This window comes from Mesoplodon mirus, assembly GCF_964341445.2.
Source record: "Mesoplodon mirus genome assembly, chromosome: 5".
Classification (NCBI taxonomy): domain Eukaryota; kingdom Metazoa; phylum Chordata; class Mammalia; order Artiodactyla; family Ziphiidae; genus Mesoplodon; species Mesoplodon mirus.
Genome location: NC_138980.1, coordinates 604,993 through 893,350, shown reverse-complemented (window position 1 = coordinate 893,350; position 288,358 = coordinate 604,993). Strand labels below are relative to the sequence as shown.

Here is a 288,358-nt window from a genome sequence, read left to right as displayed (position 1 = left end):
TGAATGAAGGACCACACTACAAGTTGTTTCCGCCTCAGGGCCTTGGCGTGGGCTGGTGCCTTTGTCGGGAAACTTCTTCCTCTTCAACACACAGTTGGCTCCTTCTTGTTAGCCAGGTCCCATTAAGTGTCCTCACCTCAGAGAGGACTTCCCTGACTCCCTAATATCCTACCTCTCAGTCTTTATTTGTCATCCTGCTTTATTTAATTTTTCTTTAACTTGAGAAATAATTAACATAATATAAAATTTCATGTAACATAGAACTCACCATTTAAAAGTATACGGTCAGCGCTTTTGAGTATATTCACAGGATTGTGCAACTGCCATCACTGTCCAATTCCAGTTCCATAACACCCATTACTCCAAAAGGAAACCCCATGCTCATTAGCATTCTCTTCTCATCCCCCTCCCCCAACCCTGCAACCACTAATCTACTTTCTCTATGGATTTGCCTATTTTGGGCATTTCACATAAATGGAATCATACAATCTGTGGCCTTTCGTGTTTGACTTTTTTCACTTAGGACATTATTTTCAAGGTTCATCCATGTTGTAGCATATATCAATACCTTAATCTTTTTTATGGCGGAATAATATTCCATTGCATGAACTGACCACATTTTGTTCATCCATTCATCAGCTGATGAACATTTGAGTTGTTTTCACTCTTTGGCTGTTATGAATAATGCTGCTATGAACATTCACGTACATGTTCTTGTGTGAATGTCTATTTTCATCTCTCTTGAAAATGAAAGTTCTTATCACTTTAGAGTTCTTACCACTTAGAGCTCTTATCACTTTCTGAAATTATTACTGGGCTTACTATTTATTGACTGTATCTACCAGGGCCAGGGTTAGGGTACAGTGAGTGAAGAAGCACTTATCTCAGGTACAAAATATAAGAAGAATGCCCCAAAACTCAGTCATCAGCATAAATACTATTTTTATGCAATATTTTAAAAAATCAAAGATAGGATCCATCAAAGTGCTGGAGCCTGAGGCAAAAGGGAAAATCAAATCCTGTCTCTATTTAAAATGTTGATCTTTTGTTCACCATGGATTTTTTGCCTTAGTTTTGATTTTTTTAAATATTGCATTAAAATATTATTAATCTTGATAGTTGAATTTTGGGGCACTATTTTACATTTTGCATGTAGGAAAGTGCCTCCTTTGCCTTAGTCCCCTCAGGGTGTGAGTACCATGGGTGCTCCATCTCCAACGCACACAGCAGGCTCTCAGGAAGCTCATGTCTGGTTGAAGGAAAGGATTGTCTGTGAGCAGGGGGTATACAGTCAACTTTGAATTTAGGGCAAGCTCTCAAGCTGTGAGGCCACGGCTCCCCTGACGCCCTTCAGAACCCAAGATGAGAGGGACTGAGGCCAGTCCCCAGGGAGGACTGCTTGATGGAGAGGAGGGAATAGATCCCAGGGCATTGTGAAGAAGAAATGGACAGAGATCTGTGAGCAACTGATGCGGGGAGGTTGACAGAGGAATTTTACCGTGCAATTAGGCATCTGATACCTGGCATTGAAGGTGCAGGAGGCCCAGCATGGCTTTGGGGACAGGTTGGCTGGGACTGCCTGCTCTACAGATGCATGCCTGAGCGGGGTTGGGGGTGCCAGAAGAAGGGCGCCTCCCTGGTAGCCCATGCAGCACTGGCTCCAGCTTTGGTCTTTGTGAGACTCCAAGCAGACAACTTAACAGGGCTGCAACCCAGGTGCAGAATTTAACCAAAGGGGAGCCAAAAACCTCAGTAAACAAGATAAATATTTTAATGCAGTAGTAAAAAAATTTAAATCCGGAAACTATTGTCTATATACTGGCCACCTGTTTCTTTTTTTCTTTTTTTCTTTTTTTTTTTGCGATATGCGGGCCTCTCACTGCTGTGACCTCTCCCATTGCGGAGCACAGGCTCCGGACGCGCAGGCTCAGCGGCCATGGCTCATGGGCCCAGCCGCTCCGCGGCATGTGGGATCTTCCTGGACCAGGGCACGAACCCGTGTCCCCTGCATCGGCAGCTGGACTCTCAACCACTGCGCCGCCAGGGAAGCCCTGTTTTTGTTTTTTTAAATAAAATTTTATTGGAGACTTGGCAAAAATTAGAGAGTAAAAGCCCCTGGTGTTGGCCACAGCATCACAGAAGGGCACTCTCATGCCCTTCCTGGGGTGTCCTGGGTGTCCTGGGATGACAGTGGCTTGAGCAGGGCTCTCTTTGACCGTTTCTTTCCCTCATGACTGAAAGGACTGGGTATTGACACAACCTTTTCGGAAAGTAATTGGTCAATACTTACTAAAATTTAAAACCCGCTTCTCCTTTGGAGCTATCATTGCATTAAAAAAAATCCATTTAGGGACTTCCATAGTGGTGCAGTAGATAAGACTCCATGCTCCCAATGCGGGGGGCCTGGGTTCAGTCCCTGGTCAGGCAACTAGATCTCACATGCACGCTGCAACTAAGAGTTCACATGCCACAACTAAGGAGCCTACGTACCACAACTAAGGAGCCAGCGAGCCGCATCTAAGGAGCCCTTCAGCCGCACCTGAGGAGCCTGCCTGCCGCAACTAAGGAGCCCATGGGCCGCAACTATGACCTGGTGCAACCAAGTAAATAAATAAATATTTTTAAGAATCCATTTAAGTTTTTATATTAAGGTCCCTGTATTAAATACTGCCATTTAGCATGATTTTAATTTCTCTTGTCTGGAATCTGATTGATTTATCTTCTACATCCCTGAGCAATCATTTTAGGGAGAGAGGAGAATTATACCAAGGAGTGGGATCACTGGTTTATAGGAAATATGCACACAATTATTCAAAATACTGCTAAAACATTTGCCAGCATGGCCAGCACACATAAACTCCCTCATCAGCAAACAAATGAGAGGCCTCATCCCCTCACATTCTCATCAATATTTGATATTATCTACCTTCCTAACTTTTTTTTTTTTGGCTGCGTTGGGTCTTCACTGTTGCGCGCTGGCTTTCTCTAGTTGCGGCGAGCGGGGGCTACTCTTTGTTGAGATGTGTGGGCTTCTCATTGTGGTGGCTTCTCTTGTTGTGGAGCACGGGCTCTAGGCACACGGGCTTCAGTAGTTGTGGCATGTGGACTCAGTAGTTGTGGCTCGTGGGCTTAGTTTCTCTGCAGCATGTGGGATCTTCCTGGACCAGGGCTCAAACCCGTGTCCCCTGCATTGGCTGCTGGATTCTTAACACTGTGCCACCGGGGAAGTCCCTACCTTCCTAAATTTTGATGTTTGGGCATAGAAGTGGTATTTCATCTTGGTTTTAACTTGTTTTTTTCCTGATTCTTAGAGAGTTTTGTTTTTCTTTCTTTTGGTATTTATTTTTCTTAATTGAAGTATAGTTGATTTACAATATTATATTAGTTTCAAGTGTACAACATAGTGATTCAATATTTTTATAGATTATACTGCATTTAAAGTTATTATAAAAGAGTAGCTATCTTCTCTGTGCTGTACATTACATCCTTGTATCTTATTTATTATATACATAGTAGTTTGCATCTCTTAGTCCCCTTCTCTTATCTTGACCCTCCCCTCACTCCTCTTCCCAATGGTAACCACTAGTTTGTTCTCTGTATCTGTTAGTCTGTTTCTGTTTTGTTATAGTCATTCATTTTTTGATTCCACATAATAAGTGAAAACATACAGTATTTGTCTTCTCTGTCTGACTTATTTCACTAACCATAATACCCTCCAGGTCCATCTATGTTGTTGCAAGTGGCAAATTTTCATTCCTTTTTATGGCTGAGTAGTATTCCTTGTATGTATATACCACATCTTCCTTGTATGTATATACCACATCTCCTTTATCTATTCATCTGTTGATGGACACTTAGGTTGCTTCCATACCTTGACTACTGTGAATAATTCTGCAATATTGGGGTGCATTTATCTTTTTGAATTTCTGTTTTCATTTTCTTTCAAAGTATACCCAGGAGTGGAATTGTTGGATCATATGGTAGCTCTATTTTTAGTTTTTTGAGGAACCTCCATACTGTCTTCTGCAGTGGCTGTACAAATTTACATTTCCACCAACTGTGTACTTGGGTTCCCTTTTCTCCACATCCTTGCCAGCATTTATTATTTGTTGTCTTTTTGATGATAGCCATTTTGACAGGTATGAGGTAATATCTCATTGCGGTTTTGATTTGCATTTCTCTGATGACTAGCGATGTCGAGCATCTTTTCATGTGCCTGTTGGTCATCTGTATGTCTTCTTTGGAGAAATGTCTATTCAGATCTTCTGCCCATTTTGCAATCAGGTTGTTTGTTTTTTGATATGATGTTGAGTTGTATGAACTCTTTATATATTTTGGATATTTTAACCCCTATCAGACATACCATTTACAAATATTTTCTCCCATTCAGTAGGTTGTCTTTTTGTTTTGTTGATGGTTACCTATGCTGTACAAAAACTTTTAAGTTTTTGTTGATTTGTTGATTTTCCCAGAACCACTTATTGAAGAGATTCTTTTCCTTATTGTATATTTTTGCTTCCTTTGTCATAGATTAAATTTCTCTTTTCTGTTCCATTGATCTATGTGTCTTTTTTTGTGCCAGTAACATACTATTTTGATTACTGTAGCTTTGGAATATAGTCTGAAGTCAAGGAGCCTCATACCTCCAGCTTTGTTCTTTTTTTCTCAAGATTGCTTTGGCTATTCTTTTTTTTTTTTTTCTTTTGTGGTTCCATACAAATTTTAGGCTTATTTGTTCTAGTTCTGTGAAAAAGGTCATGGGTATTTTCATAGGGATTGCATTAAATCTGTAGATTGTTTTGGGTAGTATGGACATTTTAACAATATTACTTCTTCCAATCCATGAACATGGGGTATCTTTCTGTTTATTTGAAACATCTTCAATTTCCTTCATCAATATATTATAGTTCTCAGAGTATAGATCTTTCACCTACTTGGTTAAGTTTATTCCTAGGTATTTTATTCTTTTTGGTGCGCTTATAAATGGGATTGTTTTCTTGCTTTCTCTTTCTGATAGTTTGTTTTTAGTGTATAGAAAAGCAATTGATTTCTGTATATAAATCTTGTATCTTGCAGCATTACTGAATTCATTTATTAGTTCTAATAGTTTTTTGGTGGAGACTTTAGACTTTCCTGTATATAGTATCATGTCATCTGCAAATAGTGACAGTTTTACTACTTTCCTTCCAATTTGGATGCCTTTTATTTCTTTTACTTATTTGATTGCTGTGGCTAGGAATTCTAATATTATGTTAAATAGAAGTGGTGAAAGTGGACATCCTTTTTCTGTTCCTGAATTTAGAGGAAAAGTTTTCACTTTTCACTACTGAGTATGATGTTAGCTGTGGTTTTATCATAAATAGCCTTTATTATGTTGAGATATGTTCCCTTTATACCAACTGGAGAAAGGGCACCAAGATCCCCACCTGCGGAGTTACTGAGAGAAGGCCCTCCTCCTGGCCTGGGCACCTGGGGCTTGGTACCAAGTGGGTGCCCAGTGAGGCGGGGAGCAGGGCCCCTGGGATTAACCTAAGACACAAACACACTCAGCTTGAGTCCTCTTGGCCCTGTGATCTCTGTGGGGCTGGCCATGGGCTGCGTCCTTCCCTCCTTCCCTGGACCCTCTCCCAGCTGGGGATGAGCCCAGGCCTCACACCACCATCCTCACCTGACACCTATTCTGCACTGGGCCACTGAGGGGCTTGCAGACTAGAGGGAGCAGATGTGGGTGAGGGGGCTGCATGTCAGGAACCCCTGCCTAGAAGGGGGAACTTACAGCGGAGGTTGCAGCTCCGACTAGATCAGTAAGCTCAGGAACAGCATGCCAGGCAGTGGGAAGAGCAATTGCAAGGCCACAGAACTAGGAAATAGGAAATAGCCTCAGGCCTGGGGGTGGGCCTCTATCAGCAGTGACATGCTTGACCTGCCTCCTACCTAACCTCCAGAGTTTCAGCTGCGGGCCCTGTACTGCTTCTCCAACATCCTTTCTTCATGCTCCCCACAGCCTGGACGAGGCTGCCGCAGTCTCCCAGTATGAGATGGAGAGGACGGCGAGGGGTATGGCTGAGCTGAGGAATTTGGGATCTGGCCTTGGAGAGAGAGCTGGGATCCTGGGCCTGGGTGAGGGATTGCATGAGGCAGGGGGGACACTGTGGCCAGCTGCCCTCAGCCCCCTGACCTCACCTGCTGCTTCCTGAAGTTCAGCATTCTGGGGTTTCCTCATAGGTCCCTGCACTGAGTTGCTCAGGAGCAGGGAGCTGGAGCCAGGTGACCGACAAGGTCGGGGCCCATGGGTAGACTGGGAGCCCCCTCCAGAGTGTCCTGTCTCCCTGTGGCTGGGGAAGGATATAACCTCCTCCTCCCTGGGCAGGCCTCCCAGAGCTCCATGGGCATCAGCCCTGGACTGGCCATCACATGTCTCCAAGGCCACTAACCCCTTCTGTGCCACTTGCCCCTGTCCTGACAGACAGCGCTCAGTGTGACCAGGACGCAGGGACAGTCCCTGCTGATGTTTGTAGGGGTCTTGTCTAATGTTGCCCCAGACACCAAGGGAGTGTGTTGGGTAGGGACGAGGGGATCAGGAGGTGCTTCTAGTCAGGTCCTGGAATGCCTCAGGACTCCTTGGGTTTGGCACCAGGGCCCCACCCACACCCCTGTGAGGAGCTAGATATGGTGTGAGGCAGGGTGGGAGCCTGGGCTTGGCTGAAGCCCAGTTCCTGCTCTGCTACCCACTTCACTACTCACCCTCTCTAGGGTCTCAGATGAAAAGGGGTGGGCTGGTCTGGTGCAGAGCAGGTCCCATTCAACCCCAACGTGCAGCATTCCCATGCCTCTGTCAGGCTGCAGGGCCCTTCTGGGGCCTTGCTGAGGTCCTGGGTTCATCAGGCAGAATTCCTCAAGTTGGGGGAGGCACCTGGGGTGCTGGTTGCTCTGTCTCTGCCTGTCCCTCAGGTGGCACCCAAGGCCACACTGCCAGGACAGCGGTGTCAGGTCCTAGCTGAAGGGGGCCTAGACTCTGAGAGTCCTGACATGGTTAGGAGCTGGCCAGGACGCATCAGTGCACCTTCAACACATCACTCTGCCCTCAGGCCCTGACCAGGAATGGGGGTGTACATCACGCTCCCTGACTTCTTGGCTGGGTGACCTGGTCACTTGCCAGGTGGGGGCTCAGCAGCTCCACAGCCCCTCCACTTCCTGGCCCAGAAACTTGGCTCAGTGTGTGAAGGGCTGGGTGAGAGCCCCAGGGGAGGAACTTCATGGTGGACTGAGGGTCCTCCCTGGATTCATCACTCGTTGCCCAAACAAGAGAGGCATCTGGCCTCACACAAGGCTGTCGGTATCCATTCACCGGAGCTTACCTAGCATCTACTGCACACCAGCTCCTTTTAGCAGGACATGAGGTTTATGGAGTGGAAACAGCCACCAAGTCCCCCTCCTGAGCTGTGGTCACAGCATTCCTGGGCTTGAGCTGGGAAACTGCCCTGCATCCTGGCAGAAGCCCACAGTGAGAGACATGAAGTGGATGTGGATACGCAGGGTATACCAATGTGTTTATACCAACTCTAAAATTTACAATGTACTGTACACACTGTCAAGTCTGTGACTTAAATTTGTCCTGCTGACCAGTATCATAGTGGTCACCAGAAAGCTATCCCGATACCAGCAGGATGCAGAAAGGGGGTGCACGGGGCTGCAGAAACCAGCCTATCTCAAGGGGCAGGGGCAGGTCCATCAGTAGAATGGCAGGGGCCACTGGTGGGCTCTGGCCTTTCTCACGTCATGGTGATGCTTGCTGGAGATACAGAGGCTCCCAGGCCATCTGGAGATGGACTGGGTGTCTGTCTCCATGGCACGAATCACCCACTGAGAGTGACACTGCAGTCACCCAACCCCTTGGCTCATCGCCGAGGACAGACAGACTGACCAACAATGTGAGCCCCACTGTCCTGAAGGCAGGGTCCCTGAGGCATGTGCCACCCCTGTGTTTGGAGGCTCTGGGCCCTTCCAGGGCTGAGGTTCCACAAAAGGTGGAGAAAGGTCTCCTGTGCTCTGTGGTCACTGTGATGGGCACCAGGCCACAGGGTCACGGTTTGCAAAGCAGCGACGCACCAATGCCTCCTCCTCCCACTGGGCTGGCTGGGGCAGGGCGGCAGAAGGCTTCTGCTGGCTTCCTCTCCTCCTCCTCCTCCCCCTCCTCCTCCTCCAGCTCAGTGCTTTTCACGTCTTCCCCAGAATAGAAGACCTGCAGATTTAAACATGCCGAGCGAGGGTGGTGAGAGCCTGCTGGCCCGGCCCGTGGTTATAATCCAGCCCCCCACCCCACAGGGGCATGTGCAATCCTCTTGGCTCAGTCCTTAGAGCCCGCTGCTGCGCATCATTTCCAACCTCTGCTCGGCTGTGTTAACAGGCCGAACAAGCAGGAGGTGGTGTGTGTCTCACTTTCTGGCATAAGAGTATGGACTGTGGTTGCAGGTCCTGGGGTACGCCTCTCAACTGCCCATGGGGCAGCCTCCAGTCGTGGGGGATCGTGGTTCCAGCCTCTTCTCCCTACCCCAGCGCTTAAGTTCCTCCCCCACCTCTAAGACCCTGGTCTGACCTGCCCCCTCCCCACGGAGGGGCTCCCAGGAAGCTGACAACCGGGTGTAGATGAAGTCCCTCTACTCTGTCTTGGCCCCAAGCGCCCACCCGCTCCCTCCACCTGCCTCCCACACTTGTCTTGGCACAGAGACTCACCTTAGAGATTTCCACCTCTCTTTTTCTGTTTGGTTCTCTGGACTCTCACTTTCATAAGAAGCCAAATAAAGACCTAGTCAGAAAATGAAGTGATATTATGCATTTATGAGCCAGGACAATAACCTCTTCTACACCCAGAGTCTCACCTGCTTTTTGTTTTAAAATTAAATTGTTGTTGGGAGGTAACTGTAGATTCACAAGCAATTGTAAGAAATAATACAGGGATATCCGTGTATCTTTTACCCAGTTTCCCCCAATGGTAACCACTTGCTAGACTATAGGACAGGATCATCACCAGGATTTTGGCGCCGACACAGTCAAGATATAGAACATTTCATCACAAGGATCCCTCATGCTACCCTTTTATAGCCACACACACTTCCCTCCCATCCCCACACCTCTCTTAACCCCTGGCCACTACTAATCTGTTCCCTGTGTCTATATTTTGTCATTTCAAGAATGTGATATAAATGGAATCACACAGTATGTAACCTTTTGGGATTGACTCTTTTCACACTGTAATTCTCTAGAGATTCATCCATGATGTAGTGTGTATCAGTGTGGTTCATTCCATTTTGTTGCTGAATCGTATTCCATACCATACTTTGTTTAACCATTCACCCACTGAAAGACATCTGTATGGTTTCCAGTGTTTGGCTGTGACAAATTAAGCTTCTGTAAACATTGGTGTATGAGTTTTTGTGCAAACATGTAAATTCATTTCTCTGGAATAAATATATGCCCAAGAGTGTAATTGCTGAGTCACATAGTAGTTGCATACTTAGTTTTATAAGAAACTCTTTGTCTGGTTCTACATCTTGAAGATTTTCTCTTGCTTCTTTTTTTCTAAAAGTTTTATAGTTTTACATTTTACATTCAAGCCTGTGATCCATTTTGAGTTAACTTTTGCATGAAGTGTGAGTCTAAGGTTGAAGTTCATTTTTTGTCCTATGGATGTCCAAATGCACCTGCACCATTTGTTGCAATGACTATCTTTCCTCCACTGAATTGCTTTTGCACCTTTGTCAAGAATCACTGTTGGGGGGCTTTCCTGGTGGCGCAATGGTTGAGAGTCCACCTGCTGATGCAGGGGACGCAGGTTCGTGCCCTGGTCTGGGAGGATACCACGTGCCGTGGAGCAGCTGGGCCCATGAGCCATGGCCGCTGAGCCTGCGCGTCCAGAGCCCGTGCTCCGCAACGGGAGAGGCCACAACAGTGAGAGGCCCGCGTACCACAAAAAAAAAAAAAAAAAAAAGAATCACTGTGGGTATGTTTATGGGTCCTCTATTCTGTTACATTGATCTATGTGTCTGCAAACACCACACTGTCTTGAATACTGTAGCTCTTCAAGCTATATTGGCCTTAATATTGGGTAGAGTGATTCCTCCTATTTCATTCTTCTTTTCAAAATTGTTTCAGATATTTTAGTTCCTTTGCATTTTTATATAAACTTTAGAATAATCTTGTCTGTATCTATAAAAACTCTTCCTGGAATTCTGATAGGAATTGCATTAAATCTGTCCTGAAATTTGGAAAGGAGAACTGATATCTTTGCTGTGTTAGAGTCTTCCAATTTATGAATGTCATGTCTCTCCATTTATTTAGATCTTCTTTGATTTCTTTCATCAGCATTGTGTAGTTTTTAGCATACAAATTCTATACATCTTGTGTTAGATTTATACCTAAGCATTTCTTTTTTGATTGATTGTAAATGGTATTGTATTCTTAATTTCAGTGAACTCATATTCATTGTGAGTACATGGAAATAAAATGATTTTTGCTTGTTTATTTTGTATTCTGTGATGCTTGCTGAACTCATTTTGTTCTAGGAGTTTTTATGGACCCCTTGGGATTTTTTACATCTTCTGCAAATAGGGGCAGTGTTAATTCCTTTCTGATATGTATGCCTTTTATTCCTTTTCTTGCCTTATTGCACTGACTAGGTCTTCCACCAATGTTGAATAAGAGTTGTGAGAGTAGACATCCTTGAGTTGTTACCAATCTTAGTGGGAAAGCATTCCATCTTTCACCATTAAATATGATGTTAGCTGAGGGGTTTTTGTAGATGCAGTTTATCAAGTTGGTAAATTCCCTTCTATTCTTATTTTTCTGAGAGTTTTTACCATGCACGGGTGTTGAAATTTGTCAAATGCTTTTTCTCCACTGATTGACACAATCTAGTTTTTTTTTGTTCTTTGGCCTGTTAATATGGTGGATTATATTGGCTGATTTTCAAGTATTGAATAGCCTTGCATTTCTGGAATAAGGCCACTCGGTCATGATATATGATTATCTTTATATTTTGCTGAATTATACTTGCTAATATTTTCTTAAGGATTTTTTGCATCTATATTCATGAGGGATTATCTGGGTAGGGTGTATTATCTGTACTGTCTTTGTCCAGTTTTGATATCATGATAATACTAGCTTCATAAAATAAACTAGGAAGTTCCCTCCTCTTCTTTTTTTCTGAAGGAGATTGTGCAAAGTTGGTGTTACTTCATTAAATATTTGGTAGAATTCTCTAGTGTAACTATCTGGGCTCAGACATTTCATTTTGGGATGTTTTTAAATGAAAAATTCAATTTCCCTAATAGCTATAAGGCTACTCAAATTATCTATTTTATGTTGAGTTGTGGCAGTTCGTGTTTTTTGAAGAATTGGTCCATTTCATCTAAATTGTTAAATTTACATGCATAGAGTTGTTCATAGTATTTTCTTACAAGTCTTTTGATGTTGGCAGAGTCTGTAGTGATACCCTGTTTCATTCCCGATACTAGTAGCTTCTGTCTTCTCTCTCTTTTTCTTTGTCAAGAAGTTCTTTGCTAGAGGATGGAAATTTTATTGTGCTTTTCAAAGAACCAGATCTTCAATTAACTTTCAAAAATTGTTCTGTTTTCTGTTTCATTGATTTCTGCTCTCTTGTGCTCTTATTTCCTTCCTTCTGCTGACTTTTGGTTTATTTCGCTCCTCTTTTTCTAGGTTCTGGGGGTGGGCACTTAGACGATTGATTTGAGGTGTTTCCTTTTTTTCTAATGTATGCATTACATGCTGTAAAATTCCCTCTCAGCCCTGCTTTAGCTACACCCTGCAAACTTTGATAGCATTTTCATTTAGTTCAATTTTTAAAAAAATTTCCTTGAGACTTCTTAACTCATGGATTATTTAGAATTGTGTTGTTTAGATTATAAGTGTTTGGAGATTTTCCTGTTATCTTATGTTATTGATTTCTAGCTTGATTCCATTGTGATCACATGCTGTGAACACATGCTGTATGGTTTCAATTACTTTAATTTGTTGCACTTAGGATACGGTCTATCTTGGTATATGTTCGTGGGCAAATGAAAAAAATGTGTATTCTGCTGTAGTTGTATGGAGTGTTCTATAAATGTCTATTAGATCCTATTGTTTGATGGTATTGGTGAGTTCTGCTATGTCTTTGCTGATTTTCTGTCTAGTTGGTATATTAATTGTTAAGAGAGGGTGTTGAAATCTCCAAACTATAATTGTGGATCTATTTATTTCTCCTTTCAGTTCTATTGGGTTTTGCTTCATAAATATTGCAACTCTGTTGTTTGGTAGATACACATTTAGTATTGCTATATCATCTTGGGAGACTGACAATTTTGTCATTACATAATGTCCCTCTCTGACTCTGGAAATTTTCTTTCCTCTGAAGTATACTTTATCTGCTATTATTATTGCCATTTCTGCTTTCTTTTGATTAATGTGTCCCCATCCTTTTACTTTTTAACCTGGCTACATCATTATATTTGAAATGAGTTTCATGTAGGCAGCATATAGTTAGGTCACATTTTTAATTTACTCTGCCAGTCTCTGTCTTTTACTTGGTGTATTTGGACCACTTACATTCAATATAAGTATTGATATGTTAGAGCTTAAGCCTGCCTATTTATTTATTATTTTCTATTTGGTCTGTGTTTTGTTTTTCTTCTCTTTCTGTGGGTTACCTGAACAGTTTTTAGAATTCCATTTTGACTTATCTACAGTAAATTCCTAAAGGATATTTTCACTGGATATAGAATTATGGGTTGGCAGTTGTTTTCTTTCAGCACTTGAAAAATGTGTCACTGCCTCTGGCTATGGTTTCTGATGGGGAACCTGATGTCATTTGAATTGTTTTTCTCCTATAGGTAAAGTATCATTTTTCTCTCAGTGCTTTCAAGATTTGTTTCTTTTTCTTTAGTTGCCAGAAGTTTGACTATGATGAGTCTTGGTATGGGTTTCTTTGGGTTTATCCTGTTTGGGATTCACTCAGCTCCTTGAATCTGTAGGTTTATGTCTTTTCCACATTTGGGAAATTTCCAGGCATTACTTCTTCAAGTAGTTTTCAACCATACCCAATTTGTCCTCTTCTTCCCAGACTCTGATGACATGGGTGTTAGATGTTTTGTAATAGTCCCACTGGTCCCTGGGGCTCTGGTACAGTCTCTATTTTTCTCTTTTGTTCAGATTGTAAAATTTCTATTGTTTTATCTTCCAGCTCACTGATTCTTTCCTCTGTCTTCTCCATTATGCTGTTGAACCCATCCGTTCAGTTTTTTATTTTAGTTATTGCACTTTTCAGTTCTAAAATTTCCATTTGGTTCTTCCTTATATCTCCTGTTTCTCTGCTGAGATTTTCTATATTTTCACTTGCTTCAGGGAGCCTGAGACTGACTGGATTGCCAGCATGCCCTGTCAGGGGAGGTCTGGTGGAGCTGAAGGCAGGGCCAGGCTTTTGTCAGAGGCTTTTACCATCCCAGTTGGGGCCCAATACATCTTAGGTCCCTTCTCTTGAATTTATCAGCTCTTTTGGGGGGGGGTAGAGGGAAGGATAGGAAGAAGAGAAGGTCAAAAAGGAAGGTGCTTCTCTCTAAGGGTATTCCAGAAGGGCAGGGATTTTATTTGCAAGTTCATAGCTGTCTGTCTGACTGGCACACAGCAGACTCTCTAGAAGTATTGTTGACTGAAGGAGTGAATGAAATGCCCCCACCCCACCTCTGCCCTTCCTGCCTCTAGACTCTCCCCACCTCTCTCCTAATGTGCCTTTGACACAATGTGCCTATTGCCCAAGTTCCACTGGGTAATGACAACAGTCATCATAATAACTAGTGTAGTAGGTTGAATAATGGGTCCCAGAGATATTTAGGTCCTAATCCCCTGAATATGCCCTTTTGGGACTTTGCAGATGTGATTTAGTTAAGGATCTGGAGATGAGGAGATTATCTGGGTGGGTCCTAAATGCCATCACAGGTGTCCTTATAAGAGAGGAAGGGGAAGATGACTACAGAAGGCAATATGATGGTGGAAGCAGAGGCTGGAGTAATGTACCCTGAAGATGGAAGAAGGGACCACAAGCCAAGGAATTCAGGCAGCCATTAGAAGTCATAAAAGGCCAGGAAATGGATTCTCCCACTAGAGCCTCCAGAAATAACCAGCTCTGCCAATACCTCTATTTTAGCCCAGTGGAACTGATTTCAGACTTGCTAACTTCTGTAATCATAAGAGGATAAATTTATGTTGTTCTGAGGCACTAAATTTGTGGTGATTTGCCACAGCACCAATAAGAAACTACTACAAGTAGTATTGATTGAGTGCAGTCCTGTAGGCTTTGCTTGTGTCACATCAGTTAATTCTCACCATGGCCCTGGGAAGTAGTTTCTCTCATTACCTCATTACCTACCCTTTATAGATGCAGTAGGTGAGGCTTAGAGAGGGTGAGAAAGCTGCCCACGGTAACACAGCTTCTGGGGTGGGAGCAGCCAGGCTGGTTTATCCATCAGGCTGCTGAGCTTCTCATGTATGTGGGGTAGGGGAGACTCCAGATATGGATGAGACCCCCCAAAATTACTGGTTCCAAAATATAAAAAATAAAATGGCAGAATTGAAAGTATTAACGATTCAGAAGCAAGTCATTAAAAAGTCCTTCCCTCTAATTTTTTATTTTTGGCAGAATATGTTTTCCTGAGCACGGGTATGGGTCCCTGTGTAAAATGCCTGCCATGACAAGGAGCCAGGCCTCCTGTGTGCTGAGCAGGGTTCTCCCAGGGTGGTACCAGGGCATCCTGCATCCAGCGAGCACCTAACCATGGGGCCACTCTGCTTCCCACAGGGCCCATCTACTCAGCCAGATGACTGTTTGCTTCTCCAGCACTTTCTCTTCTGGAGGAGGGAGCTCCAGGAGTATGCTCATTTAGCAAATTCATAAGCAAATCTGTTGTGTCTGACAAATGATCGGATGGAAATACTGACTATTTAAGGGGACAGACATCAACAGTGCTCTGGAGAAAGGATGCCTCATTTCATGCTGGTGTGTACTACACATGAACACACACACATACACAGGTACACACTCACACACGCAAACATGCGCATGCACACACCAGTTGTGGAAAGACCCACTGTCAGCCTAGTGCTTTGCCACCCCCACATGAGCCCTGGAAGGGCTGTTTTTATCATCATGCCCACTTTCCTGATGAGGAAATTAGGGTCAGACATTGTTCAGATTTACAATGTCCAATGACATCTAAACTGTGCCCGGGGGAAGCCTGGCCTTGGGGGCCCAACCTGCAGCTCCTCGGGCCCTGTCCTGTGCTCTAGGGGTAGCAACTCTTCAGTGGGGGATGCAGACTTCCCTGCTTCCTTGCAGACCTAGCACACATGGGCGTGGTGCACCCCTGCTCAGAGCAGGGGCCCTGAATGGTGATGTGACCAAGAGACCACCCACGAGTTCTGTGGCTGGGGGTCAGGGAGGCCATGGGGCCACCTTACCATCCTCGCTGAAGATGGGAGCAGTGTGCAGGTAGTGGGTGATGCTGGGGTCTTGTTCGAAGGGACACTCCACTTGTTTCCATGTGATGAACTCTCCTACTTGCTTGGCCAGCTCCAGAAATTTCTGCCAGGGACACAGAGACACAAAACGATGCACCCTGAGTGCCTGGAGGTCACCTGTGACAGTGGGGCCGGCCCTGGCCCAGTGCTTCTCGTCATCCCCAGTGAGGCCTGCCTCTAGGGTGGGCAAGGTGGGACATGGGGCAGAAAAATGACGGAATTACCCATCAGGAAATCTGGACGTTTGTCACATCTCTTCATTTTCTCTGAAGAATTTGCTACGCCCAGCACCTAGGATTCACCTGTCCCCCTTGTCATGGCGAGAGAGCAGCCTTGGGCTATGTCATCAGCAGGCAGTGCATTTAGCTAGAGGTGACTATTACTTTAGTTTGTTCTGTTTATCTTTGTGATTATCTCAACTAATGGCAAGCGATATATCCCTACTTACAGCAAGTTAGTTTATGTAGAGAATGAGACAAATACATTTAAATAAATGTATTTAAGTAAAATTTAATTCATTTAAGTAGAATTTTAATTGAGTAAAATTTAAGTACGTTTATTTAAGATTTAAAAAACTGCTAACTTAAAGCAGGATTTTAAATACAAAGCTGTGACTGGGTGAGAACCCCACTCTGTGGCATTCTTTGATCAGCCTTGGTGTCTGCCCCCAGTCCCCCCTGCCCATGCCTCGGGATCTGGGGCCACATGAGTACCCTGCCTTCTTGCCTCTCACTGCTCCCCCGCCCATCCTTCCGCCCAGGCCTTGATTCTGAGGACCAATTCAAGAAAGGCAAGAGACAGAGTGTGCATTGATATCACCTGGAGAGTGAGCTCCCAGGCCCCCTTGGCCCCTCCAGTCTCTCCCAAGCCCAGCCTCTTCCATGTCGCCTCCAGCCTGGACTGCCCCCTGGGATGCAGAGCCCAGGCATCCTGATGGACTGGGCCTCCTCCAGCTATGCCGGCCCCTAGGGGTAACCTGGCCTGTGGGCAGCATGTGACAGTCTGCTGGGGTGTCCATGTGAGGCCCCACAGCAGAGGCAGCTCCAGGCCAAAGGGCCCAGGCATTCACTGTGGGCCCTGTCAGCAGGAGACACGTGCAGAGCCTTTGGCGGGCCATGCGGCATGTCCACTCCTCCTAGCCACTCTGTGTGGTCATGGTGGCAGCCCTGTTTCACAGAGGGAGAGACTGAGGCTTGGACTGAGCGAGGGGCTGGCCCAGGACTCCTGCCCCTTGGAGTTGGAGGCTGAGTGGGCCAAGCACTAGGGGAGGGCTGGCCCTCTCGCAGGAGAAGAGCCCCTTCTTTCCTGTGGATTGAGGGGTACCACTGCTCATGGCAGGCTCTGTCTGACTCAGTGACCATCTGCTGTCACTGTCCTGTGCCCTTGAGGCTCCTAGGCCCCATTCCTCCCCCTCCCCATGCCTAGCCCACCAGCCACTTCGAGACGTACATGCTGGGTAAGCCTGTATGTGGGGTCGAGACATGGAGTGGATCAGCCTGGCCTTGCTTCTAAAGAGCTTGGGGACTTGGGTGCTGTGACTGAGGGCTAATAGCCCACTGTAGAAGGAGCCTCTCTCCTCCTGTGAGGTCAAGGGGAACTTCCTGGAGGAGGGAACATTTGAGCTGAGAGTGATGAATGTCTGCAGAGGGAGAGGAACTCTTTCTCTCCTTCCCACTCTGCCTGACACTTCCTCCTGTTGCTAAGGGCTCCTCCTTTGGGAGGCCTCTCCTGACCGTGAACTGTGCCCCTGTGCAGCTCCTGTCACAGCACCACGTCAGTTGTCACGGTGGGTCTGCTGGGCTGTCTTTCTCGCCAGCCTGGTGCTCCTTAAGGACTGAAAATGATGTTACTTCACCTGTGCTAGACACGAGGCCTGCATAGAGTGGGGGTCAATGCCTTCATGAGCCTCAGTCTCTTCCTATGGAAGATGTGGGGAGACCCCAATCATCCCACTCTGATGTTGGCTGCGAACTGCTGCACTCTGCCTCGGGGTCCTCCTTTAATGCAACCATTCAGGGCCAGAATTCCTGCTCTGGGAGCTTTTATCAGCCTGCTTAACCAGGTGGCAGGCCCTCCAAGGCCCCTGGACCCTACCTCAAAATTGACGTGTCCATTGGGGAGGCGGTTGGCACAGCCTTCGTTCAGGAAGTATATGTCTTTGATGAGCAGGCTGAAGAAAGGGATGACGATCTGGAAGGGAGAGGGTGCAGGTCAGCCCTCAGTGGGCCTCCCCACCGTGGCTGCAGCGGAGAGAGGCAGCCTTGCCAGCAGCCACCTGCCCCAGGGACCTCAGATACAACACCAGGATGCAGAAGGCGGGAGAGACTTCCCACCTGGGCAAGGCTGGCCAGCCTCAGGGCTTCATGGGCCATAGGCTACTTAGTACGTACCATGGGGAGCAATGTGGAAACCACAAAGAAAGGAGGCACAAACTGGGGCCAGACCGTTTCTTCCCAGGTCCCACCAGACCCCAGTGCAGTGCTGATTGAGCTCCTACTGTATACAATGCCATTCCCCCTCCTGTTGGGGCTGGGTGAAAGATGCATAGTTTCAGTGGCCTTTGAACATTTCTCCCATCGTCTGTTGGGAAAGGCCAGTGGGAGCTTCTCCCCACAGTCTAGGGGTCTACAGACTTAGGTCTCCTGAGTCATGTGCCCCAGGAGGAATGGAGTGTGCCGAGCACACTGTTAAATATAAAATAAAAATTTTAGAAAAGAATAAATATACTGAAATAGAAAAAAAATTTTTTTTAAAGTTTTGGTTTTATGAATCAAAAAATATGCTAATGGAATGTGAAGTATCTGCTTTGAAATTCTGTGGCCTCTTTTAAAAATATACATTTAACAATTTGCCATTCTATGTCTTTCTTGATGTTAAAGATCTGATCCTGCTGCACTATGGTAAGGCTGAAAGCATCCCTAACTCTGGTTCCTGAAGGGACGGGCTTATGCGCTCAGCCTGAGAAGGATGGGGTCTCTGTGTTTCACTGTCAGATGTCTTGTTTCTCCCTCCTTGTTCCATACCTGCTAACCCCTAGAGAAAGGAGTCCAACTGGTAACAGCTCAGACTACTCTTGGGGAACCAGCTGGGTCTACCTTATGTTGTGGGTTGAACTGTGTCCCTCAAAAAGTTATGTTCAAGGACTTCCCTGGTGGTGCAGTGGTTAAGAATCCTCCTGCCAATGCAGGGGACACAGGTTCGATCCCTGGTCTGGGAAGATCCCACATGATGCGGAGCAACTAAGCCCGTGCGCCACAACTACTGAGCCTGTGCTCTAGAGCCTGCAAGCCACAACTGCTGAAGCCTACTGAAGCCAACTGCTACAACTACTGAAGCCCACGGGCCTAGAGCCCGTGCTCCACCACAAGAGAAGCCTGCGCACCACAGTGAAGAGTAGCCCCCACTCGCCACAACTAGAGGAAGCCCGTGCGCAGCAACGAAGACCCAATGCAGCCAAAAATAGAAAGAAAAAAAAAGTTATGTTCATGTCCTAAACCCCCCAGTGCCTATGAATGGGAACTTATTTGGAGATAGGGTCTTTGCTATGGATGGAATCAAATGGAGATGAGGTCACATGGATTAGGTGGGCTGGTATTTTTATAAAAAGAGGGAAATTTGGACACACACTGGGAAGGTAGTCATGTGACAACAGAGACAGAGATGGGAGTGATGTGGCCACTAGCCAAGGAGTGCCTATGGCCATCACAAGCTGGAAGAGGCAAAGAAGAATCCTCCCCTAGAGCCTTTGGAGGGAGCATGGCCCTTTCAACCTTGATTTTGGCCTCTGGCCTCCAGAACTGTAAGAGAATACATTTCTGCTGTTCTAAGCTACCTAGTTTATGTGCTTTGTTATGTCAGCCCAGGAAACTAACACATCTGCTCTGCCCTTAGGCTCCAGAGCTGGGCACATGTGGCCAGGCCAGCTAGGGCCGGCTTCCAGCCCATCACCCTTAGGACCGGGCACCAGGCCCTGACACTTCTGGCACAGGGACTGCCTAGGTCATTCCCCATCCAAGCTGACAAGGGCTTTGATGCGAGGACCTGGGCACTGACCACTCGGCACAGCATAGAAGCATGGATGGCTCAGCTGGGCAGGGAAGATGGGGAAACCAAGGTCCATAGAGTGGCAGGGCCTGACACAGGTCATCCAGCTAGTGATCACCAGGGCCAGGACCAGAGCCAGGTTTAGCAGGGTTTGTCCACAACTGAGGGGTTTCCTGGGATGCAGGACTTGGGGCAGTCCTAGGCAAACTGGGATGAACTGGTGACCTTAGATTTATGTCACTTCCACAAACATTTGCTCATGTCTTCTCTATGCTAGGTGCCGGGGCTTGGGGACAGTGAGAGTGTGTCACACACATTCATTCCTGATCCCAGTATAGTGGGAGACAGTCAAGGGAACAACCTACAGAACAAGGAAGCCTCATCTTGGCTTCCCCCACGCTGGCTTTAGTCCCTTTCTGTGCTCTCAAAGAGTCTCCACTTAGGCCCTTGTCAGCAGGGCATCGGTGGTGGGCCTGAGTGCTTCACTGTGCTGAGGTATATACACATGAGATCATGTTTCATCCTCCTCATTGTCCTGTGAAATAGGGCTTTTATGACCCCCACCTCACCGATGAGGAAGCTGAGACTCAGACAGGTTAAGTAACTCATAGAAGCTCACACAACAGTAAGTAGTGGATGCAGGACTAGGATTCTGCTCCAGAGCCCTGTCCTGTCTTCTTCCTCACTAGGCCAAGACGGAGGGTGGTCTCCATCCATCTCCCACCACCCACACTGGTGCTGAGTCCCTGGTCCAGTTCTTGGGCATGATGGCTGAATTGAGTTGGAATGGGGAGACCCACTGAGACGGGCAGGGGTGGGGATTAAGGGCCATGGGACTCTGGGGACAGAGACGGCTCCTCATGGGCCTGGTGCAGGTTTCCTGGTGGCAGGGCCATTGAAGTGGTCCTCTGGGTGGCAGCATTTCCCACGTGTGAGAATTTTTCACCACTTCTGTCTGTCCACATGACTGTAAACCTGGGCCCTTGTTTTCTGGACCTGAGCATTTCCATCAGAACCCAGCTCAACCTGGAGGGCACCCAGAGAAGCCTGTGTGAAGGCTGCTTTGTCACAGAGACTAGGGGAGAGGGAGGGGCAGACAGGAGCCAGCCATAGGCAGGAAGAAAACACAGTGACCTCCTGGCCTCAAAGTTTCAGCTGGGGGCACTGGGGGACTGCGAGAGCATCTCCAAGCTTCTTTCCCTCCTTCCCTACTTCATTTCCTCCCTCTTTCCTTCCCTCCCACCCTCCCTCCCTCTTTTCTTCCTCCCACCCTCCAGCCTTCCATTCTTCTATCTTTCCTTCCTCCCTTCCTTGCACCCTTCCATCCATCCGTCCATCCGTCCTCCAGCCTTCCCTCCATTCATAAAGGAACTTCTGTGGGTCTAGCCCATGGTCCGTAACTCCCTGGAAGTTAGAGGAGAATGCAGTGAAACTAAGTGCACAGCTCTGTCAGTCTCCCACCTATAGCCCCAGACCTAAATACACAGCGTCCCAGCACCACAGAGCCAGAAAGGGTGCAGAGAGCAGGAGCACAAAGTCCCAGTCTGTTCACTCTGCTCTCAGGGTAGAAGGAAAACAGTGCAGAGCAGCAGTGCCGTGACTGACACCTCAGTCCAAAGGCTGCAGCCTCCTCTAGGCACCCCCACCCACAGTCCAACTCCTGGGCCATAAGCCAGTACCCCTGGGACTGCCACATGGTACCTGTGTCCCGAGGACGGAAGGTAGAAGAGACTCTGGGAGACTCAGAGGCTGATCCCTGGCTCTGCCGCCTACTTGCTGAGTGACTTGGCTAGTGAGGGCTCCTCTCTGAGAATCAGTCTTCTAATGCAGAAAGTGGCAATGCTGAAGTCTACCCCATGGAATAGTTGTCAGAATTAATTGGGAGATGGTGGTCAAGTGGCTCTCGTGCGGTGGGTGCTCAGTGAAGTGAAGGTGTCCTTGTTGCTCTGGTTTTCCAGCTTCCTGGCTCCCGGGGGACAGGCTCACCTGCCCTGGGACATGCCTTGTTGAGGACATGCCTTGCTGAGTGCTGCACCCCTGCACCAGGCTCCCCGGGACCCAGCATTGCTGAAGTGCTGACAGCCTGAACAGGAAGGGCCAGCTGGACAGGACATGGCCAACAAGTGTGGCCTGGGTCTGCACACGATCTGTGCTCTGCGGGGAGGAGGCTGGGGAGGCCTGGTGGGTTACACGAGCGTGCATATCTCGGCCTGCTCCCCAAACCTGACCACATATGCATCCAATACAATCACAGAGTCACTTCAAATTTCAAGAACAGCAACTGGTTCTATTATCCCTCAAGCTGGAAGCAACTTCCACAAACTATGATGGGGCCCTGATTCCACCAATGTTCCTGCAGGAGACCAGACTGAAAAGGCACAGCAAGTCTTGCTGTTTTCTCCCCATGGAGATGAACGACTCTAATCATCAAGCTGGTGACAGGTTTTAAGCCAGCGGATCATGGCAGTCCCAGGGCCTGGGATGGTTTCTTGTATCAGAGGCCACTAGGAGAATTTGGAGGAGAAACAAAATTGATCAGGACGACCAAATGTCCTCCAAGTGCAAATGTATAAGAACGAGATCTGTGAAAATGCAATTCTGTGGCAAGAAGCCACAGAATTTTGGTTTAGTCATTTCCAAAAACAAAAATGTGATCTGAGGCATAAGACCCTATGTACTTGGAACCACAATTTGATCTGAAACAGAGGGACCCTGACAAATGGAGCTGTTCAGAGAACAAAGGGACCCAAGAGGGGAGGGAACTGGAGACCGCAGCATGGCAGGGCAGGCCTGGGGCTGCTGACACAGGAGGAGAGAGGGAGGCAAGGCCTGGGGCTCAGAAGGACTGGTGGCTGGAAGAGGGAATGGCCTTACTCTGTGTGGCCCTCTGGAGAGGACAGCCCCAGGTGGCTGACACAACCCCACAAGGCGGCACTTGCTACCAGTTAGAGCTGCTTGGGGGTGGGTTGATCTGTTTGGGGAGGTGGTGAGCTCCCTATACTGGAGACATGCGAGCAAGGTGACATGACTCTCTATTATAGATGCTGTAGAAGGGCAGGGGATTGGACCAGGTGACCTTCAAGTCACCGCCCCACCTGGGCCTAGGTGGTCTGGAGCAGGGAGGAGCTCTGGGGGCTGGGCAAGCCTCTGACCTACCTTCTCCCGGCTGCTGTGGGCGGTCAGGGAGCGGTGGGCTGCCCCGCGCAGAGCTGTTCTATAGTTGCAGAAATTCCCTGTTGGGTCCATCTGGTGCTGGAAGGAGACAGAGACGCATTTGGGCAACTGTGTCCTGGGGATGGCTGGTGGCACCCAGCAGCCCAGCAGCCTTGCTTACCTCGAGGATGAAAAACTTGGCTGTCTTCACTTTGGCCCAGGTCTTCTTCAGCCTTGAGACAGGACTCATGTTCATGCCAGCTGAAAGAGGGAAGGCTGAGCTGGGGGCAGGGCCAGGCAGGGAGGGGTGTTCTGAGCTGCACAGTCCCTCTGTGAGGCCCCCAGCTGGCCTAGCCCCTCAGGCTGCACCCTGACCAGGGCTGATGTTTGTGGAGCCTCAGCCTGACAGATGGAGGGTGGGTGGGTGCTAATGGACACTGTGTACAGGTAAGCCTGGCTTCTGTATGTGCAGGGTCCCTGTCCCAGTCCCTGTCCCACACTGGCCCTATACTGTGACCAGGGGCCTGCTTTGGGCCCCTGCTTTCCCTGGTTCCGGGGACACACTGCCAAGCTCTCATCAAGCACCCTGAAAGGGCTGGGCTTGCCTCAAAAGGGGCACCCCTCCAAGACCTTTGGGGTGGGGTGGGGGGAACATGGGCCCAGCCTGCACCCACCCCCTGCTCAGGTGGCTTGCACCCCACCTGCCATGTGTGCCCACTCCACCCTCTCTGGGAGCACTTGCAGGCTCCAGGCCTGGCCGGCCCACTCACAGATGATGGCCATTAGGGAGTTGAAGTTGCCGATGTTGAAGCACTCACGGGCTACGTCGATGAAGAACTCAATCACCTGGGCCCTCCGTTTCTTCTTGGACGGCTGGGGACAGGGCATATGAGCCTCAGTGATGAGGTGTCCCCACCCTGCCCTGACCACATATCCTGCTTACCTGTCCTGTCCCTCATTAACCTTCTTTAAGCCCATTTCACAGCTGAGTTGCTTGATGCCTAAGCAATTTGTAGCCCAGGGGCTGAGGCTCTCAGTGCACCCCGGCTGGAGCTAGCACAGAGCCCATTGCCATGGAGGGCCGGATGGGGGCTGGTGGGACACCTGTTGCCACACAGGAGCCGCCTGCAGTGTGGGAGGTGCTGGGGGCCCCTCATGTCCTCCTGCTCTCTCAGGCCTAGCTCCAGCACCCCTACACCTAGAAGCAGAAAACATGGCTCCCTCACCTCTCTTCCCAGTACCAAACTTCTTCACTTCACATGGGGTGCGGGGGCCCCACGGTGACCCCGAGGCCCTGTCCCCTAGCAGCCCCACCAATGCTTTCTGTCGACTGACTGTGATTTCAACCCCAGCTCGAGTCGAGTGCGTGAGACTTTGACCTCTCTGATGGGTCAGAACCAAACTGTGTCCTCTCCCAGGCTGAAGCGCTGCCTGACTCCGGGGTGGGCTCTGTCCAGGCTTCACTCAGGCAAACCCTCATCTTGGCTGCCAGGCCAGCGATGCGGTGTCTGCAGCAGGCAAGGCCCACGGAACCCTACAGTGTTCTGTAGGTTGCCCTCCTCCCATAAGTGCAGAAGTGGTCCTTACTGCGGCCAAGAAGCTTGCTGTGGTGTCTGAGGAGCTGTGCATCCAAAACTCCTTCGGAGAGCTGCCCGCCTGAGGTCCTGCCCTGTCTTTCATGGGACAGCGCACACGGGGATGGTGATGGTGACCGAGCAAGGTGGGGGATCAGGGCCAGCTACTAGGGTGGCTGTGGGCACTCTGACAGGAAGCGCTGTCTCAGGCTGAGGTATCACAGATGAGTTTCTCCTTTCTCGGCCGCAGACCCCTCATAAACACCTTATGCCCCAAGCTCTGTCTTAGCGTCTGCTTCCAGAGAGCCCACCCTGGCACATAGGCTACCTCCAATCTTCCCCTGAGACGGGGGACCTTGGGCTTCACCTGACAGTGGGAGAATGGGCTTGGGAGAGGGTTCCACTGCCATAAGGAAGGGAAGAGGGTGGGCAGGGTCTGGCTTGGCGGGGCTGAGACCCGGTGGCGAGCATGTCCAGCTCAGTGTTGCCTGGTCCTCCTGCTTTCCAGGAGAAGCCAGAGACCTGGACTTTAAAGTGCAATCTCCCACTTCTTAAAGGTTAGATGATTTCTACCTCTAAGTCCTGAGTGAGCCAAATGGAATTCGGCTGCAGGCCAGACCAGTCTGCCCCAGGAACAGGTGGAAGAAGCAAAGCCCCCCGACCCCCTCAGTAAGCAGCTCTCTGACACCCTCTGTGACTGGCAGGTGGATCCACGCCAGGCAGGATCCACGGGCATGCCAGGATCCACCGCATCACTGGCCTGGCAGCTAAGAAGGGGGTTTTCCAGGCTCTTCCCAGAGGGGAGATATCACGACAGGCAAGCTGGGTGACACCCGGTGTCCCAGAGCGTGCCCAGCCTGGCCCTGGGCTTGGAAACAGGCTCATGATGCTCTTCTGGTTCCCTCCCAAGAAGGCTCCTCTCAAGTCCTGGCCACCTTTGGCCGTGCCAGGTCAGGCTCTGGCTTCCTACGCACCATGCAGATCTCAGTAGCCACGAGGTAGCACAATCTGTTGAACCATTTCACGTAAGCTTCCAGGTTGTTAGTCTTGTCACTGAAACAAGGCTAGGAAAGACACAAGGACCATGCTCAGGCTTTTTGTCAATAACTTTTTGAACACGAATAACGTTTTGAAGTCAGCCATGATCATTATAGACAATCTGGGAAATGTCGAAAACCTCAAAACCATCCACAGATATCTCAAAACCATCCACAAGTACATGATTTGACATGTATCCTTCTAGTCTTTTTTTCTATACACTTAAAGACATAACTTAATATGATATATATATATATATATCATATACCCACACACACAATTAATCCTCATTATTCACAGATTTTTATTACAGATTTTGTGTTTGTGAATCTGTCTACTTCCTAAAATTTCATTTGTAACCCCCCAAATAACACTCATGTCACTTCTTGGTCATTTGTGGACATGTGCAGAGTGGCAAAACATTTGAGTCACCCAATGCACCTGTGTGCTCCCAGCTGAGGTTGAGCTGATGCCCTGACTTTTGGTTTCAGCTCCCATACTGTAAACAAGTGTCCTTTTTGTAGTCTATTTAGTGTCTTTTTTTTTTGCATTTTTGTGCTTTTTCTTGGTGATTTCACTGTTTAAAGTGAAGACAGCGCTGTCGTGCTGTCTTGTGTTCCTAAGCACATGAAGGTTGTGACGTGCCCTAAGGAAAAAAACATGTGTTAGATAAGCTTCGTTCAGACGTGAGTCACAGTGCTGTTGGCCATGAGTTTAATGTTATTGAATCAACAATATATATTAAATAAGGTCTTATTAAACAGAAACACACATAAATCAAGGTTATATATTGACTGGTTGATGAAAATGTTGTGATGAAAGGCTTGCAAGGAACCTAACCCTGTGTTTTCCCCAGGAGTAATGGCTCAGTATTTGCTAATTCAGTGTTCACAATGACTACAGGATATAAAGATGGTGAATAATGAGGACCAACCATATGTATTTATGTACGTATGTGTGTATGTATGTATGTATGTTTCTATCTCTATCTCTATATTCTATATATGTTCCCACATTTTCCTACATGAACCCTTTCATGTGCTATAAAATATTCTTTGGAAACATAATTTTAAAAATTGATGTAGACTATTCGACTGTATAAATGTACTATAATTTCAGAGAATCCAAAAGAAGTAAAGAAAGAAGGAAAAAAAAGCACAAGCGGTAAAGAAGACAAGGTACAACAGAAGACAGTAAAAGCAAATCCATCTAGAGCAGTAATTACCCTGATATAGACCAGTCAGTGTAATTAAAAAAAATCCAGCCTTCTGCTATTTTCAAGAAATACACCCCAAACCCAAGGATATAAGTAAAAAAATGGAAAAGTACACGTGATAAATATTTATGTGATATTTATCATCACATAGCTATATTAATATTAGACAAAATAGACTTTAAGGCAAAAAAAAGACGCCAAGGCAAGAAGCATTAGGAGAGTTTAAAGGGTAACTGCATAAAGATAAAAGTTTTGATTTATTGAGAATATGTCATGAGTCTAAATTTGTCTGCACCTAATAGCATAGCTTCAAAATATGGAGGCAAAAGTAATCCAGAAAGGTAAATTCCTTATAAAGAGGAAATTAAGAATACTTGTTCATTAAAAGACAAAATAATGAGAACGAAAAGCAAAGCAACCAACTAGGAGAAGAAAATTTGCAGTACATCTAACTGACAAGGGATAATTAACTAGTACACATTTTAAAAACTCACACAGGGCTTCCCTGGTGGCGCAGTGGTTGAGAGTCCGCCTGCTGATGCAGGGGACACGGGTTCGTGCCCCGGTCTGGGAAGATCCCACATGCCGCGGAGCGGCTGGGCCCGTGAGCCATGGCCTCTGAGCCTGCGCGTCTGGAGCCTGTGCTCCGCAACAGGAGAGGCCACAACAGTGACAGGCCCGCGTACCGAAAAAAAAAAAAAAAAGACAACGAAAAAAAACTCACACAAAACTCTTAAAAATCCTTAAGAAAAAGACAAATCACCAATAGAAAACCGAACAAAAATCAGGGACAGGCATTTCATAGACGAGAAAACAAGAATGTCCAAAACCCATGAAAATATGCTCCATTTAACAGTTTGACAAAAATTTAAAAGCCTGACAATTTCAAGCATCAGTGAGGCTGTGGAGCAAGAATAACTCCCTGCTGGCAATGTAAATGGATACAGCCTCACCTGGCATCACCTGGTAAGGTTGATCCTATGCCCACCCTGTGACGGACACAGTGATTCCCTTCGTAGGTATATATTAGAGCAACATCTCAAAGTGTTGTCCATGGACTCCTGGGGGTCCCTGAGACCGTTTCAGGGGGTCCACAAGGGCAAACCTAATTTCATATTCATAGATTATTGCCTTTTCACCTTGTTGACATTTGTACCAATGCATAATAGAATGATGGGTAAAATTGCTGCCACCTTAGCCTGAATCGAGACCGAGTCACCAAATGACACCAGTGGCCATTGTGTTCTTCACTACCACACACTCACAGTAAAAGAAGAAAAGTGAGTGTGACTAAGAATGTCCTTGAGGACACAAAACTTTTCAGTGTTATTAAATCTCAACCCTTGAGTACATGTCTTTTTCATGTTCTATGAAAATGGGAGTGCAGTTGTCCCTCGGTATCCTTGGGGGAATGGTTCCACCTCCCCCCTCAGATACCAAAATCAGAGGATGCTCAAGTTCCATATGTAAAATGGTGTAGTATTTGCATAAACCTATGCACATCCTCCCGTATACTTTAAATCATCTCTAGATTACTTATAATACCTAATACAATGTAAATACTATGTAAATAGTTGCTTGGGTGAGCAGCAAATTCAAGTTTTGCTATTTAGAACTTTCTGGAGTTTTAATTTTTTCTAATATTTTTGATCTGAGGCTGGTGGAATCCGCAGTTGCGGAACCTACAGATACGAAGGGAGAACTGTAGACATAGGCACTTCTGCTGCACACAGAGTTTTGATGGTGGTCTTGCAGAAAAGCACTGGTGTGACTGACTTGTGAGCTGAACTTTACTCATGGAGCACCATTTTTACCTGAAAGAAGGACTGACCCATTATGGTTACTCAGACTTCAGTATTTGGCTGATATTTCCTTGAAAATCAACAAAATGAGCCTGTAACTTCAAGGAAGACAACTGATAGTATTTGTTGCCAAGGATAAAATTCAAGTTTTCAAGAGAAAATTGGGAACTTATAAAACATGTATCTGCCTCTGCAGCTTGACAGCTTCCCAATACTTAAGAACTTTTTGGGTGATATCAATAGTGAATATATATAATGAATATCATTTTAAAATATCATATAATGAAACATGCCAACATTCAGAAGTTCTGCTTGATTCAGTGAACCCATATTTTCCAAATGGACAATATATGTCACAAAATCCTGCATGGGCAAAAAGATCCATTCGAGATGCAAGATGGACCAATGAATTTTAAAGTGATAGAGTTTATTTTCAGATTCCAAATTGCAGCTGATCTTAAAAAATTACCCCTTGTTGAGTCTTAGTGTACTATCAAAGAAGAATATTCACAATTATCTGAAAAGGCTGTAATATACTCCTCTTTTTTCCAACTACATATTTGTGTGAGGATGGATTTTCAACCAAAATAATGTTGTCAAGAGATTGAATGCAGAAGTAGATTAAGAGAATTCAACTGCCTTCTATTGTCAGTCATTAAAGAGATTTGTAAAAATACTGTAAAACAATATCACTCTCTCATTAATTTTTTTTATTTTGGAAAATAGAGTTATTTTTCATAAAACTTACATTAACATATAATGAGTTATGATTTTTGAATAAATAAATATTTTAAAAAGTTATTGGCTTTAATGGCTAATAGAATAAATACCGGTAGATATTATTAGTACATAATCAAAAGTTCTTTGGGGTCCTCCATAATTTTTAAGAGTAAAAAAGGCATCTTGAGACCAAAATATTTGAGAACTGGTGCCCTAGAAAAAATGTACCCACACACATTAGAAATGTGTAAGAATGTTCATAGCAGCAATATCTGCAATAGCCAAGAGTCTGGAAACAACACAAAAATGTTCGTCTACAGTAGAGTGGGTAAAGAAATGTCACGGGCAATCTTGACGTATTTCACAATAAAAAATAATACTTGGTAATGGCCAAAACCCCAAACAAAACAAAACAGAACAACAAACAACTCAATAAGAGTAGCAAAGTCTCCTTCCCACCCTTCTCCCAGCTCCATGCTGGGCTCCCCACAGTAACCAGTATTCCTAGAGATTGTCCACACGCATGTGCAAGGAGATATGTATCGTGCACCTTCCTATCTGTTGTTGTTACACAGATGGTCACATACTCTTTGCCACTGTTCTTCACTCCACTTTCTTTTCTCAACAATGGGCCTTTGGTGATTATTCCGTTCTTACAGTCGCTCTTACTCTAATAGTTGCATGGCATTCTATGTATGGATGTATTATAATGTTTAATCGAGTCCCTGTGGATGGTAAGGTAGCTTGCTTCCAGCCTTTGGTCATAAAGCACAGAAAGATATCCCAAATACCTTTGTGCATACATCTTTGTGTACATGTGTGTGTATATCTGCAGGGTAAATTGTTAGGTGTGGAAAGTTGGGGTCCGGAGTGTATATTTCAAGTGTTGATGCTATTGCCATGCTGCTCTCCAAAGTAGCTGTGCCAATTTCACCCCTTACCAGCCGTGTATGAGACGGTCCCTTTCCCTGCACATACACACCCATAATGTTTAATCTTTGCTTATCCCGAGAGGTGAAATGCAATTGCATATTTAGTTTGCTCTTCTTTTATTAGGTGCCAGGGCAGAAGACAGGATATTTCCAGTTCTGGTTCGGATTTAATTCCTTGATAAGCACCAGGCTAACTGCTGGTTGGGCTCTGAGAGAGAGGGGCAGGCTCTGAAATTCCACCTTCAGAGGGAAGAGCATGCCCTTAACTTCCCTGGGCAGCTGGCACCAGCCCGCGTTCCCCCGGGTGGCCGCTAGAGGGCATCAGCACCCACCGCAAAGCACCGGGAGGGCACATGGGGTCTTGGAGCGGGCCCCGTGCGAACCTCTACCCTCTAACCCACCCAGGGCTTCTGCTCCTCGACCGCCACTCCGCCCTCGCAGGGTGGGTGACCCGGCCAGGCTCATCCCGCCCCCCCAGGCTTCCCCAGGACTCAGGGCTGCTGGGGTGTGATGGCCTTGGGCTAGGGGCATGGGTGGGGTGGGCACGACCCCTCCAAGCCCATCTGCCCTTGGTCCCTCCGAAGCTGGCTCAGCTGATGCTCCGGGGATCCCCCAGAGGAACCGGTGAGTAGGGGTCACTGCTGGGACAGTCCGTCCAAGGGCCTTCTACCTTTGTGCTGGCCAGAGGGTCCTTGTTCACAAAAGCCTGGACAAATTCCTCAGGTCCAATGTGTCGAAGCCGTTCCTGCACCAGAGACAGAAAAGGGGTTGGGAAAAGGGGAAATGTATGGGGAAGGGATGCTCCCTGGGGCCCTGGCGTGGGCCCACCTGCCCTTCTCACCGGGCCTCTACAGCCCTGTTGTGGGTTGTCACAGAGCTTAGCACCATCTTGAAAGGGGCAGCCCCTCCTTTCTCATGCTCAGGGGCTGCTGTATTTCATGGGGGCAGGGGTCAATGTCTCCATAGGGAATGCTTGTGGGGTGTGATACCTAGGAAACCAGGTTCGAAATCGGGTCATTGAAATGACCTGCTCCCTCCGGGGTAGGCCTGGTGGCTAAGAGCATGGGGTCTGGGTCAGAATTGAATCCTGGCCCTGTCCCTTCTGCTGTGTGACTTCTGGCAAGTCACTTAAACACTCTGGCTTTAGCTTCCTCATCTGTGAAAAGAGAATAATAATAGCACCTATCTGGTAAGGTGGTGGGAAGATGAGATAGTGCATGTAATTGAATATAATGCCTGGAAACCAGTAAGGGCGCCATAAGTGATAGAGGTTTAAAAGAAAAGAACCCTACTCCCCAGCTTCCCTCCTCTCTGGGGCAGGCCCCTTTGGCCTCTGCATCCTCAAGGAACCCAATATACTGGAGGTTAGGCCAGGGCATCCCTTTCACACACAGGAAGGCCTGTCTGCGCTTCTCTGGAAAGCTGGGGTGGGTACAGTGTGACTGTGTGAGTCCTGGATGGGGAAAACCGAGGCCCAGGTGGGGAAGGCCCTCGATGTGGGAGGATCACACGTCCGGTGGTGTCAGAGCCAGGATCTGAACCTAGTTCCTCTGTCCTAGGCCTGGACTCTCAGGCAGGCCAGAGGTCAAAGTTGGGCAGGGCCGGTACCTCCAGCCTTCCTGTTCCTCGCCCCAGGTGTGGTGAGAGACTGCTCCAGAGTCAGGGTCCTCTGGAGATGCCTGGGTGGCCCTGATGTGATGGGCTCAGGCCCTGGGTTAGGCTGAGACCAGGTGGGGGACAAGATGGGGAGTTGGGGGGTGGCCGGCTATTTTCAGCGTTCCAGGCTCTGGCTCTGAGTGGAGGGTGGTATGGACCTGCTCACCAGCTCTACGTGGGTCAGCTGCTGAGCCAGTGCATAGGGGTCACTGCAGATGCTGAGGAGCTCCCTGTGGATAGAGGCTGGAGGCTTGTTCCTGTAGGAGATGGGCTTGTCAGTGCCCAGCAGGCTTTCTGGCCCCTGGCCCAGAGCCGCCAGCTTCTGGTGCAGAGCCTGCAGGAGCTGATGCATCCTCTTTCGGTATGCCTGGAGGAGGGTAGAGAGAGGGTGCTCAGGCCTGGAACCCTGTCCCCGCATATCTAATCTCTGAGGCAGGCAGGCTCCCCAGCTGTCCTAGGTGTGCCTGCACCTCCCCCACCCTGAAACAGGACCCAGTCCAGGGCAGGCTGGGTTTGGGGCCTACAGTCAAGGCTGGATGGGGAGAAGGCTGCAGGATCACCAGTGGGAACCAAGAAGAGCACACATTAGGGAGAGTGGCTGGGTGTAAGCCCCCCCAGCTGTCTGGGGAGAGGGGCAGCGTGGGGTGGGGACTGCCAGGGAGTGGAGGGAGAGAGGAGGGAGATGTGGAATGGGCCCTGCCCTGGGCGCTAGTCTTTTGCTTGGCTTCAATGGGGGTCCCCTCCTGGCTCCCAGGCCTAGCTTGGAGAGGCTTTCCCTGACCAGTCTTGCTGCCCATCCTCTGCCCCTGGCACTCTGTCTCCAGCTCACCCTGTGTGACTTCCTTATGGGACTACTGCAGGAGATGATTGGGGTTGTTTACTCCCCTGCAGAATGACAGCTCGGCAGGGGCAGGGAAGTCCGCGTTAACCTCTCTGTGTCGCAGCTCTGGGCATGCAGTGGACACTTAATAAGCATTTACTGTACCGACAGAGCCCCTCACCATGCAGCTCAGATGCTCTGGGCTTGGTGCAGGGACCACCCTCCCACCCCATGGGGAAACTGATTATTGCCCCTCAGAGACCCCTATTTCCAAGGAAGGTGCATCAGACTAGCTGGGTTTACTGAGCAAGATGTCCACACATTCCCAAAGGTTTGGTCAGTAGCCCACAGAACAGGCCTCTGCATGGTCAGCAAATGGCTCCCCCAGAGGTGGATTCAACCCCCTTGAGCCAGGAGCTGGCCTGGGAGTGGCAGTGGGCATCTGGGGCCTGGACTCCTGCCAACAACAAGGTGTCAGGAAGACAGGTTCCCAGCGGGGCCTGGTCCCAGAGGCCTCAGAAGAAGGTTGTGGATAGTCAGTACTGCCAGGTAATTTCAGATAGAAACAGTGCACGTTCTTCATGCACACAAACCCAGAGGCATTTTCCAGGTGGGGCGTAGGGTGTAGGGCTTGCCTGGGGGACCTTAGTGTTTCCTCAAGTCTCTGATGGGGCTCAAAGGAGCACTGAGGTCCAGCATTGTTGGTGCCCAGAGCTCTGGTGATGGATGTGGCATCCCAGCCCCTTATGAAAGTGCTTCTCTGTGGAGTGGCCAGGGCAGCTGTGGTAGAGCCCTCAGGACGCAGGAAACCCGAACCCAAACCCTAACACTAACCCTAACTCCCAGAGCCGTGGGGGGCAGACCCAGAAGGCACCCATGGCTTAGCTGGGCAGTGTGTGGGGAAACTGAGGTCCAACTCTTCCCTTTGTCACCAGTGGAAGGAACAACCCGTCTCAGCTTTGCTGTATCCAAAAGTGTGGTCAGCACACATGCTGCCTCCCAGGTCTTCATTTGAGTGCCAGGAAGATGGTGAGTTAGGTCCAGTCAGAGCCAGCCCCGGTGACACAGTCTCCGGTGATCCCCGACACCTCCACCAGCCCCCCACCCCTCTCTGCTACCCAGCCCAGAGGTGGCTACACTGGCTGTTGAGATCCTGCATTTCCCACTCAACCCTCCACCACCCCATCTGGCTCCCCTCCTGTCACCAGACTAACTTTCACTGGCACCAAGGACCTCCTGTCATGAAAGCCAGGGGCTGTTTCTCAGGCAGCATCTGCCTCAGCTCCCCGGTGTCTCCTGCCTTGGGTGTTTGCAGGCTTGTCTGTCTGCACTGTGATTGCGTGCTGGGTTCCTCCTGCCATTGTCTATTCCTCTCTTCACCATCCTCTCTACTTCATTCCTGGGTTTTCTGGTTCATGTGCAGAGTGTCGTTTAGTATTCGTGTGCGGGCAACCTTCTCCTCTGATCTCCAGAGCCATGTGGGCAAGGGGCCACCTGGACCTGATGCATGCAAGAAGTCATGCTCTCCTCCCCAGGGCTGCCTCTTCCGCCGGCATCCCTGTCCACTGAACGGAGCACTGGCGTCAGGCACCTGGACGTGGAGCCATCCTCAAACCACCTTCTCCCTCAGGCCCTCCAGGCCATCACCAGCCCTCTTGATTTTGCTTTCTTCCATTTCCATGCTTGTCGTCCACCACAGAGTATGTGGTCCAGGCCATAGTCATTTCCCCGGTGGCTGCAGTGGCCTCCTCAGTGGACCCCATGCATTCACGCCAGCCTCTCTCCATTCCACCCTGTAGCAAGAGTGTTCTGTTCAAAATGCACATTTGACCACTGCACGCTTCTTCCCTAAATTGCCTCCCTGCTTTTGCAAAGACAAAAAGCCTGACATGGCTTGGAGGCCCTGAGGTCGGCTCTGGGCATGCTCAATGGCCTCCATGTAGCCCTTGCTCCTCTTTTCTGTGCTCCAGACACAGACCACTCCCCCGTCCCTTTGACCACTTGTCCCTCCTGTTCCATGACCCAGGCAGGACCTGTACAGCCTTCTCCCTCTGAGCTCCATGCCCTTCCTTCACAGCCCTTGTCCAAGCCTCTCACTGGAGTACCAGCTCCATGAAGGCAACACTGGGTCATTCTTTGCTGGTCCCCAGCATGAACAAGAGGGGCCCACACATATTTGCTGATTAGATAAAACTGGCCTTCACCTGCTTCTAGTCAGTCAGCCTCTCCAAGGCAGACTTCAGAGCCCTACTGAAGTCAAGGATGCAGTGCATCTGTGGCTACAGTTTGATAGAACCGGGCACTGGCCCTATTTTTAAAAATATGCAGACAGGGCTTCCCTGGTGGCACAGTGGTTGAGAGTCCGTCTGCCGATGCAGGGGACATGGGTTCGTGCCCCGGTCCAGGAGGATCCCACATGCCGCGGAGTGGCTGGGCCTGTGAGCCATGGCCGCTGAGCCTGCGCATCCGGAGCCTGTGCTTCACAACGGGAGAGGCCACAACAGTGAGAGGCCTGTGTACCGCAAAAAAAAAAAAAAAAAAAAAAAAAAAAAAAATTGCAGACAATTTAGCAGGACTTGTTTCTATTGAACCAATATTCACTCCAAACAATTGCCATTGCTTGCGTGCTAATTCATTTAAAAATTTTCCAATAGTGTTAACCTCAAGCTTATCTGTTGGTTTTTTCCTGAATCTTCTATTCCCTCTCTGAATGTGGATAAGGTATTTGACCTTCTCTTTGACCTCCTCTCATTCTCTCACTGATTTCTACACCTTGTGGACACTGTCTGGGAGATCTCAGTGAATCCGGGCAGGCCCAGGGACCTGCCGCTGAGAACGCCAGTGTGTTCCTTGTCACTGTCAGGAGCCCACATTCGCAGCGCCAGGGTGCACCCAGCATGGCTCAGCTCTCCCCCAGTGGCTCGCCCGTGAGCTGGGAGGATGGGGGCTGGGCTGTTTTCTCTGTCATTCTCACAGAGCCGCCTGTTGCATGCACGGAGCCGGGTGTGAGTGCAGAGGTCGCCGTCCAAGGGTGGCCTGGGTGGTGGCCATGGCTCTCCAGGGGCCTCCAAGTTCTCTTGGACCAAGCGTTTCTTGATTAGGATCCATTTCCATCCAGACAAGTACGGGCCCTTGTTTTCTGAAGTTCCTGAAAGCTCCCACCTGAGCCAGCCCACGGCTGATGTCCAGTGGGCTTAGCCCACCTGCACAGGCAGGAGTTCTGCACCCACTGCCAGCTCGTTCAGCTGTCCACCATCTATGCCCTTGGCGGGAGCTAGTAGAGAGCCATGTGAGTGGGAGAGCAACGCCAGAGCGAGGAGGGCTGCCCGTACAGGCAGCCTCCTCTGGCCAGCCCAGTGGGTGTGGCCAAGGCACTGCTGTCCTCCTGTCCTGTCTCCCTCACCAGGGCTGTGACTCTCTAGGCCTTCCTGTGATCCCCCAGTCTCCCTCAGCCTCGGCATTGGCCTTCCTGAGCTGTAACTGCTGAGCCCAACCTACCAGGATGGGAGCCGAGGGTGGACTGGAGCAGCACAGAACCCACAGTCATACAGAATGGCCTTCCCAGAGCCGCTCCAGCCTCTTGTTCCCGGTTACTGAGAGGTGGTGGGGAGCACAGTGAGGACATGAGGCTTACAGGAAATGGCAGGGGGGCAGGAAGAAAGAGAAAGGTGTCGCCTTTCACAGCCACTTTGATGGGGAAGCCGCACTCCTTCCTGGCCCTGTACCACCTCCTCCACGTTCCTGAGCAGCATGGTTCTCCTCACAGCCCTTTGAGGGAGGGCTTATCATCTTCCCTGTTACAGAAATTAATTTAAGGTCCAGAGAGGTTAAGTAACTTGCCCAAAGACACGCAGTTCTGAAAACACTTGTGCTCATCTCATTGTATTATGCACAACACTTTATATCATTTGATCCTATCTCTGTGTAAGAAATCTTTTACAAGATGATTCTGAAATGTTTTTGGAGCAAAAGATATAATGCCTAGGATTTAAAAACATAATTTGGAGGGAGGGGAAGTGTGTGCGGGGATAGAAGAAACAAGTTTGGCAAAATGTTGATAATTGTTGAAGCTAGGCTACGAGCACACAGGAGTTCATGGTTACTATTATCTCTGTTTGTATATGTTTGGAATGTTCCATAACAAAAGTTTCAAAAAAGTTAAAAATAATCCCCATGTGCCTGAACTTTGGAAAGAACTTGTTCCTCATCATAGCTCACATTTACCAAGTGCTGAAATACGAGCACACCTGGCTTCAGGGCCTTTGCCGCAGACCTGTGTGGTGGGAGCAGTTGTCGTCTCTGTTTGACTGATGAAGAAACTGAAATTCAGAGCGGGGAAGCACCTTGCCCAAAGTCACATAGCTGTGGTTTCTGAGCCGGGATCTGAGCTCAGAAGGTCTGACCCAGACCTCATGTTCTGAGTCCTGTGGGCTCTGCCTCATCAGTTTGGTTCAGGCCCCACCAGCTCCTTTCCCAGCTGAGACTGTGTCTGTGATGGGAGGGGAGCAGCCTGCAGGCCACCCGCAGCATCCAGGGGAGGGAAACCAGCACCTACAGGACATCCCCTTGGAGCAGGTGCTTTCTGGGGAAGGGCAACTTGGGGGTTACAAAGACACATGGGGCACCCCTGGCCTGAGCCTGGGTGGGTGGCATGGAGACTAGGGAATCCCAGGTCCAGTTCACACCACTCAGCACACCTAATTGGATTCCAAGGGAAGGAACGAGAAATGCCCCAAATGAGTTATTTCTGCTTTGAAAATCCACACCTGGTGGATGACTGCTTTCTATAGCCCATTGATAGATCTTGGCTGTATCTTATTTTCATCTACTGGGTAGTTAGAAAAGATTGCCCGGCACAGTCTTGACAGATTCTTGAGGGCTCAGTGAGGAGGCACTGCTTCTCAAGGAAACAAGTCCAGGACTTACACCCATCCCACGCCACCGTGGCCAGAATGGCAGGGTCTGCCTCTGAAATTGCTCTGCCAATGGCAGAGGCAGGCCTGATAAGGGCAGATAATCCATCTTGTCAATGGCTTAGAGCTCACCTGCTTGAAGGCCTACTGTGTGGGGGAGGGAGATAAAGCAGAGGACTGGGCTCTCATCTCACTACATACCCTCTGGTCCATCCATCCATCCATCTACCGTCCCTGCAACCATCTATTTACCACCCATCTGTTACTGCCCACCTCCCCTTTTATACAGTCACCCACCCACAGATCCATCAATTCACTTATCTATCCTTCCTCCCTCCATTCTAACATTTGCCCTCATCCATCCATTCATACATCCATCCACCATCCATCCATCCATCCATCACCATCAATCCAACATCCATCCATCCATCCATCCATTCATACATCCATCCACCATCCATCCATCCATCCATCCACCATCCATCCACCCACCCACCCATCCATCCATCCACCATCCGTCCATCCCTCCATCCATCCATCCACCCACCCACCTTCCCATCCATGTTCTCACCCACCCATCCATACCCACACACACCCATCCACCTACCCATTCACTCACCCTCCCACCCATCTAGTCATCCATCCACCTACTCATCTAGCTATACCATGTCTACCTTTCTCCTCCACTTCCTTCCATCAGTCTCTCCACATCCACTTACCCCATAAACGCCCCTGCCTACCCAACTGTCCAAACATCTTTCTTTCCCCCTCGACTCATCCATCAAAGTAGCCAACTATGTACCAAGCCGGTCAGTCAGCATCTCCCCTTCCTGCTTCATCCTTCTGATCCATCCAATCATTGAGCCTTCCCTGAGTCTCCTTTCTGCTGCAACCTAAGCCAAGTGTTATAATCCCCAGATGGATCAGGGGATGCAAAGGAGGAGGAGGAGATGACCCTCATCTCACCGAGCTCTCAGAACAACTAACTTGCTGGCTATGTGAAATGACCTCAGGGCAGGGCATCCCTTTCTGAGCCTCAGTTAGGCCTTGGACTTTATAGCTTCCTGGTGCCCAGCCTGCCTTGGCAGTTCTCCTTTGGCACTGGCTGGCTCTGTGTTCAGACCCACTGTGGGGCATGTCACTAGCTGTCAGCTTGCTACATTCAGTCTCCTCCCAAGGCAAGCGACATGCACTCCCCCTCAGTGTTCTCACCCTAATCTGGGAGGTAGGGAGTAGGGAGTTTTGTTCCTCTTTCATCTTTAAGTGCCTTCCCCAGAGTCATGCAGCTGGGAGAGCAGGGCAGGGTGTGGGGCGCAGAGGTACCAGATGCCCAATACACTGGCTGCCTCCCAAGCTACTGGGGAAGAGGGTTCTGCCAGGCCAGCCGAATGGGTCATTGGCCAATGGCCCGACCACGCAGCCACAAGAGCCCTTCACTTGCCATCTGATGCCACTGATGAGAGCAGGACAGGAGAAAGGTCAAGAGACCAGGCCTGGAACCAGAGGCCTGCTCTCCCTGCCAGCCCTGCAGTGCCTGATTCTCTGATGGGGCAGAAAGGGGCTGATTTTAGAGGGGCTGCAGTGTGCTGGTGGGGAGATGAGGACCCTGAGGCCAGCCCCAGAACAGGCTCAGATCTGGGGTGTGAGGGTGTAGACAAGGTGAAGGGACTCCCGCTCGGCTCCGCCCACCTCGTCACAGGGGGCGATGCGGCCCACCACGTCCTTCAGGTGACTGATGGTCGACTCCTCCTGGAAGTCCCGCGGGAACGTCTCTGTCCACTCGGCCAACAACTGGAGCAATTTGGGGCCAAACTTCCGGACCTGGGCCTGCAAGGCAAGCCGAGGGTCGTCTGCATTTGGTGAGGGTTGCTTGGGAGGTGGGGGTCACGGCAGCCACTGTCTCAGCCACTCACTGCGCGTCTGGGCTGTCCGAGGGGCAGCGGCAGTGGCCGAGGCGTGGTGGGTCTAGTGTCTTCTTTGTGCCAGGAGGCAGAGACGGGACATGGGGATGGGGGCTGACCACGGCAGAGCAGAGGGGGACAGACACACGTTTGGAATGGGGGTCATCTCTTGTTTGTAACTGCCGGTCATCCCAGCTCCCTTTCTGTGGTGACAACATCTCAGTTTTCCTGTGGGGTCTCCCTCTCCATCCTTCCCGGCGGATCCTGACCCAGGGCTCCAGGGGCGTGCCCAGATCAGTGCTCGCCAATCAGGGCATGGCACACCCCCATCATGCACCGTGATTGGCTCACAGAGGGGCATGTGGCCTAAGCTAAGCCAATGAGATCGGGGCTTTTATTTATCGGGATCCTCTTTCCACAGGATTGGGAAGGGTGGACCATGACCCTGGAGCCGCGGAGGCCATCAGTCACCGTGCAGAGAACCTGCCTAAGCAAGAGTGAGGTTGGCCAGAGGAAAACAAAGCAAGGGGTCTTAGGGAGAAAGACCACGTTTTAATGGTGTTTTAGTCCCTGGAGCCAGTGGTAGCTTGAGACTTTGCAGTTACATGAGCCAGTAAAGTCCCTTTGCCTTAGGCCAGTTGAAACTGGGTTTCTATCACTGGACAGTGGAACCCTACTGACACATGTATAAATAGACAGTTGCAGCCCATGGGATATGGCGAGGGACAGGGGAAAGGATACGGGGAACCGAGGGAAGGCTGAGCCAACAGGGGACCCGCAGAAGAAGAAAGGGTGGAACAGAAGGTGCTGGGGGCAGGGAGACCAGCAGGCACTGCAGGGCCATCCCAGGCCACAGATGGGGATCTACTCATGGGACTCTGGGGGCCCAGGTCTGGGCTGTGTGAGCTCAAGGCTCCCCTGGGGCATTGGAAAACAGCCCTGGGGTCAAAGGTTCTGACTCTCTCCCTTCTGGCTCTGGGCTTCCGACAAGTCAGAAACCCCTGTGGGCTCCCTGTCAGGAGAATGGGAGCAATCGCTGCCTCTCCAAGATGTCGATTCACGAGTGCATGCCAGGGGAGAGCCGGTACACTCGGAGGCCCCCGCCCTGCCCTGCCTCTCACCTTGTCCAGCACTGGCTTGTCCAGCTGCTGCTGCTCGATGCACAAGTGGCAGACCCGGGCCAGGAGCTCCCGGGGCTCGATGAAGAGGCGGGAGCTCAGCAGGAAGGTAAAGATGTAGTCTTTCTGCGGGGACACGGGAGGAAGGCAGCATGTGCTCACCAGGGCATGGAAGGACGCGCCTCCCGGCCTACTCCACCCCCAGGCCCAGCCAGCCCCAGCTCTGCTCTCTCCCCCATGCCTGGTGGAAGAGAGCCCAGTCTGCTGCCCCTCCTCCCCACTGGGTGGATCACCCACCTCAGGGTAGTAGTCAGCTTTGGGCACCAGCTGCTCGATCAGGGTGTCCAGGGAGGCTGAGGATGGAGCTCCGTCCAGGGGGGACTGCCCAGCCTGCTCACCATCCGTGGGCTCAGGGGGCGGTGGGCCAAGGCAGCCTGGAGTGACCATGTCGGAGGTGCTCAGTGTCCGGGGCATGCCTACCTGCAATGGCAAAGGGCATTTGGACCTGCTGGTCCCCCGGGATCCTGGCTGGGCAGGCCCTGCCTCCCATAGGCTCTTCTGTGCCCACCTGAGCCCAGTGATCACCTCCTGGGAGGGCTGTCAGGGAGGGATCCCCCCACCCCATAGCCACTGCATCCCCAGGAATCATTTCTTTTCCATTATCATTCTTAGCCATTTAGGGACTGACTGTTTCCAGTATCTACTCCTACTTGCAGTGAAGGTTGTTTTTGACCAGGCTTAAACAATCAACGTATTTGCCCTGCCGCTGGCCACAAGAATGAATCAGGGGTGGACCTGATCCAAACTAGAGGGCTCAGGTGCAATCCTAGAACTTCTGTGGCACTTGAAAGCTCTTTCCCCTGGGTCCCTGAGCAGTGGAATGGCACTGTTGGGACCATCTTGTTCCTCAAGGAGCCAGGAAAGTGAGCACATTCTTGAGTTCAGTGGGTGAGGTCCTGGATCCTGCTGTGCCTGAAGCTGCTCTGTGGACTGCTCCATTACATGAGTCTGTTTGAGTTTCTCTCAGGTGCAATCAAATGACTGTCCAGGCTCTTTGTGATTAGGACCCACTGACCTGTCCAGCTATTCCCCCCTTGCAGGAAGGCTCTCCCACCATCTTCAGTCCTCCATCCCTCTGCACGTGGCTGAAGTGACTCCCCCTAGGTGGGACCTTTCCTGTTTCCCTGCAGCAACCCCTCAAGGCTGGGCCTGACTTCCGGTGGGCATCAGCAGATTCTCCCTGTCGGCACTGTGGAGTGCTTGGGGTGCTGCTGCTGCCTGGTACAGAGAAAGCTCTCCAGCCAGACCTCCTCCAGGTGAGGCCAGAGCACACATGTCTTCTGACCCAGCACTGAGTCAAGGTCCTGGCCTGCAGCAGGCACCCGTCCACGAGTGTGCACTGGACAGTGCTTCCTCCCTCGGGCTCTGCACATATGCCTGTTGGCCAGTCTTCCTGAACGAAGGCTTTGGGGCACTTGTGGCAGTGAGTCCTGGCCAAGCCTGTGACTGTTTAACCATCTCCCACACGACATTCAAGTAGCCCCCGCAGCCTTAACTGTGGAGTCCTGCAGGCTCACCAGAGGGGCCTTACAGGGAGCAGCCTCCCCACTGACCCTCTCACCTCACCCCTGCTGCCCCCATGGCAGAACCTGGCCCCAGCCTGTTTCTGACTTCTCCTGCTCCCTGGTGACCTGGCCCTGAAAGTAGAGCAAGCTGATGTCGGGGATCGGAAGCAGCCCTGCAGAGGGCTGTCCCTAGGGCATGCAGGGACTGGGTTACGGTGCAGGGAGGGTGCGGGAACCAGTCTGGACAGCGGCCTGGACAGGCCCAGCCCTAGGGACAGCCACAGCTATATTTCACCTTTCCAGCAAAGTTGTAAGTGTTCAATTTTCGGTTGATGAAACTGTAAAATTTCACAAAATTGTCTCCTGTCCATCCCAGTGGGAAAGCTGCTGCACATGAGGGCACATGGGGGCTGCCCTGCAGGGAATGGTGGTTAACTCTGGGGTGGGCGCTGCCTCTGCCCGACACCCAGAGCCCAGAACCGGAGCCCAGTTCCACTAGACAGAACACTCTTGAGGCCAGGAAGGTCTGCTCTCTCCTGCCAGATACCTGGCACCTCCTCCCTGTAGCCTGTCCCAGATCCCAGTTTTCTCAAAGACGAGCCAGTAGTGGAGGTGGAGGCGATTCTGGAAACCTCTCTGTAGCTCAGGGTGGTCTGTCAGACAATGTGAGAGGGGCTGCAGAGGGGCCTTTCTGGGGAAGCTGGGATGCCACAACTTCAAGAGGTGAGCTGGGAAGCATCCAGAGCACCTCAGGTCTGGCCTGGTACTGGGGGCTGGGTGTGGGGGGCCGGACACACGAGGAAGGGGGGAGGGCTTGGACACAGCTCTGTTCCAAAGCAGCAAGTTTACACTGGAGGTCAGGGGTTGCGTGGAGCTGGGGGCCAGAACCATTATGACTCACAGGGATGCCCAGAGAGCAGATGGGTGGCCGATGTTGCCCTCCCACCTCCAAGCACCCATCGTGTTGCCAGCTGGGCCCTGGCCTGAGTATCAGTGGGTGGATGGGCTTGTCCCCCTGCTGCAGTCTCTGGTGTCTCTTGCTGTTGCTGACGGTCATTCATGCATGCATGGAGTGGCTGCAGACGGACAGGACCTCTCAGAGCTGGCAAGGGGTTGGGGAGGCAGACATAAGCAGGCCAAGGCATGCAGAGAGACTGTACCACTGAGGCTCTGAAGGGTGTGCCCGGGAAAGGGGAGAGGGGATGATGACTTCCTGCATCTGGGTGTTCCTTTGAGATAGGGTGGGTGCAGTCAGAGCCATGGTAGTGCCCTGACATTCCTCCCGCCCCTCCCCGAAGGTGCGCTGGCACAGACGTCATCCTCCTCCCTTGAGCAGGGGCTCCAGCCTACTGGGAACACAGATGGGCTGCGGAAGTGGCTCCCATTCACCCTCTCCCATAGTAACTGCTTTTATTAATTTCTTACCTATTTTTCTATCCTTCTCTATACAAGGAAAAGAAAATATAAATATATATATTCCCCCCTTTCTTCCTTTATTACACAAAAAGTAGTGAACTGCACACACTCTCCTGTGCTCTTTTCACTAACAGTACATTTTGGAAATCTTCCCATGGCAGGACAGAGCATGTTCATGCTTTTTATTTTTTAACTGTCCCACAGTAATCCATTGTTTGGATGTCCAGCGGTAGTTTTTTTTTTAACATTTTTATTGCAGTATAATTGCTTTACAACGGTGTGTTAGTTTCTGCTTTATAACAAAGTGAATCAGCTATACGTATACATATGTCCCCATATCTCCTCCCTCTTGCGTCTCCCTCCCTCCCACCCTCCCTATCCCACCCCTCTAGGTGGACACAAAGCATAGAGCTGATCTCCCTGTGCTATACGGCTGCTTCCCACTAGTTATCAGGGTAATTTTTAAAAGCCAACTCAACTGTCCATCAACAGATGAACGGATAACAAAATGTGATGTATACATATGATGGGCTATTATTCAGCCTTAAAAAGGAAGGACATTCTGACACGTGCTACCACGTGAGTGAAACTTGAGGACTCTAATGCTGAGTGAAATAAGCCAGACACAAAAGGACCAATCTGTATGATTCCTCTTACATGCAGCTCCTGGAGTAGTCAAGTTCATACAGACAGACAGTAGAAGGTGGCTCCCAGGGGAGGAGGTGCATGGGGAGTTACTTTTATTCACAGAGAGCTTCAGTTCTGCAAGATAAAAAGAATCCTGGAGATGGATGCCGGTGGTGGTTGCACAACAATGTGAATGTATTTAATGCAATTGAACTGCACACTTACAAATGGTTAAGATCGTAAACTTCATGTTATGTGTATTTTACCACAATTTTAAAAGAAGCCAGTGATGCTGGGAAAATTGTTTATTGTCACAATTTCCCTTGAGAATCCTTGAAATCACCAGTAGTTCCCCAATGTGTGCTTCTAAGCACACTGCCTGCATGGTGTACATGAGCAGCAGCTGGGAGTACAGGGCCGGCATAGAGGTCCCGAGCACGCTGGCGGGCTGCTCTGTGCCCCATCTAAAGAGCTGTTTCAAGTTATCTCTCTTTGCCTTGCCTGGGGGCCTGGGACTCTGTGTGTGTGTGTGGATAGACAAGTGCATGGTATGACTCCAGTAGGTGTCTGCTTTATACCCACTAAATGAACAAGACAACAAAACAACCAGGGCTGTCTGGTATGTTGGAACAGCCCTTTAAACACTGCTGGGCAGGGCTATACACCATCACAGCCCCTTTGAATTGGACAAGATTTGTCTCGATGTGCAAAGAGCCTTATGTTTGAGAGTGTTCTTTCACCTTAATCAAATGCTTGGAAATTTATCCCAAGAAAATAATCTAAAGAGGAAAAGTTTTGGAAAGGAGTTTGGTTTGGTGTTAATTATAAGCAGTGAACAAAATGCGAAATGCCACAGATGATGAACAGAAGGAGAACATACTCATTAGTGGAGTTTCTGTTGCCGTTGAAATGACAGTTATGAGGACTCAGTGATAACATAAAAATGGTTATGATGTAACGAAGTGAAAATGGCAGGAGAGAAAACTGCACATATGACACGATACAAGCAATATTATTCCAATGAATAAAATTATAATGGGACACTGAAAAAATGCTTCATTGATGTGCATGCCCCCTTTGTCCCGATGTATGTTACTGTCTTCGTGCTACCCATTCAAGCTGAATGAAGGTCGAGCTCAGTCATCAAACATAGATGAGAAGACGAAAGGCCCCCGGAACACCTGAACACATCCCAGGGCTATGGCGGGTGGTGGGATCGCAGGCATGCTCACCCCATGACCCCCTGAGGGGAAGCAACCAACAGTGGCCCAGCCATGGTTTGAATGCAAAGTCCACTTTCTGATGTGTCCAGGTGAGGGACCCTTTACCCCAGGACTAGCCACACACCACACCTTCGAACACACTGCACCTGCTTGCCTGGCATGCCTCCTGACGCCTGGGACCCCTGGGCCTCCCCAATCCCGCAGACTTCACACTGGCCTTGGTCTCCTGGCATTGTGTTCTCTCCAGGAGGAGGCTGGCTCGCCCACTGCTGTACTCTAGGGCCCGGCCCCCGACACACATGCACAGTGGGTGCTCGGTCAAGATAGGCGGCGTTCAAGTGACTCAGTGGTGCAGGTGAGAGGCAGTGAAGCCTGAAATTGAACAGTGCAAAAAGGGATGGTGAGGTGTGGCCAACACACCAGGCATTCAAGTGTTGGAGTCTGTGGGAGGGAGGCTGAGGAGAAGCCTGGGGTCCTGACCTGGGAAGGCCAATCTTCCCTGCCTGACGTCCCATCTCATCCCTTAGGCCTCCCATCTTACAGATGAGGAAACTGAGGCTCAGAGTGGGAAAGGCAGGTACCCAGTTCTCATGCTGAGTACATGGAAGAGCTGGGACTTGAGCACAGGTGTGTCTGAACCCCAGGCCCTGTTCCTGACCATCAGCCCACCTGGGCACTGATGCTGGTATCCCCAGGCCACAGTGTCAGAGGGACTCGGTCAGACACTTGGGGTGTGACCAGCAGTGTCCAAAACACGAGGAGAGAAAAAGCCCATGCTGATTGGCCTGGGGTCACAGTGGCCCCTATGGGGACAGGCCATCCCTTCCAGGTATTAACTTTGGCCTGTGGGCCCAGGTACACAGAGGACCTCCTCTCCCAGGTGCCACATCTCCTTCCCAGCCCAGACCTGAGCTCCAGAACCAAATCTACCCCTCTTGGCACCTCCATTGGTTGGGTCTGCTTTTTGGCCTCCATCTCCTTTCCTTCTGGCTACAAACACAGGAGTTTTGCTTTGGGGAGTAACCGCACCCTCTGATGAATACTGACAGTCCTTGTGGGACTACCAGGAAGGCACAGCCTCACTTGGCCAAGGGGCGGGAACCAGCCCAGCCTGGGCCAGTCAGACGCCACTGCCCTGGAAAATGCACCTGGTGGTGGTGGTGGGGACCTGACCTAAGCAGGCCTAACCTGCTGCAGGCCAGGCCTGGGAGGGGCAGGGGTGGCTTCTGAGTCACAGTTTCCCCCCAACCTAGGCTTGCGCTCCTGCCTCAGTTTCTCTGCCCATGTCTCCTATTCCCCTGCTTAGTCCCTGCCCCTCAGGTGTATATATGGATCCTCGTGTTTGAGTCTCCAGGCCCCGCATGTGGAGGTCCTGGGACTCCCATGACAGTTATGGGGGGTAGGCAGCGAGCCTGCATTGCATGGATCTGATCTGCAGGAAGACTGGCAGATGCAGGGAGAGGACCCCCAGCAAGCCACCCTGCAGGTGAGGCTGGTAAGAGAGTGGCCAGAACTGTGGGCACGAGAAAACACAGCTCCACTGGGCTCCCCGAGGGCTGACCACGTGCTTAGACCTTCCAGGTTTAAGAAAGCCCAGAATTCCTGACATTTTTAAATTTTGATTTTAATTAAATTTGTTTTTTAAAAAAAGCCACAGTGGGGACCACACTGTATGACGAAAGCACACTTAGAAACGACATCTCTGGCTCCTGGGTGGCCAGTCTACCACCCTCATTCTGCTGGCCCAGCCCACAGGGCTGGTGATTGGCATAAAAAACTGCCAAAAATGGAAATCCAAAGACCCTAGGGAAGGAATGTGTGGGGCTGGTCAGTGCAACATGTCTTGGGGACTGGAGAGGAGATGTTCTCTCCAGCCTTCTTTCCTGGGTGGGCACTGGACCAGCCTTGGCCGAGGGGTCAGAGGGAAAGGACACTCCTAGAAAACGGCCCTGAAAAGTGCCTTTGTGCACTGAGAACAGGGAAGAGAATCCCTCCTCTTCAGTTTATGAAGAGGAACTGGTGAGCTTAAGTGCACAAAGCACTCAGCACAATACCTGCCATGGAGAAGAAAGGACCACCAAGGCCAGTCCTCCCCACGGGTGCTCACCACCTGCAAGGGCTTAGAACACAACATGAGCAGCAATTCCAACTGCTAATGGAGCTCTGTGCCAAAATTCAGAACAGCACTCCTGTGCTTCACCAGGGTTTCCAAGCTGGCTGTGGCCTGATGGCCCTCTACCCTGCTCCTCCGGGCTTGTAGCTGGAGCTTCTGAAACCAGCTATCAATAGCTGCTGGGGCTTATCCCTGCCAACTGACTCTTGAAGGATGTAGTTGGCCACAACTTCAAACAGAGCCACTTCTGCCTCTGCCTTCCTATGTAGCATACGTTTACATATTTACACATTTGCATCCCATCATTTCTTCCCCCTCCCCCATTATATCTTTCTCAAAAATTGTCGTAATATCTGCTTAACATAAAATTTATCATATTAACCATTTTTAAGTGTACACTTCAGTGGCATTAACCATTTAGTTGCTCAATCATCACCACTATCCATCTCTAGAGATTTTCCATCTTCTCCAAATAAAACTTCATGCCCAGTAAGCAATAACTCTCCATTCTCCCCTCCCTTCAGCCCCTGGTCATCACCATTCTATTTTCTTCTTTAAGAATTTGACAATTCTAGGTACCTGTATAAGTGGAATCATATAGTATTTGTCCTTTTGGAAGGCATCTATGTTCACCACTATACCACCAACACTGCACAGCAGTATTTGTCCTTTTGGAACTGGCTTACTTCACTTAGTATAAGGTCTTCAAAGTTCATTCATGTTGTAGGATGCGTCAGAACTTCCTTTCTTTTTAAGGCTGGATACTTATACTGTATTTCACTGTATATTTACACTACATTTTCTTTATCCATTCATCCATCAGTGGACATTTGGGTTGCTTCCACCTTTGTCACACTGCTTTCCACAGCAGTTGTCCATTTTACATTCCTACCAGCAATGTAAAAGGGTTCCAATTTCTTCACATCCATGCTAATACCGATTTTCTTTATTTTTGATGGTAGCCACCATTAGGGCATGAAGTGGTATCTCATTGTGGTTTTGATTTGTATTTCCCTAATGATCAGTGATGCTGAGCATCTTTTCATGTGCTTATTGGCCATTCATATACATCTTCTTTGGAGAAATGTCTATTCAAGTCCTTGGCCCATTTTTGTATTGAGTTGTTTTTATTGTTGTTGAGTTTTAGGAGTTCTTTATGTAGTTCAGACATTAATCCCTCTTAGCTTTGTGATTTGTAAATATTTTCTTCTATTATGTGGGTTGCCTTTTTACTCTGATGATAGTGTCTTTTGATGCACCAAAGTTTTTCATTTGGGTGAGGTCCAATTCATCTATTTTTTTCCTTTCTTGCCTGTGCCTTTGGTGTCATATATAAGAAACCATTGACAAATGGAATGGCATAAAGTTTTTTTCCAATGTTTTCTTCCAATGTTTCAGCTCTTATGTTTAGGTCTTTGATCCATTTTGCATTAATTTTTGTATATGGTGTTAGGAAAGGGTCCAACTTCATTATTTGACATGTGGATATCCAGTTTTCCCAGCACTGTTTGGGAAAGGATTTTTCTTTCCCCACTGAATGGTCTTGGCACGCTTGTCAAAAATAATTTGATTCTACACACTGGCATTTATTTCTGGGTTTTCTATTCTATTCCATTGGTCTATATGTTTGTCTTTATGGTAATACCACACTGTTTTGATTACTGTAGCTCTGTATTAAGTTTGAAATCAGGAAGTGCAATGCAAATCCTACAACTTTGTTTTTCCATTTCAAGATTGTTTTGGCTATTCAGGGTCCTTTGAGATTCCATATAAACTTTAGATGGAGTTTTCTACCTTGGCCAAAAACCCAATTGTAATTCTGATAGAGATTGCATTAAATCTGTAGATTGCTTTGAAAAGTGTTAACATCTTAACAATGTTAAGTCTTCCAATCCATGACACAGGTTGTCTCCATTTATTGGTGTCTTCTCTTATTTCTTTCAGTAATGTTTTGTAGTTTTCAGGGTATAAGTGTTTTGCCTCCTGGGCTAAATTGATTCTTAAGTGTAAGTTTCTAAGTTTCTTCTTTTTGATGCTATTGTAAATGGAGTTGTTTTCTTAATTTCCATTTTGGATTGTTCATTGTTAGTATATAGACACACAGCTAATTTTTTGGTGTTGATTTTGTAGTCTGCTACTTTGCTGAATTTGTTAATTAGTACTAACAGTTTTGTATTGTTTTTTGTATGTAATCTTTAGGGTTTTCTATATATTAGGTCATTCGTTTGCAAACAGCTAATTTTACTTCTTTTCTAATTTGGTTGCATTTTATTTCTTTTTCTTGCTCTGGCTAGAGCTTTTTACACTATGTTGAATAGAAGTGGCAAAAACAGGCATCCTTGTCTTGTCCCTGATTTTAGGGGGAAAGCTTTCAGTCTTTCACCAGTGAGTATAATGTTAGCTGTGGGTTTTTCATGTATGGCTTTTATTATGTTGAGGTAGTGTCCTTCTATTCCTGGTTTGTTGAGTGTTTTTATCATTAAAGGGTACTGAATTTTTTTCAAATTCTTTTTCTGCATCAATTGAAATGATCAGACGATTTTTTCCTTCTTTCTGTTAATGTGATGTGTTACATTAATTGATTTTCATAGGTTGAGCCATCTTTGAATTCTAAGAATAAATCCCACTTGGTCCTTCTAATATGCTGCTGAATTCAGTTTTCTAGTATTTTGTAGAGGATCTTTGCATCGATGTTCATGAGGAGTATTGGTCTATAGTTTTCTTTTCTTGCAGTGTCTTTGTCTGGCTTTCATATCAGGGCAATGCTGGTCTCATAGAATGAGTTAGAAAGTGTTCTCTCTTTACTTTTTGAGAAAAGTTTGAGAAGGATTGGGGTTAATTCTTCTTTAAATGTTTGGTAGAAATTCACCAGTGAAGCTATCAGCTCCAGGGCTTTTCTTTGTCAGGAGGATTTTGATTACTGATTCAATCTCCTTACTAGTTATAGGTCTATTTAGACTTTCTATTTCTTTGTGATTCAATCTTGGTAGGTTTTGTGTTTCTAGGAATTGCACATTTCATCGAGGTTATCTAATTTTTTCTCATACAATTGTTCATAGTATTTTCTTATAATCCTTCTGTAGAATTGGAAATAATGTTCCCACTTTCATTTCTAACTTTAGTAATTAATTCTCTTTTTTTATTGTCAATCTAGTTAAAAGTTTGTCAATTCTGTTAATCTTTTTTGAAGAACTATCTTTAGGTTTCATTGATTTTCTGTATATTTTTTCTATTCTATATCTTATTTATCTCTTCTCTAATCTTCATCAGTTCCTCCATTCTGCTAGATTTGGGTTTAGGTTGCTCTTCTTTTTCTAGTTCCTTGTTGATTTGAGATCTTTCTTCTTTTTTTTTTTTTTAAAAAAATCCATTTATTTATTTGTGCCTGCATTGGGTCTTCACTGCTGAGTGCAGGCTTTCTCTAGATTTGGCTGGGGGGGGGCTACTCTTCATTGCAGTACACGGGCTTCTCCTTGCAGTGGCTTCTCTTATTGCAGAGCATGGGATCTAGGCATGAGGGCTTCCATAGTTGTGGCACGTGGGCTCAGTAGTTGTGGCTCGTGGGCTTTAGAGCGCAGGCTCAGCAGTTGTGGCACATGGGCTTAGTTGCTCTGTGGCATGTGGGATCTTCCCAGACCAGGGTTCGAACCCGTGTCCCCTGCATTGGCAGGCAGATTCTTAACCACTGTGCCACCAGGGAAGCCCTCTTTCTTCTTTTTTAATGTGTTTATAGCTATAAACTTCTCTCTTAACATTGTTTTCACCGCAACCCATAAGTTTTAGTATGTTGGGTTTCCATTTTCATTTGTTTCTAAGGGTTTTCTAATTTCCTTTATGAGTTTTTCTTTGAATCATTGGTTAAGAGTGCATTGTTTAGTTTCCACAAATTTGTGAATTTTCTAGTTTTCGTTTTATTGTTGACCTCTAACTCATCCTTGTTGTGGTTGGAGAAGATACTTTGTATGATAGATATCTTTTTTAATATATTGAGACTTGATTTGTGGCCCATTATATGGTCTATCCTGGAAAATGTCCCCTGTCCACTTGAGAAGAATGTGTAATCTATTGTTGCATAGAGTGTTTTGTATATGTCTTGTAGATCTAGTTGGCTCATTGTGTTTTTCAAATCCTATATTTCTTTACTTACCTTTTGTCTGATTGTTTTATCCATTATTGAGAGTGGGGTATTAAAGTCTGCAACTGTTATTGTAGAACTATCTGGCTCTTTAAGTCTTGTAATTTTTTTCTTCATATATTTTGATGGTCTGTTTTACAGTTATGTAAATGTTTATAATTGCTATATCTTGCTGTAATGAATCTTTTATTAATATATGATGTCCTTCCTTATCTCTTGTAACCTTTTTAAATTTAAAGTTTATTTTCTGCTATTGGTATAGCCACCCCACTCTCTTTTGGTTAGTGGAATATCTTTTTCCATCCTTTTACTTTTAACATATTTATGTCTTTGAATCTGAAATGAGTCTCTTGTAGACAGCACGTAGTTCAATCATTTTTTAAAATCCATTCTGCCAATCTCTTTTTGACTGGAGAGTTTAATCCATTTAGATTGAAAATAATAACTGTTAAGGGGAATTTACTTCTGATGTTTTGCTATTTTTTCTATATGCCTTATAGCTTTTTGTCCCTCATTTCCTGTATTACTGTCTTCTTTTGTGTTTAAATTTTTATTGTGAAACATTTAAATTATTTTCCAATTTCCTTTTGTGTATATTCCATAGTTACTTTCTTTGTGGTTACCATGGGGATTACATTTATCATCCTAAAGTTATAACACTCTAGTTTGAATTTATACTAGCTTAACTTTAATAGCATACAAAAACTCTGTTCCTATACCATTCTGTCTCTACACTGTTTCAGTTATTGAGGTCACAAAACCATGCCTTTATGCAGTTAGTGCCAAAGGCTAATAATTATTTTTTTTTAAAAAAATCCATTAGTCTCTTAAATCATGTAGAAAACAAAAAGTGGAGTTACAAACCAAAGTTACAATAATACTAACTTTTATACTTGCCCATGTATATATCTTTACTAGAGATCTTTATTTCTTCATATGGGTTTGAGTTACTGATTAGTGTCTTTTTGTTTCAACTTAAAGGACTCCATTGAGTATTTCTTGTTCTGGTATAATGAAAACATTCAGCTTTTGTTTATCTCGGAATATCTTAATTTCTCCCACATTTTTTTTTCTCCCTCATTTTTAAAGGATAGTTATGCTGTATATTGAATTCTTGGTTGGTAATGTTTTTACTGGCAGAACTTTGACTATATCAACCCATTGCCTTCTGGCCTCAAAGGTTTCTGGTGAGAAAAATGCCAGTAATCTTATTGAGGTTCTCTTGTATGTGACAATTTGCTTCTCTCTTGCTGCCTTCCATATTCTTTTTGTCTTTATCTTTCAATATTTGATTACAATGTGTTTCATCGTGGTTCTCTTTGAGTTTATTTTACGTGGAGTTTGTTGAGATTCTTGAATGTTTATATTCATGTTTTTCATCAAATTTGGGAAGTTTTCAACCATCATTTCTTCAAACAATCTCTCCACTCCTTTCTCTCTCTCCTCTCCTTCTGGGAGTCTCACAACATGTATGTTTGTTTTCTTATTAGTGTCCCACAGGCTCCTTAGGCTCTGTTCACTTTTCTTCAGTATTTTTTCTTTATGTTTTTAAGACTCAATAACTTCAATCATCCTAGCTTTAAGTTCACTGATTCTTTCTTCTATCTGCTCAAATCTGCTTTGGAATATATCTAGTGAATTTTTCATTTCAGGTATTGTACTTTTCTGCTCCAAAATTCCTTTTTTGTTCTTTTTTATGTTTTCCATCTCTTTATTGATATTTCTATTTTGTTCATGCATAGTTTTCTCAACTGGTCACCTCATCTTTGTCTAATAAGTCCATCATCTGGTCTTTCTCAGGGATGGTTTATGTTGATTTTTTCTCCTTTCAATGGTCCATACTTTCCTGTTTCTTTGTATGCCTTATGATATTTTGTTGTTGTTGAACACTGGACGTTTGACTCTTATAAAGTAGTAACTAAAATCTGGAAATAAGATTTCCTCAGGATTAAAAAAAAATTCTTCAGTGTGCCTTTGTGCTGGGATCAGCCTAACATGTAAAATTAAGATCTTTTTGGATATTTTACGAGCCTGCACCTTTCCATAGGCATGTTCAGTAACTTTAGAAATTCTCCCCTATATGTGGTTGTTTTTGAAAGTCCTAATCCTTAAATGTTTGGCTCTCAAGAGGGGAAAAAGAGAAAAAAGAATGGAGGGGGAACCAGACTCTGGGCCTTTAAATCCCCTAAAGCCTATTCAGCCAGCAAGAATTGCAACTATGGTGGCCTGCTTCTGTATCTGCGCCTCCATGATCAGAAGCAATAGGTATAAGAAACCAGATCTCTGATATTTGGAGAACAAGGGCATTATTGCCCACCTTGGCTCCCATAAACTGTGTGCAAGCTGCCCCAGGAATATGTGCATGGCTGCCTGCCCTGAGGCTGAAGGGTGGAGGATGCTACTACCATGCTCAGACCTGAAACTGACCAAAATTAACTGAGATTTACTGCTTAAGCCTTCCTCTGGGAGCTGCAAGCCTTTAAATAGACTCCAGAGTGCTGAAATAATTACATTAGACAGATTCTGTTAGTTCAACTGTCATCTAGGTGGAGATGGAATCCTGGTACTTCCTATGCCACTATCTTCCCTGATGTCCCCCCGTTATATCTTTAACTGGGTATTGCTATTGGGTTTTTGTTTGTTTAGTTTTTTTGTTTTATAAATTTATTTATTTTATTTATTTATTATTTTTGGCTGTGTTGGGTCTTCGTTGATGCACACAGGCTTTCTCTAGTTGTGGCGAGTGGGGGCTACTCTTTGTTGTGGTGCTGCTCTTCTCATTGCGGTGGCTTCTCTTGCTGCGGAACACGGGCTCTAGGCATGCGGGCTTCAGTAGTAGTGGCATGCGGGCTCAGTAGCTCCGCAGCATGTGGAATCTCCCTGGGCCAGGGGTCAAACTCGTGTGCCCTGCATTGGCAAGCAGATACTTAACCACTGTGCCACCAGGTAAGTCCCTGCTATGGGGTTTTGTATATGGATTTTTATATCTCATTAGTTCTAATAGTCTTGGGTTTTCCAGAAACCAATCATGTCTACAATTAATAGTAATTTCATTTTTTCCTTTCTGGTGGTGAAACCTCACTCCCTTTTCTTGTCATAGTGTATTGGACAAAACTCTTGCAAAAACAATACTAGTGGGGATAAACATCTTACATTGTTCCATCTCTCCATCAGGGACAGGTATGCTCTGGGACAGAGATGAGAGCCCTTCTATGATGATGCTTCTACTCCCCTTGCAACTTTTTGGGAGGGTTTGGGGCCACACACCGTTCCTGAATCTGTGTGTGTCCTGGAAGCCCCAGGCATCCTCCTTCCCCTGCCATGAGAAAGAGCTCCCTGTCTAGATGGCCTCTTCAGAGACCACGTTTCGGTTTTACTTCTATCTGTGCAGGGCCACCAGAAGCTCTGAGAAGAGGCCTAAATTCCAAGCTTTTCTCACAGGGTCCAGGCAAGACCTGCTCCCCAGGTAGGGCATCTGGAGCCTCAGCTGGCCCGAGGCATGATTGAGAGAGTTGAATGGGCATCTTTGATTGGGACTGCTTCTGCAGGAATAGGAACAGTCTCTGTGCCCTTAGGGGAAGGGGAGCTAAATTGGGGGCTGTTTCCAAGGGTCCTGGATGAAGTACTTGCCCCATGTGACCCAGACAGGTTCTGACCCCCAGGGGTTTCATTTCAAGAAGAAACAGATTCTGTATCACGTTTCATGTGTCTTTTGTTCTCACATGTCACTTAATCCTTAAAACGACCATATGGGAATGATTGCCCACTTCATAGATGAGGAAACCTGGGTCCTACATGGTAAAGTGGAGTGGACAAGGTTACTAGCTGGTGACTATTACCCAGATCCCAGACTCCAGACCCAGCTCCTATCCTTGGCCCTGGGAAGGAAACTGGTAAATGCTGAACGGAAGACAGACATGGCCCAGAGATTCAGCAGGGTAGCTGGGCTCAGGGGCTGAGAGCTTGAGGAGGGCAGCCTGATTACTGGGAATCCCAACATGGCCCAGCCTCCAGGAGGCAGGAAGCCCCCTGAGCAGCCCCTAATGGACTCAGCTGAAGAGGAGGTTTCAGCCCATGGCCAAGCCCTTCCCCCACCCTCACTGGAACCTCAGAGGAGGAAAGGGTCCAAGGGTAGGGGCCTGAACCATGCCATCTCATGCTTGGCTGCTCTGAGCAGTGGCGGCATTTGTTCAGGGCCCAAAAAACTCTGTGGTCCTCCTCCCCTCCCTCCCTAACAAAGCCTGGAGCTGAGACACTCATCTCATTCCAGTTTGGGTCCCATGAAGGGCTCCTCCCTGTTTCCTACTGTCTGAAGGGATACCGTGGGGGTGCTAGGGTCTCCCTCAGAACTGAGTGCAGAGGTGGCACATGCCTAGCCTGGCCTTGCCTTTGGGAGGCCATCCAACAGATTTGGCTGTGAGGGGAGGACTGGCATGGGTTATTTTTGTGCTCCATATGGCCCTCAGCTCCTGCTGACAGAGCCTGCTGCTTCCATATCTTGGGAAGCTCGGGTTTCTGAGATCCTAGGGCCCAGCTTGCAGGCAATCTGTTGAGTGCAGGTTGACAGCACCAAGACCCACCACAGGTCAGTAAGTAAAATAGAGCTCTTCAAAGAGGGAAAATTGGTCTCTCTCTCGCTCCATAATCCATCCAGTCAGTCCCTTACTCTTGGTCCACATCCTTGATTGTTTCCTGAGGACGCACTTCTAGAAGGAGCAAGACTGGGCTGAAAGACACCAGTCCTTACAAGCGAATCAAACTATACTGCCCAGTTGCTCCCCCAAACCACAGTGAAGGGGTTTTATTTTACCCTTCCAACTGCCATGCTTCCTTACTTCCAGGAACCACTTCTCCCCACTGGCTGGAACCCTGCTTAGGTGGGCTTGGGGCGGGTGGTAAACTGGGTCCTGGCAAATGAAAATGAAACATCCCCTCCTCTCACCCCTGAGCGAGGGACCCAGGTTATCCAATCAGAGTAAGTATGGGGCCTTGCTTGGCGACCACCACAGAGAGACGTTCCCTTGATACTTTTTCCTCTCTTCACTTAAAAAAGAAACTAAACACAAAAGATTCTATGAACACACCTATAATTTAAATAAGAGCACAGGGAGATTGGCTCGGTGCTTTGTGGCCACCTAGGGGGGTGGGATGGGGAGAGTGGGAGGGAGGGAGACGCAGGAGGGAAGAGATGTGGGAACGTATGTATATTTATAGCTGATTCACTTTGTTATAAAGCAGAAACGAACACACCATTGTAAAGCAATTATACTCCAATAAAGATGTAAAAAAAAAGAATTATTATTATTATTATTATTAAAACAATACGAATGAACATCTGTGAACTTCTACCCAGGCTAAGAAAAAGAGAATTACCAGTACCTTAAAATCCCTTACGTACTTTCCCTGATGAATCCACTCCTTACTCCCTAACCTCTAGGCAATAACCATCTTGACTTTTGTGCTAATTGTTCCCTTGCTTTTCTTCATAGGTCTACTTGTGTATCTATCCCAAGAAACATACTTCTTAGTCTTGAAATTCAAGGGCAAGCACACACCAGCCATGCAAGGAGTGGGCAGCACTGTCCCCGCTGGGCAGAGGCTCCAGGAGGAGGTGAGTGGAGCAGTCTTGGTCTGACTTCCGCTTCTCTGAGAGGTGACAAGCCCCTTTCTGGGGATCTCACGAGCAAGGTCATAAGTGAGTCTTGGAAAACACTGGGCTCTCCACGGTCGGGTGCCTGGCAAGACTGAGGTGTAGAGCAGGCGCTGGACATGCAGCAGAAGTCCGGTCAGCGAGAGTGGGCTGCTCTGTCCTTTCTATATCCGAGCCCACCGTGGTCTACCTCCCGCTCTCAGGGAAAAGCTGGAAACTTCTGTGAGTGATATGCGTGTCCTCAGCAGAGCCTGAGGGGAGAGACCCTCATCAGCACATGGTCAAGACAAGCCAAGTACTGATGAGAATCTGGCTCAAGTTCTCCTGGGCGTTCTGTCCTTGGGTTGAGAAGATGGCCTGATGGAAGGGGGGTCTTAATGATGACACTTTGTCTCTTGTGTTGCCCTGATGCAGTGTGGCTGAGCTGCCCTCCACGTGTGGTGCAGAGCTGCTATCCTGGAATCATTTTCACCATCCTCCAAAGGATGATTCCCTTGTCATGTCTTTTGTGTGGGGTCTCCTGCTTTCTGTAGCTCATGTCTTCTTCTTTTCTGGTTTATTCTTTCATTTCGATGGAGCTCGTCCTCCAATAGCTTCTTGAGAAGAGTGCTTAGGAAACAACTCTGAATTGTAGGACACCCAGCTGGTGCTGGGGGTGTTGTGAGTGTGAGCAAAGGAGAGACACACACCAGATCTCAGATCACATCATGCAGACCTCCTTTGGAGGCCCCTAGACATTGCATCACCAGGGCTATTTTCTCACAGTCTTTGATACCTACTGAAATTCTCATGTCTGTTTGTTTACTTATTTCTCCTCTGTTTCCCCACAAGATCAGGAGCCCTGGAACATGGTCTCTCATGTCCACTGAAGCATCCCCAGTGCGTGGACTGTGCTTAGGCACATGGTAGTTACCCCAAAACACATTTAAACGAAGAAATGAGTGAGCAGATAGATGGCTATTAGAGTCTGGTCCTATCTGGCCACTGACCTGTGGTATAGCCTGGGACAGAATGCTTCCATTCTCTGGGCCTCATTTCCTCACTGAACTAAGGGGAGTGGGGTGGGAAGGTACCTGACCTTGTCTAGCTCTGGTCTGCACAGGGGCAAGAGGACTGTCCAAAGTCAACAGCTTCCTGCCCACAGGTCCTGCCTTCTTTCTGAAAATCAGGATGATGTGCCTCTAGACACCAGATCCCTCCATCTTTCTGGGCTACAGAGGTCCCACGCAGAAGCTGGAAATTCATCTCTGAGTCTCAAAGTGCTGGGCGAGAATCCAGCTGCACCAGGAGATGGAGAAACTGAGGACTGGAGAGGGGACACTCACAGTACAGGTCCAAGCTCTGGCTGCCAGCCTGGAGGATTCCCAGTCCTGGGTGGTGGATGGAGGGACCACAGTCCACATGCCACCATGCAGAGCAGACCCAGGTGGGTGTCTCAGATTCTCAGAGCCGAAAACAGAACTGTCCTCTGGACTTAGATCTCCTGTGTGTCACCCTGAGCAACTCAAAGCCAAACAGCATTTCATTAGTGACATTTGATGATCAGCTCCCCTTATCTCATTAAGGAACTTTTTACAGGCATGCATTGTCATAAATAGATTTATGATTTTACTAATATTTTATTGTTTTAAACTATTCTGGTTCCTTTGCCTTTCCATATACATTTTAGAATGACCTTGTCTGTATCTACAAAAACCCCTGCTGGGATTTTGACTGGAACTGTAGCAAATCTGTAGATTAATTTGGGGAGAACTGGTAACTTTACTATGTTGAGTGTTCCAACCCATGAGCACGGTATTTTTTTTTTTTTTTTTGCGGTACGCGGACTTCTCACTGCTGTGGCCTCTCCTGTTGTGGAGCACCGGCTCCGGACATGCAGGCTCAGCGGCCATGGCTCACGGGCCCAGCTACTCCGCAGCACGTGGGATCTTCCCGGCCCGGGACACGAACCCATGTCCCCTGCATCGGCAGGCGGACTCTCAACCACTGCACCACCAGGGAAGCCCCACAGTATGTTTTTAATGTCATTGATTTCTACATTTATCTTTATTATTTCCTTCCTTCTGTCTGCTTTGGGTCTATCTTGCTCTTCTTTTTCTAGTGTCTTAAGGTGAAAGTTTTAATTATTATTTAAGACTTTTCTTCCCTTCTAATGTGAGAATTTAACGCTATCAATTTCTTTTTAAAGTACTGTTTGAGGCATATCCCACAAAGTTTGATATACTGTATTTTCATTCTCATTCAGTTAAAAATATTTTCTAATTTCCCTTGAGACTCCCCTCTTACCTACGAATTATTTAGAAATGTATTGTTTTATTTCTACGTGTTTGGAGATTATTCTGTTATTGTTCTATATTTGATTTCCAATCTAATTCCTTTATGGTCAGAAGACATACTTTGTATTAATGCAATGTTTTTATATTTGTTAAGGTGTATTTTATGATCCGACATAGTCTATCTTGGTGAATACTCCATGTGCATTTGAAAAGAATGTGTATTCTGCTGTTGTTGGGTAGTGTTGTAAAAATGTCAATTAGATCCAGTTGGTTGATGGTGTTGTTTGGTTCTGTATCCTTGCTGATTCCTGTCTACTAGTTCTCATGATTAGTGAGAGAGAAGTGTTAAAGTCCCTAACTATATTTGTGGATTTGTCTATTTTGCCTTTCAGTTTTGTCAGTTTTGCTTCATATATTTTGATGCTCTGCTTTTAGAAGCATACACATTTAGGACTGTTATGTACACTTTGCAAATGACCCTCTTATCATCATGTAATGTCCCTTTTTATCTTTGGTGCTTTTCTGGAGTTCATTCTGTCATTAATAGTGCTACTCTAGGTTTCTTTTGATTAGTATTTTCATGGTATGTCCTTTCCCATTCTTTTTCTTTGAACCTATCTATGTCATTATACAGTTGACCCTGGAACAATCCAGGGGTTAGCGGTGCTGACCCTCCATGCACTCAAAAATCCACATTTAACTTTACAGTCAGCGCTCTGTATCTGCGGTTCTGCGTCTGCAGTTCTGTAGTAGATTTTGCATAATTCTTAAGGGCCCAAGGATTTGAGGAGTGGTAAATGAGCACTGGCTTTATCTTAAAGTTAGCCCCTAATGAGAAATTTCTCCTACTCTTTGAAGCTTTGAAGCCAGGCACTGACTTGTCCTCTCCAGCTATTAAAGTCCTAGATGGCACCTTCTTCCAATATAAAGCTATATTAAAAATCTGTTGCTTAGTGTAGCCACCTTTATTCTTAGCTAGATCTCCTGGATAGCTTGCTGGAGCTTCTTCTTCAGCACTTGCTGCTTTACCTTGCACTTTTATGTTAAGGAGATGGTGTCTTTCCTTAAACCTCATAAACCAACCTCTGCTAGCTTCAAACTCTTCTTCTGCAGCTTCCTCACCTCTCAGCCTTCACAAAATTGAAGAGAGTTAGGGCCTTTCTCTGGACTAGGCTTTGGCTTAAGGGAATGTTGTGGCTGGTTTGATCTTCTCTCCAGAACACGAAAACTTCCTCCATATTAGCAATAAGGCTGTTTCACTTTTGTATCATTTGTGTGTTCACTGGAGTAGCACTTTTCATTTCCTTCAGGAACTTTCCCTTTGCATTCACTACTTGCCTGTTTGGCACAAGAGATCTAGCTTTCGGCCTATCTTGGCTTTTGACATACCTTTCTCACTCAGTGTAATCATTTCTAGCTTTTGATTTAAAGTGAGAGGCATGTGATTCTTCCTTTTATTGAATACTTAGAGGACCTTGTAAGGTTGTAATTGGCCTAATTTCAATACTGTTGTGTTTCAGGGAATAGGGAGGCTGGAGGAGAGGGAGAGAGACAGGGGAATGGCCTGTTGGTGGAGCAGTCGGAACACACGCGTATTGATTAAATTTGTTGCCTTTATGCATGCTGTTCGTGGTGCCTCAAAACAATTACAGTAGTAACATCAAAGATCATTGATCACAGGCCACCCTGACAATTATAGGAATAATGAAATAGTTCGGAATATTGTGAGAATTAACAAAATATACTGCAGAGACACAAAGTGAGCAAATGCTGTTGGAAAATTTGCTTGACACAGAGTTGCCACAAGCCTTCAATTTGTAAAAAATGCAGTAACTACAAAGTGCAATAAAATGAGGTATGCTTGTAGGTACTTTTCATAGTCTATTTAGAATCAATATGTTTCACCACTTCAAGTGATATATAGAAAACTTAGTCACCACTAGGGTGCTTTACCCTCTCTCCTCTATATTGTAAGCATCTTATATGCTACATCTACATACACTGAAAACAACATCTGACAATGTTATCATCGTTGTTTTCAACCACCAAACATATTTTAAAGATTCAAAGGGAGAGTAGTCTGTTGTATTTATATAGGTATTTATCTATTTCTGTTACTATTCCTTCATTCCTGATGTTATAAGTGTCCTTCTGGTATCATTTCCCTTCTACCAGAGCAACTTCCTTTAGTAATGCAAAGGTGCAGGTCTATTGGCAATAAATTCTTAGTTTCCTTTCAGCTGAGTGTTTCTTAGAACATCTTCATTCCTGAAGGATCTTTTCAATGGATCTAGAATTGTGGCTTGACAGTTCTTTTCTTTCAGCACGTTAAAAAAATGTTGTTCCAATTATTTGACCTCTATGGTTTCTAATGAGGAGTCCACAGTCATTTGACTCACTCTTCCCTTCTAAGTAAAGCATCATTTCTCTTGGCTGCTTTTAAGATTTTTTTTCTTTGTGCTTAGTTTTCAGTGGTTTCATTATGATGTGTCTGGGCATGAATTTCTTTGTGTTTTACTCTGTTTGGGATTCACCTTGTTTTTGGGGTTCTTGAATATGTGGATTTATATCTTTGATTAAACTGAGAAGTTTTCAGCCATTATTTCTTCAAATACTTTTTCTGCATTACACTTTTTCTCCTGCCCTTTTGGGACTCCAGTGACATAACTGTTAGACATTTTGCTATTATTCCATAGATGCCTGAAGCTCTGTTAATTTTTCTTTCAATTTCTCTCTGTTGTTCAGACTGGATAATTTCTATTGAACTACCTTCAGTATCACTGATCATTCTTTCTCATTTCCATTCTGTTACTGAGCCCTTCCAGTGAGTTTCTAGATTTGGGTTATTATGGCATTTTTCAGTTCGAAGATTTCCATTTGGTTCTTTACATCTCTTATTTCTTTGCTGACATTTTCTATCTTTCCATTTGTTTCAAGAGTGTTTGCCCTTACTTGTTGGAGCATTTTTATAATAGCTGCTTTAAAGTCTTTGTCAGATCATTTGAATTTGCTAAGTTTCATCTTAGCACTGGCATCTATTCATTGTCTCTTCCCATGTGAGTTGAAATTTTCCTAGTTCTTCACATCTCAAGTAATTTTGGATGGTGTTCTAGACATTTTGAATACTATGTTTACAAATTCTGGTTCTTTTAAAAATCCCATGGAGAATATTTATGTTTCTGTTTTAGCAGGCAATTGATCCAGTTGGGCTTGTTCCAAAAGTTGGGCTTGTTCTGATGGGGTTGTGGGTTTTTTTTTCTTTTTTTTTTTATTATTAGTTTCTGCTTTATAACAAAGTGAATCAGTCATACACATACATCTGTTCCCACATCGCTTCCCTCTTGCATCTCCCTCCCTCCCACCCTCCCTATCCCACCCCTCCAGGCTGTCACAAAGCACCGAGCTGATCTCCCTGTGCTATGCGGCCGCTTCCCACTATCTATCTACCTTACGTTTGGTACTGTATATATGTCCATGCCTCTCTCTCGCTTTGTCACAGCTTACCCTTCCCCCCGCCCCATATCCTCAAGTCCATTCTCAAGTAGGTCTGTGTCTTTATTCCTGTTTTACCCCTAGGTTCTTCATGACATTTTTTTTCTTAAATTCCATATATATGTGTTAGCATACGGTATTTGTCTTTCTCTTTCTGACTTACTTCACTCTGTATGACAGACTCTAGGTCTTTCCACCTCATTACAAGGGGTTGTGGTTTTAATGTTAGTTTGATTTTCAAAGCCATTGAGTTGATGTTCAAATCTGTATGTCATGCAGTGGCTAATCTGAGATGTGGGCAATAGTCTACTTTGTACTTTGGTTATCAAAGCCTATGATGTGCTCTTTAGGGTCAGATCCCCACATGTGCAGCTTGGGTATGAGCCCAGGAGTTCATAAACAACTTTATGAGGTTGCTTTCCTGACCTCCTCCCTTTCTACAATCTATGGTATTTTCCAGTGTCCTGGGGCTCCCTTTTTTTGGTCTTCAAGGCAGAAATCTAGGGCTTTACTTACCCCGTTCTGCTATGCACTTCCTATGACTATGCCTGCATTCATGGCTAAGTGGTAGGAGGACAGAGAGAGATAGGAAAGTGGCAGGTTCACCCTGCCTTCAGTGGGACAACAGCTCCTCTGCTCAGAGAGAAAGGTTCCCCTTCCTCAGAGTTTTAGGTTCTTGTGGGGTCCAAGAAGTGGTCTTGTGGGATTGCTCGTGAGCTGGAGTATAAAAGAGCACAGGAAAGATTTTTTAAATGGATTTTCCTGTTCTCTCAGAAATAAGAGGCCTCTCACTTGCTCCTTGAGCCAGAACCAGTGGGTGTCTCCTGAAGCTCTCTGTGTCAGTGTTGATGTCCCTTTTAGGTTTTAGGCTGCCCTGAGTTCAGGATAGCAAACACCAGTGGAGGAAAAATGGTACACTCACTGCCAGTTAGGTGGTACTTCAAATTCTGATTTTCTTCCCCAATCTGCCTGCTATTATTCAGTTTTCAAAGTCCTCTAGCTGCTCCATGTGTACTGTTAGATTTTAAGCTGCAGTGGGAGAGATAGAATGGAGTATGCTTACACTATCCTAGAACCCGAAAGCTGGTGTTTATATTACATTTTGTAGTTTTATTCTTTTTAAAACTCAATAATGTTTGTTTTCATTACATTAATTTTATGGTCACTTTCAATTGATGGGAAATGATACTGGTGATTTAGATAGGAATGTAAAATTTCATTACAGAATACTTTCATTTTAATAAATGAGTTGATTTTATAAAAAATAGTAAGCAAGACTACACCAGTATCTGCCTGCCTGCTGTGCCCCAAACATGCATCCACACTCCCACCACTGAGTCAGGTTTTCAACTGTTTCCTCCATTTTAGAGGACCCGTCTTCTGTTCCTCTTGAAGGTCCAGCTGCAGTGTCCCCTCCTGGAAGAGGCCTTCAAAAATGCAGTAGAGGGCTTCCCTGGTGGCGCAGTGGTTGCGAGTCTGCCTGCCAATGCAGGGGACACAGGTTCGTGCCCCAGTCTGGGAAGATCCCACATGCCATGGAGTGGCTGGGCCCGTGAGCCATGGCCACTGAGACTGCGCGCCCGGAGCCTGTGCTCCGCAACGGGAGAGGCCACAACAGTGAGAGGCCCGCGTACTGAAAAAAAAAATGCAGTAGAGAGGGGGCTGGGGCCAAATGCATTTGAAGGCGGCCACTAGAGGAACAGAGTAAAGAAAGGGTCCTCTGAGCAGCTGGGGTTATAGAGACAGACTTGGAAAGGGCTGGTAGGCTGGGATAGGGGGAGCGGGTGGCAGGTGGGCGTGAGCTGCAAGGGTGTGTGTGGACTCCTCCCTGAGCCTGAGTTTCCCCCCATGAACAATGGGCATGGTAAGCCCACATAAGCTTGGAGAGGTTGTGAGCAACTGCGCCCAGGACAGCACTGGAACCTGGTCAGAACCATCCCTGGCTACATCCCATGACATGGCTGAGCCCTCCTCTAAAGTCCTTCTCATGGCCATGGGGTCCCCCCGACTGGGCTCCAAGCCCACCACTCCAACCTAGTCCTAAATTCTCCCCTTGCACACTCCGCACTCATTCTTGCCTCGGGGCTCTGTGCTCGCTGTTCCCCACTGGGAACACCCTTCCGCCCAGATGCCTCCCTCTCACCTCCCATCAGAGCCTTCCATGACTGCAGGTCCACATGGCATTCACTGCCCAGTCATTCTCCACCCTGGACCTCATTTCATATTCCTGTGGCATGAAGCTATCGTGTGTGTTATTTGTCTCCTGTTCTCCCCATGGGACCGTGAGCTCCTTGGGGGCACAGCTTTGTTAGTCCTACTCATGGCTGCACCCCCAACATCTGGAACAGGGCTCAGCCAGCACTTGCTGAATGAATGAATGAATGAACAAACGGACAGTCACTAGGCAGTGACTGGACGCAACGACAGAGAAAGTGCTTAGTGGTGCCTGGCCAGGGGCTGAGGCTGACAGTGGTGACCATGCTGCTTCATGGGGCTGGCCAGCCAGGCGACAGCTGCCGGGGAGGAGTGTGGCTTGTTTTGTGAGGGGAAAACAAGTGTCTTATTTACCACAGACAATGAATATCAGACTGTGTGAAAAACACATTTGTCACTGAGATGTGTGAATCAAGGACCCAGGAATGAAAGCGCTAAGTGTTCCTCAGCTGAGATTCTTTTAGATACCCCTACCCACCAGCTGAGAGGCACAGCCCTGCCTGCCCTGCCCAGGCCCAGCCACCTCGTCCTCGTGGAGGCCACCACCCCAGTCAGGCTCACCATCTTCTTGTGACTGACCAGAGTCAGCTGTCCCCAGGTTTCTCTCTTGTCAAACCTCCTGATGGCTCCTGTGGCCCCAGTCCTCAGCTGAGCCCCTCTCTGTGCTGCAGCCAAAGGGGCTGCACCAGCAGCTAGGTCATGCCCCTCTCTTGCTCCCCACACCATCGGAGCTGAGTCCTGAACATGGTGGTAGCTGTGGGAGCTGCCCCGAGGCTGGGCCCCCTGCTCTTGGCTCCCTGCCTCACCTCAGGCTATGATGTGTGTGTCTCCCTCCAGTGGGTGGGGTCAGGATCACCTCTCTGTGGCCCCTGTCCAGCGAGAGGCTGGGCATAAGCACTGGCTCTCATAAGCACTGTAGAGCTGCTCCAAATTGGGGCCTTTGAGTCCCAGAGAGCTGGAGACAGCCTGGGTCAGAAGGCCATGGTCCTGGTTCCAGGTACAGGGGCCACACCTTGAGACACAGGCCATGGCCCCCATCCTAGGCATCCTGGGGCCCTCCTCCAGCCCAGGAGTGGGATCCTCACCTCTTTAACCTCCTTGGGGAGGGAGTACCCAGTGGGCTACAGGGAAGGAAAACCATTCTCAGCTCAGGTTTTGTGGCTTCTGAGTTGCAAGAGCCTGGGACTTTCAGCTTCCACGGCTGAGCTCCAAAGGCAGGCCTCAGGTGCATCTGGAAGGTGTGAGCCATCTAGGAGGTCATGGGCCCTGGGGCCTGCTCACCTGGAGGCGGCAGGGCAGGGGAAGCCTCATGTTCAGACACTGAAGACTGGAAGAAAGGGGACATCAACAAGGACCACGGTCCCCACCCTGCATGGCCCTGGAACCCAACATAACCCTGGAGATGACAACACCCCAGCAAACCCGAGCCAGCCTTCTGGGCTGAGGGATTTGTCTTTGTTAACGCTGAAAACGTTTGGAATGTCTAGTCCACTGTGCTCGGCACCCACTGCCTTGACTCTCCGCTGTGGGTCAGCCCTGGCTGCCTGCGCACCTGCAGGGACGCTGCCCATATCTCCTTGGAGTTTGAGGCAAAAATAGCTAATCGCATCTCCAAGTGTCTGCATGAGTCACCCGCACCTCCTGACAAACACCTCTCAGGCGTTTTCAAGGATAGGAAATGGTTGGCAAAAATAAAGCCTTTGTTTTTTTATCCCTGTGGCTTCTGGGATTCGTTTCAGAGTGTCTGGGGAAGCAAGCCTGGTAGGCTTGGGCACGTGCCCTGTGAGCTACGCGGTTGGGGGGGGCTCTTCCTCACCGTCTGGCACTGGGACAGTCCCCTCACCTGTATAAGCCTCAGTTTCCACATCTATAAAGTGGCCCCTGAGGTGGGTCTACTGGGGTCAGGAGCAGAGTCAGTGCTCTATCGGTGTGGTCCTGCCCACCTCTGACAAGGGGCACTCAGGATCCTATCGTGCTCAGATGGCTGGGAGGCCATCCAGCCTGCTCCCCTGCCTCCTTCAGGCAGGACCTGCCCCTGGCCCAGGCTGCCCGGCCTTCCACTGCCACTTGTGTTATCCTGGCCTCTCTCAGACCTCAGGGCCTGGCCAAATGCACCTTATGCCATCCTGGTCAGGGCCCAGGAATCACGAGGTGGCTAAGGAAGTGGGGGCATGGAGGTGCAGGGATCCCCAGCAGTCCGGACGGTCTGGGGTGTGCACAATTCTGCTGCCCACTGGTTCCTCTCAGACCCTCCCGTCAAGCCCAGCCAGGGCCTTCCTGCCCCAGCCTGAAAAGAACTGGGCCCACCTCCTCCTTTCTCTAGAATCCCTGCCAGGCCCCACCATGGAGCTGGAGCCCCCCTGGATCTCCTCCCCACAAGTGTGGCCTCTCACCCTGTAGCCCTCCCACCTGCCCACCAACATTCCATTCCCACCTCTCGGGACCCTCCTGCCTCCAGGCCTTTGCACCTGCGGTACGCTCTTCTTGGATGGCAAAGGCTGAAGTTCAACCCACTGTCCTTTCCTCCAGGGAGCCTGGCTCAATCCCCTCCGCTGGTGGCCAGAGCTCCCTTTCTGGGCTCCCATGCCCTTCGCACAGTCCTCTGGGCACACTTGTCCCTGGGCAGGGCTTGTGTCCCCCGTCTGGCTCTCTCACCTACTTGTTCGTGGCCAGGGAGGGTGCAGTTCACCCCTCTGTCCCCGGTACTGGTCTTGGCGGGCACCGGCCAAGTGCATGCTCAATGGTCACTCCAGGTAGGTCACCTGAGGTTGATAAGCAGAGGCCCAGGTGTCCTGCCCTTTTAAACGGTGAATTTGCTGACCTTATTGACACAAGGGCTTTCATAAGAATCAGCATTTCTGCCTTCACTCAAGAACTCGGAAGAGCCAGCCACATCAGGCCTGTGTTCCTGCCTGGCACCTGTCCCTCTACCCGGGGATGCCACCACCTCACTGTCCCCATCAACCGCCTGCCCCTGCTCTGCCTGGCCTGATTAAATCCTCTGTGGTCGCCTGGGGTTTGGGCACCTCAGGGGACCCTGGGGCAGGGGTCCTGCTGTCCTGGGGCACACTGGAGACCAGACCCTCACACTGACTGTACCTGTGGAAGCCACATGGACATCACTCCGTGGGGCTGTTTCCTTCTAGCTAGAGATGTCTGTTAAGGGTCTGGAAAATCTTAATGAACAGAGAAATCATATCATTTCTCCCTGAATTTGGAAATCTGGAGGAAGGAGTTAAAACCTGTGGGATGGTCCCAGAGAGCTGGGCAGCTGAATGCCTAGGAGGGCGCTGTGGACTTCCCACCTCTTCCCCTCCCGCCACGGACGGCAGGAACTGGAGAAGTAGGGCCTGAGTGACACCCAGCAGGGCCACTTATCTGAAAATAACTCCGAGAAGCAAGAAGCTGCTTTTAAATGCTTCTCATTCTTGCTATAAGAGGAGGCTCTCACAGCTGAACTTTAACAAATTTGTCATTGTCTTTTCTGGGAAGGCAAGGGAAGATGAAGTCATCAGTGTTATAATAAAACAAAGAAACATACTGTTTTTCTCTGGCTTCTCTCAGGAATGTCGAGTAGACAGAGAAAAGGCCCTTGTCAGAGAGGCTGGGAGGATGTATGTGTGTGTCTGAGCCCCGTAGCTGGTGGCTCCATTCGGCATTCTGAGTCACTCCCCATCCTGGGCTGTAGCCTCTGGACCACTGGGGACCTTGTCCACGGCCAACACCATGCCGCATGTGCACAAACACAATTGTGAATCTGGTTCCCTCTAGGCTTGCTGAAAAGCAGTTTGACTGTCACCTGCAGGGGACACAGAAGGGGCTCTGTGGTTGTCACAGAAGGGGAAACTGAGGCTCAGAGAGAGGGCCTGACCTGTGCTAGGTCACCCAGCTGGATTGAGACGGGGGGGACCAAGATGGCCCCCACCCCTTCCAGGGATTCAAATTGATATCGGGCTTTTATTGACTTCTGAAATGGGTCCGGGGAAGCCCACAGCCAGGACTGATTCTGACTTGGGAGGGTCTCCACACATAGACCCCAGGCGGCTCATGTGGGGAAAAGCCCAGGCTGGATGGTTGGGCTACTTGGATCACAGGCACTAGAGGCTGCCCCAGTGCGCATGGTCAACCCCGGGGGCCCAGGCAGATCAGTGCCTCCCCAGCCACTGTCCTAAAAGACAGTAAAGGAGGTAATGGTGTTCGAGCTTGAGTCCTGTGTAAGAGGCCACTTGTCCATGGCCACCTTTGCAGAAGGCAGTGAGCCTCTGCCTCTGAGGCTGAGACCTCCCACACTGGGGGTAGGGCCATCTTGGTCAGATGTGGGCACTGGACATCTGTCCCTGCTCTCAGCATCTGGGGGAGGCTGGAAGTCACTGGAGTTGCTCCTGGAAAATGCAGATGCCTGGGCCTTGCCCCAGCTTGTGGACAGCCTGGGTGGTTCCAATGCTCAACCAGCCAGATCCTTCACCTAGAGGAGTCCCAGATGTGGGGACCCACAGACCACCACCCATCTGGGAGCCCTCGGGCAAGTCCCATCCCCCTCAGAGCTTCCTAATAAAGTGGATAGAGTGCACCACCTCACTTGTGGACAGGAGGATACAGGTGTGAACCAGCCGCCACGCGCCAAACTCACAGCCCAAAGACGGTTAACACACACATCCTTGAAAATAAACACGTGAATATTAAGAAAGCCCAACAATGCCCTGGCGGAAAGGGGACAGCCAGTTCTCCCTCCGACGGATTCACCAGTCCTTCTACCAGTAGCAGTAGTGACGGTGGGAGCAGGAAGCACAGCGACAGCAGGAGCCCGGACACGCTGCTCAGCCACTGCGTGGATCCCTCATCGTCTCTGTCCCCCACCACGCCGCTGCTCTCATCCTCCCTGTTTCACGTGAGGTGACCCTGGTTGAGTGACTTGCCGCTGCAGTGTGGGGAGCTGGGGGAGCCAGGCCATGGCACGGCGTGTGACCAAGAACCCAGCTCACCCCACTTCCTCCATGCTGGGCCCTGGGCCACATGTGTCAGGGCGTGGAATCCCCAAGAGGGAGTGCTGGAGAGGTGAGGACACCCAGCAGAAGGAGAAGTCTTCACAGGGTTAGGGACACCGATAGGCCAGGTACCAGCAGGGTGATAAGGGTGGGGCCCCCTGCGCACACCTGCCCTGTGCAGCCCCCTGGGTCCCTCCAAGAGCCTGGCTTGGGCTCAGGACCTTCAGGAAATGAAACCGCTCATTTCAGCGTTCGTTGAACGACACACTCCAGGATCACTTTCATGATATTTCTGGGTCTGACTACTCTCTGCACAGCTATTCACTTAATCATGTTCTTTATATCAATTCACATTTTAAAATTAGCATCATTCGTAGCAATAATATCTATGAACTCATAGGTCTAATGTGCTGTGTGCTTTTTAAAATGCATTAAAATAAACATGTCAACACATAACAGTGACTGAATAGTGAACAAATGTTGTTGTAGTCAATCCTCAGCCCAGCCTGAAGACGCAGCATTGCTGGTCCCTGAGGACAATGGCTGTCGGGTGAGGTGGATTTTAGGACCTCTAAAATCTTGGGGTCTCTTAGGCGAACAAAGCTGCCTCCTTGACATGCCTGAGACCCACAGGGACCCATGTCTTTGGGCCTCAGCTGGCGACACCCTCCAGCAGCAGGTGGCCCTTGAGGCAGAGGTCACACAGGCCACGCCCTCCCCTCAGCACACTTTCGCTGTGGTCTCCAGTCCATGGAGGGCCTGAGAGGGCAGTGAATGGTCCAGCCATGCTGAGTGCTGCTTTAATCCTGCAAAGACCTGTCCTAAGTGGCTGTCAATCCTGTCATCAGGACAATGACTTCCAGGTTCTGTACGGGCCGCCAGGCCAGCCCAGGCACCACCTATCACACCTCCAGGACTTGCCAGGATGTGGCAGGGAGGAATCACCTCTTGTGCAGATGGGTCACGCTGCTCTGTGGACAGGGGGCCCTGGCTTTCTGGGACTAATACTTTTCTTCAAAATAAGACACAGACACTATGAAAACATCACTGTTCTGGTGATGGCAGCTGTCAGGGCCTGGCAGAGGCCAGTCCCACGTGAGTATCCTCCTGGCCCCAATCTGCTCCTGGAGGAGGGGGCTGCAGAGAAGCGGAGATTCCAGGGATGGTGACTTCGCCAGCATGTGCGGGACCGAGTTGTGAGGGGTGAGACCGTCAGCGAGAGAAGGAGTGGCCAGGTAAGGGGCAGTGAGGGTGATGCTAGTCTAAGGGCCATAGAGCAACTGGAGTTACTTCCAGAAACATTCCTCCTAGGAAAGGATGTCTTTGGGGCTGTCTGCACATAATGCCCCTGGTTCAGCAGCCCTGATCCCTTCCCTCTCCAGGCCCACCTCCTACCTGGTGCAGGGGTTGGCCTGCCTTAGTAACTTATTTCAAGGTGAACTCACTGAGTGCTTATGCTCTGCTCACCTAGCAGTTTCCCTAAGGAAGCAGCCTGTTAATTGGCTCCATTTTTAGCCTCTTCTCAGTTCCAGCAGCCCCAGCAAAGGCCCTCAGATGAGTGTCTGCACGATCCCTCTGGCCAGGCTGCAGCAGTACATGGACCAAGTGAGGCTAGGGCGCAGTAAGCAAGAGGAAGACCCCGGTTTGCCTCCTGGTCCACAACAATACTTGGCCCTGCTGTAGCTGCCCAAGGTCACGGGCCTCTGTGGCTTCTGCCTACCCAGCATCCACTCCTCCTTCTGGCAACAGAACCCATTTTGTCCTCTCTCTCTTGCCTGTGGTATTAAAGGCACATGGTCCTAGGGGCTACGTGGGATAGGAACTAGCTTGGCCTACAGTGCTTTGGGATGGGCATGCGATTCAGGCCCGGCCACTTGGTGCATTCTACCTCCAGACTTTGGGATAGATTCGTGGGTAGGCATGTCACTTGGGTGGGCCACCAGACAGATAAATGTTCTTGGGACATTTATCCCAAGATAAATGTCTTGGGAGCAGAGACTCTGTCTTCTGCTTAGGGAAAGTAAAGGACAGGAGGTAAGTGCAAGGTTGCTGAGACCCTTCTTATAAAAGAAGCCCATGTGGAGAAAGCAAAGCCAACAGGCAGAGAGCCTGAGACCGTGTCCTAGATCTAGCCATGCCTGAAGTCTACCCCTGGGCTTTTTATTTACACATGCAAATACATTCTCTTTTTGTGTTTTCGTCTGCTTAAGCTGAGTTTCTGCACATACAATAGAAAGAACCTTAATGCCCCAGGCTCTCAAGACAGGCATGTTTTTGGAGTACACCACCCCTGTGGGCTGTGGGAAGTGCATTGGCTTTACACATAGGCTGACCAGGGCAGATGTGGGTTTGGTCCTTAGCTGTGAGTTCCTGGGGAGGTCACTTTCCCTCTCATATGCTCTTCTGTAAAATGGATCTAATGACGCCAGTTCACAGGCTGATGTGCCAAGGTGACATCTGGCCTGGAACTCAATGGCAGGAAGGACCAGATATGGGAAGCACATCCTGGGAGTTGCAGAAGGGCTGTGTAGGGGGGCAGCAAGTGCCAAGGCCCAGAGGAGGGAGCAAGCCAAGAAGAGCGAGGCCGCTGTGGCTAGAGCGGGTGACGAGAATCCTCACCATGGGGCACGGGATGGGGAAGAGGTAGGTTTGGTCAAGTGTTGTGGGATGGCCCTGGTGGGTCTCTGCTGGGTGAAGAATGGGCATGATTGTGGGATGAGCTGGAATCAGGGGGTGGAGAGACGTGGCTGCATTCTGGACAGATTGGGACGTTGACACCCACAGGCCATGCTGATGTTTGGATGGCAAGGGGGTGGCTGATGGAAAAGGACACTCAGCTACTCAGGTTGGCACTTGGCCACCTGCGTGACTTGACTGAGATGAGGGAGACTGTAGGGAGAAGAGGGCGGAGGGGTGGGGGGAAGCTCAGAGTGGAACAGTGGAGGAAGGGAGGGCTGATCAGTGGGCCAACCATACAGAGAGCAGAGGAGGGCAGGAGGGGATGCCCCACGGTCCTGAGGACCCGCTCCAGAGCAACTGATGGGTGGCATGAAGGCAGAAGCTAGCATGGATCTTCACCTTTGACCTTAACAATTACTCTGAGACCCTATCCAGGGAGAGTGCAACGATCAATAGCACCTGCCAAGGGCAAGGAGGCTCACCACACTGTTAAGAATGGGCAGCACCCGGCAACAGGCACTGGTTAAGCGAAGTGTGGTCCCTCTCTTCAAAAGAATACCATGCAGCGGTCAGAGGAGCACAAGAGATGCTGAGAACGTCTGCCAGCTAAGGAGTGAGAAAAGCCAGTTATAATTCAGGCTATGTTTAGAATGAGCGAAGCTTTGCAAAAGAAAAATATACCTCCATGCACCCAGAGAAAACGTCCAGCACAGTCAGTGATGAGAGGGATTATCTTGTCCTTAATAGGCTAGTGAGTGGTTTTGGTTTCTCCTTTACCACTTTCTGCATTTCTGACATTTTCCCCTTCAATGACTTGTATTACTATTACAAAGAAGCATCAGAGAGTTTTCATTTTGGGGAAAAAAGAAAGGAAATACAAGGAGAGAGCAGACAGGTGATGGAGGAGGAGCGTGGCTCCAGGTCCCCCAGCAGACGCCAGGAGGAGGCAGCTTGCTGGGGCCTGCAGCTTGCTGGGGCCTGCAGCTTTGGGGAAGGCAGCCAGTTCCTCTCTCTCCAGCCACTCGTTAGTCTGAGGAGGTAATAACACACAGAAGCATGCAGGGCACATTTGAGTTTAACATAAAGCAGGGATGATTGACTCCAAGTCATTTCTCAAAGCAGAAGCCAGCATATGGAATGGCCCGGCTGCTGCCTTCAGACACCTAACAGCTGCAAGGCCGACTCTTTTCTAAAACCAGTGCTGCCACTACTGCTCTTTGAGATGAGCTCCAAGACCCAAATATTCAGAATACAAACTGCCATTTGGGGGTTCACACTGGCATGTGCACAGCTCTTTACAGTTGGCAGAGTCCTTTCACAGATATTCCCTTTGAGTCTTAGGTCCCTGTCTATACACTCAGGGAGCTAAGCCCCCGCCCCAGGCTGGCCACTAGCAAGCAGCCCAGGACCCAGCTCCTGCCCAAGGGACTGCCCACTTACTCCCACACGCAGAGCCCCTTAGCTTCTCTTTCAGCCTTAGTTATTGTAACTTGTTTGTGTTTTAACTTTTTAATGAAGTATAGCATACATCCTGAAATGCACACACATTTGAAGTGTGCAGCTAGGTGAGTTCTCCCAAAGTGAACACACCTGTGCAACCAGCACCCAGGTGGAGAAACAGCACATTTCCAGCTCCCTGAAGTCCAGCCTGGGCCCCTTTCCTCTCATTAACCTTTAATTTCAGCTGGAAAGAAAAATGAAGAGGGATCACCACGTAGGAAACCATCACTGTTAAGATAACGCCTGAGACGTGCAGTACCCAGAGGGCTACTCCTAAATGCAGAGACAGGAGATGAGGAGGGGCCCCATGTGCCCTGCCTGTGTGGCCGTGGTGGGCTGCACACCCAGCTTGGGGCCACTCTGCCCCTCTCGTCACTGGTGGTCAGGAGGCCGCTGCCTGGGGATACACCAAGCCTGCTCAGCCTCAGCCCCACCCCAGATCTACATAAAAGGAGCAAAAACAAGGGAAATATATGGGTAGATATAAAGACATTTTGTCTTTTCATTTAAATATCCTTAAAATGTAATTGACTGTTCAAAGCAAAAATAACGTAGTGTGGGGTTTATAAATACGTGGAAACACAATGTATGACAACAGCACTGTTATGGGTTTCACTGTTTCCCCCCAAAAAAGATATGTTGAATTTCTAACCCCTAGTATCTCCGAATGTAACATTATATGGAAATAGGGTCACTGTAGATTTAATTAGTTAAGATGAGGGCATTCTAGAGTCAGATGGGCCCCTAATCTGACTCGTGTCCTTAAAAGAAGATGGCCATTTGAAGACACAGGCACACTGAGAGGAAATCATGTGACAATGTGGAGATTGGAGCTGCAAGCCAAGTAACGTCAAAGATTTCTGGCAAGCCACCAGAAGCTAGGAAGAGGCAAGGAAGGATTTTCCTATTGGTTTCAGAGAAAGCATGGCCCTGTTGATGCCTTGATTTTGGACTTCTACTCTATGGGAGAATAAATTTCTATTGTTTTAAGCCAACCCAGTTTGTAGAACTTTGTTACACAACTCTACGAAACAAATACCAGCACAAAGGCTGAGAGAGAATGGAAGTACACTGGTATCAGGTCCTCATACCATATGTGAAGTAGTATAGAATCACTTGAAGGTAGACTGTGCTAAATTGAAGATGTGGTGGGAAGAATTCTAAGATGGCCCCTCAGATTCCTAGCCCCTGGTGTACATGCCTTGTGTAATCCCTTCTCCTTGAGTGTGGGTGAGACCCATGAATATGATGGATGGTACTCCTATGATTAGGTTATGTTATATGGCAAAGGTGAAGGGAATTTTGCAAATTTAATTAAGGACCTTAATCAGTTGGCCTACAGCTAATCTAGATTAGGTCAGGCTCCTGGGTGAGCCTGACCTAATCAGGTGAGCTCTTTAAAAAAAAAAGTCTAGAAGTCAGAGACTCACATCAGAAGCTCTCCTGATGTCCTTGAGAAACTAAGCCACTATGAGTTCAACAGCTGCAAGGAAATGAATTCTGCCACCATCTACATGAGCTTGGAAGGGGATCCTAAAGTTGAGATGAGATTCCAACCCCAGGCTTCTGAGACTCTGAGGAAAGGACCCAGCTAACCAGTCCCTGGAAACTGACTCATGGAAACTCTAAAATAATAAATGTGTGTTGTTTTATGTTGCCAAGATTGTTTTAATGTTTTAGGTAACAACAAAAAAGTAATACAATGTATATTATTACACCTAAATCAAGCCCTAAAATAACATAACACAGGAGTATAGCTAATACATCAACAAAGGGGATAAAATGGGATCACTAAAAAATACCCAATTAACCCAAAATAAGTCAGAAAAAGAACATAAAAGGATAAAGCTGTGACGAAGTGAGAGAATGGCATGGACATATATACACTACCAAACATAAAATAGATAGCTAGTGGGAAGCAGCCACATAGCACAGGGAGATCAGCTCGGTGCTTTGTGACCACCTAGAGGGGTGGGATAGGGAGGGTGGGAGGGAGGGAGATGCAAGAGGGAAGAGATATGGGAACATATGTATATGTATAACTGATTCACTTTGTTATAAAGCAGAAACACACACACCATTGTAAAGCAATTATACTCCAATAAAGATGAAAAATAAATAAATAAATAAATAAAAAGTAAATAACAAGGTGGTAGATATAAATCCAAAAATATCAATAATCACATTAAGTGTAAATGGTCTAAACAACCAAATGAAAAGGCAGAGATTTTCAGATTAGATAGAAACCTAGAACCACACAGAACCCTCTATTTAAATATAAAGACACAAATAGTGGCAAAGAAAAAAGATGAAAAAAAGGAAAGAAAGCTGGTGTGTCTACATTATTCTCAGACAGAGTAGATAAAGAGGGGCATTTCATAATGACAAAGGGGTCCATTTACTAAGAGGACATAAACATCCTAAATGTGTACTAATAACAGAGTTTCAAAATATATGAAGCAAGAACAGATAGAACATAGCAGAATGACTGAGGCAGAAGAATGAATAAGTGACCTGGAAGATAAAATAGTGGAAATAACCACCACAGAGCAGAATACAGAAAAAGAATGAAAGAATTGAGGACAGTCTCAGAGATCTCTGGGACAACATTAAATGCACCAGCATTCGAATTATAGGGGTCCCAGAAGAAGAAGAGAGAAAGAAAGGGGTGGAGAACATATATGAAGGATTACAGTTGAAAACTTCCCTAACATAGGAAATATTCAATCAAGTCCAGGAAGTGCAGAGAGTCCCATACAGGATAAATCCAAGGAGAAACTCACCAAGACACATATTAATCAAACTATCAAAAATTAAATACAAAGAAAAAATGTTAAAAGCAGCAAGGGAAAAACAACAAATAAGATACAAGGGAATCGCATAAGGTTAACAGCTGAACTTTCAGCAGAAACTCTGCAAGCCAGAAGGGAGTGGCAGGACATATTTAAAGTGATGAAAGGGAAAAACCTACAACCAAGATTACTCTAGCCAGCAAGGATCTCATTCAGATTTGATGGAGAAATTAAACATTTACAGACAAGCAAAAGCTGAGAGAGTTCAGCACCACCAAACCAGCTTTACAACAAATGCTAAAGGAACTTTTCTAGGCAAGAAACACAAGAGAAGGAAAAGACCTACAAAAACAAACCCAAAACAATTAAGAAAATGGTAATAGGAACATACGTATCGATAATTACCTTAAATGTAAATGGATTAAATGCTCCAACCAAAAGACACATACTGGCTGAATGGATACAAAAACAAGACCCGTATATATGCTGTCTACAAGAGACCCACTTCAAACCTAGGGACACATACAGACTGAAAGTGAGGGGATGGAAAAAGATATTCCATGCAAATAGAAATCAAAAGAAAGCTGGAGTAGCAATTCTCATATCAGAAAAAATAGACTTTAAAACAAAGACTATTACAAGAGACAAAGAAGGACACTACAAAATGATCAAAGGATCAATCCACGAAGAAGATATAACAATTGTAAATATTTATGCACCAAACATAGGAGCACCTCAATACATAAGGCAAATACTAACAGCCATAAAAGGGGAAATCGACAGTAACACAATCATAGTAGGGGACTTTAACACCCCACTTTCACCATTGGAGAGATCATCCAAATATGAAAATAAATAAGGAAACATAAGCTTTAAATTATACATTAAACAAGATGGACTTAATTGATATTTATAGGACATTCCATCCAAAAACAACAGAATACACTTTTTTCTTAAGTGCTCATGGAACATTCTCCAGGATAGATCATATGTTGGGTCACAAATCAACCCTTGGTAAATTTAAGAAAATTGAAATTGTATCAAGTATCTTTTCTGATCATAAGGCTATGAGACTAGATATCAATTATAGGAAAAAAATCTGCAAAAAAATACAAACACATGGAGGCTAAACAATACACTATTTAATAACCAAGAGATCACTGAAGACATCAATGAGGAAATCAAAAAATACCTAGAAACAAATGACAATGAAAACATGACGACCCAAAACCTATGGGATGCAACAAAAGCAGTTCTAAGAGGGAAGTTTATAGCAATACAATCCCACCTCAAGACACAAGAAAAATCTCAAATAAACAACCTAACCTTACACCTAAAGCAATTAGAGAAAGAAGAAAAAAAAAACCCAAGGTTAGCAGAAGGAAAGAAATAATAAAGATCGGATCAGAAATAAGTGAAAAAGAAATGAAGGAAACAATAGCAAACAGCAATAAAACTAAAAGCTGGTTCTTTGAGAAGGTAAACAAAATTGATAAACCATTAGACAGACTCATCAAAAAAAAGGGGAGAAGGCTCAAATCAATAGAATTAGAAATGAAAAAGGATAAGTAACAACTGACACTGCAGAAATACAAAGGATCATGAGAGATTACTACAAGCAACTCTATGCCAATAAAATGGACAACATGGAAGAAATGGACAAATTCCTAGAAATGCACAACCTTCCAAGACTGAACTAGGAAGAAACAGAAAATATGAACAGACCAATCACAAGCACTGAAATTGAAACTGTGATTAAAAATCTTCCAGCAAACAAAAGCCCAGGACCAGATGGCTTCACAGGCAAATTCTATCAAACATTTAGAGAAGAGCTAACACCTATCCTTCTCAAACTCTTCCAAAATATAGCAGAGGGAGGAACACTCCCAAACTCATTCTACGAGGCCACCATCACCCTGATACCAAAACCAGACAAACATGTCCCAAAAAAGAAAACTACAGACCAATATCACTGATGAACATAGATACAAAAATCCTTAACAAAATACTAGCAAACAGAATCCAACAACACATTAAAAGGATCACACACCATGATCAAGTGGGGTTTAGCCCAGGAATGCAAGGATTCTTCAATATATGCAAATCAATCAATGTGATACACCATATTAACAAACTGAAGGAGAAAAAACATATGATCACCTCAATAGATGCAGAAAAAGCTTTCAACAAAATTCAACACCCATTTATGATAAAATCTCTCCAGGAAGTAGGCATAGAGGGAACTTTCCTCAACATAATAAACGCCATATATGACACAACAACAGCCAACATCATCCTCAATGGTGAAAAACTGAGACCATTTCCACTAAGATCAGGAACAAGACAAGGTTGCCCACTCTCACCACTATTATTCAACATAGTTTTGGAAGCTTTAGCCACAGCAATCAGAGAAGAAAAAGAAATAAGAATCCAAATCGGAAAAGAAGAAGTAAAGCTGTCACTGTTTGCAGATGACATGATACTATACATAGAAAATCCTAAAGATGCTACCAGAAAACTACTAGAGCTAATCAATGAATTTGGTAAAGAAGCAGGATACAAAATTAATGCACAGAAACCTGTTGCATTCCTATACACTAATGATGAAATATATGAAAGTGAAATTAAGAAAACACTCCCATTTACCATTGCAACAAAAAGAATAAAATATCTAGGAATAAACCTATCTAAGGAGACAAAAGACCTTTATGCAGAAAAGTACAAGACTGTGATGTAAGAAATTAAAGATGATACAAAAGAGATGGAAAGATATACCATGTTCTTGGATTGGAAGAATCAACACTGTGAAAATGACTGTACTACCCAAATCAATCTACAGATTCAATACAACCCCTATCAAACTACCACTGGCATTGTTCACAGAACTAGAAGAAAAAAGTTCACAATTTGTATGGAAACATAAAAGACCCCGAATAGCCAAAGCAATCTTGAGAGAGAAAAACGGAGCTGGAGGAATCAGGCTCCATGACTTCAAACTATACTACAAAGCTACAGTAATCAAGACAGTATGGTACTTGAACAAAAACAGAAACATAGATCAATGGAACAAGATAGAAAGCCCAGAGATAAACCCATGCACCTATGGTCAACTAATCTATGACAAAGGCGGCAAAGATATACAACGTAGAAAAGACAGTCTCTTCAATAAGTGGTGCTGGGAAAACTGGACAGCTACATGTAAAAGAATGAAATCAGAACACCCCCTAACACCATACACAAAAGTAAACTCAAGATGGATTAAAGGCCTACATATATGGCCAGACACTATCAAACTCTTAGAGGAAAACATAGGCAGAACAGTCTAGGACATAAATCACAGAAAGATCCTTTTTGACCCAGCTCCTAGAGAAATGGAAATAAAAACAAAAATAAACAAATGGAACCTAATGAAACTTAAAAGCTTTTGCACAGCAAAGGAAACCATAAAGAAGACCAAAAGACAACTCTCAGAATGGGAGAAAATATTTGCAAATGAAGCAACTGACAATGGATTAATCTCCAAAGTTTATAAGCAGCTCATACAGCTCAATATCAAAAAAACAAACAACCTAATCCAAAAATGGGCAGAAGACCTGAACAGATATTTCTCCAAAGAAGATATACAGATTGCCAACAAACACATGAAAGAATGCTGAACATCATTAATCATCAGAGAAATGCAAATCAAAACTACAATGCGATATCATCTCACACCGGTCAGAATGGCCATCAACAAAATATTTACAAACAGGGCTTCCCTGGTGGCACAATGGTTGAGAATCTGCCTGCTAATGCAGGGGACACGGGTTCGAGCCCTGGTCTGGGAAGATCCCACATGCCGTGGAGCAACTAGGCCCGTGAGCCACAACTAATGAGCCTGCACATCTGAAGCCTGTGCTCTGCAACAAGAGAGGCCACGATAGTGAGAGGCCTGTGCACCGCGATGAAGAGTGGGCCCCGCTTGCCACAACTAGAGAAAGCCCTCGCACAGAAATGAAGACGCAACACACCCAAAAATAAATAAATAAATAAATAAATAAAGCGAAGCATTTGGAGCCCTTTCAAAAAAAATCTACAAACAATAAATGCTGGAGAGGGTGTGTAGAAAAAGGAACCCTTTTGCACTGTTGGTGGGAATGTAAATTGATACAGCCATTATGGCGAACAGTATGGAGGTTCCTTAAAAAACTAAAAATAGAACTACCATAGGACCCAGCAATCCCACTACTGGGCATATATCCTGAGAAAACCATAATTCAAAAAGAGTCATGTACCACAATGTTCACTGCAGTTCTATTTACAATAGCCAGGACATGGAAGCAACCTAAGTGTCCATCGACAGATGAATGGCTATAGAAGATGTGGCACATATATACAATGGCATATTACTCAGCCATAAAAAGAAAAGAAATTGAGTTATTTGTAGTGAGGTGGATGGACCTAAAATCTGTCATACAGAGTGAGGTAAGTCAGAAAGAGAGAAACAAATACAGTATGCTAACACATATATATGGAATCTTAAAAAAAAAATGATTCTGATGAACCTAGGGGCAGGACAGGAATAAAGATGCAGATGTAGAGAATGGATCTGATGACATGGTGGGGGGAGGGGAAGGGTAAGCTGGGACAAAGTGAGAGAGTGGCATGGACATATATACACTACCAAATGTAAAATAGATAGCTAGTGGGAAGCAGCTACATAGCACAGGGAGATCAGCTCGGTGCTTTTTAACAACCTAAAGGGGTGGGATAGGTAGGGTGGAGGGAGACGCAAGAGGGAGGGGATATGGGGATATATGTATATGTATACATATGGCTGATTCACTTTGTTATACAGCAGAAACTAACACAACATTGTAAAGCAATTATACTCCAATAAAGATGTTTAAAAAAAAAGAACAGATAGAATGGTGAGAAGAAAATCGACAGCTGTAGCTGAGATTTTAATGCCCCCTACTTAATAATAGATGGAATAAGTAGACAGAAAATCAGGAAGAATACTGAACACTTGAACAACATTACCAAGCAACTTAAACTGATTGCTGTTTATAGAAGAACATACAAGAACAGCAGAATACACATTCATTTCAAATGCACACTCAAGAACAGCAGAATACACATTCATTTCAAATGCACATTCAAGATAGACAATATTCTAGGCTATAACACAAGTCTTAGTAAATTTAAAGGGACTCAAGTCACAGAAAGTATGTTCTTTGACCAAAAAGGAATTGAATTAGATATAATTAACAAAGGTATCTGGAAAATCCCCAATTATTTGGAAGCTAAATAATACACTTCTAAATAACTTATGGGCAAAAGAAAAAATAATAAATGAATTAAAACATATTCTAATTTGAATATAATGAAAACATAACTTATCAAAATATGTGGGAAGCAGCTAAAGTGGTACTTAGAAGAAATTTTATAGTAGTAAATGCCTATATTGGAAAAAAGTAGATCTTAAATCATATACTCACATTGATGACCTCAACTTCTACCTTAAGAAACAAGAACAGCAAATGAAACCCAAAGTAAGCAGAAGAAAGGAAATGATACTATTCACAGCAGAAAATAAATGAGGTATACAACAGAAAAACAATACAGCAAAACAATGAACCAAAAATCTTGTTCTCTGAGAAGATAAAAACATTTAATAAACTTCTAGTCAGACTAATCAGGAAAAAAGAGAGAATATGCAAATTACCAATATCACAAATGAGAGAGGTGACATTAATACAAGTTCTAGAGATACCAAAAGGATAATAAGGAAATATCATGGACAACTTTATGCCAATAAATTGACAATAGATAACATGGAAAATTTTCTTAATATATACAAACTACCAAATCTCATGAAAGTAGAAACAGATAATCCGAATAGCCCAATATCTATCAAAGAAATTGAAACTATTGTTAAAAGCCTTCCCATCAGGAGTAAGACAAGGATGTCTGCTTTCACCATTGCTATTCAGAATTGTATTGGAAATGTTAGACATTGCAGTGAGGCAAGAGAAAGAAATAAAAGGCATTAAATTAAAAGGAAACAGTAGAACTATCTTTATTCAGAGATGACATGACCCCCTATATACAAAATCCCAAAGAATCCACAAATAAACTACTAGAGCTAACAAACAAATTTTCAGTAAAGGTGCAAAAATACAAGCTCAAGACACAAAACTCAGTTGTTTTTCTATATATTAGCAATTAACACTCTGAAAAAGAAATTAAGAAAACAATACAATTTATTTTTTACCTTTATTCTTTTATTTTTATTTATTTATTTATTTATTTTGGCTGCGTCAGGTCTTAGTTGCGGCATGCAGGATCTTCATTGAGGTATGCGGGATCTTTCGTTGCGGTGCGTGGGCTCTTTGTTGCAGTATGTGGGCTTCTCTCTAGCTGTGGTGTGTGGGTTTTCCTTTCTCTACTTGTGGCATGCAGGCTCCAGGGCACGTGGGCTCTGTAGTTGTGGCGTGTGGGTTCCAGAGTGCATGGGCTCTGTAGTTTGCGGCACACGGGCTCTCACGTTGAGGCATGTGAGCTCAGCAGTTGTGGTATGCGGGCTTAGCTGCCCTGCGGCATGTGGGAACCTAGTTTCCCAACCAGGGATCGAACCCGCATTCCCTGCATTGGAAGGCGGATTCTTTACCACTGGACCACCAGGGACGTCCCTATTTATTTTTTAAATTAAAAAAACTTTTCTTGGAGTATAGTAGATTTACAACATTGTGTTTGTTTCAGGTGTACAGCAAAGTGATTGTTATACATGTACATATATTTTTTAGATTCTTTTCTCATATAGGTTATCACAGAATATTGAGTAGAGTTCCCTGTGCTATACAGTAGGTCCTTTTTCATTATCTACGTTATATATAGTAGTGTGTGTATGTTCACCCCAACTCCTGATTTATCCCTCCCCCCACCATGTTTCCCCTTTAGTATCCCTAAGTTTGTTTTCGATATCTGTAACTCTATTTCTGTTTTGTAAATAAGCTCATTTGTATCATTTTTTAAAATTAGATTCCAAATATGAGTGATATCCTATGATATTTGTCTTTCTTTGTCTGACTTACTTCACTCAGTATGATAATCTCTAGGTCCATCCATGTTGCTGCAAATGGCATTATTTCATCCTTTTTTTTATGGCTGAGTAATATTCCATTGTATATATGTACCACGTCTTCTTTATCCATTCCTGTCAATGGACAGAGGTTGCTTCCATGTCCTGGCTATTGTATAGTGCTGCAATGAACATTGGGGTTCATGTATCTTTTCGAATTATGGTTTTCTCCGATATAGGTCCAGGAGTGGGATTGCTGGATCATATGGTAGCTCTATTTTTAGTTTTTTAAGGAATCTCCCTACTGTTCTTCATAGTGGTTGTACCAATTTACATTCCCACCGACAGTGTAGGAGGGTTCCCTTTTCTCCACACCCTCTGCAGCATTTATTGTTTGCAGATTTTTTGATGATGGTCATTCTGACCGGTGTGTGGTGATACCTCATTGCAGTTTTGATTTGCATTTCTCTAATAATAGTGATGTTGAGCATCTTTTCATGTGCTTTTTGGCCATCTGTATGTCTTCTTTGCAGAAATGTCTATTTAGATCTTCTGCCCATTTTTTGATTGGGTTGTTTGTTTTTTTGACATAGAGCTGCATGAGCTGTTTGTATGTTTTGGAGATTAATCCTTTGTCGGTTGCTTCATTTGAAAATATTTTATCCCATTCTGTGGGTTGTCTTTTCATTTCGTTTATGGTTTCCTTTGCTGTTCAAAAGCTTTTAAGTTTAACTAGGTCCTATTTATTTATTTTTGTTTTTATTTTCATTACTCTAGGAGGTGGCTCCAAAAAGATCTTGCTGCGATTTATGTCAGAGTGTTTTGCCTAAGTTTCCCTCTAAAAGTTTTATAGTATCAGGTCTTATATTTAGTTCTTTATTCCATTTTGATTTTATTTTTGTGTATGGTATTAGATAATGTTCTAATTTCATTCTTTTACATGTAGCTGTCCAGTGTTCCCAGCACCACTTATTGAAGACTGTCTTTTCTCCATCGTATATTCTTGCCTCCTTTGCCGTAGATTAATTGACCACAGGTGTGTGGGTTTATCTCTGAACTTTCTATCCTGTTCCATTGACCTATATTTCTGTTTTTGTGCCAGTACCATACTCTTTTGATTACTGTAGCTTTGTAGTATAGTCTGAAGTCAGGGAATCTGATTCCTCCAGCTCCATTTTTCTTTCTCAGAATTGCTTTGGCTATTTGAGGTCTTTTGTGTTTCCATCTAGATTTAAAAATTTTTGTTCTAGTTCTAGTTGTGAAAAATGCCACTGGTAAATTGATAGGGATTGCACTGAATCTGTAGATTGCCTTGGGTAGTATAGTGATTTTGACCATATTGATTCTTCCAATCCAAGAACATGGTGTATCTTTCCATTTGTTTGTGTCCTCTTCTATTTCTTTCATCAACGTCTTATAGTTTTCAGAGTACTGGTCTTTGTCTCCTTAGGTAGGTTTATTCCTAGGTATTTTATTCTTTTTGATGTGATGGTAAGGGAATACAATTTATAATAGCCTCCAGAAGAAGAAAATATCTGAGAATAAATTTAACCAAGAAGGTGAAAGACTTGTACACTGCAAACTATAAAATACTGTTGAAAAGAAATGAAAGAAAACCTAAATAAAAGGAATGATATTTTATGTTCATAGATTAGAAGATTTAATATCATAAAAGTGGCAATACTACTCAAAGTGATCTATATATTTAATGCAATCCCAACCAAAATTCCAATGGCCGTTTTTATTTATTTATTTTTTTTGTGATCCGTGGGCCTCTCACTGTTGTGGCCTCTCCTGTTGCGGAGCACAGGCTCTGGATGAGCAGGCTCAGCGGCCATGGCTCATGGGTCCAGCCACTCCGCGGCATGTGGCATCTTCCTGGACCGGGGCACGAACCCGTGTCCCCTGCATCAGCAGGTGGACTCCCAACCACTGCGCCACCAGGGAAGCCCCCAATGGCCATTTTTGCAGATATCAAAAACCCATCTTAAAATTCATATGAATTGTGAAAACAAAGCTGGAGAACTCACACTTCCCAATTTCAAAACTTACTATAAGCTACAGTAATCAAAACAGTTCAGTACTGGCATAAGGACAGACATACAGATCAATGAAACAGAATCAAGGGTCCAGAAATAAACCCATACATGTATGGCCAGTTGACTTTTGAAAAGAGTGCTGAGATCAGTCAATGGGGAAAAACAGTCTCTTCAACAAATGGTGCTGGAATAACTGGATATCCAAATGCAAAAGAAGTTGGACCCTTACCTTGCACCATATGCAAAAATTAACTCAAAATGGATCAGAGACCTGTATATAAAAGCTAAAAGTAAGAAATTCTTAGGAGAAAACATAAGGGGAAAGCTTCATGACATTAGATTTGGCAGTGGATTTGTAAATATGACACCAAAAGTATGAGAAATGAAAGAACAAATGGATAAAACTGGAGTTCACCAAAATTAAAAACTTGTGTGCACCAAACGGCATTATAAAGAATATGAGGGGGCTTCCCTGGTGGCGCAGTGGTTGAGAGTCTGCCTGCTGATGCAGGGGACATGGGTTCATGCCCCAGTCTGGGAAGATCCCACATGCCGCAGAGCGGCTAGGCCCGTGAGCCATGGCCGCTGAGCCTGTGCGTCCGGAGCCTGTGCTCCGCAACGGGAGAGGCCACAACAGTGAGAGGCCCATGTACCACAAAAAAAAAAAAAAAAAAAGAATATGAGGGCTTCCCTGGTGGTACAGTGGTTAAGAATCCATTTGCCAGTGCAGGAGACATGGTTTTGATCCCTGGTCTGGGAAGATCCCATATGCCGTGGAGCAACTAAGCCCGTGCGCCACAACTACTGAGCCTGTGCTCTAGAGCCCACGAGCCACAACTACTGAAGCCCGTGTGCCTAGAGCCTGTGCTCCACAACAAGAGAAGCCACTGCGATGGGAAGCCCACGCAGTGCAACAAAGAGTAGCCCCTGCTTGCCACACCTAGAGAAAGTCCACACACAGCAACAAAGACCCAATGCAGTCAAAAAAATAATAATAATAAAATAAAGAATATTAAAAAGACAAATTACAGAATGGTAGAAAATATTTGCAAATCATGTGTCTGATATAGGTCTAGTATCCTGAATATATAAAGAACTCCTACAATTCAACAACAAAAAGATAAACAACCCAATTTAAAAAATAAACAGGCAAACGACTTGAACAGACATTTCCCCAAGGAAGATCTGCAAATGGCCAACAAGCACATGAAAAGGTGGTTAACATCATTAGTCATTAGGGAAATACAAATCAAAACCACAATGAGATACCACTTCACATCCACAAGGATGGCCATAATCAACAAAACGGAAAGTAATGAGTGTTGGTGAGGATATGAAGGAACTGGAACCCTTGTTCATTGCTAGTGGGGATGTAAAATGGTCAGCTGCTATGGAAAACAGTTTGGTGCTTCCTTAGTAAGTTAATCATAGACCCAGCAGTTCTACTCCTAGTTATATACCTAAAAGAAGTGAAAACAGGTACTCAAACAAATACTTGTACATGAATGATCACAGCAGAACTATTCACAATAGCCAAAAGGTGGAAAAATCCTAAAAGTCCATCAACAGATGAATGGATAAATAATTGTGGTATATACATACAGTGGAATATTATTCACCCATAAAAAGCAATGAAGTACTGATATATGCTGCAACATGGATGAACCTCAAAAACGTTAAGTGAAAGAAGCCAGACACGAAAGGTCACATACTGTATGATTCCATTTATATGAAATATCCAGAATAGGAACATCTGTAGAGCTAGAAACAGATTAGTGGCTGCTAGGGGCTGGGGGAGGGCAGAGTTGGGAGCAACTGCTTAAGGGGCATGGGGTTTTATTCTGCGATAATAAAAATGTTTTGGAACTAGATAGAGGTTGTGGTTACACAACCTTTGTAATTTACCTTATTAACAGACTAAAAAAGAAGAACCATATGATCATCTCAAGGATGCCAAAAAGTACTGGACAAAGTTCAAAATCCAGGGGCTTCCCTGGTGGCGCAGTGGTTGAGAGTCTGCCTGCTGATGCAGGGGACGCAGGTTTGTGCCCTGGTCCGGGAAGATCCCACAAGCCACGGAGCGGCTGGGCCCGTTAGCCACGGCCGCTGAGCCTGTGCGTCCGGAGCCTGTGCTCCGCAACGGGAGAGGCCACAACAGTGAGAGGCCTGCCTACCACAAAAAAAAAAAAAAAAAAAGTTCAAAATCCATTCCTGATTAAAAACTCTCAGCCATCTAGGAATAGAAAGGAAGTTTCCCAACTTGATAAAGGGCATCTGTGAGAAACCTACAGCTCATATCATACCAAATAGTGAAAAACGGAATGTGTTCCCCCTAAGTTCAGGAAAAGGCAAGGATGTCCACTCTTATTGCTTCTATTCAACACTGTACTGGAGGTTTCGCTAGTGCAATGAGGTAAGAAAAAGAAATAAAAGGCACCCAGATTGAAAAGGAAGAAATAAAACTATTTTTATTTGTAAATGATGTGATCATCTATGTTGAAATTCCTTTAAAAGCACTGTAACTACTAAATGAGTTTGGCAAGGATGCTGTGTACAAGATCGATATACAAATGTCAACTGCATTTCTATTTACCAGCAACAAGACATTGAAAATTGAAATTTAAAAATATGATTTACAATAGATAAAAAAGTACTGAAGGCTAAAGTTGAGAAAAGACGTGCAAGAATACATGGAAAAGTATAAAACATTTTTGAGAGAAATTAAGGATCTAAGTAAATGTCTGTTCATAGATCAGAAAATTCTATATTCTTGTCAATTCTCCCAAATTGATCTATAGATGGAAGAAATTGGCAAGCTGATTCTCAAATTTATTTCAAAATGCAAGGGAATGAGAACATCTAAAACTACTTTGGAAAAGTAGAACAAGGTTGGAGTACTTACACCTCCTGTCTTCAAGACTTATTTTAAAGGTACAGTAATCAAGAGAGTGGGGTGCTGAAATCAAGATAGACCAAGCGATCACTGGAATACAATAGAGAGGCCAGAAACAGAGCCACAAGTTTATGGTCAATTGATTTTTTAAGAAAATGCAAATGCAATTCAGTTAAGAAAGATGGTCATTTCAATAAATGGTGTTGGAACAACTGGATATCTGATGCAAAAAAATTGATATTGATACATTCTTCCCATCATAAGCAAAAATTAACTCAAAATGGATCACAGATTAAGAGTAAGACCTATAACTATAAAGTTTCTAGAAGAAAATATGGGAGAAAAATCTTTGTAACCTTGGGTTAGGTAAAAATTCCTTAAGCACCAAAACATAATTGAAAAGAAAAATTTGATAAAGTGGACTTCATCAAAATTAAAAACTCTGTTCCTCAAAAGACACTGTGAAAAGAATAAATGACAGTCACATAATAAGGGTAAAATTTATAAACCACTTACTGATAAAGAACTTGTATCCAGGGCTTCCCTGGTGGCGCAGTGGTTAAGAATCCTCCTACCAATGCAAGGAACACGGGTTTGAGCCCTGGTCCAGGAAGATCCCATATGCTACAGAGCAACTAAGCCCGTGCGCCACAACTACTGAAGTCCGTGGGCCTAGAGCCCATGCTCTGCAACGAAGAGTAGCCCCCACTTGCTGCAACTAGAGAAAGCCTGCACACAGCAATGAAGACCCAACACAGCCAAAAATAAAAATAAATAATAAAATTTATTAAAAAAAGAACTTGTATCCAGAATATGTAAGGAACTCTCAAAAAGTAATAAGAAAACAAACCTGATTTTTAAATATGCAAAATATCTGAACAGACATTTCATCAAAGAAGATACACGGATGGCAAATAGGCATAAGAAAAGATGTCCAAATAATTAGCCATTAGGGGAATGAAAATTGAAACCACAATGAGATCCCTCTCTACAACTATTAGAACAGATAAAATGAAAAAGACTGACAATGCCAAGTGTAGCAAGGATGTTGAGCAAGTGGAACTTCCATACATTGCTACGGGGTTCAACCATTTTGGAAAAGAATTTGGCAGTTCCTTTAAAAGTTAAACATGAACTTGCCATATTACCTAGCCATTCCACTCCCATGTATTTATCTAAGAAAAATGAAAGCAGGTATCCATACAAAGATTTGCATGTAAGTGTTTATAGCAGCTTTATTTATAATAGTCCCGAAGCATAAAGAACCCATATGTCTATCAGCAGATGCAATGGATACATGTATTTGATTTTTATTACTTTGTAACAAATACCATAAACTTAGAATACAATTACTGAAAACTTAAATTAATTATCTCTCAGTTTCTTTGGGTCATGATCCTGGAACATTTTGGTTGGGTACTCTGCTCAAGGACTCACCAGGTTGAAATCAGGGTGCCAGCAGGGCTGCCATCTCATCTAGGCCTTAGGTTCCTCTTCCTACTTCCCTGCTGGCTGGCAGAATTCAATCCCTTGCAGTTGCAGGACTGAGGCCCTCAGCTCTCAGGGGCCACCCACCTTCTGTACAACATGGCAGTTTGCACCTTCATGGCCAAAAGGAGAGGCTTTAAACCCGTCTGACTTCCAGAAGAACCCAATTAGGTCAGGCCCACACAGAATAATCTCCCTGTTCATTAACTCCAAGTCAACTAGCCAGTGACCTTAATTACATCTGAAAAATCCCTTCTGGCATATAATGTAACCTAATAGCTTAAAATCTCATATTCACAAGTCCCTCTCACACTTGAGGTGAGGGGATTATCCAGCACATGTACCCCAAGGAGTGGGAATCCTGGGGGCCATCTTAGAATGCTGTCTACCACGTAAACAAGTCATGGCACATCCACCTGCTCAGCAATGAAAGGGAAGAAACTGTTGATACACACAACAACATAGGTATACTTTAAAATAATTTTGCTGAGTGAAGTAGCTAGATGGATTTTTTTTTTAAAGATTATTTATTTATTATTTATTTTTGGCTGTGTTCGGTCTTTGTTTCTGTGCGAGGGCTTTCTCTAGTTGCGGCGAGCGGGGGCCACTCTTCATCACGATGCGCGGGCCTCTCACTATCGCTCCCTCTCGTTGCGGAGCACAGGCTCCAGACACGCAGGCTCAGTAGTTGTGGCTCACGGGCCTAGTTGCTCCGTGGCATGTGGGATCTTCCCAGACCAGGGCTTGAACCCGTGTCCCGTGCATTGGCAGGCCGATTCTCAACCACTGCGCCACCAGGGAAGCCCTAGATGGATATTTTGATTGTGGTGATGGATTCATGAGTGTTTACATGTTTACATGGGTCATGAGTGTCTACTGTATGTCAGTTATACACATGTTTAAAAAAGTTTATAAAATGTGATATTTGATAGTTATTAGAAGACATTTAAGTATGTTTTTCAACTTTTCAACTAATTTTTATGAAATTGAAATACAGATTAGTTATTTACAGTGACACAATATTCAAACTGAGATGTCCTATAAGCACAAATGCACGTCTGATTTTAAAGACCATATGAAAAAGGAATGTAAGATATATCATTGGTAACTTTTATATTGATTACATGTTAGAATGATAATACTTTGGATATGTTTGGTTAAATAAACATAGTTGTTAGTTGTGTTACTAATCTTAATTTCACCTTTTTTAATGTGGCTACAAGAAAATTTCAAATTACCCATAGGGCTCCAAGATATTTCTACCGGACAGTGCTGCTCTAGATCAAACTGCTTGGTTAGGGAAGTATGGGGGATAGACAAACAAGTTCACTGACATCAGAAGGAGACCAAATTCAGAACATGGGACACTCTACAGGACAAATGTCCCCTTTTCTCTAAGAAATCAATGGAATGAAGACCAAAAAACCCAAAAGGTGGGGGGTGGGGACTATTTATAGAATAAAAGAGACTTAAGAGTTATAAAAATCAAGTGCAATGTGTGAAACTTGCTAGGATCCTGATTTGAACAAACCAACTATAAAAAAATATTTCTGAATTAATTGGGGCATCTGATTATAGACTGGCTATTAGATAATAATCAGAAATTATTATTAATTTCATTAGGTGTGTCAATGGCATGATGCTAATAAATAAAATCCCCATCAGTTCCTCGATGCATATCATAGTTATGACAGGGGAAATGATAGGGTGTCTTGGATTTGCTTTAAACACCTAACAGGACAGAGTACAAATAAAGGAAGATGGACTGTGAGCTAACAGTGTGGGAGCTGGGAGATGAACGCATGCGGTTCATGTTTACCCTATTCTTTACATGGTTAAGTGTTTGAGAAGTTCCATTAAAAAAAGAGTTTTACTACAAAACCACAGTCATCAAAACAGTATGGTATTGGCACAGAAACAGAAATATAGGTCAATGGAACAGAACAGAAAGTCCAGAGATAAACCCACACACCTACGGTAACCTAATCTATGACAAAGGAGGCAAGAATACACAATGGAGAAAAGACAGTCTTTTCAATAAGCGGTGCTGGGAAAACTAGACAGCTACATGTAAAAGAATGAAATTAGAACACTCCCTAACACCATACACAATAATAAACTCCAAATGGATTAAACATCTAAATATAAGGCTGGATACTATAAAACTCTTAGAATAAAACATAGGCAGAACACTCTTTGACATAAATCGCAGCAAGATCTTTTTGGAGCCACCTCCTAGAGTAATGAAAATAAAAACAAAAATAAATAAATAGGACCTAGTTAAACTTAAAAGCTTTTGCACAGCAAAGGAAACCATAAACAAAATGAAAAGACAGCCCTCAGAATGCGATAAAATATTTTCAAAGGAAGCAACCGACAAAGGATTGATCTCCAAAATATACAACAGCTCATGCAGCTCTATGTCAAAAAAACAAACAACCCAATGAAAAAATGGGCAGAAGATCTAAATAGACATTTCTCCAAAGAAGACATACAGATGGCCAAAAAAGCACATGAAAAGATGCTCAACATCACTAATTATTAGAGAAATGAAAATCAAAACTACAATGAGGGGCTTCCCTGGTGGCGCAGTGGTTGGGAGTCTGCTTGCCAATGCAGGGGACATGGGTTCATGCCCCGGCTCGGGAAGATCTCACATGCCGCGGAGCGGCTGGGCCCATAAGCCATGGCCGCTGAGCCTGCGCGTCCGGAGCCTGTGCTCCGCAACGGGAGAGGCCACAACAGTGAGAGGCCCACGTACTGCAAAAAAAACCAAAAAACAAAAAAAAAAACTACAATGAGGTCACCTCACACCAGTCAGAATGACCATCATCATAAAAATCTGCAAACAACAAATGCTGGAGAGGGTGTGGAGAAAAGGAACCGTCCTACACTGTTGGTGGAATGTAAATTGGTGCAGCCACTATGGAGAATAGTATGGAGGTTCCTTAAAAAACTAAAAATAGAGCTACCAAATGATCCAGCAATCCAAGTCCTGGGCAAATATCCAGAGAAAAGCATAATTTGAAAAGATACATGAACACCAATGTTCACTGCAGCACTATACAATAGCCAGGACATGGAAGCAACCCAGATGTCCATCGACAGAGCAATGGATAAAGATGTGGTACATATATACAATGGAATATTACTCAGCCATAAAAAAGAATGAAATAATGCCATTTGCAGCAACATGGATTGACCTAGAGATTGTCATACTGACTGAAGTAGGTCAGACAGAGAAAGACAAATATCATATGATATCGCTTATATGTGGAATCTAAAAAAGGGTACAAGTGAACTTATTTACAAAACAGAAGTAGAGTTACAGATGTAGAAAACAGACTTATGGTTACTAGGAGGTAAGGGGGGAGGGGTAAATTGGGAGACTGGAATTGACATATACTCAATACTATGTATAAAATAGATAACTAATAATGACCTACTGTATAGCACAGGGAACTCTACTCAATACTCTAATGGACTACATGGGAAAAGAGTGGACACATGTATATGTATAACTGATTCACTTTGCTGAACACCTGAAAGTAACACAACATTGTAAATCAACTATACTCCAATAAAAATTTTAAAAAAAGAAAAAAAAAGGAAAGTCTGTGACTTTCTCCCTGAAAGTCGCAGGGGGCCTGGGTGCCATGTGACCTTAGGCTGCCCTCCCTGTCTGAGCCAGGGGTGAAAATGGCCACAGGAAGGAATGAGGGCATTCCTCATTAAGGTGAGTGGCCACTGATCATATTTATTATATGCAATGTGCATCTGTTAATGACTCTGCTCATGAAATTGGTTATGTATGGTGCAATAACCTAACTTGTTCCTTCTTCTTACACACTGTTTGCAAAATATAAGTACGTTTTCCCTGGCAAACATTTCAGAATTGCAACATGCAGACACTTAAAGTCCTTTTCTTCATCCAAAGTGCTAAAAGAATTCAGCTGCATTTATGCAGAAACATCTGTTCTCAAAGCATAGGCCACTGGGGGCCTGCAGTTGACATCAGGGGAGCAGCTGTCACACACACTGTCATCTCAGCCTCCTTAACCCTTTCGACAATCTCCCTTGCACACGTTCACACAAACCACCAAGTGTGCAATGTTTTATTCTTAAGGGGTTTGTCAGAGCAGCCGGTTGTCAGAACTCCTGAGCTGGGGAGCCTTCCCACATGACTGATGGATACTGCCATTGAACGTGAAGGGAGTGGAGAGTTCAACCATCCTCATGGAAATATGTCACAAGTCGATCGCACCTCCCGACCAGGGTTCCGGATCATGGATAACCTTCTCTGAGGATCAGAGCCAGGCACACATCCAAATCTGCCTGCCCAGGTGGTGTCTAGGTGTGTGAGTGTGCAGGGTGACCTGCCCTGCCCCCTCGGAGCCTGGGGTCCTCCCTCTTGGCTCCTGTGCCTTGCTCTCTAGTGTTTTTGGTCTGCTGAGGATTGGCAGGGAAACTGGGCAGTGGCTGGTTCAGGAGGCCCAGAGGGCCCTCCTGAGCTGTGCTCCCAGCATTGTGCAGGATGGCAGTGACAGAGTGGCCCAGTGCCTGTCCTCAAGCTGCTCACAGCCAAGATGCAGAAGCAGGCACTGAGCTGCCAGGGTCTCTCGTGCCAGGGGCCTGGACCCTTGCTCCTTCTTCCTTGCTTATCTGACCACCACATTTTGCCTAACTGCTGTTTGACCTTCCAGAGCAGCTGAGGTATAGCCTCCTCCTGGAAGCCTCTCTTGAGTTGACCCTGACTATGGCCCTCTCTCACTCATGCATGAGGTAGGGGACACTGCCGCCCTGCACCAGGGCCTGCTGCAGAGCAGTACCCCGGTGATCAGGTGCTTTGATTAACTTAGTGGTCTCCAAAGTAGGAAGTGTGTCCCCAGAGTAAAGATCAACATGAGGAACTTGGGAAGAAAATGTGAGAACTCCTTTTAACATTTTAGCATTCACTTAAAGTGATTTTGTTATGAAATGTTTGTTACATAAAAAGATTATCTGTAACATATAAGTTATGAAGCACGATAACAAATTAGATGCCTGGAGGCCCTCCACCCAGTTGGGCGGTGGAATGTTGTCAACCCCTCCTGTGCTATCCTCCCAACCCACCCTACTTTCATCATTCCCACTATCTGGAATTTTTTTTAAATCAACTCATACAACTTAACAGCAAAAAACAATGTTTTTTTTTAAACAAACAATTTGATTTAAAAATGGGCAGAATATCTGAATAGATATTCTTCTAAAGAAGACATACAGATGGTCAATAGTTATATGAAAAGATGTTCAACATCGCTAATCGTCAGGGAAATGCAAATCAAATTCACAATGAGATATCACCTCACAACTGTTAGGGTGGCTATTATAAAAAAAGACAAGAAATAACAAGTGTTGGTGAGGAGGTGGAGGAAAGGGAACCCTTGGGCACTATTGGTGGGAATGTAAATTGGTGCAGCCACTTTAAAAAACAGCATGGACGTTCCTAAAAAAATTAAAAATAGAACTACCATATGATCCAGAAATTCCACTTCTGGGTATTCACCTGAAGGAAACAAAAACACTGACTTAAAAAGATATCTGCCCCCTCCCATTCATTGCAGAATTATTCACAATAGCCAAGACATGGAAACAACCTAAGCATCCATCAATGGATTAATGGATAAAGAAAATGTGGTATATTTATATATATACAATGGAATATTATGCAGACATAAAAAAGAATAAAATCCTACCATTTGTGACAACATGGACGGACCTTGAGGGCATTATGTTAAGTGAAATAAGTTAGACAGAGAAAGACAAATACTGTATGATCTCACTTATATGTGGAATCTAAAACAAAACAAAACAGAACAAAAAAGTTGAGCTCATAGATACAGAGAACAGACTGGTGGTTGCCAAGGTGGGGGTGAGGGTGAGTGAAATGGGTGAAGGGGGTCAAAGGGACAAACTTCCATTTATAAAATAAGTAAGTCCTGGGCATGTAATGTACAGCATGCCGACTATAGTTAACAATACTGTATTGTATATTTGAAAGTTGCTAAGAGTATATATCTTACAAGAAAAAAATTTATCCCAGAAATATGTATCCCTAAACAATATACTGTACGGTTTAATTGCTTTTAAGTTTTATAAAAAAATGGTGTGTGGACTTCCCTGGTGGCACAATGGTTAAGAATCCGCCTGCCAATGCAGGGGACACGGGTTCGAGCCCTGGTCCGGGAAGATCCCACATGCCGCGGAGCTACGAAGCCCGTGCGCCACAACTACTGAGACTGCGCTCTAGAGTCACGATCCACAACTACTGAAGCCCGTGCGCCTAGAGCCCGTGCTCAGCAACAAGAGAAGCCACCACATTAAGAAGCCCGTGCACTGCAACAAACAGTAGCCCCCGTTCGCCGCAACTAGAGAAAGCCTGTGCGCAGCAATGAAGACCCAGTGCAGCCCCCCCACCCAAAAAAAAGGCGTCATTCTGTACACAGTACTAGTGACTTGATTTTTTGCACTTACCATGATGGATGAAGATTACATCCATACAATGTTTCTAAGAGTCTGCTCTCTGACTGTTCATATGTGAGTGTTCCATAATTTCTTTTTCCATTTTCCTGCCAATGGAACATAGGGTGGTTCCAGTTGTTGCTGCTTAGAGCAGGGGTCTGGGAGTACATGCACACACAGTTCTCTTGGGGACACATCAGCAATGGAACTGCTCCTTTGCAGGATATGCTGCAAGTATATATATTCAACCTCACTGGATAATTCTCAGCTGTTTTGCAAACTGGTTGTACCAATTTACACTCCCACACATAGATCAGAAGGGTTTCTACTGATCCACATTGTCTCCAGCATTTATTACCACACATATTAAATTTGCTTATTGAATGAGTGTGCAATAGTGTTTCTTTCTTAAATATTTGACAGAATTCACTAGGAAAGCCATGTGACATTTTCTTTCTGGGAAAGTTTTTAATTATAAATTCAATTTCTTTAACAGAAATAGAATTGTTCAGATTTTCTACTTCTTCTTGTGTCAATTTTGGATTTGTCTTTCAAGGCATTTGTTCCTTTTATCAAATGTATTGGTATAAAGTACTTCATAAAAATCCCTTGTTATCCTTTTAATGTCTTTAGAATATTGATAAATTGTATTTTTGCTTAGTTAGTCTTGGAATTTATCGATTTTATTAACCTTTTCAAAAGGTTTTTTTCTCTACTGTTAGTTTGCTATTTTACTTATTTCCATTCTCATGAGAATGTTTATAAACAACCTGACACACCCTGCCTGATAGATGGTAAGCACTCAGAGAGGCACTCCTGGTTGAGCCCAGCTCAGGCATGAAACTGGGCAGCTGCTTAGCATGTGGGTGGTCAAATGGATGGACAGACAGGTGGCTGGGCAGAAAGTAGAGGCCTCATAAAGACAGAAAAGAGGGCAGGCCACACTGCTTAAGAATAGCCCAGGGGCTTCCCTGGTGGCGCAGTGGTTGAGAGTCCGCCTGCCGATGCAGGGGACGCGGGTTCGTGCCCCGGTCCGGGAAGATCCCACATGCTGCAGAGCGGCTGGGCCCGTGAGCCATGACCACTGAGCCTGTGCGTCCGGAGCCTGTGCTCCGCAACGGGAGAGGCCACAACAGTGAGAGGCCCGCGTACCGCAAAAAAAAAAAAAAAAAAAAAGAATAGCCCAGGCTGTAAACATCTCAGACCATAAACAGCATAGACCAAGTGCCAAGGCCCACACTGGCTGGATCACCCTGCAAAGTCCACTTACATTCCCGAGCCTCTGTTTCCTCAGAGGAAAGGAAAGTAGACGGAAGTTGCTGTGAGGCCACAGGTACAGAGCTGCTGGCACTGTGCAGGTGTTTCAACCATCAAAGACAGAAGAGGCCATTTAATGACTATTATTGAGCCAGACTCACGTACTGCTGAATGTTGCCTGGATTTAAAAACAAAAAATGAACAACGTACTGACCAAATTAACCAAGCACATAATGACTCTGCAGGGGCAGTATTTAGCTGATTCCAAGAGGCTGCATTCCTTCCAGTCCTTGGCGAGATCCCTTGCTTATAAGGCAGGAATTCACCAATTAGGATGATCCCTGGTGCCAGGACTGAAAGGCCTTTAACTGGCAACACTGGAGCCTGTGTTAGCTTCACTGAAAAATAATAAAACGAAGGTGGGGCTTCCCTGGTGGCGCAGTGGTTGAGAGTCCGCCTGCCGATGCAGGGGACGCGGGTTCGTGCCCCGGTCCGGGAAGATCCCACATGCTGCAGAGCGGCTGGGCCCGTGAGCCATGACCACTGAGCCTGTGCGTCCGGAGCCTGTGCTCCGCAACGGGAGAGGCCACAACAGTGAGAGGCCCGCGTACCGCAAAAAAAAAAAAAAAAAAAAAGAATAGCCCAGGCTGTAAACATCTCAGACCATAAACAGCATAGACCAAGTGCCAAGGCCCACACTGGCTGGATCACCCTGCAAAGTCCACTTACATTCCCGAGCCTCTGTTTCCTCAGAGGAAAGGAAAGTAGACGGAAGTTGCTGTGAGGCCACAGGTACAGAGCTGCTGGCACTGTGCAGGTGTTTCAACCATCAAAGACAGAAGAGGCCATTTAATGACTATTATTGAGCCAGACTCACGTACTGCTGAATGTTGCCTGGATTTAAAAACAAAAAATGAACAACGTACTGACCAAATTAACCAAGCACATAATGACTCTGCAGGGGCAGTATTTAGCTGATTCCAAGAGGCTGCATTCCTTCCAGTCCTTGGCGAGATCCCTTGCTTATAAGGCAGGAATTCACCAATTAGGATGATCCCTGGTGCCAGGACTGAAAGGCCTTTAACTGGCAACACTGGAGCCTGTGTTAGCTTCACTGAAAAATAATAAAACGAAGGTGGGGCCTCCCTGGTGGCGCAGTGGTTGAGAGTCCGCCTGCCGATGCAGGGGATACGGGTTCGTGCCCCGGTCTGGGAGGATCCCATATGCCGCGGAGCGGCTGGGCCCGTGAGCCATGGCCGCTGGGCCTGCGCATCCGGAGCCTGTGCTCCGCAGTGGGAGGGGCCACAGCAGTGAGAGGCCCGCATACCGCAAAGAAAAAAAAAAAAGAAAACAAACAAACAAACAAACAAAAAAACAAAAAAAAAAACGAAGGTGACCCCCCACCCCAAGTTCATGGACCTTTCACAGGTTAGTCCATAAGACTCTTCCTGGCTAAGTTTATGTGGTTTGGCAGTTTGGGGTATACCTGGTGGCGGTGCCTGGGGTAGTAAGACCCTAAGGAAATCATGGAGATGACATGACACACACAAGAGGGCTCCTTTCTACAGGCCCCGGCCCCAGAGAGCTCTGCAGGGCAAAGGAGGGTCAGGCCACCTTTCGTCATCATTACCAAAAGTGAGGGATGCATGCTGGGTCACCAGGAAGGGAAGGGAATAAGCACGGAGTGGATGCCTCTTTTGCACCAGGCACCGGCATTATGGGCCCCATTTGGTGTTTGAAATCCAAAGTGATCCTGGGAGTGTAAGAGCAGTCACCCAGTGAGGAAGCAGTGGGTTCAAACCCCAGTCTCTGTGACCTGGGTGCCTTGTGCTATCTCTGGTTCCCTGGAGGATCTTTGGGGGCTCTGCGTGAAAGGGGCATGATGGGCACCTTTGCAGAAAAAGAGAACCCCCTGAGGTAGAGCCAGGCCCACAGGGCCAGGCCCAAAGGCCAAGGGTGTATTGACAGTGACAGGAATGAGACTGGGAATGATGCCTGAAGGGTGGGAAGGGAAATGGAGGCCAGAGCCTAACATTGCCACAGGATGCCTGGCAAAAGCCTTCAGCTCCAAGTTCCTCAGCCTCTCCCCCCAAAACCCCTCCCCTCACGCTCCTGGCAGATGCCCTGGCCTCCAGGAGGGCACAGGATACACAGGCCAAAGGTGACACGCATCACAGTTGGTAATTTTATAGCAATTTCAACCCAAAGCAGTTAACCTGAATCAAGTTTTGAGAAGGGAGTCCAATAAATCCAGGTTAAGGGAGAAAATTCATGTAGATCCTTCAAAACAACACAGGAAAGATCAACCAAAAACATATGGAGAAACCATTGTGGATTAAACAGACTCTAACAGACACGACAAACAAGGGCAGTGCCTGATCACTGATTGCATCCTGGATGTAAAAATAAGACCCATAAACATCACTGGGGCAACTGTTGAAAGCTGAATATGGACTGTTTATGAGAAACGTGTTAATGTTAAGTTTCTTGAGTGTGATACCTGAATAGAGGTTTTGTAGGAGAACATCCTTGTTCTAAGGGGATGCTGATATATTTAGGCAGAGGGCATGATTCCAGTAACTAACCCTTCAACGGTTCAGCAAAAGTAATGAGCACTGAGATAAAGCACATGCTGCAAGATATTAACAAGTGATGGATTTAGGTGAACAGTACATCCTTCTTTATGAAGCTTTCCAAGTAAAAAGTTTGGGGACATCTCTGGGTCCCCATAGATAACAGCAGTCAGCTAAATCCAAACCTCTCCATAAAGATGAACCAAAAGAGCAAATAAAAGCACCCACACCCAGGCCTGGAACATGATCAGGAGACAGGCTGCTGCCCACCTGAAATTGGTATGAAAGAGACCCAACTTGCAGAGCCTGCTCCAGAGCCCGCTGGTATTGAGGGTCAGGCAGAGACCACATGGGAAAGAGGAGCAGGGAGCTAGGTCCAAGACCTTAGAAAAAATAACACCAGAAGGAGAAAGTCCCACCTGCACGGGGAAATTCTGAGAGCAGGTCTGAGACCAGGGGGAATCAAGGCACTGAATACTGGGGAATTGAAAGGGGACAAAGTGTGTGGGACCAGAGGCGGCTGTCTTGGAACTGTCCTGCTTCTAGGAGATGTGGCTCTGAAGTAGAGGCCTTTGGAGGTTTGGTGGTAGTAGATAGGAAGAAGCAGCATGGAAATTCAAGGACCTACAGAAGCAAAAGTAAACACAGAAGACACATAACCATCCCAAAGCCTTAAAGACACCAAGTAAGGATACTGCACTTCTCTAAACCAACAGAAGAGGGAATTCTTGAACTAAGAAACCTGATGTTATCCACATGCCCAACTCCTGCCTACATTCATTTTATTATTACCAGTCCCAGCTAACCTAAAGACATTTCTAAGTTAACAGAAGGTAACAGATAAAACCCATACAAACCAATTTAAGGTTGACAACCATTTAAGAATAACAATCATTCTCCCCACAAATCAGTTCACAGGGGAACAATTTAACAATGCCCCAACTTGAACTGCCTTAAGAAAAGATTCAGATACGAAAAAAACATCTGAAGTATAAATTTGATACGGACCAAAAAATAGGTAAACATGGAACGAGTTTCCCAAACTCAGGAAAGAAAATGAAAGACAAAATCAACTCAGAAATGAACACTAAATTAGAAGCTCTCTTAGGGAGAATAGATTTGACTGAAAAAATTTTAAATGCTCATTGAGGAAATGACTGAAAACCACAAAACAGCAGTGAAGAGAACCATAAAGAAAGTGATAGATACAGAAGACAGGCCAAAAAAAAAAAAAAAAGAAAAAAAGATCCAGCATACAGACATATTATTGGAAGAAAAAAATTTTAACATTTAAAATTATTATCCAAGAAAACTTTCTGGAAATGAAAGAAGACTTGAATCTGCATAGTCAAAGCTCCCACCCATACTTGAGGAAACATCTCAAATGCTCAACTCCAAGACTTTTCCTAGTAAAATGATTGATGTTAAAGGTAAAGAAAAAAATAATCCTTTGGAGCTCTAAGAAAAATGATCAAGTCACTCACAAAGGGAAGGAAAGCATGTTTATGTCAGACTTCTTGTCAACAACATGCAAGAAATACCATCCGGAGCAGCACTGTAACAAACTCAAGGAAAGAAAGTGTAGGTCAGGATCCTATAACCAGCCAAGCTATCCTTCAAGTATCAGGTTTATAGAAAACATATGCAACATGAAAGAAATCAGGGACTATTGTACTCATAAGCCCTTCCTGAAAAACCCATTGGAAGCTAAGCTTTATCAGACTAAGAGATGACTGGGGAAACTTGAGCAAAAAGAAATATTAGCAAACAGAATCCAACACCATTGTGGTGGACAGACTCTAGGGTGACCATGATCCCTATATCTCCTGGTATTCATGCCTTGGGTGCAGATGGAACCTTTCCTCTAGCCAACAGAATATAGCAAAAGTGATGGGGTATCACCTCCTGATTCCCCTGCACATGACTCTGTGTAGGAGATTTACTCTAGAGACTCTCTTTGCTGGCCTGATAAAGAGGCCATGCTGGGGAAGCCCATGTGACAAGAACCACAGGTGGCCCCCAGGAACTGTGGGTGGCCTCCAGAAGCTGAGAGCAGACTGCAGCCACCAGCAAACACTTACGCTGTCAGTCCTGCAACCACAAAGAACTGAAGTCTGCTAACAACCATATGAGTGGAAAAGAGAATCCATTCCTAGTTAAGCCTCTGGATGAAAACCCAGTCCTGGCCAATACCAGCAGGAACCCAGCTAAGCCACGCCTGGACTTCAAATCTACAGAAACTATGAGATAATGTATGTGTGGTGTTTTAAGCCACTACATTTACGGTAATTCATTACACAGTCATAGAGCAATAGATAGCTAATCCAACCATATCAAAACATATCATGCCCTAGTGGTTTCTATTCCATGAGTGCAAAGATGGCTTAATATTCATATTAATAAATTTTGTGTCTTATTGTTTGCCTCACTCTCATCCCAGACCTGATATTAGGAAATCCATTAATATCATTCACCTTATTAATTATGCTAAGGAGAAATATCATAATTGTCTCCACAGACGTCTTCAACAAAAATCGATACCCATTCCTTACTTATCTACTTAATGAGGTAGATAGATATAAAATAACATACACGTAGACAATAACAAGTTACAAGATATAATGGAAGAAAACCTTTTATAATAGCAACAAACAAGGTAAAATACTCATGAATAAACCTGACAAAGAATGTGAAGAAAACTTCAAAATGCTCCTGAAAGTGGTCTTGAGCAAGTAAAAGGTTAAGTAGTCTTGAACACAAAGGAAGACATTCCTTGTTTTTGGATAAGATGACTCAACTTCATAAAAACATCAATTATCCTGAAGTTATACATAAATTTAATACGATCCTAACAAGAGATACCAGCAACATGTTGGAATAGCTAGGAAATCCCTGAAATTAAAAAGCAGTGGAAGGAGGATTAGCCCTACCAGATATCAAAACACAATAATGGGTATTGAGTTCAATCTCTTTCCCCTGTTGCAATCGTTGTAGATACAGTCTTCTTTGCTGTTCACACACACACACACACACACACACACACACACACAATGTAATTCCTACGTGTGAGACCAGCATATGAAGGGACAGAGATGTGAGGCAGACTAGAAAGCCCAGAAATAGGTCCAACTGCATTTGGATGTTTAGTATACGATACAGGTGTATTTCAGATCACTTGGAGAAAAGATAGCCTTTTAAATAAATCGTGTTGGGATAGAGGGATAGACATTTGGAAAAAGATTAGATTGGATCTGTAAACTAAGTACAAAACCAAACGAGTACTGGAAAACACAGGTGAATTCCATTACAACTGAGTGTGAGAAAAGCCTTTCTAACTAGGATTCAAAATCTAGATGCAATAAATGAAGGATGATTAAATCAACTATCTAAAAATAGAAAGCTTTTAATGGCAAAACCCATCATAAACAAGTTTAAAAAAACCTGGGAAAAATAGTTGCAATATAACAAAGATAAAGCACTTAAATAAATATCTCTAATATGTATTTCGAACAAATTTTTAAATCCAAGTTAAAGAATCCCCCCAAATGCAAAAGGAAATGGACAAAATATATGGACAGGCAATTCGCAGAAAGAAGATAATAAATGACTCGTAAACAAATGAAAAGCTGTCTAATTTCACTCATAATAATAGGAATGTAAATTAAAATGCACTGAAATACTATTTCCTGGCTCTTAGATCCAGGAGGGTGTGGGGGAAATAGACACTGTGATACCTTGCTGGTAGGAGTGCAAAATTTGGGAAGGGGGAATCGAGAATAGTTAACAAAATGAATATTTATTTACTCTTCCTTCTTGGAATTAATAATATGCTTCCACAAACACAAGCAACCTATAGGCAAGGTTATCCATTACTCCACTATTTTTAATAGCAAAGGCCTGAAAAAAACAAAATGCCCATCCATAAGACAGTTGAATAAGTAGGGAACAGCCTCATAATGGAGTACTATGTGGCTGTACAAAAGAATGAGGGAAGTCTCTGTGAACTGGTAAAAAGATATTTTTAACTGAAAAAAGCAAGGCACAGAAAAAGATGTACATGCTAACTCTTGTAATAACGCATAAGTGGCTTATTTTGCAAAAGAGACCCAGGAAGAATAAACCAGAAATGATTTCAAATGATTACCCATGGTATGGGAACTAGAAGGAAGAGACAAAGATGGGATTGAGACTTCTAAGTACAGCTTTTCTTTTTTTCTTTTTCTTTTTTTTAGTTTTGACCTTTGGACCATGTAAAACAAATGTTTTACATATTCAAAAAATAAAAGTATATCATAAAGACGAAAGGGAAAAAAACCCACCAAACTGTGTGCAAACACAAACAGATGAAACTAATGGTATATCAAATTGAGAACATACTCACAAAGTTATGACTTTACAGCCAAAGAAATCCTGAACTTGACCTGGTAGGTTTTGATTGGTAGTGGTTTGGATGTAGTGATTCTGAAACTATTCTGGGTGTATTCTAGGATTAAGCAAATTATTACATATATTTATATTCTGTGGGAACCAGGTTCTTACTGTGGGAGAAAGGAGATGGAAACGTTAACTTTTAGTTTAAAAAAAAGAGCTCTTGGCTCAGTGCACTGAGAAAGCCTAGAGCCAATGACGCCAAGGTAGCAATGAGCACATCTAATGACCCGATACTGGTTTCTAACCCCACTCCCAGCCCCCACTGAAAGACACCAAGGCTTCTTGAGAAATGGCTGACTCTAGGTCTGGGTTAAAGTACAAGTGAGAGCTGGAATAATATTCAAAGACTTATGGGAACATGTCAAAGGATGCAGAGACCAACCTGAACACCTAGCCCAAACAGCCAGCATCTCTTCTCTACAAATTCGGGGCAGGCAGGCACTCCTTCCCCTGCCGGGCACAGGGAGATCTGAGATCGGCGCCCAGAAGGATGCAGGAAGTGGGGCAGTGCTTGAGACCAAACCAGGCTCTCTTGCCCACCACAGCTAACAACTCCACCACCTGCCGAAGACCCTGCCCTTCTCATGCCCCTGGCCTTGCCAGGATGGCAGACTCCACATCCAGCAGCCAGCTGGCTCATCCTTGAAAACCCCTGCTCCCTCTCCTGTCCCCTGCAGTCCTCTCCACCCACCTCAGGGACGTCCTTTCAATACTCACAACTCTAAACCCTCCAGGGTCTGCCCACTGCACCCAGAGGAAAATTCAAACTCCACAGCTCACATAACTGGCTCTGTTCCAGCTCCTCCCACCCACCACTTGTGCCTGCTTCAGGGGCCTTGCACCCTCAGATCTTTTTGTGGGAGTTCACATCACAGCCAGTGGTCACTGCTCAGAGACACACTCCCTGACCAGGATAAGGCTCCCCTCCCCCCTCCCCCAGTCTCTACCCTAATTACCCGGTTTTATTTTCTTCCTACCACTTATCTTCTGCCATGACCTTGGTTTTTCCTTTGATTACTTGTTCAGCTTCCTTCTCCCACACCTGCTTGTAAGCACTCACTGGGGCCAGGAGCAGATACCATACAGTAGGAGCTCCATGGATGCTCATGGCGAGTGAGCTAACAACCCCAGCCACTCCCCTGACTCAGTGGCTGGAGTATGGCTTGTGGAACCAGTCCTACCACCGTTGAAACCCCATCTTTGCCACTTCATGGTCCTGAGACCTTGAATAAGTCCTGTCACCTCTCTAAGCCTCGGTTACTTCAACTCTAAGATGGGGACACAGCACCTGCCCTGCAGGAAAATCTTCCCAGGACACTTCTCTGACTCCTGAGGCTCAGCAGGACACCTGCCTCAGGGGCCCAGGAGGCAGGGGCGGGGGAGCAGGGGTGAGCCCCTCCACCACCCCAAGCTGGCTTGTCTGTCTTTTCAACATTGATCCCCACGCTGAGCCTGGGGCAGGGTCGGGAGCCTCCCCTTGCCTCTTCCCCTCCCGGCCTCCCTTTCCCCACCTGAACACAGAGAGGAGTGGACTACGGGTTCCCTAGCCCTGCCTGCCGTCACTGAGTGAGGGACACACCCAGAACCCGGAGCTGACCCCACTGTCCCTGCAGGCTCTCTGGCGGCAGCATTGCTCCTTTCCTCAATCCGATCCCAGCTTCAGAGACAACACCACCCTCTTCTCCCACAGACAAGGCCCTTTCCCTTCTTCACAACCACTCGGCAGGTCAGCCTTACTGTTCCCATTTCGCAGCTCGGGAAACTGAGGTCTAGTGCTGGGGAGGCCTTGGGTCCAGGCTGGCTTTTCCTGCCACCCGAACAACTGAGGAAGCTTGCTGCTCGCGCCGAGTCAAGTGGCGGGGCGTGCGCGGCACAGCCGGTCTCTCGCAACGGCGGCTGGGGGTGTGCCCTCCGCCGGTCGCCATCCCTGCCCACGCACCCGCGCCCCTCGGGGCACACTCCCGCGCGCCTCGCAGCCCCTCCCACCTTCCACCACCCCTGCCGCGAGGGCTGTACACTCCCGCGCGCCGTGGCGCCACGGCCGGCCGGCCGGCCGGCCGGCCACGCGCACTGTCACCCGCGCGTGCACCTGTGCCCCGGGTCAACCCTGCGCGTCCCCGCGCAGCGGCCCGAACACCCGCCGTCCCGCCAGGCTCGCAGCCTCCGCGTCGCGACCTGTGCCCCGCCGCCGCCTCAGCCCCTCCCAGCGCCCCTGCCCGCAGCGCCCGTGTCCCGCCCGGCCGTGCCCCAACTCACCGGGTCCTGGTGCGCCCAACCCCGGAGCCCGACCCATGGGCAGCGTCCGCCGCGCCGGCTGCCAGCCGCGGCGCTGAGGACCCGGGCTGCTGCCCGCTGCCTGCCGCCCGCGCGGCTCCTGGGCGAAGCCCGCCGTGCGCTGGCGGCCGGCCCTGTAGCAGCGCGGCGCGGCGCCCCCTCGCGGCAGCATGGGGAAGCGCAGGGCGAGCAGGGCGAGGGGAGGGGCTGCGGGAGCCCCTGCCGGGCGGTCCCATTCCCACTCCCTCCTGAGGCCTCCCATACCCGAGGTGTCCCTGCTCACCAGGCCTCTCCTCTGCTGCAGGCCTCAGGGTCAAGGCCACTCGTCCAGACTTGCATTCAGAACCCTCAGCTGTGACTCGCCTCCCACTCCCATGGAGGGGGACCCACTACAAGCATCAGATGCCAACCCCCTCTGCCACAGCATGGCTCCTGCTGGACTCTGCACCTGAACTGACCCCCCACCGACTCCCTCACCTGGAAAACCCCTGGCACCCTAAAATGTGGTTCACCTCTTTTCCTCAAGGCTAGGCTCTGGCCGCCCCTCTGGACTCTCCTCCTGAGATGGCTACTGAACTGTGGTTTGTCTGTGCCCCTGTGTCTGGTGGGCACAGGGTGGGCATCAAAGGGTGGGGAAGGGTGCTCATCAACCCCCAAGCGGCTTCTGTAGGGGAGGTGGTCCCGGGAACTGGCCCACTGGGAGGGTGGCTCACCACTGTGAAGACACTGAGCTACTAAGAGGATAACTAAGAGGATAACCGGTGTGCTATTTCACTTTTAGAATGGAGGAGGGCGCCTGAACAAGATCCGGTGACCTTTCTCAGCTGGCTCCACCTGAACATTAAAAGTGTCCTGGTTTGTCCCAGTGTAGAGGTCAGGATATCTGTCTTCTGCTTTAGTCAGGACCTGCCTGAGGAGATGTGGCAGGTTACCCAACCCAACTAGCTTTAGCAAACATAATTTATTGGCTCATGAAGCATTAAAAGTCCAGGTATTCTGCCTTCAGGAATAGTTAGATGCAGACGCTTAAACGTTATGAGTAGGAATCCACCTCTCCCATCTCCCAGAGCTTCTATGGCAGAATGGCCCCTAGCAGCCCTGGGTTGACACCCTCAGAAAGAGCACACGTGCCTGATACTCCCAAGAGAGCCCAGAGCTGCCGCACGGGCTCTGAGGAGGCCAGTTCTGGCTATTTCCAAAGACCTGACGAATGAGGGTTACAGGCCTGGGTGTTGCTTCCCCGGAGCTGAGGGTGAAGTAGCCCTTGTGCTAAGCCTGGTGTTGGAGCAGGGCTCTGCTCTAGCATGCCCCAAGGGCTGTTTCCAGAAGACTGGACAAATGAAAACAGAGTCCAGCTGGTATCTTGCACAGTTGGCAAAACTGAGGCCTGGAGACAGCAGGCATCTCCCTGGGGCTCACAGATGTGGTAGGGCGGGTGGGTTGGTTGGGCTGGGCAGGGCGGCAGCGGGGCTTTGTGACAAGGCCGGGGCCAGAGGCTGGTCCCAGTGAGGGTCATGCCTGAAACCAGTGCCGATGGCCGGGCTGTGGTGGAGGGGAAGAGGAAACAGAGGCAGGTTGGGGCGGGTTCCCAGCACATGGATTCGCCTCGGGGCTTAGGCGCTCAGGCCAGTCCTGAGGCCAGTGGGTCTTCTCTGATTCTCACCCCACACCCCAAACCCTCAGGTCAGGCCTCAGAGACATGCTGGGATTCTAGGGAGAGAGGGCTGCATGAGAGGACTCAGAAGAGCTGGCCCGCTCACCCGTGACACGCTGAGGCCCGAGCAGCACGTCAGGGCCCCCTCGCAGACTGTAGCTCAGAGCAGGAGGGCCAGTCTCTCCCTATCCCACTCCACCCCTCTCTGTGAGCAAAGGCTTGGGGACCACTGAGGCACTGCTGTCATGCTGGGTGCAGGGTTGGGGCTGCTTGGAGTCGGGGCAGCGCTTGGTGGAGGAACTGAAACCTGTGAACTTGCTTGTGGCCACAGCACATGTCCCAACTGCCTGAGTGAGGCAAGGCTATGCCTGGGACGGGGAAGAAAGCCGTGTCTCCTGAGGTCTCCTGCATCCTGTCTCGCTGCCCCGGAGGTCAGGTATGTGTTGAGAGAACAGCCTGTGCTGCAGTCACCGCCTCCCAGCAGCTCCTTCGGCCGAGCCTCGAGGCCAGCAGGGAGTTCTGCTCTGAGCTGTCCCCAGCTTGGGGGACACTGGCTGCAGGTGCCGTGGCTAGACCCTGGGAGAGGTCTGGCCCCATGCAGGCACCACACTTTCCCGGGCCCCTCCCCAGCCTACCTGCATCCATCGAGTCCCTTTGGCCTGCGCTGCCCCAGCCTACCTTCCCACTCCAGAATATGCCCAGGGACTAGTCCCCGGAGTGTCCGGCGTTGGCACAGAGGGTGAGCAATCCCGAGAGCTCTCATCTCAGTCTACTCTGCCCAGCCCCACCTGGGACACAGCTCTGGTGGATATTTCCTGAGGGCCTGTGTGTGGTCTGCACCAGGCCGCACGCTGGGATCCGGCAGCGAGCAGGACACGGGGTCCTTGCCACCTCGGCACCCACAGTTTAGAGCGGGGAGACTGAAAACTAAACATACAAACAAAAGAATAATAAAAATGATCATTTCAGAGAATCCTAAGTGCCATGAAGTCACCAATACAGGGTGAGGTCTTTGAGTGTGTCCGGGGCTACTTTAGATGGAAGGGCTCAGGTAAGGTCCCTCTGGGGTTTGGGCTGAGACCCGAAGGAGGAGTCAGCCCTACAAGGTCTGTGGGAACATTGTCCTTGGCAGAGAGGATAGCAGGAGCAAAGACCCTGTGGCCAGCTTGCACTTCTCTTTTGTGAGAAAGACAGGAGGCAGTTGTGCCTGGAGAGGAGGAGAGGGTGCGGGAGAGTACAGAAGCCCAGGCGGAAGGGGCCAGGGCCAGGTCAGGGCCTCCTGGGGGTAAGGAGCTGGGACTCTGTTCTTTGCGTGTGGCCCAGGGGCGGGATCCACCTCAAATCTGTCAGCAGCCCCTCCAGCCAGAGGTGTACTGGTCGTGACACCCATGAGACCTTTCCCAGCACCCCCAGTCGTTGCCTTGGTTGCCCATGGTCCAGATGGCACCTCCCACCCACACACGGCTCTGGGACCACCTGAATTTGTCCCACCAGCCCAACACTGGGATGGCGGGGCTGGGGTCCTTGTCCACTGAGGAGGCCACCGCTGCAGCTGCTGCAGTGAAGTGCACACGAGGGAGGGAGGCAGGCCAGGGACATCGGAGCAGCACAGACCCGGGGCCGGGGCAGGGGGCTGGGGGACTGGGTGATGGGAAGATGAGGAGAAAGTGTGAGAAATCAGAGGCAGCTGGGGTCTGGCCAGGGTGGATGGGGGATTTGCTGAGACTGTGGGGCCAGGGAGCTATTAGGGGACATCTGGAGGCAGCTGGACCTGTGGGTGCAGTCTGAGGTAGGCCCTCATAGGTGGAGGAAGGAGATCCTGTGGTCCCAGCTGCTGTAGACACTCAGACAGTGGCCAGAGCCTGGGAGGGCCCCTGCAACATGTCTGCCCCAACTCTTGGCCCAGCTGGAGCAGGTGACTCAGGAATGAGCCTGACACCAAGCGGGCTGCCAAGCACTGGCACCAATAATCAGAGAACAGTGAGGACAATTTTGGCCTCTGGCCAGTGCATTTGATTAGTGAAACCCACAACTCAGCCATTCTTGGGTCTGGTGAAAACTCCTCCTGCCTCGCTGCCCCGGAGGTCAGATCTGTGTTGAGGGTACAGCATGTGCTGCAGTCATCACCTCCCAGCAGCTCCGTGAGCCGAGCTGGCTCTGGTGAAAACTCTGCAAACTTACTATGAGGGCAAATCTCCAGGGGAAAGTCATCACATGGCCAGCCACTGGTGGGGGGTAACCGTTATGGACTGAACGTGCCCACTCAAATTCATATGTTGATTGTGAATCTCTATATTGTACACCTGCAACTTATATAATATTGTACATCAACTATACTTCAATTAAAAAATCTACTATGTATAATAGAAATGAACTGCAAGGATATATCGTACAGCACAGGGAATATAACTAATACTTTATAATAACTTTAAATGAAGTATAATCTATAAAAATTTGGAATCACTATGTTGTACACCTGAAACGAATATAATATTGTAAATCAACTATACCTCAATTAAAACACAATTCATATGTTGAAATCCTAAGCCCCAAGGTATTTGGAGGTGGGGCCTTTGGGAGGGGAACAGGTCATGAAGGTGGAGCCCTCATGAATGGGCTTATCACCCTTATAAAAGGGACCCCACAGAGCTCCCTTGCTCCCTCTGCCAGGTGAGAACACAATGAGAAGGTGGCCATCTGCAACCTGAAAGAGGGCTCTCACCAGAACCTGACCATGCTGGTACCCTGATCTCAGACTTCCAGCCTGCAGAACTGTCAGAGAGAAATTTCTGTTATTTATAAGCCTCCTGGTCTGTGGTACTTTGTACAGCAGTCTGAGTGGACTAAGACAGTCACATTTAATGGCTGTGTATAGACCAGGGCCCTGACCATCCACTGAGTCTGGGTAGGGATCAGGGAGGAGAGAGTGAGTGTGCATGTGTGCGTGTGCTCTTGTAATATGTGAGTGCGTGTGGCATGTGTGGTGCATGTGTGTGGGAGGGAGTGTGGGTCTGGTCCCCCATCACAAAGCTCCAGGCTTGGCTGGCTGAGGACAAAGGCTGGCAGTACAGATGGTGGGGGGGGGGGTGTCCCTGGAAGCGGGGCCTGAGATGAGGTGCAGGTAGGAGAGGATCCCAGGGAGCTGGGGAAAAGCGGGAGGGTGAGATAGGGAAGGGTGGACAGCCCATAAAGGGTGCATTGTTCAGATGGTTATTGTCATGGCTGATAAAGGCCTAGACCCTTTAAGGAACTGTACAGGAAGTGTCTCAGCATTCTCCTGCTGGGCAGAGAATTTATCCATGCCCCCTCTACTTCCAGGTTGCTCCTGCATGAAGGCTGAGTGTACATCCACATCTCAAGCAAAATTCCTGAGGCAGAAAAGCATGAGCTTGAGGCTGGCCACCCCAGCACGCTCACAGTGCCATCCACCCACCTGTGCTGAATGCAAGCAGGTGAGATTGAGTCTCGGAGTGCAAAACTTGCCTGCCACAGGCCCCCCGTGGGACACTCAGATTCCCTCAGGTCACCCCCTTTCCCACCCTCCCAGAGTCCCCTTGCCTGCAGGCAGCACTTCTGCCAGCTAGGTGGCATAGCTGGGGGTGGCCACCCCTGCCGACTCCTTTCACTGCCTACTGGTTCAGTGGCACGAGGAGCCCAAAGTGGCCCAAAGGAGAGACTGAGGTTCAGAGGAGGCATTATTGGGTCCTGGGGGCAGTGTCCAGCAGAGCCTACATCTGCAGGCCTGGAAAACACCTCCTGAGGGCCCTCAGCTCCCAAGCTTAGGGGAAAGTATGTGACATGATGGGCCCACCGGGTTCTTGTCAGGGGACTGATGGCATAAACCTCCCCTTCCGTCCTAAGTGCCTTTGGCACCTGCCACAACTTGAGATCTCACTTATCCGAGATGTCAAATGTCACTGTGCTTAGCAATCACCTGGAGCCCTTGAGGAGAGGCAGCGCCCCAAGACCCCCATCAAGACTCAGGTTTGGGGGTCTAGGTGGCCCCACAGTCTGTGCTTGTAACAAGAGCCCCAGGTGATGCTGATGCAGGCAGAAGGTGGGTCACACTGCAAGAAATGCTGATTAAAAAGGGTACAGGGTGATCCCTCCCAGTTGTGGTGGGCAGAATGATGGCCCCCACAGATGCCCAAGTCCTAATCCCCAGAACCAGTGAATGTGTGACCTTACACGGTAAAAGGAACTTTGCAGGGGTGACTTAGTTAGGACTTTGAGATGGGGACGTTACCTTGGATTATCAGGGTGAGCCCCATATAATCAATGGGTGCTTAAAGGCAGAAGAGGGAGACAGAAGAAGAGTCAGAGAAACATGTGAGTATGGAAGCAGGGTCAGAGAGATGCTACTCTGCTGGTTTTGAAGATGGAGCAAGGGGCCAAGAGCCGAGGAATGTGGGTGGCCTCTAGAGGCTGGACAAGGCAAGGAAACGAATTCTCCCCTAGAACCTGTAGGAGGAACCAGCCATGCTGACACCTGCTTTAAGCTCAGTGAGACCCATGTGAGACTTCTGACCTACAGAACCGTTAAGAAAATACACTTGCACTGTTTTGAGCCACTGTTTGTGGTAATTTGCAATAGTGGTAACGGGAAACTCGGACACCATTCCGCAAGAGAGGCATGGAGAAGGCAGGCAACTTATGCAGGTGGCACCACAGGGCGGGGGCCCAAACCCTGCATGCTTCCCATTAACTGCCCTGGGGGCGGGGTGGGAGGCAGGCAGGTCAGGATCAAGCTGCTGCCCGCCGAAGGGCCCACAACCGGCAGAGTGGATGTGTTATGGGCCTTCCCTGGGAGCTCATTTACAACACAGATGCCCAAGACCTTGGACTCAGAAGATCTGTGTGGGGCCCAGGAATCTGCATCACGGCATCAAAATGGTTTACCGACCTTCAGTTGTTTAGAATTTATCAGCAGAAAAAGCACAGAAGGTGGTTTTAGGACATCCAAATATCCCAAATGTGACGCTGGCAACCTTGATCATGTAAAAGTGTGTGTGAGCGATGTGGCAGTGGAGCCCAGGTTTAACACCCATCTGGTCAAGTGGGACCCACAGAGGCTGCCACAGAGCCAGTGACGTGTGGTTACAGCTGTACTGTAGCAGGCTCACTCTAGTGTGGGGTAAAGGCCGGGCTGTGGCTGGACAAGAGTGGAAGCCAGGAGCCCCTCTAGGCCATCACAGCCACTGCTGAGCTATCTGTTGGAGATGGGGCCAAAAGGATTGGAGCCTCCTTTACCCAGGCAACTTCTTGTCCTTAGTTGTCAGGTCAGCTGGATTAAGTATTTGTGTCTTATTAATGGGACACGGGAGCCTCTCAGCAGGCGTTTGTTGAAAATGAAGGAGTTGCATGAGGGGAAGAGGGCACAGGAGGGGTCCTGGAAGTGGGGACCCCTGGGAAGCATCCTGGCCCAGCTGAGGAGCCCCGACATAGTCCTGTAGAAGGATGCATTTTGATTTTGTGCAGAGGTGGCAGTGTGTCCATGGGGAGTGGGGCTTTCTGCCTCCAGCTAGGCTGCTGGGCTGTTTCTAGACCAGTGGGTTTGAGAAGAGCCTCGGCCAGGCTGTCTGCCTATGCTCAGCAGGGCTCAGCCTCGTTCCACAGGCCCACAGCACACAGAAGCCCCAAGTCCTCTCACTGCCACCGCCACACCGCCTTAGTCTTTCCGGGTCTGATGGGTCCGAGGTGGCCCCTGACGGCTGTCACACCCTGCACTTCTCTGCTAGCTCACCCTCCCGCGTTTGAAATTTGCTGCCTCCTGCTCTTCCCAGAATAAGCCCTGCCACTCCCCAAAGGAAGCTCTCTTCTATTTAGTTTTCTGAGAGTCTAAAACCAAAATAAAAATGTTATTTATTGAAACAGTTTCAATAAACACCCTTGCATTCGTGAATAAACAATACAATCTTGGATTCAGTTAGCATCTATGAAAAGGGCATCATCTTGATCTGTCTTTATTCAATTTTGGAATCAAGATTAATCCAGCCTCCTAAATTGAGTTGGGTGGCTTTGAAAATCTTGGATAAATTAGTTTGTTTCTTGAAAATGAGTGAAAAGTGATCTGTAAGATTAATTTTTTCTGGAGAGTATTTGGGGGTGGGAGGGTACCCTTTGATTACCATTTCACTTTCTCTGACAGCCACTGATCCATTCAAGTTTTCTGAAGGTCACCCAGAGCACACCCGCTCCTCTGGCCTCAGACCCCATTTTTGCATGCTCTCTGGCTGTGGGAGCTTATGTTTCCTTCCTGCCCCCATTCCCCCGACTTTAAGATGGAGATGATACTGACCTCATGGAACTGTTGAGAAGATTAAATAAGTTCGTATGTATGATGTGCATAGTACCATCATTCCTTGAGACAATTTCAGTGCTTTATATATCTATAGAAATTTGTCTGCTTCTTGTAGATGATCACATTTATTAGAATACTGTATATTTTCTGTCTATAATAACTTCCCTTTTTCACTTTGTCTGTCACTTGCATATTATTTCTTGATCGTATTTCCAGAGGTTTATCTAGCTTATTAATCTTTCAGTTTTGCTGATTTTTTTCTCTCATTTTTATTTTCTAGTTTCTTGTCCCTGTCCTTATCCTTATTATTACTCATTTTCTGTCTTTAGGCTTGCGCTGTTGCTCTTTTGTCAATCTCCTGACTTGAACATTGAACTCATTAAAAAAAAAAAAACTGTCCTGTTTTTCATAAATGTATTTAAGCCTTAGCTGGGTCAAATTTGGCATGCAGTGTTTTTCTGAGGTCATGCACTTTTAGGAATTTCATAATTTTTCTTATGATTTCCTCTTTCACCTAGATTGCTTTTAGAGTATTGTTTAGTTCCCAGATGTGTGAGATCTTTTCAAATTTATTTTGAAATTTATTGCACTACCACAGAAAAAGTTGTGTATTTTTAACTTTGGAATTTATTGAGGCATCCTCTGTGGCCTGGTATATAGTCAATTTCCTTTAAATTCTATGTGTGATCAAAAGGAATTTGCCTTTTGGGTATAATATTCTCTATTAGTCCAAGTTTAATAACTGTGGCATTCCAGTCTTCTAGAGCTCTGTTAATTTTTCACTTGCTTGACCTGTCAATTTCTGAGAGGAGTGCATTCAGATTTCCACTACATTTTAAAATTTATTTCTCCCCATGGTACTGTCAATCATTACACACACACACACACACACACACACACACAGATTCTTTAGTAGGTTTCTCTGAAGTCATGTGGACACATTTACCCACACGAATGCTGCCTATTATAAACACTACTAACATATCCACATTTAATAAAGTATTTAGTTATGTATATGTCTATGTATACTTGTGTCTTTGTAAAGTACATGCATATACCTCATTATACATGAGTTTACAGACACTAAAAAAGTCTGGGGGACTTCCCTGGTGGCGCAGTGGTTAAGAATCTGCCTGCCAATGCAGGGCACACAGGTTTGAGCCCTGGTCCGGAAAGATCCCACATGCTGCGAAGCCACTAAGCCCATGAGCCACAACTACTGAGACTGTGCTCTAGAGCCACGAGCCACAACTACTGAGCCCGTGCGCCTAGAGCCCGTGCTCTGCAACAAGAGAAGCCACCACAGTGAGAAGCCCGTGCACCACAATGAAGAGTAGCCTCTACTCACTGCAACTAGGGAAAGGCCACGCACAGCAACGAAGACCCAATGCAGCCATAAATAAATAAATAAATAGATAAATTTGCGGAAAAAAAAATCTGGTTGCATGTAAAAACAATCAATGGGGGGAAATTAGTGACTATATGCCAGCATAAATGTGTGTATACAGGAACACATGCATGTATATAAGCAAATGTGCATGCATGCATGTATAGCTGTATGTATGCAGAGAAGGCTCAAGCACATGTGGTAAGATGTTAACCTCTGGGGAATTGGGGTGAGGAAAGGTATATAAGAACCCTTTGGACTATTTTTGCAACTTTTCTGTCAGTCTGAAATTATTTCAAAATAAAAAGTTAAAAACTTAATGAAGTCAGTAGAAAGGACTAGAAGGAATCAGCTTTAAGGAACTTCCCTGGCCACAGTTACAGCAATTTAAGTCTCCAAAAGAATGACTGGAAATACTCAAAGAAAGAGAAAGTCAGAAATATAAACCTTCTTGTGATACCATTTGAGGTAGGGATTGAACCCACACCCTACTCTGAGCACTGGTTGCTGAAGGGAAGGAACAACACGTGGAGCCTGCCTTTCAGCCAGAGCTGATCTGGGAAGCTCTCCCTGAGAGCAGAGTGACAGCGAATGACGTCAGTGGGATGGCTGAACTAAGCCCTTGTAAAATTCCTGCTCATGGCAAGGATTATCACCTGGGGTTAACTGCACGAGATATGTGGTGGATGGGCCCCCTGCCAAAGCAAGCCCACGTGGATGACTTTCTAGTCATGAGAAAAACACGACTGTGTGACAGAGGACTGGACTGGCATCATCTGAACCCAGAGGTCAATTTTAGCATCAGTGACAGTGGGTCAAAAAGATATGAAATGTCTTCTGGTGTGAGTTCATATAAAGAACACACTATCACTTAAATGTATTATAACCAAAAGATGTGGGTGTATCTCTCAAACCTTTGCATGTGCATTCCAGATCCAAGAAATACTGGAGATGAAGAGCATGGTCAGTGCAACCCCGTGGAAGCAGCCACACACAGCTAGAGGGTGCACATCCTGCAGGCCAACCTGCTTGACAATCCTGGTGTCATGGAGGATTAAAAGATTCTTAAGAACATGACAACCAGAAACCAGACACCAGGAATGCAAGAGCTTCAACTAGATCCTGGCAGGACACACTAGTAAAAGGACTTTGGGGACACTAGGGAAATCCCAAGGCTCTGGGTATTAAACCAGATGAAAACTTACCGGCATGGACAGCTGGAGACCATTAACTGAAAAATGTAGGTGATAAAAAGCATGTACAGTGTGACCTCATTTGGGCAAAAAGCAAAACAAAAAATAATCTAGATATGTATGTGTCCATAGAAAACTATCTGAAAGATAGACAATAAAGTATCAAGTGGTCATCTGTGGATGGGGGAATATGTTGTTTAGTGTTTCATTCTTGATTGTGTTTTCACACATATCTTTTTTATTTAAAAACGGGAGCAGACGGGACTTGAGGAGGCGGAGAGGATGAGTATAGACTCTTCATTTCTGTTGTGAGGGGAGCAACTCAAGGGTTAAGCAGCGTCTTCTTTTTAACACAGGTGACATAAAGGTAGAAAGTGATGGAGCAGAGGTGGGGAGAGTGACGACACAGGACAGAGAGGACTGCAGGAGTGAAGTTCCTGCAAGGGGCCGGGGTTCAGTTCCCATGGGAGCAGGGAGGGTGGGTGAGGGGGGGAAGAGGCAAGCCTTCACTTGCTGCATTCTATTCCTTTGTCAAGTACCGTTAGGGAGCCATCTTTGAGAATATGTGAGAACAAACACGTACAGCTGAGTGTTCTGGTCAAATAGTTATTTTTTTAAAGAACATCTTTAGTATGAGAATTTGCTGCTTAAAAACACCCAAGACATCAACTTTAATGTGGAGAGGTGGACAAACTTAACTATTAGTGAACTTCTGTTATGCAACTCTAGTCCAGATTAAAATCAAATAAAAACAAAGTAGCCTGACTGCTATTAGCTGAAAAAAGGCAAGGTATGTTCAAGGTGATAAACTGTGCTGGATGGACACAATCCTGTGATCAACAGGCTACTGGAGGGCAGCTTGGCCCCTTGTGGAATCACAGTTGCGTGCACTTCGAAACATCACTTCTTTATTCACATGGAAATAAAATAAGGCCAACACTTGTTTCTACCCTGCTCCCCTGCCCACTCACTCACTTGTGGACACTGAGACAGCAACTGGTCACATTTCTAAGTGGCCACAAGATCTCAAAGGTGTAGACATGAAGGGGAAGCTGGAGCTCACCACCTTCTCCTCCCAAGAGAAAATAAAAGAATGAACTCTGAGAACCAGTGCCTGGTGCCAAACTCATTTCTTTTCTTGAAGTAGATCAGAGACAGCTGCTGAAGTGTCTACATGATTTCTTTGAGGTGTCCATGAAGATTCTTCTTCCTGACCTCATGGCAAGGTAACACTCCACATGAGCTGAATGATAAGCCACTGGGCTGAGAACCCTACAGAGGAGGCTGGCAAAGTGCCGGCCACATGGCTCCTGTCACTGTGACTGCGGGGTCTGCCTAAAGGCTCCATCCTGCCGCTCAAGGTTATTAGTCACCTTGTGGATAAATTTTCAGAAGGCCTGTTCATGCTCATAAAACTGACGGATGTCACAAGCTGGCAGACAGAATGCTTATGAAGAATGGCAGAATCAGGATTAACTGCAACGTCACAAAATCCAGTACTTTTGCTGGATTACAGGCTGCGAGTGTGACGTGGCTGTTAAAGCCAAGGCCACCTGAGACTGTGTTCATTAGTGGGGCCTTGTTTAGAGGGCGTGTGCTCAGGCTGTATCTGAAATACTACGTTCACTTCTGGGCCCATGTTCTTAGGGTGCACTGAGGTGGTGAGGCTCTGGGGGCTTTTTCATATGAAAGAGCGTTGGGAGAACTATCAGTTTAAGCTAGAGAAGGGAAGCCTTGGAGCTCACTTTTCCAACTAACGTATTAAAGCCTGTCTCATAAAGGTGGATCAGACTCACTCTGTTTCACCAGAAGGAAAGACGTGGGACCAATGGGTGGAAGTTGTGGGAACCAGGTTTTGGTTCAGTTAAAGAAAGAACTTTCTAACAGTCAAAACTACAAAAAATTCAGTGGGAGGAGCATTCTCTTCATTAAAACCATCTGAGCAGAGGCTGGGTAACCTCTTCAGGTTGATTCCTACCCTGAATGGCAGTATGAACTGGAGAACCTCTTCGTCCATTCCCACTCTCTATGAAATCTAAGTGCGTAGACAAAATAAAGCCCAGAGTTTATTTCAAAGCTCAGCACAGAACTTCTTCTTTAAAATGAAGAGATGCATTTAATCACACCTATGTTTCTATGAAGTCTATATTATAAGCCTATAGTTCCTACCTTGCACCTAAGTTCCATGTGGAAGGAATACTGTAAATGATCCATTTCACTGAACTGAGACTCTATATGCTCTTTTTGACACAGAACAAGAACATTGACTTGTGCTGGGGCTCAGAGTAAAAATGCCCCTATTTATACCCAAGATCTGTTGTAAAAGTGTCAGAACCACTAAGAGCAGAAAAGGCCAGCAGAACCCTCCTTCAAGCTCTGCTTCCCTCTAAGACCACGAAGCATCTAGAAGCTGCTTCTAGAAAGGGGCTCTTAACATGGTATCCACCAGGGTTCAGGATTCCTCAGAAACTTTGGCAAAATTCTGTGCTCGTGGCCTTTTTCTAAGGAGAGGATCACAGTTCTCATCAGACTCTCACAGGTGTTCACGACTATAAGAAGAGTAAGAGCTGCACGCGTGCGACAGCACTCTGAGGGCAATCCTGCTGCTCCCTTCCTGATGTGGGTCACGGGCTGCAGCTTCCTCACTGTTGTGCAGGGGGTTAGAGAACTGATTCTGGATTTCCCTTCCAACACTAAAACCCCACAGCACAGAAATGGCATAGCAAACACCCTTGTTCACAAGGACCCCTGGGCCCTGAGGACACAGCGAATGAAAGGTTCCCAATGGACATGACAGGCACATCCCTCTTAAATCATGGTCACATTTGGCTTCAAAGAGACGTCACTGGCCACTCTGTCACTGTTATTATGGATTTTATTACCAGCTTTACTGATTAAAGACCAAAAATATCAAATAACTGCCTTATTGTCAAAGGTAAGCTTACACTTAAATTCACACAAGTAGCTACAGAATCTTCAGGAAAGTATATACTAAGTTATTCTGAAATACTACCCCTCCTCCCACCAAAAAAAAATCTCACCCACCTACATGTACCACTTAAGTAAATAAATTAAAAGTATTTTAGTACTATCTACACTAAAAGTGGGAAGGGGGTAAGATAGAGAAATGGAACCCAGATCATTATCAAGAGAAATGTTTTCCTTTTCTAGAAACCTTTAAAATTAAGATTGATACTCATCCATCTGGAATGATTCTACTCCTTTTAAGCAGTGAAGAGAGTGAGCCATTGTGGGCCCTTCTATTCCTATGGTTTTAAGTAGTAAACATCCTAAAGTGCCTCAAAACCAGAAGCAAAATGAAAGAGGCTCATCCATGCACAAAACCACAAGCACACAAGCACCATTAAGGATTTGAAGTAATACAAGGAAAGACTGACGGATTGGGGGATTCTTCTGGCCACACCTTGTGAGAAAACAATTACTCCGAATACTCGATTTTGCACTGCATGTTTTTGAAAACTCAGATTCAGGAATCTGCAGAATATTTTCAGTAAGAGATCTAACAGAAATGTTTTGCTTTTCAATGTAAAAACATTTGCTAATATTGATTGAAATGACGACACTCCAATATCTACCTGTGTTCACGTTAAATCTGTAATCAGAGATGGTGATGTAGAAATACAGTCAACTGTCACTTAAAAACACACCACAAAAATTGGACATGCTATACACTTCTCTTTTAAAATGTATTTGTATTATTTTCACCAATCAAAGCACACATAATATATTTTATTATAAAACATTAGGCAATGTTACTTTTGAGATATGCAATCTGAAAGGTCACACCTGTGTTTACTACCAGTGTGAAACACCAGAGGAGTTACATTAGAAATCAACCAGACGAATTCATCATACATCATTACCATGACTTACACAGCATCAAATCTGGATTAAACCAGTATCCCATTCAGTGTTTCAACTATGGACTCTGGGTGTCAGTAAGGGGCCCTGCCAAGGGTTTTCTCCTTTCAGCACTGCGGCTCTGAGTTTCATGGTGCAGAGATAAACACAGAGCCCTGTTTCCATCTCCTGTTTCCACAGCTGATCTACACTGAGCAGGATGTGTTTCGAGAATGCTCTCCTACTCTGACAGACTCTGTCTGCTCTCTGGAACCTGTACTTGAAATCAAGACCCGACATAGGGGAGGCAGTCATTTCCTTTTTAACAAAAAACTAAGCCAACAAACAAAACGAACCTAGTCCAAATTCCAGGCTAATAATAAATTACCTGGTTTATAAAAATATGTGTCCAAAATAGTTACTTCAGGGTTGTGTACAATATAAATTACAAAAATAAAATAGAAAAGATGAAAAATTGAGCAAATTTTTCAGTTCTTTATCCAACATCAGCATTTATCTATGGAGAGCAGTTTGAAACCACCTGCATTGCACCAGGGCCCTGGCACATCTCGGCTCAGGAGGGAGGACCCTGAAGTGGGGTGAGGTATTTCTATGGAGCTGGGCTGTCTGCAGCCCTGTGGCCTGTCCTAGGTGCACTCACTGATCTCTGATGGAAGGTGGTCTTGGCAGGAAACCCGTCCACACCATCACGGACTCCATCCGTGAACACACAGAGGAATGAGTGAGCAGAAAGCCAATCTGTGTGGCACCTAGCTCCACTTACAAATGGCGCCTGGCTGAATGTACAAGCACCCAGCGAAACCTCGATGCACCCTCAGCATGCCTGTGCTGCATATACATAAGCCTAGGACAGATAATGTATTTTTAAAACTCTCACCTTTCTTTGTTTTTCTCTTTAAAGATAGATTTAGTAAAGTCTTTTTAAAGAATGTGTATTAGAGAGGAGGCCATTTTAAGATGTTTATATAAGTATAGTGATAACTTGCTTCACAATACCATCAGGCCTCCAAAACCAAAATAATCCTAAGCCATGTAATAGGTGTTTCTGCCTCAATTCAAGTTAGTATTTCCATCTTATAGTTGAATGTGTCTAAACCTCACAATATAAAACTATTTATTACTTCAATATTAATTTTGTTCATCAAGGGTTCCAGTTTCCAGTGATAAGACCAATAAGATACAACTGGTGTAGAGATAATCATATATTTTAGATAATATTTATAATAAACTTTCTTATCAAAGTTCCTCCTCAGAACACATTCTATAGAATGTGAACAATGTTGATTCAATAGCTTCCAAAATAACGAAACACAAGATATGAATTTGTAACAGAATAAGCTCAAGGGAAAAGCATTATGAGCACAGGTAGCCATATGTGACCATCGTAACTCCATTTCTGCAATGACACTTCAATACTCAGTATTTTACTGAACTTTGAATGATTTCCATATCAGTCTGAAAGTATCAATTTCAGGTGAGCAGTTTAAAATCAGAAAATGTTCAATAGTTCAATAGATATTTCCTCCATATCCCTCAGAAGTTTTTCCAGAACATTCATGGATTTCCCTTAGGAAAAGGAAATGCCTCCACAAAGTGGAAAACAAACCACAAACAGGCATTCTGAATCAGTCTGCTTCCTAAAACAGATCAAAGGGGGATTTATGTGGTTTCTTTCGGAGAAGAAAGAAAGTCGAGTAAGAATGTTATGTTGGAAGAGGGAAACTCTGCCTTGTGAAATCATGTATCTCACCTTGAGTGACAGAAGGTAAGAAAGGACCCAGTCCAGGCTCAAGCAAAGCAAGCGCTTAGTAAGTGACTGCAATCATCTTTAGTGATCACTTCATAAAATTCTACTCTAACAGCAGGTGATGGGTTCAAGAATCTATTTGCCATCATATTATTGACATAGGTATAAGGTGGCTAATAAAGAAGGTGAAGTTCTAGGTAGCATTTTAAATTAATAAGTCCAGAAGACCAAGAAAAAAGAGATAGGGAAGATAGGATTTTAAAGGTATATATGTTTTAAGCAGCACAAAACAAAACTTAAAATTTTATCATGCAGTAAAGCTGAATGTACAGTCACCCAGACTAAGACAATTTAGAGAAAACAAAGTGTCCTGGTCTTAGCAGTGGTAATTCTCAGCCCCAAACATGACAAATTTAAGAAAAGTTACATTTTAAATTTATTATATAGATTTAATTATATTCCTTCTGAAATATGAAAGAAAATAACTCATACCCTAAAAGAAGGTAAGATATGATAATATGATGGTGGCCAATTAATACACATAAGCCTATTTTTCTGGACAGACACCAAATTACTTAAGAGGATTAAGAGACAATTCTAGAAGCAGCACTACCTTGAAGATTATTTGGCTTTATAAATACTGATTTCCAAAGTGCTAGAGGGCAAGTCTGAGCAAGCATTTGTGGTCACATGCATATAAGTCCCAACGGTTACTGAGGATGAGAAACTGTCACTATTACTGTACAACTTAAGAAAAAATTCATCTAATTGCTCACCTGAAATGACCTGGAACAAAATCTCTAAAAGTGTGGTTTGCACTTTTTTTCTTTAGACATAATCTGCTTCATTTTATAATCTAAGCAAGGCAAGCCTAGTACGACTGAGTAGGGGCAAGGCATCGTGTTTCTTACATGCAGAATATGGAGTTTTTCTATTTGGTTCCATCAACTCCCAAGTATTTCAGGCCCATGGAAGCGAGAGTTCCTTCACTGATGACAAGCTTGCTATTTCTAACTTATCATCGACAACCTTCAAGGGGTCCTGTTGAGGCATCCAGACTGCTGTCTGTGTCTGAGGCCAGCGTCTGCTCAGTGGACATGGATGAAATGTCATTGATAGATGACGACTGAGAAGGAGTGGCGTTGCTACTTACTGCTGCATCTGTGCTAAGAAAACCAAATATAATAAAATCTGAGGCACGACACTGCTGCAAATCCAGGCAATGAGACTTCAGGTCATTTCTCAGCTCTGTCCTTTTGTAGTTTCCTATACTATTAGTATAAACAAGAAGTTAGTTGACTGTACATTTTGAACTTTTCCTGGAGTCTTTCTTTAGGCTCAAAATCCCAATTATTCCTCTGTCTTTCCCTGCAATATTCTCTTTCTTCCCAGTGGCTAAACATCATATATGTACTCATGTATAATCATGTTATTAACTACTTTAAAAATACCTGCTGGTTTTAAAAAGATATTAAAATAAAATTGCTGAATTTATCCTAAAACTATCAGTATCACAAAAGGCTTAAGCCCAAGTAGGATTCAAGTGTCATCAGATATTTCAATTATGATCATAAACACTTAGTCCAAGGAAAAAAGCATCAACCTTTGAAAAATTCTTTTGCAATAAAAATACCTTCTAAAAGAAGGATTGCATGCAAATTAAAAAAGGAAAAAAAATTAGTGGACTCTTGTTCATTTTATTTTTGCTTTCTAAATCCCCAAAGCTGACATGTTAAGGCAAATGAAACTATCCTATTTCCTACTACCTATATTTTAGTCTGGTTTGAACAAAAACAAAACATCCAGGCTCTCAGAGGTAAGTCTTAAATTTGTGCTGAGTTAACAACGAGCACCTAAATTCGTATTGAAGTTATATAATCTCTAGACACTTGACACATTTGTCATGCTGAATATAAAATTCAAGAATAAGAAGCAGTCCAACATGTACTTACGTGTGTGTGTGTGCATGTGCTTTCCAGTGGGAGTGGAGTGAGAAAATAAATATAACTAAAGAGTTTTGTTTAAGTAGAACCCTACAGGACACCATATATACTATGTCTTTAATACTCATACAATTACCTAATTGTTAGTCAGACGTCTACCACTAAGTAGAGCATGTAGAAAGATGAGAGAATTATATGAACAATTTTCTCAAAAGAAAACCCAATTCCATTTTATCTAGATTCACATTAATTTTCATTTTTAACTGGTTGGGGACAGTACAAAGAGGGTCATGCACATTGAAAAGGCTTTAAATTCAATTTCTTTATCTATTAACGAAACTGACAGCAGCTGTTACAAGGATGAAACAAGAATGTTCATAATATAGTTGGTTCGCTACCTGGCACAACAGTACAATGTTAGCTGCCACCACCAGGACAAACCAAAAAGGAGAAGACTATTTCACATAAGGAGTTTTCAAATCCAATGCTGGTCAAGCTGGCATTTAACACACTGTTGCCACTTATAAAAAATGAATAGGGAAAGAAAAATATTATGCAGTCAAACTATTAAAGCAATCACTAACCTGAAGGTTGATCTTTCACAACACCATTCTTGCTTCTTTCTTCCCAATCCATTACTTCTTTGTAAATTAGCTCTTCAAATAGAAATGCAAGTTAAAATGCTTCATCAGTTTCCTTGCATCTCAAAATCCTGCTTCCAAATCAATTGGAACCACTCCAAGGGCACTGTGATGTGTTATTTTAATTGTGATAGACAATTAAGTAATATAGTTTATCTAGACCAAAATATAATTTGATCCATTATATCTTTTCAACCCAGCTATTAAGACAGCCAGGGACTTCCCTGGTGGCGCAATGGTTAACAATCTGCCTGCCAATGCAGGGGACATGGGTTTGATCCCTGGTCCGGGAAGATCCCACATGCTGCAGAGCAGCTAAGCCCGTGCGCCACAACTACTGAGCCTGCGCTCTAGAGCCCGCAAGCCACAACTACTGAGCCTGCGTGCCACAACTACGGAAGCTCGGACGCCTAGAGCCCGTGCTCCACAAGAAAAGCCACCGCCTGTGCACTGCAACGAAGAGTAGCCCCCACTTGCCGCAACTAGAGAAAGCCTGCGCGCAGCAATCAAGACCCAACACAGCCAAAACAAAAAAACAAAAAAACAAGACAGCCAAAAATGTATGGTAGCTCTGGATCCATGATGGGGATTTTACAAAGTGGGGGTGAGGGAGAGAGAATGAGAGAGACACACAGAGGGAGAGAGGTGGGGAGAGAGGGAGGGAAAGTACTAGCAAAGTGGCTCTAACAGAACAGTTTAAGTACTGGATATTCTCACATCTTTTTGCACATGTTTTCCTCCATCATTACTGTGGTTCTCCAAATATAACCCCTCCAGATTGGTCAGAAATTAATCTAATTACCTAAGTTTTTTCTTGGCTTCAATCTCAGTTTTTCTCGATTTTCATTTGTAAGAAAAACTAATTACTTATTAACTAAGTAGCTTCCTAAAACTTTGCTATTCATGAAATAAAGTTAGCATATTGCAAGCACTTAGTGAGGCCTATGGGTGTGTGCACATGCAGGTTGTTGGCATCCCTATATCCCGGGGAGGGGCTCTTGGGAAGGACACATCACCATGTTTGACTTGCGCTGACCATAGTTCTCAATTACTACTGATTCTGCTTTTTAATGAAAAATTTTTAGTTTAGCCTCTTTTTTACTGGTTTAGTTTGCTGTGGGTTGTTTGGTTAATCTTAGAGTGGTAATAATAACTATCTGCATATTTTTGATCTGCAATTTTCCCCAAACTCTTATTTTAAAACACATATATAACTACATGGATTACAAATACAGCAGAAGTTCACATGACCCCAGTGGGGTCTCCCACGTCTGCTTTACAGGGACCTGTGAATTGGGGTTACTCAACAACTTGCAACATGTTGTCAAGGTAAGTGTGATACAATCACTGAGTTTAGTTTAAAAACCAAGATTTGATAATGTAAGATTGTGTGAAAAAACCTTTATTTTTCTCTTTTGAAGCAAATAATATGCAATTCATACACGTTCCTCTCTAATTCTGTTACCTTCAAGTGCTTTTTCTACTGGGAAGTGGGAAGAGAGAGGATAAATGGGCTGCAGGGTTTCTTGCCCCTCTCTTAGAAAGGCTATTGTCAAAAAGTGATGTTGCCCCATTGCAAGAAATGTCATAAGTAACAATCAAAATAAGTTCCGTCTTTACCTTTCCATTCTTCAATTGCATGTTCTCTTTCTTCCAACTGGGCATCATAAATTTGAGGTGGTGGCTACAAATTAAATTACAGGTAAAGTCAATAGTTAAAAAAATAATGAGGCATGAAGAAAAAGAATCACTTTGTAAGACTTCTAAAATATTTATAATATGGATGTAGTTTCATTAAATACTTGGCTTATTAAAGATTTCTTTATAAGTATGATTTTCCATCAGTTTCAGAATCAAATTAATTGAGGAAAAGTTAACCAAAAAAATAGAGCTATTATAGTCCTCTTAATAATCACACTCTAAAGACATCTGCCCAAATGTAATTATAAAATTAGTAATTACAGGCTGCTTCCTAGAGATCCACCCTGGACAAGGTACTGTGCTATGAAATACAGAAGCTGCAAAACACATTTCAGGTTTATATTTCTTCCTGTTAGAACTCCCAAACTCAATCCCCAATTCATAAATGGACTGCTTCAAAAATCTGCTTAAAATCACGTGTTTATAAATCAAATTCTTTTCATATAAAACAATGTTTAAAATGGTGGTTAAATGCATAGGCCAAGACATAATAATGAGCATGCCACTATGTGGTTATTTCACTTCCAACTAAAGACCATCCATACCAATGCTGCTACAGAAAAATGCACATGAGCACCAAACTCAGAAGTGGAACCCCCCTAGCAGGTACCTCTGGGGAAGGATGAACAAACTTGTGATTTTCAGGAAGTTTCTTAGCCTGACTGGATGCCTAAACAAGATGATGTAAAGCAAAGCCCAAGGCACAGTGCCAGGTACACAAATGGATGCCTAAAAAAGGTGATATTATGATCACACATCAGCATCTGCATAAATGAAGATAATTATATCACCACAGCATAAGCATGTTCACTCCTGAGGTACTCTGAGTAGAGCCCCAGTAACAAGAGTCCCAAAAGGGGTTGTGACCTATGTTACATGGCCTCGTTGTAATCAGGAGTCCTTTCAAATCTAGGACTTTACGCAGCCATTCCAGACTAACAGACAGAAGGTCCAAGGAAATGTATACCCTGCCTTTACACACAAGTCTTTTCAAAATAGATGCTTACCGCTTCTGCTTCAGCAGGGTCATACCAAACAGTGATATAAGGGTGACGCAAAGCTTCATCTACAGAGATTCGCTTGTCGGGATCTATCACTAACATTTTTGATAGTAAGTCTCTGGCTTGACTTGCTAGGGTAAAAACAAATATTAGATTAATAAAGTAATACCGTTAACCTGAAAATCACACAATAAAGAACTAAATGTAATAGCAGAGACAGAACAAAAATATATTAACTTTGAGAAATTGTTGATAGCTTCAAGATTATTAGAGTCTTTTTATTTAATAGTAAGTCAAGCAGCCACTTCCACTACAAACCAGGCTTTCAAATGTGCTTTCAGCCTCTGAATCTGGGAGGGGAGAAGGACAGGGCACGAGGCTGAGAAGCCACGTCCAGGGAGGGTGCAGGAGCTAAGCTAAGGGCGGCACTGCCAAGAATGCAGGCATGAAGCATAGGCAAGGGTTTTTTCTTGATGCCACATCGAAGTGAAATTAGAACAGACTAAGGCACACAATGATTTCATATTTGCACAGTATAGAACACTTCACAGATACCTCTCTGCTTTGCCTACCTGTATACAATGTTGGCAACATACACTTTTTTTAAAATCTAGAGATTAGTTAGAAAAAAATCCAACAACTTCGATAACTTGGTTAAATACAAGGCTCACCTAGGTTTTAGCAATTAAAATTCACAGGTATAGTATAGGCAAAGAAGAGATGGGGCTTTTCTGAATGAGGCACAGTTTGCCTTGATGTAGAGAGAAACAAATCTATTCTTTCCCTTAAAACACTTAGTGATAGGCACAGGAGAAGGGGAGAAAGAGACTTTTAAAATTTCTGACTCTTCAACTGGGCTAGAATCTTTATTCAAGTATTCTTTATACCTGAAAACTGTGTGAATTCCATTTGCTGTAATTAACATAAGAGTCTTTCAGACTGATGTAAATATTTTGACCACAGGCTTCAGTTACGTCACTTTATTGAGGACAAAACTTCTAGGTCTTTAAGCTTTCTTTTTGAAATGCCTTCGTTCTACCTGTAAATGACTTTGAGGGTTTCAACTACTTTGTCTCTCAAGGTTCACAGCTTTTAGAATGCAAATATGAAGTGAAAGCTTCACCCAGTATAAGAAAAAAGGATATCTTACTTTTAATTTTGTCTCGTTCAGATTCTGATGGGAATATCCAATCTGGAAAGAGTTCTTCAAATTTGATTCCAGGATACTTTGGTCTGTTTTCTACGTAATTCCTCACAGTTGGCTGAAGTTTCTTCATGAAATCTGCAGATGGTGTTCCTAGCTGCTCAATAACTTTATTCCACTGATCAATATCTAAGGAGTCTCTTGAGGAAAATACAACTGAAATGCCTTATATTCATATTACATAAAGTAGCATCATTCAAAGAAAACTTAAATTATATTTATACTTATCAACAAGTAATTAACCAGGCCACCTCACTGGGTCAGCAGCAGCATTCTGAAATAATATTTGAAAAAGGTTTGGGCTCCAAGTTAAGACTATTTAAAAAAAACTCTGCATTTTTATAAACTCTGATCACAGTTTATTAAATCAACACGATGAAGTCTATATGCCTTTCCACTCTAGATCAAAATAAAGTTATCTTGTAACTGAAGAATACCTATGACTGAAAGGCTTAAACATGAAATTAGGTAGTAATTATATAGGCAAATTGAAATCAGTTCTCATAATAAAACTATGTTAGATCTAAAGTTCCCTAAAGTAGAGAGACCTATCTGACTGCTCAATTCACAGCTGGGAGCCACCCCTGCGAGGCAGGCCTGGCGGGATGGGGTGCGCAGGAGACAAGGCTCTGGACTTTCTGAGCTCTCACCATGTCCTTTCCCACTGTAGCTGTGCTTACATTGTGACAGCTTTGAGAGGTCATTCTGTTTTACTTGGCACTGACCCGGACCATCACTGCAATACAAAGGAGTGTGTTTCATTTCCTTTCAAAGTACATGACCTGGGTTTCAGACTCCATTGTGTATTAGACACTCACTAGGTGTCAGGCAGTCAATCTCCCTTGGATCTCACCTTCCTATTTGTAAAATGCAGACAATACCAGCTTTGCCTCTTTCACTTAGGGCTTGAGATAACTGGCAAGATGAATGTGGAAAGGGATTCTATTGATAAAACCATAAAAATTATACAACAGAACGTAAGCCAGAGGAATCAAATAAACAGCATCTTTAAAAAGTGACTAATTGAGGTATGTCTTAGAAAGATAAAATGACATCACTGTGAAAGAACCTAGGGAACAGACACGTTCTTTAAAGAACAAAGGAGAAGGCCCTCTCGCTTCCTGTAATGTCTTTCTTCTTGCGGCTACACCATCCACTGGAGGATTCCATCACCAATCAAACAATTTTTTTTCTCCCATCTTAAAGCAACAGCCACTCTCCTTTGGCTGAACATCCGTAGCTTAGCTACCACTCCCATTTGCAGCAAAACAGAGTTGTCTATACTTGTATCTCTAACTCCCAGCCTCTCATTCTCTCTTAAACATCCTCTCATCAGGCTTTTCCCCCATCACTTCATGAAAACTGCACCCATCAAAGTTGCAGGTGACCATCCTTCAATTCTCAGTCCTCACCTTTTTGACAGTGTCAGTGAGCCTCCCTCAGTAACCTGCTTCCTGGCCTCCAGGGTCCCTTGCTCTCTGGGAGGTGCCTGCCTAAAGTTTTCTCTTTCTCTTAGGCCATGTGGGGACAGGAGTTCCTTTTCTACCTCAGGTTACGAATAAAACAAATCTCTGAGAACTGTAATCTGGTTTCTGGAATCTTTTTCTATCTAATGTTGGAAAAAGTTAGCAAAATTGTCTTTGGAAAATGATGTAATCTCTGGGTGTGTCCTGAGAATGACAGTAGGTGACGTTATTCATAAAATTATTATTACTGACATTGCAAGATGCTAATATGTAAATTAAGAATTTTATATTACTTAATAGTGCACCAAAGAGTTCCTACACTTTTCATTTCTGTACTTTCTGAAGAAAACCTTAATTAATAAAAGAAAGGAAAGTCACAAAATGAATTAAAAATTGAGACAAAGAATGTTAAGTAGATACTTCTAATTATGTATCTTTAGGGCATTCCCTGGCAGTCTGGTGGTTAGGACTCTGCGCTTTCACTGCTGTGGGTCCAGGTTCAATCCCTGGTCGGGGAACTAAGATCCCACAAGCCTTGTGGCATGGCCATCAATCAATCAATCAATCAATCAACCAATCTTTAGAATACATCAACTTTCCCCTTTTTAAATGAATTTATTTGCAAATTAAAGATCTCCTTATTTACATTTTGAAACAACTGAATCTAAGGTAAGGTTATGGGAAATTGCTAGAAAATTTATTAGAACAAAATAAAATGCTGTATTTAACTTCACATAAAATCTGTGATGTGAAAAATGTCAAGGAAGGTAAATAAAATGATAGGAATAAAATCTTTTCATTCCAGGTTTGTGTTGTGAAGAATTTATATTACAAATAAACCACCCCCATAAAATTATAAAAAAACTAAAATTACTTTAATAAAATACGTATAAAACATGACTCTACAACTTAATTTCTTTTAAAGGTAACCATCAATCTGCCAGCAGACAGAGACCACTTTCATAACAAAAAACAAAATCAAAAGACTAATGAAAATTTTAGGTGGTTAGAACACAAATGAAAAAGGGTATATGTGAAGAACCATGTTAGAGCAAAAAATATTGAAGATGGAAGAATATGAGGAATATGAGAAAAGAAAGCTATTGAAACTATCATATATCTATTCTCCTTTATGCTATATGTCATTAATATGATTTGCTGACCACAGTATAAGTTAACCTTTTGCATTTTATATTTATTTAAATGTCTGTTAAACTTCCCCAGTGTGTCACAAAATAACCTCCTAAGTGGATCTTCTAAAATTTTCTACAAAATGTCAGAAGAGTAACAAAACAAAAAAATGTAGCAAATATTGTTTCTCACAAACTTTTTACTTTAATCTTTTTCATTTAGGTTTTTATGTAGTGTGCTTCAGTTCTTACTTTGGAGGAAAATATTTTAATTCATCCTGGTAACTAATGAAATAGTATATTAAACAAATTAAACAAATTATAAATTATTGGCCTATTAAATTTAGACAACTTTCTAGATAGCTAAATTAACTGAATTAACTAAACAGAATTTTCATTTAAATATCAGAATACATTTGTCAAAGAGTAAATACATTTCTTATAAGCTATTTTTAATAAAATTAAGAACTAATATAAATTGGTTTAACTTAATTCTATGCCTCAATAAAATTGTTACAGGTAGTCAAGTAAAAAAGAAACATAAAATTGAACCATTTGGTGTGTGACACTAATTTAACAAACATAATCAAGACCCCCTTAGAATAGTCTAGAATTATGACATTTTCCTTTTGACCTCCTGCTGCCCTTGGTATTTATGGAAAACATGGCCGGGAAGGTCCCCCGGGAAGGATACGATCAGTGCCTTGGAATATCACACAACCTTTCACCAGCTCTCCCATGATGCAACCCACTGACCAGATATCAACTGAAAATAAAGTGAAATGACAAAATTATGAAGTGCCATGAACAAAACAAAGGTGAGAAAAAGGATTCTAACAGTGTACTAAACACACAAACAAGGAAAATAAATTGCTAGTAACAGGTGAACTTTTTTACACAGTATGAAATATTGCTGACCTCTATTTTGGCCTTCAGTTTGCAGCAATCTGGGCTTTTAGTGCCAAAGAGTCCAATACTTTACAGCTTCAGAAACAAACAAAGTCCCAGAAGCAAGAAATGCCTGTCCCCACAAAGCTGTTTCCAGGCACATGCCCACCCCTGCCCCCAGCCTTCGTGGTCAGTGCTGGGTCTCTCCCTGTGAAGGATACAGTCTCTTCCTGGGAACAGGACTTTATGGAGGACCATTTCTGCCATGATGCACCCGACAGACCAGATGTCCACTACCAAACACCAGGTGATTAAAACCAGCCAGAGACCCCCACACACATGTCCTTTCTCAAGCCCCCTCCCAAACAAAGACAAACCCAGCTTGTCAGCAGGACTTTTGTAAAATATGAACACCATGCCTCCAGAATGATCCTTTTCTAAACTGTCAAGTCAGCAGGGCCTCACAGGGACAGGCTTGTCTGGGCTCCAGGTGAGGGCCAGAGGTGACCCAGCTTCTGGCTGTTCACCATCTTCTGTGGGGGCCCAGCTGAATTACAGGCCTCAGATGACCAGGCAGAGGGCTATTTATTGCCCCTGCTGCTGGGGGTGGGGTGAGAGAAGCTAACAGGGGACCTTATTTTCTCTCATGTCCACAGAGGACTGGAAGCCCACAGAGCTGTGTCTCTCAGAATGGGAGCACAGGTTATAAAACATCTGAATAAACTTGAAGCACAGCTCATTTCAGATGACTTAGGCAAACTTTCAGATTCTTTTTTTTAACATGTGAATGTGATTTAGTTCTTTTTGACAAATTTTTCAAAAGCTAAGTTTCAAAGAGCTCTGATATTGCTTGAATAAGTTTTGCTGTGAAAAAAATACCAATTTTACACACAAAAAGCACATGTTGTATTATTCCATTTATATCAAGTTCAAAAATAAGCAAAATCAATCTATGTTGCTGGAAATCAGGATAATGGCTTCCTTTGGGGATTGAGACCCAGGGCAGGGCTGGGGAGGCCTTGGGTGCTGCTGGTTATGTGGGTGTGCTCCCACTGAGCTGCACACTCGGGATTTGCATACTTTTCTGTAAGTATGTTATACTTTGATAAATGTTCAAAAATATTAACTTTAAAAGTGAATTTTTTAAGTGGATAATTTTAGCCAATGGAAATATAAAATTAATTATTTCTCATCTGTGAACTATGATAATCTAGGTATAACACAGTCTCCATATTATACTTCATACAGTTCACAGGAAAGAGAAAAAAACTAGTGATGACGAATAGCACTATTTTTACACATCTCAGCGTCTTCCAGTTCTGTCTGTACTCACCGTTCTCTTTGTAGCCCATGCCCAGGATGACTTCAGGTGCCCGATAATACCGCGTTACCACGTAGGGGGTCATCATAAAGTTGGTGCATGCTGTGCGAGCCAGGCCAAAGTCAAGGATCTTAAGGGTACAGTCTGACTTTACTACAATGTTGCTAGGTTTCAAATCCTAGGGCAGAAATGATTTAAATTAATAAAAGGAACCAAAGCATGCTAAGTAAACAATCTCACATTGGTAAGGATTTGTGAGTTACGTGAGAGTGCTGGGAGAAGGAGGAAAGTTAGAATTGAACCCTGGGATTTTGGAACCATTTTGGAAAATCCTACTCTCAAGTTGAAACTAATACAAATCAGCCTAGAGAGGCCAGATGGTTGCCCTTACCCCTGTGTGGAAACCTTCATGACACTCCTTGGCTTAAAACCTTCTGAGAGCTTCCACAACACCCTCTCCTCCCTCGCTCCATGCCTGGTCATCCTTCAGTTCCCAACACTCTGGCTCTTCCTTGCTGTCCAATACAAATATAACTCAACTCACATGTGTAATTTACATTTTCTAATAGCCACCTTTAAAAAAGTGACTACAAAAGGTAAAATTAATTTTAATAATATTTTCCTTTATTCCAATACAGTATATTTCCAGAATATTCATTTTAAAATGTAACCAACATATAAAAATTATTAATGAGATATTTTGCATTCTTTTTTTTGGGTACTATCTTTGAAATCCAGTGTTTATTTACAATTATAGCCACATTCTGAGTACTTAATAGCCTCAGGTGGCTAGTGGCTATAATACTGGACAGCACATGGCTAGAATTCTCTGACCCTGGAATCTTCCAAAGGCTGCTTCTTTCCTTGGAAGAAGAATCCCATGATTACCAACCCCAACTTCCCACCCTTCCCTGGGACCTCCCACTCCCCACCACACATACTACCCTCAGAGTCCCTCCTCTGCCCCGCCCAGCACGGGCTCTGTAAGAGGAGGCCTCAAGGGCCTCTCTGTGCTCTCAGCTCTCAGCCCGGAGTCTGGCACAGCAAACTCTCAGAAAATGTTTGCTGAGTGAACGTACACATCATACTCCACCACACTCTCAACACAACCTATCACTTATGCAGTTTTCTCCTTCATAACTCTAGGGACTTTCTCCATGGTGATCCCCCACATCCCAGACCCTTCCTCAGGCCACAGGAATTTGACTCTTGCCTTGGACTCCAGCCTGCAAATTCACCCTAGGAACTATGACTTCTAAACAATCCACATCTATTCTTTTCACAAGTGCTTTCCAATGTGTAGCTACAACGTCAAACTGCCAAGTCACACCACACAGTAAGACCGTCACTTTTAGTGACATTTCAGGCCCAGCACCTGGCTGAAACTTTCCAATCGATGTGTCACCAAAGGGTATAGGTGTGCCTTGAGTGACGGCTGCCAGGTGTTATTGGGATAAGCAGAAAAACACTTAAAAATTACATCAGCTAAAATTATGTTTCATTACTGCTAAGCGCTCTCTTTCTAAACATCCGGAATTCAGTAAAATATAACTTATAAATATATATCGTTTAAAAACATAATTAAAATTCCCACCAAGCCCATGCAGATGCACTGGTCCCTGGCTGGCCCCAGAGCACTTCTGCTGTGCATGTCCCGATGTGGAGATGTGCTGTGGGAAGCACTGCCAACTCACCCACAGCTGCTATTCTGCACAAAGGAAAGTGAGCGAAGAATCAGCCCCACGCTCAAACCAGTGATCCCTTCCTGTGAGAAGGCAGTAATGCAGCTAAGGTAAAACAAACCAATCTGTTTCTAGGTTCCTTTTTTAAAACCAAAGAATATGGCAAGAACAGGCATTTTAGAATACAAATTACTAACACATAAAATAATGCTCAACTTCATGAAAATTAAAAACCCAAATGACAAGGAACAATTTTTAGTCTCTCTTCTGGCAATGAGGAAAAGATGGCAATACCCAGTGCTGGAGGAAGAAGCAGAAACAGACCCTTCCTTACACTGTTGGTGGGGACGTCAATAGGTGCTTTCTTTTTAGGAGACTGATTTTTTAAAAAATTTGAGATGTCTATACTTTACCACCAACAGTCCCTGAAGTCCAACCTGGCCCTGAACTAACACAGCGCCACATGAACAAGGATGATTAGAGTAGTGCCACCAGCCAGTCTGATGAACTGCTGCGTGATTAGAAAACATGCCCATTCCAGCCACCTCCACCTGTCAGAAGATTGTCCTCTTGCACTGATTTTGTTGGAACAATGCACTTTACTGCCATCTGCTGGAAAACTATGATAATAAAATGCAAACCAAGCTGTCAAAGGTGTGGATTGTTGTCTTGGCAGGACTGGGCTGGGAGAGGCAGCCCTGCCTCCCAATGCTTGCCCATGGGAAGGTGCTTAAAGAGGTCTCAGGGCGGGCCTCCCTGGTGGCGCAGTGGTTGAGAGTCCGCCTGCCGATGCAGGGGATACGGGTTCGTGCCCCGGTCTGGGAGGATCCCATATGCCGCGGAGCGGCTGGGCCCGTGAGCCATGGCCGCTGGGCCTGCGCATCCGGAGCCTGTGCTCCGCAACGGGGGAGGCCACAACAGTGAGAGGCCCGCATACCGCAAAAAAAAAAGAAAAAAAAAAAAAAAAGAGGTCTCAGGGCGCCTGAGGGCTCCCCACATGCACAGCCGCTCTCCCATCAGTCTCCACACACAACCAGAAGCAGCTGTCCACAAACGAACTGGACTTGTAGTTTGAAGATGGCAGAGTAAAGACAGTTCTGCCCCTCTTGAAAACCATCCCCAACAAGGAAAACAAGAAACACACATTACAATAAAAATAACACCTAAATTTGGGGAATTGACCCAGAGTGCGGGGATGGTATCGCTGGGGCAGCCAATAAGGGTGCACGAAATATCTGCAACCAAAAAAGGGCAAGAGCAGAGGAGTGGAAGGTTGAGGCCGTTGCTACTCCTGGTCAGTTCTCGGTCTAGAACCCACTGACTGGAGGTGTCCTAAGAGGGAGAACCCTGCACAAGCGTCCACTGCCTTGATTTCCCCACAGGTACCTATGACCCCTTACTCAGGTGACGGTACCTGGGAACAGCAGACATTTGGAGAAGAATTAGACACAAGTTCTAAGTGGATACTGAAAGTCAAAGACTCAAAGCAACATCATGCCTCCTCTAGCTGGTGGTAGGGGGTGAGTTGTGGAGGCCAGGTAATAAATGGAGACTGGTCCAGATCTCTTCCAGCTATATTATGACACAGGCCTAGGGCAAAACTGTGAAAGAATATTGCTGTTCACCTCACGAGTGTGAATGGTTTCTGATCGTCTTTTCTAATCAGTAGAAGAATGCATCTGCCCAGTCAAAGGCTACATGCCACACCTGAGGCTTTATTAATCTGCTCTAGCAATGACACCATGTCCAGCACAAGCAGCTGCAATCAGGACTACTGATCAGCTAAGGCTCGATGGTCTACATTCTCTAGCATCCATCTAGTTTCTTCAAGGGCTGGACTAGTGAATTAAACTGAGCTTTGAGGGACCACCATCCTCGCACTCTTTAGGTTTTAATGGCAGTATTAATCTCCTCCATTCTCCCCCACCTCCCAGAGTTCAATAATGCTTTTGATGTACTATCTTGAGGGGGGCAGTTTCAGGTTTCCACCTGGCCTTCCCCATCATAACTCTTACCTCACAGACCAGAGAACCAATGTAGGGGTCACTCTGCTATGAGTACCAACTGCCAACTGTATCAGTTCCAATCACACACTCAGGGACTGGGGCGATGACTGTTGGGTGGGTCCATGGACCCAGTGGCCCATTGTGAGCCACCAGACTTAGACACCTCAGGAATGAAGGTCTGGGTCACACTCAGGTAAGGCACAGAGACCTGCCAAGGTGATGGCTGAGGGTATGAATAATGGAGAATGGAGAGAATGAGTACCTGTTGTGGCTCCGAGGTCAACTGTAGTGAAAGGGGCTATAGTTGGTCCCTTCCCCTCAGGAAGGGAGGCCCACGGGGAGCCTGAGGGGGCTGCTCCTGACCTGTGTGGAGAAGCAGAGCTGAGGGGGGCAAGGGTGGATGGTGGTAGCCATGAAAATGCGTACCTGGCTCTCTGCTGTGGGAGTGCAACGAACAGACACCCCACTGAGGTACCCTGACCCTCCCCTCTGCTTATGACAAGGCCACACAACCCACAGTGGCTCTTGGCTAATGACTGCATGGGGAAGGAGGTCCATTCTTATGAGACACCAGATTCCTCTGACGGGCAGCCCAACCCTCCTTCATGCCCTCTCTATTCCAAGGGGTCAGACTGGGCTGACCCCTGTCAGCTTCTCCACCTCCTCTGACTCACTCCCTCTGTTCTTCCTCACAGGCCTTCTCCCCATGCATCTCTTGCATGTCCAATGTCATCATGCTACACTAATGCCTTCAATGAAAAACCCCACATGCTCTATGGGGAGGGAAGGCAGCAAAGAGGAATAAATAACTTGGCTGAGTGGAGTAAATTCCAACCTCAGTGAGTGGCCCACAGTGAAATAATGTGGACCGTAACTCCTGGGAAGGGCTTAGGAATTGAACGACAAGTACTGTGGAAGGCAGGATGGGGCAGGGAGCAGGACACTGAGGGATCCGGGTTGGGGGAAGGTTCACAGAAAGGTAAAGGTAGGCCTCCCAGATCCACACAGAGGTGTTGGTTCCTCCTTCACTCCTACTGGCCTATTATCTAGAAAAACTGAAACCAAGTTTCCAGACTCAGGCCTCAAGCACAATACCAACAGATCTGCTGGTATGAGGCAGAGGAAGGGCATGGGTGAGGGGTTCAGCCTGAAGACAGGGTGCTGTAGTGAAGGTCTGCATTTTGCCACATGAGAACCTCAGCCCCACCCCACACAGCCTTTCATACCAGCAGCCAGACTGCTCTCCCTCAGTCAAGAGACCGGAGCCTTTTCTAGAGAAACTAAATGATGTCCAGAGAAAAGACCTGCAAACAGAGACACCTGTGGCTATGTGTTGCTCTAGAGAAAAACCCCTCATTCAACAATCCCAACCCAGGCCTTCTAATCCTTCAGTCTTAGATAGGACCAGTGACAAAAGGTCACCAGACATTTGAGGAAAACCTCACATGTGACAGCGAGAGACCAAATGCACTAAAACAAACAAAACAAAACAAAACAAAACCTCAGGGGAAAGAAAAACACTGCAGGCAGCAATAAGAAAACTTCAAAGGGACTTCCCTGGCAGACCAGTAGTTAAGACTCCCAATGCAGGGGGCATGGGTTCGATCCCTGGTCGGGGAACTAAGATTCTGCATGCCACACAGCGTGCCTAAAAACAAACAAGAAAAACCCAGAAAACAAACTTCAAAGAAATTTTAGCCTTGTAGAGATGATAGTGTCTCCATACAAGAAGAACAAAATGCTATTTACAATAGCCAAGACATGGAAGCAACTCAAGCGCCTATCAACAGACGACTGAATAAGATGTGGTATGTGTGTGTGTATATGGAATTACTCAGCCATAAAAAAAGGAATGAAATACTGCCATTTGCAGCAACATGAATGGACCTAGAGAATATTATGCTTAGTGAAATAAGTCAGAGAAAGACAAATACTATATGATATCACTTGGAATCTAAAAACTGATACAAATTAATATATATACAAAACAGAAATAGACTCACAGATATAGAAAACAAATTTGTGGTTAACAAAAGGGAGAGGGAAGAGGGGTATGGGATTAACAGATACAAATTAACAGATACAAATTAGGGGTATGGGAGTAATAGATACAAAACTACCATATATAAAGTAGGTAAGCAACAGGGAAATACTGTATAGCACAGGGAATTACACCCATTATCTGGTAATAACCTGCAATGGAATGTAATCTGAAAAAATACTGAATCACTATGCTGTACGCTGAAACTAACACAATATTGTAAATTAGCCATACTCCAATAAAAAAAAGAACTAAATGCTATAAAAAGGAACTTTTAAAGATAAAAAAGAACTCCAACTAACTGGTACTTCAGAGAAATATAGAATAAAGAACACAGTAAAGAAGGCATTCTGAAAGAAATAATAAAAAATTTTCCAGAACTCTATGGCATGTTCTTCCAGACTGAAGTGCCCACCAAGTGCCCACCACAATTAACGAAAAAAATTTCCATATCAAGGCATATCATCCTAACATTTCAGAATATAAGAAATAAAGAAACTTTAAAAAATGTTTCCAGAGATAAAACAAAACCCAAACCAGGGCACTTGCAAAGGATCAGTAATAAGAATGGCATTAGGAAGTTCAAAAGCCATACAACACTACACTACAACAGGGTACTGTATTTACACCTTAGAGGGGAACTGATTTGTAACTAAGAATTTTATATCCAACCGAATTATTAATCATGTTAGAGGGCAGAATAAAGAGTTTCAGCTATCTGAGGCCTCAAAAACTTTACTTCCCATGCACCACTTCTGGGGAAGCTATTGGAGGATGTGTCCCACCAAAACAAAGGAGAGATGGGGATCAGGAAGCGGGCTCCAACTCCAGAGACAGGTGAAGGAAATCCCCAGGAAAATGCTGGAGCGAGGTCCAGGATAAGGTCTCTGCATCAGGTATGGGGGCAGCCAGTCCAGATGCGAGCAGGGCTGAGGCGCCAGGAGACAATCAAGGTGATGGAACAGCTAAGACATTTGGATGCAGTGAGAGAAGACTTAGATACCTGGTAGAAACCTTAGGGTTTAATTAGCAATAAGGACGTGGAAAACTGCTCCCTCCTTAAAACAAACAAAAAAGACCAAAACTCTAACAGATAAAAGACAAGTGTTGTTAACTCTAGGGACAAAAAGTTGAAAGGAAAAGAAATATAATCATGGTGTAAATATAGGCTTAGCTGTGAAAAGCGTTTATAGGGTCATGATGACGTAAAACACACTATGGACACTGATCCAAACCAATTACATTGTAACTATACTGGGAGGACAGGGGGACAGGAAAGGTGGCAGGTGAGGGGCACGATTGGTGAAAAAGAGCTAAATCAGTACCTTATGTCCCAAACTGAAGAAAGATCAACAAATAGAGATCTCATCATATTATTTCAAGATATGGAGATAAACACCAAAATAACAGCTAAAAGAACTGAAAGAATTTGTTCTGGGGAGAGAGAAATAAGAGGGAGGAGGTGGGGGCTCTTTTTTAGTAAGTATTTGTCAAATTATTTGATCCTTGATAAAAATACAAAACAGATCGACCAACTTATTCAGCAAGTTGCAGAACAATATATGTACAAGATGATCCTGTTTTTGAAAAATATAAGTTAAAAAGGACGTAAGTATAGACAGATATGCTGGTATTAGCATCAGTAAGAAAATGTGTCAGTGTAAAGTTAGGAAGGAAACACACCCAACTGCTATCACTGGCCTCCTCCAGGTGACAATGGAGGGCTGGGGACTTCCATTCAATTATTTGAATTATACAAGGTAAAAATTGGTGGGATTACAGGTGTTTTATTTTTCAAGTAATTAAATTTTATGTTTAGAACGAAACCATCTTAGTAACTGAAACCGAATGTGTGTATTTATGCCTATGGTATAGTATACAGAAAAAAGGACAGGAAAAGTTCACAGAAAACCGTTAACAGGCTTAAAGGGATAACTGCGGTTCATCACCTCTTGGGACCTGGAGGGGTGGTGGGTGTGCAAACAGGTGCCTTATCTACCTTTCCCACAATGACCACATGGTACTTTTACAGCAGACACAAAGTCTGGCAGACCCACAAATGTGTGAACAGGAGGGCATAAGATAAGGGGAGGGAGATCCAGTGGGGAGGTAAATGGGATGGAGAGGTGGTTGGCGGAATCATGCTGGGCAAACCAAAACTTCCTTGGACCTCCTAGTCTGCAGGCATGGGCCTAAACCACAGGGACGGAACATCACCTAACACAGGCACATGCATGCTGCAGCTCTTACAAGGCCCCCTAAAACGGGAGGATATTGCTTCCCCATGTATGTCTGGGCCCAAGAGGGGAGATACAAGCAAGGCAATCTGTTTCCTTTTACAAAATTAATAAGGTCTAACATAATGAAGCCTAATAATCTGGGAACTTATTCTCAGTTAAGACTTTAATACAAAATGTATTTAAGAGAAATTAAGAGTGCCTTCATTTATATAAAGGTCTGTGACTATTTTATGAAGAGAAACAGAATGTTATGCTGGGAATCTTTATTTTTAATTAAAAAGACTAGTGTTACTATTTTTAAAGCAAATTCGTCAACAGTATTTATATAATTTAAACTGAACACTTGGCGGCAACAAAGGCTGTATTTTATTTTATTTTATTTTTTTATTTTTTTTGTACACGGGCCTCCCACTGCTCTGGCCTCTCCCATTGCGGAGCACAGGCTCCAGATGCGCAGGCTCAGTGGCCATGGCTCACGGGCCCAGCCGCTCCGCGGCATGTGGGATGTTCCCGGACCGGGGCACGAACCCGTGTCCCCTGCATCGGCAGGCGGACTCTCAACCACTGCGCCACCAGGGAAGCCCCAAAGGCTGTATTTTAAATGACTGAAGACTGGTCAGGAATCTTTGTGCCAGGCCCCCAACAGGCACTGGGAGGGCCAGGACTGGCCTCAGGCTGCAGACCTCACTCAGGCCTCAGGCCTCATGCTCACAAGGGGTAAGAGTTTGGCCCTCTCTGGATTGGTGGGCTCTGCTACTGTGTTAGGCCTCTGTTCAGTGGCTGTGATGGAAACAGCCTTTCCTGGCACCCAACAGATCCAAAAGAATTATTACTACTACACCATCAAAAATCTCTCTATTCTTTTTTGTATGAAAAGGCTTCATTGTTTTTGTCTATCTTCTTCCCCCCACAGATTTCAGTTCAGAGAAAATACAACTTCTTGCTGTTGAAACATAATATTGAAAGACAGTCTGTCAACAAAATTAGTATAGTAATAATTTAAGGAATGCTAAGAATGTTTTCAATAAAACTATCTCTGCCTCTAGTCTCACTCAACATTATAGTTGCTAAAAAAACCCAAAAAACAAAAAACCAAAAAAAAACCCCACAACTCCATCATAATCTGCTCACACAGAGGTACAAGTGAAGAAATAACAAAAACTCATAAAACCAGCTTAGAGAATATCTCTCTGGTTTTTAAATATGTACCCCCTGACAGGCAACACCACCATTCAAATTCCAGCCTTGGCCTAGTCTAGAGGTCTGCCTGGAGCCTTTCCAAAAGCTCCCACCAGTATGGCTGGGATGCTGGAGTGGTAGAATTTTACGATGTAAGCAATGAACACTTGGGCCATAATTCACGTAAGACTTCTCAAGCAACTGTATCATATACTACTTGGCCTCTAACTTTCCCCCACCCCAAATCCAAATTCCTTGCTCACTAAAAATGGGATTTCAAATATGGAAAAACTATTAACACCAGGTAAATCTGGGTATAGAGTAAAGTTCTTTGCCCTATTCTTGCAATTTTTCTCAAAGTTTTAAGTTACTTTCAAATAAAAACTTAAAAAAAAAAAGAAGTATTTTTCTGCAGTACTAGTCTGAACAGCTGGCTCATGCCTGCATCCAGGGTGGCTCACATGCACCCAGGCAAACCAGGCATTCCACAAATGTCTTCTAATCTCAACTATATTTGGAAGAGTAACATGATCCCATAGTTTATTTGGATTTTCAACATTGACAAATTTTTTAAAAATATTACGTTCTTTTGTAACTGGAGATTATGACAACGAAATGATTGTGATTACAAAACAAAACAAAACAAAACAATATAGTATCACTACTTACTCTATGAATTATACCAGCTGAATGTAGATGTTTAATACCACAGAGCATCTGGTAAAGAAGGTAGGACATTCTTTCATGGTCCAACTCCATATGAATAACCTGACATAAGTTAGCATCCATTAATTCCATAACCAAATACCTGAGGAAATAAATGATCAGCCATGTACACATGAAAATTATCCAAAATTCCTTTATGGTTATTAAACTAGAATTTTTATGAAATAGTAATAACTTGCCGCCTAGTCACTGCACTGGCTAAAGTAAAAAGATAACTTGTTTTCCCTAAACATTTATAAGGTATCTTGAAAAGAAGCAAATGTATAATGAAAGTTTGTAAAAGTTTTCAAAAAATAAACATAAAAACAACAACAAAATGCCTTTGAAGTTAAATATAAAACAATTTTTATATCATAGTATATAGAATCTCAAACATTCAAATTCTCCTATATTTAAACATTTTTGCTATTGAATCATTGTTACCAATATAGAAACCATGCTGTTATTGCTCTCATCTTAAGAAAACTTTTGACCTTACTTCCCCCACCAGCTACCATCCTATATTTTTGCTCCCTATGCAAGCAAAAACTCCCCAAAGAGGTGTCTATACTTACCATCTCCAATTTTTTCTCCCATTTTTCCTTAATCCCACTTTAATCAGGCTTTTGCCCCCACCACTTTGCTGAAACTGTCCTCAAGCCTCCATGTCGGCCTTCCGTGTTGCTAAATCCAGTGGCCAGTCCTACAATCCTGGCTGACTGTGCCCTTTTCCTATCTCCAGCTTCTTACTGTTGAAGTGCCAGCACTCGGTCCTTGGTCTTCTTTTCTCTAACTGTACTTACAATCTTGGTGGTCTCTGGTCTCAAGACTTTAAATACCATCTATAGACTGACAACTACCAAATTAATACCTTCAACCCAGACCACCCGCTGAACTCCAGGCTCATTTATCTAACTGCCTATTTCACAGTTCCACTTGGATGTCCAATAGACATCTTGAACTAAAACTGAGTTCCTGATTCTACCCTACCTCGCAATCTGTTCTTCCTGTAGCCTTCCACATCTCAGTTGAGAGAGCACTTTTATCCTTCTGGTGCTCAGGCCAAAAATCCAAGTGTTGTTCTCAGCTCCTCTTTCTCTCATACCACACATCCTCTCTAGGAGCAAACACTGGGGTTCTACCTTCAAAACAGCGTCAGCATCCTATCTCTTGCCTTTACCATCACTATCACCCCTCTGGTCTAAATGCAGCCATCATAATCTCTCACCTGAATTGCTGCAATAGCCTCCTGACTGGTCTTCTGTGTCCTACCCCTAACAGTGGGTTCTCGACTCAGAAACCAAAGTTATTCTTTTAAAACATAAGTCAGATAAGCTCACTCTTCCTGCTGAAAGTCTTACTGACTTGTAAAGGAAAATCCTTACAATGGCCTAGAGGCCCAGCAGTGTCTGGCCCTGTCACTTCTTTGAGCCCACCTCTTCAACTTTCCTCTGCTTCCTCTGATCCAGCCACACTGGCTCTTGCTGTTCTTAGAACACACCAGGCACACTCCCCCTTCTGCTCCTTTACACTGCCTGTTCCTTCTATCTTGATACTGCCTTCCTCCAAATATCTGTAGGACTAACCTCCTCACTTCCTTGAAGGCTTTCTTCAAATGTCACCAAACCAGTGAGGTCCTTCCCTAACTACCCTACTTAAAGTTGCAACCTGACTCCTAACGCCCAGCACTTCTGATCCCCCTTACCCAGCTCCATTTCTTCTACAACATTTGCCACACATCCTAATGAATGACATCATTTCCTTATTTGTTATATTGACTGTCTATCTTCCCTGGCTTTCCTGAAAGCTCTAGGAAGGAATATGACCACCTGCAATTCTTAAAAAATGAAAGGGATTTTTGCTGTTTTGGTCACTAAAGTATGCCAAGTTCAAGAGAGTGCCTAGGGCTTCCTGGTGGCGCAGTGGTTGAAAGTCCGCCTGCCGATGCAGGGGACACGGGTTTGTGCCCCGGTCCGGGAGGATCCCACATGCCTCAGAGCGGCTGGGCCCGTGAGCCATGGCCACTGAGCCTGTGCTCCGCAATGGGAGAGGTCACAACAGTGACAAGCCTGCGTACCGCAAAAAAAATAAAAAATAAGAGTGCCTAGCACACAGTTGGCAATCAAATATTTGTTTGTTTGTTTGTTTTGGCCTCACCGTGTGGCTTGCAGGCTGAAAGCATGGCGTCCTAACCACCAGACTGCCAGGGAATTCCTGGCAATCAAATATTTGTTGAATGAATGAATACACGAATAAATTTAGGATAAAGTTGTGCATTATATCTCAATAATAAATTAATATCTCATTTCATCATTACTAAGATAATTCTATTTCAGATTTTGGAAGTTTAATGACTTACCCATTTCAAATAATAATTATAAACACCTAAACCTTACAATTTGGCTTTCAGGGGACTAGAGAAAAACATGTTATATTTTATATTTCAGTAAAGGAAATCACCAGCATTAATGGCACTGTCTGCTCTGAAGAATTATTTTCAGTCATCCTTTATCTATTGTAGAAATGATAACCATCTAGGCACAAATAGTTGAATATTATTATTCATTTTCCTTAATATTTCTCTTCCACAGAGAAAGTGGCTAGGATATCATTTAAAAATGTGTTCTCACCTATATCTCCTAAGTAAAAAAAGCAGTTACTTTCTTTTCTAAATTTTCAGTCTTTGATGAGCAGTGTATTGCCGAATAAAAATTATACTTACACATCTTGAAATTCTTCTAGAGTTTTTTGTGGTGTAAACACATTTAACAAACTAATTATCTGAAAAGAGAAAATTATATCTCAGCATGTCAAATGACTCTACCTGATTATAAAAATTAAGTTTAACATTAAAGTGTATTAAAACTACAAACAAAATCACAGCAGAGCTTTGTATTTATTATTATTGTTATTGCTTTTACCAAAACATTCTATTACACAACATTTGAAAAAAGCTAGATGATTAGGATTCTCATCTTGGAAATAATATGCACTTTTAATCAAATCACTTTTATGTGTCCCCAGTAACTTATAGAATTTTAACACATAATGTCTTTCTAGCTCTGAACATAAAAAAGTAGCAATTACAAGTAGAAAAACACTAAATAAAGCAATATGTTAACTCTGAAAACTTAAATACAATATTCAAATTTCTAAAAAGTTTTGAAATGTGAAGGCTAAGCTTATATTTTTGGTATGATAAAGATGAAATGCCTCACAGCATTACCTATTTACATTACCTTTACGTAAGGAGGATTCAAGAACTGACCCCACCACAGGCCTTGGTCCTGGCACCCCAATGGTTAAACAATGAATTCTGCTGCTTGAGCATCAAACACACGTCCTCAATCATTTCAAATGACTGAGGGAAAGATGAATTATTCAGTATATAGGATTGGAGTGGCTGGCTAGCCAAGGGGAAAAAAAACTAGATTCATACTTCAATCTTTACACCAAGATAAACTCAAAATGGAACAAAAATTTAAATCTAAAACATGAAACCATGAAACATTAAAATATGAATAAACATTTATAAAATTCTAGTGTAGAAAAGCCTTTTCTAAGCATGACAGGAAACCTAGGAGATCTGATTATGTTCAACAACAACAACAAAAATCAGTATGACAAAAACAACCTAAATTAGGTCAGATGGAAAAGAAGTGAGGGTTGACAGCTTTAATATACAAAGATCTTCTATAAATGCATAAGAAAGAAACCAACAGTTCTAGAGAAAAATGGACACAGGCCATGAAAAACAAACTCTCAAGGAATAAAAATAAATGGCTAATAGAGATATGGAAAGAAAATCAACCTCACAAATAAAAATAAGGTATCATTTGTCATCTATCAGTTTGGTAAGGTAAAACAAAAGATCAACAGTATGTAGCTCTGGGGTATTTTGAAATAAAAGACGTACTCAGATACTCAATAAAAGTGTAAAACCGACAGTCTTCTTTGAGGTTAATTTGTCAGTATATATTATTAAAACTAAAAGTGTGCATAGTCTTTGACCCAGCAATCTTGGCCAAGGAATTCACCTGGACAAGTGTGCAAAGATGCAGTGTATAAGGATGTTCACTGCAGCACCGCTTATAATAGCAAAACACTGGAAACAATCTAAAAATCTGGTAATAGGTGATTGGTTAAATGAATTACTGTGCATCTGTACTATGTAGCCATTTAAAAAATGGTTTATATCTATGTTCATTAATGTATATGAGATCTAGCAACATTCCACTAGGGAAAAAGCAGGATGCCTAATAACGTAACTGAGCTTATTTATGTATGTGTGTACATATATGTATAAGAACGCTCACCAAAATGTTAATGATAGTGACCTGTGGGTGGTGGGATTCAAGGATTTTTCTTTCTTGTTTATACTGTCTGAATTAAAAAAAATAATAAACATATTTTTTTGTAACCTGAGAAAAAAACTTTACTTTTTTTTTTAAACCTGTAAAATAAAGCATGCATTGGAGAATTTAAAAACAAACTCAAACCACAGACTCAAAAGACTGAACCTATCTTAGTTTTTGTGTTTAATGTCCCTACACCAGAAAAATCCAGCATAAATGTTACAACAAAAGGAGCCATATAGAGTTGAGTGTACTTTTAAATACTTATCCCCCCCACCCCGTAACAAAAAGAGGTCACATGGGAGGGGATCTCCAAAGCCCCTGCCAGACTTAACATTTTATAATTTTATAACATGGCAAGGTTATCAAAATCATGTTCAAAATAATGCTCAGGCATCAGTAGTAGAACATATAATGGGCCTGAGTACCTCATTTTCTAGAGATATACTGTTTTTCCTTAAAACTTACAATGCTTTGATTTCTGTAGAGATGCCAAGTACAACTATCTTGAATATAACATCATCTAATAACATTTATTTAAATAAATGTGAATATGTAAGAGCTACTTATAGAACGACGTTTTTCTAAAAAGTATTTGGATATTTTTCAATTTGCCAGGTCAATACTGTTGCCATTTTATACACAGGGAAACAGTGAAAACCAAATGGTTACAAGGTTATTTGACATTCCCATCTGTGTTGAGTGACCTAAATGTCTATGGACAATGATGCCTCTTGCTGACTTCAATATCCCCAATGTTGATTAAAAATTCTGTCAGTAAAATATAACCATTTAAATAGTATGTTTATCACTAGTTTACCCTAGGTCTAAGCTCATTGTATCTCCAAAGACCCAGATGATTATGACAGCATTGACAACGTTAAAGTATTAGAGGAAACATAGACGTAACTTACATTTTTATGATTGACACATTTTAAGAGGACAAGTTCACGATAAGCTCTCTTTGCATGAGTCTGATTCTGAAAAGGACGGCTTAGTTTCTTGACTGCAACATTTATCCCAAGAACTGTATCAAAAGCAGCACTATAATTAAGAAATATGATAGGCAACCCATTAGGATGATCTTGGAATAGACAGCAATGCAGAATGTACATTCAATGTATTATCTTTTTAAATGAATAACAAATAAGGAAAAATCTGCTTGCTTCCACTCTGGTACTTCTGCACATTAAGAGCAAGGTGAGTTGGCTAAGAGTGCAGGACGAACGGACTCCTCCACAGAGGCGCCACCATGGCAGCTGAAGCTAGGATGGGATTCAGCAATCCTTTGCACATGGACGTCTCATTATATTAGTTGAGATTATTATGTTCAGAACCAAGTAATTTAATAGAGAGCATGTAAGACTGCTCAGGAAACAAAATCTTCAGTTTAAATATGCCAATAAGTTGAAAAAAAGTCACTGGTATCACAGAATGAAATATAAGTATATTTTGGAGTATCACAGTGGAGAAAATGGTTTGAACTCATGAGATGGATATAATAAATCTAAGTTTTGATTGGTTGTGTTTTTCCCAGATATAAGAATCTAAAAGGAAAACAGAAGCCAAAATCTCACTTCATGGTAAATCCCCAAGATACAAAATCCCTAACATAAGCAATCGCTATCCATAAAATTCTGCTAGAAATACCTCCTCATACTACTATGGTAAGAAATAAACTATTCTAGGAGCTGTGTTTCCAGAATCTCAAGTTCCCAGGTGAAGTTTATGATTGATTTTCCTCCAGAAAATAGATAGGAAACATTGAGTACCTTCTGTACTAGTTTCAGGCTAGCACTCACAGTATGATGGCTGTCACTGTTACCTTTTGGCTCCTCATCAGGGGCTAAAAGCTGCTAAAGACCATCTGAGAACCTAAGCACCGTTTAAAATACTGTTTCTATTTATTTATTCTATTCAGTTTATAACACTGTTTACATTATTCACTTCTATTAGTTTTTTTTGCCAAAAAACCCAAACTTAATTCAATTTTAACTTTTTTTAAATTGAAGGCTGTCTGCTGTAGCATTTGGTGAAGAATTATTAGAAGCTTCATGTTACTTTGGAATTACTTTTTTTTTAATTCAGTTCATATTATGTGTTCATGTATACACAGATGTAAAATCACATGCCCAGGGACTTCCCTGGTGGTCCAGTGGTAAAGAATCCGCCTTCCAATTCAGGGGACTTGGGTTCGATCCCTGGTTGGGGAACTAAGATCCCACATGCTGTGGGGCAACTAAGCCTGTGTGCCACAACTACTGAGCTCACGTGCCGCAAACTGCAGAGCCCACGCGCTCTGGAGCCTATGGGCCACAAGTAGAGAGAAGCCCGCATGCCACAAGGAAAGATCCCACATGCCTCAATGAAGGCCCTGCGTGCCACAACTAGGACATGATGGAGCTAAAAAAATAATAAAGAAAATAAATTAATTAATTAAAATCACATGCCCATATGCAAATGTAATATTCATATGGATTATAAAATGTTAAAAATAAATCTATTTGTGAAACAAATCATTAATTAATACATACACATGTGATTTGTACTTATATATATATATTTCTCAGTCTTGAGAATTTAAAAACAGACACACCTTTTTTGGTCTCAAAAGTTTTTGTCCAATGAGCCAAATGGACCAATTCTGAATATCTGAGCGGACTCATGCTTCCCCATTCCTAGTTCCAACTCCAGGAGGAGCTACCTTCAGTTATTCCTGGCTTTACTTCTTTTAGTAATATCTCAACTCCAAAGAATATACTTTTATCACTATTTCCTCATTTATCAACTTCAGAAATTAGCTATTTGCTCCCCATTATGAAAACTGAGGATTTAGTCACTTAGTTGAAACCCCCAACTCCTCCTAGTTTTTGGTTCTCATGTTATTTTATTTTATTTTGCAGTACGCAAGCCTCTCACTGTTGTGGCCTCTCCTGTTGCGGTGCACAGGCTCCGGATGCGCAGGCTCAGAGGCCATGGCTCACGGGCCCAGCTGCTCTGCGGCATGTGGGATCTTCCCGGACCGGGGCACGAACCCGTGTCCCCTGCATCGGCAGGTGGACTCTTAACCACTGCGCCACTAGGGAAGCCCTCTCATGTTATTTTTAACTTTTCTCTTGGTCACCCTTGTAACTTTAAATAACACGCCTAAACTTGTTGCATCAACTTTCAAAGGAACCTCCTGCTCCTCACTATGTAAAATGAGAATATCACACTTCATCTCCTTTTTCCTCCAGCTCTCTAACCTCTTCTCCTCCAATTTCTGTCTTAAGTGGTCGAGTTTAATAACACCTCTTTCAATCTCTGTAATTAAATCTTCTGTGTTTCTTCCTTAGGATGTATCTAAAAGTTGAAAATCAACTTGCAGAGTGTATGTATGTATGTGCACACATGTAAACATTACTAATTTCAGAGCGAGGATTACATTTCATTTCTAAAGATCACATGACCCTTGCCACTCATAAGAGAATGTGATTGTTTCCAGCATTAAGGTTAAATGGATTCTCTTCTAACATTCCATAAGTTCTCAAACATCATGCCGCTTTAAATTTGTTTTATTCTTAGATCATGACTTTTTCTAACTTTTCTACCACAAGTTTCTAATAAGCTTTTTTTTTCCTTATTAAGAGAAGACAAATATACCTCTTTAGAGCCTGCCACGAGTACTTCTTACCTTCTTACTCACATTATCTATTGTTTGGAATCTATTCCATTTTGGGGGAAGACATTTTTCTTGCGGTTTCAAGGCCTGATGTGTACCTATCGCCCTGGGATTTCTTTTCTCTGCCTTCCACTGTTTCTGGTGTTACACATGGTGTTACACATTCTTGTATTCCTTCTTGTTGGAGTACATTCTCAAGGAATTTCCTCAGAAAAAAGGGCATGGAAGATAAATTACCTTACTCTTCCTTTATCCTTGACTGATAAGTTTGTCTTCTAAGCTCGAAATCAATTTTCTCTCAGAGCTCCAATGATTTCCAAAGCTGAGTGTTGTTGGTGAGAAGGCGTATGCCTGTCTGGTATTCATTCTTTTGCTTCCTTTTTTGTTCCTCATCTCAATGATTTATTACAAAGAACCATGTTTTGTCAACAACCCCAAAGCGCTCCCCCCCGACTAATCACTATCCTTCCTGCCCCCCAAAGACGATAACTACTTCTGACCTTTTTTTATAGTATAATTTAAAAAAAATATTTATTTGGCTGTGCTGGGTCTTAGCTGCTGCACGCAGGATCTTCAATCTTCATTGCGGCATGCAGGATCTTTTACTTGTGGCATGTGGGATCTAGTTCCCTGACCAGGGATCGAACCTGGGCCCCCTGCATTGGGAGCACGGAGTCTTAGCCACTGGACTACCAGGGAAGTCCCCTACTTCTGACTTTTATGATAATCACTTCCTTGCTTTTACCAGCTAAATATGTATCTTCAAGCCCCTGCATCATTTATTTTTGCCTGGTTTTTGAAACTGTCTATGTCTGACTTCTTTCACTCAACATTATATTTGTGAGGTACATCCGTTGTTGTGTGAAGCTGTAACTCATTCTGTGTCATCGCTATAATATTCCTTTGTTATGATTATATGACATAATGTTGATAGATACATTGGTTGTTTTCAGTTTGCAAGCAAAAAACATGGTCATAAACATTCTTGTACATGGTTCTGGGCATGCATTTCTGACGAGTAGATAGCTAAAAGTAGTATTACATATAGTTTATTTTAGTAGATAATGCCAAACTGTTTTCTGAAGTGGTTTGTTCTATCAATTTCTAGGCATTTGATATTTTTGTAGTATATCGACCCTATGTCCTGCAAGAGGGCCAAGTTTAACAAAAGGGAGATCACAAGGGAAGGGGTGGGGGGGGCACTAATCCAATCACAAGAGCCCTTTAGAAGCAGAGTTTGTTTTGGCTGGTGGGAAGAGGGGACTGTCAGAGAGATCTGAATCCTGAGAAGGACTAGACATGTTGTGGCCTTTAAGATGGAAGGGGGGTCACATTAGAAGGAATGTGGGAGCCTCTAGGAGCAGAGTGGCCCCTGGCTGATAGAGAGCAAGGGAATGGAATGGAGACCTCTGACCTACAGCTGCAAGGAACTGGGTTCTGCCAAGAACCTGAATGCACTTGAAAGCAAATTCTTCCCCAGAGCCTCCAGATAATAAGAGCCCAGTCCAGTGACACCTTGACTTCAGCCTTGTGAAATGCCAAGCAGAGAACCCAGGGAAGCCCACCCAGATTTCTGACCTACAGAACTACGAAATTATAAATGGTTGTTGTTTTGCTTTAAACCACTAAGTTTATGGTAATTTGTTATGTGGCAACAGAAAACAAATACATCCTCTCTTCTATATTTTTCTACCCTTTTGTCTCCCCAGGCTTCTTTCTGGATACTTTTTTCCTCACCTATCTTTCAGATCACAATTCTCTCTTCAGTTATATCTAATATGCTTTTAAACCCACCCATTAACTTCATAATTTAATTACTATGTCTTATAGTTCTATAATTTCTATTTAGTTTTTTTAAGTTTTCATTTTCCACCAAAAATTTTTCTTACTGTCTTTTATCATCTGGAACATAACATCATAACTCTTTGGAAGTCTGGATCCAATAATGCCAATAACCCCTGTGGATCTGTTTCTTTTCTCTGTTGTTTGTGCTGGATTTTGTGAATGTTGTCCAATCTCCTTGTGTGACTAGTTATTTCTGATTACGTGTTGCACCTTGAACTTGCAAAACTGTTTGCTATCTAGAAATAATTTGATATCCAGTATGACACTATCTTCCTCCAGGTAGAATTTACATTTATTTCTGCTGGGTACCTGGGGGCACTAGCAATTTGGGCTCACCTCACTTTGGGATCAGCAAATGAGATGATGTGAAGCTAAGTGGCAGTTCCTGCAAGGGCCGGTTTCTTTTTGGTTCATCCTTACTTCTAGGATGCAGCCCTTTATTGGACCCAGTTAAAGCAAAGGAAGTTCACTAAGCCCCTTTAGAGGGCCCTGGACTCCAATCCCTGTCTCCTATAGCCCCACAAAGCAGTCCAAAGGACTCTAAGTCTCTCAGCTGCCCACTCCAGAGTTTTCAAATGCCCTCAAGGGAAAGAACACCCCAAATCCTGGGCTCCTCTTACTAGGCTTCTCCTTCCCCAGATACTGGCCTAATAATTCTTCATTTACTTACTCTCTAGGGGCAAATGCTGAGCATGGGGGTGGGGGTGGGAACGTTGGGAGCCAACTAGCAAAACTGTTTCATAGACACACTTTTAATTAACATCCCTGCTTCTAGCCATCGTTTCATCTTCATTTTTTGTATCTGGCATCTGTATACTCACAGCCTCTTTGGAGTTCTACTATAGATAGGTTCTCTTCTTTGTGGCAAATGTCTTATCTACTTATTCTCACTTCCTCTGCAGAAACTTGTTAAATGCTCTCATATCCACTGATTACTGCTCTCCTGTCTCTTTGTTTAGGTGTCTGACCCACCATCTTAAATTAGAAGTTCCAAACTATACATTTTAAAGGTGTAACTATGAAGACACAATGATTTGCCCAAGGTCACTAAGAACTACTGCTATGAGGATCTGAGCTGGACTTAGAAGTCAATTCTCCTGAATCATAGCCTTCCTATGCCTTATAGCCTATATCTTCTTTATCACAAAAATTTTGTTGTGGACATTATGGTTATTTATATATACTAATAGAAAACAAAACAGTGTAAAACAGGCCAACATTCATGCTTGTACAAAACTAGAGGAAGCAAAAAGGAGTAAGAGCTATACCAACCATTTCATGTTAAGGTTGTAACTCTCACTTCTAAGCATTGTCAGATCTAATATTACACTTTTTTTTTAAAACACTTCATAAAAGATGCTCAACATTGTTGATTATTAGAGAAATGCAAATCAAAGCTACAATTACCACCTCATACCAGTCAGAATGGCCATCATTAAAAAGTCTACAAGGGACTTCCCTGGAGGCACAGTGGTTAGGAATCTGCCTGCCAATGCAGGGGACACGGGTTCAAGCCCTGGTCCGGGAAGATCCCACATGCTGCGGAGCAACTGAGCCCCTGCACCACAACTACTGAGCCTGCGCTCTAGAGCTCGTGAACCCCAACTACTGAGCCCACCCGCCTAGAGCCCGTGCTCCACAAGAGAAGCCACCACAATGAGAAGCCCACACACCACAACGAAGAGCAGCCCCTGCTTGCCACAACTAGAGAAAGCCTGCACGCAGCAATGAAGACCCAATGCAGCCATAAATAAATAAATAAATAAATAAATAAATAAATATATATATACATAAAAAGTCTACAAATAACAAATGCTGGAGAGGGTGTGGAGAAGGGGAACCCTCCTACACTGTTGGTGGGAATGTAAGCTGGTGCAGCCACTATGGAGAACACTATGGAGGTTCCTCAAAAAACTAAAAATAGAGCTACCATATGATCCAGCAATCCCACTCCTGGGTATATATAAAGAGAAAATTATAATTCAAAAAGATACATGCACCCCTATGTTCATAGCAGCACTATTCACAATAGCCAAGACATGGAAACAATGTAAATGTCCATCTACAGATGAAAGGATAAAGAAGATGTGGGACATATATACAATGGAATACTACTCAGCCATAAAAAAGAATGAAATAATGCCATTTGCAGCAACATGGATGGAATGAGATTATCATACTAAGTGAAGTAAGTCAAAAAGAGAAAGACAAATACCATATGATATCACTTATATGTGGAATCTAAAATATGACACAAATGAACCTTTATGAAACAGAAACAGACTCATAGACATAGAGAACAGACTTGCGATTGCCAAGGGGGAGAGAGGTGGGAGAGGGATGGACTGGGAATTTGGGGTTAGCAGATGCAAACTATTATATGTTAGAATAGATAAATGACAAGGTCCAACTGTATAGCACAGGGAACTATATTCAATATTGTACTATAAACCATAATGGAAAAGAATATTTTAAAAAAAGAATGCATATATACATATAACTGAACCATTTTGCTGTACAGCAAAAATTAACAACATTGTAAATCAACTATATTTCAATTAAAAATTTTTTTAATAAAAGCAAAAAAAAAAGTTAAGCACTTCGTAGAACTGTTTCGTAAAACAAACAGTCCTCACTAGTTTGGTTAAAGAACTTGAGATTTTAGAAGGAGAGAGAAAAAGTGAATATATATATATATATGAAAGAAATGTACACACATTTTCCCCGTAGAGCTTTAAAACCTTGAATTACTTAATTCTACTAATAACTTAATTTTATAAATACTTCAAATGATAAACATTTTAAAACTTAATTATTTTACTAAGAGTTTTAATGAACAACAAAAACATAGAAACAAATAAATCAGACAACTGTGAAAACAATTCAAAATTCGGAGTCAGAATATTTAATTTGGATCCCAGCTCCTCCTTTTAATCCTGTAACAATACCTGCACTTTGGTGTACCTGCACACCTGTCCCTATATCTTTATCAAGCTCTGGTTTAAACAGATGATTAACAAGTTTTGTAAACAATGCATTATTGCTATGATATTTTACTTCTCAAAAATGTAAAAACACATGTATATTAGTTTCCTATTGTTGCTATTACAAGTTAGCACAGATTTACTGATTTAAAACACATATTATCTTACAGTTCTGGAGTGTGTGTGTGTGTGTGTGTGCGCACGCGCATGTGCGTCAATCAAACCAATTACACACTCTTTGGTTCGATCAGAGAGAAGGCTCTATTCCAAGCATGAGCTGAGATTATCTGAAGTTCCACAGATAAGTCTCAAAAGATCAGGGATAGTGTCAGGACAGGGACAGAAGAGCAGGGTTTCAAAGGAGACTCCAACGAGGAGATGCAGTGGGGACAAAAGTGATGGGCGTGGGAAAGAACCTGTCATATTTGCAGAGAAGGGACCACTGGAGGTAAGAAGTTATCTAAAAGTTAGGGCTTGATGGTGGGTATACTCAAGCCCTTCCATCACTGATGAGGAAGAAAGGAGTCTGACTGGCACCATTCATAGTTTCTTGCTCTATCTACACAGCAGAACAAGGTAAAAGATCCTCTCCTTGAACCTCATATAAAAAGAACACTTTTCTTTTAAGGACCTTAAAGCATAATACCAATATCCAAGACTCTGTGCAAAACAGAGCCAGGAAAAAATCCTCTGAGGACACGTGGGGGACGTATCACGGGAAAAGTTTCTCTCTTGTCGGTCTGGGACTACCATTGCCTGCACCACCACTGCTGCAGTTCAGTGGGACCACGAAGCCTCAAGCCTAGGAGGAAGGTGAGGAGCAGCCGCCCACCTTCCCGGCTGAGAGGACGCCAGCACAGGCTCTGGTAGAAAGTAGCAGTGAAGTAATAATGGAAACCAGGTCTCCAACCATCTAGGCCCAGCTCTCGTGACGGCACCTCGTCTAAAAGCCAAAAGAAAACATCCCAGAAATCTAAGAATAATTTTCATAATTGCACAAACATTTCTAAAAGAAACCATCAATAATCTGAATCAAGTTGACTAACCGCTTTTCCATGCATCAGTAAAGTTAACCCAACTGAAAGGTTTTGATTTGGTAATGAACAACTGGCTTGGGTTACAAAGTTAGGTGAATAATTACACCAAAGATCACAAAATAAACTGTTAGCTATGCAAGAGGCTCATTAAGAGCTACTTTAATCAGTTCAAAGACTTCCTTCTTGAGCAGAAAAGGGTGAAACCCAGTTTTTGATCCTTGCTTAAAATCAAAATTCAGGCTATGGAAATGGGGGTTTGCAAGATGTGAAATTTAGGATGGTGTTAAAATTTTAGCCTCTACATGTATGTGAGGTGAAAGTTGCTCCTACAAATGTTAATAAAATTGTCATAAAATTATTTAAATGAAAATACTAAGAGTTAAGTGAAAGTACAGTTAAGATTATAGCAATATATGACTTAAGTTACAAGAAAATGACAACATAGTTTAATGCATAATATAACATGAAAATATTACATATAATACTGTAGTATCAGGGGTAAAATATCCATTAAAAATGACAAATATCCTTAAGTTAAGGCACCTTTCAGTTTACATTTTTTTTCAAAAAAATTTTTATTAAGGGGGGATTCACATAAACATAAAATGAACCATTTTAAAGTGAACAATTCAGTAGCATTTAGCACATTCACAGTGTTGTGCAATCACCACCTTTAAGTAACCCCAAAAGATTTTCATCACCCCAAAAGGAAACTCCATACCCATTATGAAGTTGCTCCCCATTCCTCTCTCCCCCATGCCCTTGTTACCACCAATCTGCATCTTTCTCTATGGATTTACCTACTTTGGATATTTCACATAAATGGACTCATATAATAATACTACCTTTTATGTTTGGCTTCTTTCACTTAGCATGTTTCTGAGGATCATCTATGTTGTAGCATATATCAGTGCTTCATTTTTTCTTATGAATAATATTCCATGTATGTATAAAACACAGCTTGTGTATCCATTCATTTATTGATGGACATTTGGGCTGTTTCCACCTTTTGGCTATTGAGAATAGTGCTGCTATGAACATTTGTATACAAGTCTTTTTTGAACATCTGTTTTTAATTCTTTTGGGAATATATCTAGGGGTATTTACTGGGTCGTGTAATAATTCTACGTTTAACTTGTTGAGGAACTGTCAAACTGTTTTACACAAGTGGCTGCACCATTTTACATTCTCACTGGCAATGTAGGAGGGTTGTAATTTCTTCACATCCCTGCCAACCTTTGTTATTTTCCATTTTGTTGATTATGGCCACCTAGTGGGTATGAAGTAGTACCTCATTGTGGTTTTGATTTGCATTTCCCAAATGACTAACAATGAGCATCTTTTCATATGTTTATTGGCCATAAATCTTCTTTGGGGAAATGTCTATTCAAGTCTTTGCCTGCTTTTTTTTTTTTTTTTTTAATTGGGTTGTTTGATGAGAACCTACTGTATAGCACAGGGAACTCTACTCAGTGCTCTGTGGTGACCTAAATGAGAAGGAAAATCCAAAAAGGAGGGGATATATGTATACGTATAGCTGATTCACTTTGTTATACAGCAGAAACTAACACAACATTGTAAAGCAACTATACTTCAATTTAAAAAAAAAAAAAGACGCTTTTACCTAAAAATAAATAAATAAATAAATTGGGTTGTTTGTCTGTTTGCTGTTGAGTTGTAGGAGTTCTTTATATTCTGAATATTAGACTCTTACCAGATACGCGATTTGCAAATATTTTCCCATTTGTGAGTTGTTTTTTCACTCTCTTGACAGTGTTCTTTGATACACAAAAATTTTTAATTTTGATAAAGTCCAATTTCTTCTTTTGTTGCTCATGCTTTTGGTGTCATTTCTAAGAATTCAAAGTCATGAAGCTTCCCCCTTCGTTTTCTTCTAAGAGTTTTATGGTTTTAACTCTTACATTTAGGTCATTGATCAATTTTGAATTAACCTCTTACATGATGTGAGGTAGGAGTCCAACTTCATTCTTTTGCATGTGGGTATCCAGTTGTCCCAGCACCATTTGTTGAAGAGACTGTTCTTTCCCCATTGAATAACCTTGGCACCCTTTTTGAAAATCAACTGGCCACAGATGTATGGGTTTATTTCTGGACTCTTAGTGTTTAAAATTCTTTAAAAATTCAGAACTTTCCATCCTATAATTCTACCACTGCTTTTACCAGAGGAGGTTTAGCTTATAACTGTTTATTTGGGAACTTTCATTTCAAAACTAGAATTTTTTTAATGAAAAATATACACCCATAATGAGTAATTTCATTATTAAACACTTCTTTAAAAAACAAAGATGGGAAGTAGTATATGAAAACTGGAAATCAAAACTAATCTCTGAAAAACAGTATTTTTTAAAGTAGCATGTAATTTTATTGTCATTTACCATGCTGTAATGAAGTCATTAATTTTAACTGTATAACCCTTGTAAAGCTCTCCATTATACAATTAATTATGAATTTCTAGTCAAGCTCTTAACGTGGTTATTACATTAAATGTCCTTGATATCAGTCTTGCTTAATTCCCTATGCCAAATTACCATCCAGTTCCAAATAAGAGATGGGTTATAAATCAAAAGAATATTTTACTGTCTAGAACTTTTTATTAACATCAAAGTATCCTAATATGAACCATCCATTCACTTTAAAACTTTCCTGGCACACTGGATTTAAGTATCAATATAGCATGTTATCAATTGGAAGTTAAGATCACCACTATTTTAGATGCAAGCCAGGCATTCCTTCCAAACAGCCCCTTCCCCCTCATTAGTTTTTCTGGGAATCTCTGAACTACCATCTCCTCTCAGCTTCCAGGGCCTCTAACTACCTAAGCCGAATAAAACAACTAACTTCCCTGATCACATATCTCTACAACAGAGGATCAATTACTAACCACTGATGCAGATTCTCTAAACTCAACATCTCTAATAAAAATATAAACTCTCCTACCAGACCATACAAGAGTTCTCTTTTATCTTGAATCCCCTTTACCTACAAGCTGTAATCATTGGGTGTTTAGCTTTACCACAGTTCCTTTTAGACGCAAAGACAATCTTGTTTTTACTAACCAAAAAAAGAAGAAAAGATTTTGCCAAAAAACTAAGGGATAAAAAGCTTGGGAAGTGCTGATAACTGTAGTCTAGAAAACATGTGAAAAACTTTACCTTTAGCTGGCCAGTGATGTCGCGGCAGCTGACTGTCTTACCAAGCAAGAGACTAAGGTTCAGGGTCAGACCAACGGTTCTGACGTTCTGGGCTGGACACATAGTTGAAGTGAGACACCAAGGAAGAGACGGCCAGCCCAACCCCTCATACGGCATCCCTTCCTGGTTAATCCATGGGGTGATAATGACACTGACTGGCCTCATCCTGCCAATGAAGGGCAAGGCACTGCAATGACGGCGCCTAGAAATGAATAGGAGTGATTGGGAATAAAAGGGGGAGGGGGGAAAGGTGGCCAGGATGAAGAAATGAATAAAACTCCAAATTTCTGTTACAACTCACTGTCATACCTATTACTCTAATATCATAATGACAGGGGGAATGGAAAAGAAAAAAAAAGAGAAAAGAAACAAAGAAAAAAGAAAAATTGCTACCTATTTAAATTTACGCAGCATTCTAAGAAGTTGAGCTTGTATCCTACAATCTGACTATATGTAACTAAAGCAAGAGGTTGACTCAATTTAGCTTATAAACCTATAGCAAAGAAAAGGGTATTTTTATCATCAGTGTTTCTACATTCTGACGACTTAGATCTATTAAGTTTTTATTACAACAAAAACTCAATCTACACTACTGAAACAGACCATACTTACCAGACAATTCCTTGGGCTCCAGAGCCAATTGGTTTCAACTGCTGGTAACGTTTTAGGACAGTGAAAGTTGAGTCTGCCACTTGTACACTGTAAAACTGACTATCACATTTACTGTCACTCATGATGTAGTGTCATATAATATTCCGAAGAGCTGGTACAGTCGTCAGATTCCTTGAAAGAGAAACAGAATGAACATGCATTCTTACTGAAATTATACATGCATAGCTCACTTAATAGTGTTTCAGATTTACTGGTATATAAGACAATGTGGCTGTAAGTTGGTAAACTCAGTTAGACCAAGTTCTGAACTTAAGCAACATGCAAAAAATGCAAAGACATTTTAATGGTACAAGATTATCATGAAAGGAAGGAATTCTGAGACCCTGCATGACCACATCTGAAGGGATTGGATTAGGAAATAACAACCTTTGGAGAAAAGAATTTGTACATTTTTATTAGCCATGACAAGACTACATCACTATGTGATTCTCATCAGATTGCTTCCTGTGGGACCAGATTACACCGTGCTGTCTCAACCAGATATGGAGGCACTCTGGAGATGCTGCAAAATGAACATGTCTACAATTCATTCATGCGGAGAAACAAATGGACCAGTCTTCTGCTGTGTCCACAAATTCAGGTTAAAGTGATGAACCAGAAAGCAAGTCTGATGCCAAAGTGATTGTAAAAGTGGTAAGTTAAAGAACAACAGGGTGTTGGAGGCCTGGTGACACCTGTGTGTGCCGTGGATGCTCGTGAGTGCGCTCCTACCTTGTGAGGTGGTCCCGGAGCCGGCCTACATTCCCCAAACCCTACATCACTAGCTTCAATACAGACAGCCATAGACAGAGAACTCTGTCATAAGCTACAGTCAATAACATGGACGCTATGTTATCCACGAGGCATGAGTATAAACTGGCAGCCCCAGAGCAGCCTTTCTGTGGTTTAGACAGTAGGCTGAGATTCCTACGCTGCAGGAGCCTGTATGATTTTATACAGAAAACAAAGCAAACAGAAATCGGCAGGCAGCTACCTTTACTCCGTTCCCTAGCTCTTGTCTGATAATGTTTATTCAAAAGTTAGCAAGCTATTTATATTGGTCATTTCTTAAAAATTAAGAAGCCAACAATAGAATCATTTAGGTAAATATTCTACACTGTTTACAAACACAGAATTTAAATTTTATTCTACAGCTTCCCCAAATTCCTGCTTGTTTGTTCTAACACCTAATATTTAATATCTACCCACTGAGTTTTTTGGAGTGATGATATGTGTTTCAACACAATGATGTCTAGGACTTCCATTAAACATGGAAATTGATTAACAACAAGACTGAACAAAGAATTTAAATCAAGTGAATAGTTTCTCCAACTGACTGTTGCTTCATGTTTTACCATTCTCAGGGCAGTGGCTGAGGCACAGCTGGTAGTACCAGCAGCCATTTTGACCAAGAGCCATTGCACACTGGCTGGGGATTGCATCTCAGAGGTCAGCGTTGCACTAGATAAACTAACACACTGTTCACAACGACCGACAGGAATTATCAGCCCTGTGTTACACTGGAGTGACCCAAGGCTTAGTGAGCTGGCCAAGCCATGCTGCTGTGAGAAGGGGGCCCTAAGCTCTAGGAGGGGAGGGACAGGTCTGTCTTGTTCACGGCGGCACCCTGTACTCCCAGAACAGGAGGACAGGGAGGGCCTGGCCCCTGGGACAGAGTGACCATTCAATATACCTCTGCTGATCTGACCCATAACACTGTAGCTAATGATTCCCTCACAATGCTGCTCTATTTTACTGACATCTGAAGGAGTATCCTTCTCTAATTTATTTACAGTTTTTAAGAGACTGAGACAATTCATCTCAACATTTACGGGGTACCTTTGTACAAGAAAGTGATAAATAATATAGAAGACATATATCAAGATCAAACAGGTATTGGTCTTGAAGCAGCACCTACTTCACTATTTGGGGGAGAAGTGTGAGGAATGAGTCTATTATCTACATTGTAATATAAGTTATAAAGAGGTAAGGGCCATAAGCAAAATAGAAACAAAGCTGAAAGGCAAAAGAGGTCCTACCCACGAGCAGGGGTGCGGAAAACAAGAAGAGCTTCATGGGGGAGGTGGCATTTGCCCTGGATAGTTTTGCCAGAGACAGAGTAGAAGCACAGAACTCAAACTGACTGTGCTCAGACATGGTGAACTGCTCAGCTTGATGAGTGGGGTGAAAACGCAAAGGATCAGAGACAGACTCAGCGAGAAGGCAGGAGCCACTACAACCTGCTATTTCTTGGCCATATTGTAATGCACCAGCAATGCTGGTCATTCATAAAGCATTTCTTGAGCACCACTGTGGACCAGCTCCTTTGCCAGAACCTGCCTTCTGGGTTTCGAGCTTACAGAGGGCATACACTGCGGGTACACTCAGAAGAGATCGGATGCAAGGAGAGCCCTAAATCCAGAAGGATGGAGGTTTAGGGTGCGGGGATAAGAAGTAGCATGTGCAGAGAGCTAGAGGTGCCTCCTAAGCATGACAAATCATTTGAGATTTGATTCTGCTGGGTCATGGGGGGAAAAAACTGGAGAGAAAACAAGGCCAGATCACCCCAGGCCCTGGAAGCCGCTCGGAGCCATCTGGGCCTGGGCCTGAGGGCTGTGGAGCCATCAAAGCACGAGAGGCATGGGCTCACACTTGCTTTTCAGAGAGGTCATTCGGGAAGCTGAGAAAGGGTTGGATTCGAATGGGTAGGACTCAAAACAGGCAGACCTGACAAAAATGGCAGGATCGTGGCAGGTCGGGAAAAGAAGGAAATGCACGGCTTGGAGGAAGAATGTACGTGACTTGTTGCCCTGCAGTAGATGGGGAGAAACAAAGGTGAAACAGCTGGAGGTAAGCAGAAGATAGCTGAGTCGGAAAGTTCGGCTTTGGACAAGTTAAGTCTGAAGTGGCCAAGGGACAGTATGGCAGGCCTAGGCTGCTGACCTACTCCAGGATCCACCCCTCCCTTCATTTTAGTAACAGAAGCCACCCTGTTCCAGCTGGACAAATGGCTACCTAACTAGAGATGACATCTGGCCACTTTCCTGGCAGCCAGGTGTGGCCAGATGACCAACCTTTAGCTAATGAGATGTGAGCAGAAGTGATGTATGCTACTCCCAGATCATTTTTTTAAACAGAAAGCTGCTTGCCTTTCAATCTATCTTTCTCCCTTGCTGTTGGCTGAGGGATCAGCAGTCATAGACCCAGAGATGGAAGTCACATGCGGAAGATGCTAGGGTCACCCACCAGCCTGAGTCTGGAATGGCCTTGTGGCACTGAGCTGGCCCCCATTCTGGTCCACCTGCCCACACTGAGATTGGCACAAATTAATCTCAACCTTGTTGAACAACTCTGGAACTCTCTCTGCTACAGCTGTTGGAACCTGTACTCAGACTGGTACAGTATTAGGTTAGCTTTTGTGACTTTGGGGAGTACATTACATCATTAGGTCAATAATTAACATAACTTCATCTCAAGATTTTAAATAATTTTAAAATTAAAATAAGTTTCCCCTATCAGGCAGAAAAAAAAATCACCTAAGACAGCATCTGTCAAAGCCACCTCCTCTGTCAAGCCTGGGCTTCATGGGCTTCATGAGAGCCAGAGAAAGAACCCCAAACCAAACTAAGAAAGCATGTAATTTAGCTATTAATGAAATCAACTCTCTCTTGAGATTGTATTTCAACAAAATGGACGTCAACCTGGTTTCAGAAGACAATTTACAAATTGAGAGGTGTTAAGAATTCTTCTTGCAACCACATTACCAACACATTAAGAATTCTTCATGCAACCACATTACCAACACACTGAAGGTGCAGTCCCTGCCTTAACTTCCCTCACCAGAAGGTGCTGGTTCCTCACCTCGGTTCCCTGCAGTGGGACCCAGTGCCTACCGTGTTCACTGTCACTCAGCTTCTGCAGGTCTGCCTCTGCCTCCCTCCGCCAGGTCAGGAGCTCCTCAAAAGCAGGGAGGGCCTGTCTTCCCTCTCATACGACATTGTTCAATGCCCACCATTTTTCCACTGAAAAAGCTCCTAGAAGAACACACTCTGCTCCTACAGACCTAAGTGTGGTGAGTGGGTACCTCGAGGTTAGGAATCGGCACGGCCTTTGCTAAAGGCATCTGGCTCATGTCCACACTCTCTCCACTTACCATGCTGCTTCGAGGAATGCTTGTTTAATGAAATGCTCTAATCGAAAATCTCTATTTCTCCAAGACTGGAGACCTGTAAAATCTACCCACTCTATAAATAAACATCGGGCAGGAGGAACATTCCTACCTGTTTAGAGCCTAGAGTAAGAAATGCTTTAAAAATTTTTTTCTTTACCTCTAGTATTCTAAATATAAGCAATTCAGGTACTATAAATATTAAATCTGATTAATTTTTGTAAATAGAAAAATTAGCTCTAACTACAGCTTTACATAGTTATAAAATTTTAAAGTGGGAAAGAACAGTGGAGAGCATACAGTCTGAGTCTTGTGGGGATGACAGCTACCATTTACTGAGTTCTCCTAACAAACTCCTGACAGCCTCCTGTGTGCCAAGCATGAGGTAGCAGCTGTCAATGGGGTACTAATCGGACAGTCCCTTCCCTCAAACCACCAACTGCATAATTATCACACCACGTAGAAAGTGTCCTAGGGGAATGCACAGGTTGCATGGCAGAAGCCCAGCAGAGTAGTGTCCAGAGGGCAGAGCGAGGGAACAAGTGGAATGTGTGAGTGAGAGATGGACGTAAAGGAAGGTTTCCTGGAGGAGGCAAGACCTGCGTGCAAGTTAAGTATCAACCTAGGTGTGACGAAACAGGTACTTTCACACATGATGGTGAGAACTATAAATTGGTAAAACATTTTTTGGAAGCAAAATAGGTAATACCTAAGAAAAAATTTAAATGCACAAGACTCCTAACCTGGCAACTACAATCCTATAAATGTATCTGACAAATACATGTGTACAAATATTCAAAGATATTTGTGCAAGGATGTCTGTAGCACTGATTGTAACAGGCAAAAAACTAGAAGTAACTTAAAAAGTACCCTTGGAATGACTGAATAAATTATGGCACAAAAGTATAATGAAGCCATTAAAAACAATGCAGGGACTTTATGCATTGATATGGAAAGATGTCTAAGATATATAAGGAAATAAAGCAAGTTAAAGAAGAGTGCATACGGTAAATGCCAATGTATGGAAAAATACACAAACACATGCCCACACACACAAACACGCAATATGCTAGCAAGTGCAGAGAAACAGTGGGAAATGAGACTTTCATTCTTGCCATTATAACTTTGTTCTTTTTTTTTAAACTATGCACATATTTCACATTTTAAAAACTAAACAAACACTTTTAAATGAAAAGCTGCAAAATGGTCACTCTGACACCTTTACAGAGAATGGATTTGAGGCAGATGAGACTGGAGGCAGGAAGGCAAGTGGGCCAGGCTCTGAGTACACAGTTATACACCTTCTCCTAACAGCCTGTGAGGTGGTGGTACTGTCCTCACTCTGCACATGAGGAAACAACTCGGAGACAGTAAGGAACTTGCCCAAATTCTCAGCTGGAAAGTGGCACAGCCTGTATCTGAACTGAGGTGTATTTGACTACTATATTCATGTTTTTCCCAATATACTACTGTAATATCTCTAATTTTATTTAGAAAGTAAAGTGACTGTCCAAGGGCTGGTCAAGACCAGGCCAGAATAACGCAGATCTTCACAACTCATCTTGTTGTCTTCACCCCACTAAGACACTTTCTTCCGATGATGAAGATAATTCAGTGATCCATAGACTCAAACCTTTAATCACACTAATGTTTCAGAATACCCAGGACATTCAATATTTAAATTAACTGACTGCTGTGATTAAAAGCAGATTTTCACAATCACCCTCTTTGTTTCAATGCTTGCTGCTGAAAGTTTGAATCAAATTGTTCTTTTTTCCTACTTTAATTCGTATTAAAAATAGCATAGCACAACAACTTAATCTTTCTTGGATAACCAAAAACTTCACAGCACCTCAGGGCCATTCTTCTGAACATCCGTTCTTAAGTTACAGTACATACTATGATACAGAATTTGGTTATTATGTCACTCACAGGGACGTGAGTGACTCCAGCAAGGATTCTTCCTGCCGGCCCCTTGTAGTCGTCAGTCTCCCCATCTCCAGGCCCATGCCCAATACCCAGTGTTGTGAGTAAAGGCCTCATTGATCCCCAGACATACCAATAGTCAAAGTGCTCTTCCAGCCTCCATTCCTGATACCTCCAAACCACTGTATACATACCACATTAGAAAGAAAGATCTGTCCACTTGAAAACCTTTACATGAATGCTTATAGCAGCTGTATTTCTAATAGTTCAAAACTGGAAACAATCCAGATGTCCTTCAGTGGGTGGGTGGTTTAACAAATGGCTGTATGTCAATACCATGGACCATCACCCAGCAATCAAAATGATCGAACTACTGATATACATTACAACTTGGGTGGGTCATAAGGGTATTATGAAATTTTAGTGACAATTTTTAGTGATAAAAGCCAATTTCACGAGGTCCATAGGACATACTTCCATTTATACAATACCCTTAAAATGAAAATTCTCTATATTATAGAGATATAGAGCAGGTTAGTGGTTGCCAGGGATTATGGATGGTGAGGGGCAAGGCGGGTGGTGTGGTTATAAAGGGCTGGTACAAGGGAGATCTTTGGGGTGATGCAATAGTTCTGTATCTTGATGGCGATGGTGGTGATTGGATGAGCCTCCGCATGTGATACAATGACACAGAACTGTACAAGCACTGTACCACTGCCAACTGCCTGATGTTAGTACAGTACTACGGTTACATAAATATACAACCATTGGTGAAAACTGGGTGAAGAGTGCACAGGACCTCTCCACTATGTTTGCAACCTCTTGCGAATCTGTCATTATTTCAAAATAAGGAATTAAAAGAGATTTCTTGAAAATATGCAGTGATCATACTGCTCTCCTGTTTAAATGCCTTCAGCAGTGACTGACTGCCTTGACAGTAAACTTCTAACTCTTACAAGAGCAGAGGAGGTCTGCAGGGCCTCTGGCCCACTCTTTGGCACTATCAAACCACCTGGGAGCAGCAGACCCCAGCTGCTGCATACCTCAGCTCTCTGCCAGAGCTGTCCCGTCTGCCTGAAATGACTTCCCTCCCCCTTTTGCTCTCCTGGACAAACTTCATCCTCCAAAGTCTAGTGCAAGCACCTGCTTCTCCTGCAAGTTTTCCTCTATAGGCTTTCCTTTCAAACTGTGCAGGGCATGTCCCTTTTTTGGCACCACATCATGTATTCATTTGCACTGCAAGTCTATCTATACTTCTACCCTGTGAGCTCCTCAAGGGCAGAAAATGTGTCTGATCTATTTCTCAATCCTTTACTAAGTACACAGTGGGTTCCCAGGAAATATATGTTAAGGCAAAACTAAGTGGGAGAGTAAATGTGGTAAGGCAGCTTCGTGCAATGGTTAAGATGAGGACTCTGGAGTCAGAGAGCAGTGGGTCTGCCATTTATCTGGGTGAGTGAACTTGGGCAAGCAATTACACTCATGTGTAGAATGGGAATAATTGCAGAATCAACCTCAGAGGAAAACTACCACAGTGCCTAGCACAGGGCAAGGTCTCAACGTCAGCTGACCTTAGGACACCCATTCTACTTATCCTAACAAATGTCTGTATTCTGCAAATGTGAATTAAAGTCTGGTAAGTGCAAAAGCTGATGACATGGTTAATACTGGTGAGCACCTCACTGAAAGACACAATAGACAGGAGGCAATGCACAGAATTTACTTTTCATTCTAGGGTGTGGTAGGCAGATGATGTTGCAGGAAATTTTTGAATTTTTTTTTATACAGCAGGTTCTTATTAGTTATCTATTTTAGTGTATATATGTCAATCACAATCTCCCAGTTCATCCCACAACCATCACTCCCCCTCCCTGCTTTCCCCCCTTGATGTCCATATATTTGTTCTCCACATCTGTGTCTCTATTTCTGTCTTGCAAACGGGTTCATCTGTACCATTCTTCTAGATTCCACATATATGTGTTAATATACGATATTTGTTTTCCTCTTTCTGACTTACTTCACTCTGTACGACAGTCTCTAAGTCCATCCATGTCTCTACAAATGACCCAATTTCGTTCCTTCCGTTGTATATATGTACCACATCTTCTTTATCCATTCATCTGTCGATGGGCATTTAGGTCGCATCAATGACCTGGCTATTGTAAATAGTGCTGCAATGAACATAGAGGTGCATGTGTCTTTTTATGTTTTTCTCTGGGTATATGCCCAGTAGTGGGACTGCTGGGTCATATGGTAATTCTATTTTTAGTTTGTTAAGGAACCTCCATACTGTTCTCCATAGTGGCTGTATCAATTGACATTCCCACCAACAGTGCAAGAGGATTCCCTTTTCTCCACACCCTCTCCAGCATTTGTTGCTTGTAAATTTTCTGATGATGCCCATTCTAACTGGTGTGAGGTGATACCTCATTGTAGTATTGATTTGCATTTCTCTAACAATTAGTGATGTTGAGCACCCTTTCATGTGTTTGTTGGCAATCTGTATATCTTCTTTGGAGAGATGTCTACTTAGGTCCTCTGCCAATTTTTTGATTGTGTTGTTTGTTTTTTTAATATTGAGCTGCATGAGCTGTTTATATATTTTGGAGAATAATCCTTGTTGATTCGTTTGCAAATATTTTCTCCCATTCTGAGGGTTGTCTTTTCGTCTTGTTTATAGTTTCCTTTGCTGTGCAAAAGCTTTTAAATTTCATTTGGTCCCATTTGTTTACTTTTGTTTTTATTTCCATTAATCTAGGAAGTGGGTCAAAAAAGATCTTGCTGTGATTTAAGTCAAAGAGTATTCTGCCTATGTTTTCCTCTAAGAGTTTCATAGTGTCCGGTCTTACATTTAGGTCTTTAATCCATTTTGAGTTTATTTTTGTGTATGGTGTTAGGGAGTGTTCTAATTTCATTCTTTTATATGTAGCTGTCCAGTTTGCCCAGAACCACTTACTGAACGGGCTGTCTTTTCTCCATCGTATATTCTTGCCTCCTTTATCAAAGATAAGGTGACCATATGTGCGTGGGTTTCTCTCTGGGCTTTCTATCCTGTTCCATTGATCTATATTTCTGTTTTTGTGCCAGTACCATACTGTCTTGATTACTGTAGCTTTGTAGTATAGTCTGGAGTCAGGGAGCCTGATTCCTCCAGCTCCGTTTTTCTTTCTCAAGATTGCTTTGGCTATTCGGGGTCTTTTGTGTTTCCATACAAATTGTGAAATTTTTTGTTCTAGTTCTGTGAAAAATGCCAGTGGTAGTTTGATAGGGATTGCATTGAATCTGTAGATTGCTTTGGGTAGCATAGTCATTTTCACAATATTGATTCTTCCCATCCAACAACATGGTATATCTCTCCATTTGTTTGTGTCATCTTTGATTTCTTTCATCAGCGTTTTACAGTTTTCTGAGTACGGTCTTTTACCTCCTTAGGTAGGTTTACTCCTAGGTATTTTACTCTTTTTGTTGCAGTGGTGAATGGGACTATTTCCTTAATTTCCTTCTGATCTTTCATTGTTAGTGTATAGGAATGCAAGAGATTTCTGTGCATTAATTTTGTATCCTGCAACTTTACCAAATTCATTGATTAGCTCTAGCAGAGTTCTGGCAGCATCTTTAGGATTCTCTACATATAGTATCATGTCATCTGCAAGCAATGACAGCTTTACTTCTTTTCCAATTTGTAGTCCTTTTATTTCTTTTTCCTCTCCGATTGCCGTCGCTAGGACTTCCAAAACTATGTTGAATAAAAGTGGCGAGAGTGGATATCCTTGTCTTGTTCCTGATCTTAGAGGAAATGCTTTCAGTTTTTCACCATTGAGAATGATGTTTGCTGTGGGTTTGTCCTATATGGCCTTTATGATGTTGAGGTAGGTTCCCTCTATGCCCACTTTCTGGAGAGTTATTTTATCATAAATCGGTGTTGAATTTTGTCAAAAGCTTTTTCTGCATCTATTGAGATGATCATATGGTTTTTATTCTTTAATTTGTTAATATAGTGTATCACATTGATTGATTTGCATATATTGAAGAATCCTTGCAGCCCTGGGATAAATCCCACTTGATCATGGTATATGATCCTTTTAACTGCTGTTGGATTCTGTTTGCTAGTATTTTGTTGAGGATTTTTGCATGTATATTCATCAGTGATATTGGTCATTAATTTTCTTTTTTTGTAGTACCTTAGTCTAGTTTTGGTATCAGGATGATGGTGGCCTCATAGAATGAGTTTGGGATTGTTCCTTCCTCTGCATTTTTTTGGAAGAGTTTGAGAAGGATGGGTGTTAGCTCTTCTCTAAATGTTTGATAGAATTCACCTGTGAAGCCATCTGGTCCTAGACTTTTGTTTGTTGGAAGATTTTTTTTTTTTTTTTATGGTATGTGGGCCTCTCACTGTTGTGGCCTCTCCCGTTGTGGAGCACAGGCTCCGACGCGCAGGCTCAACGGCCATGACTTACGGGCCCAGCCGCTCCACGGCATGTGGGATCTTCCCAGACTGGGGCACGAACCCGTGTCCCCTGCATCGGCAGGCGGACTCTCAACCACTGTGCCACCAGGGAAGCCCCTGTTGAAAGATTTTTAATCACAGTTTCAATTTCATTACTTGTGATTGGTCTGTTCATATTTTCTATTTCTTCCTGGTTCAGTCTTGGACGGTTATACCTTTCTAAGAATTTGTCCACTTCTTCCAGGTTGTCCATTTTATTGGTGTAGAGTTGCTTGTAGTAGTCTCTTATGATGCTTTGTATTTCTGTGATGTCTGCTGTAACTTCTCCTTTTTCAATTCTAATTTTATTGATTTGAGTCCTCTCCCTCTTTTTCTTGATGATTCTGGCTAAAGATTTATCAATTTTGTTTATCTTCTCAAAGAACCAGCTTTTAGTTTCATTGATTTTTTGCAATCGTTTTCTTCATTTCTATTTCATTTATTTCTGCATGATTTTTATGATTTCTTTCCTTCTACTAACTTGGGTTCTGTTTGTTCTTCTTTCTCTAATTGCTTTAGGTGTAAGGTTAGGTTGTTTATTTGAGATGTTTCTTGAGGTAGGATTGTATTGCTATAAACTTCCCTCTTAGAACTGCTTTTGCTGCATCCCATAGGTTTTGGATCATCGTGTTTTCATTGTCATTTGTTTCTAGGTATTTTTTGATTTCCTTTTTGATTTCTTCAGTTATCTCTTGGTTATTTAGTAACGTATTATTTAGCCTCCATGTGTTTGTGTTTTTTACGTTTTTTCCCCTGTAATTTATTTCTAATCTCATAGTGTTGTGGTCAGAAAAGATGCTTGATATGATTTCAGTTTTTTTCATTTACCAAGACTTGATTTGTGACCCAATATGTGATCTATCCTGGAGAAGGTTCCGTGTGCACTTGAGAAGAAATGTAATCTGCTGTTTTAGATGGAATGTCTTATAAATATCAATTAAATCTATCTGGTCTATTGTGTCATTTAAAGCTTGTGTTTCCATATTAATTTTCTGTCTGGATGATCTGCCCATTGGTGTAAGTGAGGTGCTAAAGGCCCCCACTATTATTGTCTTACTGTTGATTTCCTCTTTTATAGCTGTTAGCATTTGCCTTATGAGGTGCTTCTATGTTGGGTGTATATATATTTATAATTGTTATATCTTCTTCTTGGATTGATCCCTTGATCATTATGTAGTGTCCTTCCTTGTCTCTTATAACATGCTTCATTTTAAAGTCTATTTTATCTGATATGAGTATTGCTACTCCAGCTTTCTTTTGATTTCCATTTGCATGGAACATCTTTCTCCATCCCCTCACTTTCAGTCTGTATGTGTCCCTAGGTCTGAAGTGGTTCTCTTGTAGACAGCATACATATGGGTCTTGTTTTTGTATCCATTCAGCGAGCCTGTGTCTTTTAGTTGGAGCATTTAATCCATTCACATTTAAGGTAGTTATCGATATGTATGCACCTATTACCATTTTCTTAACCACTTTGGGTTTGTTTTTGTAGGTCCTATTCTTATCTTGTGTTTCCCACTTAGAGAAGTTCCTTTAGCATCTGTTACAAAGCTGGTCTGGTGGTGCTGAATTCTCTTAGCTTTTGCTTGTCTGTAAAGCTTTTGATTTCTCTATCGAATCTGAATGAGATCCTTGCTGGGTAGAGTAATCTTGGTTGTAGGTTCTTCCCTTTCATCACTTTAAATATATTGTGCCACTCCCTTCTGGCTTGTAGAGTTTCTGCTGAGAAATCAGCTGTTAACCTTATGGGAGTTCCCTTGTATGTTATTTGTTGTTTTTTCCTTGTTGCTTTTAATAATTTTCCTTTGTCTTTAATGTTTGTCAATTTGATTACTATGTGTCTCGGCGTGTTTCTCCTTGGGTTTACCCTGCCTGGGGCTCTCTGCACTTCCTGGACTTGGATGGCTATTTCCTTTCCCATGTTCGGGAAGTTTTTGACTATAATCTCTCCAAATATTTTCTCAGGTCCTTTCCCTCTTTCTTCCCCTTCTGGGACCCCTATAATGCGAATGTTGGTGTGTTTAATGTTGTCCCAGAGGTCTCTTAGGCTATCTTCATTTATTTTCATTCTCTTTTCTTCATTCTGTTCTGAGGCAGTGAATTCCATCATTCTATCTTTCAGGTCACCGATCCATTCTACTGCCGTAGTTATTCTGCTATTGATTCCTTCTAGTGTATTTTTCATTTCAGTTATTGTATTGTTCATCTCTGTTTGTTTGTTCTTTAATTCTTCAAGATGTTTGCTCTTTAATTCTTCTAGGTCTTTGTTAAACATTTCTTGCATCTTCTCAATCTTTGCCTCCATTCTTTTTCAGAGGTCCTGGATCATCTTCACTATCATTGTTCTGATTTCTTTTTCTGGAAGGTTGCCTATCTCCACTTCAATTAGTTGTTTTTCTCGGGTTTTACCTTGTTCCTTCACCTGGTATACAGTCCTCTGCCTTTTCATTTTGTCTGTCTTTCTGTGAATGTGGTTTATGTTCCACAGGCTGCAGGATTGTAGTTCTTCTTGCTTCTGCTGTCTTCCCTCTGGTGGATGAGGTTATCTAAGAGGCTTGTGCAAGCTTCCTGATGGGAGGGACTGGTGGTGGGTAGAGCTGGGTGTTGCTCTGGTGGCAGAGCTCAGTAAAACTTTAATCTGCTTGATGGGTGGGGCTGAGTTCCCTCCCTGTTGGTTGTTTGGCCTGAGGCAACCCAGCACTGGAGCCTACAGGCTTGAACTTCTGCTGCCAGTGTCCTTGTCCCTGTGGTGAACCAAAGCTGCTCACTGCCTCTGCAGGAGACCCTCCAACACTAGCAGGTAGGTCTGGTTCAGTCTGCTATAGGGTCATTGCTTCTTCCCCCTGGGTCTTGATGCACACACTACTTTGTGTGTGTCCTCCAAGAGTGGAGTCTCTGTTTCCCCCAGTCCTGTTGAAGTGCAGCAATCAAATCCTGGTAGCCTTCAAAGTCTGATTCTCTGGGAATTCCTCCTCCTGTTGCCGGACCACCAGGTTGGAAAGCCTTATGTTGGGCTCAGAACCTTCACTCCCGTGGGTGGACTTCTGTGGTATAATTGTTCTCCAGTTTGTGAGTCACCCACCCAGCAGTTATGGGATTTGATTTTATTGTGATTGCACCCCTCCTACCGTCTCACTGCGGCTTCTCCTTTGTCTTTGGATGTGGGGTATCTTTTTTGGTTAGTTTCACTGTCTTCCTGTCAATGACTGTTCAGCAGTTAGTTGTGATCCCAGTGCTCTTGCTAGAGGGAGTGAGCACACATCCTTCTAGTCTGCCATCTTCTCAGGAAATTTTTAGAAGACACCCACTTTCCAACATATAATAGTAGTTATGTTTCTGAGAGTTAAGAATTGGAAAAATGGATTTGATTCTAGAATCAGAGCTGGGGGATTTACTACCTGGGTTGCACCCTCATGCCTAGATATGCTGAAATCAAACTAGTAGCAGCATCAGTTTAGATATACAATATTTAAATAGTTGAACAAATTAAATCATTTACAGTTCTGTAGAAATACATGTGTGTATATGTTTATGTGTGTGTGTATATATATATATTTTTTTCTTTTTTAAGGAAAAGGAGGTTTTTAAAAGCAATCATTCTCAATGATTCTTTCTCTTAAAATCATTGTAGGGGAGTGGAGACATGTTTTTTAAACAAATTGTTCTAAAAAAACAATATGTTTTTAAAACAAATCCCCAAGATTTTCCTACACTGGCCTATGGAAAGACAAACTAACAGGTGGTTTTCACACTGTTCATTCTCCTAATAGCCAAATAATTGTTATAGAAATATTCAAATAACAACTTCACAACAGGCAAGAACCCGTTTAACATAATGAGAGTTAATATTAATGCCTCTCTTTTAAGGGGAAAAAAACCTGCCTCATTTGTAATCCATATATCCTTAGAAACTTTACTATTCCTGAAATGTTTCAGAGTATGTAGTCTTTGCTTAAGAAAGGTTCTAAGGTAAAATTAGCTGGGGAAAAAAAAAGTAGTAGAATACTTTATAGAATCCAAAAACAAAAAAAGAACCAAGAAACCAAATGACATTAAATAAAATCAAATTTGTTGAATTTCACCTTCAAATGTTTAGTAAATTTCCTTAGCTGTAAGGAATTCCTATGCTAAAATGGAGACAATTCTTGCTCATTATTTTTATATCTATTAATTTACACCCCAACAGTTTCCAAAGAGGATTTGAGGCACCTTTTAACAATACTTTAACTGGCAATCCAAAGGCCAATAAAAAATGTGAAAAGATCCACAGTCCTTTCTAAAAAATGAGTTCTTGTTGGGCTAATGATATACAAACTTGTCCCCGAAATAATATGCCCTCTTAATGAATCAATGGGTCCAGGCACTGAGTATCAAACAGTGGCTAACATCATTGTGTGAGCCAACCAGGACTACTTGCCTCTAGAGGAAGCATGCACCCCCTTAGGAAGGCACCCTGGATCCGACCAAACCTCGCCTAGATCCAACTACAACTTTTCAAGAAATACAGAGAAACACAAGAAATTACATTGGAGAGGTACAATCGGTAAAATCCCAATAATGGAAAAGCTATTGCTTCAACAAATAAACTACAAGGAAAAGAAAAAAAGAAATAAAGGTGGATCTACAGATTAAAAGAAATTTAAAAGACATATCAACTTATCACAATGTACGGACCTTATCTGGATCCTGATTCCAATGAAGAAACTATTAAAGAAACTATAAAATTTATGAGACAACTAGAAATTTGAATGCTGACTGGCTATTTGATGATATTAAGGAATTATTGCTCTTCAAAGTTTAAAAGAATCCTTATCTTTTAGAACATAAACTGAAAAATTCATGGATGAAATGACATCATAGTTAGGATTTGCTTGAAAATAATAGGTGGGGTGAGGTGTATGGATGGGATTAGGGACGAACAAGATTGGCCGTGAGTTGGTAATTGTTAAAGCCAGATACTACTCTGTCTACTTCCATGTACGTTTGAAATTCCTCATAATAAACAGTTAAAATAAAGACTGATTTTGAAACTAGTTCATACAATCACAGAAGGCCAAATACAAATTTAATTTTCCTTAATTCTTAGGGAAAATTATGTAAAAATGTCACCTTCTTAACCAAGTATAACTACATATTTAGATTAGAAATAGCTGCCCTACTGCCAAATCAATAGTGTTAAGAAAACAATGTGGTTTTGTTTTACCTTATGCATCATGAAATAAATTGGTTTTCTCACTGTTAATTGCTTCATCTGGCACTTTTCTCTATCCAGAAAATTAAGAAATTTGATTTTAAATAGACAAATTGAGGTGTATCCTCTAACATTTATTTAGGGAGGCCAAATAAACACATTTTAATCTGTCAACAAATTACTTAAAGTGGTATCCTGAAAATTAAATCCTCAGGAGTGGATTCTCCTCAGGAGACTCAGGAGAATCAAAACTCTTCAGAGAAGACTATGCCAAAATAGTATTATTTTTAACCCTGCAGAATCCTTTTGAAGGGGAAAAAAAAAAAGGGTTAAATGAAGGGAAACATTATCTAAATTGCATGTTGTTCTTCCAGAACAAATGAAGAGCCAAAAGAGAATACTCAGAGCTGAGGGACCCAGGAAAGAATGCTGATCTGGGGGAGACCTGGGTTCAAATTTCACTTTCCAGCTGCTTGCTATGAAACAAGACTGCTGAAACTCTGGGAGCCTGTTTCCTCCTCTGCAGAAATGGGCTTCGTAGCTGCTATCACAGAGCTCCAGTGACAATTAAATGAGAGTACCTGGACAAATAGGGCCTAGCTCCTCTGGCCTTGGGCTACCTTTCCAGCTCATTGCAACTCTTTCCTCCTATACAACCTACACTGGAGGTCGACAATCCTGCAACAAAGCTGAATGAGGTCTGTATTTTGCTTGGTTCACAGCATTTAAAACATTTTAAAATTAGCTACTGCCAACATTTCAAAATCAAGAGAGTGTAGATACAAATGTCAAGTTCTGATTTCTTTCTAAAAATTGCTGGGTGAGCTGGGTCTGGTTCTCCAGGGTCCCCACTACTCCAAGCTCTCTTACACCTGGCCCAACAGGCTGATTTTGACCCCACATTGGGCTAAAGTTCTTCCTTCACCCTGCCCTTTCCCACTTCTTGCTTCCCCCACCTGACAAGCTTCTCATCACCATTCAAGGCTCAACTCCAGCACCACCCATCACCTCCTCCAAGTTTCCATGGCACAGCCCCCCCTCTACAGCCAGCTGTCCTAATACTGTCTTCATGTCTGCCTTCCCTACTGGGCTCTTGGGCTCTCTGGAGGAAGGGACCCTGTTGCTATTGCCTTTGTGTCCCCAGGGCCGAGCAGAAAGCCTGACCTAGATAATGTAGAATTCAGTAAATGTCTCCTGAATGTGTGGAAGGAAGTTACAGCTAAAACATTATAAAAATGTAAGATTTTATATCACAGCTTGTTCTGACAGTTACCAAATAAAGGGGTCAAGGACATTAAAATGTTTCACAAAATGAAAGCAAGCATCCATCTGCATACTAGTTTCACAAGTTAGTCAGAAGTCACTAAACAGACATAAAGGAGAAGCAACAGGCGGGCAGGGTCATTCATTCATTCACTGGACTGATATTACTGAGTACTTACTGTGTGCTTTCTAAGCACTGGGGATAAAGCAGTGGACAAATCAGACAACTACCTGTTTTCATAAAGCTACATCCTAGTGGGAGAGACAGAAAATAAACAGGCAAATCAATAGAATAGTTTCAAACCAGATACTAGGAAGAAAATTAAACAACATAATGAGAAAGAATTACTAAGGGAAGAAAGAGGGTGGTCAAGGAAGGCATTGTGTAAAGTGAGACATCTGACCAGAAGAAGAACCAGAAGGAGCCAGCTGTGCAAAGATCCGGGAGACAACTCCAATCACTGGACACAGCAAGTGCAAAGGTCCTGAGGTAAACAGGGCTGAATGTTCAAGGCAAGTAAGGTGGGTGGGACAGGAGAACGGTGCTCTGGGTTGGGGGAGTGGTGGGGGGTTGGCGGGGTGGGTTGGGCAGGGCCCGCTCTGGCGTTGCTGGGCATTGAGTGTGCAATGACAAGGCACTGGAGCAGCGTGAGTATGGGGGACTCTGGGCGGATGGGGAGGGGGTTCCTGCCACACTCAAACCAGCAAGGAGCAGTATGCCGCCCAATTTTTCACAAATGTGCACTGGGCTCCTGCCCAGTCGCTTTCACACATATTCATATAGCCTGACAACAACACTGTCCCAAAGGGCAGACATTTCTCCCACTTTGCTGAGGGGAAAACCGAGAAACATCAAGTGTCAGTGCCTTTGCTAAGGTCGCAGGAACCAAATCCCAGGCTTCTGAGCATCCCGGAGCAGGTGTGCTGCTGTGTGCCAAACAATCGGGGGGGGGGGGTGCGCCCACAGACCCTACGGTAGGTCTTCCAAGGCCAGACTAGGGAGCGGGCCCTCAGCTTTGGGGTGCTGACAGCCGGGCGGGAGGGGGTGACTGCGGCAGCCCGGGGGACGAGGGGCTGCGGCCGGGGTCACCAGCACCCCCGCAGACCCCGGTCGGCCCCACAGAACCCAGTCCTCCAGCCCCGCGCTCCCCCTTCCCCGCGGATCCTGGCCGCGCGGCCCTCCCGCCGTCCCTCCCCAGCGAGGCTCGGCCCGAGAGTCCCCGCTGGGCCTAACCCGCCCGCCGGGCTCACCTCGCCTCCCCGCCGCCGCGCCAAGAGGAGAGGGTAGGCGGGCGGACTGGCGGCGCTGCGCGCTGGCGGCTCGCGGCTCCGCTGTCCGGGGCTCGGCCGGCCGCCCCGCCCCGCCCCGCTCTGCTCCGCTCCGCCCCGCCGCCGTCGCCGCTGCCGCCGCCGCCGCAGTGGGTGTGAGGGGCGCCGGAGCGCTTAGATCCCTTCCGGTCTGGCTCCCTTCTCCTCCGCCGCCGCCGCCGCAGCGGCGCCCGGCCTGACCGACCCGTGCGCCGACCAATCAGCGCGCGGTAAGCCGGGCTGGTGCAGCCAATCGCGCGCGGGGTGGTGGGGGAGAACTACTACCGGGCGGCTCGGGCGGGGCGGCGGGCGGAGCCAGGGCCCTCAGTGCTGGGGGAGCGGCGCTCGAAGGCAGCGCAGCAGATCGCATCTGCGCCTTATTGACGCAGTCACTGTTCTGCGAGCTAGCTGAGCTCGTTGCCCCCACAGGGGCCCGCGGCGCAGCGGCCGAACACGGAGCCGGGAGACGGTGGAGAGGGCGGGCTGGCGCGACCGAAAGCCGGGCCACTGGGTTGCAGGTGCAGACTGGCAGCGGCGAGTCGGCCTGGAGGGAGACGGAGCCGGCCCATTTTGGGGAGAGCCCGGGGTGAGGGTCAGGGCGAGGGCCAGGGCGAGGGGAAGCTGGGGCCTTGGCATCCAGGACCGGGAGGCGGAGGCGGCGAGGGAGTGGGGACGAGAGAAGAGGACCTTGGATTCCTCTGCTCACTGTGAACGAGTTTGTAGGGGTGCTCCCAGAAGTCGGGGACGGAGATGCGAGGAGATGGCCATGTGCAGACAAGTTTCCTCGGCAGGTCAGCGACAGGGCAGGAGAGGACAGGCTGGTGCGCCTAGGGCAGAGTTCAAGCTTCTGTCTCAGAGGGGAATGGCAGAGTCGTGTAAATGGAGGGAAGGGAGTGCAGTGCTGAGGGCCCCTAGGACCTGGGGTTTGTTGACACTGACCTCCTTTTTTCCCCCTTATCCTGATCACTTCATTTATTTATTTTTTAAACATCTTTATTGGAGTATAATTGCTTTACAATGTTGTGTTAGTTTCTGCTGTATAACAAAGTGAATGGAATCTTTAAAAAAATGGTTCTGATGAACCGAGGGGCAGGACAGGATTAAACACGCAGATGTAGAGAATGGACTTGAGGACACGGGGAGGGGGAAGGGTAAGCTGGGAAGAAGACAGAGAGTAGCGTTGACATATAGACACTGACCTTCTTTTGAGGCATCTCCCACAGCCCTCTAGTCTCTGGATCTGGTTCCAGCATGTCTGGAGTCGTGTGAAATGATGGGAGAGGTGTTGTCGGATCTGTGTTTGGATGAGCAAGGCTGGAAGTGAGGCAAGGAGGCTGGACACAGTGGGGAAAAGCTCAGAGGTCCGTGGATGGCGTGAGGGGAATTGGACTTTGCGGATGGGGAGACTGGTGGACTGTGAAGGAGAAACTGCCCTCACAGGGTGGCTGGGACCACAGGGTGGTCAGGGCAGGGGCCAAACTTGGGGGAAGGAGCAGGACTCTGCAAAGGGGGGAGGTTACGGGGCTGAGGGGCACGGAGCAGGGTGGCAGAACTGGGGGAAGGTGGCAAGCCTGTGACCCATGGCCAGGCTGGGGGCACCAGGACTTCAGAAGAGAGGTAGGGTAGAGGAAGGGATCCAGGTACGGTGTCCCCCTTAGGCCACCCCCACCTTGGCTACCAGAACAAGTTTTCTAAAACTGAGTATGGCCCTGCTTGAAATTGTCACTCCTGAGTGTTGCCTGATTGAGGAGGGCCCACCTGATAGGCTCCTGCCCACACTCAGCCTTACTGCCACCTGCCCCAGGTGCACAACAGAAAACGGAGCAAAAATTGCCACCATCAAGGATTATGGGAAACTGTCGGAGCTGTGGTTTTACAGTGGAGCACTGAGGTGCTTCTCCTCAGATTAGGAAGGAGCGCCCATTCTCACACACACTCCAGCCCTGACTTTGAAGCACTCACCCCATGGAAAGTGAGTACCCAAAATCATTGTACACACATACAAACCCATATGCATTTCCTGCTGAGTTTTCTGAAAGGATTCTGCTTTTTTTCTGGCTTATGAAGTACAGGGAACATTTATGGACATAGGGCTGAGGTGACAGGGTGGGGGCCAGGGAGCTGGTCTGTGCTTGGAAGAGCGCACAGGATTCCGGTTGAGGCCAACAAGTGAGAAGATCCTGCCACAAGTGTGGTGAGAACTGCAGGGGTGGGGGAAGGGGGAACACATGAGCACTGACAGCTGATCTAGCCTGCCAGGTGGAGAGGAGCAGTTGAGGAAGGCCTCCTGGACGGGAGGAAGCCCCAGCTGAGGCTGGAAAGCCAGCAGGAATGTTCTGGGCCAGTGCTTTCGGCAGAAAGCCCACTAAGACCCAGAGGTTCAGAACTGAGGATATGCATGCTATGTTCAGGGAACCACATATCACCTAGTCTTGCTGGAGATGGAGAAGGGGGACTGGAGAATTTTGAGGGCTTTGAGGTGCGTGGACTGGCACAGCTGACCGGAGGCCCATAGGCTGGCTTCAGCTCACTGATATGCATTGTTTAACCCTGAGAGTTGTTTGTTTCTTTGTTTTTTAAGTTTTTTAGTTGCCAACATTTAAAAATTGGGAGCTTTCACCTTGGAAACACTCAATTGTTGGTTTCTCTTGAATAATTAAAGCTCTGGCAACGTGGGGCCCACATTCGCATAGTAGTCAGCTGGAACTGAGTGGCAGCTGCCCCTTTAGGTGAGACCCCTAGTTCACCACAGTCTCCACAACTCCCTATTACCCACATCTGCCTGCAACTTCACTCATCTCTTACCTGCTAGGCCTTGGGGCATCGCAGGGTGGAGACCTGTCTGTGGAGGTAAAGGGCAGCTGTTGTGGAGTATTAAGAAAGGAAGTGAGCAGAGTGATTAGATGTTTATTTTGGAAAGATCACTAGGGCACATGAAGTTTCAGGGATGAGGGGCTTAAGACCACAAGACCAATTAGGGAGCTATTGCAAAGGTCCTTGTAAGAGAAGATGAGGTCTGGTCTGGGGCCAAGGCAGCAGGTGTCAAAAGGAAGGATCTGATTTTAAAACTGTTTCAAGACTTTAGGGAAATTCAAATTAAATTACAACCCACTATCACTACACATCCCACTAGGATGGCTGTATGAAAAAAGACAATAGCAAGTGTCGATGGTGATGTGGAGCAAATGGAACTCCCATACACTGCTGGTAGAAAAGCAAAATGGTTTATCCACTTTGGAAACAGTTTGATAGTTTCAGATAACATTAAACACATACCGGTCATACCACCCAGCAACCCCATTCCTCGATATATACCCTAGAGAAATAAAAGCATGTTCACACAAAGAGCTTACATGAATGTTCATAGCAGCCTTACCCAAAACAGTTAAAAACTAGAAACAACCCATGTGTCCATAATTCAGTGAATGGAAAGACAAACTGTGGTACATCCATGCAGTAGGATATTACCTGACACAGAAAGGACTGGCCTGGTGGCGAGTGCACAGCACAGCATGGGTAAGTATTAAAAACATGGTAAGTGAAAGAAGCCAAACGTAAAACTATACATGATTCCATTTATATGACCTTCTGGAAAAAGCAGAGTCACATCAGTGGTTGCGAAAAGTCAAGTGTGGGGAGGGGAATGACTCCCAGGGGCCACGAGTTAATTTTTTGGGATGATGGGCATACTCTGTTGTATTTTCATTATGGTGGTCCTCATATGACTATCTATGTGTCAAAACTCAGAATTGTGCACCTAAGAAAGGATGACTTTTTGTGTGTGTGTGTGTGTGTGGTATGTGGGCCTCTCACTGTCGTGGCCTCTCCCGTTGCGGAGCACAGGCTCCGGACGCACAGGCTCAGCAGCCATGGCTCACGGGCCCAGCCGCTCCGCGGCATGTGGGATCCTCCTGGACCGGGGCACAAACCCGTGTCCCCTGCATCAGCAGGCGGACTCTCAACCACTGCGCCACCAGGGAAGCCCCTAGGATGACTTTTAATGTGTGTAAATTATACAAAACAAACTTGATGTAAAGGAAAAAAAAAACTGTTCAAGAGGTGGAATGGTCAGGTCTTACAGGTAGGATGTAGGGGTGAGAGAAGAGTAGTCAGAGAGAAGAACCTGGCTTGGTTCTTGGCTGGGGACTTCTGCCCTTGGCCTGCTCATGCTTCTGTCAAGGCTCATTAGAGCGTTTCTGGCTGCCCTTCCCTGCCCTTGATGCTGCTGCTGGCAGACACTGCCCACCTCCCCACCCCATGTGGGCCTCTTCACCTGGGTTCCAGTCAGGCTCTCCACTTAGTTGTGCTCCTCTGGGCAAGGGATTAGGCTCAGAGAGCGTCAGTTCCATGGGGAGTGGGCATCGGTGGTGACCCCAACCTGATGGGGGCGCTGCGAGGACTCAAGGAGCAAAGTACCAAACGCGGGGTGCCGACCTTACACACGGGGTATGTGAGTGTTCTCATTCTGGCTGCTTTCGGCCCCCTCCCTCGACTTTGCCTGCTCTCCCCACAGTCCGTTAACCCCTCCTCTCACTTCTACCCAGCCCTTACCAAGACCAGAGATGTGCCAAAGGATTCAAGTTAGGGCTGTTTTAGTTGTGTGTTACAGAAAGCCACATTGCCCTTAAACCAATGGGGACAATTTGGGGGAGTTTCCTGCATTGTTGCACCTGAGGGAGAGCAGGGGTAGAGCTGGCTTCAGTACTGCAGGCTTGAGAGACAGGCTGAGGCCCTGAAAGCCAGAGGCAAGCTCTCTACCCATCCCGTTCCTCTGTGTCAGCTTCCTTCTCTCCATGTCACCTTCTGCTCTTCCACAACCCAAGGGGGGTGACCCTCTGTCTCAAGTCAAGTTTGAACACCCCCATAGGAGGACTCTGATGGCTCCCCCTTGCAGGGCTCCCACCCTTTGCTGGTCAGTCAGGCTCATGTGAGGATGTGGCAGGCAAAAGGGCAGAAAACAGTTGGGAAAGACAGAAGTCTGGGTTTTATTCTCTGGTAATAAGAAACAGGGTGTCTTATATACACTACCAAATGTAAAATAGATAGCTAGTGGGAAGCAGCCGCATAGCACAGGGAGATCAGCTCATGCTTTGTGACCACCTAGAGGGGTGGGATAGGGAGGGTGGGAGGGAGACACAAGAGGGAGGGGATATGGGGATATATGTATACATATAGCTGATTCACTTTGTTATACAGCAGCAACTAACACAACAATGGAAAGCAATTATACTCCAATAAAGATGTTAAAGGAAAAAAAACAGCATGTCTGAGCTGGGGGCACAGCTGAAGGCATGGGAGCTGTATGGAAAATGGGGTTGACCCATGACTGTATGACTGAATGCTGAATGCAGTGACCCTCAGCCCTCCTCTTCCAGGTATCTCCCAGAGCACCAGCCATTGGACCCTTGCTCAAAGGCAAGGGACTGGAAAGCTCTTCTCTGGAAGTCTGACCAGCCCTGAAGCCTAAAGTAAAGGCTTGACCTCCATCTCCCCACAAGCCCCCTTCCAGATTGACCGGCAGTGAATCTTGGCATCAAAATAAGCCCCACTGTGTGCTCAGGACTTTCCACCTACCTTGAATCTGACTGGACAGCCCAAGGTCACATGGCAAAGAAAATTAAGACAAACAGAAAACTGCATCTTGAAAGAAACAGAAACTGTAGAGAAGAAAATTCCAAAGGGGAAAAAAAAAAACATTGCAGGCTTCAAAGAGTATGAAAAAATATTGCATCCTTGTAACAAGAACCACCATTAAAAAAATTCAGCACACAAGTTATGTCTTGCTCTCTCAGCTGAGATGGCCTAGAAGCAATGACATCCCAGGAGTGAAAACACAGCCAGAGCCCAGGTCTTGTTTTCTAATGCCATTCTCAAATAAAGGAAACCAGGAGTCCTTGGAGCAATGGCTGATTCTAGGGCAGGGGCAGGGAATATACAAGATGAGCCTAGAGCAAGCTGTACTGCAAGAAAGGGAGGTGCTTACAAAGTACACACACAAACGAGGGGGCCTGTCACAAGAGCCAACGGAAAGAGCTCCCAATAGCCATAGCTAGAACAATTGGAACAACAAGATAAGTAACATAGCACTGGGTTATGACTCCAAGTGCAAAAGAACTATACATGAGTTTCATAGTAACAGAAATAAGTGATTTAACAAAAAGATGGAGAACAGACAAATCTGTACTGAGTTCCAAATAATTTATGTGGATACTCCCCTCACGGAGGTGAAGCATAACTCCCTACTCTTTAAGTGTGGGATAGGCATGATGGCTTCCTTCCAAAAAATTCAGTATGGAACGGGGGGAAAAATAGAGTACCCAACAAACACTACCTCAGTCAGGGGTCACCTGACATAACAGTGATAAGACATGTTGATAGTATGTACCCTTAATATGAAGTGATGAGAATGGCATTTTACTTCTGGAGTCTTCCTCCCCAAAACACAGAGTGCCAGTCTAACCACAAGAATAGCACCAGGCAAATCCAAATGTCGGACATTCTATCAATACAAAATACCCAGAAACAGTCTTCAGAACTGTCAAGGTAATCGAAAACAAGGAAAGTCTGAGAAACTGGCACAACCAAAAGGAGCCCAAGGAGACATGTGATGTCCTTGAATAGGAAAAGGGAATTAGATGCAAATTAAGGAGATATGAATAAATTATGGGCTTTAGTTAATTAAAAATATTATATGTATTTAAATATATATATATATATATATATATATATATATATATATATATATATATATATATATATATATATTCAGAGCCAAAAAAAGAGCTCTTGGAAATTAAATCATTTGGCAGAAATGAAAAATCTTGGTAGTAGACAGGTTGGGAGAGAAAATTGAAGAAATCTCCCAATTAGTAGAGAAAAAAGATAAGATGAACAATAGAAGGATAAGAAACTATAGGCCATTCCAGCAGCTTCACCTCTGCAGTCAAATGCTCTACCCCTGAGCTATACCCCCTAGCAGCTTCACCTCCAAATAACGGAGAGGCTAGAGAAACAAAAAGAAATCCATAAAAAAGTAACTCAAGAAAACATCCCAGACTTGAAGGTCATGAGTAACCAGACTGAAATCAACACTAAATGAAAAGAGATCCAAGGCACCTTTGTTGTGATATTTCAGAACACAGGGAACAAAAAGAAGGAAGTAAAGAGGTCACTGACAAAGGCACACCAGAGTGACTTTGGACTCCTCAACTGCAATACTGGGAACAAGGTAAGGGAGCATTACCTTTATGATTCTGAAAGAAACATTTTTATCTGACCTAGAATTCTATAATTAGCTAAACCCTCAATCAAGTGTGAGTCATAAAGTCATTTCCAGACATGCAAGGTCTCAAAACATTTATCTCCCAGCATCTTTACTCAAGAAGTATGTGCTCCACCAAAACAAAAAAGGAAACTCAGAAGAAGGAAGACACAGAGACAGGAAGCAAGAGACATGAGAGATGAGGAGAGAATCCCCTGGAGGATGGTGAAAGGTGATCCCAAGGTGACAGCTCTGCAGCAGCTGTGGAGGGCAACTGAGCCACACTGTAGCAGTGTGACCCGGCACATAGACTGTCATCACCAAGACCCCCCCCCACCCTTCCATCAGGCCATCTTCTTAACCCAAGGACAGAAAACCCAGGAGAACTTGGCCCAGATTCTCATCAGTACTTGGCTTGTCTTGACCATGTGCTGATGAGGGTCTCTCCCCTCAGGCTCTGCTGAGGACACGCATATCACTCAAAGAAGTTTCCAGCTTTTCCCTGAGAGCAGGAGGTAGACCACGGTGGGCTCAGCTATAGAAAGGACAGAGCAGCCCACTCTCACTGACCGGACTTCTGCTGCATGTCCAGCTCCTGGTCTACACCTCAGTCTTGCCAGGCACCCGACCGTGGAGAGCCCAGTGTTTCCCAAGACTCACTTGTGACCTTGCTCGTGAGATCCCCAGAAAGGGGCTTGTCACCTCTCAGAGAAGCGGAAGTCAGACCAAGACCCAAGACTGCTCCACGCACCTCCTCTTGGAGCCTCTGCCCAGCAGAGACAGTGCTGCCCACTCCTTGCATGGCTGGTGTGTGCTTGCCCTCTGATTTCAAGATTAGGCAGTATGATTGTTTGAGTATTATTGTATGGGGTAGATACACAGGTAGAACTATAAAGAAAAGCAAGGGAACAATGAGCACAGAAGTCAGGATGGTCATCACCTCTCAGATGTTAGGGATGAAATACATTTTTCTGGTTCTTGTTCAGATAAAAATGTTCTGGCTAGTTTGTAGTCTCCTAACCTGGAGTTGTATTGGTCATTGTTTGGTCAGGAAGACAGAAACCAGAGCAGGCATTTCCAACAAGACTTACACACTTGTTAATCTGTGAGAAGGGCGAGAAGGGCAGGAGGAAGGTCAGAGAATGCCATCACAGCCCCTTGGGTTCCTGCCAACTCTCCAGAATTAGGATTTTGGAGGAGCCACAGGAAAGCTCTGCTGGTGGCCACCACAGCTTGGAGCACTGAGTGATGGGTGAGTTTTAGGGAGCCCCACCATAGAGGGTATTTTTGTGCCAAGGGCCACAACAGGACCTCCTGTCTGCCTCTGCCAGCACAGAAATAAGTTATATGAATAAGTGATATGAATTTCTCATTGAATAATATAATTTCTAAACTGTCTTTCAAATATCCCAGGAGTGTCTCTTGCTGGTGGAATTTAACCTGGAAATGTAGTTCCCAGGTTTCCAACCCCTGTGATACAGAGGAGAGCATGGAAGAGGATGGAAAAGTCACTGAATAACCCGCAGATAATCCAGAACAAAGATCTGATGGGATTCTAGAGCTACACATACCAAGTAGTTGCCGTGAAGACACCATTCGAGCTGTCTGGGATAGCACTTTCATAGACAGCCAAACTCGAACTCCACAAGAATTCTGTCTCTGGCTTTCTATCTTCCTGCCTGATTCTATTAATAAAATTGATGACTTTATAGGCTTACTGGGGGAAAAAAGTACAAATTTGAGTTTCACCTCTGTATGCTGCATTCAGGCTCTGGGCAACCCCCTCCAACAGCTGTTCAGTGAATTCTCATTCCAGAGTCCCAGATCTTCTGCATTTTGTTCCATTCTGTTAAAATAGCCCTCATTTTCATCCTAGAAGCACATAGGTCACGGGTGTGGCTACCAACAAACAGGGCTGCCCCCACAAGACATTGCTGAGTTTGTTTTGAGGAGCCCTCAAAAATCCACACGCACAAGACAAAAAAATTGTACTGTATTTATTGTCTTAAAATTGCATAGTACTTTGATTGTGCATGCTTTTAAATAGAGGCCAAGGTAGCCCTCTTGAAACTACTCTCTTGCATGGGATTTTTCAGGCTGTTTTACTATGGGCAGGAGCAGGGACCAAAATGCTGCCTGATCTTAAAAAGAACCATGATCAGAGAGAAGTTGTCGGAGAGATTTAGATGAGAAGACACTGATGAAGGGAGTTGAGATTTGACAGGACTTATAGGAGGCGTAGGAAGATGGTGGGAGGGGGCTTCCCTGAAGTCAGGGGACAGGACTCAGGAGCAGCCAAGAGAGGATGGGAAAGGAGAAAGGAGTCCAGAGGGGCAATGCCTGGCGCTCAAATCTGAGATGAATGCTCCCTGCCAGGAGACTGGGTGCACTGGGTGGCCTGAGGGCGTGGTCTGGGCGTTACCTCGGCTACAGAAAGCCACATACTAGAAAAATAACTTAAAAGCTATACAATTGTCATTATAAATATTTTGTCTTTAAAACTAACTAGTGTTGGTTAAAAAAGGTTCACAGTTACTCTGAAGAGAGCTGTATCTCTATTGCACGGTATTGGAAAAGTCCACTCAGATCCCATGTGTAAACAATGATTCCCTTCTCCTCTGGCAACTTCAGGACAAAGAGAAACACTATCTGCTGTAAGCAAAGCACTTGGGTACAAGGCACGTCAAAGCTGTCAAGCTCTACTGGAATCTACTCAGAACACGCAGAATGCCAGCTTTTCTTCCCACTTGCTGTCACTGGGACAGGTCTTGAATCAGATTAAAGGTGGTGATGGTCTCCTCACACTCTTGTTCTCATTCCACGGTTACAGACTTGGCCAGATTTCTGGGGAAGTCAACCTAAAATGACAGAAAGTAGTGGCTCAGGACCCCACAAGTCTCAGCAACACACTGTGTTTATAAAGCCTACTCTCAGAGTACTTGACTACAAGGAGACAGGTGTTCCTGGGCACCTCCAACCATGAGCTCCTTGAGACCTGCATCTTGGAAGCAGCTCCTTATTCCAGAAACTTCACTGAACTGTACAATGTTTAGTTTATGCAATAAATATTTATGGTGCACCTATGTGTCATGCAGTGTTAACACTATTAAAAGGATATGATTCATGCTATTAAGAACAGCTAGCTCAATTTGTACTGTTAAAAATTTACTTTTCTTGGAAGTAGATGCACTAAATGATTGGTTAAGGGTGGGGACTGGGAAGGAAATGTGACTGAGGATGGTTGATAAAGTAGCCTTCAACTTTATCTACAGGGTCTTATTTTATTTACAATAACATTAAAAAAGAGAAGAAACAAAAATGACAAACTGTTGGCAAATGTCAATACTGGATGATATATATACCATCGGATGTTTGTTATATTGTTTTTGGTATTGATATGTCTTTTTTAAAGCTTCTCAAAATTGTAATAAAACTATTTCTTTGTACACACACTTTCCGGTGAGATCATAAATTGGTTCTTTTCTGGAACAGAAATCGACAATATAGGAGTTCCAAAATGTTGAATGATTTGCTAGACTGAGGATAAATTCTTCTAATGTGGGAGGAGGATGTATGTACAAAGATAATTCACTGCAATTGTTATTTATGCAGATATTCCCAAAAATTAGAAACAGTTTAAATAATAGAAGACTGGTTAAGTAATTGTTAAAATCTATGTTGTAAGACTGCGGTGGAATATTGTGCAATGATCAAATGTTGCTTACAAGTTCAGATGTGAGAAAATATTTGTAATATGTTAAAAAGAAAGTTATAAAATTTCATCCTTGATATTATCTCAAAAAAGTCTTTAAAAATTCACAGGCACAAGGAAAAGACTGGAATAAAATATTAAACTTGCTAATTAACATTGCCTCTGGGTGAGAAGCTTATGGTTTAATATGGCCTTCATACATCTTGCAGTTCCCATCTTGTTTTCAGGGGGTATAAGTTACTTTAAAAAGAGTTATTTTAAATGAAAATATTTCTCATGAATTTTTATGCCAAATAAGTATTTAAGAACCAAATGGAACTCTGGGTTAGTCTCTCCCCTTTGCTGGGTGATGTGCAATTTTTAGACGTACGTCATATCCTCGGAGTACAGCCAGGTGGAAGGAGAGGAGCTGTAGTGGAATCACACTCAGAATGCCCTGGAGGCAGTCCACGGTGTGGGGCAGCTCGATTGTTTTATATGCAAACTTGGAACTTTCAGTGTCATCCTTGGAGCACAGTATGATTGGGCGACCCTAAGACAGAGAAATGTGATCACAAGATGCAGATCATCTCTGAAAGAAGCAATCCCTCACACACAGCAGTTTCTGAGATAAACATATTGCAATCATAACAGTGATCTTTTGCTTTTGCTGGAGTTATGGATGAGGCGATGTATCCGATTTGTGTAAAGGACAAAGAGTTTGGAGGCTTTTTGGCGAGGTTCGTATGCTTCCCTGGTAGGGGGTCACCTCCTGCTGCGTTCATGCGGCACCCATTTGCTGAGTGGCTCCAATGTACCTTGCAAAGAGCAGAAGCTCTTACCCCTTACTCCAGGGGCTCATAGTCAAGTGGTAGGAAAACAAAAACGTAAATAAGCAAACCGATAAATAACAATGAATTTCAGATAAAAGCCACCAGGGCAGTAAAACCCCGTAACATGATTGGGAGACAGTGGTGAGGTCCGAGGAGCTCTCTAAAAAGGAGACATTTGTATTGAGACCTGAATGATGAGAGGCCAACTCCCCGAAGAAGTGTGGGAAGAATGTTCGGGGCAGAGAGAGCAGCCTGTGTTCTACAAGTTCTAGCGAATTATTGAAACTGAGGGGGTGGTGGGAACTCCTGAATTTGGATCCAGTTGGTCAGAAGTGTGGGTGGCCTAGGAAGCCCAAAGATTGCAGCTAGTGGCTGAAGTGAGGGCGGTCTTGTGGAGGACAGTGCCCTTCACCTGTGAAATCTGACTAACTCTGGGTGGCCAATATCAGAACTACCCCCAGGGCTCTCCACCAGACCTCCTCTGGTCTCCACGCCTGGGATCCAGGACCACTCTGGGCAATCTGGATCACTGGGCCTCACCTAAGAGCTTCTGTGGGCATGACCGCAGGCTGGCCAGTCCCTTTCTGAATGTGCACCACGCATGAGGGGCCCCAGGGGAGAGTGAGTGCTCACGCCTACTCCCCAGCAGGAATACCCATAGCTGGTACCGGCAGATGGTGGGTGAGGTGGGCATGTGTGGAAGAGAACAGGAGAAAAGTGGCCCAGCCTGGCACAGAGCCCTCACCTGGCGGGCCGTGACCTGCTGCAGGGCATTCTGGCATTTGGCAAAGCAGGGATCCTTCATGATGACCATGATGACGGGCATCTGCTTGTCAATCAGCGCCAGGGGCCCATGCTTCAGCTCCCCAGCTAGGATGCCTTCTGAGTGCATGTAGGTTATCTCTTTAATTTTCTGGGGAAACACGAGGTGGGATCAGTGTCACACTGGGAAGAGAGGGAGCAGATCAGCCAGAGGGGAGAAAGGGGAGCCGGGAAGGAACGATTCTAGGAAGCAGGGAGCTGAGGGCCAAGAGGCAGATGGACATATGGAGCGGTCAACAGCACTGAGGGCAGCCGAAAAGGCCAGGGCCAGGGGAGAGGGCTGGCTGCTGTCCAGAGCACGCACAAAGCCCAGCACACAGCCTGTGAACACAGACCAGCTCTGGGATGCAGTCACCCCCCTTGGATGGACAAGTCAGTGTCACTCTAGCTTTCCCCCTTCCCCTCTGGAGCCAGCCCCATGGCCTCCCTAACAGTTATAATTTGTAATGATGGCATTTTATTCTACAGCTTCATTCAATTATCTGATTAATCACTCCCCCAATTCTAGATCATTAATAACTTCCAAAGGGTTGCTCCAACTTAACTATCAAGCAAAATCACACACATACTGGGGTGTTAATGGAGTTTTCCCCCTATGTTTAGAGAGACGCATTTTTTTCAATTACCATTAAACCCATGTCATCGAACTGGTGAGAGTGTTGAAGAAAACATTTCTCAACTCCCTAGAACTATTTATTTGGGTCAGGGAAACATTGTCAGGAGTGTGGCTCCATCCTGGATGCCGCAGACAGCTGGAGTGCTGGTACCCAAGTCACCACAGAGGGGCCACTGACTTGTGCCAGCAGCAGCGTAAAAGCTTCTTTCTTTCCCCCAAGACTAACTTGGAGACACAGCTGAATACTCATCTTTCACCAGCACACTCAGGAGCTGCAGCTGAGCAGCCCACACCGGATGGCAGAGGCACGGGGCTGGGGCGCTGAAAGTGTGCCCCACCGAGGCATTGCCTCTATTACCCCTGAGAAGCAGTCTGTCTGGCCCCTCACTTCCTTTGACAGGGGTCAGAATATCCACTGGAAGGATGTGGGAGTTGAAGCTCACTGCAGTCAGGCAATTCATGGCTTGTACCCCACACCCACTCCCCACTTCCTGTAATACTGTGAATGTTTCCCACAACTGGCATCGTTCTTCCAAATGGGGGTGGTGGTGGGGAGCAGCCACTTGTTCCCACAGGGAGAGGAGGGCAGCCAAGTTGAGTTATAGATGATACCCATGTGTGGGTACCAAATGCTGCCTCACCTGTGACAGTCTCCCATTTACCTTGCTTGTTGATCCATAAACAGCAGGTGGATAGTGAGTAAAGGGCAAGCACTAGGCTCGGGTCCCTGGACATCACTTCCCACCCTCTCAGCAGCCCTGTGGTCCTGGCATCTTACCCCTACTCCATCGGCTTTCTCTTAAGCCGGTATGGATCTTTATAGCTGCAGTGGGCAAAACAGCCAATCACTGATATAAAAAATGCAGGAATTTCAATGCTCATTCCTGAAGGATCCCAGCTCCCCTTGGAAGTTTGAGGAGTAACAGGGACACTCTACAGAGACCCAACGTTGCAACTCTGGTCTGCCCAAATCCTCCCATGCAGACTGCTTGTGGCAGTGGAAAAAAGCAAAGTCCAAATGGACCTGATTTCAAATCTTAGGCTGATCACTTCCACTATGTAATCTTGAGCAAGATGAATTTTTTGGAGGCTCAGTTTCCTCCTGGGTAAAATGTAAACAATAACTACCAGCCTCTCAGAAGATACTCATGAGGTAAGAATGAGCTATTCCAGATGGAGCCTGGTGCAGGTTGACACCTCAGGGGCTCCCATAAGGGTGCCCTGCCCCTTTGTCTTCAGGAGATCAGGAGCCCTCATATCCGTGTGGCCAGGGCTAGAATACCTGGTCAGTGAGCGACACCCTCCCCTCCCCTAGCACAATGCCCTGCCCTCCTTCCTGCTGGTTTCTTGGGGTGTCTCCCATGCCTGACGTCATGCAGGGGCCTGTGGAGGTGGGGGTTGGTCAGAGGGGGCTCACCAGCGCTCCTTCCAGGCACGTGGCATAGTTATAGCCCCGGCCCATGACCAGGAGCGACCTCTGTGTGTAGAGCTCCAGGGCCAGGTCGTGGATCTTCTCATCCAGTGACAACACTTCCTTGATCAGCTCTAAGTCAAGCACATAGCAGAGGGGGAGAGCCCGTCACACCAATTATAAAGCAAGATTCACAAAGAAAAGTCATGGTGTATAAGACAAGGTTTTAGAACTCACATCACTTACACACTTGCCTTCCTTGTATTAGTTTAAAAGGACTTTAAATGTAGATTATGGGAAATAGCTTGTGTTATCGGCCAGGATTTTATTGTGATGGTGATTCGTATTTGTGTTTATACTTTCCTGAGCACATAAGGTAAGTAGGGAAGTGTTATGTCTAGCTCCATTTTACAGGCAAGGCAACAGAGGTTCAGAGAGGCTAAATCCCCAGCTGACCAGCCACACAGCTGACACTCCATAGTAATGTCCCTCATCCGGGCCACATGCCATGTCTGGAAACAAAGCCTGTGTAGGTTGGAGCAGCACTTCTCAAACTTTTTGGTCTCAGGACTCCCTTACACTCTTAACATTTACTGTGAACTTCTAAGAGCCTTTATTTTTGTGGGTTATAGCTATCAATATTTACCAGAATAGAAACTGAGAAAATTAAAGATACTTATTAATTCATTTAAAAATAACAATAAACCCATGAAATGAAAAAAAATCAGTGAGAAGAGTGGCACTATTTTACATTTTTGCAAATCTTTAGTGCCTGACTTTTTCATAAAAGACAGATTCTCTTATCTGCTTCCCCATTCAATCTGTTGTGATAGGTTTTTTGGTTGAAGTACAGGAAGAAAATCTGGCCTCACAGAGATTTGTACTTGGAGAAAGAAGGCGTATTTAAATAACTTTTTCAAATAATTGTGAATGTTCTTTGATAGTACACCAAACTTAAGAGGTGACAATTTCTTAAAAGGGCAGGTGCAAATGTGGAATCTGAGATCATATCAACAAACTTTTCCTACCTTGCTACATTAAAATGTATTAGTCTATCTTGCACTTACTTAAATGGGTCTTTTATATGTGCATACTTTTATAACACTGCATTGGCCATTTGCAAAATATTGGCTCACTGAGTTACACAAATCTTCTAAAAATGGACACATTTCATTATAAAATATTCTTTTAAAAAATCATATTTGTTAAAATCACTGTGATCTCATCAGAGATGTTTCTGAGTATTGGGAGGAGGTCAAACTCGAGCTGACAGCTACAAGTATTCCAGATCATGTTTCGGTTGAAAACGCGAAGGTTATCATTAGCAACAAAAAGTGTTATCAGGGGCTTCCCTGGTGGCGCAGTGGTTGAGAGTCCGCCTGCCGATGCAGGGGACATGGGTTTGTGCCCCAGGTCCGGGAAGATCCCACATGCCGCGGAGCGGCTGGGCCCGTGAGCCATGGCCGCTGAGCCTGCGCGTCCGGAGCCTGTGCTCCACACCAAAAAAAAAAAAACCCAAAAAACTGTTATCAGTTGTTTTTCTCAACGTGTCGGGATAACTTGGTTCACTTTTGAGAAAATGTCTGCCAAGTACCAACTCAGCTTGTTACTCAGTCAATCATAGGGCGCTTTTCTCTGGAACAACCTCAGGGTGCTGCCTACCTCCCATTTGTCACATAGAATATTAACAAGTGTTGCAGTTTAATAAGACTAATGCATTTTACCGTATCATCAAAGACATTCCTAAGTGAAGCTATGTGCATTTCTGTCATGGGAACAGTGTGGTGCCTCTGCCTTGAAATGTGCTAGTACCAGCGGCGGCCACCACTGCCTTTGCAGATGTTCACAGAGAGAAAGGCAAAAGCATCGTATTCACTATAAATAACATATTACTAGGAAAATAGTTTTGACTGAAAGGGACCCCAGGACCTTTGGGTTTACATCTTGGTAACTGCCTACTTAGCAGAATAGAGTCCTGTTTTTGCAGGATTATTATATGGCTTAAAGTTAAGAAAGTTTTTCTTGTCAATAAATTTTCAGCATGTTGTCTTGGTCAGATTCAGACCCCTAGACCTTGTATGGTTACATGGTGGCTTTCCCTCACTGCCTTCCCTGGGGTTTGCCCTTGGTTCCAGAATAAAGTCTGGTGAGACTGTGAAGGAGCAGTTTGGGCCAGGAAGAGGTGTGAGGCCATTCACTCCTTCTTGTGTATTTCCTGAGCAACTACTGAATGTCTGCCCCGGCTGGACACCTGGCATCCAGCAGTGACTCTGACAGACATGGCTGTGTGCTCACTGAGCTGACACGGTTGGGGAAGACAAGCCAATTCACAGGAGAACAGGTAATTTCAGATCATGGTATGTGCTATAAAGAAAAGAAATGGGCTAATGTTTTTTAGAGAGCTGGGCAGGGGATTAGTGCCCCTATTAGGGTGGCCAGGGAGGGTCCCGGAGGTGACATTTGAGCTGAGACTTGGGTGATGGGAGGCGTCGGTCATATGAAGAGCTGGAGAAAGAGGGTTTCGGTAGAGGAAAGAGCCAGTGCAAAAGCCCTGTGGTGGAAAGAGCTTGGCACTGCTGAGGATCAGAAGGTCAGTGAGGCAGCTCAGGGAGGGGGAGGGAGCTCGATGAGGTCAGAGGCACAGGGTCCCAGAGTGCAAGGCTCCATGGCCGGGTGACAAGTGTGGACTTTAATCTTGGCCCAGTGGGGCTGCTTCAGGGATTCAGTGGTAAGTGAAAGTTTTGAGGAGAAGGCAATGATTAACAGCATTGTTTATGGGATAGAGTCAAGTAAGAGAGCAGCCAGCAACAGTCCACAGGATTTGATAATGAGCAGTTGAGCTCTGGAACATACCAGGTAAAGATCTCAGGCCACGGATGATCTCTCGCCTTCTGTTTTGTAGTGAAATGCGGTCTTCGGACATCATCAAACCAAACATCACCAGGGAGATGAACTGACTGGTATAAGCCTGAGGACAAAACACTGGTGCTGGCAGAGCCGGGGCGCTGTGCACGTGGTGGCCACGCAAGATGAGACAGATCCCTGGGCCCCACTCTTGGCCCCCTGTCCACCCACCCAGCAGAGGCCCTCCTGCGGGTGCCCACATGGCTCCTTCTACCTTGGTGCTGGCCACGCCGATCTCCGGTCCTGCATTGATGTGGACTCCGCAGTCAGTCTCTCGGGAGATGGAGCTGCCCACAGTGTTGGTGACACCCACGGTCAGGGCCCGGCGGTCCTTACAGTAGCGCAGTGCCAGGAGGGTGTCTGCGGTCTCACCTGCCACACAGGTCCTTCTTTTCAGCTCACAGGTATGTAGGCTCTGCCAGACTTACCCCCCAGCCCCCAACTCATTTACTTCTGGCCCTTGGGCAGAAACTGATGTCCAGACACAGTCGCTGTGTGCTCAGAAAGGAAAATGCATGCTCAACCATGTTTCTGGTTGATTCTCTTTTTTTTTTTTTTTATGTAAGATGTTCTTTATTCAAGGGCTATGAATACCAAAAACACAGCACTTAGATCTTGAAAAAGGAGAGCTCTTTTAGGTTTAAAAGTAAATAGGAAAATAAAACATTCATAGGGATTTGAATTTGAAGGTTGAAATTAATTTATCACTTCTCATTTTACCACTCAGTGTGAAGTGCATGTTCTAGGGGATGTTAAGACCTTTCTCATGAAAGTTGGTAAACTGTTCTACTGGATGGGGCCTCCATGTGGGGACCCTGACAGCACAGGCATATGGGAGTCACTCGATCACTTGGGTGTTTAGTAATGCCATTAATGTGGTTCATTGTGATCATTTATGTAACTAGAAGATGAAAGCTGATTAGTAAGTGGAACTAGTTTGGAAGGAATTTATTAAAAGTTTGTTCATGATTAAGTGTTGAATAGAACACTTAAGTTCTACAATTGATGTTTTCATGAAAAATATGTGAGATTATTTTTTCTAAAAATGGCTCAAGATTGTCTTGTCCCGGCTCTTCTCTAATCTAATTTCTCTTGAATATTAAGACAGAGTGGTTTATACATACTCCTCCACTTTCTCACTTCCCATTTCCTATTCAACACACTATAGTCTGGCCTTGTGCCCTGGTTGATTCTCAGATTCACGATTTTGCTACTATTTACGTGGCGAGTGCTTGCTCATCCACTGTCTCAATGAACGCTCATGACAACTCTGTAGGGGGCATCATCCCCATTTTCCCTTGAGGATGAGGTACTCAGAGATGGAGCAAATCAATGCCTCACTCACTCAAGGCCAAGTAGCTGTGGGTGATAGAGTGGGCCTGGCTCCCAGTGCCCTTTCTCAGACTCTAAACTGTCTTTAGCCCATTCAGAATGGGCTGAGATTTAAGTTAAAAAACAAGAATGCCCCTAAATGGTGTTTCTCAAACAGATCTTGTTTTAAAAGAAAACATTTCTTGTCCTAGTGTGTACTTAAATTATTTTTATAAAAAAGCTTAAATAGGTTCATGCATAAACCAGCACAAACTTATGTTTGTAAGCCCTAAAGAACTCAAGCTAAATTAAATATGATCCAGAACATAAAACCAAACATTCAATGTTCACACAGCCACCACTCTTGGTTGTGCTGTCCTAACTTCTCTGCAGTGCAGGCTGGTGCTACTATGGCCCAATTCTCCTCCCCTGTTTCTGCTCAGACTTGTGTCTAGTGCACTGGGGTGCCACAACTCCTTTCCTTAGCGCCTATGGGAGCAGGGGAGCTCTATCTTCATCGGCAACGCCCCCATTTTTGATACAGTTAAAAAAAATTTAATGTAAAGGGCTGAACAAAATGAAACTTTAAACCCCTTCTATGAAGTCACTGAGGAGGTGCCACTGCATTATTTTCACATTAAAACCACCTCTGTTCTTTGGTTAGTGGCTTCCACCAATTCATGAAACATTTTTAGGCTCTGACGGGATTGTAAACCCAAAGGTAACAGTGGCAACTGAAGTCAGAGGGCAGCACCTGGGTACGAGGTGGTCAGCTAGATGGTGGGTGTGTCTGTGTTAGTTTTTCTTAGCTTGTTACTGAAATGGAAATGGTATTGAAAATTCATAATGAAAGCAGTATAAAGATATTAGGGTATTGCTGTTAATGCTTCAGTTGCGATAATGACGTTGGTGTTATATTTTTTCTTTTATCATTTAGAGATACGTTCTGAAATATTTATGGATGAAATAACATGATGTCTGAGACTGACTTTAAAATAACCCAGTGAAGGGGAGGGGTTAAAGTAGATATGATGACACAAGATGGGTGAGTTATTCCATAACATAACTGCTGAGCCTAGGTGCTTCTTTATGCAAGTCTCTCTTTTATAAAAGTTTGGGATTTTCCATAATTCAGTGTTATAAAAATCCTCTTAGAGCTCGTGGGGACTCCAAGCATATGGCTATGGGTCATCTCCGTGACCCTCCGTCCTGCCTTGAGCTGGAGCAAACACCCAAGCCTAGTGTTAGAATGCCACCCAGGCAGGGTTTCCTGAGCTGAGGGTAGCCTGGGCTCTCTACACCTGAGTAGTGTCTCCCCATGCCTCCCACTGTTGGGTTGCGTGAGCACTGTATGGTGCCCACACAGTTCTTGAAGTGACTCTCAACCAGCAGAATTAAACTTTCCTCTAATTTAAACCCAGCACACATTTCTGAGTATCTCGGTGAGTGGTCCCTTAAGTCCCGGACTTGGAACAGCAGGAGGAGGGAGAACCTGGCTGCATGGCCCTCCCCATAAAATGGGACGGTAGCTGATGGCTCTGAGGGTTGAATGACCCTGGGCATGAGAGAGTGTGGCACATGGTCTATGTGCAGAGAACTTCATGGGATGAAGGAGGGAGGGAGCTGCATGGTGTGTCACTGAGAGGACAGAGCCCTGAAATGAACTAGCGAAAACCTGTAACCCTTACCTGACTGGCTTATGAAAAAACAAACGTCATCCCTGAACACAGGTGTGTTCCTGTCCAGAAAATCACTAGCAAGTTCAACCATCACCGGGAGCTCGGTCAGTTCCTCCAACACTTGCCGCGTCTGTAGCCAACAAGAATGGGGACTGAAGTCAGTCATGAGCGCTACAGGGACAAAGGCAGCTGGGCTTCTAAGACAGTTTATGACATGGCATCTCTGCGTCCAGGTGAGCAGGGAACTTCAGGCATTCACAGGCCAAACTGCAGGAGAAAGGGCTCCATGCCAGTTCTCATACTGGCTCATGGCACCAAATCTGGAAGGCCAAATGCATGACAGCATTCAAGGCTCATCTTGTCCTAGCCAACACTGCCTCCCAGGCACCATCAAGGGCCCAGCATGTTGCACTTACGGCCACAGCAGCGTGGTAGCTAGTTCCACAGCCAATCACGATGAGCCGGCGACATCGTCTGATCTCCTTCAAGTGGTCCTTCAAGCCGCCCAGGAGCACTGCAGGACACATGCAGTGTGTTAATGCTGACACGACACAGGGGTTGTGCATTGACCCAGGGCTCGGACAAGGGATTACCTGTGTTGGTCTCAAAATTCACCCGACCTCTCATGGTATTGAAAACTGATTCTGGCTGTTCAAATATCTCCTTCTGCATAAATGCACTGAAGTTACCTGGGCAAACAAACATCAACAGGATGTCAATTTTAACCTTCACCGCTTAGCTTTTAATCAAGAAGAACAGTTGTTATGCAGTTAGTCACAGTGACACAGGTAAAGGTTACCGCAGATTACAAAAGGTGTCTCCAGGTATTGTCCCCCCTGATACTCATGGTGACAAGCCAGGTAAGGTATGACTATTATCTTCAATGAGCATATCAGACCCTGCAACTTGAGGGAGGGAGGGATGTAAGTAACAAATGCATGGCTGGCCTTCCTGGGCCACGCTCCTCTTAGCAAGGCCAGAGGAAAGTAAAGTGCTTTACTTCCTAACACCCACCTACTTAGGGAAGTACAAATTAAGCGAGCCTAAGGAAATAGGCAATTTTTTAAAACCAAATACCCTCCTATACACTGTATTAAAACAAAAAGCAAAAAATCTTTTCAGCCACATATTTCTAGGGCTCTGATGTGAATGAAACCGGATGACATCTAAGACCCTCGACAGGTGCTGTGCCTGATGCCTGTCGACAGGTGTCCACAGACAGGGCGGGAGTGTCCTCTGCGATACACACATGCATGATGCCAAGCATCACAGTGTCCCTGTCTGCTGCCCTCGGCAGAGAGCTTGTAGAAAGAGTGCCACGAAGCAAACAGAGCAAGTGAGGAGGGGTCGGGCCATTGCAGATACGGATCAGGGAAGGGCTCTCTGAGGGGGTGACGTTTCAGGGGAGATGATCAAAAGGAGCTGGTCCTGTGCGAAGCTGAGTGAGTGTCATGACCCCCAGGGGAGCAAGCACTCCGCCTGTCTGAGTAACAGTGAGGCAGCCAGGGTGGGCAGGGAGGGGCACAATGGAGAAGGGTTGTGCAAGGTGGGGCCAGGCTGCGTGTGGTTGGCTGTGGGCTGTGGCAAGGAGTGTGGGTTTTATGCTAAGAACAGTGGGAAGCCATTGGAGGGCTTTACACAGCAGGATAAGAGGGTATGATTCCCTTTCTTAAACGTTTACCCAGGCTGCCCTGTGGAGAGGAGGGTATGGGGAGACAAGTGTGGGTGCAGGAAGATAGGCCCCCTCACAAGGAGAAAGTAGTCCAAAGTCCCCCGTTACTGCAGGCCTCTCATCCAGAGAAGAAATGATGCCTGGGGTGTAGGAATGTGTCCCAGAGACTCTGTAAAGGGAGGTAGTTGATGGACTGGGGTCAGTTCAAGCAGGGAGACCTGGTGCCGGGACATGGTCAGAAGCCCCTTTGGAGTAGCCAGGCCAGGCGCCCCACATCCTCTGAGATGTATAACCACAGACCACCTGCAGCCCCACTCCGGTGCTCACAGCAGGCAGGAAGGCTGTAGTGCCCACCCATGACAGGGCAGAGAGTCTCAGGAGCTCCCTCACAGAGCACCTGCCCCATGAGGCTGCTGCACAGGGACCCTCAGAGGACACCTGCCTTTCATGATTTGCTGCAATTCCATCTGCAAGGTCTGTATGGCTCGAGATGGGTCATCACTAGCCGAACGCTTGACCCGGTGAATAGAGAGTTTCCCATCAGCCACTGCAGCAATGTCATCATCCTCAAGGAAAATGACCCGGTTGGTGTGTTCTATGATAGCACTGGAGCAAGGAAAATATGGGTGTCAGAGATGGGGCCTGTCCTTGACAGTTACAAGATGTGGGTCCATATCAGTAACACTGAATAGCATTTTAGGATATGGCATATAAACATTGATTCATACCTCCCGCCCCTCCCCTCCACCCAGAATTATTTTGAAGCCAGTCCCAGACATTAAATCATCTGTAAACCTTTTAGCTTATAGCTCTAAAAGACAAGGATTATTTTTCACCCTACTATACCATTATCACATCTAAGAGTAATAGTTTTTCCTTCATATCATCAAGTATCCAGTATGTTCAATTTTCCCCAGTAATCTCATAGATGTCCTTTTATAATTGCTTTCCTTGAATCAGGATCCAAACAATGTCACCTTTGGAGAATGCTCAGGAACCAACACATTCTGAATCATAAAGGGAAAAGATGAAACATTTATCTTGCCTTTCCAAATGACCTTTCAGAATAACCACAGTTTATGAAGGCAAGTTTCTCTTTATAGGAGAAATATAGCTAATAAAGAAGGAATGATAGAATTATAATAGTCAACTTATGAATTCCTAATCATTAATAGCCCTAATCAAGGTCCATCAGTGGCTACTGAAATGAAGAAATGAAAAGCTATGAGCAGCTTTATAATGGATGGATAAGGCTCCTGATCTTTGAACCCCGTGATCAATTTTAACAGTACTACAAAAAGACAATAAGACGTAGTGCCTCCTGATGGGAGGACACACTACCTATTAAATAGTCATGCCAAAAAAAAAAAAAAATCAAACCTGAAGATCAAGCTTCTAGACACCTGTAAACTTCTGTTTGCAGGAAATACGGTGAACAGAAGAACATGGAGGAGGCACTCAACAAAATCCATATAGTGGGAAACTCATTAGGACAGATGACTCCTTTTCTTACACACACACACACACACACACACACACACAAAGCAAGAAAAAGCAGGGGGACTTAAAAGCAAACTATAAGATCTATCCACTAATGAAATGTGCAGTCATTGTGTTTATTTTTATAGTAACTTTCCCTGTGTGGAAATAACGATTTTTCCCTTGAGATGGAAACAGAAAGTTTCTTTTAAAAATAAAATTGTTAGAAAAGCTGGTAAATGAAAAAGAAAGTTAGGTAATCAATAGTACAGGTGGTACATAGATATGGTAAAAACCATGAAGGTGGTACCTGAAGGACCATGGGAGAAAAAACCGCTCATTCTACCAAGTGCTACACCAACATGTGCCCTGTGCAGAAAAATGAGCATTTAAAACTGATGCAAAGTTAAAAAGAGAAATAATCAAGTTCTATGGCTCTAAGAGAGGTGTCTCCAGATCCTAGGGAAAAAAGACAAAGAAGGACGGAAAGCCACTGCACTGGAAAAAATATTTTAAACAATATACATTCTTTGAATAAAAAGCAGAAAACACAGGCAACAGAGGAAGAAGTAAAAATGGCCTGATTCAATCTCCAGTAGATAAATGCTACTTACACTGTATTGTCCTTCAGACAGTGCTTAATACGTGTGTTTGCATTCATGTGTGTGTACATCTGCATGTTTAAATATAATTACTGTTTTAATTTACAAAATGGATGGCAGTCATCAAAATTACTGGCCCAGGAATTAGACCTGAGGTGGAATCCTCATCCCTGTCTCTTACCAGCCTGTGCCCTCGGGCAACACAGACATGACCCCTCTGAGCCCATCTCGGGTTCCTCTGCTTTAAACTGGGAGATGACCACTGTGCCTTCACCAGAGGTTTGTTGTGATTATTAAATGGGATAGACTTGGTGAAGCCCTCAGCACAGTGTCCAGCCGTAAGTGCACAGCAATGCTGGCCACTGTGGTCACGAGAGCTCTACGTGCCTTCGTACCTGAGAGGGTCACCTTTGTCACTCTTATTTTGCAGTATATGCTTTTTCATCTACACACAATACATTATAGAATCACTTTATTAAGTTCCAAAAACCTAAACAAACAAAATAATGTCAAGGATTTTAATTATAGCTTCGAATTTACAGATTAAGAAGAGTCAATATCTTTCAAAATAATTTTTAATTATTAAATTAACTTTAAACCAATTAATGTTTTCAGAATAATATTAAGGCTTCCTACCAAGGAATGTGGAATCTCTCCCTTTATTCAAATCTCTTCTTATTTCTCATGGTAAACTTCTGTAGTCTTCTCCAAACAGGTTCTTGGACTATTTTTATTTAAATTTATTTAAATTTATTTTAAGGGATTCAAACTTCTTTTTCAGCTGTGGTAAACAGATTACTTTTTTAGTTCAACAAAGGTTCGCTGAGAGCCGACTGTGCCAGACATGAGGGGGAACAGGGTAGACGTGGTCCCCTCCCACCCACCTCACTGAGCTGACAGCCAAGTGGCTACTGCTGGAATGTCGCATTTCTACACCTTTACACTCTGACCAGCCACGAGTATTACTTCTAACAGCCTTTCAGGTGGATTTTTAAAGTATATAATTGTATTGCCTACAAATAATTCTTTAATCTCCTTTCAAGCATTTGTCTTTTTTTTTTTTGAGAAACATCTACCATACTTCATTGAATATAAGGTAACATTGATCTTTTTTTTTACATAACAATTTTCAATTTAATCAAATCTCATTTTTATAACTAACTACTTCACAACAAGTTAACATGCTAAGGCAACATCAATAGATGAAAAAAGGTAGTACCTGGCCGCAAGGAATGTTGCCCAGGAGAAGACAGAGATATGTAAGAAATACAATTACAATACAGTGTAGCGAGTGCAGCAGTCAGGCATGCAGAAGTGCAAGGGGAGCAAAAAGGAGCGTGTGACCACAACACTAAAAAGAAGACTGCACAAAAGACGTAATATGTAAACTGAGGTTTGAAAAATGAAGTGGGTTTCCCAGGTGCCCCATAGGGAGAAAGGAATTCTTGGAGGAGGGAAAAGCATAAGAGAAGACAGTGAATTGTTCATATAATCCAGAAGTGAAGTAGGCAATGGCAGGAGAAATGATTGGACACAGGCGTCGTGAATACTTGCATGTCTGCATTTTAGCAAGTCCATTCTAAAGGAAACTTTGAGGATCAACTCGGGGGTGGGGGGCCACGGGGGGACAGAACTAGTTATTCCTGCCAGAAACACTGGAACCAGTTTCTACCAACCCACCGAAAAAACGACTTCAAAGGCAACATGGTATCACAGAAAGGGCTTGTTTTTGTTTGTTTGTTTTTAGTTCATTAGGCCTCATTTAAAATTCTGATTCCACAATGCACTTGCTTTGGGATCTTGAACAACACTCATAACCTCTGCAAGTTTCAGTATAGTAAGTTTATGTGATTGCCTTCATCTGTAATATCCCTGCATTGCAATCTTAATGGAAACTCAAGTTCAGGTCAAAGACAAATTTCTCTGTGACTTCTCCTCTGAAATTTTTTTTTTTAACATCTTTATTGGAGTATAATTGCTTTACAATGGTGTGTTAGTTTCTGCTTTATAACAAAGTGAATCAGTTATACATATTCATATACATATGTTCCCATATCTCTTCCTTCTTGCGTCTCCCTCCCTCCCACCCTCCCTATCCCACCCCTCTAGGTGGCCACAAAGGACCGAGCTGATCTCCCTGTGCTACGCGGCTGCTTCCCACTAGCTATCTATTTTACATTTGGTAGTGTATATATGTCCATGTCACTCTCTCACTTTGTCACAGCTCACCCTTCCCCCTCCCCATATCCTCAAGTCCATTCTCCAGTAGGTCTGTGTCTTTATTCCCGTCTTACCCCTAAGTGCTTCATGACATTTGTTTTTTTCTTAGATTCCATATATATGTGTTAGCATACGGTATTTGTCTTTCTCTTTCTGACTTACTTCACTCTGTATGACAGACTCTAGGTCCATCCACCTCATTACAAATAGCTCAATTTTGTTTCTTTTTATGGCTGAGTAATATTCCATTGTATATATGTGCCACATCTTCTTTATCCATTCATCAGATGATGGACACTTAGGCTGCTTCCATCTCCTGGCTATTGTAAATAGAGCTGCAATGAACATTTTGGTACATGACTCTTTTTGAATTATGGTTTTCTCAGGGTATATGCCCAGTAGTGGGATTGCTGGGTCATATGGTAGTTCTATTTGTAGTTTTTTAAGGAACCTCCATACCGTTCTCCATAGTGGCTGTACCAATTCACATTCCCACCAACAGTGCAAGAGTGTTCCTTTTTGCCACACCCTCTCCAGCATTTATTGTTTCTAGATTTTTTGATGATGGCCATTCTGACCGGAGTGAGATGATATCTCATTGTGGTTTTGATTCGCATTTCTCTAATGATTAATGATGTTGAGCATTCTTTCATGTGTTTGTTGGCAATCTGTATATCTTCTTTGGAGATATGTCTGTTTAGGTCTTCTGCCCATTTTTGGATTGGGTTGTTTGTTTTTTTGTTATTGAGCTGCATGAGCTGCTTATAAATTTTGGAGATTAATCCTTTGTCAGTTGCTTTATTTGCAAATATTTTCTCCCATTCTGAGGGTTGTCTTTTGGTCTTGTTTATGGTTTCCTTTGCTGTGCAAAAGCTTTGAAGTTTCATTAGGTCCCATTTGTTTATTTTTGTTTTTATTTCCATTTCTCTAGGAGGTGGGTCAAAAAGGATCTTGCTGTGATTTATGTCATAGAGTGGTAACATTGATCTTAAGATCATGATTATTTTATATACTTCTAAGAAGTATATAAAAGCTGTAGCAAATTATAATTGCCAGATGCCACTTACAGATGTTAAAATCTATAGAATAATTGCATGTCTTAGAATCATTGAAATAATATTAGCTTCTCATTGAAATGGTGCCCTAAGGAACACAGTTTGGGAAACGCTGACCTTTCCTATCAGCATTAAGTACAATGCTGGCTGTGGGCTGAAATAGGCCTCGCAGCCTGGGCTGTAGCTTCCCGTTACTTCATGTGACCCAGGAGACCTCACCTGGTGTCCTCCCTGCTTCACACCAAGGCCTTACCAGAGGCTGGTGGGAAAGGGGCATAATAAAGGTTTGGATAAAGGAGGTAGTAATGGTGGTGTTTATGGTGGTTTTCTATTTCAACTAGCAGGAAAGTGTTTTGGTCTTTTCTAAGTGTATGTGTGTGTATACATTTTTTTGTACCAAAATGGGCAGGAAGCCTACTTTCTCAAATTTCAGAATTACTGTTTGGTGTATTGATGAGAACATGGACTTTGGAATCTATTGGACCAAAACCCTCAGTCTTGGCTCTGTCTTGTATGAATGGTCAGACTCTGGCAAAGGCGGGCAAGGTTCAGGAAGGACCAAAGGTCTGGAGACACTTGCCCCAGATTCTAAAGGGAGCAGACTTTGAATGGCCCCAAAGAGGGCTGGGGGGAGCAGCCTGGTGTGCTCAGACCTGCTGGTTTTTTAGAAAAGCTGGAAGTTCAGATTTTTATGGGAAGTTTCCTAATTTTAAAATGTTGGCAATTAATTCATTTATCCTGTACAGGCCCAAAACATTGTGTAGATCAGTAGACCTTGCCTTTGGCCACCAGGACTGCTGATGACAGCCATGTAAAAAGTGCTCACTGGGCAAGGATTCCGTCAGGAGGGCCACCGAGAGCTGAAATCTGCCATCCCCGCTTCGCCTTGCTGACCCTTGAGAAAACAGCTCAAACGGGGGAGTAAGTAAGAAATGGGGGTGTTTAGCCAGTCATTCTTGATTACATAATCCTAGGAAAGAAAGGAAACAAGGTGTAGCTACCTTGCATCAGAAGCAAAGAAGAATTCCACTGCTTTATCGCCTACAGCGTGAAGGCAGGTCGAGCTGTCCAGCCTCTTCATCCTTGTTTTACAGATATTCTTCACATTCTCAATATTGCCTAGCAAATGAAGGAAAGGATCACAAATCCCATTAGACTATTTTCTTGGAACAACATGAAGAAGCCAATTTCCCCTTTGAATATGTGTGGGAGAAATGTGCAATTTTTAGCTTTGGCTGCATCAGCCAAATTGCGTAAAAGATCCCCAAATAGTAAGAGCACTGAATCGGCTATTAACAAAACAAACCAAATCAACACTCCAATCAGGGCACAGGTGCCTTTATATAACAGAACCACAGCAGCAGCTCCCTCAACTTGGGTATGTGCTTGAAAATATCCACAAGAAAAAGCTTTTGAAAAAATGGAGCCACGTCCCAGTTGCATGAAAACCTTTTGGACCTGGCCCTAGCAGAGTGAAGGAAGGCATCCTGCCTCTGAGGGGAGCTGCTGGCACCAGAACAGTGCTGCGCCGTTCAAGTCCTGCTCAAGAAACTTACGTGTCCTGTATAAGATGGGGATCTGTTCTGTGGATAGTTTATATTTGCTCCTCACTCCAATGAGCAGGGGGCTGCCTCTCCTGTAGGGACAAGAGGGAATCGAGTTACCCATTGCCTTGACACCCTGGGCTGGCCTGGATGTCCTCTGAGCTCTGAAGAGAGGGTCCCCGCATCTAGCCCTCTCCCCAGTGCAAAGTGCTCCCAAGACATCCCAAGGTTTGTCCCAGAAGTTATAGAGCCACTAATTATAGACAATTTAGAAAAGTAAAGCTTTACTGCTTCTTCACACTATCTTCTTCTGCAAACTAGTAATAACATGATAATAGATTTTAGAAGGAGTTTCAAAATTTGATAGGGACCAACTGGCATTGTATAATTCTCTGATTTGAAAGGCTTAAATTCCAAATGGTAAATTAGTTCCTGTCCCAGAAAAAAATAAAATCATAATATATTCACATAATTTCCTGCCTAGATACTATGACAGTCTGGTCCACAGGTTCATTCTCAATGGCTCCCCAGTGCCTTCACAATGAAGCCTGCAACCACAGGGCAACCTAGATCCTGTAGAGCTGGGCCTCTCCTCCTCCCCACTCCCCACCAGCTCTTGAGTTTCATAGGGCAGTGTCCCTACAATCTTGTTCGCTCTTGTCACCCATGCCTGGCACACAAAAGGTGTCAGTAAGCACACACTGAGACTAGAAGAGCCTCAAGTCCCACCAGTGCCCCTCCCCATCACCATCCTGGCCTAACTGCAGATCCCTAAAGCGCCACCACAATCACTCTGGGCTCCTTGCCTTTGCTCACGCTGGTTTCTCTGCCTGCCTTCCCCAGGCTGACACCTGCTTCCCCTGAGGCCCCCCGTGCACTGCCTCCCAACCTCCATCACAGAGCATCACCATCTTCTGCCCTGCTCTGTCCTCCTGCACAAGTGTCCAGTCCTTAAGGCAGGGGTCCCCAACCCCCGGGCCACAGTAGCGATCCATGGCCTGTTAGGAACCAGGCCACACAGCAGGAGGTGAGTGGCGGGCGGGCAAGTGAGCGAAGCTTCGTCTATATTTACGGCCGCTCCCCATCGCTCGCGTTACTGCCTGAGCTCTGCCTACTGTCAGATCAGCAGTGGCATTAGATTCTCACAGGAGTGCAAACCCTACTATGCACTGCGCACGTGAGGGATCTAGGTTGCGCGCTCCTTATGAGAATCTAATGCCTGACGATCTGAGGTGGAGCTGAGCCAGTGATGCTAGCGTTGGGGAGCGGCCGCAAATACAGATCATCATTAGCAGAGAGGTTTGACTGCACAGAGACCATAATAAATCAACTGCTTGCAGACTCATGTCAAAACCCTATTGGTCGCACAGAAACGAAGACCTAACACGGCCATAAATAAATAAATAAATAAATAAATAAATAAATAAAACAAAACAAACAAAAAAAACCCTATCGGTGAGTGGCAAGCGAAAACAAGCTCAGGGCTCCCACTGATTCTGCATTATGGTGAGCTGTATAGTTATTTCATCATATATTACAATGTAATAATAATAGAAATAAAGTGCACAATAAATGTAACGTGCTTGAATCATCCCGAAACCATCCCCCCTGCCACTGGTCCACGGAAAAACCGTCTTCCATGAAACTGGTCCCTGGTGCCAAAGATGCTGGGGACTGCTACCTTAAGGGTAGGACCAGGTTGGGTGTCACTAAGTCCCCAGGGCCCAGTACACAGTAAATGTTCAACAAATATTAGTTGGATGGATGGATAGATGGGTAGATAGATGGTCAGATTGATTGATGGATGGATAGACAGATGGATAGATAGATGGACAGATAAATTGGTAGATAGACAAATGAGCGGATGGACAGATGGACGGATGGGTGGATAATCCACCCATCTGAATATAAAATTATAGGATGGCACTCATGTGCCCACTTGTGTGAATCCACACATTGCTGGGGGCCACAGGGCTCTAACAGAAGGACATGTGGGCTGACCCAGGCCCTCTCAGCTGATTCCTGGATCACACCTGGCATGAAGGTGATGAAGCTTGAGCTCTTGGCCTTCAAGGCCTCTTCTTTACTGGATTCAAATCAACATTCATTTTTGTTCCTAATTTCATGTTCATAATTTTGCATGCTTTTTCTAAAGGGAATCTCTGAAGTTGACCTGAAACCTGGACCTGCCCTTGCTATACAACTTTATTTTTAGATTGAATTTGTTGTCAATTTCTAAAAAAAAGTCTAGAGATTTCAAATAAAAATCCAACTTTCTAGTTTCTCTTTAAAAAATTCAGAAGCTCCAGCCTCAGAGATGGTGGGGTACATTCTCTGTGGCTAAGCCACAGTTGTCCCTTAGATAGAGTGAGCACCTTCTGTTTTGCCAGAGGCCCTACTTCTCCCTTGTGCCTCAAGCTAAGTGATTTTATTTTATTTATTTGTTACTGGAAATGTTAATGCGTTCTGCCTCACCTTGTGGCCACGGCTTCTCCGGGGTAGTGGATGCTCTTGAAAACCAATGCAAATGCGCCTTCCTGAAAAGACGGGAAAGGAGAGTGAGGAACAACTTACTCTGGCTAAGCTAGGCTGCTGCAGCTCAGCCCACTACCCCAGACAGCTCCCCCTGGGAGCCTCTTCACTGCGGGCAGTCCTGGGGTCACTCACTCAGGATGCTGAATGTAGCACAGCTGGCACGGGGTGATGTCAGGAGGGGAAAGTGAAACAGGCGGCACCACAATCAAGTATCAAAGACCAGAACTTGTGGATTTCACTGTAAGCAATATAGACCTCCCTGTCCAGGCCCACAAGGAACAGTTCCCAGCTCTGTGATGTCCTGGGTGGACTGCTGCAGTTAGAACCTCAGGAAATGAGAACCGTAGCCAGGGGTCCTGCCCTGGGCCTCAGGGATGGCACCTACTCAGGGAGCAATTGTGAGGATTAAAGGGGCTAATCCACGACCTAAGTTTAGCTCAACACACGTTAGTGCCTGGGTTCAAATCATGGCTCCACCCCTTAAATGGGCAATCACTGCAGCCTTCTTTGTGTCTCATGGTGAATGGAAATGAGAAGAGTCCTACCTCGTATGGCTTCTGTGAGCTAATGCCTTTTAAATGCTTAGAATAGTGCCTGACATATAGAGACACATCAGAAGTATGAGATGTTACAATTATTATTTCTATGGCAATGACTGCCATTTGTGCTCTGTGCCTCAGCCTGTTGGTTTGTGCAAACCAGAGTTAGAATACAGGTCTCCTAACTCAAGACTCCAAATGCTCTTCCTATTTAAAAGTTCAATGCAAAATTCTCTCCTACATTCTGACCATCCTGTACTAATCATGACCGTACTTGACTTTATGTACAGCCAGCTATAAATCTGGATTTACAAGGTTTGGAAACCTAGGCAGACCTCATGGCCTCATGCTATGGCCAGTTTGCCAACTCAGTGACACAACCAGAGAGACCCCAGGGCCAGCATCTCCAGGTCCCTAAGGGCCTTTCAAACTGCCCAAAATGAAGGGGCTTTAGAAAGAACCTGAGGAGCCTGACATTCACCCTGCTGGTTTTGTCAGCAATGAAGTAGGACTAAATAGAAAAACTCTTCCCGTTCTCTGCCAAAAAGAGCCCTGTGTTGCTTCAGATAAATCGCTGAAGTTTAAAAGTGCCATCACTGAGAGACATTTCCAAAATTTAAAATTACAAATGGAAAAGAGGAAGTACTATGCTGCAAAACTATATTGCTTTACTGTACATTAGTTATGGGACAGGCTTTTATTTATAAATATGTCCTCTAAATTAAGGTCCCCCCAAATGGGAGTCATAGGGCAAAGGGTTTGACTTACTTTTAAAAAAAGACTGAAAACACCAAAGGGTCATATATTTTAAACCACAGTGTTGTACCCAAAGCAGCCTCTGACCCCAGATGTTCTAGATTCTCAGCCCTGAACACTGTCTCCAAGCTGTCTCCATCTCACGGGAGCTATTGGACAGCTCTGATGCTCAGAAGGATGGATTCTAGTAAGTCTGGAGCCCTCTCCTCCTCCCTCCACCGTCCCATGGAGGGCCTGGGTCTGCTCTACCTCTCCTCCAAGGAGGTGTCTCTCTTGGACAATCCCTCCACCATGTGCCCCTTTGCAGGGACCTTGTTCCATGGGTCCAGCCCTCTGGGACATCACCAATCTCTTTCTCCCGCCTGGATCATTCATTTCAGCACACAGACATGATCTGGTATCTCCTACCACAAAAACAGAATCCTGCCTCAGAACTGCAACCCTCTCCCTTCACTGGGCCATTTCTTTGCACCCTTCTTCTTCTACAACCAAACTTCTCAAAAGTCCACACCTGCTGTCTTTATTTCCTCTTCCTTCCTTCCAACTCCACTCAGTAAGGACTTGTGGGCATTTCTCCCACATGACAAATAACTGCTTTACTGAAACAGGAGGAAAGACTACAATTCTAAGTCTCCAACATCAGTTAAATTCATCTTGGGTATGTATGCGCACAAGTCAACAATGCACACAAGTCAACTGATAAGATGACAACATGAACTGCCACAATCAAGGTCCCTTGTGCAACACACCATTGGTAGAAGCCACAGATCAGAAGGCCTATCACCATTTCAGAGATGTTAAAATGAAGCAAAGCAGTTTCTATTTGATGTTTACTACCAAAACCTCAGAACTTCTCCCAATTCTACAAGGGTGTAACATTTTAAGGCCAGGCACTGTAGATGAGCCATCTTTAATCCTCAGGTACTTGGTGCCAGTTTGCCTAATAAATGTTTATAAAAACTGAAGGAATGAAGGGATGATTTAGATAAGTGAGACTTGTAACTCACCAACTGCTGAATGACTCTCTCGACCAGTGTTGAAAATGTAATGTCCTCAGTTTCTCTGTTGTCGAACACATATTTAATCAGCTTGGCGATGGTCTCTGTATCTGTTTCTGACTCAAACTCATAGCCTTTGCTTTCCTGGAATATTTGGTTGGACAGAGTGTCAGATAATGGTTGTTGTGCAATGCTGGCCTGGCCAGCTCCCTCTCCTCCCTTATGACTTGTCCTTGGAGTGACTTAAGGCAAGAACAAGGAAAACGGGGAAGGGATGAGAAATGTTTGCCTGAATCCCACAGCCTAACACAGCTGAGTCATTGTAGTCTTCCCTGAGATCATCCCGTCTCAGAAGCTTGTCCTTGCCATTAAGCTGGACATTGCAAAATAACAGCAATCAAAATGATCAAATACACTGAGTCAAATCCACCCACCTCCCAACCAATACCACAACCTCTTCATACTTGAAACACTCGCCGCCTGCCTTCCCACCCCACATTCCATTTGGTGTATGAGTCGGTATGTTATTCAGTGCAGACACTTTAATAAAAAGAAGTTCATGTTCTTTTGATTCTGCTCTGACTCTGCAATGGCCTTTGAGGTAAATGAGAATGCCCTGCTCTCTCCTCCAGCAAGATCTGGGGAGGAGCCTGAGCTGGGGATGAGGTTTGTGTCTAATGTGGTGATGTGGCCAAGAGTGGACCTCAATCAGCTTCTGCCTTTTTTTCTGGAGGGAAATGAGCTGGTTGGAAAGTTTCCGGGAAAGACCAATACCACTTGACTTAGATGTTACCCAGGGGAAGTATCTTACCAGAAATTTCCTCAGGTCTTTGTAATTTGTAATGATCCCATTATGGATGACCACGAATTCTGGAAGAAAAGTTTAGTCAAGAGAGAAATGCTATGAAGAAATGAAGTTCAAGTCAGATGTGAAGAAAGACAGTTTGACAGCTTGAAACCTACAAACTTTGCTCATACAGACACTTGTGTTAAGCAAACTTCATTTACAGGGATTAGGGCTGACATCTGCCATGACTGCAATTTAAACCCGAGGAAATAACACATTTCTCTTTTGATAAAAAGCCTCCACCAACCTGGCCACGCACTGAGCTCTGACTTGTGGCCTACAGTAGCATGAAATAGGCTTTGGTATTTATGTCAAAAGGGATGATTAACCCTTCATTATCTATTAACTGTCTTCACAACCATCCCGTTCTCCATTTTTCTCATATCTATTGTGACTTTGTTTCTTCACATTATTTTCTTAACCCTGTCACATTTTCTTTCATCTCAGCCTATTGTCTTAACTTCTCATCATTAATTTGTTTCCTAGAATCTGTGTTTTCTTTGTGAAAACTTCTTTGTGTAATTTTCGTATGCAGTGTAGTTGCTGGGTATAAGTCTTCCTTAAAAGTATGCTCTGGGCTTCCCTGGTGGCGCAGTGGTTGAGAGTCCGCCTGCCGACGCAGGGGACGCGGGTTTGTGCCCCAGTCCGGGAAGGTCCCACATGCCGTGGAGCAGCTGGGCCCGTGAGCCATGGCCGCTGGGCCTGTGCATCCGGAGCCTGTGCTCCGCAGAGGGAGAGGCCACAACGGTGAGAGGCCCGCGTGCCGCAAAAAAAAAAAAAAAAAAAAAAAAAAAGTATGCTCTTCAGATATCACTGATAAGTCGTTAGAGAAATTTTACAAATCTTTTCTTATTTCCCATGTTGTTTTATTTTCAATTATTCATCCTGAGTCACGGCAGGCATTTCCAAATTTGGGTGTGGGGGCAATCTCCTTGGAGCCTAGTTGCTTTGGGGACACAGAATCATTGTCTGCAGTGAAGCGGGGGTTCACCCTACCATCTCAGTGGGCAGGAGGCTGAGGATGAGGTGGTGACATTTCAGGGCACATGGTCTCGGTACAGTGTGTTACCTCAGCCAACACTGTTGCTCCAGGGACCAGCCTCTGCATCTAGCTTGGGGTTTGGCTGGATGTATATCCTAGGTCCTCAGCACCGTGGGGTCTATTGTCCCCCTCCTGAGTGTAGGGTGCCTGCCCCTGTAGTGGGGTGTCTCATGGCTCAGGACATGGACCAGATGCAAGGAATGGTCCCCAGCAAAGAAACCTCACTACCCAAGTCTCTGACCATGTAGGTGTATGTATAGCCTGGTCCCTGTGCTATCTCTGGCTGCTCTGATGACAGAGGTGCATGGGGCCCTCCTGTTCTCTCCGGGAGGCTTTCCTTTCCAAATCGGGCGGGGTGAGCTGCCTCCAGGTACTGCAGTGTCCACAGGGGCAAAGGACACTGACGAGGGAGGTGCTGCTCTCTCCTGTGGCCTGACTTCTAAGATAATTAATGGCAGTGAGGCTTGTCAAGTGTTTAGATAATAGTAAATACCCTACAACTACTCTTACGTGTCTGATCCCTACTCTAATATGAGGCTTGGCAAGAACCTGCATTATGCCACATTCTGGAGTTGGCTTGGGGTGGAGGATCCCAGCTGACTCCAGAAATCATTCTCTCCACCGGACACCCTCTTGCTTCATGCCCAGGTGTGGGTCATGGGGGCTTCTGACCTGACCAGGCCCAACCCAGAGTGGAGACCCACTAGAAGGCCCAGACTCCATCTCATATGCCCATGTGTCCTACTGCCAGAGGCCCTGATACCCCTGGGTGCTGACCACAGAGCCCCTGAGAGCTTCCAGTGGGAGCTCCAGACCTACCAGTCCTTCCCCCATGAGAGGAGACTGGGACATCATTTAAGAGAACCACCACATAAAGAATTGTCCTGGGGGCTCAGGCAAGTGATGTGGACCCATGAGCTGGGGCTGACATGGTGAGGGGGGAATTGGGAGAAATGGGTGGCCCTCGTTACAGGGACCAGGATTGGAGCAGGCACCTCAGATGTTAAACAAGATCAGCACTGACACCTGCCCTGGCTCAGGACCACTCTCTTCAGGGGAAGGGATGGGTATAGCTGGACGAGGAAGGAACCCCAATCTTTCCTCAAGTGCCCAGCCCTCTGGAACACCCTGGTCCCTAACTGAGGAAAAGTGCGCAGGCCTTCAACCCTTTACACCACCAAGTCCCACTCAGGCTGGGTTCCCAGAGCCAAAGGCATTCATGGGAAGTGCCACTGTGTTCCTGTGGATGCCTGCGGGGTCAGCACTATCCAGGGATCAGGTTGAATTTGCCTCCTTTCTAGGGCCCAGTGCCAGCAGTTTGGATACTGGGGGAAGACAGGGATGCTGAGAAGCCAGTTGGTGGTGGGTGTGGATCAACCCTGGCACAGGTCAGGGCCAGGCACAACCACTAGGACAGGGGAGCAAGGCTATACTACATACCGTTGCCTTTGTCTGAGCGCTGTGGGTGGCTGTTGACAGCATTGGGGACCCCGTGGGTGGCCCAACGTGTGTGGGCAATGCCAAAGTGGGTCTCAAACTCCACTTTTAAGTCCATGCTGTCCTGTTCTAGATGAAGGAAAAATAAGTTTGCCACACTTTAAGCATTGACATGGTACTGTTACATGAGGTGACTTCATTACATGAAGACACATCAGCTACACCAAAAGTACATCCCACCATCAACCACAAAGGCCCCATTCTGGAGAATTCTGCCAGACCCTTGCTTTAATTAGTACTTATCAGTAACCTAACTCACTTAACTGAAATGAACTTACTTTAAAAAGAAAATTACAGGTCCCTACCATAAATGGAAAAGCAGTATCATTTGCCAGAAACATTAAAATACATAAGTACTAAATATTGAAAAAAAAATTCTCAGCGCACCATCACCTGAAATAAACCATCCCACACTCTGGGAAACAGTTTTGCAACATGGACTTAACCCTCCCATTTTTCCATGCTTGGGTAGGTTAATATTTTTAGTCTCCAATGCTGTTGGAATTAAAGATTTTAAAGTGACCCAGGCTGCGATTATTACTCTGACTTGGCATGTCTTTCACATACTGTAAAGTTCTTCATCGAGAGCCTTGACATTTCCTCTTTTCTTGACTAGCTGGATATGTCTTTCTTTGACTTCGTTATTATTTCCATCGATTGCCACACCTGTAACATAAACATGATTTTTTGTACTGGAATTTAAGTTTTGTCTCCCATGCTTCATTACAGGGAATGACCCTGGGTGAGCGCTACACAGAACTGTGGATTTATTAGTTCTTATTCCCCAGGCTTGCTGCCCAGAAGAGAACTAGACAGTGTTAGGATATTGACTTGGAAAGAGGAGGCTGTGACTGTGACAGTGCTAACCAGCAATCAGGGAGCATGTGCCTGGAACCCAGGCTGTGGCTGCCTCACCCCGGCTTCTAACCAGGGTAATTCTCGGCGTTTGCCTGCGGGAGAGGTGCCACCACGTCTGCCACCAAAGGCAGCGGGCTCATTTAAGGACATTTGTGCACTTTGCATTCTGCTACTTTAGCTGGTGTTTCCATTGCACTAGTGTTCCTGCAATCTTTCATCTGACTTGCTTTCTATTAAGAATTTGTAGGAATATATAATTATCCGGCTCTCCTTTTTCTCCTAAGGCTGCTTAATTAAAAATGGGAAACAGACTAAATATCCACCTGTTATGTGGGTGAAGGAGTAAACTCTGAGATAGGCATCCAGTGGAGGACGGTGCAGCCACTTAGAAAGATTATGTTAGGAAGTGTTTAGGATAATGGAAAAAAACAAGGTAAGTGAAAGAAGAAGAACACAAAGTTACAGAATTGCATAATTATAATTAGATAAAACAGTAAATATCTGCATGACACCTCTACCGTCCCCAGACCCCAGACGACCACAGGAGGGACACAGATATTGATGGGGGGTGCTTTTCATGGATATTTTTTTACCCTTGTTTTTTCTTTCTACTTTTCTACAGAAATTTTCAATTTTCTTTAATGAACAAGCATTATGTTTATATGGCAGCAGCCTGCAGAGCCTACCTGCTGAGTCATAGCCTCTATACTCAAGCCGCTGCAGTCCCTTGATGAGGGTTTCAAAAATCTCCTTCCTTGTCCGGGGGACTCTGTAGTTCATGTAGGCGAAGATTCCTGTTAAAAGAGGGAAAACCATATGTTTACAAAACACTTGGTTCATGTTTAGAAGAAAACACTTCTGGGGAAACAGATACCACTGGAGGCACATCACTGAAGCGCTTCCAGGCTGCCTGCAGAGGAAGGTGTGGCCTTCCCCAGACATAATGGAAGAAGAGCAGAACTCCCTTACTGCTTCTAGAAGGACATTGTATGCAGCCCTCCTGCAGTGACAAAAGGACACACAAAGCATGTGAAGAACACACTCACACACCACGGCCTTGCCATTCCACTGTGGAGAATTTCTCCTATGGACATACTCACAGAAGACACCTTTCATTGTGGCAACATTTATAATAGAAAAGATCAGCAAAACAAAGCAACCACCTAGGGCCATCTGGAAGTCCCCGCTATGTGGACTCCTTGGTTTGCACAGAACACACCTGAGCAGAGTCAAAAGGAGGTCACCCCAGCCTCCTGCGACAGGTAGGAACAGGGGCTGGGGCCTTTGCTCCACTTTCCACTTGGCCCTACTGCTTGGAGCATTACCATCAATAAGCACTACTTTTACGACAGCAAGCATACAATCATCTCTTGGCCTCATAGAGAATCCTTACCTTCAAGGGAGGCCCACCAGCCTAGACGATTTTGTTTGGCTTTGTTTTCTGCATTCATATATTAAAATAATATTTTCCCAAATAGGAAGAAACAGTCATCATGTTGGTTCTTTTCAAACTTCTCCACTCCCCTGCTTGAGACTACAGACCCTTGGTCTGTCTCTATCCTGCTCTGTGAGGGTCCCATCCCATTACCCCTCTGTCCTTTTGCCCTACACAGGAAAACCTTCCCTTCTCAAAGTTTAGCTCCAACCCCACCTCCCAGGGCAGGCTTGTCCAGGCCCTGGCCAGAAGTGTTCACCTGCTCTTAGATCCTGAGGCATCTACGTCCCCTGACAAGGTCACAGGCGTCTTGGCACATGGTCCTTGTTCAATAAATGTATGTGGATAGAATGACCATGAATCTGTATTAAGCAGGGAAGCAACAGTATGGATTGTGAAAAGGGACTCATCTTATTGAGAACTCACTATATGCCAGGCACTGCGCTAAGCATTGCTACACAGGTATCAATCAAAGCTCGAAGCAGTCTTAGAGGTTGGACCTGCCATTACCCTCCCCTTACCTTCTGGAACTGGGCCAGAGTCAGGAGTGGAACCAAAGAGATCTGATTTTAGGACCTAAATGATCCTAACCTCTGGGCAGCACTGCCTCGGGGATGAATAGGGTTAAAAGAAGGTTTATTTTCTCAATTTTAATTTTTAAATTTTATTATTTTTAAATTTTCTCAACATTTTTCTGGGATGACAGAAAGGTCTGAGCAAAATTTAAAAATTTCCAGATACCTGTACCTGCACCCCCATGTTCATTGCAGCATTATTTACAATAGCCAAGACATGGAAACTACTTAAGTGTCCATTGACGGATGAATGGATAAAGTAGCCATGGAATATATATGTAGTATTTTTTTATTAATTAATTAATTTGATTTATTTATTTTTGGCCGCATTGGGTCTTTGTTGATGTGCGCGGGCTTTCTCTAGTTGCAGCAAGCGGGGGCTACTCTTGGTGGCAGGCTTCTCGTTGCAGTGGCTTCTCTTGTTGCGGAGCATGGGCTCTAGGCACACGGGCTTCAGTAGTTGTGGCACGTGGGCTCTAGAGCACAGGCTCAGTAGTTGTGGCACATGGGCTTAGTTGCTCCATGGCATGTGGGATCTTCCTGGACCAGGGCTCAAACCCATGTGCCCTGCATTGGCAGGCGGATTCTTAACCACTGAGCCACCAAGGAAGCCCTATATATGTAATATTAATGGAATATCATCCAGCCATAAAAAAGGAGGAAATCCTGCCATTTGTGACAACATGGATGAATCTTGAGGGCAATATGCTAAGTGAAATAAATCAGACAGAGAAAGACAAATACTGTATGATCTCACTTTTATAGAGAATCTAACAAAAAAACTAACTCATAGATAAAGAAATCAGATTGGTGGTTGCCAGAGGTGGGGGATGAGAGGTGAGGGAATTAGGTGAAGGTGGTCAAAAGGTACAAACTTCCAGTTATAAGATGAATTCTGGTGATGTAATGTACAGCATGGTGGCTATAGTTAATATTCTATTGTATATTTGAAAGTTGCTAAGAGAGTAGATCTTAAAAGTTCTCATCATAGTGAAAAACTTTCAACTATGTGAGGTGATGAATGTTAACTAATATTGGGGTAATCATTTTGCAATATGTATATACATATACACATACATATGTAACATATACCAATACATATATACATATACAAATCATTATGTTGTATATCTTAAACTTATACAGTGTTATACATCAATTATATCTCAATAAAACTGTGAAAAAATTTGCCAGAGATAAACCTTGGAGAGGACAACCTGCCTGCAGATAACTAAGGGATGATCCCGATTATACAGCAAACCACATGTCATATCTCTGTAATAGCTGTAATGTCTCTAGATTATATTCAAGTCAATACAGTATTTTTGAATGAATGATTAAATTAAATGATTTAAACTAAATGATTAAAGTAAATATTATATTCCTAAGCAGTAAGTAGGGTCACATCATAGAAATTTAACTTGCTAAAATAAATCTAGACACAGTCAAAAAAAGGCGATGAAATTATACAGTGCTAAAAATTATATTTTGCATTCTTAGGTACTGTATGCTACTGTACACAGGATATATTTGCACACGAGTATTAAGGGGCAGGGTTTATATTTAAAAACACGCACACTGTGGTTTCTGAGCAGTTACAGATGTTTTCTTTTAAAAATGGCCAAGGATAACTTTGGCAGTCAGCTATTTTTGTCTTCTAGGTCAGGTGAGAAGCACTTCCCCAGCTGAGCATCTGTGCTTCAAGAGCTCACAATTTACCCTATGCTTCAAACCTAAACACTTCTGGTCAGAGGATGTATTTTTGTCACCTTACATATATATAAAAAAAAAGACAGCCACTTTTTAATGTAAATTTTTAACAGCTTCATTGGGATACAAGTCACATACCATAATATTATCCCATTTAAAGTGTACAATGCAATGGTTTTTAAGTATATTCACAGAGTTGTGTAGCCATCACCATAATCTATGCTTAGGTAAAACTTTCTATAACATTAGTTTTTCTGCAAAAAAATCAGGAAGTTCCCTGGAAGGATATGGTCAAATTCCAGTCAATGTAGAGAGCACATAGCTATGGGAGATGGCTATATGAGGGATGGAGCAACTCACAAACCATTTTTGTAGTCTTTTAAACTGCAAAACTCTCCTGGCACCTTGGGAATTGTTCTAGAATTATACCTGCACCCTCACAAAGGGGAGCTAACAGGCACTGCAGATGACACAAAGGCCCATACACCAACTCTTGTTTTTTTTTGGGGGGGGGGTGCTGGGTGGAGACAATGTATACTTCCAAAAGTCAAATTATTGTCTATTTTTCTCCCATAAGCATGGAATAAAAGATATATATATTTTTTATCCTATTTGTTCAGTGGCATTGTCTTCTTTGTTGGCTTTATGCCTTAAAAAAATAATACATAGTTTTATATACAATCTACTGTGTTCTCCAACTTCTTTTTATTTATTTATTTGGCCAGAATTCATCCTCTTATTCATTCTTTTGAAAATATCTAGAGCCTTTTTCCTACGTGGCATTCACTCTGTTAGGTCTTACAAATATCAAGGAAAATAAAACATACATGATCCTTATAGTCAGAATGAGAGGTGGTCATCAAACAAATATATGCATAAATTGTTTAAATGTTTTGAAAGGAAAAACACCAACTCTTTTAAAGCTGAAATTCTTTTACAAGAGCGCTGTATGTTTGCCGATTCTCCCCTGCAATTCCCCATCCTCTGGGCCAAACTTCACTTCTGTGTTTATTTTTTTATTTTTTATTTATTTATTTTTTACATCTTTATTGGAGTATAATTGCTTTACAATGGTGTGTTAGTTTCTGCTTTATAACAAAGTGAATCAGTTAAACATATACATATGTTCCCATATCTCTTCCCTCTTGCGTCTCCCTCCCTATCCCACCCCTCTAGGTGGCCACAAAGCACCGAGCTGATCTCCCTGTGCTATGCGGCTGCTTCCCACTAGCTATCTATTTTACAGTTTGGTAGTGTATATATGTCCATGCCACTCTCTCACTTTGTCACAGCTCACCCTTCCCCCTCCCCATATCCTCAAGTCCATTCTCTAGTAGGTCTGTGTCTTTATTCCCGTCTTACCCCTAGGTTCTTCATGACATTTTTTTTTCTTAGATTCCATATATATGTGTTAGCATACGGTATTTGTCTTTCTCTTTGTGACTTACTTCACTCTGTATGACAGACTCTAGGTCCATCCACCTCACTACAAATAACTCAATTTCGTTTCTTTTCAATTTTCTTTACAATTCTTTCCATTGTATATATGTGCCACATCTTCTTTATCCATTCATCAGATGATGGACACTTAGGCTGCTTCCATCTCCTGGCTATTGTAAATAGAGCTGCAATGAACATTTTGGTCCATGACTCTTTTTGAATTATGGTTCTCTCAGGGTATATGCCCAGTAGTGGGATTGCTGGGTCATATGGTAGTTCTATCTGTAGTTATTTAAGGAACCTCCATACTCTTCTCCTTAGTGGCTGTACCAATTCACATTCCCACCAGCAGTGCAAGAGTGTTCCCTTTTCTCCACACCCTCTCCAGCATTTATTGTTTCTAGATTTTTTGATGATGGCCATTCTGACCGGTGTGAGATGATATCTCACTGTAGTTTTGATTCACATTTCTCTAATGATTAATGACGTTGAGCATTCTTTCATGTGTTTGTTGGCAATCAGTATATCTTCTTTGGAGAAATGTCTGTTTAGGTCTTCTGCCCATTTTTGGATTGGGTTGTTTGTTTTTTTGTTATTGAGCTGCATGAGCTGCTTGTAAATTTTGGAGATTAATCCTTTGTCAGTTGCTTCATTTGCAAATATTTTCTCCCATTCTTTTGGTCTTGTTTATGGTTTCCTTTGCTGTGCAAAAGCTTTTAAGTTTCATTAGATCCCATTTGTTTATTTTTGTTTTTATTTCTATTTCTCTAGGAGGTGGGTCAAAAGGGATCTTGCTGTGATTTATGTCATAGACTGTTCTGCCTATGTTTTCCTCTAAGAGTTTGATAATTGGAAACACAAAAGACCCCGAATAGCCAAAGCAATCTTGAGAACGAAAAACGGGGCTGGAGGAATCAGGCTCCCTGACTTCAGACTATACTACTAAGTTGCAGTAATCTAGACAGTATGGTACTGGCACAAAAACAGAAATATAGATCAATGGAACAGGATAGAAAGCCCAGAGATAAATCCACGCACATATGGTCACCTTATCTTTCATAAAGGAGGCAGGAATGTACAGTGGAGAAAGGACAGCCTCTTCAATAAGTGGTGCTGGGAAAACTGGACAGCTACATGTAATAGTACATTAGGGATTAGAACACTCCCTAACACCATACACAAACTTCACTTCTGAACTCACGTCAGGCACGTATGCATCTCTGGCTCTGAGACCCAGAACAGCCACCTTGGTGGGAGGTGCTGCTGCCAGAGCCCCTGGTGGGCTGGAAATGGCTGGAACGGCTAAAGGGTCGTTGCCATCAGGACCGCCAGCTGTGTCCACACCCAGCTGGGAGGCTTGGCAGCCACTCAAGCACCGTTTGGTTGATTACTGTGGTGAGAGGGGCTGCCAAGAAGTGGTTTTCAAGGTCTTTGCGCAAGAAGGCATAAATCTAATTTTTAACATGAAATCTCTTGCATACCAACCTCTGTTGAGTAAATTCTTTTAAGCACTGTCTCTCTCCTCTCTCCTCTTGGCTGGCTTCTCTCTGCACGCCACCAGATGAAAGTGAATAAAACAGCACCTATACTGTGCTCTTACTATTTAAAAAAATAATGAAATAGAATAAAGCTGCTTTCCCAGGAATTTTGTTTGCTATTCATATCAGAATTCCCTTCTGGAATCCCATTCATCTGCAATAAAAGCTGCAATGAGAATCCATTTTTAACCTATGAAATCAGTAAAGGTCCACCAGTTTGACGAGTGAGAGTTTAAATTTGTACACTCTCTTTGGAAGGCAATTTGGCAGTCTCTCAAATTAAAATGTACACATCTGTTGAACAAAGCTTCTGCACTTCTAGGAATGTATCCAACAGATATCTGTGCAGAGATTCAAGTGTGAGTGCATTAGGATAGTTGCTCAGCGCTGTCTGTGGTAGCTGAAGACTGGGGACAGCCTGATGCCTGGCAGGGCCCAGGTAAGTGATGGCACGGCCACACGTGGCCACTGTAGGGCCACATGCAGGCAGCCCTATACAGAGAACAAGGTGAAGTTGTATGTTCTCTTGGAAAACAGGCTACATCTCCAACATGTGTCAAGGGGAAAAAGTGGCCTGCAGAACATCTGTAAATTACCCAAGGTGGGGCAGGGAGACACATAGCATGTTTCTGGAAGACCCAAGGAGCAGTGGTTGCCACTGACGAGGGTGCTGGACAGAAGGCAGAAACTCCTTTCCCACTGCATGTGTCAGTCAGTCAGGTTATTTGTACAGTCAGGTTATTTTGCCACATGCCTGTATGTAGTATGTTACCATGTGCCGCTATATGAATTAGAGAGTGGTGGGTACAGGATTGTCAGCTAGCCCAACCAACGTCACCGTGGCTCCCCAGCTCTGCTCACCTGGAGGGACAACAGCCACAAGAAGGCAGAAAGCAGTCTGAGCACACGGTCCAATGCATAAAAAGACAGGCTCAGGGTCACCCCGCCTGGGCTCCTCCTCCCTCGCCTGCTCACTAGTCTGTGACAGCAAGAAGCACAGAGGGTGGCAGCTATGGCCTACCACCTTTGCCAAATATCCATTTCAAATCCCAGCCCACTCCTTGCTTCTGTGTGGCCTGGGGTAAGTCACTGAACTCCCAGTGGAGCGTGGTGATGGCAGCACCTACTTCCTAGGGTTGTTGTGAGAATTCATGGGAGTCTTTGTAAAGCAAGAGGAACAGTGCCTGCCGCATAGTAAGTGTCTGTATCTGTGAAAATGGATCAGGCAAAGAGGTTCCTCCTCCTGGGGAGCATGCGGCACAAATGCAGGTATGTATACAGCACAAGGGAAGCCCTTGAGAAATTATCTTTAAATAAAACCACAAGGAAAATAGTAGCAGTTTACTGGTATTTATTTTTGGCTTTCTACTTGGGGAAATAATGATTAAACCAAATGTGTGATCTGGTTGCAGATTGATTAAGATGTAAATCATCCCATAAACATTTCTCTGGCCCACAGAGGCTTCATCACTGTGCTACGTGCTGCGAAGTGCCGAGATGGACCAGTCAGGGGGCCTTGCAGGGTGAGTCATGAGAGGACATGATGCACAGGGACCACCCGACCCCTCAAGAGACTTGCAGGCAGAGAGGCTGAGAGCTGAGAGGTGAGAAAGGGGCAGGAGGCTCCTGGACCGGCTCTCTGCAAAGGTGGCCGACAGCTCACCCACCCGGCCTGTTACAGGCCTTCTCCTCTCCCGATTTTTAAAAAGTCACATGGCCCTGTTTATTTCCTATATAGCACTTCCCTTCGTGTCTTTTGTCTGGTTCCCCACTGGATTGTAACCTTCATGAGGATGGAGACCACACGTGTCTTGTTTATCTGTCTTATTCCTTCCTATATTCCCAGAACCCAGTAGAGAGCCTGGTACATTTTAGGTGCTCAGTAACTACTTTTTGAATGAATGAATGCATGAATAAATGAATGGATTTGGGGGAGGGGTGTTGATCAGAGAAGGTGACCTTTGAGCTGGGCTGAAGACAGCCACCCTCAACCATGGACAAGCAGAGAGAACCCCCAAGTGTAAGCACGAGGGACAGAAAGGTAAGAGAGGTGGGTAGTGCTGAGTCTGGTGTCCGTGAGTGTTAGCTCCTTTCACCAGGGCAGTGAGGCCCTGCTCTAAGTGTAACCCTAAGACACTCAAGCACAAAGGCGTATATGCCCCAGCGTTACCCACCCCCAACCATCATGCACTGTGAGGACCCTAGGAATGGAGTGGAGAGCCTTCTAGATAAATGAACCAGGTCCTGGGGAAGGATCCCAGAACTCCACTGGGTGGGATTGCAAAGTAAATCACAACCACCACTGTCACCACTCATGAAGGCTTCCCATGTGCCAATACCTTCAGAACCTCATCTTGTCTAATCCTCACAATGCCTATATCCAGGCTGTGGTTCCCATGGACAGACAGGGAATCTCTGGCTCCAAGTCCAAAGAGTTGAGTAATTCACAACCAGGTCTACCTGATGGCAGGGGGCTCATCACCGCTGCCCCCCAAATTAGCATAAGACCTGTCTTAGCATCCTACTCCAAGGGATGAAAAATAGCTTGCAGAGGGGGCCTGGCCCGTGGGGAGATGCCCATCTGGCCCCTGATGGACACACTCAGAGCTCCCCTGGTGAGGTCCAGGCCATGTTGATACACCCTCCCCTGACCCCTGGGAGGTCACTCCTTCCCCAGGACACTCCTGCTTCTAACTCCACCTTCCTCTTCCCATCTAGCCCCCTCCCCACAGGGCAGAGGCAACCACAGCAAGGCCGGCTCCCACTACACACCTCCCTTGCCCAAGAGGGATGGCGAAATACCTCCAAGCTGGTTGGAGACATGCCCAGCCCTGGGGCAGAGGCTGCCTTGGCCCAACCACGGCAGCTCAGTGTATACCCCTTGCCTACACTGCCATCCCAGCATCCAGAGCTTTGAAACAGCTTTTCACGGTCCCACTCGTACAACTGATGGGAAAAGTGAGTGAGAAGAGGTTCCCAAGGTAGAAACACCCAGATAAATTCACAGGGACTCCAGAAGAGACTGTGGATGGGATGCAGGATAGACACGAGCCCTTTAAGAGGGGACTGTGGCCCCTTGGCCCAGCCCACCTTGGGGGGCTGGGAATTCTAATGTTCTCTCCAAATACGGCTTGAGAGATCATATAGGAACTCAGGACCAAACGCACCACAGAGGTCCATTCATGCAGGTAGGGGCACTTCGACCGTCAAGTGACAGATAATGACAATGACAAGATGGAGGGGCAATGTCTCTGGATTCCCAGACAGAACTAGGATCACTGAACTCCTGGAACCTTCTCCACAACCCCTGGGGTGCTCGGGGTATTGGATGGGGGGAGGGGTTGTTTGGGGCCTGCAGGATGAGGGAAGAAGGTCTAAGTTTACAGTGGGTGGGCTAGGGTCCACATTATGATTCTGTGGCTATCGTTTTGGAAAACTTCTCCATCTTTCCAAGGATCAGCTTCCCAATGAAAGACACTGCCCTCACTGTGACTGAGGGCGAACAGTCCCAGGCAGAGATACCACCTGTACCTCACACAGGGTAGGGCTCGCTCCGCTGGAGCTGTGTCACCACCCAGCCAGGAGGGGACCCTCCAGACCAAGGGCACTCCTTCCACCACCATCCGATGCTTCTCAGAACTGAAGAGGTTGACCTCCTTAGTCCATGAGTCTACTAGAGATTAGGTAATATTCTAAGTCCCAAATTGGAAGACATGGCCAGTTGGATTTATGCCTCATAAAATTCCTGAGTGTGTGTGTGTGTGTGTGTGTGTGTGTGTGTGTTTGAGTGTCAGGTATGTGTGAGTGTGTTGGGTGTGTGAGTGTGTGTGTGGCATGCCAGGGGAGGTGGGCAGTATACCCTTCCAGGTGAGGTCCCGAGGAAGGGGAGGCCACTGCGCCAGGAGCAAGGGCTGCAAAAGGAGGCTGTGGCCTCTCTGGATGTCCAGGCCTCCCTTGTGCAGACTGGGGAAGGCCACTTTATTCATGAAGTGGGAAGGACGATTTCTGCTGGTTCCTCACAGAAGTGAGAGTAAAGGTGGAGATGGCACAGCTGGGTCCCCTCACAAAGGCAGATGAGTCCCCAGGCCTGGCTCAGGGTCAGGAGGCGGTTGGCTCTTCTGGGGACAGCCTTGCCCTGTTTCAGGCCTCCTGGGACTCCAAGGGTTAAAGTTACCACAACACTCTAATCCCTGAGATAACAGGGGACTCTGCTTCCTGCAGTAAATGTGGGCAAGGCATTTTTCTTTTTAATAGAAAATTCCTGGTGTCCCTGTCCCATTAGGGTTTCACCAAAACAAAGGGGAAGCAACATACAAATACTCTTCATTGTACTTTAAAAAAAAACTTTCAAGAAAAAAAAAAGAAGTTCAAACTGCCAAATTCAGCTACGAAAAAGCCAGACTTTTTTTTTCCAGTGAAATATTTCCTTTGAAAATTAAAAAGAGGCAGGTGACTAGATTAATTTACTTGGCTTTGCACCTAATGAATCTTCAGAACGTTCTCCCAAGAGTGTTTATAACCTCAAGTTACTACTCCTTTATAAGCAAATTTTGCTAAATATAAAAATAACTCCTCAATTTAAAAGCACTATTTACTAATCTTATATCACAAAATGTCCAGAAGGTTTCTCAGAACTTGGGAAACCCCTGATGAATAAGACTGATGGGGAAATGGCATGATGATGGCGGGGAGGAGGAGGATGTGGAGGAGGGTGGAGGCCGCGCTGAGCCCCTGCCCGGCTGGCCGCCCAGCTGGCCTCTCTGCAGCCCTCCAGAGAGTGCCACAAAAGTCCCATAAGTAGTGGCAGGGGTGTTAGAGAGCTGCTAAGACTGGCTCCGAAGAGCCAACTGTGTGCATCTCTTCCCAGCTCCATGCTCAGGGACCTCATGCTGGTGACCTGAAATTAGCCACGGTGAGAGTATTCACACCATAGAAACTGGCAAACCAAAGAGCCGGTTGTTAAACATATATCTGCACACTACTGTGTAGGGGGCTCTGTTTCTCAAGGCTCCTATGGCTTAGAGAGGCAACAAGCTAGGTGTCCTGACCCCAGAGTCTGTGCCCCATGAACTCCAGTCCAGTCTCTTCTGAGGCATCCATCCATGAACTGAACTGTTATAAGGAGGAAGGGAGTGTCAAATATGACAGGGTTCTGAGAGCCAAAAGAAGTTTGGGACAAAAGGATGCGCTCTCCCGAGCCAAGTAATCTCCCTGGATTGCTGTTTCCTCACCTAAGACAAGAGGCAAGCGAGTCCCTGTAAGCATTTGACAAGTTCTCCTGAGAGACTGCTGTGCAGTAAACACACTGTGTGTGGATGTGGGTGTGTGTCCTGGCCCCTCTTGATTCTGGGGAATAAAACTATGCCTGTTTCTTGCAGAGAAGAGATGAGTGGGAAGGGTATCACGTACACACATGGAGAGCAAGATGCATGATATTTATATGACATGGGAACTGACTATTAGAGAAAGTATGAACACCATTTGGTCCATCTGGGTGTGTGGCATGATGCCAGTGAAGGAAGGGGTATTTAACTGATGCCTACATTCACCTTCTGACTGGGACCAGAGGAGTTGGGTGTGTGTGGTGCAGGCCCTCTGGTAGCCCTCTGGTCAACATTCTTGTAGCCATCTGGGATTGGCAACACTGGACTATTCTTGCAGAAGGCATCTGAAAGCAAGAACCCAACTGTAGCAGGATGAATAATCGTCCTCAAAAATATTAGGTCTTAACTCCTAGAATCTATCTGTAAATGGAAAAGCGTCTTTATAGATGTGATTAAGTTAAGGATCTTGAGATGGGAGATTATTCTGAGTTATACAGATGGGCCCTAAATGAAATAACAAGTGTCCTTATAAAAGGGAAGCAGAAGGAGATTTAATATGGAAGAGGAGAAAGTGACCTGACCATGGAAGAGGAGACTGGAATGAGTAGCCACAAGCCAAAGAATGCCGGCAACCACCAGAAGCTGGAAGAGGCAAGGAACAGATTCTCCCCTAGAGCTTCTGGAGGAAGTGGGGCCCTGTTGGCACCTCCATTTTGGCCCAGTAAAACTGACTGTTGGACAACTAGTCTTCAGAACTGTGAGAAAATAGATTTATGTTGTTTTAAATCAGCAAGTTTGTGGCAATTTGTTACAGCAGCCAGAGGAGCTAATACAAAAGATGATGAATTCAAGGCAAGGGCTTTACCTTCTAGCAAAAACTAAGAATTTTTTCTTCTTCAAGTCTTTTTTTCCCACCTCATAGATGACTAAGTGTAGTAATGAAGGACAGGGAAGATTTAAGAATTCATAGACGGGACATGCAATCCTTTTTGTCACATCCCCAAGCATGCATGCCACCATGCCCTTGCATACGCTGTGCCCTCAGCCTGGCACACCTATCACCCTCTTCTCTCTGTAGAGCTCATACTTGAAATCAGGCCTGTGACACTGTCCCAGGTCCCTCTCCCTCTTCTGGGGAAAGTCAGTGTCTCTGCCTCCACTGTGCTGGGGTCCCAACCTCAGACTGCATGGGGGCCATCAGGTACCATCAGTGAGTGGGGCAGCTGGGTCAGGGAGGGAGAAATGGGGAGCTTGCACCTGTCATCCCAGGTATCACTGTAAACTTCAGAAACATGGACTCAGATTTGCTCATCTTTGGATTTTTTCAAGAGAAGTCAAAATCCTACCTATTTAATGTGAAATCTCCCAATTGTGTTATTTGGTAACTACAATAATTAAAAAAAAAAAAAGTTTAAATTCTGTGCACCAAACAGAAAGATGTCCGGCTGCCGGTTTGGCATTGGGCTGCCAGGCTGCAGCTCGTGCCTTAGGTCTTCCCTCTATGGCAGCATTTACCTCATGAGTTACTCCGTCCCTGGTCAGCCTCTGGACTGCCCCTCCAACTACCTGCCCCTTCTCTGAGGGGAGGACCATGCCCACAGAGCCCCAGGGCCTGGAAAACAGGGCCTCTCCAGGAGCAGTTATTCTCTAGAGTGGGGAAAGGAGGGAGGGAGAGGGAATATAGTAACCTTTTTATCAGCAGAAAGTCAGCAAAATGCCAGCAATTCCCAGATGTCAACAAGACCACCCATGAGTACCTATGTGTTGCTTCAGATAAACTCTCAGTTCATTAAAACTTTGAGGGTTATCTGCTTAGTGTGTGGATGATCAACTAGAAGGTCCAGCTTCCTGTGGGAGAAGCAGCAAAGACAAGGGAGAGCAGGAGGCACTGTGAGCCCGGTCATCAGGAACTGATAAGGAAAGGCCTTTAGCTCAACCCCTGCTGACCACTGCGGAACCAGCCCCAGAGATCTGAGCTCTGAGGTGGCTTCAAGGTGGCAAATCCCAGCAGGGCTACAGCCAGTCCAGAGAAAAGACCTAAAACAACTGCTCAGACAAAGGTATGCACAGACCTCTCTGGGCCTCAATTTCCCCAAACTGAGGAAGTAAGTGGTTTACCTCCTCAAGTGAAGGGAAAGTGAAGACGTAAGTGGTTTATTCCAGGAGCACCTTCACAATTTTTGCACTATCCTTGTACCAAATGCACAATCATTTCTTTAATATTTTTCTATAAAATTGACCAAAGTTTTTAAAACTTAAATAAATTCATTACAAAAGAAAACAAACATAAAGGAAAACTAATATCACTAGCCATATATACACAGATCATAATCCAAAAAAACCAAATAACAAAAAACCACAAACAAACCAAACCAATGGGTTCAATTTTAGCCATCTGCTGCTCCGAGCTCTGAGCCCAGGACGGCTTCCTCTGTGCAAGGGGTGCTCGGGCAAGTGTCAGAAAGATGTTAAAGGCACATTAGCACCCAGCTGAGACTTTCTCTTGGCTACTTGAAAAGGAAATAACTTTCCCATGCAGGAATTCCACAAGACTCCCAGACTTCACTGAGAGCTGGAGGGTGGGGTGTGCCAGCAGGGAGCCCTGTTGGGAGGACACAGGTAGTTACAAACCAAAGCTCATCCTTTCCCTAGGGGCCAAAAACACAGCAGCCCTTTAGGAAAGCAGAACAAACTCAGAATTGAGAGTCTGACCGCCCCCAGGCTCAGAAGGACAACGGAGAAAGGTGGATGTACATAGGAAGCAGGATGGCTAGGGTGGTGGTAGGGGCGGAAGGGCATCTGAGAGGTGGAAGGAGGGAAGCTGCTCAAGCTGGAGGGGCAGACCCAGTGGGAGGGTCTTGGTGCACCAGTCTGGCTCTAAGACCACCAGGTAGCCAAGGGCCTTGAATGCCACACTAAGGAGTTTGGAACCCAAAGCTTGTTGGCAAAATTGCCACCTTTGCCTTATCTCTCTCCCCAGGAATGCCAACAGGCAGCCCTATATGTACATTACCAATGACGCCCAGGAGTCCTGACATTTTTGCTGAGGGTTCAGGAATTTAAATTGATGTCTGCTTGGCCTGGGGGAGGCTGCACCCCAAAAGTCAGCTGCCTGCTCCTTGGTCAGTCTGTCCTTTTTCACTTTTTCAGGAGCGCCTGGCCTCAGAAACAAGGCCTGTACAGACCTTGGCCCACGGCTCACTGCTGGCACACCCGACCCCAGCAGCCCTGAACACGGTCAGACAGAGGCCTTTCATGGCTTCAAAAGTTCCACCAGGTCCTCCAGCCACAGGAGGCTGGAATGGGAAACTGAATCCCACTCAAGGAAAAAAAAAAAAAAAAAAATGCACAGTGACCTTTTGTCCCAGCAGAAGTTCTCGGCCCTCTCCCCAGCCAGCGGAGGCGGTCCAGCAAGGAGAGTAAGGAATTGCAGATGTGCGCGCAGGGCCGGGCCGCCCTCCCCACCGTCCCGGAGCCTTGAGGGACCGCGCCCAGTCACCGCGGTATTCGAGACGCCGGGGCCCGACCCCGCTCCCAGTCCAGGGCTCCCTCTCCCAGATTCCGCCCGAAGCTCGGCGGTAGGTGCTGCTTCTTCCCCGCGCCTCGCCGACAGCTCTTTCCAGCGAAGAGGCGGCAATCCGGAATCAACCCTTCTAGGGACAAGAAGTTCATTTTGGGACGCGAGGAGGACCCACAGGCCCTTCCCGAGCGCACCAGGGGCTGCTCCCGACACCACGGGGACGGTGCAGGTGTGGTCGCCTCTCATCGGTGTTCGCGATGGGCTAAGAGCCGCGTTGGGCACCCTGCGCCCGGGATGCGCGCTAGCTTGCGCCTGGCCGCCTTGTGGGCGACTTGGAGGCGCTTTCCTCACTGGACATGGGGTGCGGACACACCTCTGTGTTTCGAGGGTCCAGGCCTAGGACAGGACCAACTCCCTCCCCGCTGTGGGTTCGAGAACGGGGTTGGGCACCCTCCCCTTCACCCCTCCCTGGGACACCCACTCGGCGGCCGGGGCAAGGGGAGGCAGGCCCAGCCCGTGAAAGCCCCTCTGTCGGGGACCAGGGCAAATCGACGCCCCCATCTCGCGCTGCCTCCAGTCCCGAGGGCCCGGCTCTTGGGCCCAGGCTCTGAGAGGCCGGGGCGCCGGAAGCCGCGGCCACCACGGAGGGGGCCGCAGGTGGGCGCTGCACTCACCACACATCTTGGCCGCTCCTCGCACCCTTCCCGGTTCCGGGCCTCTACGCTCAGCTGACACTGGATATCCCCGTGCGCACCTCGCGCTCCTGGACTCTAGCTCTCGCCGCTCGGCCTCTGGCCCTTATAGCTCGTAGCCCTCCTCCAGGGGCGGGGTCGAGGCGTGGCCTCCTCCCGCCTGCCCGCTTCCCATTGGCCCCCGGTTGTCGTGACAACGGCGGGCACTTGGCCCCGAGTAGTCTGGGCAGCGGGCTAGGGGCGGCTCCCAGACGCAAGTCCCGGCTGAAGCACGTGGGTGTCCGGCGTTAGATTCTGGAAACGGGGTGGTGGCGGCAGCACGCTTCCTGAGTTCAGACCCAGACTCAACCAGTGAGTAGACGTGGGACCTTGGGCAGGGGACTGAATCGCTCTGCGCTTCAGCCTTTCTGTCTGTAGAATAGGGATAACAATGGAACCTACTTCCCGGGTCGTAATGTTGTTTAAGGCAGTCTGTGTAAGTCACAGGGTACAATGTCGGGCATAATAACACGTGTTCCGGGTGTGCGGCCCTCTGTGTGCCAGACTCCTCTCAGGGCACCAGAGACGCAGCACAAGGTAGGCTCAGAGATGGAAAGGGACTTTGCCAAAATTGGGCAGCCGAGGCGGTGTCAGAGCTCGAACCTGGGATTTATTGCAGAGCCGGAAGTCCGAGGCCGGGATTCTCCAAGTATTGAGCAAAGCTGGGGGAACCCAGGAAGCCGCCTCCTCCCAGAGGGGCGCTGGTTGACTTCTCCGCGCAGCTGGCCTGCACTCGGCCGGCCTAATCTCGGGAGCCCTAATCTGGCCACGCCGTGAGTCACAGAGGCCTGCGTTCCCCAGCCTGGTTCCCGGCCGTCCCCTCCCCTTCCCCCTGTACTTTGGGCTGGGTCTCACGAGGAAGGTCACGAGAACTGGCCCAACATTTGCGTACTTCGAAGCCATCTGGTGTTTTTTATTTTACTTAAAAAAAAAAAAAAAAGTCCTGAAATTCTAAACAGATACTCTTCAGTTGTGTTAGAGAAAAAATGAAGCTTTTTATGTCTTCTCTAGAGCATTTTTCCTAATGTAATCCGTCTCTAGCTTCACAAGGCTCTGCAGGCCCTGGCAGGAGTAGGCGTTTATTGCACCCATTGGACCTTTGAGGAAACTGAGGCTCAGCGACAGTAAGGAGCGGGTTGGTTGAGTAATCCTGCTAGGAAACAGCAGAGCTGGTTCAGGAGCTGCCGCATTTGCTTCTCAACCTCCACAGTGCACTGTCAACTTTCACACACTCGTTCCCTCTTTCCTAAGCAGCCGGCTTCATGCCTGTCCTGGTACTAGGGACCTAATGGTGAGTGAAAATAGATCCAGCTTGGGCCCTCGTGGCACTTAAAAAGTGGTGGGCAGCAGACACTTAGTCTAGTGTCACAGAGAGCCAGATGGTTCCAAGTGGGATATAGGGAGGAGGGACAGGCCTGGCTGATGTGGAGGGTGCCAGGCTGCCTGGAACTTGGCTGGGCCTGAGGCTGGGGCTGGTGCAGGTCAGTATAGAGTCAGGGCAGTTGCCAGAGGAAGTTAACAGACTTGAAAAGGGAGGTACTGGTATGTGCAAAGGTCCCATGGCTGAGGGCTAGAGCTTGAGTTGGGAAATCAGGCTGTTCTGCCCCAGGGCCTCTACCCTCTGTAACTGCGGTGGGGATAGGATGATATTCTTAGGCCCTCTGCTAGCACCAAGACAGCAGGAACCCTGAGGTCCTAGCAGGGTCCACATCTGCCCCCTATCCTCCTCGGGGATTCACAGCTCTCTGGTGCACAGGAGCATGAATGCTAGGACCCCTGTGGAGGTATCTGCTGCTGCTGCCCTGCCTTGGGGACCAGCCCCTGAGAGACCTTTGGGAGGACAGTGGCCTGGGCCTGGCCACATAACCACTAGATACCCCTGGTCCTGGCATTGGTTCAGGGATTAGTGTGTGGCCCATGCTGGGCCCTTGTCAGTCTGCTTATGGACATGGGAAAATCAGCAGAAAAGATGAGCTTGTCCCTTGCCCAGTGGCACAGCTGGCTAGAGGGTAGAGTGGTGATGCCGGGACCTTCTTGTCACCGTTGGGGTTGGGTGGGGAGAGGCTGTCTGAGAGTGAAGATCCAGAGCAAAGCAGATCCCTAAGATGGAGAAAGATACACATTTTTGGAGCCCTGGGTTCACCCGGGCCTGAAGCCAGGATCTATCGCTAAGCTTCTCAGTATCAGAGCACAATAAATTCCCATCTTCACTTGAGGCACTCTGAAGTGACTTCTATCATTTACAGGCAAGTAGAGTCTTGATTCCTTCAACCTGTCGGAACTGGGATCTGAGGTCCAGGGGAGCAAATAGGCAGCTGGTGGCCCCAGCCCATAAGGTCTTGCTGGCTGGAGCCCCTTCCTGCTCTCGCCTTGTCTGGGACCTGTCCGGGTGCAGCCCAGGAGTCCCCTGAGGTTTGATGAACTTAAGCAATCTGACCAGAGTCACAAAGCCAGGAAGTGGGGGGCTGGTCTGGACCTGGAGACCAAGGCTTGGTCCCTCTCAGAGGAGGGAGGATGTGGGACCATGCATAGACACCTTCCCCAGCCTGGCCCCATACCTGTGCTTCCAGAAGGTTGAGCCTGAGGAGCTGGAGCCAGAAGCCCACGGGGCCTGGTGGAGCAGGGCTCTGAGCTTACTCCCAGTGGGTGCTAGGTGTCTAGTGCCCAGACTGATCACCCTGGCTAGCTCTGATCCCACTTGTTAGGAATGACCTTGACCCCTCTGGCCAGCAGGGTGGGACCTCACACTGGGATTGCAAACTGCAGCCACAGACATGGCTTTTTCACCTGCACATTTTTTCCAACCTCAAGCCAACTTTTATAGTCAGAAGATTTGCTCATTGATCTAGTTTCTCCCAAACAACCCAAAGATCTGCTCTCCTGCACCCCATACACAGTACAGCTGAGTCCCATGATTGTTCTGGAAGACAGAGAAGGTGCCTGCTATCTCCTGGAAGGCTGATATAAGCCCTGTTCAGCTGTTTTCCCTTTGACATTTCTGCTGGCGCATAGGGAGTGTTACAGGGTCGTGGTATGGTGAAGGCCACTCTCTAACTCCTGCAGGAGTTCTGGCTGGGCTGTTACCAGCTCCCAAGGACTACCATCAGGGACCTTGCCGCCCGTCTCCAACTGCCCCAGCTGGGCTGTGACCACTGAGCAACCTGGGATGATGACCTGTTCTTCCTTATCTCTTTGTATCCCTCTGGGAGCAGAAATGCCAGGCAGACCTCGATATTGGCTCCTTTTGTCCAGAGACCCAACCCTGCCCAGAGCTGTGGAATACAGTGCTTCCCAGGCCTTGGGAGGGTCCAGGGAGCTGGGGATGCAGGGTACTGGTGCTTGCAGCTGGGAGCCCTGTATTGGATCACTCCATCTGGGGGCAGGCACAAGATTCTAAGGGCACCTTGAGTGATCCCCACAGCAGATGGGGTTCAGGGAGCCTGGGCCAGACCTCAGATGTCATACCTAGATGGAGTACCCTGACTCAGGACAGCTGGGCCTCGGCTCAGACTTGAGATGGGGAGAACAAGGAGCAGCAAAGCATGAGACCAGACCTGGTTGTGGGGCAGGAAGCCACCCTCCAGCCCTCCACGCCCTCCCTCCTGGGAGCTGGGGTAGGTGGATGGGGGAGGAGTGGTGTACAAAAAGCCCATGGCTAGGGAGAGTCTGAGAGACTGGCCAAGGGCCAGGGTTCAAGGACAGCCAAAAATGGTGAGCTAGGTGGGAAAGTGAGGCAGGAATCCTTCCACAGAGGGAGGGCCTGGGGGAGGAAGGCCTCAGAAGCTTGGCTAGGGCATGGGAAAGAGGGAGGGTTGTGCAGCTCAAGTTTTGGCCGCCAGATGGTTCCACTCCACCCCCACCTCACCCCAGCTCTGAGGCAAGAGAAGACCACCCTTTCATCACAGGCTGGTGCTGCACAGAGGTGACCTTCCTGAGGAGTTCCTTGGAGAAGTTGTTTCACCTTCTGTCTCCTGCAGGTACTGAGGAGGAGGTCTGCCACAAGGCTGAACTTGTGTATTCTTTTATAATTGTAAGTTAATTTTTTTAAAAATAGGGCTAATTATAAATCTTTATAACTTCATTCTTCGGAAGAAATACATATCCATTTTAGGAAATACAGAATAAAAAATGTTTTAAGGGTTAATCACTGTCAACGCTTTATGACACCTCCCCCTGCCCCCACTACAAACGCTCTTTTTTTTGCATATATAGTCATTATTTAAACAACAACATGGCCCTATGTTGGGAAAACTAGTAAAGTAGTCTTGTTCAGGCTTCAGAGGCAGAAGTAGGCCTCTGGCCAACCTGTGACCCTGCCTGGACTGCGTGCCTGCTCACACACAATTGTTAGAAACAAGTCAAGCAGCACTTACGATAAGAAAGGGAGTGGGTCTTAGAATTTCTTGAGCCCTGGGGACCTGGCCAGTCCCCCCGGGTCTAGAAAATCTTGTGACTCACACGTTGAAACCAACAGCATTGTTATGATTGAACCAAAGCTGCGTTTTTGCGCGCAAACTGATGGTAACAGTTTGTGGCCTGGGATTATAAAGGGAAGTCCCCAGAACTGCAATTAGAAGTCTCACCTATGGGGTGGACGCACCGCCCAGGATCCTTCCCAGTTGGGACTCCAGATTGCTGTTACGCGGTACTTCCCAGCTGCTGTTTGAATCTGGATGTAGGTGTCGGCCCAATCTGGTGATTTATACTCTGTTATGTTTCTCATACTTTTCCCCCTTCTAATGACTGGATATTGAAGATATATAAATTAATAATCTTCTATTAAAAATTAATTAGATCTGTTCAGTTGTGTGAAACGAGTGGTTATTTTGCCAGCAAATCCAACAAACATTGAAACCAAAAGCAGGCTTTTGGTAAAACACCTTACTGCAAAAATTGTTTCATAGCTGATGTTTGAATTCTGATTAGAAAGAATTTCAGATTGTCCTGTGAAGACTGGATTTGACCCAGGAATGCCAGCTTTGTACCCGATGTAACTCTGGTGCCATCGCACCCAGAGAAAGCTGGGTCTCTGCTCTGCTTGGCCAGGAGAGGGTGTGGGTCTGTGCGAGATGAGCAAAAATCTGAGATTGCATCAAGCATTGGCTGTGGGATGGCAGTGAGCAGCAGGCCCACCCCACAGAGGCTCTCTGGCCAAGACACAGGAGCTGGTGATGGTAATGCCTGCATGGTACTACCAGAGCTCAACCCATGCCAAGCAGTATATTATTTCAGGCAAGCATCTCAGAGACAAAAAGGCACCAGATTCACTCTTCGTCCCTCCCCTTGCTCTGTGCCCTGGGAAGCTGGCCTTCATCTGGGGTCCCAAGCCCTCTGACTTCTGGTTGGCTCTAGCCAGGGGGAGAAACCCAGCAGGGGGCCTGGGTGGGGGGTTACGGTCAGGATAGCCATCCTCTCCCCACGGCCTCAGGTTCTGTCTGGCGGCCTCTCCCATAGTTGCCCTCTCTGGCTCCTGACAGAGTGGTTATGCTCGGGCTGAGTACCCCCTGAAGCTGACCCAGCCTTACTGGTCTCCTTAACCCTGCACATTCCCTTCAGGAAATGCTTTGAATCCCTCTGTCCAAGGGCACAACCCAGGGTGACCTGGGTTGTTTGAGTTTGCCTGGGACTGTTGTGGTTTTAGCACTGAAGTTCCGGGAACCCCTCAATCCTGGGCAAACTGTGACAGTTGGTCACTCTAGCTGCCACCGATCCCTGCAGAGACTCTGATATGCATTCTTGTCTCCTTGCTTTCCCGTCTACTAAGCCGAGATTAAAAAGGGCCCAGGCTGTGCCCTGGATTTCCAGTTTCTTGCGACCAATTAGAAGAGCTGGCAATCCGGGCCCCACGCTGAGGATCAGTTGCCCATCACTGAGTGTGGCAGTGTCCCGAGAAGAGCTTGACCCCCACATTCTCCCTGTCTCTCCTCCTAGGCTGGTGCTGCCTGTCCTACCTGCCTGGCCCCGAAGGCAGCCGGGCCAGATACTCCTTCACACTGCTGATACCCTACAGATTCCCGGGTAGGGGTGGGGGAGTGGAGAAGGGGGCTCTCCAAGGGTAAGTGTCCCTCCAAGTCGTCCAGTCTAGCAGTGGCATTTGGCTGTGATTCTTAGAGCCCCGGGAAAGGACAGAAGGTGGAGGTGTGGGGTCCAGAACTCTCCATGGAGAGTTTCACTGATGGTTTCCCTCTCCATCAGTGGAGAGGGGGTGCTTCTGGGTGGGCCACCCTGCAGGGCGATGGAGGGCATCCTACATAAGGGTCAGTCCAATCCCACCAGGCAGGGGACCGGGCCCCAGAGCATTACTGGAGCTACTCCTGACCCATGTGTGGCCTCATTTACATGTTTGTTGAGGCAGTGGGATGTGAGACCTTCCCAGACCCTGCTGACGCAGGAAGGAGGCTTCAGGGAGGGACTGTCTGGGTGTTCACTAGGTAGGCAGGCAAAGGTGCCTTCTGGAGTGACCGATGGGCAGAGGAGACATCTGGGCCTGTTTCCCTCCCCTTTGGGGACAACACCCTGGATTCCTCTGTGGAATTACCCCTTCTCTACTCTCAGCCTTTTGGATCACAGGGGCTGGCTTGCCGCCTGGCTCCTGGGGTGAGCACATGACCCAGGTTTGGATAATGAGGGCACCATATTCTGAACACAGGGGTTGGGTCTGGGCTGGACAAGGGGCTTAAGTCAGGTCTATGAGAACCAGTGAGTGTCATACTGGAGGAGTTTTGCTGGACCCATCAGAAAAGAGGGACTTGGTTTCCGGTGAATTTACTAAGGTATTAGAATGTAAGACTGGGATGCCATTTGTAACCAGCTTGACCCCGGTGGGGAAAATCCAGGAGTGGAAATAAAACAGAGGAAAACAGATCTGCGCACGTGGACCCAGTCCTGTCTGAAGCTGTGCATGCCTGGACTTCTTAGGCACATTGTCCTTGCTTGGGTAGGGGCCCTGCCTTAGCTGGTGAGGTTGACCCTTACCCACAAGGACTACTGCCCTGTGTGCCCTCTCCTTGGCCCCTGCTTGGAGGATTCCAGGCAGCCTGCTCATTCACTGAGTGGGCGTTCACTACCTTCCCGTGCAGTACACTGTGGGGGCAGGTCCTTCTGTCCTCCATGTGCTGGACATGGTCCTCCAAGTACTGATCTTTGTGAAATGCACTGAGGGTTCTCACAGGATGCAGGTAGCATCACCACCTGTTTATATAACCTGTGAGCCAACTGTTACCGAAACTTCGACACTCTGTGCAATATGGGGAGTTGGGGGTCCAACACCTTACGGTGCTCCAGGAAACCAGCTGCCAGAGAATGCAGGAGCCCTGGCTGGGTGTCTGTTCTCCACCTTTGCATCAGTGAAGTGGCTTTGTTGCTAGGGACAGAGATTTACTCTATGCAGCCTGAGGTGACACAAAGAAAGACCTTGATGCCTCTACTGGTGAAAACACCTCCTTCAGAGGCAAGACAAGCGGGACAATAAAGCAGGGCTCCCCATTTTGCTGGCATGGCAATGTCTTACATATGTTCTGAAATAACCCGTCTAAAAAAACGCTCTTCCTTTTCCTGCAAATGGAAACCAAATTGTGCAGTTTTTAATTTCCTATCCTTAACAATACTATCTTTAGAAAATCTTTTTGATCTTAGCACATATGAACACATATATACACATATTTTCGTTATGAAGAATTTCAAAAATAGTCTAATGAAGCCCCAAGTACTTATCACACAGAGTCAAGAATTACCAACATATAGCTGACCTTGTCTCACCTATCGCTCCAGCTTTTGTTTTGTTTTGCTGGAACAAGTCCTGACATGATTTGATTTGTTTATAATTCATTATGTGTATTTACAAATACTCTTATGACTTCAGTTCCATTATTATACCAAGCAAAATTAATAGCAATACCTTAATATTATCAGACACTTACTTATTTTCTTTTTTTTTTTACACCTTTATTGGAGTATAATTGCTTTACAATGGTGTGTTAGTTTCTGTTCTACAATAAAGTGAATCAGCTATACATATACACATGTTCCCATATTTCCTCCCTCTTGCGTCTCCCTCCCCCCAACCCTCCCTATCCCACCCCTCCAGGCGGTCACAAATCACAGAGTTGATCTCCTTGTGCTATGTGGCTGCTTCCCACCAGCTATCTATTTTACGTTAGGTAGCGTACATATGTCCATGCCTCTCTCCCGCTTCGCCACAGCTTACCCTTCCCCCTCCCCTTATCCTCAAGTCCATTCTCCAGTAGGTCTGCATCTTCATTCCTGTCCTACCCCTAGGCTCCTCATGACATTTTCTTTTCTTAAATTCCATATATATGTGTTAGCATACGGTATTTGTCTTTCTCTTTCTGACTTACTTCACTCTGTATGACAGACTCTAGGTCTATCCACCTCATTACAAATAGCTCAATTTCGTTTCTTTTTATGGCTGAGTAATATTCCATTGTATATATGTGCCACATCTTCTTTATCCATTCATCTGATGATGGACACTTAGGTTGTTTCCATCTCCGGGCTACTGTAAATAGAGATGCAATAAACATTGTGGTACATGACTCTTTTTGAATTATGGTTTTCTCAGGGTATATGCCCAGTAGTGGGATTGCTGGGTCATATGGTAGTTCTATTTGTAGTTTTTTAAGGAACCTCCATACTGTTCTCCATAGTGACTGTATCAATTTACATTCCCACCAACAGTGCAAGAGTGTTCCCTTTTCTCCACACTCTCTCCAGCATTTATTGTTTCTAGATTTTTTGATGATGGCCATTCTGACTGGTGTGAGATGATATCTCATTGTAGTTTTGATTTGCATTTCTCTAATGATTAATGACGTTGAGCATTCTTTCATGTGTTTGTTGGCAGTCTGTATATCTTCTTTGAAGAAATGTCTATTTAGGTCTTCTGCCCATTTTTGGATTGAGTTGTTTGATTTTTTGTTATTGAGCTGCATGAGCTGCTTATAAATTTTGGAGATTAATCCTTTGTCAGTTGCTTCATTTGCAAATATTTTCTCCCATTCTGAGGGTTGTCTTTTGGTCTTCTTTATGGTTTCTTTTGCTGTGCAAAAGCTTTGAAGTTTCATTAGGTCCCATTTGTTTATCTTTGTTTTTATTTCCATTTCTCTAGGAGGTGGGTCAAAAAGGATATTGCTGTGATTTATGTCATAGACTGTTCTGCCTATGTTTTCCTCTAAGAGTTTGATAATTTCTGGCCTTACATTTAGGTCTTTAATCCATTTTGAGCTTATTTTTGTGTATAGTGTTAGGGAGTGATCTAATCTCATACTTTTACATGTCCCTGTCCAGTTTTCCCAGCACCACTTATTGAAGAGGCTGTCCTTTCTCCACTGTACATTCCTGCCTCCTTTATCGAAGATAAGGTGACCATATGTGCGTGGATTTATCTCTGGGCTTTCTATCCTGTTCCATTGATCTATCTTTCTGTTTTTGTGCCAGTACCATACTGTCTAGATTACTGTAGCTTTGTAGTATAGTCTGAAGTCAGGGAGCCTGATTACTCCAGCTCCGTTTTTCTTTCTCAAGCTTACTTTGGTTATTCAGGGTCTTTTGTGTTTCCATATAAATTTTGAAATTTTTTGTTCTGGTTCTCTGAAAAATGTCATTGGTCATTTGATAGGGATTGCATTGAATCTGTAGATTGCTTTGGGTAATAGAGTCATTTTCACAATGTTGATTCTTCCAATCCAAGAACATGGTACATCTCTCCATCTATTTGTATCATCTTTAATTTCTTTCATCAGTGTCTTATAATTTTCTGCATACAGGTCTTTTGTCTCCTTAGGTAGGTTTATTCCTAGATATTTTATTCTTTTTGTTGCAGTGGTAAATGGGAGTGTTTTCTTAATTTCACTTTCAGATTTTTCATCATTAGTGTATGGGAATGCCAGAGATTTCTGTGCATTAATGTTGTATCCTGCTACTTTACCAAATTCATTGATTACTCTAGTAGTTTTCTGATAGCATCTTTAGGATTCTCTATGTATAGTATCACGTCATCTGCAAACAGTGACAGCTTTAGTTCTTCTTTTCCGATTTGGATTCCTTCTATTTTCTTTTCTTCTCTGGTTGCTGTGGCTAAAACTTCCAAAACTATGTTGAATAAGAGTGGTGGGGGGCTTCCCTGGTAGCGCAGTGGTTGAGAGTCCGCCTGCCGATGCAGGGGACACGGGTTCGTGCCCCGTTCCGGGAGGGAGGATCCCACATGCCACGGAGCAGCTGGGCCCGTGAGCCATGGCCACTGAGCCTGCGTGTCTGGAGCCTGTGCTCCGCAGCGGGAGAGGCCAGAACGGTGAGAGGCCCACGTACTGCAAAAAAAAAAAAAAAAAAGAGTGGTGAGAGTGGGCAACCTTGTCTTGTTCCTGATCTTAGTGGAAATGCTTTCAGTTTTTCACCATTGAGGACAATGTTGGCTGTGGGTTTGTCATATATGGCCTTTATTACGTTGAGGAAAGTTTCCTCTATGCCTACTTTCTGCAGGGTTTTTATCATAAATGGGTGTTGAATTTTGTCGAAAGCTTTCTCTGCATCTATTGAGATGATCATATGGTTTTTCTCCTTCAATTTGTTAATATGGTGTATCATGTTGATTGATTTGCGTATATTGAAGAATCCTTGTATTCCTGGAATAAACCCCACTTGATCATGGTGTATGATCCTTTTAATGTACTGTTGGATTCTGTTTGCTAGTATTTTGTTGAGGATTTTTGCATCTATGTTCATCAGTGATATTGGCCTGTAGTTTTCTTTCTTTGTGACATCTTTGTCACATTTTTGTTTTAGTATCAGGATGATGGTGGCCTCGTAGAATGAGTTTGGGATTGTTCCTCCCTCTGCTGTATTTTGGAAGAGTTTGAGAAGGATAGGTGTTAGCTCTTCTCTCAATGTTTGATAGAATTCACCTGTGAAGCCATCTGGTCCTGGGCTTTTGTTTGTTGGAAGATTTTTAATCACAGTTTCAATTTCAGTGCTTGTGATTGGTCTGTTCCTATTTTCTATTTCTTCCTGGTTCAGTCTTGGAAGGTTGTGCATTTCTAAGAATTTGTCCATTTCTTCCAGGTTGTCCATTTTATTGGCATAGAGTTGCTTGTAGTAATCTCTCATGATCTTTTGTATTTCTGCAGTGTCTCTTTTGTATTTCTGCAGTGTCTACTTATTTTCAACATTGATGTATGTTGGAATGTAGTCAGTATTCCTTGATTGTCTCAAAAATGTTTTTTTATAACTTGTTGATCAGTATACTTACAATGTCTACACAGTGCCTTTGTGTTATACTTCTCTAAGACTTTTAAATTTGTAATCCATAAAACATACAAAATCTCCGCCACACCTTTGCCTCCACCACTTGGGATGGTCTGAAAACAGCAAGTGTTTTTATACCCTGCCAGGCCCTGCGTAACTGCTCCTTTGGATGTCTGTCTCCTGCCTGGCTCAGAGCAGACAGAGTAGGCTTTGTGGGGACCACGTGCTACTGGAAAAGCAGCACCCCAGGGCCTGGAGCAGGCAGGAGGTGTGGAGACCAGGAGGGAATGGAGATGCCAGTGCAAGCCAGAGGCAGCTATGACAGCAGAGAAGACACTGGCCCCAGAGTTGGGCTGGCTAGCTATAAGCCCTGGCTGTCTGCAGCCTCATGGTGTGGTCTTGAGCAGGGCAATCTCTTCTTCCATAAGATGAAGACAGCAGGCACTCTCACACACTGCCTGAGAAAGTGTCAACGAGTACAACTTTCTAGAGAGAAATTTGGCAATATATATAGACAGGGGACTGGTTACATGAAGAGTGGAAAGTATCCACCATGAAACGGCAGCACAGGTATGTACAGGCTATAGGTGGTTCAGTAGAAAAGAGGGCTACAGAGATGCTATGTACTGTGTAATCCTTACTGTGTTTTGTTTCATATGTAACAGTTTTATTGAGTTATAATTCACACACCAAGCAACTCACTAGTGTAAAGCGTACAATTCAATGGTTTTAAGCTTAGGCACAGAGTTGTGCAACCATCACCACAATCAATTTGAGAACATTTTCATCATTCCCTTCAAAAATAAAATCAAGAGCCTCCAAGGCTGGCAGAAAAGGCTCCTTGTCCTTAAGGCTTAGGTGTTCCTGGGGAGCAGAGAGGCTGGTCCCTCGCCTGGGAGTAGCAGTGTGGGTCTTCTGTCCTGCCTGGAAATTGGCCGATGGCAGGTCTGTGACTCAGGCCTAGCTGGTGCTGTGAGTCTGAGGGTTGTGGGGCACATGCAGGCCTTCCAGGACCAGGTCTCTGAGTTCTGGGGACCTCAGAGGCTCATTGGGGAGGGACAGTGCCCACGGGGTATGATGGGGCCAGCATCCCCTACACCATCAGCTCTTCTTGGTGGGCCCTGGGACTTCCCTCACCTGCGTGCTTGCTGAGCTGAGGTCTTGGCCTTCTTGGCACAGCCTGCCTGGCTGGCCAGCACCTCAGCAGAGAAGCTGGGGCAAGGAGAACAAGAGCCTCTGTGTCCTACAGGGATGCAAATCATCCCATGTCCTGAAGCTGACTGGGCTCAGTCTGTGGAGTGAAATATTTTGGAAATGCTCATGGGTCTGCAGACAAAAGTGAGCAAAAATAACTGAAAACAGGTTGACATCAGAATCCCTTGCCTCCAGCCGGGCATGTCCATGTGCATATGTGGAATCGTGGTGGAGACACTGATAACAGTTAACCACAGAAGCCTTTCCTAGAAGGGACATGCTAACCCTGTCTTAGCTCTCTAAGCACACAGGCAGGTTGTGGTGACTGCCCCTGCCAGGGGTCCTGGCTATCATGTGACTTTGTGCCAGGTGCCTTTCATACCTGGCTGACTGAAGATGATTGGGATGTGACACTGTGTTCTCTCATTTGTCAACAAGGAAATCCCTATAATCCTCTGACTGGGCACCTCAACATCTCATTGTGATGGGACCTCCAAGGTCTCTGCCAAGCACAGGGCTCTTGCCTGAGCCTGCCTCCTGCCTTCTGTCACCAACCCTGGAGTCCCACACAGTGCAAGCCTCAGGCCTCTGCTCAGTTCATGGAGCAGGAAAGTACCTCAAACTGGATGTTTGACGGAATTGTGTCCCCCCAAATTCATATGTTGAAGCCCTGACCTTCAGTGATGGTGTTTGGAGGTGGGGCACTTAAGAAGTGACTAGGTTTAGCAAGGGTCATTGAGGGTGGAATCCTCCTGAGGGATAAATGCCCTCACAAGAAGAGGAAGAGAGAACATTCTTTCCCTCCATGCACATGCACCAAAGAAAAGGCCATGTGAGGGCAGTGAGAAGCAGTTGTCTTCATGCCAGGAATAGGGTTTTCACCAGGAACCAGAAAAATCAAATCTGCCAGCAGCTTGATCTTGACTTCTAGCTTCCAGAACTCTGAAAAATAAATGTCTGTTGTTTAAACCACCTGGTCTACAGTGATTTTGTTATAACAGCCTGATCTGACTACAACATCAGCTTAAGCAATAAAGAAAGGAAGTTTCCTGTTCCTGAAAGTAGATCCAGGGGCTTGAACAGTGTCTTCACGGTGCTGTCTTCCACTCAGCCTGCCTCTGGGTGGTCTCAGGGCTCAGGCAGGTGCCCTCTCCTTGTGACTGGGGTCTATACAGTGAGCCACCCTGGTGAGGGGTGAGAAGTGAGTTCACTTCCCCAGTCATGGACCTGAACTGGCAGCTGGGGACTAGGGTTCAACCCAAAGCCACCTGGAATGAGAGGCAAAAGGGAAGGTCCCCAGATGGGAAAGGGGGAAGATGCTGGGTGGTCCACATCCATCCATCACACTTGCTGAGTGTCTGAGGGAGTGAGGGTAGGGGTGGACATACCCAAGTAAAATCTAAGGTGCTGTTACCAGACTACGGGCATGGCTAATGGGGTAGCCTTTTCTGTGTGTGTGTGTGTGTGATTTTTTTTTTACATCTTTATTGGAGTATAATTGCTTTACAATGGTGTGTTAGTTTCTGCTTTATAACAAAGTGAATCAGTCATACATATACATATGTCCCCATATCTCTTCCCTCTTGCATCTCCCTCCCTCCCACCCTCCCTATCCGACCCCTCCAGGCGGTCACAAAGCACAGAGCTGATCTCCCTGTGCTATGCGGCTGCTTTCCACTAGCTATCTACCTTACGTTTGGTAGTGTATATATGTCCATGCCTCTCTCTCACTTTGTCACAGCTTACCCTTCCCCCCCCCATATCCTCAAGTCCATTCTCTAGTAGGTCTGTGTCTTCATTCCTGTCCTACCCCTAGGCTCCTCATGACATTTTCTTTTCTTAAATTCCATATATATGTGTTAGCATACAGTATTTGTCTTTCTCTTTCTGACTTACTTCACTCTGTATGACAGACTCTAGGTCTATCCACCTCATTACAAATAGCTCAATTTCGTTTCCTTTTATGGCTGAGTAATATTCCATTGTATATATGTGCCACATCTTCTTTATCCATTCATCCGACGATGGACACTTAGGTTGTTTCCATCTCCGGGCTATTGTGAATAGAGCTGCAATGAACATTTTGGTACATGTCTCTTTTTGAATTATGGTTTTCTCAGGGTATATGCCCAGTAGTGGGATTGCTGGGTCGTATGGTAGTTCTACTTGTAGTTTTTTAAGGAACCTCCATACTCTTCTCCAAAGTGGCTGCACCAATTCACATTCCCACCAGCAGTGCAAGAGTGTTCCCTTTTCTCCACACCCTCTCCAGGGTAGCCTTTGTCTCTCACAAACCGGTAGGACAGGTAAGGCAGAAGAGAAGTATGTTGGAAGCCCACCCAGGTGAAACCAGACCTCAGGTTGGGCTAGTAGGTGGAGCACAGGGACCTGGGGTTTCCTCTGTTGTTGTTGTTTTTTTTTGGGGGGGGGACAAGAAGAAAAGTTTATTTTACTGTCCAATTATTTTCTTAAAAAATTTAATTTTTGATAAAATACAACTTTTAGTACCATAGAAACGTTTCAACATCTACAATGACATATTATTACTATGTACAACTTCAAAAGCAAATGCTTCCAGCTTCAAGTGAAGTGATGTTGAACGCCCTGACTATACTTAAGCTGTAGGATGGGCCATTTCCTAGATGGCCAATGTTTTCCTCAGCTTGGAAAAAAATTATACCATTGAAAAATATAAATAAGATCTTCAATCAGCTGAGAATCATAAAAATGCTTTCTGAAGTTCAGTCAGAAGTTCAGAACTTCACAGAGGCTCAGTGGAAGTCCTTAAGCAGAAGTGACCCAGTGGGCTTTGCACTTTAGAAAGATCTCTGCAGCAGTAGGAGGCTGAGTGGGTAGCTTCAGTGCAGGCCTGGGGTGACAGGAGAGGTGAGCGGGAGACCTGGGAGGTTGCCCAGGCAGAGTTAACAGAAGAGGATAGTGGGGAGAAAGAGAGCCTTGGTATGGCCCCCAGTATTCAGCACTAGAGGCAACAGAAGAGCAATTTGCTGGTCTTTGGAATACAAGATGGTAGCAGGGTGAGTGGGGTGAGGACAACTGTTTGGGCCCTGTTGAATCTGAGGTGACTGTGGACACCTACACCCAGCAGAGGGGCCTATAGGTTGTGGGACATGAGTCTGGAGCTCAGAGAGGGGACTATGCTGGAGACAGAGTTTGGAGCTGGGGACTTGGATTTGAAGAGATGGAGGGTATAAGGGGAAAGAGAGAGAATGCCAAGGAATCCAAATCCAGAGGTTTGATCAGACTTCTGGTGCTCCCTCTTGCTGGCCTGTGACCCTGTAAGCCCCTTCATCTTCCTGAGCCTCGGTTTTCTCATCTGTCAAAAGGGGCTAAGAAATAATAGCTCCCGTGCAGTTATGAGGACAGATGAGGATGGGCTCTGCAAACCATGAAGCACAGGATAGGTGCTCAGAGGACAGTGGGGAAGCCCAGAGAGGGTCTGAGAGCTATAGCCCAGACAGAGGCTGGGCCATCCGTGGAAAGGGGTCTACTGTTGCTGCTGCCCCATGATCTGAACTAAAGTGGCCCCAGCAGGGACCAATGGGTGGGGCTCCAGCCAGGGCAAGGGAGCATAATCACTGGGGGCTCTCTGTGGGGTCACTGCCAAGGACAATTGCAGAGCCACCCTGTTGGCGGCTTTTGGAGTCTTATTTATTTTCTCCTAAAAACACATCTGGGAAATGAAAGATCACTGGCATGGGGATGGGTGTTGGCCAGATGGCCTTTCTGCCACCCCTCCCAGATCAACAGGATTTTTGGATTTTCATCTTGTCATTAACAGATGAAGAAAATAAGCTGTGCATTGCTTGTTTACAGAGTGTGGGTGAGTCAGACTATGGCTGGCTTTGGGAACTCCGAGGCCTTCTGGGCCAATCCACCCATTGGACAGATGGAGAGAGGAGCCAGAGAAGTTCAGGGCATTGTGCAGAATCATCTGTCAGTTGGGGGGCCCTCAAGTGACCACAGGCTGGTGCTGACACTGGCCCTTCAGGTGGGGTGGCACTCCTAGGTTTGGCACATGCTCCATCACTCCTCAAAACTACCCATGGGGGTTTCCCTGGTGGCACAGTGGCTAAGAATCTGCCTGCCAATCCAGGGGACACAGGTCCAAGCCCTGGTCCGGGAAGATCCCACATCCTGCAGAGCAACTAAGGCTGTGTGCCACAACTACTGAAGCCTGTGCATCTAGAGCCCATGCTCTGCAACCAGAGAAGCCACTGCAATGAGAAGCCTGCACACCACAACGAAGAGTAGCCCCAGCTCGCTGCAACTAGAGAAAGCCTGCACACAGCAACAAAAGACTCAAAGCAGCCAAAAACACACACACACACAAAAAAAAACTATCCATGGCCCACATTAGTTCAGAATGTTATCAGAGGGGTCCAGCATGTTCTGGGGAGTGTGTGTGTGTGTGTGTGTGCGTGCGCGCACACGTGCATGTATGAACTTGTGTATGTATTTGAGTGTGTGCACGTGTATATATAGGTATGTGTTCATGAGTGTCTGTATGTGTATGTGTGAACAAAGAGCAAATTGGAGGCCAGGAGATGGTATGAAAGACCTCAAGGGCTGTGCTCAGATGTGTGAGCTTGATTCTCTAGTGACAAGGAGTGGACATCACAAGAAGTCACCTTTTCCATCTTCAAGGTCCCGACCCTTGCTCTTCCCTCAGCCTGGAAGTTCCCTTGCCATAATTGCCACACAGGACTGGCTCATGTCACCCCTCAGAGAACCCTCCCCTGCCTGCCCCTATTAAAAGGGGCCACCTAATGATCCTGGCTACTTGCCTGACACCCAATGCTGGGCCACTGTTCACCCTGATGCCTCTGGGAGTACAGGACTGAGTGAGCAAGGCTGGAGGTAACCTCTCTGCCAGTGCCTTGCTTCCTCTGCTGCACTGGAGGGAGGACCAAGTGGGGACTGGGCTGCCACTGGGATCCAAGGGGGTGGCTTCTCAGGCCTGAGAGGGTGACCACACATCTCTGACTGGACAACCTTGTTCCTCTGCTGTCACGCACTGAGAAGAAGCAAAGCTCAAGCCAGCGCTGAGAAGCAGCTGCCCAGAAGACTCTTCCTACTGAGAGCTCCCAAGGGACTCTTCTCATGGCAGGGAAGCAGCTTCCAACTTGCTGGATTAGGGTTGAATCCCTGCTCTGTCCCTAAGACCCTTAACAGTTGGCCCTTTCTGGACCTCCATTTTCTCATGTGAAATGGGAATGATACTCTAGCTGGATGAGTTTTTGTGAGGATTAAATAAGAGAAGGTGACAGGAATGTTGATGATATTTTATGATAAATTTAAAGATTTTTCAAAAAGCAGAAGCCAAGAAAAATACTTTTCTGAGTACAATAAAAAGATAGTAAAAAAAAAAACTACTTGAAAATAAAACCCAAAATCCTTCTAAATAACCCTAGAAAAAGAGGAATTAGAAATTGTGTAAGAAAGTACATGTTAAAACCTGGGGGATGCATCCAAAGTGGTATTCAGAAGAAAGTTCATAGCCTTACAAATACCTTTTCAAAAATCACAAAGACGAAAAACCCTTGCAAGCAGGGCTTTCCACACCCCACCACCGTTTTGTTCATTGATAAATCCCAAGAGGCTAGAACAGTGGGCAGAAGAAGCTGAGAGAATGGCAGAACAGGGAAGGCTCTGTGGTCAGGAGAGAGTAGGATGCTACTGGAAACTGAAAGGATTGAACGCTCAGTGCCAGACTAGGTAAGGGGGCTGATGCCAGCTGGATAGCCTGGACAAAGAATGAGACTGTCCCCTAGACTAGCCCAGCACTTTCTATGTAGGTCAACACATCATTTACTGTCTAGACCAAGCACCTGCCAACAAATGGTCAGCTGGTCCCTCAGGGAGTGGTGCCATGCCAGGGTGTTGGCACTGGCTCCTGTTGTTGGTAGGTAGGTACTCAGCAGTGGCAGTGGCCAGATCAGCCTTTGTGCAGCAAAGTCCATGCTGTTGAGCCCATGCCTGTCTCCATCCCTCTCACCAAGGGCACATTATACATGGCCTCCACAGAGAGGATTTCCCTTCACCATGTTCTTTCTGGGTCAGCTGGGGGAGGGGGCTGTAGGGGAGCTGCCATTCACTTTGTTCTGATGCTGGCTTGCTATAGAACCTATGCATGAGACAGGGCCTTTAACTCCCTGTTAACTGGTTATGGAGCAGCTCCCTGAAACACCCACAGTGGGTTGGGGCAGAGGCAGGGAAGCACACTGTGCCTTCCCAACCTGCTTGCACTTACCAGAAGGCTGTTTTGTACATACAATTTTGTGATCTGTTGGGTCAGATAGCACTCAGTTCCTGATGGGTATTTTGGGTCATGTGGAACACTTGCTATCCCAAAGTCAAATGTACATGCTCTACCAGGGCCCAGCGGTAGGTCAGAAAGTTGTTTTCAAGTGGAGAACCATGTTGGCAGAAGAGGACATGGCTTTACTCCAGGACCCTGGCCTCTGTGCTGGGGAGGGCTCTTTCCTGTTCCAGGCCTCACTCACAACCACAGGTTACCCAGGAAATGGTTGGAACAGTTATTCAAAGGTGGCATATGTTGCCTCCAAAATCCAAAGATTTTGACCTCCCTTTTTTCTGGTGGGTGAAGCAATGTATAGCAACTTACCTCTCACTTTAGAGGCATTGTCCAAGATCATCAGACACTTAGGAACTTTGCTTTTGTGGAGGTCCCTGAAGTTTCCCACAGTTTACCTCATACACCCTGGCAGGAATGTATCTTACTAGGGCTTCTAGGATGCTTGCTGCTCCCTGCCCTTCAGACCCTTGTAGCATAATGTGATCAGTGCAATGGACCAGCATTTTGTTTTGTGCGATTTCAAGAAGAAAGTGACATGGCTCCAGGGTATGTGAGGACAAAGTGCTTTGGGTTTTCTTTCTTGACAGGAATAGGAAAAACAAATTTATTAGCTGGATAATAGGCGCCAGGAGCTGAGTTTATTTGCTCTGGTAAAGATACCACATATGGAACTGCATTCTCCACCGCCCCCAGTGTTTGCACTGAACACACAGGTGAGTTAAGTGAGGATGTGGTGGGAGTCCCCACCTGGAAGTTTTCAAGCCTTTGAGGGTGGGCCAATGCCTGCACACCCCAGTGATTCAGTATTGCTTTCAGTTTACTATCCTGGTGGGATATGGGAGTATGCCAAGGCTCCATACTTAACATAATGGCCTTGAGTCAGGGAGTCAGTGTGGGGATTCGTCTAGGTATGAAACATGTTACTCTCACTCTATGCATGCTGGGACTTATGAAATAATGATCGGACCCACTATGAGATGGACCTAGCCAAGACTCCACCTATCACCTCACTTCCGTAAGCCCCACTCTGACCAGTGAACCATTTCAGGTCTCCAAGTGTTAGCATCAGTTCATAGCCAGTATCGAATTCCTAGAAGGTCTAGGTACTTTTGCCCAGTGCATAGTTGCTCTGGAAAATGACAGTGAGTCCCACTGGGGAAGGCATAAGGGAAGATTTAAAGTATAATGCTGATATTTCAGAGTTCTTCCTCAAAGAACATGGCCTCGCCTTCTGTCCCGGCACTCTTGGTCTAGGAACTTGGTAAGAGGCCACGCATCCCCCCTGTACTCACTGGAGTTACATTTTGCCTATTAGTTTCATCTCAAGGGCTCTGTGGTTACTTAGCCCCCACCTCAGGTTCCCATGGTCAGATCACCCTGCTACCACTCTGTGCCTGTAGTAACTGTACCACCTGGATATTGTTATAGCTGATTACATGCTGCCACTTGGCCTCTGCCTCTCCAGGGTACCATTATTCCCACAGAGGGTGGGAAACCTTGTTCCACCCCCTCTGTGCTGCCAGCCTGCAGAGATAGCCACCACCGAGCTTTCCAAGGTTGTGGGTGGCCCCTCACCAAAGCCTTACTTAGTGCCCTTGTGAAAGGCTTGGCTCCAGGCCTTTCCAGGGGTGGTGGCTGGAGAGCGGTAGAGCAGGTTACACCTATTATGTGACTCCAAATGCCCATCTTCCTAGGCCTCCAAACTCTATGCTCAGTGTGCCAGGGTTTTCCAACTTTTTAACCATATTCCTTCAAGACTTCCATTGGCTAGCCAACAGCATCACTCCCTTAACCCAAGCAAGCACATTACTATAAGGTACATCCATGAATGAACAGGGACCGGTTGATTCTTATATATATTCTTACACTTAGTGAATGCATTAGAATCTGTGCCACAGCCCCTGCCTCCATATTCCTTGGGCTCCTGGTCATCTGGATTGATTGGCAAGGCCATGTAACTTTTGGGGGGTTTAGGATCCCCCTTCTGAAATTAGGCCCTGGACTTCTCTGTCTGGATGTAGTGAACTGTGACTCACTCTGGGTCCAGTGGTCCTGAGGGGTACAGCTATGCCCAGACACAGCCATTGAGAGGCCTTTGTGCAGTGGTGGCTACTTCCTGGAGCAGGAGGGTGCCTCTGTTGTCGAGGGAGGCTTGGGGGGCACCTGGGGATTTCAGAGTTCAGTCTCATTTGCGCCTGTCTGACTGTCCCTGTACCATAGCTCAGGGTCCCCCTCTTCCCCACACCCTTACCATGAGTAACTAGTACCAGCAGTGTTGAGCATTTAATTGTCATCACAGTTAGGGCCCCAGGTGTGGTCTTCCCTCACATCTGCCTTGCTTCTCAGGAGATGACAACATCTTCAAGGCTGCTGGGGAGCCTCCTGACCCTGCACCTGCATTCTCAGTTCTGAACTTCTCCTTGCCCCTAGGTTCCCTCTGTAGCACAGTGCTTCTCAAACTGTCTGTGGGGAAGGGTCATTTAAAAAAAATTTCCAATCCACTGCAGACCAGTACTTATGTAAAACACAGTAAAAATGATTTACAAAAAAAAGAAATTAAAAACCAAGACATAGAAAATATTAGATTTAGCATACATAAATTACTTTCAGTAAATATAATTAGAACCAATATTGCCTCAGAAAAAATTATTAAAATCACAAAACTGAACCTTTCACTGAAAGTGTACTTACAGATGATTAATATAAAGAATCGCAACTACATTAATAACTGTCATTCTGCAACTGTAAATAGACAAAAAAGAGTCCAATAATGATTCCCATTTTGGAAGCTTTTAAATGGACTTGCTTCTTGCTTGTTAATCTATCTAATAGATTGAGTTGACACAGAGCTACACTTAGGGAATAATATACATCTAAGCTTTTTCTATTCTTTGCTCTAGTAATTTTAATAGTAGAGAAACCAAGGCAGTCTGAAATGAATGCAGAGATTTTAAAGTGAGCAAGCTCAGGATGTCCATTTTAAACTTTTCTCTAAAATGGAGAAAGTCATGTCATATTTTAAAAATTCATCTGTAATTCTTCATTAATCAAAATCACAACAATTAATTCTACAAGTTATAGTTAACTTAAATTATCTTTCAAAGAAAGAAATGGATTCCATATTTTAAATACTTTTGGATTATAGAAAAGACTAATTCTAAAAACCCACACATGGTAACAAGGTTCTGCTCACACATTAAGGACACTCCTGCACCATGTGTGACTCGCATGAGTCTCTGACAATGCCCCAACAGGTCTATGCCCTGTGCAATAAGAACATTGGTCATGCCCTTGTATGCACTTGAATGTTGCAGCTAGATCAAAATGCTACAAAGATTTCCAAATGTGCTCAATTTCTGAATTTACCTAATTTCTGACCAGCAACAATCAGTCAGTGGATGGCACCAGTCCGCGGACAGAAGCCACATTTTGACAAATGATGCTCTAAGGTTGTTACTGTTCCCTGGATCATAGTTGCTAAGCAACTGAGTATCACAGCCACTTGATGCTCTGATGCCTTGCCCTCCACATGCACTTATCTCATGCCACCACCAGCCATCCTTTGGGGGCTCATGATGCCACTGCATGCCAGATATCCCACATCCCCCTTCTCCCTGGCAAGGAGGTGTGGTCTGTGTTCCTCGAATACGTAAATAGCTGGGTCCCAGGGACCACTCTGAGGATGTGTTTCCCGAGGTACATTCCAATAGGGTAAGTTAAGGAGAGTTTAATAAAGGACTCCATCAAGGTGTGGGGAGAATGTAGGAAAGCCATGAGGGACAGTGCAGAGCCCCAGGCTTTGTAATGGCGAGGTTTTCCACCACCCTCCGCCTACAGGAACAGGAGCAGTGTGCAGCATCAGAAACTCAGAAGGAGGGGGCTATGTGGAGGGGCTGCCAGCCAGGAGCTATGACCTCTGGCAAAGGAAGACAGACAATCCTGGGGAAGAAATACCTCGACCTGCACTCCCCACTGAGGAAGGCATGTGGGTTTATGATTTACACAGAGGTCAGGCTCTTGGAGCACAAAGCAGGGCGCACAGTCATTCTGCAGAGCAAACCAAAGCCACTGACACTCATTTCCTATACTTCTGAGCTCACAGCTGGAGATTTGGGTCTCCTACAACTTGTTTCTGAACCTGGCAAGTGTTTACATCATGCCTGTGGTGTCATTCCTTTGTGTGCTCCCCGTGTCTTGAAAAACTCAAGCCAGAGTTCTGTGTGCGCATGATTTAAAAACCATGTGGAGCAAAACAAATCTGGAACTCAATATTGGTGCACTTTGTTCACCAATACCTCAACATTTAGAAATACCAATAAAACTGGGCTCATCCCCAGACTGTCCATCGTCCAAGGGAGAAGCTCACATCAAGTTAACCATTCATTTCCAGTGAATGAACCTTCCTGCAACTTCCTTAGTGTGCAAGTCCCTGCCCCCATCATGGAAACCCTTCCCTCCACCCACTGGGTCTGACACAGAGACCAACACCACCCAAACTGCCGCTGGTGGGGGCTTGGGGACTTGAGAAGTGAAGGCTGTGCTGGCCCACATGTGGGTGGGCCGTGCAAAGCAGAGCCACGCAGACCTCAGGGGTGTAGGGACAAGGTGGGGCGTTGCTGGAGCAGCTCTCTCTGAGGCTAAAGGCCTTTGCTGCTTCTCTGACACTAGAGGTATTTTATGTTTTTAGACACAAAGAGGTGGCTACAGACTCAGTAGGTGGTGGAGCATGTCGTTAGAATGTAGTAACAGTTTGGCTTTCCTTGAATTTATTTTCATGGTTATCTTCTATTTATGGACAGTGGATCTAGTTTTATACTTAACTTAGTGATCTAATATGACATTTTGAAATAAGTTTATTTAAATTAAAACAAGGAGAGACATTTAAAAAAAAAACCAGGTGGTGGGTAAACGTGGCAAACTCTGGATATGGGCAGGCCTGATGGACTTGGGAGTCATTTGGGTGGCTGGGTCTTGGAATGACCGCCACACTGGTCTCCCCACTTTCACCCCGGCCCGTTGCAGTGGTGCATTCATTTTCTGTGGCTGCCGTAACAAAATTGGTGACTTAAAACAACCCACAGTTAGTCACACAGTTTCTGGAGGCTAGAAGTCCAAAATCAGTTTCACTAGGCCGAAATCAAGGAGTCAGCAGGGTCACACTCTCTGAAGGCTCTAGGGGAGGATCCTTTCTTTCCTCTCCCAGCTTCTGGTGGCTCCAGGCATTCCTTGGCTTGTGCCTGCATCACTCTCATCTTTTCCTTCATCTTCACATTGGTTTTTCCTCTGCGTCTGTGTCTCTACTCTGTGTTTCTTATAAGGACACTTATCACTGAGTTTAGGGCCCACCTGGATAATCCAGGATGATCTCATCTTGAGATCCTCAATTAATTACATCTGCAAAAACTCTTTTTCTAAATAAGGTCACATTCACAGACTCTGGGACAGCGACATATCTATTTTGGGGGGGATCCCACTACAAGTGGGTCCCTCCTCTGCTCAGAACCACCATCTCAGCCCCTCCCTCCACTTCCTGCAGCTCTCCCTCCCATCATTTCATCCAGTCACACAGAATGGCCAGCCCCCTGGGTGCTTCTGGAACATGTCAGCTTGTTTCCTCACACATTGTTCCCTGTGCCTTGTGCTCTCCTCACCCAGAATCCTGTGGGAGCCTCTCTCATTCCTCCAGGTCTTTGATCCCCTGTCACTTTCTCAATGAAACTTTTCCCTGAACATGGTGCTCAATAATGAAGCACCCCCCCACACACACGCCACATCACAGCATCTCTCCCCCTCACTCCTGGCTCTATTTATCTTCAGAACAGAGCTTCTGTCAGCTGGCCACCCACTGGGTTTGTGTCCCTTGCCCATCTCCCTCATGAGAATGTCCTCCATCAGGGGAGGGATTTTTGTCTGTTTTGTCCACGGCTGTAGCCCTAGTTCTAGAACAGTGCCTGATGTGTAGACACTGTTTATGTTGGTTGAAGAGTGTGTGGGGATGGGATGGAGGGTGGAGTGAGGTTGAGGACCCCTTAGGTCCATCCAAGCTGGATGAATGGGGGTGGAGACCCAGGACCTGCAGGGTCTGGTTGGCTGCCACGTCTAATCACTCCTGTCTCCATGTTGGTCTGCAGCAGGCTCTCTGTCCACTTTTTTCTCAAGAGTCATGCCTTGCTTCTTTTATTTTTCTTAGAATAGAAAGAAGAGGAAGAGTCTGTCTGCTTATGCATTAAGATACTTCTTAATGGTTGCCCTGTGCTTCATTTTAGGCAAAGCTTTAACTAACCCAACCAGGGAACTTATATATATATATATATTTTTTTTAATTAATTAATTAATTAATTTATGGCTGTGTTGGGTCTTCATCGCTGCGAGCTGGCTTTCTCTAGTTGTGGTAAGTGGGGGCTCTTCTTCATTGCAGTGTGCAGGCTTCTCATTGCAGTGGCTTCTCTTGTTGTGGAGCACGGACTCTAGAATGCAGGCTCAGTAGCTGTGGCGCACGGGCTTAGTTGCTCTGCGGCATGTGGGATCTTCCCTGACCAGGGCTCGAACCTGTGTCCTCTGCATTGGCAGGCAGATTCTTAACCACTGCGCCACCAGGGAAGTCTGAGAGAACTTACCTTTTAAAATAACTTTTTCGTTTTCATTTATTTTTTATGAAAGCATGATTCATGGCAATAAATTAAAGCAAAACAAATAACAATAAAGAATAAATTCACCAAGTACTCTAAAAGGTCTTTTCAGAGAGAACCCCAGTGAGCTTTTATGCTTCCTTTGTCTCTGTCCTTGGGGCGATATCTGTGAGCCAGGGAAGCAGCTCAGAGAACCCTGGAGCCATCTTGGTAACACATGTGAGGCCTCCTGTCCTGGAAACCCAAAGCCAGTCCTTGCCATGAATACAGAGACTGGCTTGAAACTTGGAACTCTGAGTCCCTGAAATAGAGAAGGTCCTGTGTCTGAGAATGCTGTGCTCTTTTTTTTCCAGTTGAGCCGAAGGCTGGGCCAAACCCCTCCCCTCACTGGTAGGAGCCTGAGGTCTGGCCTTCACTTTTCTTGTGAAGGAAGAAAAGAAACTTTGTTCAGCCAAGTTTGCACACCTGGTCCTTTCAACTGTGAGTCTGCATCCCATGCCCGTGAACTTGAACAGGAAGTCACTGGGAAAGGTCTGCCTCTCTGGGGGCAGGAACAAGGCACTGCCAAGAATGTGCTGGAGAAATAGGTCAGCACCCTGCGGGAGCAGGGAAGTAGGCAGGAGTGGGGCTTCCTATCCTGGAGTAAAGGCTTCTACTCTGCAGCCCAGCAGGCTGGCCTCCCCACCCCCTCCTGGGTTCTCAGAGGAGGCTCTGCAGGAACACACCTACACCACTGTTTCCTCCCCATCTTTCCCAGGACTGGCAAGCCCTAGGCCGAGGGCCCTTACAGTAGGAGTCCCCAGTTTGTGACCTTGCACAGGTGGCCTCATTTCTGAGTCACAGCCTCCCATCTGTACAGTGGGCTAATAGTACCCCAGGTGGTGGTGACAGTTCAGTAAGCCCCGGGTAAAAGGCACTTGCTTCAGGCTAGCCCTCCAGCCAGGCCAGAGTCTTGCTCTTGCTCCATCCCTGTGTAGTCCCTTAAACATGAACTCAGTTTGGCAACCAGAACCTTTGGATTTCTTGTAAAGTCCAAGCAGTGCTGTTTTTCAGGGCAGTAAGAGGGTCTGAGATGTGTGCCTGCTTCCAGCACCCCCGGGCCAGGCCTCAGTGCTCCTCCCCAGGTCCCTTCTCAGCTTGGCCCCATGGGTTCCACTCCTGCAGCCACCTCTCTACTCCATCTTCTTGGTGGGTCACCTATCCCAATGCCTCAGTATCCCAAGGGCCAGAGGAGGTCTCAGGAAGGCCAGCACAGCTCCGTTCCATCCCTACCCATGTCCACCTGGGGGTGCTCCTTAACCTCCCTGAGCCCTGTGTCCTCTGTGAGGGGAGGATGGCTGTGCCCACTGCAAAGAGCGGTGACCATGCAACCTGTAGGCACCCTCATCATTGCTGCCCCCACCACTAGCCCCTGCAGGGGCTGGCTCAGACCCCTTTCTTCTTTGCAAAAATGTCCACATGCCCCAAATCTGCACATCCTCCTATATTCCACTCCTGTTCCTTCTGGGGACACTGTCATGCCCCCAACCCCCAGCTCTGTGTGATTTCCTGGCTGGGTCCAGAAAGCAGGGGGGGGGTCCCACTGTTCACTAATGACTACCAGAGGCAGCCTGGTGCACAGTTGAGCAGCCAGACCAGGCAGGTGGTGGAAGCCAGGGTTGGCAAGGGAAAGGTGGGGTGGAGGAGAGACAGATCACTTGAGAGAGGGAGAAGCTACAGAAGGGTCATGTGGTTGGGACTTAGCATCCAAGAAGAAAGATCCAGATGTGTCTGCTGAAGCTGATGTTATGCTCCAAGGCCTCCTCTGTGCACCCCTCCCCTGTGACACTGTCTGTTGTTCCATGTGGTCCTCAGATGGACCCTAACCTGTCCATCCAGCAGCTGGATCTCAGCCACTTGTTCCTGCATACCTGCTTTTCAGGCCATGCTCTCTGTGGGAAACATTCTACCTCATCCCTCTTTCAAGACCTACACTGGGAAGCTCTCTGAGCCCATGGCTATCGGGCACACAGGTCCTGCCCCTCACAGAACCTTCTGAGGCCTCCTCTCCTGGCCCACACTGTCTTCGGGCCAGTTTGGCCCCAGGCTATAGCCTTCAGGGGGTGCTGGTGGAGTGGAAACCTCACCCCTCCAGCCTCCACCTGTGCTGTGGGCCCCATGTCCCCAAGGCCTTCCCATCTCTTCTGCCTTCAGACTCCTGGCCCCAATGAGGCCAGGGAACAGAAATGATAACCTGGGGTCTAGAGTAAGGAGGGGGCAGTGGCTGAGTACCCTCGGTGCCCCAGATCGCTTGCTTATCTCTATTGGTGAAGTCAGCCCCTTTTGAACCACAAGAGGGAAGGTTGTTCCCCAAATGAAAGTCAGGAAAACTTTCACTCTAAGGAAGGTGCTTGTTAAGACTATCTCACTGAGTCACCAGGGCTAATGCAACATAAGCTGTTTGCTGAGAATTCTTGGAGTGCAAGAATTCCTTCCTCTCTTTATTGTGGGAACTTTAGAAGACACCTCTGTGGGGAAAGGATATGAGTATAAAACTGCCACAGCTGTTTTGTTAACAAGAGAGAAGAAGCTGGAGAAAATGGGATCACCAGGAGGTTGCCATCACCATGGAAGGAAGAGTAGAGAGAACAGAGTTGGGCTCTTGGTGATAGAGTCTCTGAATAACTAGAGCAAGTCTCACCTGAAATCCATTCCTAGACTGTTCAGGTACATGATCTGATACGTTCTTTTGCTATTTAGGTCAGTTTCATGCCACTTTCATCCCTAACTTAGACAATCTTGCCCTCTCAAACCAGGAGACAAACGTGGGTCAAGGTGGGAAATGGGGTGTGCAAGAAGCTGGATGAAGCAGAAGCTCTTACTGAGAAGTGGAAAGCAGGGCCAACGTTGCTGGGAGCACTAGGCAGTGGAGAAGATACCTTCTTGGTGTCTGTGGTACCCACAGAAAGGGGGCAGTGTTTGTGAGTGTGCAGACTTGGACAAACTCCTAGGCAACAGTATTATGGGGTATATGGGGTTGGGAAAGGCTATAGAAGCCCCCCGACCCACAGGCTTTGGGAGAAAAGGTCTGCCCAGTGGTTCTGAACACTGAACACAACATATGGGAAACTTGAAGAGCTCACATAAGGCAACCCCTGTTCTGACATGTGCCCAACTTCCTGGACCCAACAGCTCTGGCTGCAAATGGCCATGCATGTTGCCCTGGCGCCTCAGGGCAGGGCCTCCAACCATGGATAACTATTCCCCTGGAGGAAAGATCAACCTCTATGAAATGAGGCCAGGCTTTGGGGGAGGGAGGTGGCCACTTCAGAGCCTAAGGCACTGGTTTTGGCTGAGGGGCTGGCCAGGAGGGAGATGAACCCAGGGAAGTGGAGTCTTGATGGCTTTGAAGACATCTGTGGCCTTTAGGTTCCAAGAAGTTTAGGTTTTAGGCATCTGGGTCAAGCCCCTAAAGGTAACCAGGTGTCTTAGCCAGCCTGGGGGCTCCCAAGACATCATGGCTGATGCCTCATGCATTCTCATGTTGGCTGCATGGCTGGAAAGCACAGGACTGGGACTCCCATGTGACCCCCTCTCCTGCTTTCCTCAGGATTGATCTGCAGCAGGCAGGAAAGGCTGGGGCGGTGGCTTGTTGTAAGCAAAGCTCCACAGAGCCACTCTATCCTTACAGTGGGGGAGCTGGCTCCTTTGATACTTCTTTCAGCTGGAAAGTGTATTCAGGAAATGACAGTGACTTAAAGAAGACAAGTACATTTCTGTCCCATGTAAATGCAGCCTGGGCCTAGGCAGGCTACAGTTGAGGTGGTGGCTCCATGATGTCACCAGGACCCAGGTTTCTTCCACCTTCCTGTTCTACCATTCTCAGCACGTAGCATTCATCCTCAAGGTCAAAAGATGGCTACTGGGCCTCCAGCTATCATACCCAGTGTCTAAATAGAAAGAAGGGGGAAGAAACATAAGGAACAGAAATATGAAAAGTCAGCGTTTCTCAAAAGGCCCACCTACAACTCTTTAGCCACCTCCATCTATAAGTGAGGCTGGGAAATGTAGCTTCTCACCTGGGCACATGAAGTGGTAGAGTAGGTATTTAAACTCAGTGAGGCTGGCTGCTGAGTCTGTGCTCTAACCACTACACTGTATAGCCTTCCAAAGACAATGGTATATAACTAGAATTTAATATTTTTCATTTTGTTTTTATGATTACATTTGTTTTATGACAGGGTGATAGAAAATTGAAACCAGTTACATACATATAACATAAATACATATATTATATATATACATGATACATATACACATATAGGTACCCACCTGGTTTTTCACCTTTGTGTAAATGTTCTCTGATCTTGAATAACTTCATTTTTGGAATAAACTGTATTTGTCATTTCATGTGTATTATAAATGTATAAAATTTATATTATATATTATATATATTACATATTATTTTATATAATATATTACATATAAAATATAATACAATATATATTTTACACCATATATATATATATATATATATATATATATATATATATATACATTGACCAAACAGGGCTTATTCCAAAAATGAAAATTTATTCAACATCAGAAAATATTTACATAAAGGAGAAAAAGCATGTGGCTATATCAAGACATGTAACAAGGCATTTGATACAATATAGCAATCATTCCTAATAAAAATTTCAAATAAAATAAAGATAGAAGGAAAAAAATGTTAAACGTATTAATCAAACATATTAATCAAAACCAAATATCATGCTATTTACTGATAGTTTGAAATCATTTTCATTAAAATTACCAGCAAAAAGTATATTTCTGCCATCACCATTAAATTCAAGCCAATTTTTGAGGTGCTAAAGAAATAATGCAAGAAAAGAAAATAATTAATTGGTTAATTGGTTATATTTGAAAAAAAGACAAAATCGTCTTTATTTGCAAACAAAATTATTGTACTTCCAGAAAAGCCAAGACATTTTGGGAACAGACTACTAAGATTGATAAGAGAATTTAAGGTGGCTGAAAATATGATATATAAAAAAAAATCTGTTTTTTCTAAAACAGCTAGAAAAGAAAGCAAAAATGCATTCACAATAGCTTTAAAACCTTAGAAATAATTTTTAAAAGAAAGATACAGAACCTATATGAGAAAAACTCTGAAACAGAATAGAAAGACCCAAAATTTAACAGTTAGAGAACACCTAAATTCTTGGATGTTAAAAATGTAATACCTTAAAGATGTCATTTTCCTCAAATCAGAATAGAAGTTTAATGTATTTTGGCTTTTGGGGGCTGGGGGTAAGAGATGGGAAGTGAGACAGGGAGCTTGACAAATGCTTTAAAAGCTTATAGCAAAGAGTAAGTTTACAAGGAAATTATTAAAATAAAAAGGTTAGGAGGAATTGACCTACCAGATGTTAAATCACTTTAAAGTCACTTTAACTAAAACAGCATGTTGGGAATGGCTCGTATTTATAGTCTGGCACAACAAGATGAGTGAGCTTCCTGTGGCCACTGGATATCTGAAAGGTGGCTGGCCTTGAGTTGCCAAGACCCAAGAGGGTGTCTGCAGGATGAATTTCCAGATCAGGGGCAGAGGGAGGGTCTTTCACAGCCAAACAAGGAAGCATTGCCAGTGTAAGGAAACAGTAGCCAGAGGTTGTTGAGAGAATCCCAGAGGCACTTGGCCAAGGAAATAATTAGCATTTGGATATCTGCCACATCCAGAGGGCATCAACACAAAGTGAAAATGGTACTTCTCCTCCCTCCTCTCCCACCCCTCCAACCCTGGAGGAGTCAGAAAAACATGACACAGACCAGTGAAGGAACTGGCCAGGCCCCCCAGTTTCTACCACAGGAATCCCAGCATGAGGCTGGCCCCACTGAAGTTCAGGGGCAATTTCCACATCATGGAGAAAACACTGTGGTGTGAAAGAGGGAGGTGTTTCTGCTTGCACCCTCTGGAGTGCATCTCTTTCCCTCCATCAGGTGCGCTAGCTATAATCATCCGTCAGTTCAGGTGTCTATTATGTATCAGTATCAGTCTGTGTATGTCTTAGTTTCGTATGGCTGTCATAACAAATTACCACAATCTGGATGACTTAGAACAACATAAATCTACTCTCTCACAATTCTGGAGGCCAGAAGTCTGAAATCAAGGTGTCAGCAGGGATGGCTCGTTCTGGAATCTATGAGGGAGAATCCATCCCATGCCTCTTCCAGCTTCTGGTGCCTGTGGGCAATCCTTGGTGTTCCTTGCCTTGTAGAAGCATCATTCCAATCTCTGCCTCTGTCTTCACATGACTTTCTCCCCTCTGTACACTCTCTGTGTATCTTCTCCTTTCTATCTTTTATAAGGATACCTGTCATTGGATTTAGGGCCCATCTTAAGCCAAGGTGTTCTCGTATCAAGAGCTTTACCTTAATTCCATATGCAAAGGTTTTTATTCAAATTTAGGTCACATTCTGAGGTTCTAGGTGGACATATCTTTGGGCGGGGGGGACACCATTCAACCCTCTATAGAACTGTAACAGGTGTGCCAGCCACAGTGGCTGCCACACACAGTCTCTCCTTCCTGTGAAAAAATATTGTGCCTGAAGTCTCCTGCTCAGGTTAGTCATCAGACTCAAGGGCAGTCATCTGCTTAGGGAGATTGTGGTGATTAATAGGCCAATCAGACTGGCTCCTTTCAAAATTTAGATTGAGAATATGTACACGATGGTTGAGAGAAAGACAAGAACAGAGAGAGTTACCATTAGAAAGAGACCAAAGTGGTACAAGAAGTACGAAATATGATAATATCAAAAATTTTAATGATAAATGTTCAAGATTTATACACTTAAAAATATAAGACATTACTGAAGGAAATTAATAAAGTTCTAAATAATAGAGAGGTATACATATTCGTGGATTGTAAGGCTCATTCTTGTTAAGATGTCAGTTCTCCTTAAACTGATTTATAAGTTCATTACTATTCATATGAAAATTTCAGTAAACTCAATAAGCTGATTCTAAATTTTATATGAATACAATGAGCATGCATTACTTTTTACATCAAAAAAGATGAAAGAAAAACATTATTTCATAAAAATAAATAAAGTAAAATAATATTTATATGAAAATATAAAGAGCCAAGACAAACTTAAAGAAGGACAAAGCTGGAGGAATTACACTATGTGTCATCAAGATTACTACAAAATTATGGGAATCAAGACATTGTAGTGTTGGTGTAAGGACAGACGCACAGACCAATGGAAAGAATACAGGCTCCTGAAATAGATTAACACGTAAGTTTTCAACACAGGCTCCAATGTAATTCAATGGGGAAAGGAAGATCTTTTAAATAAACAGAGCTGGGTCAACTGGAAATTTATATACAATGAACTCTGATCCCTTACCTTACATCATCCAGAAAAAATTACTTTGAAATAAATCATAGACATAAATGTGAAAGATAAAATAATAAAGCATCTAGAAGAAAACAGGAAAATATTTTCATGATCTCAGAGTAGACAAAGATTTTTAAACTCGATGTAAACAGCACTAATCATAAGAGAAAAAAATGAAAAATTTGACTTCAGTAAAATAGAAAACTTCTGTTCACCCACAAATGCCATTAAGGAAGTGAAAAGGCAAGCCACAGACTGGGAGAAAATATCTGTAGTACGTATATCTTACAAAGGACTAGAATATATAGAATATCTAGAATTTATAAAGAGCTCCTACCCATCAAAAAAGAAAATAATAAAACCCAATAAAAAATGAAAAGAAAATTTTGAATAGGCACTTTACAAAAGAAGATATGTAAATGATCAATAAGCATATGAAAATATGCTTAGTTTCATTAATCATCAGGAAAATACAAATTCAACGAAATACCACTACCCACCCCTTCGCATGCTTAAATTTCCAGGACTGACAATACCAAGGGTTGATGAAGATATGAAACAAGTGAAACTCACATTCATTGCTGGTGGGAGTGTAAAATGGTCCAACTGCTTTGGAAAACTGCTTGGTGGTTTCTGATCAAGTTAAACATACTGATAATTTATGACCTAGCAGTCTCACTCTAGGCATTTACCCAAGAAAAATGAAACCATAACTTCACACAGACTTGTACAAGAATGTTTATGCAGTATGATTCAATGTATATGAAGTTCAAGAACAGTATAAACTAATGCATGATTATAGAATTCAGAACAGTGGTTGCCTCTGGGGGTGGGACAGGTATGGATTGACTAGGGATGGGGCATGTGGGAACTTTCTGGGGTGATGGGAATGTTTTTATATTGATCTGGGTGGAGGTTACGTGGATATAGGCATAGATAAAAACTCACTACCTTTGTACTTAAGATTTGTGCATTTTACTGTATGTAAACTATATTTTAATAAGGCAATAATAAGAAAGCAAGAACCAGAGAATAGCTAGACCCCCATACTATCTTTACAATAAATTCCTTATTTTTCAGCGCAGCCTGACCTAGTCTCTGACCCTTGAAGACAAAAGAACTTGCTCTCAAGCTGTGAGGATCTGGATCTGACAGGCTTCTTGCCAGGGACCACAAAGTAACTGTTGGGGCCAAATGGGGCAGAGAGAGAGAGAGAGAGAGAGAGAGAGAGAGAGAGAGAGAGAGAGAGTGTGTGTGTGTGTGTGTGTGTGTGTGTGTTCCTGTGTATTTACGCACATTTCTGTTTTGACCAGCAAAGTGTGTTTTAAGCTTTTTGAATGTCAATGCCTTTAGGTAGGACAGGCACACTCTTGTCTGTGAAGTCTGTCTCTCCATTGTCTGGCCCCTCAGGGCATTTTGCCTCAGGGCCAGCACTTGAGGGATGAAGCTCCAGGCCTGCTTGCTTCATCTCCTCTCTGGTGACCCCTGCTAGCCCCTTGCCCCCACCTGATCCATGTGGGCTCATAGCGTTCCCTGGTATTCCTCACTTGGGACTCTTGGCCCTGCAGGCATTTCGCAGGGAGGTTCATGGGCAGGAAGGCATCCCCCGTCTCTGTCCCTGTGATCATTCTTCCTGGCTGGACTCCCAGCTTTGTCTGCCCCAAGCTCCCCACAGACATGCTGAGCTGCAGCTGGGGCACCTCACAGCCTTCACCAAGAAAACAGCTCCAGGGAGGGTCTCTTATCACAAAGCCAAAGTGCAGACAAACAGCTCAGACCCCATCATCCCTGCTGAAATGGACTGCAAGGGTGACAACGTGTGATGCCAGAGAGTAAGTCAGAGGCTGGCTGAGCTGGGAAAGCGCTGTATAGCTCAGCAGGGAGGAAATGACGAGTGCTGTGTCAGAGCCTTGTAAACAAGCATGACTTCATGCTTGTCCCATACACACCCCTCTGAGGTCATGCAGACCCCGCCTGTCCCCTGGGCCTGATGCACACAGGCCCTGACATCACGGGGCTGCACACTTTTTGGGATGGGCCTGTGGCTTGTGCAAGGATCGTAGGAATGTCTCTCTCGGGCCACTCCGAGAGGACGCACTGGCCCTGCCCCATGAACTGTGGAAGTACCAGTCACTTCTCTGTGCCAAGTCTTGGCCTGAGTACCAGGGACACAGGAGGTAGCCCTTGTCCCCGGCTTTCAGGGCCTGGTGCGGAACTCAGCTTTGTAACTATCTCATCACAATACAGAGTGGGCAGCTGGTGGGACAACCCAGCCATGTCCAAGGCCCTGGGGACTCCCAGCAGAAAGAGGGAGTTCTTTTCCCCAGGGATCAAAGAAAGCTTCTGGGAGGAGGAAACTTTTCAGCTGTGTCTTGAAGGAGCTTGCCAAAGAAAGCCAAGGAAAAGGACTCAAGAGGGGAGGTCAGGGAAGGCTGCTAGAAGGGGGAGGGCAGGTGCAGGGGCTGGAGGGCTGCTGACCCAGCTGCCTCTTGGCTTCCTGCCTTCCACCTCCCAGAGAGGCCCCAGGAGCCTCACAGATTCAGTGCAGTTGAGCATGCCTGGTTTCCTGCCCCCACACGCTCCAGAGCAAGCATATGTAGGGATGACAAGCGCTGCCCGCCCTCTTGCTTCCTGTGATGGGGACACCCCTTACCCCCAGGCAGGCCCCTGAGCCCCAGTGGTCCTGACTGGTAGAAAGGCCTCTGTGAGACCTCTGACTGCACCACCCAGAGCCCCCAGATTGCAGAGCTCCCGCAGCCACCCCTCTCCCCCACAGCTGTAATTTCCAGGTGATTCCCACCCTGACTGTTCTTTCCCAGTCAGGGGGCAGGCAGCCAACATCTCCTGGGTTGGATCAGGCCCCGATGTGGCTTCAGGTTCCCTGCCTGGGTATGAAGGAGGAGGGTGAGTACCTGGCAGTGTAGCCCCTACTCTGGGCCTCCCCTGCCACCCCCCCACTCACCCCCAGTCGTCCTGCTCATGTCCACAGCTGGCTGGCAGGGAGAGTGACTTCCCCCATGCAGGACTGGGGACAGCACCTGCTTGGGGCCACAGCTGGGACACGGTGGAGCTGGGGCTAGAACTCAGAATCTGGCCTGGGAAGGCCCCAGTCTGGGTTGGCCTGCCTGGCACTCTTGGAGCATCACCTGGCAGCCTATGCCATGCAGTTAGCAGGTCCAGACACAGCTGTGTGCCAGAGGAGCAAGAAGCTGGGCCTGTGGCTGATCAGGGAGGGGAGGGAGGCCCTTGTCCGAAGGGGTGGCTGCTGCCTGGCTTTAGCCACCTGTGGCTTTGTGGGGCTGCAGTTCACAGGTGGCAGACCACAGTCCCCTTCCACCTTTAAAGAGACGCTGGAAATTCAGATTTTAGGCAAATATCTTCTGATATTAAAATATTGGCAATCGGTTTAAAATGTTAAGATGCTCTGTGAGGAACAGATAACACAAATCTATGGACTAAAGTGGCCTCCAGTGCCCATTACACCCTCTGAATCATGCAGCCTTTCATTAAAATTTTGCACCCAATTTATAAATGAGGCTACTGAGGCCCAGAGACCTGCTTGACTGCCCCCATGGGGATCCAGGTCTATACATTCTACCCCACCCGTTGGTCCCCTTGCCAGTCTGGCTGCCTCGCTGAAGGTTTGATGGTGGCTGCAAACCAAACAGCTGCAGCTGCTGCTCCCCCTGCTTGGTGCATGATACAGAGGGATTTGTCAGAGACCTGCCAACAATGGACACCTGGAAAGGGGCTTCCAAAGGCCAGGCCTGGCACTCGGAACAGTCTGCAGACCCTGGGCCTATCCCGGGGATCCCGTCAAGGCTGACATGACAGCAATGGGACCCACAGCCTGGACCTGTCTCAAGGAGGCTGCCAGGATCACCTTTTGGGGCCTTTCCTATCTGCTGCTCCTGACGCAGCAGGGAAGGGTCCTGAGGACTCCAAGGCCATAGTGTCCCAAGCTGAGCTGTGGCAGAGCCTCTCGGGACTGAAAGTGCACCTCTTGCCACTTCCCTCGGAGCGATTTTTGTGCTTCTGGCTGGAATCAGGTGAACAATTCCACCTCCTCCTCCTGTCATCATCACTGAAATCTGGAGCACTCATGTTTACATATCACTCATGGCGTGCTATGAACCGTGCTAAGCACCTCTCCTGCACCATTTCACACATTCCTAGCTATGGTCCTCTGAGAGAGGTATCATTTTTGTTTTTGTTATACAGATGGGCTGACATTGCCTGTGGCAATACTGGAATTTAATGGCAGAAGCAATACTGGGACCCAGACCTATCTAGCTAGTCTCAAGAGTCCTTGCTTATCAACAGTATGTGTCCTCCTTCCCACACAGTCCTGGGTTCAAGTCCCTGCCCCAACTGTCACTCTGTATCCCTGAGCCTTGGTTTCCTCCTCTGTAAATAGGCTAGCAATCCCCATGTGCAAGTTTGTTATCAAGCTGTGAGCAAAGAATTAACACAGCAGGTCTCGTTGCTCAATCCTTATATGTCCTTGGGGGAGCCTAGAATCAAGAGTGACCCTTGGCCAATTCCTGGAAATGTGGCCCTCAGAATCTTCTTTTTGCTACTGATTGATGATGTTGTGTATGCCTGGATCAATGGGGCGTTGCTGGCAAGGATTTTTCTGTGCAAGCATCAAGACAGCTGATGTATTATTGGGTGGGCCAAAATATTCATTCATTTTTTTCCATTAGATGGCTCTAGTAGCACTTAGTTGTCTTTAACTTCAATCGAAACAATTTTGTTAGATTGTATGTGAAAGCTGTCATATCAGCATGCATTTAAAAAAGACATCAAAATAGGTGCATTTTTGTCTAGCCATTTTAATATTGAAGACGGAAGAAAAAAGCAACATTTTCAGCATATTGTGCTTTATTATTTCAAGAAAGGTAAAAATGCAACTGAAATGCACAAAAAGATTTGTGCAGTGTATGGAGAAGGTGCTGTGACTGATCGAATATGGTTTGCAAAGTTTCGTGCTGGAGATTTCTCGCTGGACGATGCTCCACAGTCGGGTAGACCAGTTAAAGTTGATAGCGATCAAATCGAAACAATAATTGAAAACAATCAATGTTATGCCACTTGGGAGATAGCCGACATACTCAAAATATCCAAATCAAGCATTGAAAATCATTTGCACCAGCTTGGTTACGTTTAATCGCTTTGATGTTTGGGTTCCACATAAGTTAAGTGAAAAAAACCTTCTTGCCTGTATTTCCACATACGATTCTCTACTTAAACACAATGAAAACGTTCCATTTTTAAAACAAATTGTGACGGGTGATGAAAAGTGGATACTCTATAACCATGTGGAATGGAAAAGATCGTGGGGCAAGCAAAATGAACTACCACCAGCCACACCAAAGGCCGGTCTTCATCCAAAGAAGGTGATGTTGTGTATATGGTGGGATTGGAAGGGAGTCCTCTATTATGAGCTCCTTCTGGAAAACCAAACAATTAATTCCAACAAGTACTGCTCCCAATTAGACCAACTGAAAGCGGCACTCGACAAAAAACGTCCAGAATTAGTCAACAGAAAACCCATAAACTTCCATCAGGATAATGCAAGACTGCACGTTTCTTTGATGACCAGGCAAAAACTGTTACAGCTTGGCTGGGAAGTTCAGATTCATCGGCCGTATTCACTAGACATTGCACCTTCAGATTTCCATTGACTTCAGTCTTTACAAAATTCTCTTAATGGAAAAAATTTCAATTCCCTGGAAGACTGTAAAAGGCACCTGGAACAGTTCTTTGCTCAAAAAGATAAAAAGTTTTGGGAAGATGGAATTACGAAGTTGCCTGAAAACTGGCAGAGGGTAGTGGAACAAAACGGTGAATATGTTGTTCAATAAAGTTTTTGGTGAAAATGAAAAATGTGTCCTTTATTTTTACTTAAAAATCAGAAGGCAATTTTTGGCCCATCCAATATCTGGTTTCTTCTCTGGGATCCTGAGTTTTGGTTTCCAGAGCAGGATGTGCCTATGTGACCAGCTCTCTGTAAGAGCCTGGATCCGGAGACTTGAAAGGGCTTCTCTGGGCAGAGATACTTCACACAGGTAGTTCCCTGCTACAGAGAAAAGTGTGTCCTATGTGGTCTCAGTGGGGGAAGGACTTGGAAACCTGAGCCTGACCTTCCTGGACCTTATCTGATGCACAACTTTTTCTTTTTTGCTTTCACTTTGTGTCCTTTTCTGTAATAAACCTAGACATGTGTATAACCTGGTATTGAGTCTTGTGAGTTCTAGGATGGTCTTGAGACCCCTGAAAACAGAAGCTTAGAGGGAAGTTATGTAAAGTGTCACCATGGCTGGAACATGGAGAGGGCCTCGGCAATGGTGGCCGGAATGACCACTTCTGGGACTTCAGCCTGTTTCCAGCCCTTCCTGTTGACTTCATCCTCTCCTCTGACCACTGGTGGGGTTTGACCTTGACCCTTAGCTCTGCTCTTTGCTTTCTTAACTGGATTTAGCATTCACTCCCCCATGACTTCTTCAGAGATTCCACCAGAACATCCCAGATCAGGGCTGGGCCCTGTCCCTAGCTGGGGATACAAAGTGAAGATGGTGACCCAGGACCTGATGGGTGAGGTCAGTGAGTTCCACAGCCCAGCCTACCCCTGAGAAGTGATAAGTTATGTTACCCAGGCAGGAGAGCAGACCTGCTAGGGAAGGGAAATGTCCAGAAGGCTGTAAGATTTGAATGAAGCTCTTCCATTTGCACGTGCTGAGGCCATGTCTTTTCATGGTCTCCTGGGGCCAATGCTAAGACACTGCTTCCCCATCCCAGAAGGGGTCGATGTAACTGGTTTAGTTCTATGGGGCCTGAGTGCAGGAAATGGAATCAGGCCCTGGGTGGGTGGGGCAGGTCTGAAACCTGCGGAAGAAAGGAAAAAGTATGTGGACAGACAGTAAATATTGTTGAATGAATGAATGGTGTTAAAGCCCACCAGTCAAAGACCACAAGGAATATACAGTCATAGACGGTCTACAGCAGAAGGAGAGCACACGTTCTAAAAGGACCATGGGAGCTGGGAGGGACTTGTAGAATGTGGGCTTGTGATGGATGATTCTAAGGAGCATTTTGGGGAATGCAGATCAGCTCTAGAGTGGATGCAGGGGCAATTTGGCGATTCTTAATAACATTTACTTAGGAGATAGGAGGAACAAAGAAGTTTAGAATTGTCATTAGTAAAGAAGCAGTAGTCACTCAGGGATCCCAGGAGAGAGACGGTTGGTATTTGTGTGGTTGTGTGATTTTCTCTGTCTAGTTCTACCATGTTCATGGGGTGGCCTTGCCTGATTACTGTTGTATTCTACAGAGGTTGTTTGTATTCAGTTGGGAACAATATAGCCTCTGTGGCAGCTGCCAGCTGCTGGGCCATTTTTCATGTTCTTGGTGCATCATCCAAATGACTCCATATTTTCCTCTTCTCTGGGGCCACCTTTCTCTACCTCCTTTAATTTCTAGGTGAAATAACCTAGGATGGTCCCTGCTGGCATATTTCTGAGAATTCTTAGGGGGTATGGACTCATTTTGGAAATTGGTGGCCCACGATGAATCACACTTCTCAGCGTGCATATGTTGTGCAGTCCATTTCCTCAGAATGTGGGCTGAGCCTGTAACTTGTTTTAACAAACAGAATAAATCAGAAGTGACTCTGGGCCAGTGACAGTCCTGAGTCTGAAGAAGGCCTTTCCACTTTTGCACTCTTGAGAGCTGGATGTAAGAAGTCCGGCTTTCCTGATGGAAAGCCTACTGGGAAAGACCACGTGGAGGGAAGGAGGGGGAACAAGGAACCGGACAACAGTGAGAATGGAGGCTTCAGAAGTATGACCACAGCTGAGGTAGACCTGCCAGTTCCTGGCAATTTGAGCCATACTAACTGAAGCCCCATCAGATGAATGAAGAAGCCATCCTGAATATTTGGCCTCAGCAGACATCATGTGGAACTGTGCTCTGTCTGAACTCCTGACGCTCGTGGCCTTTATTTTCCTTTGATGAAGGTGTGGGAACAATATTTTTCTGTATCTTAACATTCTCTTAACTTTCTCTTACTCTACCGTAAGAAATGGTAGAAATGCAGTGATGGATTGTAGCTGGCTCTGGCCTCAGATATAGAGACTGTGAGGAACAGTGCATTCTACAACAAACAGATGAATACATGCCCCAAATAAGCACAGCCCTGCTTGGCCTTAGGTGTCAGTTGCCAGGTGGAAATGAGGACCACGGCTGCCCAGCTTTCAATCTGTCAAGAGAGGTTAGCGATTTCAGTGCATGTGAAATCTCCCAAGTTTTAAATTCTGACTCAAAATGTTTTTTAAACTCTGCATATATACCCTTCCTCCAAAGGCAGAAAAAAAAAAAAGGAAAATCTACCTGCAGGTTGATTTTGGCTTGTGGTTTATCATTTTGTAACCTCTCATCTAGAGCAATGCTTCTCAACACTTTTACTATTAGAAAGTATTTTCATTAAAAAAAAATCAAGCATTTCATACTCCCTGAGTAGTAGGAGCTCTTAGTTTTTTTGTTGCTGTGTAACAAATGAGCCCAAAGTTTAGTGGCTTAAAATAATATGTATTTATTATCTCACAGTTACTGTGGGTCAGGAATCAGGTGTGGCTTATGTGGTGTCACTGACTCAGGGATACTTACAAAGCTGTGGTCAAGATGTCTGAAGGCTTGACTGGGGAAGGATCCACTTCCAAGCTCACACATATGGTTTTTGGCAGAACTTGTGGGCTGTTAGACTGAGGGCCTCAGTTTCTCACTGGCTGTGGGCCTGAGGCCATCCTCAACTCCTTACCACATTGGCCTCTTCATAGGGCAGCTCACAACACGGCAGCTGGCTTCACCAAAGAGAGCAAAAGAGAAAAAAGTGCCAGCGAAAGAGAGTGTGTGAGCAAGATGATGTCACCTTCTTTTACAGCCTGATCTCAGAAATGACATGCATCACTTTTGCTGTGTTCTATTTTTTAGGAGCATATCACTATGACCAACCCTCCCATTAAGTGAGCTACAGGACTGTGGTCACACCCAAACTCACCAGGCAGAGACGAGAACCAAAAGTGACAGTGACCACCAGTCACTGCAGATCCAGAGAAGGGCCAGAGCTTGCTCCCACAGCCATTGTCATGGGATAGAGGCTGATGTCTCAAAGCACCCTGACTCTTGGGGGCTAGCCAGCCACCATCACTGGGATTCAACCCAAGGTCTCTTCTGGCAAGGTGGAAGCAAGTGATTATCACAACACAACTATATAGTTGACCCTTGAACAATGCAGGGGTTAGGGGCCCAGTGGAAGACTGGCTTATAACTTTATAGCTGGCCCTTTGTATCCAAGGTTCCACAGCTGTGGATTCCACCGACTGAAGATCGGTACATATTTGCTGAAAAAATCCAGGTATAAATGGACCTGTGCAGTTCAAACCCATGTTGTTCAAGGGTTAAAGGTAAGTGGGGTGGGGATGGGGGGCACACCCACGCTCTTTTGGAGTAAGTATACATTAAGGCAACATTTTTGGATGTCAAAATATATTAAGAGATTTAAACCTACCCTTTGTCTTATTATCTCCCCTTCTCTGAGACTCAAGCATGAGGACAAATCAGAAGATCACACAACATTCATTTTAAATGATCTCACTTTTGTTTATAAATAAATGTATATGATATTTAAGTATATTCATATGATTGTCTCTAGGAGGTAAAATTATATGCAAATTTAATTTTTATCTGCATATTCTATGATGAAAATGAGTTACTTTTGTATTAAGAAATTATTTTACAAACACATATGTAGATTGTAGCAGTTTATTATTTAAAAAACTCACATTAGAAGCATTTAAAATATGCAAGACTCAGGTTAAGTAATTATGATATAGCCATACAATAAACCTTTACGTGGTCATTAAAATTGTGCTCGCAAAATTTTTTTTTTAAGTTTTTAACAACACAGGGAAATCCTTATAAAATAAAAAATTAGGTATAAATTCATTTACACATTAAAATTTGGCTCCATTTGCAATGTGTGGAGGGTGGGGTTTTTCCCCACACCACCAAGCAATTCTCCGACAGCAACTGGGCATCCTACAATTCAATTCATTTCTGAAACTATCTACCTGGAAATAGATTCCACAGGTTAAGAGCTCAATCCCTCCAAACTACCCTCTGCTTCAGATGCCAGTTCCCAGTCTATGTTGTTACCAGTACTTCTGACTGATTGGCTACCATGCCACTTGTTGCCATGACCCTCTCCTTGGGCTGGATTAATTTGCTAGAAGGGCTCACAGAACTCAGTAAACTTGTTTACTCACCAGTTTATTACAAAGGATTTTAAAAGATACAAATCAACAGCCAGTGAAGAGATACACAGGGGAGGTCCCTAATGAAGGAGCTTCTGTCTCCATAGAACTCAACATGGTCACGCAGGAAAGTGCTCTGGTTCACTAACCTGGAAATTCTCCAAACCCCCTCACCTTTTGGGTTTTTATGAAGGCATCATTACATAGGCATAGTTGATTAAACATTGGCTACTGGTGACTGATTCAACCTTCAGTCCCTCTTCCCTCCCTGGAAATCAGGAGTTGGGACTTAAACTTCCAGCCCTCTTCCAGTTGGGTCCCTTGGCAACCAGCCCCCATCCTTAGGTGCTTTCCAAAAGTCACATCATTAACATAAACACAATTGAGATGGAAAGGTACTTGTTATGAATAACAAGAAACCCATTTCAGCTTTATGAATCCGTTTTCAGGAACTGAGGACAGGAAGTCAAATATTTTAACAAAAGATGCTCCCATTGCTCTTATCATTCAGAAAATTCCAAGGGCTTTGGGAGCTGTGAGCCAGGAACCATGGACAAATATACTTTGATCATCATCTGAATGACCAAATACATATTTCTTATAAATCACAGTACTGAACTGTGAAGTCAGTTGGACTCAATTTACGTAATCAAATCAACACAATTAAGGCCACAAATACCAATGTCTGGCATGCAGTACACACTTCACCAGTATTGTGTCAATTAATCCGTTTCTCCAGCCAAATCAATTAACTGGTCTGGGCAATTGGTTTGTGGGGGGCTGGATTTGACTGGGGGAGGCTGATTGGGTCATCTGATTGGGGTTTGAAATGCCAATTTGTTAGATTACCTGGATTTGATTGCCTTTGTTTGAATATTTTGAGTGATTCATGCAAATTGTGGTTAGACAGGAATGTTAGTTTATATGTGCCTAGGAACATACACTGAAAGAAATCCACCAAAAGGTAATAGTGGTTACCTCTGGATGATGAGATTGTGATAATTATATTTTATTTTTTATACTTGTCATAGATACTATTTTGTTATTACTGCTTTACTCTCTTTTGCCTGTGAGATGTCTCTGCCCATTGACTGTGACTCTACAGTGCCTCCCTCTAGGACAAGCATACTACCCAGCCCCACTGACATTGAACATGACATTGACTTGCTCAACCAATGGAGTGTGGGCACAAGTGACTTGTACAATGTCAGAGTAGAAACTTTAAAAGCCATTGTGTGGTTTGGCCAGATCTGTTTTTCTTGCTATGAGAACAGCATGTCCCAATGGGACTGATCCTTCAGCCTGCATCCTGGAGTGAAGATACATAGAACAGAGCCTGCTGACCCACTGCCAATATAAAACATGAGTGAGAAATATTGATAAATCTTTGTTGCTGTAAGCCACTGAGATTTGGGGGATCATTTGTTACTGTAGCATATCTCAGTGAAAGCTGACTCATTCTTTCTACAAGTAATATGCATGAGATTTATAATCAGTTTCTAAAGTTATTAACATACATATTATTCTCTAGGTATTTAGTATTTTATTCTAAATCTTTTTATCTGTCCAGAGTCTGTGTTATGAAAACAAGCCTTGGATAGTCTCACTAAATTAGAGTTTGATCGACCACAGGGGTCTGAAATTTATCTGAGAATAATTCAAGTAAAATAAAAGTTGTTCTGAGACCTCCTGCCAGCCTGACCCTATGAGGATGCTCAGAAGGAGTCTGCTGGCCCTGAGTGGAGCTGAAGATGGTCAAGAAGCAAGACGTAGGTATTAGAGGTTGGCATTATTTCTGCTTGCCCAGTACCCTCCCCACTTCTGGTAAAAATGCCCTTGTTTTTCCACAGGGAAGCAGCCCTCCTCTACAGTCAGCCCAGGAGGTCTGACGGGCTGACTCACTTCCCCCACTTCAGGGCTGAGTGTGTAACCTAGACCTGGCCACTCAGAGCAGTGAGACCTCCTGGCCTTGGCAACTGGCTCAGGGAGTCATATAGCCCTCAGCAAGCTGTAATACTATGTGTTTAAAAACCACTTTATTCTCCTCCTGTGCCAGCTCTGGCCAGTGGAATACGGGCAGAAGTGATGGATGCCACTTTTAGGCCTGCACCCTAACACATCTCTCACATGGGATATTCTCTCTTTTGCCTTTCCCTGATAACCATAAAGTCTCACATTGAAAATGGTCACAAAATGGGAGGAGCCTGGACACCTTGGTGACTTAGAGCAAAGCCCCCATGTTGGACTGTAATATGAATAAGGAGTAAGTGACTTCAGGATTTACATGTTACCATGGCAAAGTCTAGCCTACTCTGACAAATATATGACCCAAACCCAGGTCAGACTAATTAGAGTCAGCTCTAAGGACTCTAGCTTGGAAAGAGTTACTCTCTTTTTCCTGGAATTGCTAAGCTACTATAGGATCTAAACCTGGAGTGCTAAGCCCATCATTCATTCATCCATTCCACAAGTTTTTCTTGAACCCCTAAAATACTCCTGGCACCAGTCTAGTCTCATAGGCCAGGGCTACACAGTGGGGAACAGCAAGTCTGAGAATGAGGCTAACAGAAAAAAGCCAAGCTGAGAAACAGAGTATTGATTTAGACGGCTGGATCCACCCATATCTGTAACTACTTGCACTCTTTTTCTTAAACTATTTTGAGTGGGGTTTCTGAAACTTGCATGTAATAAGTCATAACTAATTCAAGTGTAGTCCTGAAATGAAAGCAATGTCACAGGTCTGTGTTGTCATCCAGATGGGCTCTTAGAGATAGGGTGCAGATATCGGCCCAGACAGAGCTTGCCAGAGCAGTCAGGTGGGCACACAAATGATACAGTGTGCAGAACTGGGCATGCCCTGGGTCACTGGAACACAGCCTCAAGGATGGGGGAGGGAAGAGGAGCCCTGGCACCGAAACTGCACCAAGGTTTGCTATGACGCCCAGCCAGTGTTCTGACTGCTCAGGTCAGCTCCACCAGCATTCACCTTGCTCCTGACCTCAGGCTTTCAGGCTGCTCTTTCCTGGGCTATGTCTGACTGTGGGCTTGGATTTGACAAAAATCTGCAAGTCAAAACTAGAAGGGACAAAAATAAAAGTCAATTCAGCTGCATCTAGCACATGCTTATAGTGCTCCTACTGTATTCCATTTTCATTGCTGGTTTGGAAAAACTGTCTTAAACACTTTCTGCATGTTAAGGACTTTATCCTTTCTCCCTTCCTTCCTTCCTTCCTTCCCTCCTTCCTTCCTTTTTTCCTTTCTTCCTTCTTTCCTTTCTGCCTTTCTTTTATTCAACAGTAACTGTACATAATCTCAGCCAGGCCCTGTGCTCTGTATTGATCACTGAAAGATCAGTGGGACATAGGGGCTCTGGATTCACAGGAAGTGTGCTCGTTGCTAATGCTGTTTACTAAATATTTTTAGCTCTTCATCTTCTGGGCAGATGGTAGGGTCACACTTCCTCCCCTCCTTGTTTGAGTAGGTTTGAATGACTAATGGGTCAGACAAATGAGTTTGTGAATTTAATTGCTTATGCAGGACCTGCTAAAGCTCTTCTTCCCACTGTCATGCTGACTATTAATATTTCAAATGGTGCCTGCTTCTTCAGCCTGAGTCATGGAGACAGAAAATATGGAGCAGAACCCATACATAGCCCATTATAAACATGTAACATGAGAAAGAAAGAAATTTTTGTTGTTATAATTCACTAAGAGTTTAGGGTTCTTTGTTATTTCAGCATGGCCTTCCCTGTCCTGACTGATACACACATTTGCCAAAGGATGTAACATTAAGTTGAGTAACATTCATGACAGAGATACTTCCATAGGGTAGTTCCACAGCTATACCAAGAATACCTCCTCAGAAACACTGGGTTCCTCCCTGGTTATAAGTCTTCTTTCCTGCTAGGGCCTCTGCCTGCATGTTTCTTCTCTTCCCACAGCAGATTGCAACCGACTTCTCATCAGTCAGCCTGGGGTCTGACTTCTGGTCTGAGAAGGCCTGGGCAGGATTACCTGCCAACAGTTGGGCCTCTCTGAAGATGTATTAGTTTCCAGGGCTGCTGTGACAAATTGCCACAAACAAGAGATATTTATTCTCTTGCAGTTCTGGAGGCCAGAAAACCAAAACCAAAGCCAAACAGGGCCCACTCCCCTCTGAGGTTTTAGAAGAGAATCCATTCTTTGCTTCTTCTAACTGTTGGTTGCTGATATCTTCCTTGGCTTGTGGCCATGTCACTCCAATATCTGCCTCCATGTTCATATCACCTTCTCCTCTGTGTCTGTCTCCTCTTCTGTGTGTCTCTTATAAGGTCATTTGTCGTTGGACTTAGGGTCCACCCAGATAATCCAGAATGAGCTCCTCATCTAGTGATCCTTAACTTAATTACATCTGCAAAGCCTCTTTTATCCAAATAAGGTCACATGCACAGGTTCTAGGGATTTGGTCATAGACATATCTTTTGGGGGTCCACCAGTCAAACCCTACATGTGTCCCCAATCCCAAAGAATGGAGTAAGGGAATGTCAGAGCCTAAGACAATGACTCTTTTGTTTGGTTTTTACATTTTTATTTTAACGGAATGTTTAGGCAATATAAAATAGACAGTGAAAAGTAAAATAAGCAAAGCCTCAGGACTCTGTTGCTTGAAAGAACATGGGCCAGCATCTGCACTAGTTCTCTTCCTTCCACCTGAGTAGCCGTGGTGTCCAGGGCTGGAATGAGAATGTTCACATTATCAGGGTGCTGTCTTTTCCCCCCAGCAGTACTTCATGTGAACTCTCCATCTGTCCAAATAGTCCAAAACTTATGCCTTAGAAATGATTCTGACTACTGAATGTGAGTTCATTATTACCTGAGTTATTTTAAGAGTGCTTAATGATTTTTTTTTCTAATTTTACAAGCAATAATGCTCATTAGAGAAAGGTTGGAAATGACCAAAAAGTGTATAAGAAACCTCCCCAAATCCTACCATCCAGAATTAATTGGTAAGATTTTGTTAAATATCCTCTCAGTATTTACTCCAACCATATATTTGTTGCACTTTGTTCCCAAACCAGACTGGGGACATAGGTTCTGGTGAAGATGGAATAAGCACACTATCCTACGTCTCCACTAAATGCAATGAAAACTTTGGACAAAATGAGTGGAGCAGCTTGAGGACTCTGAAAAACAAATGAGATGCCCAGTTTCCAGCCTGGAATATAAGGAGCTTGGAAGCCATCACTCCACCCGAATGGCAAAAAGTTAAACAAACTGAAAAATCAACAAGTCTTCTTAGATCTGTCAGAGAAATGAGGTCATAGGGCAAACCACTGTCCCCCAAATTGGACAGACAGACAGGTTCATACACAATCACAAATTACCAGAGTAGAAACCGCAGAGCAGAAACCTACAGAGGAACCAGCTCCTGAACTACAAATGACAAGTTGGAAGCACAGTGTGGACAAGTCTGAGAGTTAAAACCTCCAAGAAAACCAGTCTTGTGGTGGTGTTGGGGTACCCATACTTTTGTGAGTTTTACCTCCAGGAGCTCTACTAGATTCTCACAGTGAATATCAGAGAAAAGTCCCCTTGCGCTTCCTGCAGAGAGAGGGAAAAGTAACCATTTTAAAATACATCAGAACTCTCTGTTCTTCTTAAAAGGCCTGTCCTCAAGTGTAACTATTTTGCCAGAGCCTTACCTATTGGAGTTATCTGACTGACCTGGGAAAGGAAAATACATATTATCATCTCCCTTTAAGTCTTCTACCTAGGGGAAGAGAAATACCCAATTCTATTCCTCTCTAGTCATCCTGTCCTACCTCAGGCAGTGAAAAACTGAGAAGGACTTGTGAAGTTCACAGTCCAGTGGCACAGGCTCACTTAAAGACTGAGACCTAATCATAAGACTATGAAACACTTCCTTCTCCCCTCACACCTTACTACCACATTATTAAAGGCCTATTTACCAGAGTCTCTTTTACCTACTACATCATGTCTGGCTTTCAACAAAAAAGATTACAAGGCATACTAAAAGGCAAAAACACAGTTTGAAGAGATAGAGCAAGCATCAGACCCATACTCAGATATGGCAGAGATATTGATATTATCATACTGAGAATTTAAAACAATTATGATTAATATGCTAAGGGCTTGAATGGAAAAAGAGGACAACGTGCAAGAACAGATAGGCAATGTAAGCAGAGAGATGGAAATTCTAAGAAAGGGTAAAAAAGAACTGCTTGTGATGGAAATTGCTGTAACAATAATGAATGATTTTGATGAGCTCATTTGTAGACTGGATGTGACTGAAAAAAGTATCTCTGAGCTTGAGAATATGTCAATAGAAACTTCAAAAACTGAAAAGCAAAGAGAAAAAATACTGAAAAAATGGAACATAAAATTCAAGAGCTGTGGTACAACTACAAGACGTGTAACATATATGTAATGAGAATACCCAGGGAGCAGTCAAGATGGCAGAACAGGAGGACCTGGGGTTCACTTCCCCACAAATACATCAAGAACACATTTACAAGTGGAACAATTCACACAGAGCACCTGCTGAATGTTAGCAGAGGACCAGACACCTAAAAGGAGGAGAAAAGATCCCCGCATAACTGGGTAGAACAAAGGAGAGAAAAAGAAAAAAGGAAACAGGATGGGACCCGCCCCCCTGTGGGGCAGCTGAAGGAGAGGAGAAGTTACCGCAGATGGGGAAGCCCCCTCACCGGAGGTGAGATACACTGAAATGGCGGGGGCGGGGAGGGGCCTTCAGGGGCTATTGGAAGAAAGTGCAGTGGCTCGTCTGTGGCAGGCAGGAAAGAGTGAGACTTTCATGGATGGTCTGTACCAGAGCCCTGTGTGCCCCAGCCTGAGACAGGTATCTGCCAAAGCGAGTGGGGGTTGGTTGGGTGCTGAAGCGTGGGGTTAGGAGAGTGGACCCGGGGAGAGGACTGCTGTTGGCTGCGCGGAGATAGCTTGAGGGATGGGACTGAGGAGCTCTGCAGCTAGGAATGCTCCTGGAGGAAGCGTGGACTGCCCTGGAAGTGAGGCGCCATTGTTGAGTGGTGTGCAAGGGGCAGGGTCACCATTGTGGCCACTGTCCCCACACGCCAGCCCCTGCTTCCAAGGGCTTTGGGAGAAATTCGAAACAGAGCGAGTGTGCTCCCCAGTCATAGCCACCTTATCCCCTTCCTGCCTGAGCAAGCACGTGCGCCCCAATTGGTTGCCACCTCTGGCCCCTCCCACCTAAGCAAGGAAGTGTACCTCAGTCAGTTGCTCCCTTCGCCACCTCTCACCTGGGTGGGGAGCAGACTCCTGAGGGTGGCCCACACGCAGAGGTGGGGCCAAAACCATGTAGTGTAGGGGATGGTACTGGAAGCAGGAATGTGTTGTGAGATTACTTAGAGGTAGGAGCTCAAAAAACCATCTGATTCCATAAAATTATGTATGAACTCCTGGACTCACCTCTGATCTGTGCATGTACACACGTGAATCTGACTCTAAACAGCAAATCTATAGCTTTGAGATCTGAACCATATAGTAGACCACCATCCAGGTCCCAGATTAGCCACTGGGTGGTGCATATATAGGATAGGTATAAATACACTGCAAAAGCCTTGAAAAAAGCCTTGAAAACTGAACTGAGATTAGAACCACAACCCTCAGAACACTGCTAAAACAAACAAACAAATAAAAACCAACAACATTCCCTACAGCATTTAAAAAAGACTTAGAGTCCCATACTGTAATATCCTGGAGACAAAAGTGCTTGACGGGGCTTCCCTGGTGGTGCAGTGGTTCAGAGTCCGCCTGCCGATGCAGGGGACGCGGGTTCGTGCCCCGGTCTGGGAAGATCCCATATGCCGCGGAGCGGCTGGGCCCGTGAGCCATGGCCGCTGAGCCTGCACGTCCGGAGCCTGTGCTCCGCAACGGGAGAGGCCACAACAGTGAGAGGCCCGCATACAGCAAAAAAAAAAAAAAAAAAGGGCTTGACGTATGAAGACCTAGGAAAATATTGACATTAACTCACACAGGACAATACAATCAACAGACTCCATCCCAGAGGTGACACGGGTGCTGCTCCAAGAAAACTTTAAAGCAATGATTATATTCATGCTCCAGGAGGTAAGGGCAAACAACTTTTGAAATGGATGGAAAGAAAGTCTCAGTGGATAAATAAAATATACTAAAAAGAACTAAGTGGAAATTTTAGATTTGGAAAATGCAATAGCCAAAATAAAGAAGTTCCCTGATTAGAAAAGGAGTCACTGAACATGAAGATAGATCAGTAAAATTTATCCAAAATGAACAACAGAGGAAAAAATGTAGAAAAAATGAATAGAGTCTCCAGAACTTATGAAGCAATATCAAAAGGTCTAACATTTATGTCATCACAGTCCCAAAAGGAGAGGAGAAACAATGTAGAAAAAATATTTGAAAAATAATGGCTGAAAACTCCCTAAGTTTGGCCAAAAAAAAAAAAAAAAAATCAAGAAGCTAAGTGAATCCCAGACAGTAAAAACTTAAAGAAATTCACACCCAGATACATTATAATCAAACAGCTGAAAACTTATGTAGGGAAATATGTAGAGAAATATGTACATATACACACTAGCTGAGAGAAATAACAATTCAAATGACTGCAGATTTTACATTAGAAACCATGGAACCCAGAAGGTCATGGAAAGAATATTTTTATGCTGTTAAAGAGACTGTCAACATAGAATTTCAGATCCAGCAAAAATATCCTTTAGGAATGAGTTGAAATAAAGACATTATCAGAGGAAGGAAAATTAAGATAATTTGTTGCCAGCACTAAAACAATTGGTAAAGGAATTTCTTCAGGCAGAAGAAAAATGAAATGAAAATGAAACCTGGAAAATCAGAAATAAAGTAAGAGCAACAGAGATGGTAAATACCTAGGTAAATATAACAGGCTATTCTCTTAGGTTCTTTAAAATATGTTTGATGTTAAAAGTAAAAATTATAATATTGTCTGATGGGGTTTCAATGTATGTAGATATAGATGTAATACATAAGACTACAATGTAAAGGGAGAAGGTATGATGAAGTTTTCTATATTTTACTTGAATTTAAAATATTAATTCTGGGCTTCCCTGGTGGTGCAGTAGTTAAGAATCTGCCTGGCAGTGCAGGGGACACGGGTTCGATCCCTGGTCCAGGAAGATCCCACATGCTGCAGAGCAACTAAGCCCATGCACCACAACTACTGAGCATGCACTCTAGAGCCTGTGAGCCACAACTACTGAGCCCACGTGCCACAACTACTGAAGCCCATGCACCTAGAATCTGTGCTCCGCAACAAGAGAAGCCACTGCAGTGTGAAGCCTGCACACCACAACAAAGAGTAGCACCTGCTCTCCACAACTAGAGAAAGCCTGAGTGCAGCAATGAAAACCCAACAACAAAGACCCAATGCAGCCAAAAATAAATAAAAAATAAATAAATTTTTAGAAAAAGAAAAAAATTCCTTTAAAAAATAAAAAAATAAAAATAAATAAAAATAAAATATTGATTCTGAGTAGACTGTGAAAAGCTAATTATGTGTATCATAATCCCTAGAGTTACCACTAAAAAATCTATACAAAGACATATATAAGATAAATTAAATAAATATATTAAAATGGAATACTAAACTTTTTCCAAATAATCCAAAAGATGGCATCTTTAGGCCAAAACCTCACTGTCTTAATTACTGAAGATTTAGTATAAATCTACAAAGCAGGGTTAACTCTTCAACTTTGTTCTTTCCCAAAGT

The 288,358-nt window shown here is 45.0% G+C and overlaps 4 protein-coding genes across 8 annotated transcripts; all 4 read right to left on the bottom strand.

Moving 5' to 3' along the window:
* Positions 1–8,203: 8,203 nt before the first annotated feature.
* Positions 8,204–40,928, bottom strand: RASGEF1C (RasGEF domain family member 1C; the record flags this gene model as incomplete). Its single annotated transcript, XM_082623815.1, has 13 exons — positions 8,204–8,242; positions 8,734–8,806; positions 15,508–15,631; positions 17,662–17,757; positions 22,768–22,863; positions 22,946–23,025; positions 23,535–23,637; positions 25,313–25,402; positions 30,717–30,791; positions 31,869–32,069; positions 39,125–39,262; positions 40,458–40,580; positions 40,752–40,928. The coding sequence occupies 13 exons, from the start codon at positions 40,926–40,928 to the stop codon at positions 8,218–8,220; spliced, it is 1,401 nt and encodes a 466-aa protein (XP_082479941.1). The 3' UTR covers positions 8,204–8,217.
* Positions 40,929–121,614: 80,686 nt separating this feature from the next.
* MAPK9 (mitogen-activated protein kinase 9) lies at positions 121,615–181,211 on the bottom strand. Of its 4 annotated transcripts, none has more exons than XM_082621021.1 (12): positions 180,983–181,210; positions 162,659–162,829; positions 150,222–150,351; positions 147,675–147,733; positions 144,917–145,055; positions 135,112–135,277; positions 133,585–133,656; positions 130,241–130,423; positions 129,097–129,221; positions 128,009–128,072; positions 126,332–126,403; positions 121,616–124,965 (listed from the first exon to the last, which is right to left on the bottom strand). In XM_082621021.1, the coding sequence occupies exons 2-12, from the start codon at positions 162,778–162,780 to the stop codon at positions 124,823–124,825; spliced, it is 1,275 nt and encodes a 424-aa protein (XP_082477147.1). In that variant the 5' UTR covers positions 162,781–162,829; positions 180,983–181,210; the 3' UTR covers positions 121,616–124,822. The 4 variants fall into 4 exon arrangements, with proteins under 4 accessions (XP_082477150.1, XP_082477147.1, XP_082477148.1 ...); XM_082621022.1 differs by having other exon boundaries at positions 124,857–124,970; positions 180,983–181,211; XM_082621023.1 differs by lacking the exon at positions 121,616–124,965 and adding an exon at positions 124,983–125,075 and having other exon boundaries at positions 180,983–181,211.
* Positions 181,212–190,282: 9,071 nt separating this feature from the next.
* On the bottom strand, positions 190,283–235,540 carry GFPT2 (glutamine-fructose-6-phosphate transaminase 2). 2 transcript variants are annotated; one of them, XM_082621018.1, is made up of 19 exons: positions 235,428–235,540; positions 219,898–220,005; positions 218,921–219,019; positions 218,297–218,422; positions 215,779–215,837; positions 214,977–215,111; positions 212,615–212,676; positions 210,152–210,231; positions 209,597–209,714; positions 203,682–203,845; positions 202,161–202,256; positions 201,984–202,081; positions 201,577–201,697; positions 198,792–198,949; positions 198,527–198,641; positions 195,680–195,807; positions 193,570–193,737; positions 192,383–192,544; positions 190,283–191,158 (listed from the first exon to the last, which is right to left on the bottom strand). In XM_082621018.1, exons 1-19 carry the CDS (start codon positions 235,432–235,434, stop codon positions 191,114–191,116), a joined length of 2,049 nt encoding a protein of 682 aa, XP_082477144.1. In that variant the 5' UTR covers positions 235,435–235,540; the 3' UTR covers positions 190,283–191,113. The 2 variants fall into 2 exon arrangements, with proteins under 2 accessions (XP_082477144.1, XP_082477145.1); XM_082621019.1 differs by lacking the exon at positions 218,297–218,422.
* LOC309804023 (uncharacterized protein) lies at positions 225,530–234,999 on the bottom strand (the record flags this gene model as incomplete). Its single annotated transcript, XM_082621020.1, has 2 exons — positions 225,530–233,835; positions 234,590–234,999. The coding sequence occupies 2 exons, from the start codon at positions 234,997–234,999 to the stop codon at positions 233,796–233,798; spliced, it is 450 nt and encodes a 149-aa protein (XP_082477146.1). The 3' UTR covers positions 225,530–233,795.
* Positions 235,541–288,358: the final 52,818 nt, after the last annotated feature.

Coding starts and splice junctions, on each gene's coding strand:
- MAPK9 (XM_082621021.1), bottom strand. CDS start 162,780: ATGAGTGACAGTAAATGTGATAGTCAGTTTTACAGTGTACAAGTGGCA. Junction 135,278..144,916: donor CAGCTGGTATAATTCATAGA/GTAAGTAGTGAT, acceptor TTTCTGCCCTAG/GATTTGAAACCTAGCAACAT. Junction 126,404..128,008: donor TGCAATTGAAGAATGGAAAG/GTAAAGACGGAA, acceptor TTCTATTTGAAG/AGCTAATTTACAAAGAAGTA.
- GFPT2 (XM_082621018.1), bottom strand. Junction 215,112..215,778: donor AAGACCTGAGGAAATTTCTG/GTAAGATACTTC, acceptor CAAATATTCCAG/GAAAGCAAAGGCTATGAGTT. Junction 202,082..202,160: donor GAATTTTGAGACCAACACAG/GTAATCCCTTGT, acceptor TGTGTCCTGCAG/TGCTCCTGGGCGGCTTGAAG.